The following is a 288,358-nucleotide window of genomic DNA, read 5'->3' on the forward strand; positions in this document are numbered from 1 at the left end:
CCAGTGCTGTCAGGCTGAACAGGCAAGCTGGAGACCAGGCGATGTGTCCCGGGGCCTGTGCTGGGAGCCCCTGCATTGATGGCCACATGATATCTTCCTATAGGAATTATTTCCCCCTCTTGGGACAGCTCTTTTTGTGTGTTTTTTTTTTAATTTGCCATTTTATCTTTTTATTAATCATTTTATTGAGGGAGTTCTTATAAATCTTATAACAACCCATCATTCGATTGCATTAAGCACACTTGTACATATGCTGCCTTCAACATTTCCAAAATATTTTCTTTCTATTGGAGCCCTTGGTATCAACTCCTCGTTGTCCCCTCCCTCTGGGACAGCTCTTTCTGCCTCCCTAACACGAGGAGACTGGATGAGTTAGCTTGAGCATGCCTTTTACATCTAAAAAAATCTCTACTTCTTAAAAACACACGCAAGATTTACAAAGCAAACCGACCAAGCCTGTCCTATAAGGTCACTATGAATCACAATTGTCTCAAGGGCAGCCATAACTCCCAACCATCCTTGAGGGTTTGTTTTTGGTTTGGGGTTTGTTTGTTTTTGTATGATTCTTTGGAAATCCATTCTTTCTTGCCCAGACCTCATTTGGCCATTAATTTGTGAGACAACTTTTAACAGAGATGCCATCAATCGCTGCTGGAATGCGCCTTGAACACCACAGTCCAACCAGCACACCCACATGGCCTGAAGGAAAGAAACCACCAGATTTACCCAAAGCCTCTTACCCCACCTCTCCTTCCCCCTGTACTATACACACTAAAGAGAGACTCACTTATGCAGCAACAGTACAAATAAGGACAAAGCTTTAAGTGCCTCACAAAACAAAAATGTTTGTCATGAAATAGTTTACTTATTTCCATTGGAATTTTAAAGAATTTTGGTCTTCATGGCATATATATATTTTAAATCCCACTCATAGATGAACATCATAAACTCTATCGTAGAAATTGGAAATGTTTTGATGCCTGAGTCTGTTTGGTCTTCCAAATCTCTCCTTTTGAGGAAAAGGGTTCAGGAACTGACACCAAAGTGGTCTCAGGAATTTGTTTAGTCACAAATGAAAACAAACAGAGCATTTTCCAGGGCAGGGGGCTGGGGGCCATGTGTCAGTTCTGATCTTTATCTCCATTGAAAAGGACCTAGGTGCTCTGACCTGGGGGGCCCCTTAGAGTTGTTCAATCATCAAAGAGGATGCTGTCCTCATGTGCTAAACAATTACAACCAATCCCAACAGAAGCTGTAGACACACACACACACACACACACACACACACACACACACACGGGGCTTCAAAAAGTTTGTTGGGGTGGAGGAGGGAGGGGAAGAAATGAAAAGATAAAGGAAGTTTTCTGGGAATTTTTCGAAGCCTCTTGTATGTGTGGATGTGAGTGTGTATGACTAATTCAAATTAGCAAAGAGAAATCATTCATTAAAGCAAACTTTAAGAATGAGCTTACTTTTCCCACGTAGATTCATCGGTGAGAGTCAGTTTCTTGGCAACGTTAAGAGTTCAGAAAATTGGAACCCCTTGTCAACTGAAAACTGACGGCAGTTCTCAGAGCAGCTAACAGAAATAAAACACTCCCATGAAAGTCGGGTCTTCCCATCCATAATTATTCTGTGTGCATAAAATTTGTTATGAGCAAGCTGATGCCGATTGAATGAAATTGTACATTTTTTTCTAGCCATTATGAGTTGAGTGTCCAACAGAAACTAGCTCACTGCTGAACGAGGAAAGAGCTTCCCGAATAACTAAACTGAAACGTATCAAAGGCTACAATCTCTGGCTCAAAACCAGTCTTAACATTTGACCCTACTGGGCAAAATAAACGTGGCTAATACCAAAAAAAGCTAAGCATGCCTGGCTAATTGGCATGTCTCAAAGCCGGCTTTTCTTCCCATGACAGGGCTTCAGGAATGTAAAGCTTGTTGTCTTTCACCAACATAGTTTCTTTAGATCACATTTGGCAACAATTGTAGGTAAATAATGAAAAATACTGTCTTTCAAGTAACAGAAAACAAAGGAATGAAGGATGTCTTCAGTGAAGGAAAATGAACAGTAGCACCAAGCCTTTAGTCTGCATGACATAGTTTTTAAAACTCCACTAATATATGGGCATCATTATTCATGTTTGTCAAGGTTTAAAGAGGTGGGGATGAATTAAATCCTCTTATTCTTTTATTGATTATTCCAAGATCTGGGATCATTGGATAAATAAAGCAAATCTTTTTTTTTCTTTTTACTACTTTTGTAAATTGGATTTCTAGAGTCAAACTCACTGCCATTGAATCGATGCTGACTCCTAGCAACTCTATCAGACAAGGTAGCACCGCCCTTGTGGGTTTCTGAGACTGTACCTCTATATCATAGTAGAAAGCCCCATCCCTCTCCCTCAGAGCAGCTGGTGGGTTCAAACTATTGACCTTGCAGTTAGCAGCCCAACGCATAACCACTCGGCCACCAGGGTTCCTCGTAAAGAATTTGTGGATGCTTTAATTTTTTAAATTAACTTATTTTAATTTTCTTTAATTACCTTTGCTGTCTTCACATCACATTTGAATTTGTACATAAAAGTAAAATTTGATGTATCCTATCATCAGAAAAATGTTTAAAAAACAGGCAAGATCTCTACCAGAACTAATGGAAAAACTGAGTACTTCTGTAAAAAATGTTTATGAAATGAACAAACACAGGGACTTTATAGCATCATGCTATACTGTGTTCAAACCAAGCTTATTCTAAGAGCATTGCAAACCTATGCTCTTTTAGCATCGTAAGACTAAAATATGTAACAAAGACTTTTTTTTCCTGAAAAAGGATTAATAATTGAAACCCAGTACGCATTGGCAATCCCCTTGATGTTCCCTGCATTAGAACTGTCATGTTAGAGAGCCATTTTTAATCTCCTGCGCTCCAAATGAAATGTTTCCTCGCTTCATATATTTAGGGTTGCTTTCTATCAAATATGAGAAAGAGCAGAGAAAAAGGCTGGAAAATCTATTAACCACAGAGACAGGCAAGGCACTGGGCATACTCATTGCAGCAGAAACTTTAAATGGAATGCTTTATGAAGACCTTTTGCCAGGGAATGGACACAATGCAACTCAATTATTGCAAATCATTCCTGAAAAGCAGTGTCATGGAGTGATACAAAACAAACACATAAACAACAGCAAAAAATCGAGTTTTAAATCCCAGCCTCAGAATTTAGCTATTTTTGCAGCAGAACCAGTTTTCTGAACCATAGAAAAAGGGTGACAGGAGAGCACGTGGTAGAATGAGCACCACTGCTCCCCACTTATGCCAGTCTCATACCAACGGGGCATGCGGCCATGTACTTTCTAGTAAGAAAACCTTCTTGGTTTACGTTTAAAAAAAAAAACCCCAAAACAAAACCACCAATGACAAAACACCTGATTTTGAAAGTGGATTCATCATATCCTTTAAGGTGATGAACATTTCATTTGAAATTTTGTAACAGTTACTTAAAAAATGACATCTCTTCAGAATTAGGTAAACACCTGGGATGGTAAGGGGATTAAAATTTTAAACATTCATCCAAAATCCTGAACTTACATTTTTACATCATTCCCCACAATGCAGACTCCATCTCCACCACGCTCTACCTCAGGCCTCAAAAGAAGAATTCTTCAATGCGGTGGAATAAATCTTTAATTTCCAATGTACCATCAGCCCTTCGGGCATGAGCAAGTCCAAATCACTTACAGAACAAACACAAAGTAATTTGAATACTTCTGTCAAATGTCGAGTGAACTTTTTATTTTAACTGGATATAAAGCCCAGGAGTCCCGGGGTGGGGTTAGGCGCAAGGGTGGGGAGTGTGCAAAAGGCTAAAGTGCCCAGGTGCTGACAGAGACGTTGGTGGTTCGAGTCTATATCCCTGAGATTAGAAGGAGGCTGGTTCATCCATCCGATCTTGAGATCTGCCTCGGTCTGCTTTTCCTGAACAGATCCAAGCCCCACAATCCAACCTCTCTGAGGTGGCTTGCCAAGTGGTGTTCATCCAAAATCAAAACCAAACTCAAGGCCAACTTGTTATTGGGCAATGCTGATTCTCAGTGGCCCTATTGGGCAGGGTAGAACTTCCCCTGTGAGTTTCTAAGGCTGTATTTCTTTACCAAGTAGAAAGCCCCATCTATCTCCTGAGGAATAGCTGGTGGTTTTGAACTGCTGACTTTATGGACTACAGCCAAATGCATAGCCACTACACCACCAGTGCTCCTGGGTGTTCATTCAGAGCACATTAAAGAAAGTGGAGGGAAGATCACATAAACGCTGTCCTTTCTGTTGCTGATGCCAGTGTGTCTGAAAGGTTTGGTGGGACACCTAGTAATGTTATTCTTGCAGTCTCACTTGCAGATAAAGATTTTTGGGACTTCCAAGAAGATGGCGACGGAGTAACACATACCAGAGGGACTCCGCAGAATTCAGCCCAGGAGAGTTGCTTAGAGGGAAACTCAACACTGCTGGAACACCGGAGGAGGATCATAAAGATAAGTAGGCACAGACCCACAAGGTTTCTAGGGGCTGGGGGCTTTTGGATTACCACAGTGGAGGCTGGCTAGAGCTTGACCATAGCCCCGCCACTGTCTCTGCTGGAGTGGGGGACCATTTGGAGCCCGCAAGAGTTAACTCAACACAGCCACTGTTTGCCGATTGCTGCCTGCCTAGGAGCAGGGACTAAACCATTGCAGCCCCAGGGGCAGGGATCAAGGGTTCAGCTACATTGTTACTTTTGTTTCCCTCTCTTCTCTATATCCTTGCACAGTCTCAGAGGGCTTACTTTTTTTCCCTCCTCTTTGTCCCATTCCTGTTCTCTCACACTCCACTGATGATCCTCCAGACCACTCCCCTTAGCTTAGGTCATTTACGCCTGTGACATACCCAGCTAGGTGAACTCCACTCTGTGCACCTAGTCCAAGGCTGGGGTAGCACTGCCAACTTCCACCAGAGGATACTCTGCCCAACTTCTTACCAGGTAATTCCTGCTTGTGTGCCCGGGGGACTAAGACAGCTCAGCCAACACTCGTCAATGTTACAAGCTCTGCACCAACAAAGCAGGCAACCCACCAGCCTTCTGGAGCACTTCCCTGAGAGGGAAGCCACAGGAAGATAAAGTGATAGGTTAATTCCATAGTGAAATTAGCTTTAGGCAGTTTGAAGAAGCATTCCTAAAAGTCTCCAAGAGAGAACCAGTACTCTTCGAGTCCCTGGAAAATGGCATCTGGCTCCTCTAAAACAACAGCAGACAAACTGCCATCAGCCACAAACGACCTCAACGAAAAAGCAGGAGAAACAAAAGGCAATGGCAGAATATGTCCTGAACATAACGACATGCATAGGAGAAACAGAAATTGAACTGTCACAGAAAAAATTTTTTAGAATGCTGCTTGGAGTCATACAGGATATGAGGGAAACAATACAGAAAAAGGATGAAATAACAGAGGATACAAAGGCCATACACCAAAGGTAAATACAGGAGCTTAGGGAAGAGATACCAAAAACCAGTAGCAGAAACACGGATCAGAGAATCAATTGGAGGAAGCAGGCAGGGAACCGCATCAGTGACTTGGAGGACAGCCAAGCAGACTTTAACAAACACGAACAAAATTTTAATAAAATCATCAGAGAAGCTGAAAAAAACCTAAGAGCTATATCTGATGCTATGAAGCTGCCTACAGGAGACACATTTCAAGGCTACAGACAAAAATAGGCTGAGAATGAAAGGCTGAAGAAAGGCATACCAAGCAAACAGCAATTCAAAAGAAGCAGGGGATGCAATCCTAATCTCAGATAAAATTGAGCTCAAAGTGCAAACCATAAAAAAGAGATAAGGAGAGACACTATATAATGCTCAAGGGAATGGTAGACAAAGAACCACTTTGCATTGTAAACATATATTCCCCGAATGAGAGACCCACTGAATACATCAACAAAATATTCCAAAAGATGAAAAAAGAAATCACAGCCTCAACAATTATAGTGGATGACTTCAACACACCACTCTCTGAGAAAGACAGATCACAGGAAAAGGAACTCAACAAGGAGTCTAGAGATCTAAACACTACAATTAGACAATTTGACCAGATAGATATTTACAGAGCTTTTCATCCAAATATAAAAAAATTCAAATTCTTTTCAAGTTCACATGGCACATATTCGAAGACTGACCACATGCTGAGGCATAAGGCAAATCTACATAAATTTAAGCACATCGATAACATACAGAACTCTCTCTCTGACCAAAGTGCCATAAGGCTGGAAATCAACATAAGGAAGACGAAGAAAACAAGAGCAATCAATTGGAGGATGAATAACTCTCTACTGCAAAAGGGGTGTGTACTGGCACAGATCAGAGGTGGAAGTAGGAAATTTCTAGAAACCAATGAGAATGAGCACACTACATACCAGAATTTATGGGACACAGCAAAGGCACTTATCAGTGGAAGTTCCATAGCAATACATGGGCACCTGAGAAAGTAAGAGAGACTCATGATTGAGATGCTGGTACAAAATTTACAGCGCCTAGAGCGGGGTCAGAAGGACAATCCTACTAATAGCAAAAGAAAAGAAATAATAAAAATCAGGGCTGAGATTCACAAGAGGGAAAATAAGAAAATTATGGAAAAAATAAATGCTGTTAAAAGTTGGTTCTTCGAAAAGATAAACAGAATCGACAGGCCGCTGGCAAATCTAACCAAAGAAAGGAGGGAACAAATTTCAATAGAAAGAATAAGGGATGAAAGAGGGGACATGACAACAGACCCTAATGAAATCAAAAGGATAATTACACAGTACTATGAAGGATTGTACTCCAATGAATTCAACAATTTGGAAGACATGGAAAAATTCTTGGGGAAACAATCCCTCCCTAGACTATCCTCGAAGGATGTAAAGAATCTCAACAGACCCATAGCAATAGAAATTTTAGACAAGTTTATTAAGAGATTACCAACAAAAAAATTTCTCTGGACCAGATGGCTTCACTGAAGAAGAATTCTATCAAGCATTTAGGGAAGAAATAACACCAATCCTACACAAATTCTTCCAGAACATAGAAAAAGACGGCAAACTCCCGAACTCCTGCTATGAAGCTAGTATGACTCTGATATTAAAACCGGGCAAGGATTCCACAAGAATCGAGAACTACAGACCAATATCCCAAATGAACATTGATGCAAAAATCCTTAACAAAATACTAGCCAACAGAATACAAAAGTATATAAAACAAAGATTTCACCACGACCAAGTGGGATTCATACCAGGGATGCAGGGATGTTTCCACATATGAAAGATCATTAGCATTATTCATCACACTGACATAAAAAAACCACATAAGAACCACATGATAATATCTACAGATGTGGAAAAGGCATTCAACAACATCCAACACCAATTACTGTTTAAGACACTTGAGAAGATAGGAATGGAGGAAAATTCCTCAAGACAATACAAGCTATATATGAAAAACCAACAGCCAATGTGGTAGTCAATGGAGAAAAGACTAACACAATCCCACTGAAAAAGGGGACCAGGCAAGGATGCCCCTTGTCTCCACTCTTATTTACTATCATGGTGGAGGTTTTAGCTAACAACATAAGGCAAAGAAAAGTCATCAAAGGTATTTGTCTGGGGAAGGAAGAGGTGAAACTATCGTTATTTGCAGATGATATGATTTTATATATGGAAAATCCCAAAAGTTCCACAAGGGGAGTACTGGAAGCAATAGAGGAGTTTGGCAGAGTGGCAGGATATAAGATCAACAAACAGAAGTTCATTTGACTGTTATACACATCACGTAAGACCACAGAAGAGGAGGTAAAAAAGGTGGTACCCTTCACAATAGCCAAACAAAATAGAAATATCTAGGGATATACCTGACTAAAAGAACAAAAGATCTATATGGGGAAAACTACAGAACACTATTACAAGAAATGTAGAGTGACCTCAACAAATGGAAGAATATCCATGCTTGATGGGAAGACTCAATATAGTCCGATGTCAGTTCTGCCAAAGGCACTATATAAATTTAATGCAATCCTGATACAATTACCCTCATATTTCTTCGAAGAAATGGAAAAACTGATTACCAACTTCATATGGAGAGGGAAGAAGGCCAGAATTAGCAGAGAACTCCTCAAGAAGAAGGACACAGTGGGACGGCTTGCTTTACCTGATTTTAGCACATACTATACAGCCACAGTTGTCAAAACCGCATGGTATTGGTACAATGAAAGATACTCAGACCAATGGAAAATAACTGAAACCGCAGAAATAAAATCACTAGCATACAGACAACTGATCTTTGATAAGGGCCCCAAAAATATCAAATGGGAAGCAGAGGCCCTCTAACAAGTGGTGCTGGAAAAAATGGACATTTACCAGCAGAAAAATGAAGCAAGATCCTAATCTCACTCCATGCACAAGAATAAACTCAAGGTGGATCACAGACCTTGAAGTTAAACCCCAAACTATTAGGGCCAGCCCCACTCTGAGACACGACATCCCTCACTGATCCATAGCCCTACAGGGGACAACACCGGAGATAGTGTGGGAATCGTGCCTGCCCTGATCCCACCACACCGAGGCAAAACACTAAGGGGGTGCAGCAGAACAGCAAGGGAACAGAGTGGCAATGTCCCCAGGGAATGCTGAAGGTTGACAAACCCAGGGTGGTGAGGAGGTGGTGAGGAGGGTGTAGGAAGCCTGGAAGGGTGTGATCAAGGGTAATGTAACCAATAGGAGTTACTGAAACCCAAATGAAAACTGAGCATGATAGTGGGACAAGAGGAAAGTCAAAGAAAATAGAGGAAAGAGCTAGGAGGCAATGGGCATTTGTAGAGATCTAAATAAAGAGGTCTAAATATATGTGCATATGCAAATATATTTATATATGAAGATGGGGAAACATATCTATGTGCATATCTTTATAGGTTTAGTATTAAGGTAGCAGAAGGACATTGGGCCTCCACTCAAGTACTCCCTCAATGCAAGAATACTTTTTTCTATTAAATTCGCATTCTGTGATGCTCACCTTCCCGACAAAATTGCTGAAGACAAAGTGGGTGAATAAGCAAATGTGGTGAAGAAAGCTGATGGTGCCCGGCTATCCAAAGAGATAGCGACTGGGGTCTTAAAGGCTTGAAAGTAAACAAGTGGTTATCTAGTTCAGAAGCAACAAAGCCCACATGGACGAAGCATGCCAGCCTGTGTGATCACGAGATGCAGAAGGGATCAGTTATCAGGCAGCAAAGAAAGAAAAATCATATCATTGTGTGCTCACCTCCATGATACGATTGCTGAAGACAAATGGGTGCATAAGCAATGTGGCGAAGAAAGCTGATGGTGCCCGGCTATCAAAAGATATCGTGTCTGGGGTCTTAAAGGCTTGAAGGTAAACAAGCGGCCATCTAGCTCAGAAGCAACAAAGCCCACATAGAAGCCTGTGCGATTATGAGGTGTCCAAGGGATCAGGTATGAGGCATCATCAGAACAAAAAATCTTATCGTAGTGAATGTGTGGGGAGTGCAGAGTGGAGACCTAAAGGTCATTTGTAGGCCACTGGACATCCTCTTACAGAAGGGTCTCAAGGAGACAGCCAGTCAGGGTGCGATGTAGCAACGATGAAACATACAACTTTCCTCTAGTTCCTAAATGCTTCTTCCTCCCCCACTATCATGATACCCATTCTACCTTACAAATCTGGCTAGACCAGAGGATGTACAGTGATACAGATCGGAACTGGAAATGTGGGGAAATCAGGGCGGATGATCCCTTCAGGACCAGTGTTGTGAGTGGTGAGTCTGGGAGGGTAGAGGGAGAATGGGTTGGAAAGGGGAAATCGATTATAAGGATCAACATATAACCTCCTCCCTGGGGGATGGACAACAGAGAAGTGGGTGAAGGGAGATGTCAGACAGGGCAAGATATGAAAAAATAATAATTTGTAAATTATCAAGTGTTCTTGAGGGAAGGGGGAGCGGGGAGGGAGAGGAAAATGAGGAGCTGATATCAGGGGCTTAGGTGGAGAGCAAATGTTTTGAGAATGATGAGGGCAATGAATGTAAAAATGTACTTTACACACTTGATGTATGTATGGATTGTGATGAGTTGTGTGAGCCCCTAATAAACTGATTTTAAAAAAGATGTTCCGTCACCTGTTATGTCTGCTTTGTATGCAAATATTAGTTGTCTGATGAGTCTTGATATCAGGACTTGCTTCATCTGAGACTCAGCCTAAATTTTACTGGGTTCATGGGACATGGAATTCCCCATATAAGGAAGCCCTTATTTCCTCTCTCATAATGAACTCTTTAGGTTCCTTCTCTCCTATTGAAAAGACAAGTTCTTTGTCTTTATCTGTGCTGCTCGGGACTCGGTAAGATGCTGCTGCCTTGGCTTCTGGGATGCACAGTCCAGGCTGCCCTGCCTTTCTACTCTCCAGGCTTGGTCCCCAGAGCACTGCTCTGGATCTGTGCTGCCTTTTCAACTGTGGAGTCAGAACTCCCCATTAAGGAGAGTACCCCATCAAAGCTCTGATCATGAGGCAATAGAGGGTGGCTGCCTTCTCTTGTGCTTGTTCATGGCTGTGAGTTGGCTCTGACTAGGGGAGACCCCTCCTATAACTGAGGAAAACAGTGCAGAGTCCTGTGCTATTTACATAACCATTGGCCTATTCAACTCCATTGTTGCAGCCATGGTGCAAGCTGAGTGGCTTCCAACTTGGGGGCTCTTCTTCCAGCACATCACACAACATTCTGCTGTTATTCATATGGTTTTCATTAGCTAGATTTTGGAACTAGGTTGCCAGACCTTTCTTCCTAGTCTGTTTTAATCTGAAAGCTCTGTTGACATATGTCTACCATGGGTGACCCAGCTGAGATTTGGAATACCAGTAGCATAGCTGCCAACATCAGAAGAACACACCAGCCACCACAGTAGGGCACAGTGACTGGCTTCTGTGTTACAGTGCTGCTGAAAGCGATGTCACTGGTATTTCAAACAGAAGCAGAGTTGTCCAACGTGAACAGATTCCAGCAGTGTCCAGACTAAGAACAGACTACAAGGAAGGTAAGAGGAAACCCGATGGATGGGAAAGAAACCTTGTCTTTGGCATCTGTTTGGTCCTTTAAAAAAAAATCACTTTATTGGGGGCTCTTACAACTCTTGTTACAATCCACACATCAGTTGTATCTGGCATATTAGTACATATATTCCATTGTTGTTTTCTGGACAGTTACTTTCCATTGAGCCCTTGGGATACAGCTTTTTTCCCCTCCCTCTCCCTGCCCCAATCCTTGTGGCCCCTTGATAGATTGTTAATTATTTTCCACTCTCACCCCGACCGCTCTCTCCCTTCCCTCTGGTTTCCATTGTTCTTCCCCCTGGTTGGGGGCATGGGGATATGTACCATTCATTGAGATCAGTGTCCTCCTCGCTCCTTCCTCCTACCCTTTTGGTATCTCTATTCCCATTCCTGTTCCTGGGTTCCCTGTGTTGTGAGTTTTATCTCTTGCCTATACCTATGTACATGCTCCCGGCTAGTCTAGATTGGGAATTGGCACTGGGGTCATGAGAGCGGGGTGGGGGCGGTAAGGAGGCCTCAAGGGATCAGTGGTATTGTGTGTGACCCATTAGTGTTCAACTGCTCCCTACTTGACTCATCCCTTCCCTGCGACCCCTCTGTGGGGGGATGTTCCATTGCCCATAGATGGGCTTTGGGATTCCGTTCCAACCCCCCTCCATTCTCACCAATGCATTTTTATTAGTTTGTTTACTATTTGTTGTGAATCTTCTGATGCCCATTGCCCAGTCTCAATGACACCTCATGATCACACCAGTTGGTGGTGCTTCTTCCAGGTAGGCTTGTTTCACTGTTGGATGTCCACTTGTTTAACTTCAAGCCTTTAAGACCCCAGACACTATATCTTTTAATAGTCGGGCACCATCCTCTGTCTTCACCACATCTGCTTATGCACCCATTTTGCCTTCAGTGATTGTGTGTGTGTGTGGGGGGTAAGCATCATAGAATGCCAATGTGTTAGAACAAAGTGTTGTTCTTGTATTGAAGGAAGGTACGAGCCGAGGCCCAAGGCCCATCTGCAGCCTCAGTGTATTGCCTTGTAAATATATGTACATAAGCCAACACCACTATTATTATGGATTAATGTATTGACATAGTGCACACCTCTGTTAATCGTCCTACCTGTGCGTTTGCTTCCTAGAGCTTGCCTCTCTATCTTCTAGTGATGACTTGAATTTCCTTTCCCGTGTATGCATCATAACTTGTCTGCTTCATGCCCCTCTCCTGCTCATTTTTCCTTCCTCTTATTACTACTACGCATTCGCCCCGGTCCTCAACTCATTCTGAGTGCACTAGAGAAATGACTGAAGAATCTTGGAATACAAGATTCTCCACCGATCACTTTTCTACATAACTGTCACCCATAGGTAGAGCCCCCCGCCCCACGAAGACACAAAACCAAACCAGTTTCTGGAGTCAATTCCAACTCCTAGTGCCCCCATAGGACAGAGTAGAACTATCTCATAGGGGTTCGTAGCCTGTGATCTTTACAGAACTAGGTGGTCTCATCTTCCTCCTGAGGAGCAGCTGGTGGGTTGGAACCACACAGTTCAGCGAGCCACCTAGCATTCCAACACAGGCCCACCAGGGTTACTAAGTTGCGTGTTGTCTGTCCACTGCCTGCGAGTTGATTCTGGCTCCTAGTAACCCTATCTGGCAGAGTAGAACTGCTCCATAGGGTTTCTAAGGCTGTCATCTCAGAAACCCACATGAGCAGTTCTCCTCTGCCTCACAGGGCCAAGGTGAGTAGGAACTGGCTCCATGGCGGTCTGTTAATCTTTGGGTTAATCTACTGTAGCAGACTGACTCATGTTTTGGTTTAAAGTCGTGCCATGATCTTTGGGCTAGCAGCTCAACCCTTAACCCACTGCACCACCATGGTTCCTTAGCACATAGTAGGGGCATTCCTATTCAGCTGGCTGCTCTGCCCCATTCATACCAATACTGGCGTGTAAGGGATGCAAGCCATTTTGCATCCTCTCTTAAAAGGTAAGCTCCTGAAGGGCAGACAGCATTTACGTAGCTCCTCCAAAGTGCTTTCTACATTGTTCATGTAAAACAAGGGTTTGTTGAGTATCGGAGTGACTCAGTCCCTCTGGACTGCTCCTCTGAGAAGTGTGAAAGACATCCTCATCTGTTTTTGTGACCCAATGATGTTCATCTCCTGCTTGTCATCTTCACAATTCTGAAGTCCCAGATGCCTTCCCTCCCCGAGTACAGCACTCCCCACCATACACAGATCATGAGCTGATCACTGAAGATGCTAACTTAGCTCACTCTTGAATGCTTATGATTCTGAAGCTTCTCGCCTGTATGCAGTTTGGCATCATTCCCAGTTTACAGGGCTCTACTTCAATCTTAAACTGACATGCTTCTTAGAAAGTGTAGCTTCCTGTTACTCTTGTGTTTTGTATGAAACCCATAGGGTTTCCAGTGTCATCGAATCATTTCCAACTCGCTGAGACCTGATACAGGGTTTCCAAGTCTACACATCTTTATGGAAGCAGGAAACTTCCTTTCTCCCCACAAGCAGCTGATGGGCTTGAGGTCACCGTTTTGGAGTAAGCCAGTGGTTCTCAACCTTCCTAACGCCGCCACCCTTTAATACAGTTCCTCATGTTGTGGTGACTCCCAACCATAAGATTCTTTTCGTTGCTACTTCATAACTGTAATTTTGCCGTTATGAATCATAATATAAATATCTGATATGTAGGATGTACTGTATATACATATGTATAAGCCAAGTTTTTTAGCACATTTTTTGTTTATCTTATTTTATTTTTTAGCACATTTTTAATGCAGTAAAATTAGGTGCCTCAGCTGATGCTCAGGTGGGCTTATACTTGAGTATATGACATTTTTATTTTTAAAAATGGAACATAATTAAAGCATAGTGATTAATTACAAAACAATATATAATTATATGTTGTGGAATATTTATTTCTAATTACAAATAAATGAAATTTTATCTTGAATCATGGTGTAGCATGGGTAATAGTCTTAATATAACAACAGTAAACTACATTGCTACATTTTGTGACAGTATGCATAAAATGCCAATGTCAGTCTGAAGACTGAGATAGCTTCTTTCTCACCAGACCAGAAATTCTCGGGGCAGTCTTTGCAAGAGCACAACGAAGATCATCTTCCATGAGTCTACTTCTGTATTTAGACTTCATAACCAACAAGCCAGAAAACCCTGTTTCACAAAGATATGTTGTTGGAAATGGAAGAAGGCACCACCCACTCTCAGACAGATCAGGATATGACTGCAAACACTTGATCCAGAATTTTGTAACTGACATTGTAGAGAAATCAGTTCTCGCTGCATCGCTGTTACTAAGTTCAATGAACACCTCTCATGCAGTCTCAGGAGCATCTTCAACTTTGACTGTGAATGGGCTTCTGGCAAGTGTAAATGGGGCGTGAAGCAGATTTGGAAAGTATGATGAAATTTTGTCTGCAAGCATGTGCAAGTGTTCTTTCACAGAAATTATCATCGTAATCATTTGTGTGGTTCAATGTCATGTTCCTCAAAATGGTAGGCAACATGCACATTTTATTTTCATACAATTTATTGTGCCAAAACTGAAGCTTCATTTGGAATGATCAGATCTTTTCAGACAAATTGAGGTATATTGCACTTGGTCCTTGCAGTGATGAATTTAACTCATTCAAGATGGCAACCAAGTAAGCTATTTTCTGCAGTTCACTTTTATCACTGAAAAGTGCTTCAAACTGCAGTCTTGCTTTCTGATTTAAAAAATGCTTTGAGTTCATCATGAAGCTCAAAAACACGTATTAAAACTTTTCCTCTGAACAACCAGCTCTCTTCAGTGTGAAATAGCAGAGCATTATTCGGCACATCCAACTCGTTGCACAGTTGTGAAAACAGTCGACTGTTTAAAGTGATCGCCTTTACAAAACCGATGGAATTTATGATGCTTTTCTTTACGTCTTGTAACTTGTGGCAGCATCTTCATTGCTAATATTCATGCAGTGAATTCCCATGACTTTTGGTGACTCGTTGAGTATCAAATCCAGATCGACATCCCAACATAGCTGAAGGAGCATCTGTGCAAACCTTTTCCCAAGACATCGTATGCTCTTTCAGAAATGAACCAACTGTGTCAAATACATCATATGCAGTAGTTGTTGTTTCAAGAGATTGCAAAAAAGAAGCTCATCTTTAAAGTCACCATCATTAATATACCTCACGTAAACCAGTCACTGTGAACAGTTTGCAACATCTGTAGATTCATCAAGCTGGATGCTAAATTTTGGGAGTGGAACAGAGTTAATTTCCTGGATTATCTGATCAAGAATAGCAGCAGACGTGTCATCTATTCTTCTGCGAACAATGTCTTTGGCCGCTGGCAACAATAAATCCTCAGCAATGGTGTGAGGTATCATAGCTCTGGCGATTCTGAGTGCCACCAAATATGAAGCTCCAATAGCTGCTACATTTTGTATGTGGTACTTGCCACCAGTGTCAAGTCTGGCTTTCATGATTCCATCAGGTTTGCTCCTAAAACAGTTGGTATCCTTGCTGGCAAAGCTTGATGCTTGCTATCAAAACGGCGTTTTAGTTTGTTTGGCTTCATAGATTTGGCTGATAGAACTTCCCAACAAAAAACACATTGCAGTTTCTCAATTCCTGCTGTAATTACTGAGGTAAAACCATACTGTAAAAAATCCTCACTATATATTTTTCCTTAACGTTCTTCTCTACATGATCCATTGTCATGGGATGATTTGCTAATGAAAATAATACATAACATAAGCTTTAATAATACAAAAGATACATGGCATAGTTCAGTCAATACAGTTCAATAAAGATTCCTATGATTTACCATTCTCTGTGTGGTTTCTTTACATACCTGATACTATCACAAGGGAGCAGTATTCACATCAACCACAGCTGAATATAAAAAGACCGGTCAGCATCCTGACTAAGTTCCCATGGTAAAGATATTTTTTGTTGCAGTAGTTTTTACAGTACATGATTTTACTTTTACCCAGTAATTATAATTCACGAAGTGTTATTTTACTTCCAATACTGCTGCTTTCAACACAGCAGCTGTTTTCTACACAGTAGCTGCTCTCTACACGTGTGACTGGTCTGTATAAGTACATTATGGCACTAACCGTCACATATACCTGTATTTGTATGGGGTGTATGTGATGGTGTTGGTGTGATGATGTCATCATGCTGGGTATTTGGACGTGGCTATTTGGACGTGGGTGTATCTGCATGTGGGAGGACCCACCTGGAGACAGAGGAGCTGTGTCTTGGTTCCTAAGACCATCGGAAATAATGTTTTCCAATGGTCTTAGGTGACCCTTGTGAAAGGGGTCACGCCCCACAGGTTGAGAACCACTAGAGTAAGCCATCACTGCTTATTTGTCAGCGCCACCAATGCTTCTTTGTATAGCTGGCTATTGAAGTCACTCCTGACTTTTGGATACCTGGGAGTCTCCTTCAGGCCCAGCATGATTATGAGACTATGAATACCTAAGGGCAGGGATGTTCCTGGTTGGAGCCTTCATAAGGAGAACCTTGTGTGTTCAAGAGACCATAGTTGTGTGTCCTCAGGTCAATTCCAGCTCATAGCAATTACTGAGGATCCAACTGCCCATAGGATTTCCTAGCTGGTGATCGTTACTATACCAAATTGCCAGGCTGTTTCTCTGTGGAGCAACCGCCTGCTTTCTGGTTAGCCACTTAGCAACACAGGCTTTCTTACACCCAATATATTGCTTATATAAATGTCTCATAGGTTTCAGATAATAAAGCTTAAAGGGAAAAATATTTTACTATTTTTCTTTTACCGTTTTCACCCCATTTCATTTTGTTTTTGTAATGATAGCAGGGAATTGCTATGATTAAAATATTGTAGCTACATATCAAATAACTGTAATGGTATATTGAATAGGTAATTCTCCAGTATCATGACCAGCGAGTGTTGTCTTTGGGAGAGTGTACACCTGTGTTTGGAATATATCTATGACTTTGAAAAAGAAATTGCTCTAATGAAATGCACCTTTGTGGCATTGGTCTGACTTAATTTCAAAGTGAAAGGTGAAAAATGGAAAAGTCAAGAAGCGCATTGATGTTATAGCTTGACCTAGGCACACATCAGGAAAGAGTTATTAATTATCTTGACAGTTTCCCTACAAAAATACTGATCATGATCCATAAAGCTTGGTAAGGGCCATCATTTAAAATTCAGGTCAAGGATTAACTAATGAGAAAAGTGTTATTTACTCGGCTTCTGTGAAAGAAAATCATAGCTGTACTATGAAAAAATTAAATGAGAAACAAATTTTGAACATTAAATATCATGTTAATTTACCTTCTAAAATAATCATTGTTGCCATCGACAGTTCTGGCTCTGCTGTAAAAGATCTCTTAAAAATCTTAACAAGCTAGGATATCACTTTGATAGCTAAGTTGCATCTGACCCAAACATATTCTTGAGATGATTTCTAAATTCAAGTGGGATATACTTAGGGTCGGATTTTAGCTCTTGTGGCTTTATTTTAATTTTCTTCAGCTTCAACTTGAACTTGTAATTGAAAGGTTATTCTGAAGCTGGCCTTCTGACTGATGCCGTTTCCCCTACTGCCTCTTTCTATAGCTGTAGTTGGTTTGATCCTGGTGTTTTCATGAAGCGAGGTCCATGTGTGTACTCACCATTTATGTTGTTTACGAAAAGGTATTTCCAATGAATAAGATGCTGGCTTCACAAAAACCTATCATGGGATTTTGAGCATCATTTCTATCACCAAGCTTTTATTTCCCAACTACTGATCCGTGTTTCTGACATTCATATCCCAATCAATACGAATTAACATCTGGGTTGCACATTTAATGAATTTCAGACTGTAAACATTTTGTAACAATTTTGACTTTTCTTACACTTGACATCTGTGCTCGGTGAGTAGATTTGAGTTTTAACTGGTCTTTCTAGTAGGTCTATGGGTATTAACTCACACTGACAATGCTGTAGTTCAGGTTAGATGATGAGTTGATCTTTTTTTTAACAATGAAGCTATCACAGTCCTCTTCCTCTTCAATTTGTCACTCCTGGCAGAGTGGACTACATGACTGTCTCTCAAAGGCATCAATCCCAGTCTGTTTCTGCTCACTAACGCCTTAGATACCAACATTGATACATTCCATTTCTGATGACTTCTAATTTTTCTAGATTCATCCTTCGTACATCCAACATTCTGTTGATTCTATTGATTAATGAACACTTGTAGCTTCTTCTTCTTCTTATTTTGAGCCATACTGTATCAGCAAACAAGGCCCAGAAAGATGAGTTCCAGTCACATTGAGGCCAACTCCACTTGAGAAGGTAGTTTTTTCTCATCTTACTTTGTGTGTCTTCCAACCTGAGGGGCCTATCTTCTGGCCCTAGGACAAAAGATGTTTTGCTTTATGCATAATTCCTCCACTGGTTTTCAGAAGTGGACTGCCTTTTCCTCTTTCTGGTCTGTTGTAGTCTGGGAGTTTTGGTGGTTTCTGTCCACCACGGGTGATTCAGCATCGCGGCAACATGCAATCTACCACAGGATGCAAACCTGACTGGCAGTGTGGTGGGAGGGGACATGTTACCAGGTGGGATTGATCTCTCTTCGGAAGGAAGAGGGTCCGCTACAAAGAGGAACACCGTCAACGTGACTGACGGGCACAGTGTCCGCAATCATGAGTTCAAGCCAACTATTGTGAGGCTTGGGCGTCTGATGATGGGACTTCCAAAAACTTCACGGACAACTTCCATTATCTTTAAATTCCATCTTTACATGAAGTTTTTGAAGCCCCTCAGTATTATGTCACTGAGTCGGAATCAAGTCTACACCACCTAACAACAAAGTCTGGGGAATAAAAGCCAGAAACCCAAAGGACCTTGATTTACATTAACTGGTAACAGATTTTCATGTATCGGTACACAAATCCTTGAAAATGAGAAAAAAAATGAGCTTGAGTTCTTCTGTTTATACCCGTATTTGGTTCATGCAAGAACGATAGGGAAATTGTTTATGGTTTTCACTTGGGGTGTAGACTTGCTGTTGTACTGTACTCTGGTTCTCTGCAAACTCCTCTTTTAGGACAGTACAAGGAGGAGGATTCAGATTGTCTCAGCTCTCTGAATCGAATGATGGGCAAGTCATTTATTTGTCTTTGAGATGTCAAATGGATAACTGTCCTTCCATTTTTCCAAGGGGAAAAAATAATGGGAAAATCTCAAAAATTAACCTACTAATTTCCTATGCATTTTGTTCATTTCAAAACTGAATGACTTAGATATTGGTAATATTTCTATCTAGCCATGTCTTACAAATACTAACATAATAGTCTATGAAAAAATACATTAAGGCATTAATGTCATAATATTCAAGATATGCATGAATGAATCTGGAGCAAACATGAGTGCATAAGCTTAAGGTACACATGAGCAGTATGGCATTTCAATGGAGCATCCCAGCATCCCCCACTATTTAATCTTTGTTCTTCCAATTAAAATTTGTATGAATAAAATTTAATGCTGAAATTCATAGCATTAATTTTGAACATAAGCAAAATAAGGAATACATAAAAAGACTGTGAAATTAAGCATATGCTTACTATATTGCTTAAAATATTTAGTTAACAAGAACACCAGGGTATAATACAAAGCTAAAATCGGTCATTTCGAGGATTTTCACAGAAAGTGGACCTCATGTCCAAAAGCTATTTTGATAGAGCCAACTTATTAAGCCAAACCATCGCCAATAAGTAGATTCAGACTTGTGACAACCCCGGGAGTGAAAGACCCGAGCTCTGCCCTAGTGTTTTCAATAGCAGATTGTTGGCAAACAGTTAACCTTTTCTTGGATAGCACCTCCAGCAGACTTGACCCTCCCTACAATCAGTTCGAAGTTGAGCATGTTACACATCTGTACCCTCCTGGGACTCTGATTAAAACCGCAAAACCCACTGCCATGGAGTCAATTCTGACTCGTAGCAACCCTCTTGAGGGTTTCCAAGATGAAATCGCTAGGGGAGCAACCTGCCTATCTTTCTGCCCAGGATCAGCTGGTGGGCTTGAATCACCGATCTAGCTTGTGGTTAATTCTCTTGAGGCATGGGACAAAGCTCAATACCTGTATTAAAAGCCTCCCAATTCTTTTCGATTCTACCCTGAATCTAAAATATAGGTTTATGGTTTGGGAGAGTTTTGTTAATGTGTGCGAAGTGTAACGTGAATTGAGAAAGGCACCTTCTCAGAGAACATCCCCCCACACAACGATTCTTACCCTTGGATCTTCACAAGCTTTTTGAGAGGCTTCTGAAAAGATGAATGCGTTTCCTTTGGGATGTGCTAAATCTCATTCACAGGCCAGCGTGAAGCCATTTCTTCGCATCTGGAGGAGCCTTAATGCTGACGTAACACTGCTGGGATACATGGAGGCGACTGCCATCCACACTTCACCGTTCCCTGGAATCAGGAGACTCTTCCTAGGATGGGAAGTGACCATCTATCTGTACATTGCTCCTGTAATTTGAAAGTCGGAACATGATCCCTTGGCAAATCTTGGCTCTTCTGTAGCATGCGCGATATAGAGCCGAGTGTGACAGGCAGCAGCGAGAGGGACCAGCTCACACTCGGATGACCTGAGAGGCTGAGGAAGGTTGTTTGTCATTTATTTTATTTTTCACTCCCAATTGTCACACCGAGTTAGTTAAGAGATTTTGCCCATTTCGGGCTGTAAGCTATTTTGAACTTACGTAGGGAATCTTCTAATAAGTTAGTAACTTCACACGACTCCTCAAAATCCATTGGGATGGATCTCAGTCCGCTCCACACGGTGGAAATCACACCACAGACACCCCCCCCCCACAGACGTCCCCTCACTTTGCAAATAGAGGGGAGGGGCCAGGACAACGCAAAGCCTATGATCTTGGGCTACCTGCCAGGTGCAATTTCTGATCACTAGGTGGCGTAAAACAGGCACGACTAACAGATAATATAAAAACAAATGAAAAGAAGCCACAACTAGAACTGTGGGTAGATCAGTAAACAATATTTTACTGAAACATTTCATAACACAGAAAATCTGCCTGAATGTCAAGTTACCGTCTTACGCAAGGAGAGACCCATTTTCAAAGACTAACATGGATACAATAAATATGGAGTTTACCTACTAATTTGTACACAGAACCTCTGCCCCGCGGCCATAGAAATTTATATTTAACAGTGCAACATATAATTTAATCATTTGATTTATTCGACAGCTTCTTTTCTTACTAAACACAAATAACTACCTGGTTTTAATATATATATATATAATATATATTTTATAGATATTCAACAATCTGTACAGTTTCTAAACATAAAACTCCTAAAAGGCACAGTTGTCTATACAACATGTACAAAAATGGCTGGAGCAGACACAAAACAATTGTGTTGGTCAAAAAGTTCATGATTGCACAAAGATTAGTAATGAGTTTATGTCAGAAAAATGTGCTTTAAGGAAAGGAGGGTTTTCAAAAAAAACCTTTTAAGTGTTATAGTTAAAAAACAAAACCATAAAAAACCAAAACCCACTATGTCGCTATGACCAGCCGGTCCTCGTCATCGTCGTCACTGCCGGCGTCGCTGAACTGCACGGGGGGCTGCCTTCGGGGCGGGCCTGCCGGTCTGCGGGCCCGTCTGGGTGGGGACAGGGTGTGGGGGCCTGCGGGCTGGGTGGGCCCTTCGGGATGCATGTCCAGCAGAGGGTCCGATGTGGTGGGGCATCCCTGCTCTGGTGTCACATGGTTGACCTTCTCTGGGCACGCGTCACTTGTGCCAACGGGCTTTGCCCGGTCACTGGCAGGGGCAGGTGGACCGGGTAATGTTTTTACTTGTTCCTGCTGGCTGGTAGGTGACCCCTGAGGAGATTGGGCCCTGCTGCCCTGGTTTGCACTGGCTGCAGGGGCCGGTGTGGGTGCTGTCGCGCAGGCGTGGTTCTGGCATGCTGGTCTTTCTGGAGTCCCCTGGGTGTCAACAGTCACTTGCCCCCCCGAGGGGGTCAGAGCAGGCAGCGCTATGCTCACGATCTGGAGACTGGGAATGTGTGGCTGAGGGCTGGAGCTGCTTTGTGAGGGAGGGTTTGCAGTTACAACCTGCAGGCCCACAGCATTCAGGGCCAGTCCCGGCGGTTGCCCCTGCGGGGCCATGTTAGTGTTGGCGAGGCCTACGATGTTGACAGCTTCCATGCCGAGCGGGGACAGGGATGGCAAACGGGGCGTGCTGAGGTTCTGCAGGCCCGGGACCTGGATTTGGCCAATGGGGATGCATGGCACAACATTGCTGAGGTCAGTCACTCCAGCAGGGTTTGCAGTGCTAGAAACTTCTGTGACCGTATCCCCGGGGGCACCCACAGTCCGGTGGATGACACTGACTGCAGGAATTGTGAGCTGCATTGGCCCTGCTTGAATCGGGACAAACGCAGAGTACGTGAGGCCAGTAGGTACCACTTGGATCCCCCCAATGGGAACCATATTGTAAGGTGTCCGAGACTGCTGCTGGGAATGCAAAGGGAGGTGGCTGAACAGGTGGGTCTGGGGAGAAGGCAAGCCTGGAGGTGGGGGTAGGCTTGTTTGGTGCTTCTGTTCTTGAGGGTCAGGATGCAGCAAGGCTCCCGAGGGAGCCGCCGGGGCTGGCTGAGGGCTGGGCTCGGCTGCAGGAGGAGGTCTCACAGACAAGGTGCCCTGAAGACGAGACAGAACAATCCTGTTATCCCTGAACTTCCTAAGCCCTAGGCTGTTGTTGATGTGAGCTTCCACGGAGTTGGTCCCCCAATTCACGGTGACCCCATGCACAAAGGAACGGAGGGCTGCCTGGTGCTATACTGGCTGCATTGGGATGGAGAATGGCAAGCCTTTCTACCAGCCTGGGAACTCAGCTGGAATGTGCTCAGTATCCCAGCAGCCTCCTGCGGGGCTCCAGTGACACTTGGGCCTTGGGCACAGATGGTGAAAGGCCCCACTTAACCAATAAAGCTGGAACCGCGCAAAATGCTAACACACACTCTTCCTCTTCTTGATGAGGTAAAAATGCACTCCTATTTGTACTTTGCAAAACAGTTAGGCTTGCATAACGTTTGATTTAAAAAATAAATTTGCAAGAAACAGATCTAGTATATCTTTAATCCCCTTTTTTTAAAAAAAGCATAAATAACAGCAACCCACTGTACATAATAACTCACATTTTCCTCAACTTAGAGCAATGCTGAGAGGTGGCCATATGGATATGTTCATGCCGTTAACATGATTGCGTGGTCACTGGGACCACCAGCCCCATTCCCTTGTAGAGATTACCAGTCTATGAGAAATTGATTTATCAGGCAGCCCCACAATATCAACTCCAGGGAAGGATAATTCATGTGTGGACCCGCTGCCAAGGAGGGAAAGATCTGTGGGTGCCCATCTGTGTTTGCCTGTTCACCCAATATAGGTCCGACAATGTCTCCTAACAAGCATATCTGGTTTTCTGCACTCGTAGGAATGGGGAAGACGTTGGAATAGAGAACCTCAGAGCATGGGTGACTGATATTAAGCTATTATTAGAATGAATATTTCTTACCCATCCTCACTCCCACCTCTCTGAATAACTATCTAAATTTTACTTTTTCTTGCTGATATCTGAGAGAGAAGTTAATTTTGAGATCATCCACAGAAACACATATTGTACTTTTATAGTTGTCTTATTTTCCTTCAACATCCCCAATAAACCAAAATAGGCCACATTTAGAAAAAATCCGATGCCAATACTCCTTATGTACTTGAGGTAAGAGAACTGCAGCAAGAGGGTGACCCCCTGGCAGAATCCATGGGCCTTCCCAAGGCAGCAGGAGTGGCTGCAAGGTCTCAATCGACGGCCTCAGGGCCTCCAGAGGCTGGGTCTGGCCCTGAGCTAGCCCTTGGGCGGAATTCCCCAAGCTGCCACAAGCTACCAAGTGAACTTCTTGATATGCTTACTCTGTCACATTGACTCTGCCATGGAAACTGGCAACTGTTTTGCTACCATGGGCAAAGTACGAAATGTTTGGATAATTCAGCCCAATTTCATCGTATCAACTCTGGTGGGAAAAAAAACAAACTTGCAGTGAGCCATGAGATAAATAAATTCCAGGCAGGATTCATGTTCTCAAAGGATACATACACATTTTTGTATTTTTAAATGAAAACAAAATACCAATAATAATTGGGTATCTTTTTCAATAACCACCTGCATTTTCATGGATTGACAATGTAGTATGTGAACTCTGGTTAATAAATCTAACAAAACCCCAGAGAAGAGGACTGGCCTTTGCTCCTAACCCTAACAGCAAGTCTTCATATAAAGCTATATAAACTGATGTGGCCACCCATCCCTAATGCGTTAAATACATTCTTCTTTTAAGCCCTTGTGAACATTAGCTGCCACAGAGTCAGCTCCCAGTGTAAGGTGACCCCATGCTGAGTTCCTGAGGGTCGAGTTTTGGAAATGGACCGTCAGATCTTTCTTCTTAGCCTGGAAGATCAGCCGGAAGCGGCTCAGCACCCCAGGGACACTCAAGCCTTTGCTCACTGACAGGTACTGAGGTGGGTGCACATGGGATGCACTGGCTGAGACCCCAACCTGAGTCTGTGACACGGAAGGTGAGGACTGGCCACGAAAACACCACCATCCTCTCGCCAGCCCTGAAACTGCCCCCATGTTTCAGAGTTTAAAAAATGTCAAGAACAAAAAGATGACTTACCTGTGTGCAAGCACTTCCTGCCAGGGCAGCCTCAGGTTCAGTGTGGTCCACAGACATCTTGTGACACGGGGATGTGGGTGACCCAGACGACGCTGCGCCGGCGATCAGCTCGTCTTCATCTTCTGTAACCTGCTGCCTGGTCTTCCCGGGGGACCGCGTCTTCTGACTGCAGCCGGACCGCACTGCGCTGAGCACTGTCATCTTGGTGAGCAGTGCTCTCGGCAGAACGTCCATCGGGTCCTCGGGGGCCCTGGAGAAGCAATCGGGGACCCGGGTCTCCTCATCTGCACTTGTGGGGTCCTGCAGGCTGCTGCTGGACGGCAGGTGCTGCGGGCTGGCTGCCACCGAGGGGGCTGCGGACAGAACGGAATCAGCCTGGCTGTCCTCATCGTCGTCATCATTCTCGTTGTCGTCCTCATCCGGGCCATCCGAGTCTTCAATGTCGTACCCGGGCCGCTCGTAGCTGAACCGCTGCTTTTCATCTAGGAGGGGAACCAAGAGGACATGCTGTTGAACAGATGTCAACGAAAGGGTGTGGGGGCGTTACTGCTTTATTGCCTGCTGGCTCGGGAACAGACTGGATAGAAACAACCCCCAAAACAATGCCCACGAAATCAATCCTACATGAACAACAAAACTAGTCTAAACGTCAAAGCCTGTTCTTTGTCAAAGCCATCAGAGAATTTGAGGTTCTAGACAGCCAAATAACCTGACTCAAAGCTCAGGAACAGAATACCTTCTTAGAGAAGGAGCAAGGAGGCACAAAGCTTGGCTTGCCTGAGCAGGTGGCACCAGGTCACCTGTCAGGAGTTGAACAGAAATAGCTGGTTGTTTGATTAAATTCAAGTGCGGGCTGCAAGACGGAGTGGCCCCCTGAGGACTGCAGACACGGAGGCAGTCAACATTTTTCTAGGCTCTAGCACAAGAAACCATGCAGGTGCGCCAGAAAACACCTGGGGTCCAGAGCTGGGGGAGATGGAATAGCAGTCACCCACTGGATAGATAGCCCCCAAAGCCTACCCGTATGTGGGGAGGCCAACACACCACCGCTCTGAGGGTACTGGTGAAGACCACTGCAGGGAGGAGAAGGTAAAGAAAAAGAAAAACAACAAACCTCTCTACTGCTGAAGGCCTGAAAGGATGCCTGCAGAACCCAGCCCCCAAACTGGCACATGGCCCAGAGATGCAAGAGCACAGTGTGGGCCTAGGAGGGTGGCTGACTCCCAAGACGGCACCCCCTAACTTCACAACAAGTGCTCAATAACAGTAGATAGCACTGCGAGGGGCAGGCAAAAATGACTACCTTCAGAGAGACCTGCTCGGAGGGGCTGTGCACAAAGGGACATCTAAAATCCAGACTGCAGCAGACATGACTCTACTGACCTCCCCATACCGCCAGAAAGCGTGACATCAGACAGAGACGTGAAAGTACACCAGAAAAGAAAGGAATGGTGGTGTCACGGGGAGCTTCGTGCGTCTACTTGGCGAAGCACTGTTGGTACTGGAGGGTCAATCCCAACACAGAAAGACCGACCCTACAGGACAGAGGAGAAATGCCCCTCAGGGGTTCCTAGGCAGAAATCTTCATAAGAGGACATCACAAGGGCTTTTCTTCCAAGGGGCAGACTGATGATTTTGAACCACCAACCTTTGGACTTGTGTTAGAACACTGTGCCACCAGGACGCTGGACTAGGCTCAAACCAAGAGTTGATATCCCCTCAGCAAGTCTAAAAGGCAGGAGAGAACTGCCCTGTGGCTTTCCCAGACCTCAACACTGTACAGGGACAGAAAGCCTGGTCTTTCTCTAGTCTGCAATCATTCAAATTTACTGCGCAGGTATTTTGTAGAGGTGGTTATAGTCACGATCTGATCATTTTAAGTAAGGGAAATTGTTTTTCATAATGTGAGGGGGCCTCAGTCAGTCTTTCACAAGACCTTATGGGAAAAACTGAAGTTTTCCTGAAGAAAAAAAATCAACATACCCATTCAGTGCAGTGTCAGCTGCTGCCCATGATTTTCCAAGTGGCCCTATTGGTTCTCAACTTGTCCAGTCAGACCTCACAATCATGTACATCAGTTTCTTTAAATTATCTGTCTAGCTACATTTACCTACCTGTGTATCTAGCTAGACACAAGACATACTCACTATAGGACACTGATAGAACCTGGACTCAAAAAGGAAAGTTAAATTCATTCTGGCTTATTTTTAATTGCTTTAAATGTTACTAATATCAAGAAAAGAAATATAACAATGCATGGTCTAAACATCCAGTTAAAGACTGACACAGACAAATTGGATTCAAAACAAGTCTCAAGTATATACTGTCTAGAAATCCATTTTAAATATAGAGACACAAATTGGTTAAAAAAAGTTTAAGGAGACTCCGGATAGGGCAAGATATGACAAAATAACGATGTATAAATTACCAAGGGCATATGAGGGAGGGGGGAATAGGGAGGGAGGGGGAAAAAAAAAGAGGACCTGATGCAAGGGGCTTAAGTGGAGAGCAAATGCCTTGAGAATGATTGGGGCAGGGAATGTATGGATGTGCTTTATACAATTGATGTGGTAAGAGTTGTTTGAGTCCCTAATAAAATGTAAAAGAAGAAAAGAGAAAAAAATGATTAGGGCAAAGACTGTACAGATGTGCTTTCTACAATTGATGTATGTATGTGAAAAGAGTTGTATCAGCCCCAATAAATTGTTAAAATAAAAAAAAGAAAAAAAAAGTTTAAGGAAATGAATACTATAAAAATATTGACCAAAATGTTGCCAAAGAAGCTAAAATGACTGTCACAGGAAGTAGACATCACAATACAGAATATTATCAGGGACAAACAGAAATATCATAATGTGTAAAGGAGGTGGATCACCTCTCTCTCTTTTTTTTTTTTTACTTTTTTTGACCCTGTCTGAAACTAGCCCAGGCTCCAAGAGCACTGAGGGGCAGGCTTCAATGTTTCTTTTCCTCCTTTTACGACCACCCAGACCAGTGTTTTGATCCGATGGGAAAGGGAACTGGAGGGTGGATCACCTCTCTTTGAGAGTTCTGTTTTGTATGTAACTGAAGCAAAGTTTTAATATAACCGGGCAACAACTAAGAGATGAAAACTTCTACAATCTTCACTAATTTGATAGCATACACAGATGCCTCCTTCAAAAAAGAAAGAGTGCGAAAATCAGCAAGAAGATAGAAGACCTAAATATGCTATGAACTAACCTTTGAAGAATATTACAATCACGAATAGTGGAATGTACTTTTACACATACACATGGAAAATTCTCTGATGAGAGTAAAATCTGAGCTATAAATCAAACCCCAACATATTTAAGTGACTAGAAGCTACACAAAGTATGTTTCTGGAGAATAAGAGAATTAAAACTAGAAATCAAGAACTAGAAGATAGCTGAAAAAAATCCCCAAATATTTCACAATTAAATACCATATTTCTAAAAAAAAAAATCCACAGGTCAGAGAGAAAGTATACATGAAAAATGAAGAATTCTTTTGAACTGAATGAAAATGAAAACATAACATTCCACATATGTAAGATGTTGCTAAACCTGTGGGTATATACTTTAAATACTTTATCAGAAAGATTAAAGTCTCAAGCCAATAGGCAAAGGTCTGCTTTTAAAAACTTAGGAAAAGAAGATCAAATTAAACTCAAAAAAGAAGAAGGAAGGAAATAACAATGATGAAAGCACAAATCACTGAACTGAAGACAGAAAAACCGGGAAACAGAACTGGTCTTTTGACAAACTACCAAGTATCAGGAAAGAGGGGCTACCAGTACAGACCCTGCAGACATTAAAAGGCCAGCAAGAGAATCTACAAAATACTCTACCTGTACCTCTGACAACTTAAGAACAAGTGAGCCAGTCCCTTGGAAGATACAAATGACACAAAGAAATAGACATACTTAATAAATTGTACTCAACGTTAAAAGCCCTCCAAAAAACCTCCAAAACCCACAAACAAACTTCCAGACCCAGATGATTTAACTGTTGAATTCTATGAAATAATAAAAATCAAAACCAGAAAACGGCTACCAATCCTACACAATTTCTTCAAGACAGTAGAAGATAGGGATGGCATTCCCAACTCATGTATGAGACATGCCTTACCAAGACAAAGAACTGATAAGAAAACTACAGACTGATACATCTCCTTCATGAACAAAAGGCATAAACTATTCATAAGCAGACTGAATTTATAAAAAATAATAATACATCACAACCAAGTGGAATCCTCTAAGGAAGGCAAGCTTGCTTCAAAGCATTGAAACTTTTTCAATGTAATTCATTATATTAACAGACTGAAGGAAAAAAGGCATCTGGTCATCTCAAAAGATGGAAACTACACTTGAAAAAATTCATCATCCCTTCACTCATTTTGTTTTTATTCATGATTAAGGGATTTTATTAGGGACGTAATAGGAGAGGACCAACTTGGAAATAACAGGGACAATTCAGGATGCAGTTCTTCCATCAGGACAGCTTCATATTATTTGTCCTTTGTGATGGACTTATTTGCATAATATCCTCCGGGTTCATCTATTTTGTGGGATATTTTGCTGGTTCATTGATATTCTTTACCACTGCATAAAAGTTAACCATACGTATGTATGTACATACCGCATTTGGATACACAATGTGCCATGGCCGGATAAACAATCATTCTTGATAAAAAAAAAAAATCAACTCGGATCCAAAGAATGCTTCTTCACAGGAAAAAGAACATTTATAAAGAGCTACAGTTTACACCATGCTGACCGATGAACTCCTGAGCAACATTGTATTTTCACTTCTCGTCAGTGCAATGACTAACGCTATGCTATCTCTTGTGCACGGCCAAAGAAAAAACCAAAAGTATTCAGATGAAAAATAAAATCATAAAGCACCTCTTATCGCAGATGATAGGACTGTCTATGTAGAGAGTACTAAAATAATCTACACAAATAAGTTTTTAAGACCAATCAAAGAAGTTGGCAAGTTCACTGGATAGTCACCATAAAAATTAATGTATGAAAGTCCATCGTATTTCTAAAACTAGCAATAGGGAATTGAAGTTAAAAGCACCCAAAGACTGAATTGTCCCGCTAATGTGCCCTTGCACGGATTCTGACAGCAACCCTACAGGGCAGACTCGGACCAGTCCACTGGGCTTTCCAGGCACAGATCTCGCTGGGAGCAGATCACCAGGGCTTCTCGCCACTGAGTGCCAGTGGGCTCGAAGCACCAACCTTGTTTTTGGCAGCAGTCTGTAACCACACCACCAGCTCCTTCAAAAGTAGGGAACTGGGGTATAAATCTAGGGAGCAAAGAACACGGGACTTGTAGGGACTTGTATGCTTAAGGCACAGAAGATGAGAAGTAGTCATGAGACAGATTCAGTTCAAAATTCAAAGCTCTGAAAGCATAATTGTCCCTTAGCTGGATCGACAAATGAAAGGTCATTCCTCTTTCTTTGCAGGACAATGACAAGCTGATTCTAACATTGCTATGGAAAAGAATTAGAATAGCAACACAATGGTGGAAAAAGTAGTTAGTTGAAGGGTTCAACACTACCTAACTTCAAGTTGTTAAGATTTCCAGTCAAGACAGAGTAATCAAGACAGCGTGCTGCAGGCCTAAGTACAGATATATTAAATCAGAAAAGAGACTTGGGATAAAGTCACGGGATAGCTGAATTTGGAAAATGCAATTCCAGGGAGAAATGATAGTCTTTTCGACAAACGATGTTAGAGCAAATAGCTGTCCACATACAAAAATGAAGAACCGTGACCCACAGACACATCTCATAAAAAATGACTCCTGAACAGACCTACATGTATGTGGTGAAACCACATAAGAATGAAGACCCTGATATAATCCACGTGATCCTGGGTTAGAAAAGACTTACACACAACACCAAAAGCACAGTCCACAAAAAAACCAAGACATAAACTAAGGGTCTTTTTTAAATAAAAAATTTCTGCTCTGTGGAAAACATCGTAAAAGTGAGCAGGAAGCCATTCCGGGACTGGGAAAAACCATTTACAAATCTCACCTTTCCAGATACAATAAACAGGAAAAAAAAGAGGAGCTGATACCAAGGGCTCAAATAGAAAGTAAAGGTTTAGAAAATAATGATGGCGACATGTGTACAAATATGCTGGATACCATTGATGTATGGGTTGTTATAAGAGGTGTAAGAGCCCCCAATAAAATGATCTTATATTAAAAAAAGAAAGTCAAAGAAAAGAAATAATCCAATTTGAAAGATGGGCAAATTTTCTGAGTACATATTTAATTTTACCAAGGAAGACATTTAGGGGACAAAATAGCACATACAGAAACCCACGCTGAGATAGCACTATAGAGTAAGTGGAGCATGAACTAACATACAGACAGAAAACTACCCAGCAACGACATGTCCAGGTAAGGTTTCAGGGCAACTGGAACCTCAGCCGCCACTGGAAGAAATATACAAAGATACAACCACTTAGTAAAATAATTAGCCAATTTTTTTCAAAGCTAAGTATATGCCGACCATTCACATAAAACTCTGTGTATGGATGTTTACAGCAGCTTCATGGATAATAACCCCAAATTAGAAGCCATCCAGACGCTTCTAACTGGTCAGTGGCTAAACTGCTACATCAATACAACCTACTCTACCCCCACACTAAAAAAGAACTGCACGATGCTTGTGCTTTACCCACAAATACGGATAAATCTTACATGCATTTTTCTAAAGAAAAGAAGCCAGATCCCAAAGCTCCATGCTGTATAATTCTCTTTTTATGGCACACTGGAAAAGCAGAGCTATCGGGAGGAAAACAGATCAGTGACTGCTAGGGACTGTTGGGTAATGGAGTGGTGGTCTATTAGGGAGTGACTGAAAAACAAACAAACAAAAATTCACTGCTATTTGGTAGCATCGTGGTTATGAGTTGGGCTGAGAGTCCCAAGGTCCACAGTTCAAAACCAACAAGTGCTCTGCAGGAGAAAAAACTCACAGCCATCGAGTCACTATCGACTCATAGCAACCCTATGGGGCAAGGTAGAACTGCTCATGAGTTTCTCAGAGGGTGGCTGTTTATGCCAGTAGAAAGTCACATCTGTCTCCCAACCGAGCTGGCGACGGTTTCAAACTGCTGAAATTGTGGATTACAGCCCAATTCATAACCTGTATGACACGGGAGCTCCTCTGCAGAAGGAGGAAGGGGCTTGCTACTGCAGCAGACTCACAGGGCAGCTCTACTCAAGCATCTCTACTAAAAAGAGAGCCAGCTTAGCACCATGCAAAAAACAACTCTGTTTGATCATAATAAAAATAAGGACTGGTTTCTATGATGCTCACCTTCCCAACACGATTGCTGGAGACAAAATGGGTACATAAGAAAATGTGGTGAAGAAAGCTCATGGAGACTGTCTACTAAACGATATAGTGTCTTAAAGGTTTGGAGTTAAACGAGCAGCCATTACCAGGAAGCAACAAAGCACACAGGGAGGAAGCACATCAGCCGGTACAATCACAAAGTATGGACGGGATCAGGAGTCAGGCATCAGAAGCCCCCAAAACAAACAATCATAGCGATGCGAACGAGGGGGGTCAGAGTGGAGGCCCAAAGCCCAACTGTAGACAATTGGACATCCCCTCAAAGAAGGGTCACAAGGAAGGGACGAGCCAGTCAAGATGCAGCACAGCACTTAAGAAACACACAACATTCCTGTAGTTCCTATATGTGTCCTCCCCCACCCCACCCCACCCCCACCCCACCCCGGCCCAACTATCATGACCTCAGTTCTACCTTATAAATCTAGCCAGACCAGAGCATGTACACTGGTGCAGGTGAGCGCTCTCGACACATGGAATCCAGGACAGGTACAGCCCTCAGGACCAATAATGGGAGTGGCGATGCCATGAGGGTAACGGGAAGGTGGGGAAGAAAGGGGGAACCAAACTCAATAATCAACTTATAATAACCTCCCCCTACCCTGCCCCCACTGAGGGGGATGAAGGACAGAAGGGAGTGGGTGAAGGGAGGCCATGGATGGTATAAGAGATGAAAATAGTGATTCATAATCTATCAAGGGAGGCTGGGGGAGAGAGGGGAAAATTTGCTGATACCAAGGGCTCAAAAAGACAGAAATGTTTTGAAAATGATGATGGCAACATTTGTACAAATGTGCTTGAACATTTGATGTATGGATTGTGATAAGAGCTCTAAGAGACCCAAATAAAATGATTTCTTTTTCAAAACTTAAAGAGAAGTGTAAATAAAATAAAATAAGGACTTGCCCTTTTCTGAGAGACTAAGCCAAATAAAAAATATAGTTCGTTATTTTAAAGCAACAAGCCCACAATTCGCAAGTGTCAGAACTGAGATTCAAACCCAGATCCAGCTGTCCCCTAACCTGTGTTCAAAGTCCACAGCCAAATATTATAGTAAAAGACCGAACTGCAGAATGACACGAATTCAGAATGTCAGCAATGAATGATAGCCGACAAGCCAACTTCATAGATGCGCGTGAGTTCTAAGTTCATTGGTACACAGACACAACAAAATTTCACATAATTGGTATGAGTAATAAAAAAAATCAAAATCGCTGCCATCAAGTTGATGCTGACTCATAGGGGCTCTCCAGGGCAGGGCTGGACTGCCTTTGTGAGCTTCTAAGACTGTACTTGTTTAGTAGAGTTATAGGGAGGGACTGTGGTTTTGAACTGCTGACCTTGAGGGTTGTAGCCCAGTATGTAACCAGGGCTCCTGGTATGAAGAATAGAACCACATAAAACGCAGCCCCCCAAGAACAGTTACGCTAATAAGTGAATCTTTTAATTTCATATTACCGATGCTCTACTTTATAGCAGTTATGGAAGTTGATAGTTATAAAGATTTGAAGGTTCTGTTAACATATACACCAGAAGATATCCTGGACCCATTTTCCGTGAAAGTGATTTAATAAGAACAAGTTAAAAAGAACACTATCCACCAGGGTAGGTAAAAAAGTATTTATATAAAAATCATAGTATACTATTAGGCAAAAATATCAAAACGTGAAGCTATTGTTTCTTGACACATCCTTCACAGAGGCCTACGCATTCCTGACGGTGATGTTTCCATCTCGCAACCCTTCCTGGGAGAATCCTGTCATTACATACATTACAATGGCAGTTCTGGCCCCAAAGGGACACATCATGCTCCTTTTAAAGTTTTTTTTTTACTTTTGGGAACAAAAAGAAGGCCGAAGGGGCAGGGTCTGGACTGGAGGGTGGATAAGGTCAGGTTTCCCAACGGAATCCTCCTAGGTCCTGTGATCCTTAAAGAATGAGCGAGCGCATTGCCACGAAGCAGGGAGATTCCCGTCACAACTTTCTTGGCCTTATTCTCACCGATTCACTTTTCAATTTTCTTAAATATTCTTCCTAATGAGCTCTCATGATCAACCCATGTCCTTTGTGAAAATTGATCAAGATTACTCCTGAAATTAAACAAACAAATAAATACGAAGTCGTCAGAACCTCCTGAGCCGACCTCTCTGCCTTGACCTTAACCGGTCCAGCATCTCTCTCCAGAAATCAGTTTTGATTGGACTTTGCTCCCTGGATCATATTGGTGGGTCCAAGACTTGTCTCCAATTCTTTGTTCCTTAAAGTCTCTTCATTAACTTCAATCTTGCTTAAAAGATGGAGGGAAACATCAGTTCTTTGAGCTAGCCGATTCTGGAAAGCTATGGCACCCGCTGAGCTTGCGAACACCAAGATATCCCCGACAGTCGAAAATGCCCCATCACGTGGGACCCACCTTGTGGAGCTATTGCACCAGTGGTGACCCTCGGGGCTCCTCCCACCAGTTTCTCGTCTTCAGCCAGAGCTGCTTCATGTCACAATGGAGCGGTTTTCCCTTTCGGCTCATCTGGGAGCTCTTCCTGGCCTTGTTTAAAATGGATGACCTATGTGTTTATTGTTGACTGATTTGGGCCAGCATTTTCATTAACTTGTTGCAAAGATTTGGGAAGATGTCCACTTGAATATTGTTAAAAATTTGTTATTTACCTCAAAATCGTTTTTTTTTGACGACACAAAAATATCTTTTTTTTTTTAATTGGAAGGCACTGCAAGGAGACTAAGGCAAGTGCATTACAAGCAGGAACCTGTCTGCAGCCATCGACTGATTGCAGACATGCTTAGAACATACTTTGTTCAGAATAAACCCATGCATGTACGAATTGAAACCCTAGGGGGAGGCAGTATAGATAAAACAATATGGCTCCAATTTAACCGATTTTGCTTTGATCGCATCACATTTCTGGCTGAGCGTGGGAAAGTTTCTGGAATGGAAAACAGACCAACAGGTAGTCTCTGGGATCTCCCTTCCTTCCTCCTGGAAAGAACCTCAAGCCTACAGCTTAGGGAGGTACAAGAGAGTCCCAGGGGCCCGCGGCTACTTTCTGCACTGTTTGTCCTGCCGAAATAAGAGAATAAAGCTTCTCTTCCTACATGTATTTGTTGCGTCTAGACAGGCCTCCAGAGCAGAGCGCTGTCAATGTTTGGAAACCTGCCAATGGATTCTGGTTTGTTATGTACGTGAAACATTGTTGATATTCTGGAATCATAAAAAAGATCAAATGAGTAGTAGCCTTCTTTGAAAAATCAGCAGCAGCAGCAAGCAAAATTCAGACGACACTGCTCTCCATGCTCAACAGAAGTCTGTTTTCCCAATGGTCAAACAATGTTCTACACGCACAGGAACAATTCCTTTAGAGTTGTTTTCTAGTCCCACAGAAGGAAAAACACCTGTCGGCAATGTAGCAGTGTTTCCGCCTCCCCCACCCCCAAAGTCATGTTTTGATAAATACAAGTCACTTGCTCTAACGAGGCGCCTGAAACTTTCTGGTCAGGTGGAGGAAGCGCAGTTTGCCCTGTCACTTTTCCTGCCAGCGACACCTGCTGGAAGAACAAATGCCATTCCAAGTGGCGGCAGCAGCAGCACCCGGAGACGGTGGGAAAATTGCGGGGAGAGACTCCGCCGAAACATCAGTGCCCACTCACTGGTTCCATTCTTTGGTGGTTGTGGTTTGTTTCTGTTTTTCGCTTATGTTTAAAAACAGAATTCCAAATTCTCTGCCCATTTCGACTCAGAGGACCCCACAGCCACACCATTTAGCATCTACGTAGATAACAGCAGCCCGGAGAACATCTTTCTTTAAAGCACGTAGCTACTTTGGTAAAATTAAATACACACACACACACACACACACACACACAGTGGGTCAGAGACTAATGTCTGTTAACTTTAGGGAAGTAAACTAAGCAATTTCCATATCTAGGTAGTTCATTGATGAGGCAGATACTATTTTAAAGATCAAGTCGAAGACAAAGTTTCATGTTGTGCATAACATCTTACTCAAAAGAATGTGTTTTAAATAAGACTCGCAGTGAAAATACTCTAGAGGCTTACTCAGCCCATGGTTGCTAAGAGCGGGAAAGAATTAAAAAGACCAACGGTCTGTAAATCCCGTATCACATCGCATTCATATAAAAAAATGTATACACAATTTATTGTGCTTTAGGTTAAAGATTATATAACAAGTTAACTTCCCCAATTATTTTTTCATACAGAAATTGTACATGACATTAGTTATACCTCTACCATACTTCTTTTCCCTCCATTTCCCGTCACCTGTTTCCTACCTTCTTACCTTCGGTTTTGGACAAATGTTGCCCGGTTGGGTTCACCTAGTTGACTCTGCTGACTAGCTCCTTCTTTGTGTCACTTTAGAGCCTTATCTATCATTTGCCTGCAGGGTGGCCTGAGAGTAGCTTCAGTGTCAAATTAGTAGGCAATAGTCTGGACATGGGGTGTTCCCCCAGTTTTTCAGACCCCGGTTAGTCTTTTTTGAACAATCATTTCTATTTGAATTGCTCTTTTTTTGGCCTATTCTAGTGGGACCTTCTGCTGTGATCCCGGTCAGAGTGGCTGCAGTGGTAGCTGAGTACCAGCTACGTCTCCTGGTCTCAGAGTCCTCTGGACTTAGGGTCCTATGGATTGATTAATTACTTCAAGTCATCAGTTTTCTTCATCCTCCTTTACTCCAGGCAGGAAGACACCATAACTCACTTATTTGATGGCTTTTTGTAAGTTTCTAAGAGCTCAGATGCTGCCCACCAGACTAGGATGTAAAATACTACATTTATAGACTGTGTATTAGTTTGGGTAGACTAAAGAAACAAATCCAAAGAAACTCTTCATGTGTGTAAGAGAGAGATTTATATAAAGGGATATTACACATTAAGAAAGCATCCCAACCCAGTTCAGTCCAAGCCCATAAGTTCAATATTAGCCCATATACCGACACCAATACATACAGTCCTCTTCAGACTCGCAAAACACATGCAGGGACACCGAGTGCAGGAGGATCACAGGCCAGTGGATAGAAAGTCTTTGGCACTGTAAGCATCTCAGCGCTGGCAGGGGTCTATCAGCGTAGTGGCATGGGTCTGGTCAGTGGAGCCTCTCCAGGGGAGTCAGCCAGATGACAGAATCCAACAGTCTCAAGCTCAAGTGATGTATAGACCAGCAGCATGGCGAAGCAGGTCTTGAAGGAACGTCAAGCTCTAGCAGCAGGATCCACGGGTTGGGTATCCCACAGGTAGTGTAGCTTGTGAATTGAGGCGGAGAGCTCGCTAAGGCAGCCACACACTGATCACCAGAGAGCAAGAGACAGACAGGCAAAATGTGCTGAGCCATTTATCTTTGCCCTCCAATCAAACTGCGAGCTTATTAATCCCACATGTTCCTATTGGCCAGGTTGATATAATAAACCTACTTATCATCACAGACGGTTTTGCCCACTGACCCAGGTGTCTCCTGAGACTATGGTCCTAAGTCTTCAGAGCCGTGATCCTGCCATGTAGGCAGCTTCGATAACTGTGTCCACATTTACCCAATGTAATACATAGTTCGAATTCTTGACCACTGCTTTCTTGAGCGTTAACTACAAATACGAGTAAAATGAACCCCCTGACAAGTTCAAGATTTCCTGCAATTACCATGATGTTTATTGGCCCAGTTGTAAGGAGGTGCCCCCCCTTTTTATATACTTCACATAGGACTTTTGTTTTATGATGAAAATGTAGCTCATGCTGAAGGCTCTGAGTGCTTCCAATGCTGCATTAGTTTGTTGAAACATCTCAAGCGGTATCGTGTCAGCGCCTGGAGCCTTAGGCGTCACCAGTAGCTTCGGTGCACCTTAGAGTTCCTCCTGCAATCACACTGGTTCTTGATCATAAGAGATCTCATGAAGGGGCTGGATTCCAGGCAGTTGTTTCTGGTATAGGGAATGGCTGACCGGTGTATTTCTCCACTTTGGTGGTGCTTCCTGGGTTTCCTTCAATGTTCTGCCCACACAATCTTTCAGTAGCACAACTTGAAATGTAACGTTTGCCCTTCAGTTCTTTCAGCTCGAGAAAGGCAGCCCATACGCCTCCCTTCTGGCTTTCTAACTCTAAATATGCGCACATTCCATAACCTAGGTCTTCTGGAGCTGTCTTTGCAATCTTCTTTTTGGCTCTCTACTTCTTCCCTTTCCTTTTAGCTACTGGAATTTAGGAAGATGTTTCAGGATCTCTTCTGACATCCACTCTGGTCATTTTTGGCTTCTTCACGTATGCTGGCCTTGACGTCATCCCATAAACTCATCTGGTCTTAGTTCTTAAATGTTCCATGTGTCAAATCAGGTCCTTAGATGGTTTTAAGATCACACTTTGGTGCTTGTGGGCTTGTTTTTCATTTTCTTTACCTTCAACTTGAATTTGCACAGGATAAAGTGATGGTCTCTTTGGCAATCAGTCCCTGGCCTGGCTCCTGATGGGCCACATTGAGAATGAAGTACTGTTTTGATTAAGCACATCCCTTTCCTTTCTTAAAGGAGTTCTGGTGCTGCTGATAGGTAAGTGTTACGCTGCCAACTACAAAGTTGGCAGTTCAAATCCAGGAGCCACTCCACAGGAAAAAGATGAGGCTATCTAGTCCTGTGAAGATTTAGAGTCTCAGAAACCCTTGATGGGGTCTCTGTGAGTCATAATTGAGTGAACGGGTAGTTTTCCTTTCATGTTAATGCCAGCAGCCATGGAATTGATTCTGACTATGGCAGCGGCATGTGTAAACGGCCGTGACTTTTGGGAACAGATTGCTGGGCCTAGCATCTGAGGTGCCTCTAGGTCCTTTCAAACTGGCAACCTTTTAGCTAGTCTTGCAGCTCCCAGGGTGCTCCCCCTTTTCTTCTGTCATGCCCTCGATCAGCCTTCAACAGGTAACTTGGACATCACTGATCCAAGTCCAGGACCAGAACCCTACCCACTCTCTGCTCACCCAACATCACTGTCGTGACCTGTGGGCTCCTCGGTGGCAGTGCCTGTGGTACACTGACCTGGTGCTGAGGAACTAAATAAACAAAGACCGAACCATAGATATCATGCTTCTCTCTTCTGGAACAATGGGAAAATATAATTGATCTTTTTAGCTTAGCGTGATCACTGATCATTACTGACAATGAGAAAGTGCAACCCCAGGAAGCTCAAATCTTATTCTAGTTTCTGATCAGATGACTAATAATAAATTACCAAGCAAATTCCTCATTGCTTTTCACAATAACTCAATCGACCTTGACCCCATAACTTAAACAATAGTAACAGGTAAGGCACATTGACTCGATGGCTATGAGTTCAGTTGTGGAGCTTTATGCCTACCACTTGATTTCAGGGAGGAAAGCGGGGAGAAGAATTTCCAAGAAAAAGTATGAGAAGAGGCGATTGGGCTGTAAAATCTCACTGGGTATAGACCACTGCTTTGAATGAGAGAGGAATTCACAGGAAGGTTTTAAGCAAAAGATTGCCATAATTATAATAAGACCCATCTGTCTGCTGGGCTGAAGATGACTGCAGAGGACCCAGGGCAGAAGCCGTGAGACAAGTTTGGAGGCTGCACATACTCATGAGTGTCGAAACGAGACACTGCCTAGTCCTGTAGCATCTTCACAACCAAGGCCGTGCTTGAGCCCTGGCTGCAGTCACCATGTACGTCCATCTCAGTGCAGGGTAAAAGAAGCCACTACGATTTAATGTAGCAAATGGCAGCCTTGACAGAGCGGGGTGGTCTATAACCCATAGATGACAGGTTTTACTGGTGGGACGCGAGGGCAAAACAGAAAGGCAGGCAGCAGGCATCAAGGGAGGCTGCAGAAAAGGCCTCTTCCTTAAGGGCCAGGGCGTATAAGGACTTTGGCCTGTACGTGCCCATGCGGACAGGAGAGTAGTCACATGGAAGTGCAAATCTGAGCCCGGGAGCCAGGTGGGAGCTATCGCCCTACAGAGGGCATTGCGTCACAAGACAGGAGAGCCCCTGGGTGGGGAGACTAGGGTAGAAAAGAGAGGAAATCCCACGACCCTGCCCCGAGGCACACTTCCATTGCAGGGAGATGAGAAGGAACCAGCGAAGGAGAAAGAAAAAGAAGAGCTCGTCTATTGTGGGCTAGTGTTCCACTCAAGATGGTACGTGGCCCAGATACACAGCACCTTGTTTCTGCCTTCTGTGATTTCTTCCCGGTGAACATGGCAAGCTAAAGATCTGCCAAGTAAAACTCCATCTCCAAGTACCAGCAATTTAATAGAGGGAAGCAGCCTTTTAAAAAAAATAACAGGACCCAACATTAATAAAGTAATCAAGAAAACACAAATTAAGGCAACAAAATATCATCCATCAAACTTGCCTTAAAACATAAACCAACGACAACACTAATATGAGAGAGGAGGTGGGGAAAGGGAAAGTTACCTCTAAAGAACACTTTAAAGTGATAGCAATATGTTAACAAAATACAAACACAAACAAAAGGACCGATTATTTGTGTATGTTAAATAAACAAAGAGAAAAGGTTCTAGACAACAGTGTTTGCCTCTGGGAGGAGAGGGACTGGCACAGGGCCCTTGCTTTGCTTAACTAAATCCTACCAAAAAAAGAACAAGGAAGGGAAAAAAGCACTAGGTTTATGAAAAGGAGACCAAGCAAATGTGGGAAACATGTTTAACATCATTAACTCTGGAGATGGGTCCCCGAGCCCATGTAACACAATTGCTTGTAACCTTTTTGTATTTAAAAATATCTAAAAACCACCTTTTAAAAACACATTATTTATTTGAAACACAAATTTTACATTTAAACCTATTTTCCAAGCCTGTAACAGAGCAAATGAAATATAAATATATATGAGAAAGATTTGGCTATCCACTCCTGTAAACAGTCTCAGAAATCCACAGGGGGCTGGTCGCTATGAGTCAACATTGACTCAATGGCAGTTTTTCTTTCACACACACACACATATATATGTATGTATATACACACACACACATAGATACATACATAATGGCATTGGCATATCAATGAAGAACATTAGGTCTCTTGTTTGGCAAAATCCACCTGTATTTTATGCTGTATGATAAAAAACCACAAAGAAACCTTTACTGTTTTAACTGAAAGACACAGGTGAAAACTGCTTAGAGTTTTATCAAAAGATTTAGTCTAACTGGGGAATCAGATTGTTGAATTTTAATTTTAATCTAGGACCTGCTTCAAATGCTTCTGGAATGAGTTGAGAAATACAGAAATACATGATACGTAAGTCAACCAACTAAACAAAGCTTGATAATTAGTGGAAAGTTAATTCTCCTATATTCATGATGTTAAGTACTGACTTCCCTTTGTAGAGCACTCTGTAGATATTTTAGTTAATTTGATTAAGACTCAACTTCTCACAGAAGTTAAACATTTAAGAGCATATGTGAGTTGAAGTCAAAAAGTTCATGGAAAAACTCGGTTTTCTTTTTATTCCATTTTTCTATGAACATTTTATAACTATTTTGCATTAGAATAAGGACAGGTTCTACATTTACACACTTGCTGAGAATGTTTCAGAAATAACCTTTACCTAGGTTACTCACTGGCTGCGAACCACAAGATCAGCCGTTCAAACTCACCAGCTGCTCCAAGGGAAAAGAAGCAGCCTTTAGTTCTTGTAAAAGATCCACGGCCTCGGAAGCCCTAGTTAAGGGTGCTATGAGTCGGGGCTGACTTGGTGGCAGTTTTTATCGGGTGCTTTTTCTAACCAGCTGAGGGTCAAGTCCACTCTGACTCATGATGACTTTCTGTGTATCAAGACAGACCTGTGCTCTGCTGGGTTTCAATGGCCAATTCTTTCAGAAATACGTAGAGAGCCAGGTCTTTCTTCTTATGTATGGACCCTAACCACCTGCTTATTGTGGTTACGCTGATAAGAGTTTATCTATCGACACGGCACAGGACCTCTGTGCCTTTTCTATTCAGTAGGTAACAAATATTCTTGTTGAAACTGCTAGATGTTTTCCTAGTCTTTTTCCCCCTTCTGAATTATTCAACAAACAATAAAGCAAAAATAAATAGACTTTTTTCACGTCAATTGTGATGCTAATTTTTTGTGCTAGCGGAGCAGAAAAGAAGTGGAATTATTTAAAAGCTAATTACAATAAAATATATTAAATACAATTTATAGCAATTCAAAAATCAGCTGTTATTATGTTTCCAGGGCAAAAACGCACCACTGGTAGTCTAAAGAGTTATGAACTGGCTACCAACCACATGATCAGCAGTTGGGAGACACTAGCCATTCCATGGGGAAGAGATGAGGAATTCTGCTTCCATAAAGGTCTACAGCCTCGGAAAGCCACAGGGGCAGTTCTACCCTGTCCCATAAGGCCACTGGGGGCCCCAATGGACTGAATGGCAATGACCTGAGTTGACAGGACAAACCAATAAAAACATATAACAGGGCGACATACACTTTTAAATCCTGATACAGCTCTCCTCGGTATGGATCAAAGCATTACAGTTTTTATAAAGCAAAAAATAAAGTCCCAGTTCTCCTGAATGTACTGTTGATTTCCCTGCTATTAAGGAAATGTTTACTAGTCCTTTCTTTGGGCTTAAAATACTGAATCCTATCAGTTGAACCACTTAAGACATGAGTCACTTCTCGTATCTTTTACAAGTAAACTCATGAAGATTCCTTCAGTGTGTTTTCACGTGGGATTAAATGCAATGGATTTCTGACTTCTGTTTTCAATGTTCCCAGGTCCTCTTTGGAATTTTTTTCTACATGAAAATACAGTACACGAAATAACACATAGCATGCAAACATTTAAATTAATTTTTCAAAAGCGAACCCTCACCCCTCTGAACACGATCTCTTTTATGTATGTGTATTCGCTGACTAGTCAGAACAAATAAATTGCTACCCACCCACAAGGAAAACTGGTTAGAGATAAATATCTTGATTTCTTCAGTTGGCGTTGTTGAAAAAGATCAAGTTAAGTTGCCCATGACACAATTCAGACTTTCAGTGAGCATGTCAGGCAAGCATGTAAACACAAAGTGAAAAATGATCAGATACCTCCAGGGAGGAAAAGCTAACAAACTATAGGAGTTCGGGGATGGGAAAAGTTGCTTCCAGCCACCGGTGTGGGAAGGAGCCATCAGGAGAGGCTTCAGGGAGGCCATGGACCAGAGCTAGCACTTGAGGGAAAGGCAACCTGTGGGCCAGAGAAGACTGGGAGCTAAATTTGCAGGGGAGTGAGGGGAGGGGACTAAAGGAATGTGGGAAGGGTAGAAATTCAGGCATTAGAATAGGTGGAAGGACAAAAATATGGGGTGTGAAGCCAGGAAGCAACCACTATAGAGAACTGTGAGTGATTCTTATGTTAAGTGTAGGAAAAGAGGAACACAGGAAAAGTTCTTGAGCAGAGGAGGACTAGGATGGACCAGGCCCCAGAGTGGCTCACTGAACATGAATGGGAAAGATGGGTAGGAAGGCATGCTGAAGATGGGAGACCTGACGAAGATCCTCATGCATAGTAATGAGAACAAAAGTTAGGCAGCATCAGTGAGAATGGAATGAGCGGCATGGACGCCAACAAACGAACAAAACCACAAACAAGAAAAAGTACACGGTAAATAGCATTTATGAGAAAAATAGGGTAAAGCCTTACCTGATTCTTCCGTATCTTGTTCATCTATTAAACCTACTGAGACGCCTAAATCCACACATTTCTTGCTATGTGCCTTGGACTTCATGTGTTTTGTCAGATTTCCTTAAGGGAAAAGAATGTTTACTAAGCTTACATAGTTAATTAGTTCGCTATTGCATGTCAACACTGGCAAATTCCATTCCTATTTCTAGCTTAAAAAAAAAAAAAAAAGAAACACCACACTGCAGTTGTACAATCCCAGTGATTAAAACTCTCGCATAAGAATGTTTTTTCTCTATGTTGTAATAACCTTACTTTTATTAATAAGTTATCTTAAAAAAAGCATACAAAGGTCCCCTTCAGATTGCCCCATCATCTGTAACTCATGGGGGTGGAATTCTCCATGGGTTCCTCTGCTGGCTCTCTCTCCATGCAGTAGGCTTCCTTGCATGGTTTTTGATTTTTAATGTTGAAGTTTCTCACTAATAGGTTGGCGAGTGTTTTATGTGCCCAGGGCTGCAGAAACATTACTGAAGGGACAGTTTTCAAATGCTTCTGTCTGGCACCCTAAATGTTTCGGACCACTGATTCTGGACAAGCTGGTCTTCACGGTCTAAGGACTTCAGCTTTTGCTTTTTAGCAGATTAACTTTTGCTCACATGGCCCAACGTGACTGCTCAGGAGAGCCAGGCTTATGGCAGTGTCTCAAACGCCATCCCAAGGCAGGTCAGACTTTGATTCTCATTCATTCTTTTGAAACAAGTTTCTGGCTATTGTTATAGTAGAAATGAAGTATTTCTGTGTGTCTGGAGTAGAAGTAAGAAGTCTCTGTGTTGATTTCAGTTCACCAGAGTGGTTGTCTGTCCCTACATCAGTGTCTCAAGGGCGTGCATCCGCTGGTCAGTTGGGCGCCTCCTACTGGGCTAAATGGGAACCACGGACAAGCTTTCCTGGCCGTCTTGTGTGCTGCCAACAAGCTTGAGTGGATACTACTTATAAGGGCAAATTACTGTCTTTGGAAAATAAATGAATAAACCCCAATGCTCCGTTTTGCGGGCAGTGGGGAGCTAGTATTTCAGGACAAGCTTTGAGAAGAGCTCAAATGTCTCTCAGTCGGCAGACCAAATTTTTGGTCTTAACAGCACTCAAGGAGCTTATAATACTGTCGTATTTATACAGCCTCAGCTCCAGTGGAACTGGCCATGTTTGTATGACGCTGCTAACTATTAGCCGAGAACAGGCATGCTGGGCTAGAGAATATTGACATTTCACAGTTTTTGTATGCTTCCAGATTTTTTAGTGAAAAACTTATCAAATGGCTTGGTCATCTTACTAGGGCTGAAATTTTCATTTGTAAACCTAAATGTTTTCATATGGCAACAAGACTAAGGCCAAATTACGAGTTCCACTACTGTTTCTGTTTCAAAATGGTTTGTTTTGTAGTGGAGTTGGAGCGGCAGGATGCTTTTGAAGAAGTTAATGAAAACTACTATTAAAAAGACAATAAAAAAAATCGGGGACGTAAGTTTTTAGTAGACACAGTCTCATGCCTTGAGTTACTTATTGTAATTAACCGATATTCTAAAGAATTTAGCACAAATAAAGTCATCTCCACTTTAAATTTGCAAAATACGCCCATCTTAAAAATATGAACACCCCCTAGAAATGCTATAAACTTAATGTGATAATTTAATAAACTTTTAGACAGAGTTAATCAATACTTATCAAAGCCCTCTGAGTGGCAATCGATGGGTTTTGCTTCTGGATTCCTATGGTTACATATAGAATCTAACTTTCCGAGTTATACACGGAATTGTGTTTGGCAGAGATGCCAGCTCCATGATTATTTTCTGCTGTCTCATCTTCCACACAGAAGAGCGACAACAAAGATCAATAAAAAACATTTTCAAAATAAACTTATAAATGAAGAGGACGAAAGACAGCGTACGGATGCCTAAGCACTCCCATCCGAAGCACCCGCTTCTCGGGCGAGGCAGCAATCTTTGGGCAACAGTAATTTTTGCTGTCACTGCATCCTATTACCACGTTCTAATTTTCTTCCGCTGATAGCCAGATAGACTCTTGAAAATTAGAATCGGGTTGCCTAGGAAGGCAAAGTAGCTCCACAAGGCAGTATCCACTGCCTGCGTGAGAGTAGTCAATGCGTTCAACGGTGGTGTTTAACGGTGCTCCGCAGCTGCTCTATGCATAGCGCAAAAGGTAGGAGGAAACCGACAACCATCAGGCTGAAAACAGGAGGACAACGGAACAGTAGTGTTTTCTGCGCCAGCCTCAGTAGCAAAGACAGTCTCTGTGAAATAAGTCCTTATCACACAACCTGTGTGGACTCTCTGATAAAACAAAAAATGGATGTGTTCAAATAAGAGCTGCGCCACACTACGTGCACCATACTACGTGCGCCATACTACGTGCAATCTAACATGAGCGCTGCTCGTGGGGGGGGGTTGGTTATTGTTTGGCAGCTTAATAAATATCTATCTAAACTGAAACTTAATTTTGTTTTGAGCTAGTTCACTAACCTTCATTCTTAATGGTGAATCCTAGCACTTAGCCTTGCCAAGAAATCTACGATTTCCTTTGGTTTCCCGTAATTAGGTTGTCCTTCCTCTCTTACCTTTATTTAGTAAATACCCAGATTTCTTTTCCTATATTAAACCTTGATCTTCTTGTACTTACTGACACCCTGAGTTTGGTCATCTTGTACTAATAATACAGGCACCCCAAAATGCTGCTGGTTGCATAGTGGTGATTACGAGAAATATCTTAACTGGACCAATTTGGGGTTGGGGATATCGTTCTGAAATCCACCCTCTGTCTCTGGAAAGAGTCTATGTCAAAACCAAGGAGCTACAAAATTAGTATCCCTCCTCAACTCCAAGTTCTCTCTTGGAACTTTCTGGAAAGACTCAAGGTTATTTGAAGAATGACATTCCCCATGCCCCTTCATTCTTATCCCAGGCACTATCATGGAGAACTAATTAGAAGCTTTTGCTATATAGCTCTTTAAATGCTAGTTTTTAAAAAATCAATAAAATATTAAATTACTAGCCAAAAAATGTAGTGTGTTTTGCTTAATAGTTGACCGAGCTTTAAACAAAGACTGTGAAGACAACCAACAGAATTCTAAAAGAAGTAATGTATTAATCTAAAAGGGATATAAATTGCTTCTGTCAAAAAATGATGGACGGAAAACATTTCTTTTGTTGCTAGTCCTTGAAGATGGATACTTTTCATGATGAGGAGGACAGTTCTTTGCTTTGCGTTTAGAAATTCTTATTCGTTCAACGGTGGTAAATGAAATTAAAACCTGGGTGAGAAACTGCTCTGTGATCATCTATGGACTGAGCGGAGTGAGAAAGCAGGCATTTCTAGAAGAGTTTCCATTAATTAGAACAGGCAACTTGTGGCACACAAATCACCAGTTAAAGCAAAATACATCTTAAAAAAATACAGCGAGCACAAAATCAGATTTTCTGGAAATATTCTGATATCTTTATAACATAGTAAACTGAAGAAAAATTAGAAAAAAATTAAAGCTGAAATTTAGTATTATCTGGGCTAAAAGATCAACCATGGGTCTCAAATGGCTCCACATGCCTAAAATTAGATAATAAAGCCTAAGTGTAACCACTAAAAAAAGCTTCTTATGGTTACTACTTTAAATTTTAGTCTTTGAGCATCTAAATGAATTGTTTTTATCACAAAATTTCCTTTTCCCTCCATAGCCCCAATGTACTGTTGAAAATGTATTAGTCATCATGTTATGCAACTGTAATTTGAGAAGTTAAAAAAAGGGGAGGGGACAGCTGTTCCTTTTAAAATATTACAAATAGATCCCAAAAGCTCCTAAATAAATAAGGGTCTAGAAACAAAGACAACAACTACACAGCTGACAAAGTATAATTCCTATCGGTCTATTTAAACTACGGTCAGATGATAACCAGATTTGGGTTTCAGCTCTACAAACCAAAAACAAAGACTGAAAGCACTGTGCGTTTCATACCTTTGGTCTTAAAGGAGAAGTTACAGTAAGTGCAGTGGTAGGGGCGGACATCAGTATGGGTTCGTATGTGTTTCTTTAACATACTAGGCTTCTTGCAACGTATTCCACATTCTTCGCAAATGTACTTTCCTCTTCCCCTGCCTCGGACATATACATAGTCTTCATTGGATTTATATCTAATGTAACGGAAAAAATTAAATTGGAGATTTAATAGTGGGGATTGGATGCTATGTCTTTAAGAAAATAATTATGATTACAAATACAACCTTTAAAAAAAAGGACACAACTTTTTACATTCAGGCAATGAAGTTTTATGCATGTGTAACGGATTATCCCAGCTTTTCAAATCAATATTGACTATTCTAATAACTAATTTCAATGAACAAATGTTAATCAGTGCTTTAAAAAATTTAAATATCTCCCTGTTTCTATATATTTGGTTTAAAAGTTTTCTTTATTATTAAGTTAAATTACAATACAACTATCAGTGCTGACAGATTTCTGAGCTTTACTGTGGCTAAAATTGGCATAACAAAATGCACAAAGGCATCACATAGGAAAAGAATTCATTTCTCTCCGAAGAGATTTTCTACGTCACTCCTTACTCTCAATCACTCGGAAAATGGAGTTCTCGTCTTAGGTGCTCTTGGGGCCTGGCAATGTTTCCTAAGCTGTCATTATTTCCTCCATCAACACAGAACTCTTCAACATACGGCTGACAGATCCTGTGACCCATCACTGCAGTTAAGTGTTGTCAACTTGATTTCCACTCCCAAGGATCTCGTGCAACAGAGTAGAACTGCCCCACGGGAAGGTTACGGAAGCCGACAGCCAGGCCTTTCTCTCCTGGATCGCTGGCCAGGGTCCAACTCCAGCCTCTCGGTTAGTAGTGATGTGCCTTAATGGGTGCGCCACTAGGGCTCCGTATTTTGTCAGAAAAATTCTGTTTGACAAGTTGACAAACCTCGCAACAGTTATGTAAAATTGGCACTATTAAGTCTTCATTTACACGAAAGCAAATGTACATTTAAAAAGCCGGTTTAAATGTACATTTAAGAAGTAAAATTTGTACTTGCCCTCCATCAAATATTTTAATTCTTCGTGGTTCACTTTTGATTAAGGAATTTTCTTTATCTTGCTCACTGTTAATTTCAGAGGCATCTTTATTGCTGAATTCACCTACTGTGGACTTTTGATTACCTAATGCTCTCTGAAAGGAAAAAAACAAACAAACAGAGAAACTAATTTAATAAAACTGAAAACACAAACACGCTACTGTTTCATTGGAAATTCAACATGGCACGCACGGGGCCTGGCACACAAGGACTTGGCGAAACGCAGCTCACAGGACAGGTGTGACAGTCAGTGCTCATCTTTCCCCTCTGAAACGCCTACCTGATCCACCCCGGGGCAAACCCACCAACCCTGTGCCATCTTCACCTCCACCCAGCCCCACGGCCTCCCTCCAGAGACCTTACAGCGCCCTCCCCGCCCTGGTACTCCAGAGTGTAAGGAGAACTCCTTCAATCACCTAAGCCTTCTTTCTCCTACACTGCTCGCCGTTGATTCTTTGGACAGAGCAAAGAGACAGTCACCCTTGGGGGTAAGTAAAATAATGGTTCATAATCCCGAGAAACAGGACTAAAAACTTAACCAGAAAGCTCCATTTCCCACTTTAGCCTGCTTCCTCGGTGAGTCTGGTATGGAGTCCCCACACCCCTTTGTGGGAAATCAAACGATGCTTCCAAAAGAAACCTCAGTGGCTGCTGAGCCCACTGCAACTCAAGGACACCCGCCCTTTGTGCAGCGCAGGACCCCGGCGGCCAGCCAGGCCTGTCTTCCGAGGTACTTCTAGGGGGACTTGAAGCCCCTCCCCCCTCAGTAGTTACACACTCAGCTGTGTCCCCACCAGGGCCTCTGATCGACCCGAAGTCCCACACCTCTGTCACTCCAACAGCCAGGTCTCGTCAAAATCTCTGACTATGGACCCGATACCTACATCTCCGGGAAAGGGTAATGAACATTGGACTGATGAATAATATGCACCTTTTCTATAGAAACAGTATACCTTACAGTGCTATACAATCCACACAGCGCACAACGCATTTTTCTTTTCATTCACCATTCCATTTAGCTCTTGCAGGCGGATTATATTCTGCTGAGGGCACTCTAGGGGTTGTTACATGCAAAAAGGCAAATGTTAACAGCAAAGGCTCAACTTCGAGTTCTCTGCTGAGTCCAACAAAAGGCAGACCATTGCTGGTCAAGGGCTTCTTCTACACATAGCTCCTTCAAAAACATAAGAACATGGCCAAGTGGACAGCTAGCTATCTTGTCCAGGCTCAATAAGAGTTAGCGGGGAGACTGTGGCCCAGAGAAGCAACCCCTGGGACCCCAAGTCCTTACAGAGACAGAGTGCAGAAGAGCTGGCACTCGTTCCTCAGAGAGGAAGCGAGTAGAAGCAACAACACAGGTGCCAAAGAAGAAAACTACGCAATCTTTCCTTCTCCTGGCAAATAACCAGTTCTTCCTGCATGCTGCGATCTGTGTACACACCTTTCCACAACTCCATCCCTTTCACGGCTCTCTCACCTTTTCAAGATGAAAACTCTCTCTCCCTCTGGTTCATTTTCAGACGAGGCAATTCTCTTAGGAGCTTCTTGTTATCTGGCTTCTAATGTCCCAACTTACAAGTGAGCTAAAGGTCAAGATCATGATTATTTCCTTGGTTTCTATATGCATGACTACGCTACATGTCATTTCTCGTAGCAACAGCTTTTCCTTTCACACCTTTTGTCCCACTAGAGTCACCGATAAACATTTGGAGTAGGGTACGTCAGGCCAGGACCCGGTCCTCCGTAGTCACTTACTCACAGATTCAAGTTTCCAGAGACAGTAACCTGCTGCCATCCAGTCCGTCGTGATTCCTGCCAGCCCATGTGTGCCAGGGCGTAACTGGGCAACAGAGGGACCCCCATGGTTGGTGTGTTTGCTTAACAGATTTCTAGGCCTTTCTTCTCAGGTGCCTTTGGGCGGACTTGAATCTCCAACCTGCAGCCGAGCAGGTTAGCCATCTGCACCGCCCAGGGTCTCATCAGTGTTGGAGCAGAACAATCTAGAGACCCCTGCTAAGCCTCAACTTTTTTTAACCTCTCCTTTCTTAATTTCCATGACACCAATCTCACCTGCTTCTTCTCTTTCCTGTATGAACGGTCTCTTTAAGCTACCTGCGGGGACTTCCTTGCACTACTCAATCTTTTAAAGTACCAGTCCCTCCCAGAGATTGCTTCGAGGCCCTCTTGCCTTTGCTTCTTTCCAGGCTCCCTGAGAAATCATTAAAACTTCCCCCTGGGCTTTCCTGAGAGCCACATCTTAGCTATGCATCTCCAGATGTGTCTACTAAACCACTTAGTATTTTAGGAAAGGTAATTTTCACAGACCCCTCAGGAACATACATGAAACTGCAAAAACACTAAGACTCAGGTCCCATCTTCCAAGATTTTGATTTACTGACTAAAGTCTGGACATTAAAAAAACAGGGTCCACAAACGGTTTGGGTGCCTCGCTCCACCGAGCAAGTGCTACTAGTTCTCGAGTCTTCTTTCCTTTCCCACCCATTTCAAAGTATGCTGATGTTCCAAACAGCACTTTCGCCTTTTAAAAAGGGCTTTTTATTTCTTTTAATGAACCAAATTCTTTCTCACTTGCATGCCATTCAACCATTCCACAGACTGTTAGTTTCTCATGTGTGTTTGCCTGAAAAATCACTGGTTGATCCCCACCCCACCGCCACACACACACACACACACACACACACACACACACACACACACACACACAAAACTCGGCTAAAGTAACATCTCTTTGGAACGTCTTGCCCTTCCAGCCTTACTTCCATAGTCTATCAGCAATTTTACCGATTTAAGCATTTCTACATCAATACTACAATATTTTTTACTGAAATGTTTATTAACTTGTACAATATGCTGGTGAATCTATAGAAGTCAGTGTAATTCCAGATGCCCAGAAACAAACATGAAACGTCTATCAACTGTATTTTTAGTTTCTTAAATGATCCTTCCCCCATTTTATCAAGCTAACTACTCTAAGGGTGCTGGGCCCACAAATTCTACAGAATTAAACCTCTTTATAAGCCTTGTATAAATCAATTAGGTCATCAAGTGTATAAGTTATTTTGTGAACCTTCCCATTAATCTTCGAGTGACTCTCAGAGCTATCTTGATAGAGAGCTGGCTGGGGGTGAGGTGGGTGAGGGAATGGTCAGGTCTCATTCAGGACCAACAGTGCTACCTTCAGACAGGCGCGCCACTCGTATTTCAAAGTCAAGTAGACCACTCTGATTGTGCACGCCACTCTTTCCCGGCATTACCGGGGTAAAGGACACACATAATCTACTCTCAACACCACCACCTTTTCAGAAGAGAAGAGAGCAAGGTAAACTAACGAATGTCTGTTTCATTAAATAAAGATTACTTTAACTAAGAGAGGAAACATTACAAAGTGTTTCCAGCAGGCTATCAATTCCAAAACATTTTATGGCAGAAATCAATTTAGGAACCCCTGGTAACCCCCATCAGTGTGACTCCTGGGGCAAAAGTCTCACCCTTGCCCCTAAGTAACAAACACATCCAGCACAATTTGCCATTCAAAACGAAAACACCTATTGACAATAAAATACTGAAAAGGTATCAAGACCTGTTAAACAAAACTGGCACAAAACATATCTGAAAGTGATTATCTCTTTAGTACCTTGTTTAAGTTGCTTTTCCACTTGCTTGAGTAGACCAACAGATCTAATTTGGAATGACTGGCTATTGCTTGACAATATAAGGACTTCCCAGTCTTCTGCTTCGAATTAAGGAGAGAGAGCGCAACCTTTGTAGGCAAACCGAGTGGATTTGGATTGTTGGCGCTCACTGTCCAATCAGTATATGCCGAGGTTTTCTGGTCATTCTGAGGCAAGTGCAGTGACTTCTGTCTTAGTAGGTAACACCAGGTAAAGCTCGTGGTAGTCTTACTGGGACAAGACCGCTGTGGCGGGTCACCCGAATTATATACTGAAAGGGTGCTGGCTGATTTAATGTCTTGGGTGTTGTCACCTTGATTCTTAACCATGGCTGGAGACTTCCTGTCTTGGTTATTGTCTATACTTTTCAAAGGAGACATGTGAGTGATTTCTGAAGAGACCGGTGAATTTCTAACTGTAAGAGTTAGTGATGTGGAGGATTCGGTGTTTTCAAATTCTTCTGGTTCAGTGATAGATTCTACAGCTCCAGACTTAGAGCTGCCAGATGGAGACTTAGCTGTTGGTAAAACATCTGCCAAATCATTATGAGTTTCGGGTTGGGAGAAAGCATCCTGTTCCAGAATCACCCCTTCCAGGGGTTCCGTGGTACAAAGCTGCCTCACTAAGACAGGCTTCTTCGGTTTGCTAGCTTCACTCGCTCTTGAACTCAGCAGGTCTAAGGGTCTAACGTCTGTGGGGCAAACAGCCCCATTCTCATCCTTCGCTCGCTTCTGGTGCTTCTCCATGGCAATGTCTAAGCTGTTTGCCGGGGAAAGCATCCTTTTACTGGAGGCCGAAGATTCTTGTTGGGGGGAAAGTCTACCAATAGACAACTTCTGACTGACAGGCAAGGATTCTGGCAGCGCAGACTTTTGGCAGAGCTCTGAAAAAACGTTCTCACGGGCAAGCTCGTTCTCCGGGTCAGGCAAAGTCTTCGGTTGCTCTTTCGGCAGCTTTGGCACAGAAAGTGGTTCTTTGTTCGTTGGCACTACAGCATTACTAGCCTGGCAAATTGGTTGACTCGAGAGATCCTGGGTCACTAGAATTTGCGGCAGAGATGTAACTGTGGGGAAACAGTAGGTTGGGACATTGCTCTGAAGACGCACAGGCACCATGAATGGTGGTGGTGCCTTCTGTACCTGACTGCCGAGTGGCCCAAGCTTGGATGCTGGCAGAGCACATGGATCGGGCATGTCCTCTACGGGCTTGGCTGGTAACGCGGGGGAAGCCACGCCATGGTGTGCACTGACGGGATCTGAAAGAACTTGATTTGGCAAAGAATGCACAGGATTCGAAGAGTAAGACTGGCTCGAAGCTAATGCCTGGAACTGAAGTTGGTACTTGGGAGCGAAGCACTCCTCATTCCGAGAAGATGTACACAAGGTGGGGCTGGCATCCGGCTGGGCAGCCCGGACGGTGACTCTCAGAGGCGGCTGTGCATTTTGGTGGCTGGGAAGTGCGTGCACTTGACTTAGTAAGTTCAGACCAAAAAGCTGTTGAGCAGGAAAGCTGTTAGTCGAGCTGGACTTCGAAGTTTCCGTCTGCAGATCTGTAACTTTGGCCTGGGTGTGCAAAGCACTGGCCGGAAACTCCACTCTTGACGTGCTAGTGACCTGAGCCCCCTGGAAGGGCACCGGGTTCACAGCTGGAGGGGCAATAGTTTGGAAGGACGATGAAAGGGTCACGGGAGGCACGTGACTCTCTGGGGCTATATTTAAGGATATCTGCCCTATCAGTGGTCCTCTTCTTCTCTCTAAAAGGGTCACGTGTCGGGTAGGCCCCATGCCAGAGGGGGATGCTGGAGGCTGCAGGTCAACCAGAGGTACCACCTGAGATGGAGCGATGCTTCCGCAGTCAAAAGATTTGCTTCTGAAACCCGAGATCTCCATTGACGTCTGCATGCAGCTGATCTGCTCGGACGCGGCCCGCCTCATTTCCTGGTGAGCTGCAGGAACATTAAGTGTATTGGGGCCAGCTGGAATCACCAAAAACTCTGCTTTATTTAGAAATTCCATTTTGGGGGAAGACTCCGTTTTAGAAAGATCCTCGATGTCTAGCGAAGCAGAGAAGCTGGAGGCCTGTGACAAACTACTCTCCCGACTTAGGCTCCTTGACAGGGTGGAGTCAAAGCTTGACTCGGTGGAAGAGTGCTCCATCTCGGCCAGACGGAGTCTCTTCTTTTTGGGCGGCAGTTTCTCCGTTGGCAATTTCGACAAGGTTTCACTGCGCTGGGGCCAACTGAACTTTTCTGATTTTTCTGCATCATGGCCTTGGGCTTCCGGGTCCCGATCTGGCTCTTCTGTGACCAGAATCTCCGGGACTTGGATGTTGTGCTGCCGGACGAGCCTGGAGGGCTGGCCTAACACATGCCTTTCGCCGGGAATCCTTCGGGAACTTGGTGAGAGCTCGGCAACTCGGAGTGTGTCTGGCAACGCAGGCTGGTGAGGACGAGAGAGGCTGGGGGAAGGGTGGCTGCTGTCCTCCTGAGACAGCCCTGTTGCTTTCACCGCCACTGCCCGTCCCAGCTCCGGGAAGGCAACGGGGGAGCCTCTCTCAAAAGACTCAAGCTTGTCCAAGGAAGCGGGCCTGTTCAGCGAGTTGGTGTGCTGTATGACAGAGATCCCCGTGCCGTGCCTTTTCAGTTCCACCTTTTCCTGAGCAGCGGAGCTTATCTGCTGCTCCGCTATGGTGGCCAGCTTCGGATCGGTGGGCTGCTCGGTGCCCCTGGCAACCAGCTGAATGTGCGAGCTTTGCCGCTGGATACTTCTCGGCTGCTGGTCACTCACGATGGCAACGGGAGGCTGCGGCACCCTTGACGTGGAGGCCGGCGCATTCTGCAGCTGAAGGCCTTCTGGGCTCTGCAGCTGCACCCCGCTTTCATTTTGCTGAGGCTCCTCATCATCACCAACACTCTTCATTTTCCGCCGTTTTCGTATCTGGGGGGTCTGTTCCCAGGCACCCGTGGAAGCGGCTACTCTGTAGTGCAGGATCTGAGGCTGCGCACTGCTGGGCACGGGGCTATGTTCCGGTTCTCGCATAGCGACCTTTGTTTTTGGTCCGTGTAACTCTGAGCAGTAAAATTTCTTATGGTTTTCAAAATTTTCCAGTTTCCGGTACCTGTTTCTACAGGTTTCACACTCAAACATGGTCCCCCGCCCTTGGTGAGACTTCTTCTTCTCCAGATGGGAGCCCTGTACCAGGGACTTGTTCCTCGCCGACGCAGTGTCACTGCACGCGTGAAACCCGTGGTGGCTCTCATCCACTGACTGCCCTGCACCGAGAACGTGATTTTCACTCGTGGAAGAGTCTTCGATTGCCGCCTGCCTCACCAGTGGACGGGGATGTCCGCTTTGGGGCGCGGCGGCGTTGGGCCCTGAAACAAAGACATCATCGCACAAAGAGCCAATCTTGTCATCAAATGACTGGCTTCCTCTTATTGGGTGGGGGGGAGGTATCAGATTTGCAGGGACTGCAGCACAGCCCGTGGTGGGCATGGAGTTACTTCTGGTAATAGGCAAACAGTCAAGGGACGGTACAGACAGAAGGAAAACTTGTTTCGACTTCTCAGTCGGGGTAAAGGGGGACTTTGGTATATCTGAGCTCGAGCTTGTCCTCCGCCCCATGGGCTTCAAATCAAACTGGAAAGAATCTTTAAATATGTACGATTTGGGCGAGTCGATGCTTCCCCGGCGCGAGAGGGAGGTTCTCCGTGGTTTGACACTATCCAACTGCTTATCATCAACCAGGGCCTCGTTGTCTGAGATCAGCTTGGATATCCGTTCTTCTAGGGTTTTCGTTGCCAAAGGCGGCCGCATCTGGCCTGGCAAAAGCAAGGTTTTCTCGCCTGTTGGTGGCGCAGCGGGAGCGAGGGTACTGACACGAGAGGCAGAGGGTCCGTTCGGCTTATTCGGGTCTGACTCGCTGGTGGGGAACGTTCTGGCAAAGGGAGTTGGGGGACTCACTGTCTGATCCGTACTTTCTGAACGTGAGAAGTACCCCGAATCTGTACTCCCTAAGCTTCGGGGACTCAGAAGCAGCTTTACTTGCTGCTCCTGGGAGAAATCTGTAGCTTGCTGCCTTTGTAGCTGGGCGTGCACTGTCCCTGCATGGGATTCTTGTTTCCCTTCGGCAGGGCTCAGGTCCCTTTTCTGAGGGGCCTGCTCATCTGACTCTAGGGAGGGCACACGAGCTGAATTCGACTGCCCCTTGGCCACCACGAGGTCCTTCTGCTTCTGGGCACTGGGAAGCTCAGAGATGGCCTCTGTCGCCTTTGGACTATCCGTGCTTAAAGGGGATACACCCACAGGGTGGACCACGACTTTGGGTAACTCGGTGAGGGCTTGCGATTCGGAAGGTTTTTCCTGCTGTGAGAAGTCCCCTGGCAAGTGATCGGGGTTGCCTGGAATGGCCCTGGACATGGAGGCTGCTTCCGGACCGGGCACCACCGTGTTCAGGATTTGCACAGACTGCAGATCCCTGGGGCCCAGGCTGTCCTGTCTTTCCTCGGCAGTGCCCTCCTCGTCGCTCTCACCACTGTCCTCCAGGTCTGAGTGGACGCTAAGTGCTTTGGGGGACTCGTGTGACGGGAACAAACCACCGGAGTCTGGCTGTAAGACAAGCCCCAGTTTGATGGTGTGGGCGTGGGATTTTTTGTGCTTGTACAGGTTACTCTTCGTCTTGAATGAAAACCCACAGGTCACGCAGGGGTAGGGCCGCTCGCCCGTGTGGGAGCGGATGTGCTTCAGGAGCACGCTGGGCTTGGCGCAAGCGCGGTTGCAGTACTCGCAGATGTACTTGCCTTGCTTTTTGGGCTTCGGGTCTTTGAGAAGGAGATCGCACATTTGCTCGATGCTGTGATGCGCCCCGGGGGCGGCGTGGGGCTGGCCGGGGGGCGTCAGGCTCACTGGCACGGCTGCAGCTGCGCTGCCTTGCTGGTTTGGAGGAATCACCTGAGTTCTACTGGGAGGCGGCACGGCCACGTTATACACTGGCTCCGGTTTGGCGTGCTCTTGCAAGTGCGGGCCCGTGGCTGACCTGCTGAACGCCGGGCACCCCGGAAGCTGCCGGCTGGGCTGGGCAGCCCGCGGACCGGGGGGCTCGAGGGGGCCGTACGCGGGCGAGGCCAGCGCGGGAGAGGCCGCTGGCCGGTGCTGCAGGGCGGCGGGCCCGGGCCCCGAGGCCTCACTGCACGGGGAGGGCTGCGGGGCCTCCGCGGGACTGGTGTTCAGATTTGTGGGCGAGTGGACAGTTCTATTTGGTCTCAGTTTTTCGATCTGAATTGCACAAGACGAGCCCTTCTGTGCCAAGGTGCTCAGCTCTGGCTCCATTGCTTTCAGTAAGACATCAAAGGCGGTGTTCGGGTAGGAGGCGGAAGTGGAAGTGCAACTGGAAGAGATACATTCACTATTGTCAGTCCTTGCTCTACCGGACCCGGAACTCGAGTCACCTGTTGCGTCTGCGAAGTTCAACTTGACCGGGGCGGCCCCTTCCGACCTCCATCTGCGCAGCTCGGCCGGATGCTGTGCAAACAAGGGCTTCTTTGGGGAGACGGGCTCGTCTGATTTCAAGGCGTCGGAAATTAGCCCGGGCGCGTCTCCATTTTGCTTACTGACTTGCTTCCCATTTTTAACCGGAACCTGGTTCCGTTTCTTGTGAGGCTCGGAAGCGCTCTGCAGACCCGTGCAGGATGCTTCTTCTGTATTTTGCTTATGTTTTGCCTGGAGAGGGTTTCTCAGTGGGGATTTTGGTATTTTTTTCAGGTGATTCTCAGTTACAATCTTTTTCCGTTTCACACCTTTCAGTGATTCTGAAGTTCCTTTAAGACCAGCTTCTAAGATGTCTGTTTAAAGAAATAATAATGACGAAAAAGAAGTTATTGGCAAAATAACATCTGCATCGACTTTAATTTTTAAAAATTCAGATGATTACTCTGAGGGTCATACAACAATTGAGGGACACAGTTCTGGGAAAGACCATTGCAGTCAAAGGACACCCTAACATTAGAATGTTAATATGGCCCAGTTAGAACTGCACTGCGCCTTTCTAGAACCCTGTGCTCCCCTCCCCTCCTACTGACTTGCAGCCAACCAGTCCTGGAACTAGGTTCTTCTAAAGCATAGCTGTGCCCCCCCTCCCCTAACCCCCGCCCCCCTATACACACACTACTCTCACAGCCAAGCGCTGTCCACAGGGTACTTTGAAAAGGCTGGCCTGCACAGAAGGAAATTAAACCTTTTAATGCTAGCCATCTGACAGCGATCGCATCACATATCATTTAAAGCAAATTTCCAGTGAAGCCTCCAGAACATGCAGCATTGATATCCTTATGAGTAATTGGGCCGCCATAACATTTACAACAAATATACCCACTGATTATTATATGTCAGTCTGCAGAAGCAGGACGTATTGCTAAGAGAGCAATAACGGTGAACAGGAAAACATGGGATAAAGAAACAGTCCAGTTGGTTCTGGTTCCTCAACAAAACTGAAAGGTCACTATGTCCCTTGGTTAAGAAGAAACGGCTCTAGTAATTGAATAAAATATTCAAGGGTTTTTCGTTACTAGTGACAGATAGATACCCATGATTGCAGGAGCTAAGAGTTTAGGAAGCACCACTCTTCTTGCTTGGGTTGGTAATAAACCAACATTTTAACAGCATCTCCCATTAACGATTCTAATTTTGAGCAATAATTTTCTGTCATTATTTGACTTGTTTTAATTCCCAGAGTACTTGGGCATCTAGGCACAAAAAAAATTTGAACTTATAAAACTGTACTCATTTTGTGATATTAGTTTATATGCTATAATACATTAGGTTTAATAACAACTACGCATACCACCTTCCCCCTCACAAAACAACTCGAAAACATTCTAATCTACTGAAAATGCAAATACCCACCACAATCAGAAAGACACACACACACACACACACACACCTGTAGTTATGATTGAAATATGTGAGTAAAGAATAATTAGAAGAAATGCATCAGCATTATTCACTTTTACAAAATTCTATGTTAAGAATTTCTTTTTTTCAATTCACGTGATTATAAAATGAAGGATGTGCCCTGGTTCCTCCTAGCTGAGATGTATATGATACAACCAATGATGACTTCCTGCTGCTCATTCACGCCACCAGGCAAAAAGGAAAGTGATCGAGAGTGATCATCACCATCCACAGTTAGGTGGTGGCTTGTAATAGCAGCACAAGCCCCTGGGTTGTTCACAGACATAAACACAGAGGTGAGAAATGACTTAGGCAATCAACGGCTCTCCCCTGGGAAAGAAAGGTTCTCCCCGGGAAAGAAACACTAGCGATTAAAACACACACTCAAACCTCACCTCAGGCCTATTCAGATGGAGTGGATAGGTTTATTTTGTTATGTTTTAAATGCTTTTGGGAACTAGAATTTGTATCTTTTTAAAACTCACAAAAGGAAAGAATCCAAAAAGTTCAAAGAAAAAAAGCAAAATTATAATCCATTGGCAGAAACCCAGAATGCCACTGTGTTAGTCTGGGTACATTGGAAAAATGAATCCACAGAAACTCATATGTATAAGATAGTTTCATATAAAGGGTAAGTGTATATTAAGAAAGCATCCCACTCCAGTGCTGTCCAAGCCCACAAGTCCAACATTAGTCCATATGTCCACACCAATCTACAAGTCCTCCTCAATCTCACAAAACACACGCAATGATGCCGACTGCAGGAGGAAAGCCGAATCCGTGAATGTTTAAATATCTCAGCGCTGGTGGGGGTCTCCACGTGGCTGCTCCAGCACCCAGGGCTGCATCGGTGTAGGTCCATGTGGCTTCTCCTCAGGGATCTCTTGCAGGAAGTGAGTCTTGCCAGCTGAAGCAGGGAACTGGCTAAGGCAGAGGCACCCTGGCCAGACCATCAGAAAGCAAGAGACCCAAGATTCGAAAGGCAAGGCTCACTAAGCCATTTATCTCTCTGCCCTTCAATTAATCCCACATGTGTTCATTGGTCAGGTTGGCACAATAAACCTTAACTATCTCAGCCATATACTCTGTAAGTCCTACCTGATCTCAAGAAGAGATGTGATGCATTGAACACTACTGTGTAAATACAAGTTGTTGGATGACATCAAGAGCAGTATACATGAACAAAGCAAAAGGTCATTAAAAGGCATGGGGTGGGGGAGGACCAAATGTATGTCAGAAGAGGCTCTGACTCATGTATTTGTTGGAAGAGTAGCTTAAACAAATGTGAAAAAATTAAGAAATGAAACTGAACAGGAGGTTTCAAAGGGCAGCTCAAGAAGACAAAGGAAAGCATTATAATGAAATGTGTTAAGGGCTGGAGTTAGAAAACCAGTAGGGATGAATGCTCAGCATTTCTCAAGCAGAAAGAACTGAAAATAGAAAAAGAAGTCTGCATTCAATATGGAAGGATTCAATGGGCATCATAAGAGGGTGGAAGATCCTACCTGGCTGAGTAGCAATTGAGCTCTTAAAAGCTTCTGAGTTGACATCTAAGAAGCAACTATTGGTCTTTCCCTTTCCAGAGGCAAGAAGAGTGGGGAAAAAAATCAAATATATATAGAAACAAGGGATTCAGTGGTCTAATGAACTACACAAGGCAGAAGAGTTAGATGGAGCCACATTGATATTGCCAACTGTTCTGAAGAGAATCACATAAGGTCGGTCCTATGTAGAGCTGAAGAAAAATATTAATTAAAACGCAAAATCATATCAACATCAGATTTACTACTCAGAAAGAAACTGGTGGTACATGTTCATGGCCCTTAGTCACCCTTCAGCTCTGGAAATGACCCCATGGCTCAACCTTCACTGAAGCAATAAATGTGCCCATAAGGGGTGCAGTTAACACCATTGAACTACATACACTCCTGTTAGAACAATCAATCATTTGATTAATTATGAGACCAAAGGATAAAGTTCAGAAAACGTAGGAATGAAGGAGGAATTGAAACAGGAAATACAGGAGAGAAGCGGACTGTAATCGGCGATAGCTGTGTAATCAGTGGAATTGTGTGGATTGTAATCAGTGACATGAAACAAAATGAGAATGAATCATTGAACAGAAAACTTATCTATTCTGTAAACCTTCACCCATTCAACCATTTCAGGAGGCAGCACACGATCAAGAACCAATGGTACGGAAAGAAAGACATCCCAGCTGTGCTAAAGGCATTAATGATAAACTAGGTTCCCCGCGTTGATAGAATATTTGAGATGCTTCAACAAATGGATGCAACGCGGGAAATGCTCTCTCATCTATGTCAAGAAACTCTGAAGGTAGCTAGTCAGCGACCTGGCCAACCATCTGAAAGAGATCTCTATCTGTACCCAACTCAGAGAAAGAGGATCCAACAGATCAACAGATCATACAAATACAAGGAAGATTATGCTGAGGAGAATTCAAAAACAGCTACAGTAATACAGCAACAGGAAATTGACACAATTCAAACTAGAAGCAGAATACGATATGGTATGGGGGATATCATTGTTGATGTCAGGTGAATATTGGCCAGAAAGATGTTCATTTGTGTTTTACTGATTATGCAAAGGCATTCTACTGTTTGGATCCTAACATATTATGGGTAACATTGCAAAGAATGGGAATTCCAAATCACTTCATTGTATTCAAGGGAACATACCGAGGGACTAAGAGTCCAGAACTATTGGGACATTGACAGTCAGAAACGCAAGCAGGGATCATCGGTTTAACACATCTACATGTCACTTAGATGACGGACCAAAAAGGACAGTGCTCCCATGGACAGAGTTATTGACTTCCTGAGCTGCATGACATGAAAAAGCCAAGTTCTCCCCCAGGCCCTCATTCCAGCGTGCATCAGAAACGTCACAAAAGCACCGGCTCGAGAAAGTTGACTGGCAGGCGACAGCAACTAAGTCTCCTGTTTCTGTGTGCCTACGGGGCCGGTGCCATCGCGTTCCGAGACACACGGAAAGTTAGAGCTTTGAAAGGCGCACCAGGGAGCCCACACCACCACCAGCAGCCAAAGGAAGCCAGAGTTAAAGCACCAGGCTCTCTTCCTCAGGGGAGCATTGGAGTTGCTAGGGATGTTGTGGCAAGAAAATGTCTCAGAGTAGATAAAAGATGATAACCTGTAACCTAAAAAGTGTGCTTAAAATCCTGCCTTATTTTTCTTCCAGATTTACATAGAGACACACCTCCTTGTGAAAAAGTTTCTCTCTTTTGGGGCCTTGATGATACAAGGTGTATCCTGTTTTCTAACAGTTGAGAGGATGGATATTGGGTCAGGTAAGGACAGAAGGAATTGGAGCTGAAAGTCTGAGGAAGATGAGCAAACATGTGCGCTGAGATATTCTGTCTTTGTCTGAGAGGATGGAGCTAAGTTGGGAAGGGTAAAAAAAAATCAACTTTCCTTACCATCCTACAAACTGCAAAGTAAATATACAAGTGCAAAATTGTAAATGGTAGCTAGAAAATGCAAGACTAGTAAATTCGGTAGGTACTTAACACATAGTTACTTAATACAGTTATCTAATCGTTGAAAATTACAAAGAGGACATAGCAATATGAAAATTGCACACTAGTAAACATACATGCATATTCTTTCCTTTCCCTACGGAGAGATAACTGGCTAGAGATTGATATCTAGGAGCAGACCGTGACAGCAGATTTTTATACAGCACCAGTGACCTTTGGAGGAAGAAAAATCACCGAGTGACCACTGAGTGCATTCCAAAGCCCGCCACTGTGTGTCAGAGTAGCCCTGGGCTCCACACGGCTCGTACGCTCCCACTTTTCAGCGATAGTTCCCCAAGCCATTTGTTCAAGGTGTCTCTGTGTGGGCTCAACTGTCAAAGTCCTAATTGTCTTCACCACCCTGGGACCCTACAGTGAGAAAGAATTCGGAGATGAAGCTTCTTGGCCCGCCCTTCACATTTGTCGGTTGCTGTTCTCATCCACCTCCCCAACGCCAACTAAAACTTGGTACTGTTCATCCTTACCCACCGAGCTCCTAATGGGTGCTTCCGAGAGACTCAGTAATGAAGGAAGGGTCTTGTAAAATGAAACAAGGGGCAAGTTCATTATCAGGCATGCCATCACACCAGGAATTTAAATAGGAAATTCATGTGACCATTCTCGAAAAAAGGAGAGAGAAAAAAACCTAGACGAACCATCCTATTGTTGATAGCTAAACATAAAGAGAAGATCTTGAAGGTAGCCAGAGAGTATAAACACACATTACATGCAGAGAATCAGGCAAAGATGCAAGCAGACTTCTCATGAGAAACTATAGGGTAATGTTTTTACAATATCAAAAGAAAAAAACAAACTACAGACCCATAAGTCTATGCTGAGAGCTAACAGCTTTCTAGAGTATGACAAAGACCTTTCCTGGGAAACAAAAGCTGAGGAAAATCCGTGTCCTAGACTTGGAACACAGCAGCAGCAACAAAAGAAGCCCCTCGTGTCAAGCAGTTACCACACAGCAAGGGGTGCGCAAATAGATCTCACCATGATACCGAAAACGAAAGAATTTTTACAGATAATTTTTAAATTTAACAAAAGTTTCGTCACTTTAAAAATACAATCTAAAGCTTCACTGTCCACTACGTTAGGTTTGATAGGCAAAGAAAACGTTTCGGCCCTAAGCTTCAGGAGCTGTGAATACATTCCCTCCAGCAGAGTGGGTAAAACCACCACTGGCCCTGAGCCCGCTGTAACTCACATGTGAAGCCGCGGTTTGGTTTCCGAGGCTGTAAGCTTCAGCAGAGCTGAAAGCCTCATCTTTTTCTGAAGGAGTGGTCGGGTTCAAACGGCTGAACTTGTGGGTTAACTACAAGAGCAGCAGTTCTAAACCACTAGCTGCTCCTTGGAAGAAAGGCGGGGCTATCTATTCCCATAAAGAGATACTGTCTCAGAAGTTCACAGGGGGCAATTCTACCCTGTCCTATATATAGGGTTGAGGACTTGCTGGCGGTGAGATTCGTTTGGGACAGGGTGGCTGTGAGTGAGAAGCAGCTAGTTGGCAGTGGACACAGATAAGAGTGGTACATGGTGGTACAGAGGTCAGACAGAACATGCTTCAGGATTAGTAAGAGTACCAATGTTCGCTAGAAGAAACCAAGGGGAGAGGGACACATTTCTCCCCCTTCCTCCCTAGCACAAGGGAAGGTGAAGGGGAGAGAGGCATGTTTCCTTATCAATGGAAAAGACAGAGTGGGCAAAGGTGTGGGTGGGAAATGACAGGATCTTCATATGACCCCCCACAGTGACAGAATCGATCCTCAGGGGCACAGTATAAAGTCTGAGGGGCAAGAGCACACATGTGCCTAGATAGGAGAGGCACACTACAGTAAACTAGCCAATAGCAAAAGGAGGACTGAAAGGTCCACCAGTAGCCAAATAACAGGCGTAGCTCTACATTCTACCACACCCAAAGACAGTCTGACCGCTATCAGCCAACTTGACTGGAAAAAAAATAGGAAAATCTCCCTTCAACACTAGCAGAATACACACCCCTTTCAAGTGCATTCACCATCAGGCTAGACTACGGCGAGAGCAAGAACATGCAGAGTAAAATTTCTACCCACAACAAAAGGGGACGAGAAATGACTAGCACATTGATAATCTGGGAAATCCCTAAACACTTGGAAATTCAACAACACACTTCTAAACAGGCGAGGGGTCAAAGAGGAAGTCTCAGGAGGAAAACAAGGAACAAACAAAACCAGGCTTCAACAAAGCTGGGAACCATGATAAAGCAGAGTTACCTCACACCATAATGTGCAACACCTAAAGCGAACACCAGAGAAATGTTCATTAAGTTTGGGACAATGAGAGCATTCCCTTAATGACCACTATTTTTTATTAACATTCCTAGATGATCTAGCGAATACAATAAGACCAAAAAGAAATGAGGCATGTGTTCTAGTATGAAAATAGCATTATTTGTTGACTGCTTTCTCAAAGAAAATCCAAAAGAAAAGCTGAAAAACAGCTATATTCCAATAAAGCGCTTCAGTAGCTGCTTACCAAAAATACTACAATTATCAACCGTTTCCCAAATACCAAAAATAAACATGAAGGGGCTTCAAAAAGTTGATGGAAAAATGCAATGAGAAGATAATGGCATTATTCCATGAGATTTCTGAAGCCCTCTTGTAGCTGTAAAATATAATAGAAAGTACACCGTAATATGAAAGCAACATTTTAAAAGGCCTATAAACAAAGCTGTCACAAAATATTTAGATCATATAAAGAATTTCAAAATACAATTTCCTGATGGTCTGATTAAGAAAAAAAGGCACACTGAAAGCAAACAAGCCATCAAACCAATAGACCCAACAACTCTATGCAATACCATGTTCTTGGAAAGAAACAAAATTGTGAAGCTGTTATTTCTCAAAATTTTAAATGGTAGACAATTTTAAACTTTTTCACTGAAGACTACTTTTATTTTCTTTAAATATTTGCCTGACTTCAATCGTCATTTCAGAGCCATCTCTCTCTCTTGATTCCCACTCACTGCAACTGTAAAGGATAGAGCAGAAGGGCCCCATAGGGTTTTCCCCAGGACTGAATCTTCTCCCAAAGAGTGGCTGGTAGGTTTGAACTGCTGAACTTTGGTTAGCAGCACAATGTTTAACCACTGTGCCACCAGGGCTCCTAAAGCTTCCTGTAGAACATAGGGTCCCAAACTTATTTTGCCTACTGCCCCTTTCAGGAAAAAAACAACTACTCGGCAACCCCCTGGCAATAAAAAACGTCTGTTCTCCAGCCCACGAAACTCGAACAAACTCGCTGCCATCAAGTGGATGCCAACTCACAGTGGCTCACAGATGGGCAGGGGGAGCTGCTCCTGTGGCCTTCTCAGACTGACTCTACAGGAGTTGAAAGCCTCCTCTTTCTCCCAGAGCCCAGCAAAATGCATACCTGTTTCCTTTCGCAGCTCCCACGGGTTGCTCCAGCACCCCCAGGTGGCAGTACTGCCCACTTTGAGAAAGGCTGACTTATAAGAATAAATATTCAAAACCAAACTATAAAATTCTGAAAAATAATTAAGTGACGTCAACTACATGGAACCATATCAAATGCTAATTAATACCACCAGGTCCTTTCTCAAAATCAAAGTAGCTAAACAAAAAGACGATCATATATATTTATTATACGAACTGGCACACTTTAAAATCTTGGGGAAAGGATGATATGTCTGTTTTTAAATATACTTTGAAAAAATAAATAAATAAATATACTTTGAAGGCTTCACATGAGAGATACATTTTTTTAAATCTTAAGGAAATACCATGAACCAAATAAGATCAACAACAGCTCAATATAAAAAACAACAGCACAGAAAGAACTAGAAAAATCTGGAAGAATATTTGGTTGACCTTGGAAGTAGATACAAAGCGAGGAAAAGAAAAACAATTTTAAAAGAATGATTAGAATATAAAAAAGCTAAACTGGATGCACTCATGCAAGTACATACACACTCACAGATTTAAAAAAACCTGTAAAGTAAAAAAAGCAAACGACAAACTGAAAAACATTTGCCACGTATGAATCAAAGGGTTGATTTTCTTAATATAAATCTACTTTTTCAAAAAACTTCCACTTTTAATAAAGGTGAATTAAGTAATGCAGATGAATCTTTTACCAAGGATAGTAGAATACACAAGAGTATAAATTTATCTGATTGAAGATATTGAAACATTAAAAAGACAGTGAAAAATCACTGGGTCATGATCCTGGCAGAGATTAAAAAGGGCAGAAAGGAGAAGCTGTCCCTGTGGGTTCTTTTACTCAGAGACATCTGCTTCTCCAGGAGCCTCAGCTGAACTGCTAAGTGGTTCCTTAACAACCTAAGGAAGCTAAAGATTCAACGACAGGAACCAGGACACACCAGCAAAATCCTTTCAGGTCTAAGGAATGATGGCGAATTGGAGGAAGACAAAGCTTTATGTGAACTGCAATGTTCAGTGGCTCAAAAATCTCTCCACGCCCAGAACCGTGTTGGGCGGCCAACCACAGGGAGCTGTGATAGTGCAATGGTTCAGTGCTCCGCCGCCAGCTGGAAGGCCAGCTGTTCAAGCCCACTGACCACTATGTGCAGGGAAAGGCGTGCAGAAAAAGATGCCAACCTAGGAAACCCTATGGGGCAAGCTGGCACACCACAACCACAACAGTCCTCCCGGCAGAAACAAAATCTCCTCTGGAGGAAGATCGGCTCAGGCTTTGAAACCTGCCTGTAATTTCTCAGAGAACATAGTCAGCACCAGAACCAAACAGGATTGCACAAGCACAGACCGACACTGGAAGCTGACAGGGCTCAACATAAGCGCGGCCCGCACTCCTCAAAAGGCAGCTTTACAGCAAGCACCTTCACTCTGATGCGAGGCCTGCATTAGTATCTGTTTCACAAACCAGACGGACCCCCCCAACCAGAGGACAGTGAGAAGCAGAGCAGGGAACCTAGCACTGAGAGAGGCGGAACACATCCCGAGCAGCAAGAGAGCTGCCACCACTCTCTCCCCAGAAAGGACTCTCAGCACAAGCTGCCACCGCTCTGAACTCTGTCCATGGGCGCTGGATGGTATGTTTGATGTGTGAGTTGGCAGGTTACTTTTTGGCCCTGGGAATACTCAGTAATTTTTCCCATACAAATTATAAGACTGAAAAGTAAAATAATTAAGCTCTAGAAGTGGCGGATGGGTATACGATCAGATTAGAACTGAAAGGCATAATCAATAAACTGGCAGGTCCATCAGAAGAAACCACCCGGAATAAAGGTCAAGGAGACAAAAGGATTCACAACCGGAACGGGGAGTTAGAAACAAGCAGGAAAAACTGTGAAGGCCTTTCAGAATGCCAAAGGTGGGAAGGGAAGCAAGGAAGCAGAAGCAATAAAACATACAACTGTATAGATTCGAGAATGCTACAAACAAGATCAACACGGCGGGGGGGGGGGGGGGCTGTGACACACAAAGGTTCACTGCTGTGTTACTACTGCAGAAATCAGAGCGAAGACCTTAAATTTAAAAATGACCAAGGGAAAAAGATGAGTAATAAACAATACGGATGAACTTTAATGGAGCAATAGTTCAGCTGTGACATCCCAACAGTAACCACACACTCAGGGAGATGAGCTGCCTGCCTAGCCTGCTCTGCTTGCTTCTCCATCCATCCCTGGAGAAAGAGGAGGCTTTCTACTACTGCACAGAGTTCTTCTCACAAACCAACAGGGGCAGTTTTACCCTGTCCTTGAGGGCCACTGTCAGTCAGCAGCACTTGACTTCCAGGAGGCGCTAATGGGACAGGGCAGTGGATTAATGCCGGGCTACTGTCTGAAAGGTGGGAGGTTAAAACCTATGAGCTTCCATACGGGACAAAAATATGGCAGTCTGCCTCTGTACTGATCACAGTTCTTGACACGTAGGGAGCAGGGCCACTTTGTCCCACAAGGCTGACATGAACAGGAATGGACCCAGCAGTAATGGGCACTGGTTATCAAGACATCCACAGACACACGGTACTCTGCTCCTGCCTTCTCGGCACTGAAACAACTGAGAAAGCCTTTCCAGAATAGTAACATACATGCAGAAAAATTAGACTTTCATACTACCTAATACAAAAACAACAACAAAAAACCTCACCAACTTCACCCACTTTTCTGTTGTTCGTCCCCCTGGGAGGGGGTTATATGGCAATCGTTGTGATCGATTCCCCCTTTCTCCCTCTACCTTCCCCTGCCCAGCCTGGTATCTCTATTCTCATTATTGTTCCTGAGGAGTTTATCTGTCCTGGATTCCCTGTGTTGCGGGCTCATATCTGTAGTAGTGTACATGTTCTGCTCTAGTCAGATTTGTAAGGTACAACTGAGGTCATGATAGGGGGAGAGGAGGAAGCTGACTCACAGTGACCTTCTGGGTTTTGAGACTGTTTATAGGAGTAGAATGCCCCGTCTTTCACCCACAGAACTGCTGGTGGTTTCAAACTGCCCACGTTGTGGATCACAGTCCAACATGTAATCACTACACTACTAGGTTTCCCTACCTAATACAAGGAAGCTTCAAAAAAGCTTTAGGTCAGTGAAGTTTTGTCAGAAGAAAAGGAATTAAGCTTTCAGATTCCAGCACGAAGAGCTTGGAAATCATCCCTATAGTTCTCATAACATAGGGGAAAAAAGGGGGGGAAAGCTGAAAAACTAAAAACCACTAACGCATGTTAGATTCTTCACAAAATTAAGGCTAAAGGGCAAAAAGCAGGTATATGGAATCACATCTTGTTGGGATCAAAACTGGCCCTGGAGGCAGCAACAGGCAGGAATACATAGTTGATAAATTGCTGGAGATGAACTTGAACTAGCCTGAGGGAGAAGAGCTCCTGAGGCTTCAGGGTTTTTGTGAGGGGTGGGGTCGCATTTTTGTGAGTTGTAACCCCAGGATCCCTGCTTAGGTCTCACTGTGAAGGCTGGGAAAACACCTTCGCGGTCTCTGCAGGGCGGGGGGGGTGGGGGGGGGGAATAAATGCAGGAGAGTCTTCTGTTCTCCACAACAAAAGGTCTGACCTACAAGAAGGGATCTGACCAGAGAACTGCTCACCAGCAGAGAGATGAGGCTGTTGGCTCCCATAGCCTCCGAAACCCAAAGGGGCAGCTCTACACCATCCCCCAATCAGAATCAACCTGATGGCGGAGAATTTGAACCTGCGCCAGAGGGCGCCCCTGGTGGTGCTGTGTCTAACACAAGGCTGGCATCAGTCTCCGGGGGACAATGAGGCTTAGCAACCACAGACTTACAGTCTCAGGAAGCCTACAGGAAGGGGTTCCTACAAGTCGGCGTCAGCTCAATGGTGGGGAGTTTGGCTTGGTTTGAACCGACATGGGCCACGGATGTATCCTAGTTTTAAAAAGAAGAAATGGTCCAAGATAATCCTTCGAACAAATGATACTGAAAAAATTAGACATCCTTAAGCAAGAGAGAGAGAGAGAGAGAGAGAGAGAGAGAGAGAGAGAGAGAGAAAGAGAGGGAGAAATCTAGACATAGAACTTATAGCAGACAGTCACAAAAATTAGTTCAAGAATGGATCAGTGCCAGCCCCCCAAAAAACAAACAAACAAAACATACATAAACAGCTAAGAGAAAATAGATGTCGGTGGCACTGAGTTTGGCAATGGCTTTTTTTTTTTCTAGGTCCCACTGTCTCTCCGCAGAGAGTAAAAATTGTTCAGTTAGACTTCACTAAAATTCAAAACCTGTGCTCTGCAAAACATACTGCTCTAAGAAATTGTAAAGACGAGGTGCAAGCGGGGAGAAAATACTCCCCCATCCAGTCCAGTTATAGTTTCAAGCGAAAGTGACCTTAGGCTACTAAATGGAATGTTGCTCAGTCTTGCAACGTTTTTACACCACCGCCTATTGCCACCCTGTCAATTCCAACTGATAAGCGGCCCTATAGGACATAGGTCCCCAAACTTCCTTGGCCTACTGCCCTCTTTTCAAAACAAACAAACTTCAGCATCCACTTGGCAATGAAAAAACCCGACAGCCCGTAATGCAGGGTGACGTGTCCGTTGTCTGCTCTTACAGGCCCCAGGGGGCAGTCTGGTCCACTTTAGGCAACACCATAACAGGACTCACAAGCATAGAGCTATCTGAGACCATGTTCTAACCACTGTTAGCCTGTCTCTGACAAACCATCACCACCAATTTGTAGGAACCCTCAAACTACTGCCCTGGAATACTCTTCACACCTTGAGATGAAACTATCCCCGCAAAGGCATCTTCAAACAAACAAACAAAACTGTTTACTTCAAGAGGATAACATCCTATGTATTGTACTTTTTAAAGGAAAACATTATCTTCATGAGCCCAGAGTTTCAGGAGTCACTCTGAAGCATGGCTGAGCGGTCCAGGGCGAAGGGACTCTGAATGAATGGGGGTGACGCCCCTAGAGGAGAACTAAGGAGACTTCTGACACAACTGGAAGAGAACACGACCCACCGTGATTAAGCCACATGTGTAGAAGCTGTTAAAGGGGAGCAAGTTTCCATGTGGATATTTTCATCAGTAAAGCAAACCAATGAACAACTTGTACCCCAAATATACAAAGACCTATTAAAACTCAACTGATTAAAAAAATACCCCAACTCAATTAAAGAAGGGATGAAAGGATCTGAATAAATCCTTCATTAAAGAAAATACACAGATGACAAGTACGTCTGTATGTAAAAGATGCCCACTGGAGAATTGCCCATTAAAACAGTGAGATACCATTATCAACGTATTGGAGTGGCTCAGATCCCAACAGCAGCACCTGATTGTGGGATGCAGACCAGTGCGGCTACCTTAGGAGACCGGCGAGCAGTTTCACGCAAAGATAAACCCATGCTCTCTATAAACTCAGCACCACGCTCCGCATATTCATCTAAATGTGTTCAAAACGTACGTCCACACAAAAACCTTCGCATGAATGTCTATGACAACTTTATTCAAATAACCCAAAGCTGGCAGCGACAGAGATGTCCTTCCACAGGTGGCTGAATAAACCAACTGTGGTTACACCCATTCGACCAATGAAAACCAGCGAGCTAACTGGCTAGGACGAGAGATGGAAGGGCCTTCACAGTCTACTGCTAAGTCAGAGAAGCTGCTCTGAAAGAGCTATGTGCTACATGCTCCCAACTGTAAGATATTTTAGAGGGAAAGAAAGTTAAAAGAACCTATAAGTATCAGTGGTTGCTAGGGTTTCAGAAGGAAGAGGGAAGGTTAAAGAGATGAAGCTCTGGGCATGTTGAGAGCAGGGAAACGATTGTGTGTGATATTGTAAGGGTCATTACAAGGCATGATGGAATTGCCAGAGATCCACCGGACTGGAACAAAAACTGAATTCCAATTTAAAATATGATCAGTTAAGTACATAAGGGTGTGTGTGTGTGTGGTACATAAGGGTGTGTGTGTGTGTGTGTGTCAAAAAGTTTGTGAGAAAATTCCATTACTTTTCTATTTTCCAGAAACTTTCTGAAGTTATTTTATAATAATCAATACTGGTTCAGTTCTGTCTGGAATGATTGGTATTGGTAATGGTAAGAGATGTCCCATAACAATAGCCTGCTGCCTTAGAGTGGATGTGGGCTTACAGTAACCCTAGTGAGAGAGGGTGCTGAAACTCAAGATCTTTAAAGAAGCCAGTAACACCTTCTGTCTCCCGTGGAGCAGCTGGTGCGTTTGAACCCCCAACCTTGTGGGTAACAGCGCAATACCTGACTCATTGCACCTTCAGGGCTCTGCCGCACTAAAGGAAGGCGTTAATAGGTGAAACTGTGGCACAGAGGGCAAGAAAAACATATGGGATCTGAAGCAATACAGCAGGATGGTGTTACGAGAAGGCCAGTGATGGCTTCCTTTGAGATTACAGCTAAGAGCAACCCTCTGCAGATGGTTACTGTGTAACACTCGGGGACTGCCATGCCCTAGCTCTGACTGGAAGCCAACCACCACCAGCAGATTTCCTTTAAAATTTTCTGCAAACCTAAACCTGTTTAAAACGTAGTCTATTCATAATGAAAACAATAAGCCAGTAAGTGCACTTTTCTGTGGGGAAACTGTCGAGAGAAACCCTGCACTTCAAGCCACGTTCTCTGGAGGCGGTGCCAGCCCAGACTAGCAAAGAGAATGAAAAATGTCAACTGTTGATACAAATGCTATGAAACCAGCACACGTGCTGTTTATAATTTGCTTTAATGTCTTAAAATATAGTTTGTACAAAAAGAGCGAGTGAGTTGGAGAAGTTTGAACTAAAACTGACTGTTGCTAACAGGATAGCAGATGTGGATAATACAGTAGTCAGGTCCATTTTAGCAGATTTCAGAAAATCACTGAGACTTTGATTCAAAAAGATAGGTCTAACGAAAAATCATCACATTTTTCTGCTTAAATGTCCATTCAAATTTATGTCCTTTCGATTCACAATCATGAGAGGGATTCCAAAGATTTTGGTGGTTTCTCTCCAAAGGTTCCGTCTTAAAACTTCAGGAAAGGGGACCCATTCAGTGACGGGCTCTCTCCTCTGATCACTGACCATGCAAGAAGACTGACATGTGGTAAGTTAGCTAGGCAACAATGCACTGCCCTGTTGTTAGATACCCAGAAGGTGATCAGCTTAAAATTGGACACATTGAGAGTATTTCCACCACTCAGACACATATTACAAATCAACTGTTTTCTTTTTCTCTCTTAGAACTGGTTTGTCAGCACAACACTGAACCTAATTTATTAAGAAAGTCTTACTACCAGGACAGGGAACTGTGAAATCAACTTGAGAAAGAGTTCTACCACAAAGGCTCTTGATTATACTATCAAACCTTCAGAAATCTAGACTTCTCAATGCTTTGGAACCTCACCTCTTGACACCACCCCGTTAACTAAGCTGCTATTTATTCTCCTGCAAAGGCTCCCCAAGAACACCCTCCATCTGCGGTCTTGTGTCCGCATCAACTCTTGGAAAGCCTAGTTTGTAGCTGCTGTCTTCAGTCTCCATGAGAGCTCAAAGTCTAAAGTATTGTTGTTAGCATGGCATACATAAACTATTTAGTACATAGTGCTTCTGGGGGTAATTAAAAAATGAAACTATTTACTTTAGATACACAAATCTGGGTTAAGGCTGGTGAAAGATAAAACACATATTTAATCACACTGTGAGCATAGAAGAGAGTGAGAAAAGACATTTTCTAAAAGTCCTGTTAGGGGAAGGAATCCATCTTTTGCCACTTACCTGTCCACCCCACCCCACCCATACACCTTGAGTTCTTCGATAAATGCCTGCCCAAACCTTGCTGTGCACACCGACAGCTGCTGGGATCCAAGAGTGGGCAAAGCTCAGGTGACGGGATTTTGGGAAGGATTTATGAGAGGATCGGAGAAGCAGGCACAGTAGGGTGAGAGGAGGGTCTTATATGCAAAACCAAACCCACTGCCATGCGGTGGCTTCTGACTCGGAGCAACCCGCACGGGCAGAAGAGAACTACCCTTTCGAGTTCCCCAAACTGTACATCTTTCCAGGAAGTCAGCCCCGTTTTTCTCCTGTGGAGTGGCTGGGGTGTTTAAGAGCTGAGGAACTCCGGGAGAGGGCTTGATGATCACTTACCAAGTAAGCAGTTCCCTCCTGCCAGGAGGTATGGCTTCCTAAACGAAGATGCTAAGCCAGGGAATTTCACGTATCTATCTCCACCACTGAGTAACAAAGTAGCAGACTGAGTTTAAATATTAACCACCTCTCTTCCTGCTGTCCTCACTCATTCAGAGACTCCCTGGGTGTAAAGCAGTCGATGGTGGATCCCATACTTGGTATACTTCTAATGCACAAGAGAGTCCCACAAAATAAACTCTAAAGAGTGAAATGATAACAACTCCATTGGATGAAAAGGTACTTTGTTATTTCCACAGCTATTTGTTTGTTGTTACTGTTGTTGTTTTAGGAGGGTGCTGTAGGGTGGGGTGGGGGGGGCGGCCATAATTTGTTTCCCGGTGTGTTTCTGCTTCCAAATCTTATCCATTTTCATTTAATTCTGCTTCTCTAGACCTTCATTTTCTATTCCTTCGTCCTTTAAATGACACCATCAGTTGTAAGCCACGCATCCACTGCCTGCTCAGATGTACAGGCAGAGAGGAAAAGGCCCCGTGGGCGATGCGCATCGGAGGTGGGCGCTTTTGCTGCTCCGTGCGTGCCACCAGCAGCAAGGCCAGAGAAAGCCCACGCAGGTCAACAGCAACAGACCGACCCTCCGGTCACCTGTCACACGGCCGACACGAAAGCGCGACGGCACGTGCCCTGTCATCACGCAATTAGGAACCCACGACAATCAGTTAAGCATACACAACCTGAGTTTTCCCCCTTTCTTCACCACTCTACCATGAACCCCCAAAGTACTTGCTAGAATAAGACCGTCCGTCCCTTTGTTTGTCACGGCCCTTGGAGGGGCTGTCCCCCAGGCAGCTGACACCCACACATCATCATAACCGTTCCATCTCTAGTCAAAAAGTGCAGCAGTGGACATCAATATGCATGAGTGTAAGACAAACTTTCTTTTAAAATATTTTTATCTCCCTGGCTTTGATATGCATCATATAATCAATAGGATTTCACATTCATTGAATGAGCTAGGAGAGCGCAATTAAAGACTTTCTATAAATTATCCTCTGAAATCAAAATCCTGTTAGCTCTCTGAGTCTCTACGGGCTCAAAAAATAGTAATCGGTACCATTGTTAAGAAAAAATGGTATTTCGCATTCCAAATTTCCTAGGAATGATGATATTTAGCATCTCAAGTTTCAGTTTTTGTCTTTAATCACAGTGAGGACATAATATTTAGAGACATTTAACTACACAAAGGTACTCAAAACGCAATCATTATGCAAAGTATCTTTTATAATGCTGACACAGTCCCGGCTTATCTGAAAGGCAATGGTCTCTTGGGATCTGACACTTTTAAAACCTCCCTGTATTGACAGGGTTGACATATACTTACAATTCATGTACACTGTACAAATAATTAACATACACAAATACGAATTATTTTCTGTAATTCAAACTTTTGCATCGTCTGTTGGAAAATGGACTATTTAAATGAGAAAATGTCAGTAGTATACTATTAAAGAGAAAAGAGGCAACTTTGTTTACCAAGAGAGGGAAAATCCATCTTTGTTGTCCCAAGGGGAGTTTGCCGGGTACAGCTGTGGGTCTACAGAGCGCCGCATGCTCTTTTTCTCTGCCAATTCAGACCGCATGGGCATTTGGGAATAGGCTGGGTGGCAGTAAAGCCTTTACAGTTCTTCAAAAGTTTGTTTGTTTTGTTTTGTTTAGGGTTTAGGCTTTCTTTCCTACTTCCCAAGGCAACAAAAAATGACTAACACATGATAAAAAGTAATGGCTAAGTGAATGAACTAACAACTTTACAAAGAAAGTGTGAGGGACTTGTAGCGCTTTTAAGATGAAGGGAGAAAAATTCATAAACATTTGTGTTTAAGACAAACACCTGCTTAGCATGCTCATTCAGTTATGGAAAACAAACCCAAATAAAAATAATATATAATTTATTAAGAATTCACGGGGTGGTAGGGCCAGGGAGGGGAGCTGATACCAAGGAGTTCAAGAAAAAAGAAAATGGATTGTAAATGATGAGGGCAACAACCGTTATTCTCTGCGCCTGATCTAATGGAACTATGGATTGTAATAATATCTGTAAGAGGTCCCAATAAAATGTAAAAATACAAAAACAACACACACCCCAAAATACAGTATAAACCCAAATACCAAAACTTGCCAAAAATGCACACAACTGGTTAGTGTAATTTTAATACAAAAATAATCCACTTTACATTCCATTAGGAATACTCTGTGGCTCAGACACCACATTCAAATACCACACTGGTTTTCCTCTGGTCGTATCAAGACAGTGCTTCCCTTTTCTGACTCATTAATGCCTTTTGTTTTCTTCCCCTAAATGCCTTTCTAAATCCAGTGGATTTATCTGAGATGACTAAGCTTCATTTTCTGGCACATAATTACCCCTAACCCAGTTTAAGGTATTTGAAATCTTACCTTTTAGTGCACCAACATTATTCCTTTTAATTTAATAAAACCTGTCCATTTTGCTCTCTAGGTTTTTTAGGAAGAATGTCATCCCCAATTTATATTTCTTTTCATTATTATACTATATATGTATTTAAAAAACAAAACAATGAGAGCACCCTATTTTTTTTTTAATTTCTTGATAACTCATCCATGAGATAAGGAGCATCTTCAATAAGCTCACTCTCAGGAAGTAGGTGAGTGAACTTGAACTTTCTTATTTGGACACTAATTATATGGTCTATCACCTACGTTTCTGCCTGAGTCTTGTCACTCTCGCTTCTGAATTATGCAGTCTAGTTGGACAAAGGACTACGACTCCCCTCAGGTGTCCCAGACATCACAAGGGCATTGCAGGGCCTAAATGATGACTCTTAACATGAATCCTACTTGCCAACGGACTCTCCTGAAAGACGTGGTATCTTTCAGTTTATTTAACCAGTCCAGATGGTTTTCTTTCTCTCAACCAATACAATACAATACAATACAATACAATACAATACAATACAATACAATACAATACAATACAATACAATACAATACATATGCTTGGGATCTACTACCTTGATCTACAGAGTCGAAAAAAATGTCCTAATGGTTGGAGTGTATGCCACAGGGAGACCATGGCTGCTGTAGACACAAGCCGTAAGGACGACAGTGACTTCGTGACATCCGGTTTTTGTCGTTTGAGGCAGAACGATGTCAAAGCACATGTTAAACTAACCTAAACCCACCCACTGTCTGAATCTACCCAATTCTTGTCCTGGATCCTCTCAAACACTCTGGAAAGTGACTGCTACCGTAATCTCCTCATTCAGAAGGTATCTGGGAACAGGACTGACGCATACAGATTCAACTGCCCCTGTAACATAGCTCAAGGACTGAGTGGTACGACATTAGAAAGCCCAGGGTCTTGGCTTGAATCTTCCTTGTCCCACTTTCTGGTATCCACCTTCAGGACCCCCGGGAAGGCTGTTCAACACCTGTCAATGTCAGTCTCCTCATTTGCAATGAATTCTACATTGCTAACATAAACCCCAGAATTCTTCCCATACAACACTCGCTCAAAAATTTGATTCAGTATTCAGAAAGAGAGGAAATCATTACAGAAATCCTTGTTGGCTTTAAAAAACCAATTAAATCAGAAATTAGTAAAAAAAAAAAAAAAGAAGAAGCAGCAGCAGCAGCAGCAGCAGCTGAATAAAATCTACATCCACCAGGGAAAAAAATCTAGCAGACCATCAAAGAAGAAACTAGTGTAGAAACGAATGAAAGGTGTCAATATAAAAACCTATGTGATAGAATTAAAACAATAATTCTTAGAAGGAAATTAATCATATTTAAATTATTTTGTTAGAAATGAATAAAACTGAGAAATCAATAAGTCAATCATACAAACCCTCAATCTCCACAGCCCCGAGATCTGAAAATTTAAACGGTGCTGGGCTACCATCACCAACTGCTCTGGAGAGAACCCCATTAGCAAGTCTGGGATAGAGTGAAGCAAAACACGGAACCAAATTCCCAGTCATAAAAGAGGCCAGACTTACTGGTGGTTACGAGAGACCTTAGTCACCCTCAGGTCTGTGAGTGAACTCATCCACCCCTGGGTAGAATTATAAACCTGATAAGATTAAAACGGTAGCATTAATCCAAGACAAACTTCTGAGGGCTGGGAGACGGCGAGGAATAGAAACAGAAAACGCAGGGAGGAAGTGAAATAAACGATGGGTTTATTTGATAGGGTTGACAGGGTTGAAGTAGATGAGTTGAAACAAAATGTGTGTGAATTGTTTAATGTAAAACAATTCTCAGAATCTCTTCTGTAAACCTTAACCTAATTCACAATAAAAAGTTTTCCAAAAAGGAGTCACGCCTCCAACTAAGAAGTTTGAATAACATGTACAAGTGAAAAGTGATAGGCGCTACTTTAAACAACTGGGAATAAAAATTCTATATGATTCAGTAATACCTCTGTTGAGTAGACACTGTATCGAAAGCCTTAACAGGAACAGGTAGGTCTGAAACAGCCCAAATGCCCATCACTAAAAGAATGGCTAAAGCTTTTGAGAATGATGATGGCAACAAATGTACATATGTTCTTGACACAATAGATGGATGTATGGACTGTGATAAGAATTGTACGAGCCCCCAATGCAATGATTAAAAAAAAAGAGTGGCTAAAGAAACAATCTATGGTACACACACATACTGGAATAATCAAGCTCAGCTCAGTGCCACGGAGTTGATGCTGACTCATAGCAACCCTATAGGACAGGGTAGAACTGCCCCTGAGGGTTGCTGGCCGAAAATCTTTAGTGGAGTAGAAAGTCTCATCTTTCTCCTGAGCAGCAGCTAGCCAGTGGAGCTAAACTGCTGTTTGCTTGTTGAGCAGCCCTCGTGCACAACTCACAGCCCTCCTAAGCACTGCTCATAAAAATGATGAAGCCACAAAGCACCTACCTCATGGCATGCAAGCACCTGGAGATTAAGATGCTGAGTGAAATCAGTCAACCACAAAAAGGGCAAATTTGTGTGAGACCAGTACTATGATGCTAAAAACCGAACAGACTCTGGAGATTTCCAACTGAGGGAGGAAAAGGATGGGCAGATGAAGCACAGGACCAGAGGGTAGCAGTTACGGACTTAAGCAAAGGGAAGCCGGAGACCCACAGAGGAGGAGGCAGGTGGGAAAGAATGCGGTATGTGTGAGGAATTCAGAGTTGGTGGCCTGAAATATAAACCCCCTCCTTAATTAACAAAAATTCATCAAAAAAGTTTTATTAACAATAAATAGAAGGGGAAAATGGAGGGAAAGTCAAAGATCAAAGCTTAAAGTGACATAACAGAATAGTAAGAAAATCAGGAAGTATTATTATTTTTTTTAAGATTAAAATTTTTCCAGAGAAACCTCTGGCAAGAAAAGAGTAAAGTACAAATGAACAATAGTAGCAAAAACAAAAAAAGGAGACATCGGTACAGAGCCAAGAGCAACGAAAGAAGATAACAACACGGGGAACAATTGTTCGGCCAATAAATGTGAATACTTCGAAGACATGGGGATAAGAAACTTTCATTTTCCAAAGTTGATAGAAAGGAAATAGAAGGTCACAGTCACTACCTATCTTGAATTGGTTGGTTAAACTCTGGACTACATCTTCTAAATCAAAATATGTTCTAAGATGGATAAAAACCCTCATTGCCCAAGGGAGCTTTGAAAAAGCTTGTGGAAAATTTCCAGTATCAGTTAATTTCATCTTTCCACAATACTTTTTGAAGTCTCCTCATACTTTAAGCAGATACTTCCAAGGGGAGGAGGACAGAGCCCTCATGTCATTCTTAGTGAGTCAGCATGTCCTTACAACAAAATCAGACTGGGAAACCTCTAAGAAAATAAAATTAGAGGCCCTCCCGCCCCACTACCCAACATGGATGTAGAAATCTCCAACAAAATATTAACAAACCAAACCCACCAGGGTGTGGAAGGCAAAGCAACACCATAGTGGTTTTTATTTTTGGGGTGTGTGTGTGTGTGTGTGTGTGTGTGTGTGTGTGTGTGTGTGTGTTTGTTAACACCATAATGTCTTGGGGTGAAAAAAATGCACATGAGGTATAAGTAGAGAGGATAAAATCATTAGATCAATTTATGAAGAAAATGCATTTGATAACATCAGTCATTTATTCTTTTAAGGAAACTTGACAAATAAAAGCTTGGCAATATTCATTACACTAATTAAAAACAACAAAAAACCCAACCCTCTTCCCCTCACAAAAGAGCACTGTCAACATTTTACTGCTGAAGTATGAGACATGTTGCCTTTAAAATCAAGAACAAAGCAGAAAGCCCAACATTACTGTAAGACGACAACAAGAAAAGGCAAGAGCGACGCTATACAGAGGGACGAGGGAGAAGCCAAGTACCCACTGCTCCCGGCTGATCAGATTATAGAAAATCCAAAAGCACAGGCAGACACATCTCAGGATTAAGAAGGGTTCAGTCAGAATATAAGACAAAATACAAAAGCAGATTACATTTCTATTTGCTAACAACAGAATTAAAAGAAAACAGATCAAGGACATCAGGGGAAAATCGTGAAGAATAAATCGGATGCACAGAGAAAAAAATTCTAAAACATTACAGAAAACAGAAACATACTATCCTTCTGGAAGGAAGCCAGAGAGTAAAGATTATGGTCAGTCTGCTGCAAATTCAATGAAATCTCAAACAATACAATTCCAACAAGTATTTAAATTTTAAATAGATTTTAAATGTAAATGAATAAGCCGAAGTCAAGAAAAGTTCAAACATTCTTACAGAAGAATTACTAGAAGAACTTGCCCTACTGTATTATCAACTGAGTTCTGGTGGCGTTGTGTGCTGGGTTAGCCACCAGGTCTGCAGTTCAAACCCAAAGCTGCTCTGTGGTGGGAAGATGAGGCTGCCTGCTCCCATTTATGGGCAGTTCTACCCTGTCCTATAGGGTCGCTATGAACCTCAGATGACTCAATGGCAGTGAGTTTGGTTTTGGTTTGGTGTTAGCAACTCATGACATTGTGGGTGGCCGTTCAGTCCATTGCAATCCATGGTGAGCATGCATACATGTAGAGTAGAACTGTATTCTGAGAGATTTTGAAGGCTTTGGTCTGCTGGAAGCACATGGCCAGGCTGGTCTTCCAAGGTGCCTATGAGCAGGTTTGAGCTGCGAGCTCTTAACCACTTGCGTCAGCAAGAATTCCTACAAATGACAGCAAAGTAACACAGTATGGTACTGGTAAGGGATGGGCAGACTAATGGATTGAAGAGCTCAGAAACAAACCTACGCTTACATGGAAAATTAACATAAGATGGTAAAGAGGACCAACTTACTTGACCGTGCAATGGCAAATGGCTATCCATTAAGGAAAAAAATAAAGTGAAACGTAACTCAGTGTGTGCGTGCACAGGTACATCAACTCCAGATGAATACTTTTATTCAGAAATATGAATGGCAAACGTCTAAAAGGTACACAGAATAACAGATACACAAGATCTTGCAGCAGTGAAGAATTTAAGGCAAAAAGACTGTAAACCTAAAATAAAAGCGTGTAACACTAAGCCAAAAAATTAAAATTACCATAAGCCTAAAACAGATAAAGTATCACTGTGATTATATTAAGGAGAAGCAATTCAATTTTTTAAAGTGAGCAAGCATTTTAAAAAATTAGAATATAAATGAAAGGTTTACTGTTTTTTAGTAACCATGGAAACATAAATCAAGAGCTGAACAAAATACTGTTTTTTTTGTCTTTTTTTAAAATCGTTTTATTAGGGACTCATACAACTCTTATCACAAACCATATATTTTTAATACCCATTTGGTTATCAAAAATTTGGAAGAGGTGTGAGGTGTGAGTTGAAGTAACCACTATGGGCAACAACTTACATTGTCGCATAAAGTTGAGCAGGCACAGCCATTCCTTAGACATGTCTTATGAGTCCCCAAGTGATGTGAACACTGAACTCATCAGGCTGCTAACCCAGAGGCTACAGGTTTGAGTCCACCAGAGCCAGATGATCTACATCCGAAATACCAGCCACCCACAGAGCACGTGACTCTGTACTGATTCTAAAATAATATATACATACCCCAGAGAACTCAGGCATGTATGCAGGACAGAAGAATAATCATAATTACACTAATTTGGAGAGCAAGAAAGGTAGATATAAGACAGTTCCATCAACAGAAACAAATCATTTCACACATAAATGATTATTATTACAGGGATGAAAACAAGGAACAACAATGGAGTGGATAAATTTTAGAAACAATGTTGAATTTTTTAAAGCTGAAGAAGACTATCATATACTTCAAGGTAGAAGGTGCAAAATCAGTGCATTTGGGAAGATATACACAGATATAATTATCATGTCAGGCACTAAAATGGTGAAACCAAAATTGAGAACATGAAGACCCAAGTGTGGTAGGTAGATACAACAGAACTGGACGGGTCTTGCACTAAAACTCAGGGTTGGAATAAGAAATAATCATCTATCTTTTTCATGAAGAGATTGCTGAAGATATGGGTGCGAGAGCAAAAGAGTGGTGAAGAAACCAGATGGTACTCAGCGATCAGAAAGAATAGCATCGGGGGTCTTAAAGGCTTGTCTTCCAACAAGTAGCCAACTAAGGGAGGCATCAATTAAGTCCACAGGAAAGATGCGCACCAACCTGTGTGATTCAAGGATTGCAACTAATAAGATGCAGATGTGAAAGAGGGCTGGTACTGTGAACGCCCATTACAGAAGTCTAAGGAAGGTCAGTGCAAGCCGAAATCCATTGGCAGGGCCCCCACGTGCCTCCTTCTTGCTCCCGAGGCGTGAATCAGTGAATCAGCCTTGCGATCAGACGGAGAGCATTGTGAAGTTGGTTATAACAGACAGAGTCAGGGTAAAGAGTAACACCTTATCATTCAATCTCCCTTTTGCCATATATATATATATAAAATAAAAGTTAAATATATTAAAATGAAAGCTCATGCAAGTGAGGGTTTGCAGAATTCTTCCTAATTGATGACGTATTTATTTTTTCCCAGGTAATTCCAGACCTGTTTGGTAGCTGTAACATTAACGGCTTTTTATCTACATCTCTCTCAATAATTTTACAAATGGTATCAAACACAATGCCTCTTAAGATAATGACATTAAAAAGGTCTGTGTGACTGCTGCAGTTATTTCTCCTCAAATCGGTTAAAATAACAAATCAAATCAAAGTGAAACTTCAATTCACAAACAGAAATGAAGAACACATACATTAACATAACTCAATGCCCTTCCTTACGCTATCAGTGTATGCCAGAAACAGTTGATTTCTGTGCCACCATCTTCACATTAAACAGATTGAATGTTGGAAAACAGCAACAGTAACTTCTTAAATCAAGGAGTAGTGCATATTTTTAGAGAGGCTTCCACTAGGCTAGATGGTCTTGAAAATAAGTTACTCGTTCTAATGACTTTTAAATAAGGATGGAAGAATAGAAATAATTAAGGACCACAAAAGTTTATATGTAGTTACAGTCTTAGAACCTTTAGCAGTACAGATACAAAAGCCAGTTTGAGTCAAATTTTGAGGGAGAAAAAAAATACAAAAACACAGCCAGGACAGACCCAAAAAAGTAAAACAGTAATTTCTCCAGCATGCCTCATGATATACCTTCTGAAAACTACACTTGACTCTGTGAAAGGCAGACCCACAGCAAGGAGGACCTGCGCACCGGCGGCTGCAGCCCTGGGCTCCCTTCGGTTGGACACACCAGCGCCACAATGAATAAGAACACACCCAACAGCATCTCCAGCAACAATCAATATTCTTTGAAGGAAGAACAAATTTCTTTTAATGGACAACTCAGCAAGAACGAAGTTTTTCTCTCGTGTTGTTAAACAGGAACTGCCATTACTCCTTACTTATATTTCAGAAGAACTGCCCAGAGTGTGTGTGTGTAAATGTGAGTCAAATAGTAATCCTGAGCAGTGAAGCGCACAGACTCATGCTCACTTGGTATTCATCCTAGGTCTTCAGTAAGTGCAGCCTGCCAAACGTGATTCTGAACCTCATTACCCCCATTTCTGTTTCTAGAACCTTGGTTTCCTTTCTTCTTCCATTTAACTCACTGTGCTTAAAACTCTTTGCCAGGAAAGACACGATTTTATTATGTTACTTAAAGCATTACTAGATTTGGAAAAGGCAGAAGGTGACAGATGAAGTTGAAAAGGCAGGGCTTCCTAGCACCTGTGCGTCTGAGATCCTTTATGCCTGCAGCAATCTGGGGGAGGGGTCTTCAGACAACCTTCCAAATGGGCAGCATGACTTTGGGAACTTCTCGGTTCTTTCTGGACTTTGCTTTTCTGCAAGGGGGCCATTAGCGGGTCAGAAATAAAATAAACCTTCCCGAATTCCCATGGAAAAAAGAAGAAACTTTAAAGTGGCTGCAAACGAGATAGCACTGTCAGTCCCCGGGGCACTGCCTGTACGAATCTGTCGGTAAGTCAGAACAGGTGCACACAGTTCTCGTTTAGCCTGCTTTAGTGCAAACCCTAGTGGTGTAGTGCTGGGCTGCTACATGCATGGTCAGCAGTTCGAAACCACCAGCTGACCCTGTAAACAGTTCAAGTCTTGGAAATCCACAGGGGCAGTTCTCCTCTGTCCTGTAGGGTCAGTATGAGTCTCATACAGACAACAGTGAGTAAATGCAAGAGAAGACCTGCTGGTCTAGCTATTTCCATGTTGGGCTGCGAAGTGCAAGGTCCGTAGTTCTAGACTACCAGCTGCCCCTCTTGAGAAAATGAAACTTTCTACTCCTGTAAAGATTTACCGTTTCGGACACTCACACAGCTAACTCTTAACTCACTGCCACTGAGTCAATGTGGATTCAAAGCGACCCCTAGGGGTTTCCCAGACTGGAACTGTTTGCGGGAGTAGAAAGCCTAGTCTTCCTCCCATGGAGTTGCTGGTGGTTTATTAACTGCCAACCACATGGATCGCAGCCCAATGCTTAACCGCTACACCACCAGGGCTCGGACACTCACGGGCGCAGTTCAGTTCTGTGCTCTAGAGTCTCTGTGAGTCATATGGTGGGGAGTTTGGTATGGTTTTGCCGAGTACTAGAAAGAAGGCCTGGCAGTGACGATAGGTCAGTGGACTGCTCATCCCAAGGTGGGTGGTTCAGACCCAGCAGCCGTTCCTCAGGAGAAAGGTGACGCGTTCTGCTCCCATAGAGATTCCAGTGTCAGAACCCAGCTAGAGGGTTGCTCTGAGTTGGAACTGACTCGGTGGCGTGAGTCTAGGTTTGGGTTAGCGCAAGAAAAAACCCAAAAGCCTTTTTTAAGATTGAAAGCTGCCCTTGTGATGTGGTGGGCTGGCTATTCCCTGGGCTGCTAACACAAGGTCAGCAGTTTGAAACCACCAGCCGCACCGCGGGAGAAGGATGAGGCTTTCTACTCCCATGATGATTTACAGTCTAGAACAGGGGTCGGCACATTTTTGAGATGGAAAAGCCAATCCCGTCCTTCACCATTATCTGAACAATGGTGAAATCACCATTATCTGAACAATACCCTTAATTTTTCCCCCAATTTTACCTCAGAGCTACATGTATGTACTGAAAGAGCCGAATATGGCTAGAGAGCCTGTCTGCCGATCCCAGGCCTAGGAAATCCGCAGGGGCAGTGCACATCACCCCCTAGAGGGCCATTTATAGTAGGAACTCACTGAAGGCAGGGAGGTGGGGTTTGTTTTTGGGGAGGGGGGTGTTTTGGGTGGAGCGGCTAAAGTGATCATCGTGAAGAATTTGTTGCTAGCAGAGGTTGGTTCAGTCAAGGCCAATTTTCAAAGTCAAGGTCAATTTCCATAACCCTAAATGGCAAGTGGAAGTGGTCCTTGGGCTGCCTGGAACCAGGGGCTGCCTGCGCCACTACGAAAACCCAGCTCACTCCCAGAGTCTTGGCAGGCAGGCCCGGCAGGAAGAACTCGAAAGCAAGCATCACTTCCTCGTAAGCTACTTCCCGTAAGGAACCCTTGTCTGTAATGTAACTAGGTTTCAAAAACACACAGTAAGTCCCGGACTGAACCAATCCCCACTTGCCACAAATTCTTCATCACAATCAACCTTTATTCACTGCACACACAGCTTCTGTATCATTGAAAGGGCTTTGAGCTTTTCCTTACATTAAATCTGAAACTCTGCCGTGGTGCTGACTGATAGCAACTGTGAAAAAGAGAACTGCCCCCCAACGTCTCCAGGGCCACATTATGGCAGCTATTAGTCTGAACTGACGCGATGGCAGTGAGTTTGGCACTTGGGTTTTTAATCTTTAGGGAAGCACACTGCCACCTCGCTCTCCTGCAGAGTGGCTGATTCAAACCCCTGACCTTTGAGTAGACAGCCAATGACTTTACCAGGGGTCCTCAAACTACGGCCCCCGGGCCACATGGGGTACGCTGAAGATATTTATTCAGGCCACCATTTTTGCGCCATTTTGTTTTTTACTTCAAAATAAGATATGTGCAGTGTGCATAAGAATTTGTTCATATAGTGCCCAGCTACCAAAAGACATAGCACCTGAAGTCTTAAAGACCTGAAGATAAACAAGCAGCCATCTAGCTGAGAGACAACAAAACCCACATGAAAGAAGCACACTGGCCTGTCCCGACTAGATCGCTGAGGACAAAGTGGGCGCATAAGCAAAAGTTGCGAACAAAGCTGATGGTGCCCGGCTATCAAATGATATAGCATCAGGAGTCTTAAAGACTTGAAGACAAACAGATGGCCATCTAACTAAGAAACAACAAAGTCCACAAGGAAGAAGTACACCAGCCTACCCCAATGCGAACGCTGAAGACAAAGCGGGCGCAAGGGCAAGTGCGGTGAAGAAAGCAGATGGTGGCCCAGTTGTCAAAATATATAGAATCTGTGGTCCCATAGGCTGGAAGAAAAACAAGGGGCCATCTAACTTAAAAACAGCAAAGCCCACATGGAAAATGCACACCAGCCTGTGAGATGGCAAGACATCAAAGGCAAAAAAAATTTAAAAATCATAGCATTGTGAATGAGGGGGAGTGCAGAGTGGGGACCCAAGGCCCACCTGGGGGAAATTGGACATCCCCTTGCAAAAGGGTTGTGGGGAGGTGATGAACCAGTCAGAGTGTAGTGTAGCAATGATGAAACATAACAATTTTCCTCTAGTTCTTGAATGCTTTCTTCCCCCACTATCATGATCCCAAATCTACCCTACATAACTGGCTGGACCAGGAGATGTACACTGGCATGGGTAGGAACTGGAAATACAGGGAATCCAGGACAGATGAGCCCCTCAGGATCAGTGGTGAGAGTGGCGATATCGGGAAGGTGGAGGGAGGGTAAGGGAGAAACGGGAAACAGATGACAATGTCTACATGTAACCTCCTCTCTGGAGGACGGACAGCGGAGAACAAGGTGAGGAAGACGTCGGATGGTGTAAGATATGATAAAATAATAATTATTTATAAATTATCAAGGGTTCTGGGGGGGATCAGGGAGGGAAGAGAAAACGAGGAGCTGATGCTAGGGGCTCAGGTGGAGAGTGGGTGTGTTGAGAAAGATGATGGCAGAATATGTACAAGTGTGCTGGGCACAAATGATGTATGTACAGATTGTAAAAAGAGTTGTATGAGCCCCTAATAAAATGATTTTTTTTAAGAATTCGTTCATAGTTTAAAAAAAAACAAAACTATAGTCCGGTCCTCCAATGGGTCTGAGGGACAGTGAACCGGCCCCCTGCTTAAAAAGTTTGAGGACCCCTGCTTTAGCCACTGCCCCAGACCCCGACCCCACCCCGGACTCCTTCTTACACTAAAGAAAGGCTAAATAAGAGCTGTCTGCCTCTGCCCTGACTTAAAACCTTCACTTAGAGACACACTTTGGAATGCGCCATTTATAACCCAGGGCTTCCTGCATGCATGTATGTGTGCACGCTTTCCATCAGAATCCTACTCGGCTAGGTAACTCTGCCAAAATAGCGTGTTGTGATTAGAAGACAGAGCACTGAGAAAGAAATGAGGAGTCATTAAACAAAGACTATGAAGAGAACCTCAAGTAGTTTTCTGCAGCATTAAAAGAATAATTTTACTCATGAACAAAGTGCCAGAATGCCATCCACGAGAAGCCTTTGCTCCCTAGAAATAATTACTCACTCAATAAACATCACCTGGAAATACAAAGAGTTACTTTTATTTAAAATTCTCATTATACATACAAATCTGTATCCTCTGCAACTCATCATACAGGCTAAAGACATGAGGAAATGTTTACCATCTTCACCTGCTCCTCCCTCCAGCACCGCCAATACCAAAGCAAGACTCGCCACCATCGAGTCGAGTCCGACTTACCTTTTTAAACTTTCCCAGCCCCGTATACTTAGCATGTGTCTGTATGGTTTGTTACTTGTTTTAACAACAATGAAAAGGGCCTATCTTCACCAACATTGTAATTTCATTTCCTTAATTAACAGTATATGAATATAGAGTTAACTTTATTTTACAACTACTTAATATTCAAAAGGAAGAAGGCAGTACAATGCATTCAACTTTTCTTCCATCAGTTGACGCTCAGGTTCTTTTTATTATTTTCAGGTTTTCATCACTATGAAAAACTACTGTCTCCTGCTCCCCTCCCCCACCCCATCCACATTACACACACAATGACCCCAAACCCACTTAGACTCTTTTCCAGGTGCTTTCCTTGTTAACGGGCAGGTTTACAAACAGGATTTCCAAAGTCAACAACTGCTCAAATGTCAATTCATTTAAAGAGGCTTTAAATTTTGAGATATGGTTACGTGGATTGGCTTAGTAAGGCTACAATGAATTGGGCTCATATATAGAGTTTTCTGCAAGAATTAATCCTTATATAGAAGCTGATTTTAATTTACCTTTTTTTGAAACTTCTGCCCCATTCAGTTCTTTCTGTGCTTCTTCAATTTTGTCTAAGGACAGGAGAAAAAGAGAAAAGTTTGTCAATCAATTCACTAAAGACAAATAAGAATGGAGTTATAGCAAGTAAGAATAATTATAAACAGAATTTGAAAATAATAAAAATAATAAAAATAAATCTTTGTCAAGTTAGTTATTTATGAAACAAATGTGTGTACATTAGTAAATAAATATAGCTTTAAATTATATTTATATCTTAAACCTTGACTTAATCACAGAACAAATAATATTCTCCTCATACAAATAATTAATGCATTAAATCGCCAAAAATTATCTAGTTACCTAACACAAGTTCTTAAGAAAATCTTCCTTCTGAAGACACATGAAATACCCAAAAAGGATTGTTTGGGGACATTAAAAGAAATGCCCACTGGCTTAGACACAACGAAACGAAGCAAATGGCATAGGAAACCAGACAAACATGGGAGAGAGAAAAGTGAGGTGGGAAAAGCCAAGGAAACAGTGGTCAGTTGAGGAGTATGACACCAATCTATAGTATGTGGACGCGCAACGCTGCCTTCATGGTATGTGGCTCAGTGAGTGGTTAAGGGGCTCAGCTGATAATCAAGAGGTTGGTGGTTTGAACCCACCAGCCACTGCAAAGGTGACTAATGCAGCAACCTGCTTCCAGAAAGATGTGCAGACTGGAAACCCTCTGGGGTCGTTCTAGTCTGCCCGTCGGGTCACTATGAGTCACAGTCAACAGGGCAACGGGTGCACATAATAACGACGGAACTGCTACACATGCACAGAGTTGCAATGTGCAGGTGTAAGAGAAGCTGTAACTTCCAAGGCCCTGAATGTGCCCTCCGGAGCAGCTGAGGAGGCAAGCAAGACTCCTGTGCTGGCTACAGTCTGGAGATCTGGGCACACAGTTGCACTGTGTAAACACACGCACATTCTACTTTGGTTAAGTTTAATTTAAAATGTAAACGGAACCCATTTGACGACTGTGATGGTCATTAATTCCAAACTTAATATAAGCTGATCTGAGTGCTTGTTACAGTGGTACAAGTTACACAATTCCCAGGGTGCAATTCTGTATTGAAAGTGAGCATAGCACCAGTAATCAGATATCCCACAAGGACACACATCAGAAACAACCATTTTAACAAGACTGTTACTTCAGGCAGGCAGATCGTAGTCAGTCTTTGCCTTCTGACATAGGCCATCAACTGTGCCCAGGGCTACATGCACCGTGACGGCTCACAGACGGTGTGACCACCATCGACACACTGTGTGCCACAGAAAGGGAAGCCCTCAGGCCCTCAATCTCTGGTCTCCCTGCCTCGTCCCCACCAGCTAGAAATGCAGAGGGCTAGCAACTTGCTCATCAGATTTTCCTCGATGGCATGCGGATCCCACCAGCCTGCAACACCAAGCAGAGTCAACGCAGCAACACAAAGGAAACGAGCTACTGCTCTGAAATCGTAGACATCGCATCTCAGCAACCAGCGCAGGCACCTGCATTTTAAACCTGGTAAATGCATCCCCCCAGAGAAATGCCCTCCTTGCTGCCTGTCCCAAAGAAAACGACAGGGGTCACACACAGAGTACATTGCAGAGTGCATGCACACTGTAAATAAACAAATCACCTCATCTCTGGATGTAGTCCTTGTGAAATATAAAAAAAAAAAGTATCCTCAAAGCACTAGAGGTTCTATCTCGTGAGGATGTACATTGCACATACTGAACATACGGCCCCTGTGAGTCAGACTGGGCTCAACGACACCAGACATCATTTCAGTGCCACCATGTGTTAAAACTTAAGGTCAACAATATATGTGCTTTACCGAGTTTACATACACATAATCTGCCATGAGAAGATTAAAACTTATTAATAGAATCCATTATGGCTCAAGGCAACAAAGTCAAGAAGTACACTTTTATATAAAGAACAGCTGGTATTTAGTTTATTGTGACTAGCTACCTTCTGTTTGTACTTTTTAAAAAATAAATCGTTTTATTGGGGGCTGTTACAGCTCTTTCTGTTTGTACTTTAACATAAATACTTATACAAATGACTGCAGTATAATTTTTACTCACAAAAAACCTTTGTTGTTTTTAAAACTTCGATTAATCTACCCCTTTCTACTGACAGTAACAATGTATACATTTGAACTATACCTGGCCCATCTTATCCACCCTGAAAACATTGAGGGGTGAGAAAAGCACACAGTTAGGTGGCCAAAGTTATGAGAGATCTAAAAGTGCTACTTACATAGTATTTACATTGTATTAGGTAATGTAAATGACCTAGAGATGATTTAAAGTCCACAGGGAGGATGGGTGTAGGTTACATAAAATAACAACTGGTTTTATAAAGGGGTCTCTATAGGGCTCCTGGAATCCACTGCTGGCCTGATTTACACTACCTGCTATGGAAGGAGCCTTGGTAGTGTGGCGGCGTGAGAGTTGGACTAGTAACAGTACAACTGGTTGCTTTCCTGTGCCTCAGGAGAGAGATGAGGCTGCTGTCTGTTCCCTGTAAAGATTCAGCCTCAGACACTTATATGGGGATATTATGAGTTGGAATTGACTCGATGGCACGAGGTTTGAGCTTTTTAGTAGGGAGAACCCCACTGCCATCAAATCAACTCGGGTTCATAGTTATCTCTGCGTAGTCTTATTAATGTTCTCTATTTTACCTCTCTAGGTTCTAATATCCATTGTAATGGTTACACAGGGCTCAGACAAACTTCATGATTAAAGGGTTTATTAAGGAAGTTAACAAGTTGTAATGTCCGTGAGACAGTTGTTACGAGGACATGTTACAAAGTTCTTTCAGGTGTGCTACTAGCTGCCCAAATGGGGCACATATGCACTAGGCTATAAACCTCAGCCCAAAGACATTCAGCTCAAGCTCCGTGGGTCAGCAAACTCTGCCTCCTGAATTAGATGCCCAGAGGCACAACCAACCAGTAAACCTAGGCCTGAAGGCACTCACCTCCACTTCTGTGAGTCAGCAAGTCCAACTTCCCCAATCAAGCGCCCAGCAGCACCTAACTACCCAAGCCTCCTGCCTAAAGCGCTCTGCTCTACTTGCTCTGTGGGTTGGGGGTTCCACCAACCACGCTGCGCCATGCCATGGCTCCTGGCTGTGCCGCTGCTCCTCTGATGGGACAGCTATTTCTGGATCCAAGACTTCACTGCTCAGGTGTCTCAGGTCCACTCCTGGCTCTTGCAAGTAAGAAGAGTCCTCCTTCTGCTTCTCAAGGGGCTATTTTATACACAAAAGGATGGCAAGCCAAAGGTTCCTGGTAACAATTCCTCACATGTGAATCCTGTCAGGATTTTCTCCCCCAACTGCTTCCTACTTCTGAGCTAGTTCAGAAGCAACAAAGCCTACATGGAAGAAGCACACCAGCCTGTGCGATCACGAGTTGTCAAAGGGATCAGTTATCAGGCATCAAAGAACAAAAAATGTTACCATAGTGAATGAGGGGGGCAGTGCGGAGTACAGACCCAAACCCCATTTGTAGGCCACTGGACATCCCCTGGCAGAGGGGTCTTGGGGAAGAGACAAGCCAGTCAGGGTGTGATGTAGCAATGATGAAAAATACAACTTTTCTCTAGTTCCTATATGCTTCCTCCCCTCCCCCCCTACCCCCTATCATGTCCCACCCCTATCATGATCCGAATTCTCCCTTGCAAGTCTGGATAGAGCAGAGGATGTACACTGGTACAGATGGGAACTGGAAACACAGGGAATCCAGGGCAGATGATCCCCTCAAGACCAGGGGTGTGAGTGGCGATACTGGGAGGATAGAGGGAGGGTGGGTTGGAAAGGGGGAACCCATTACAAGGATCTACATGTGTCCTCCTCCCTGCGGGATGGACAACAGAGAAGTGGTTGAAGTGAGACATCGGACAGGGCAAGATACGACAAAATAATAATTTATAAATTATCACGGGTTCATGAGGGAGAGGGGTGCAGGGAGGAAGGGTTAAAAATGAGGAGCTGAGGCCAGGGGCTTAAGTGGAGAGCAAATGTTTTGAAAATGATGAGGGTAATGAATGTACAAATGTGCTTTACACAATTGATGGATGTATGGATTGTGATAAGAGTTGTATGAGCCCCTAATAAAACGATTAAAAAAAGATATCAAGAAAAAAAAGGCACCTTCAGTAGATGCATTTAATGCTTTTATTCAGATCTCCAGCTCAATGGGTAAATACAATCATCAACTAGAGAGTTTATAACAACCATTGAAAAGAACTTCTACTCCAGGTAATGTTTTTAAAAATATCTCTTCATATTTAACCTGTTTTATAATTCTCTGGGTAAAATATGAGCCGTTTTAAAGACACTCCCCCAATCACAAGAAAGCAGTATTTTAGTATATGCTCTTCATTGGTCTAAGCAAGATAATTTGCTGATAGGGCACTATTTATCAGTATTTCCCCTATGACTCAGTAGAGAAATTAATCTTTTACATTCCAACCCATTACATATGTATACACATACTACAAATATACAATTCAGAAAGATATGTGACCAGGTTCTACTTTTGATCCTTTCTGACTAAAAATGAAAAATGCTGCTTTTGGCTAACTATGTCGGTTTCCTCCTCTTCTGCTGGATTGTAAACCTGCACCTGGAGACCCCACCCCCACCTTTCACAAAGCACCTGGTGGTGCTGTGGGTAACTGCTGGGCTACTCACTGAAAAGTCAGCCATTCAAGCTCACCAGCCGCTCAGAGGGAGAAAGATGTCTATCCCATAAAGATTCAGAAAGCGTTCACAGGATGTCCTGTGTGCCTAAATGAATCCGACGGCAATGGAAGGATTCGTTTGCTTTTGCAAAGGGTAACTTCTTCAGGCAACAACATCAATCACACCTTCTAAAGCCTCAATGGGGGATGGGGGGAGTGGGGAGGATGAGATGGAGAATCTCACTGTCACCTGCAGCAGAAGCCTCGGAAGAGCCGATCCTGTCCCTCATAACAGTTTAGAAATTATTCGAGAGCCACAAATATATTTTCACAAATGAAGTCACCATGAGCTGAATCACATCCTTTAAATGAAACTACGATCGTTTTATTTTCCCTTTCACTTTCACTTCAGAGCCTCACGTACGTTCCGCAAGAGCCACGCAGGGCTCGACAGGTGGCTGGTTGACCCCAACGGCGCAACAACTTCGCAACGAAACTGCATACGAAATAGCTGCTTTGTCACGGTTGTTTACATGTAAAAATAGATGCCCACATGGATAGTCCCAGAATGTCTATAAATCCAAAGTAGTAGTTCTAACTGTAACAAGCTCTCGTATTAAAGATTAAGTCGTAATTCTTCCCATTTCTTTCTAAATACACTCAGAGGAGTTTCCCTCTAGGGAAAGCCCGCCCCTCACCCTTCCCAGGAGTGACCCCACACCTTCCCTGCATTTCACCAGGGCCAGTGGATCAAAGTGCAGTAGGCTAGGGGAGGGGATGCTAACAAGAAAGGATCTATTTTGGTTCTGTCACTAGTAAGAATTTGCACCTTGTCAGATTTCTCCTGTGAAATGCAGGAACTGTGTGTAGTGATGAAGGCTAATAACGAAAGACTTAGAGGAGAGTGAAATATAATAGCACTCTTTGCTGAAATCTGATCAACTCCTAGAGACCCAGTATGTTGTCATAGTGCAGTGCCCGGCCAACAACAATATCCAATTCTGTGGATATACTGTCACTTTCGCAAAATAAAGTCTACCACCAACAGAAAAAAATCATCTTTAACAACTCTGTATACAGACTAATATGTATTAAAAGATTTGTGTAACAATGCAAAAGTAAAAATAAGCAAAGTAAATGCCTTGGTATTACATAATCTGAAACCAACAAGCAAAAAAAACCCCGAAAGTCCTAGAGCCCTGAAGAAATGGACTTTCTGGTCTAAAATTCATGGTGAGGAGGGCCTAGGATGCTTGGCGGGTTAATGGGTGGGAGGCTCGATCAAGGGCAATGTAGCTGAAAGGAATTAGCAAAACCCGAATGAAGGCCAAACATGACAGTGGGATGCAAGGAAAGCAAAAGGAAATAGAGGAAAGAACTGGGAGGCAAAGGGCATTTAGAGATGTCTAAATATAGGCATGTATATATGTAAACAGTTATATACAATGACAGGGGGATAGAGCTAAGCACATACATTTATTTATAAAGTATTAAGGCAGCACATGGACATTGGGGCTCCACTCAAGCACTCCCTCAATGCAAGAACACTTTGTTCCACTAACATGGCATTCTGAGACGCTCACCTTCCCGACACGACCGCTGAAAATAAAATGGGTGTATAAGCAAATTTGGTGAAAAAAGCCGATGATTCCTGGTTATCAAAAGATATAGCGTCTGGGGTCTTAAAGGCTTGACGGTAAACAAGCGGCCATCTAGCTCAGAAGCAACGGAGCCCACATGGAAGAAGCACAACAACCTGTGTGATCATAAGCTGTCCATGGGATCAGGTACCAAGCATCAAAGACCCGAAACAAAACAAACAAGTATATCAATGGGAATAAGAAGGAAGGCAGAGTGGAGAATCAAAGCCCATGAGTAGTCAACTGGACACCCCCTGCCAGAAGGGCCACAAGGAAGAGAAGAGCCCGTCAGAGTGCAGTGTTGCACCAATGAAGCACACAACCTTCCTCGAGTTCTTTCACACTTCCTCCTCCCACTGCACACTACCATGACCCCAATTCTATCTTACAAAGCTGGCTACACCAGAACACGCATACTGGTTGAGACAAGAGCTCGCAACACAGGGAATCCAGAACAGATAAACCCCTCAGGACCAAGAAGGAGAGCTGCAATACTAGGGGCGGGGGAAGGAAGAGGGAACCTATCACAATGATCGAAGTATGGCCCCCATCCCAGGGGGATGGACAGCAGAAAAGTGGATGAAATGAGACAGCAGTTGGTATAGGAAGGGGAAAATTTTTTTTTAATTTTCAAGGGGACATGGGAGAGAGAGGGACAGAAATGAGGAGCTGAGACAAGGGGCTCAAGTAAAAAGAAAATGTTTTGAAAAAGATGATGACAACATATGTACAGATGTGTTTGACAAAATGGATATATGTATGGATTGTGATAAGAGGTGTAAGAGGCCCCAATAAAATAAAATAAAAGAACTTTCTTGAAAAGAAGATAATTAAAAACAAATCCTTTATAAAAACAAAGTAGGTTCATAGTAAGGGTTCGTTCGTGGAAAGCCCCACCAAGGGAGGGGAACCTCCCTCGTATCTCCAGTCCCAAAGGCCGCAAGAGCCTTGAGATAAAATACTTCATAGCATTGCAGACCAGCCCATGTAACTGCTAAAACTTGCTTCAGAAGCAGCTGTGTGATGTTACTATATTGCCAGGCACAATTAGGAGAATTGGAGAGAGAGAGAGAGGGAGAGAGAGGGAGAGAGAGAGAGAGAGAGAGAGAGAGAGAGAGAGAGAGAGAGAGAGAGAGAGAGAGAGAGAGAGAGAGAGAGAGAGATTCTCCTGTAGAGGCTTTAAATGAAAACTATGGTTTAGATACCTTAAACAACTATTTTAATTTGGGGATAAGTATACATTCTCAGAGGTGGTCATCACAATGCTCTGTGATCTAGCCTCCCTCCCCCTCTGTGCAGCCTGACCCATTCTTAGTTCAGGCCCTTTCCGACCCTGAGACATCTCAGCAGGCACTTCACTGTCAAAGGGTCAAGCCATTCCCACCGAAAGCCTACTGCTGTTGTGACTGGTCTCCAAAACAAACAAACAAAACCTCACTGCCATCCAGTCGAGTCGATTCCAACTCACAGTGACCCTAAGGGACCTAGGAGAACCGCCCCTGTGGGTTTCCAAAACTGTAACTGTTGATGGGAGCAGAAAGGCATCTCTCTCCTGCCGGCATCTTTTGCACTAGCATTTATCTTCACGTGTATTTCACATATAATGCCCTTAATGATTGAGCTCTGAGAATAATGGAAACTCGCAAAGTAAAACGTGTGAAATAGATCCTAATGAACTGCAAAAGGCACCTCTATTTACTGAGCTAACCATCAGATTGAAGAAAAAAAATCACCATATGTGACTGCACTATTTATACTTCTGAATAAAACACAACTCCTACTTCCCCATTATGCAGCAGTACCGGTGTCCTTACTCTTACTGTGAAGCTGCTAGAGCTATAATAAGAAGACTAAATATATTACAGTGACGTAATGTTACAAATACAGCCAATAGCAGAACCATTGAGACATGCTCTTCTAAATGAAGACCATGCCACGTCTTCAGTTGAGTCAGTTAAATAAGCCTACCATAACAATGAGCACGTTTTAATCTCCATGTGAGACTTCTGAGGTACCTCTGGGCCTCGCGCATTTAAGAGAACCCCCCGAGATACTGTAGGAAATGATAACCCGTGCTAGTCATCCACCAAAGGGGGGAGGAGGGCTGCCTGAAATAAGTTTAAAAAGCCAGCGACTCAATTAGTACTAGTGAATGTTAAAGGGGTAATGAACAAATGAAAACACCAAGGCAAGTGTAAACGCACCCAAATTATCCAAGGGGCTAAGTTGGCCAGAAGAACCACCACGGACGAAGTTAAGAAAGTGGTCACAAAATAAGCAACCAGTCCTTGTCAATGAGTCCACTGCCACTCACGGTACCCCTGCATGGAGTGTCTGAGGCTACAAATCTTCTCTGGGGCACACAGCCTCATCTTTCTCCAGCGCAGGATTTGAACCCGGCAGTTGCCAACCAATGTTTACCTGACAGTGAGTGCCACATAGAATCGCCTTCTTTAAAATTCCAGGCCCAGGCAGGTTTACTATCATATTTTCTCAAGTTTTCAAGAACTATTTCCTAAACTGTTCCAGAACATATAAAAATACAGATGCCGTTCTAGACCAACTTACAAAGCTGGTATGTAGGCCGTGACATCAACATCTGACGCAAGGAACAGGAAACCCACCCAACTACAGCCAGGCTGTACCTATGAGGATGCACTCAGAAGCTCGACCAAATGCATATTCAAATACTAAGGAAACCAAGTCCAGCAGGCTTAAAATAAGAACGCACAGCTGTCTCGATAATCTCAGTCACTGTCATAGTCAATGCTGGCTCACAGAAGCACCCGCGTGAGCTTCCAAGACTCTTCAGAGGAGTGGAAAGCCTCATCTTGCCCCATAGACACACTGGTGGTTTGGAACTGCTGACTTTGTGCTTAGCAGCCCAATGCATAATCACTATACGACCAGGACCCCCGTGTCATTATCAGGAACGATGTTATCCTAATTTGTAATATTAAGAGGACAAGAGAGAGAGAACCAAAAGTCATTTAAATAATGTCTACAATGTACCCGATTAACTCATAGCGATTCCTAGTGTGTTGTCAGAACCCTGGTGGTATAGTGGTTAGGTGCTGGTATCTGCAAGGTCAGCGGTTTGAAACCACCATCCACTTCTTGGGAAAGGAGAAGTGGCTTTCTACTCCCCTCAAGAGTTACAGTCTGGGAAACCCACGGGGGCCAGTTCTACCCAGCCCTATAGGGTCTCCACGTGTTGGCATCGATTGGATGCCAGTGAGTTTGGTTTTTCAATTTTTGGTTTTTGGTATTCCTAGTGTTTTCAAATCAAAAGACTTTTTTAAAAAAGAGAACACTACAGCAATTAATACAAAATGATATCCTTTATTGCATTCCCCAAATGCCATGCTAGTAAGTACTCCCAAACACAGGAATCTGCACATAAGCAGGTAATCTTCTGGGTACCGCCTCTGACCTGCTCTTCCCCAAGACCTCTTCTGCCAGCTTCTGTTCTCTTCATAACCCCGGGGCAGCACTACAACAGTATATTCCGACAGCCTGTTGCTTGCTCATCCTCATTAAAATATACTTATTCAATATGATGTTAGGTGAATAACTGAGGAATTATTACGTGATTTATGGTACTGTCACTGAACCATCATGCCTGACTTTTCAAGAAGGGCCTACTGAATGCAAATAGGAGAAATGGTGCCTCCTTGCATACAATTTGGAAGCTTCCACAGTGTCTGTTGGGCAGTCCTCTGATGGTTCAGAAGGGTACTGGGTTCAGAAGGTGTCTCCCACTCCTAAGTAGCTCCTTATGAAAGGCATAAAAATGAACAGCTGGTTAAAAAAAAAAAAACCAGAACAAATCTTGGCCACAGATGTCAAGAGAACAGTGTTTCCTTGCCAAATCAATAGAAAAACACACAATAAGACTGGAAGATCTTCCACTGGATTGCGGTCTGCTGGCACCGTGGGCTACACAGCAGGCTGCTAAGCGTTTGGGTTGGTGCTTCAAACCCAGCAGCCATTCCAAGGGAGCACAACAAGACTACCCCTAGAGATGGACAGCCGCGGCACCCTGTGGGGCAGCTCTGCCCTGTCCTACGACCGGGGTAGGAGAGGTGACACGGCCCCAGCGGCCGGTGTGTAGGTTCAAGTACACACAGTGGGACGGGGACTCCGGGGGCAGTGGACTGAGAAAGTGAGCACTCAAAACGCTGGGCAGGAGAGAAGAGAGGCCACTGGGGCCAGCGAGACACGGAGGATCAAAGGAAGGGTGCTGTGTTTTTTCGTGTGAAGAGACAAGAAAGAGTGAAGGATGTCGAGAAAAGATTCTGAATGAAGCAGCGGGCAGGGTCTGGAGTGCGGACCGAACTTGAACACAGAGTGGCAAAGGGCTGTCTTCAGAGATCAGAGAGAGGGAGAGGAGGCAAGTGCCCGCAGAGAAAAGTCTAGTGTGGGAAGAAAAAGTATGCGGGATTTCTCAAGCCAGGCCTCAAAAAATAACTTTTTTTTTTTTTTGAGGTAGAGGCATGACTTGCTATAGAGAATAAAGAGCTGGGTGTTAGGTAAGGGGACTCAGGAGGAGTTTTCTGCTAAGTGATGTGGCGGCAGTACAAACCCACCACCCACTCCCCCAGAGCAAGGTGCAGCCACCTTGTCCCACTCAGCCTTGCTCTCCACTGTCCTCTAGGAGGGTCACAAGGAGGCAGAATCAGCTCGACAGAAATGCGTGAGGGATGTTAAGAGCGAGGTGAAAGGGAAAATGGCGGTGGGAACAGAAGAGTCAACAGATTCTAAAGGGAACTCAATGCATTACTGAACAGCCACAAAAGCTCTGTGAACCTGGTGCCAATGTGATGGGGTCCATCAGCAGAGTGGGGCTAAAGACTAATATGACACAATCATAATATGTAAATAGATCCTGTGTCTCAGTAATGATAGGGCTTGACCCAGTAAAGAGTCACAGTCTTAGAACCCTGTGGGGGCAGCTATGCTGTTCGCCAGGCAGTCACTCTGGCTGGAATCTACTTGATGGCAGAGTTTAGTGACCGGGAAGAAGCACCATGGAAGGCAAGCCTGGTTTGATTTTTTTTCCTAGAGGAAGAACAAAGAATTCAGGGAAATGAAGGTGTTAGATAGAGAGTAGTCCATGTGATCAGCCCAATAAGCATGCTGAAAAACAAGAGCGGTTCGGAAGGAACAGAGGACTAAGAACACGGGGCAGGCACCAGGCACTGTCTTGGCAAGTGGCAGAGCAGGACAGAAGCCGCCTCTAAAGTCTGGGAATCCACAAGATGTAGGGGGACTGGCAGTTGCATGGACTTCCAACAGTCAGCATCAGCGTGTTAGAAAGATCCGGGTGAAGCGGGTTAGAGACAAAGGTTAGCTGGACACGAACAACGTCTTCACCTAGTGAGTCATGGAGTAAAAAAATGACCATTGTGAACAAACACTGTGAAAAAGGTTAAAAGGGGCCATGCTGCCGTGCTGTGCTTTTACTGCTCATCCTCTGCAAGCTGTCGACTGATCCTTTCCAGAAAGCATATTCAGTTTGACACAAAGAAAAACTTGCACCCATTCCAAGAGAAAAGTAGATACAAGCTCCTTTATGCTTTTAAGGTTATGGATCCACAAAAATACTGTGTTTCTTCTGTAAGATGGTTATCTTGCTATCAAAAGAGAAGACAGAAATAAGCAATTTACCCAGGCCCCAGTGAGCGAGATTCATTCAGGGCTCTGAAGAGCTTCCCTGGAGTTCAAGGCCCTGCTAAGCACGGCATTCCACCTCAATTATACCAGCTCAGAATCCACAATCTAGGAATCCCAGATGACTCTAAGTACACGTAAGCATTCTCAGATTCCCTAAGAATATCGGAAATCAAAGTTTCTCGGAACATGGGCTTTTAAGTTGGAGCACACATTGCTGGAAAAAAAAAAAAAAGTATGTCTCCTTTTAAGAGGGTCTCCCAAAGCCTAAGCAGTGTGGCACCCCGAGAAGTCCAGTTGAAGCTGGACTTGGTTGCAGGACGTGACCGAACCCAAGGTACCCTCCTGCGGCACCGCCCTTCCAGTCCCAGCTCGGTGGCCTTTCTAACGCTTCACTAATCAGAGCTGCCCGGGGGCATCTGAAGTTCTTGCTCCCTGGTTGTAGCACACCCCCCGTAAGTGAGCATATTGAGACGTTTCGTGGGTGACTGAACTGTGTGTTCATGTGATCTGCTCACACTAGACCGCTGGTAGTTTGAGAGTGGGAGTGGGGTGGGGGTGTTTCATCCACCAGCTCTTTGAAGCAACCTTTTCTCACCAGCAGGGCCAGCGGCGGCAACAGCGTTCCTCCTGTCCCCGGGAGCTCTGCTGTCAGGGACACCAGGGAAGGCAGGGCAGGGAAAGTTCAATGTGCACTGCATGGCGAAGGATGTCTGGTTAAATTACCCATCTAAAAGACATGGGTTGGAGGAGAGGGAGTCAGCGGTTATTACTAAGGAGAGGCTGAAAGTAGAAAATACATTCCCAGCTGAAAACGCAATCTTTGGAAAAACAAAAACCATCTACTCATAATACACAATTGCAGAAAATCGGAAAATTGAAATGGATTAGCAGTTTTCCAACGGTTACATCAAAAGACCGCCTGCCATAGCTTAGATATTACTAACGACTAAGAGTATGGCAACACTGGCTTCCTCTTCCCATTAGATGATTTCTGATGTGGCAAATGGGAGGAGGTAGCCATGGTAACTGCGAGGAGAAAAGTAACTATGAAAGCAGGTCCTCATCCTGGGAGATCTCAGGATCTTATCCTGTGGGGCCACTGACCTCAGGCTACTAACGCAGTCATAGATTCAATGTGTAATTTTGCACAAGCGTGTGTATCCACATGCACACACACACACACACACACACACACACACAATTTTGGAACTAAAGTTAGAAAAGACTCAGAGGGGTGGATTCAAAGGCTACAATAACATCAACTGGCCGTCTCCTCTGGCTTCTGAGGCTGGCTTTCTGCCTCATACCTGTAATCAAACAGCACATTCACTAATAAAAACTTGTAAAGGGCCCTCTTTCAAAACAGAAAAGAAGAAAAAATTTGAAAGATTTACCTACAAGATCTTTCTCGTAGGCTCTGGCTGATAACCATCACTCCCCCTCCCACCCCCCACCCCCTCCAGCGTCTCCTCTGGAGGAGGCTAAGCCTGCCTGGCCTGCCGAGACCACAGAGTACAGTCTTGGAAACCCAAAGGCACAGTTATCCTCCCACAGGGTGGAAATGAGTTGGAATGGACTCAGTGGCACTGGAGATATTAGGGTTACGGCAAAATTACAGAAATTGAGGTGCGTGAACTCCGGTTATCTGCTTGGATGAGAACAAGCTTCTCATCTCTCAGCCAGACCCCACTCACTACACATTCAGCACCAGAAACCGCGTGCTAACAATGCATCAGGAACTGCGCTGACTGCATGGGGGTGCTGGGCATATCGTATCTGGACACTTCCGATTCCAGGTCTCCTGGGCCAGGGCGGGGAACAGAGGATGGAGAAAACAGAAACCAGCAAGGGAGGAGTGCCAATTAAGTGATACAGGGTTCGGCCCACTCTTTCGTACTGTCTTGCACGTCAAGCCACAATTGAGTGGGTATACGTGTGTGTTCCTTTGTTTGTTCAGGCAGCTTAATCCTTTGCACAGAGTCTTACCACATCCCTTCTCTAAGGGCTATGAGATAGAGAAGAAGGCCTACGAGTATTAATTCTATAGGCAATACCCACAACAATCCCATTAATTTGACATATCCAAGGGGGCTTTTAAAAGTTGATGGGACCCTGGCTATGGGCAAAGAGACACCTGATTGGTGGTGGTGCTCTTATATCAGTCAGGGGCAGAGCAGACTGGCAGCCCTTTGTTCATCCTAGCTTGATGCCTAGATCGTGGCCAGAGCTGTTTCATGCCTAGGGCACATTAAAAAAAAAAGTTTATGGGAAACCCCATTATCTTTTCATGCCATTGTCCCCACAAACATTTGGAGTCCCCTTGTGTATGCTAAATTATCTTTTAGTCATCTTACTGCGCGGCATAGTCTGCAAGTCTCTGTGGAAGAACACAACTGTAAGCAACATACAAGCAGCCTCTTGTGACTCCGGATGATACTCCATCGCATGTCTTCATCTCAAATCCCTATGGGACAAGAAATCCTACATTGTACAAGGAGTGAAAAATAAGAGAGGGGACGGCAATGAGATACATAAAGGAGCAAGGAAGAAATGGTGGAGATAACTGTGCTCTGGGCAAGTTATTTCCATAAGAAGATAATTACTTAGAGGCCTATGAAACCAGAGAGAGAAGAAATCAAGGACTTTTCTTCCAAAATTCTGATGGACGGTGATGGCAGTTGGGGTCAATGGCACTTGGATATCTCAGGTATCAAACAAGCACATGGAACACATGTTTGCAAACATTCGCCACTACAGAGATGCAATTCCAACCAATGAGGTACGTTATCACTGCGGCTTGAACAGGAACGTTCTAGCTCAAAAAATAAAGTCAGAAAGTGCCAGGTACTAACAAGGGTGTGGAGAGATTAGCGCCTTCACCCAGCACTGCTGGTGGGCACTTCTGGTGGGCACTGCTGGTGGGATGGCAAAGTGCTATGACGACTGTGACTGTGTGATCCAGCACACTGCCCCTAAGTGTACACGCACAAGCCAGAGAAGCAGGAGCGGTGACACAAATGGACATCTGCGCATCCATGTCCAGCACCACACTATTCACAACAGCAGGAAGTTGAAAACAGCAATGCCCATCACCGAATGGATGGATAAACAAACATGGACTACTGCCCAACTTTAACAGCCAAGGTGTTCGGAAAACACCTTCTACCGTGGATGAACTGAGCAGCATTCTGCTGGGTGAAATCAGTCTACCTCAAAAGGGCAAATATTCATGGAAAACGGAATGAAAACATCAAGGTGTTTTCTCATGCACTTTCTGAAACCCCTCCTCTGTAGGTTTAACAGTAAAACAGGGTAACCACAGAGGGCATTTCTATGCATGTCATTACAGATGCTGTAAACGCATCCATGGATATAAGAGGGCACTGAAGGAATGCGTTGCTGGACCATAGTCCTGGAGATGTCAAGGTCCACTGGCATGACAGAGCACACAAAAGAAATGGCCCCACATCCAGCTTTGGTGAGCAGGCAGCGGAGTCCTACAAGCTGGCGAGCACCCATCCCAATTGCTGCTGAGGGTCTCCCTGCTGGACCAAGGGCAGAGAACAAAGAAAGCAATCGTCCAAAAGGACACGAAGCTCCCAAGAGCCTCGGCCTCCATGGCCGTAAGCCAGAGAACAGGACAGCGCCTGGCAACTACTGTGGCCCTCTCGCAGAGGAGTCGCTGTAAGAGGTCCTGGGTAGAATAGAAAAATGTCCAATACAGACTTGAAATCCTGAAAGAATCCAGGTCCGACACAAACTGATGAAAACCCTCCCCCAAAACCCCTTACCCCAACCTTTAACTAAACTCTTCTCCTGCCCCCACCTCCCCCAGCCCTGGAGATGGACTTAGAGTGGCCTGGGGTGAACAATGAATGACCCCAGCTAGGCAGGCACCCCTTGGAGCAGCCAAAGACAGGAGATGAATAGGGCAGCTCTGACCCTGGGATAACGCTCAGGAGCAAAGAAGGATACCAGAGGACAAAAGGAAGGGCAAACACAGCAAGGAACTGCCAAGCATCTTGTTACCCCATGAGCACTGCAGTCAATGACATGAAGCCAAATGAGTCTCTGATAAATAAGCTCTGTAAACTTTCTCCTCAATTACAATAAAAACTTAAAGGGGGTGGGGGTGGCAAAATGGTAAGAAAAAAAATAAAACCAACTTCTGTAGTACAAACCATCCAGTTCCTCTAATCAATTTGCAAAGAAAAATAGTAAGTGCAAAAGCATATCTCTAGATCAAAAGCAGCTCCTGGTGGCGTAGTGGTTACAAATTGGAATGCTAGCCTCAAGGTCAACAGTGTGAAACTATCAGATAAGGCTTTCTACTCCCGAAAGAGTTCCTGTCTGGAAAACTCACTGGGGCAACTCTACCCCCTCCTTAAGGTCAGTACGAGTCAGAATTGACTCGATGGCAGTGAGTTTTTTTTAATAAATCAAAGGTACAGAAAAGCTGTACAAACTTACAAACTATGTGGCATTTAGTTGTCCTCATGTGACAAAATATTTTAAAATGTAAGACACAAAGACAATTGGAAATTAGAAAATGACTAGGATAATATTAAGCAATTGCTTTCCTTTGATTGTAATAAAGTTTTGTGCTTGGGTAAGAAAATGCCCCTTATCTTTTGGAGCTCGTGTAATGAAATTCTTGTGAAGTCTGCCTTAACACCATGAGAGTGGGGGGTTGGGGGGTCTTCAGAGGTGCCAGGGGACCAGCATGGCTGCAAGCGATCATCGCTAACACAGAGTGGCGGGTACCTCACTGACATGGCTTACTTTAGTGCCCATTTCACATTTCTTCACAATCAAAAGTTAAAACGAAACCAAACAAACCGCCCCATCTGAAATTATAAAGAAAAACAAAAGACTACAAGATTACCAAAGTAAGCATTACAGATGTACTGTAACCATACACAAACAAAAAATGCTAAGTGAGACAATTACTTAATATGGCTTTTCCAGCCACAATCCCTCTGTAAAGCACTGCAAATATGCGTTTTTATGTCTGGTTATAATCCCATTTTGGAGAGAGTTCTCTGTTCCTGGATTAATGGGGGGCATATTCCGAGAATTGGATGAGAAGTATTTGATGAGAGGTGTGACTCAGGTCACCAGTCAGGGTCTGTTGAAGAACCCAAACCACCACTCCGTCAAAGCGCTCTCGTTTTTGTGATCTCGCTTCCTGACTGGGCCGCAGCAAAAAGACCTGCTTGGACGAAATGACCTTTTTGACTTCTGGTTCTGGACCCTGCCATGGGCTTGCCACTGGTTCCTGGAATGTGAGTTGTGGGCTCTCGCCGGTCCTGATGGAACCAGCCTTGTGAATAGGGAGGATTCTTCAGGCAGACGGACAGACTTCACACTTACACTGAAGAGCACCCACAACCACGTCTCAGAGCCATTTCTTGCTAACGCTTTGCGAGCTCTGTGAGATGTTCCAGAGGACTGCAGAACCCAGGGATGTGCGCGACTATACTAAGGGGAGGCATGGAGTTCACCATCAAAATAAAAGGCACAATATAACAACGTGGGGCCAAATCGGGCATTTAAGGCATCTTCATCCTCCACCTCCTTGGGACTAATCCAAAAACAAACTCGCTGCCATCTAACCGATTCTGATTGGTCAGGTAATAGTTCTTCTCAAGTAACGATGTCACATGAGAGAGACCCAGCGCACCTAGAAGTAATTTCTCCAAGACCTCCACATCAAGAAACAATTTGAGGCTCAAAAACAAACTCACGGCCATGGAGTCAGTGCTGACTCATAGCAACTCCTGTGGGTTTCTGAGACTGTAACTGTTTACAGGAGTAGAAAACACAGTCTTCCTCCCTCGGAGCTGCTCCTGGTTTCGACCTGCTGACCACGCGGATCGCAAGGTGTAACCCACTATACCACCGGGGCTCCAAAAAGAATCTATACAATATAGTTCAGGCCTACCACTGGAAGTCAGGTTTTGGTTTGTGCACACCAAAGTAAAGAAAGCTAACAAAAAGAACTGGAGATTTTATCTGCAACAGGCTAGCCAGTGCTCTGCATTCCTGGGAGGAGGGATGGGAGGCCTGGGAGAGACCGGTCAATGGCGCCATGTAAGGATTTCAAGACTAGAAAGCTCCACAAGATTAAGAAAAATGAAACAACATGCAGAAGAATAAAGCCTACAGCATGCTTTCATCTGTGACACAATGTGAAAATGAATATACATACACAAGCCACACATGCGCGAGGGGGCTCCAAAAAGCTGTGCAAAATAAAGGCATCGTTTAATTCCGTTTCTGCACTTCGATATTTGAAATGCAAATAGTATCAATAGATGGTATTAAGAAATCTGTTTCATCGCTACCCAAGAATTAGACTAAGAACACATCAGTGTGTTAAGCCGCGGGGTGTGCAGGGATACACGGGAGCCCTGGGCACAGTGAGTTACACTGCGATCCCCAAGGGCAGCAACTCGAACCCACCAGTCACTCCGTGAAGAGCAATGAGGCTCCTGGTGAGGTTTACGGCCTCACAATCCTGGACAGCCGTGCTCCGCAAGCGTGTGACACCTCCACCATGTGAGGGCCGGGCATGATCCAGGGGGCTGCAAAACCAGCCACTACACCGTATCCGGGATACTTGGGGGCACAGAACAAACACTGCCATTCCAGAGGGCCACGGCACAGTTTGGTTTTCTTTTTTAAAGGGGCCAGATTTATAGAGGACTAGATAAAGGCATGTACATATGCAAATATATTTATATACGACGATGGGGAAATAGATCTATGTACATACATGGTAGCAGAAGGACACTGGGCCTTCACTCAAGTACTCCCTCAATGTAAGAATACTTTCTTCTATTAAATTGGCATGCCATGATGCTCATCTTCTGGAAACAATTGCTAAAGACAAAGCAGGTGCATAAGCAAATGTGATAAAGAAAGCTGATGGTGCCCCGCTATCAAAAGATATAGCATCTGGGGTCTTAAAGGCTTGAAGGTAAACAAGCAGCCATCTAGCTCAGATGCAACAAAACCCACATGGAAGAAGCACACCAGCCTGTGTGATCATGAGGTGTCGAAGGGATCAGGTACCAGGCATTATCAGAACAAAAAATCGTATCACAGTGAATGAGGGGAAGGAGTGTGGAGTGGCAACCCAAGGCCCATGTGTAGGCCACTGGACATGCCCTTACAGAAGGGTATCAGGGAGGAGACGAGCCAGTCAGGGTGCGATGTAGCAACAATGAAAAATACAACTTTGCTCTAGTTCCTAAATGCTTCCTCTCCCCACACCACCCCCCAACTATCATGATCCCAATTCTACCTTGAAAGTCTGACTAGACCAGAGGATGTACATTGATACAGATACAAACCGGAAATGCAGGGAATCCAGGGCGGATGATCCCTTAAGGACCAGTGATGTGAGTGGAGATAGTGGGAGGATAGAGGGAGGGTGGGTTGGAAAGGGGAAACAGATTACAAGGATCTACATATAACCTCCTCCCTGGGAGACGGACAACAGAAAAGTGGGTGAAGAGAGACGTCGGACAGGGCAAGATGACAAAATAATAATTTATAAGTTATCAAGGGTTCATGAGGGAGGAGGGAGCTAGGAGAGAGGGGAAAAATGAGGACCTGATGTCAGCGGAAAGCAAATGTTCTGAGGATGAGGGCAATGAATGTACAGATGTGCCTTACACAATTGATGTATGTATGAATTGTGATGGGAGTTGTATGAGCCCCTAAGAAAACAATTAAAAATACATAAAGGGGCCAGTAGGCCAAATACTTGTGGGAACACGTACACATAGGGTCAGTCTAAGTTTGAATCCATGCAATGGCAGTAGGTAGGTCATCAAATAAAATGTATTGATACCTAAGTGTCTATAATCTATGGAAACCTGGCAACACAGGAGTTAAGTACCTGACTGCTAACTGAAGGCTGCTGGGTCCAACCCACCTGTTGGGTTCACAGGAGCAAAATGTAGTATTCGGCCGCTATCACCATTACAGCCTTGGAAAGCCGTCGGGGCTGTTGTACCCTGTCCTGCTGTATCACTGTGGGTTGGAATCTCGTGGATGGTAATGGATTGACTGGGTTTACCTATAATATGTAGTAAAGAATGGTATCTTCCACAACAGGAAAATTAAGAACAGCAGTCTCATAGTACACACTACTTGAGTTCACAAAAATCTATAATCCTTTGCAAAAAAAAGTCTCCTGCCGGCTTTCATATACCCAACTGCCAGATGCATGGCCAAATTTACAAAGCAAAAATATTAAAAACTAGCTGTTTGTCGGGTCAACTCTGATACATGGCGACTCCACAAGTGACAGGATGTTTCAGCGGCGAATTTTAAAGTCGAATGCCCAGCCTTTCTTCTGATATACTTCTGGGTGGATTCAAACACTCCACTGTTTGTGGCACCCCAGCACAAAAAGATCACCCAAAAACCAAACACACTGCCACGAGTCGATTCTGACTCACAGGGACCCTACGGGACAAGAAAGAACTGCCCCTGTGGGTTTCCAAGACTGGAACTTCTTACGGGAGTAGACAGTCTCATCTTTCCCCTGAGGAGAGGATACCAGTTTCAAACTGCTAACCTTGTGGTTAGCAGCCCAATGTGTAACCAACTACTCCACAAGAGCTCCGTCTTATTCCTGAGCCATGCCAGGGTAAGAGGCATCCCAAGATTTCCTAACACTTTAAGTAAGCAATTGTCTAATATTAAAGAAAGCTTCCTTGACAACAAAGGTATCCCAAGATTTTAATAACTACTCATTTAGGACTCAGGCTTCTGGAAATGGCAGAGTAACCCTCCTTCCAACAATAAAACTCTGGACAAAATACTTACTTAAAATAAAACTACTACCACCACTCTGAATGCTCTCAACGTGACTCCAGGCAGACAGAACTGGACGCGATCTGATCACTGAAGGATGCAAGCAAAGGCTTTGGTAAAGTCCTCGCTTTAAGACGAGATCCACTTTCCCTCTCGGGCCAGCTGCCATTCCACAAGCAGACAACGCAAGCGGAAAGCAGCAGGTTTATGGGTTAATGGAGGAAGAGGTATGGATCTGGGGTTTCCAAAACAAGTGGAAATTTAGGGGAAGGGGGTTAAGTCCGGGCAAAAGGAACCACTAAGAGCTGTGGACAAACTCTCCTGAAATCACTGGCCGGCTCGTGATCTGTGTGTGTGTTGTAGGGTAGAGGAAGGCTGCACAGGGCATACATACAAGCAACAGGGTAGAAGCCTCGAAGAATCTGGGCAAAAATATCAACAGTTAATCTGGTTGGTATAGGGGACAAAGGGATCGGATTTCAAGTCCTATCAAGTGGACCATATAAATATGCTGTATTTCCACTGGAACCCCCAAAGGCCGTGCCTTACAATTAAGATCACAATCTAAGTCTTAAGGCAATACAAAACAGACCTGGTCTGAAAATACCCGAAATGAGACCTCCAGAAGAGTAAGGTGATCTGCTAGTAATGTAATTGCCTGCTTAAAAAAGTCCAATAGTCTTCACAAGTGGCTCTAAAACCTATCATCCATAGTGTTCTCTATTTAACAACAATTATTAGACATGGGGTCAGAGGCAAAACAGTAAAAAGATATAAACCTAAAGATGCTAACAATATTGGAATTAGTAGAGTAGGACTTTAAGACAATTCTAAGATGTAGTAAAGAATTTATAAGGGGGAACGACGAATATTAGAAAGGATAAAGAGATGAGGAATTTCAGAGGAGACCCCAAATTTTTAAAAAACTAGTCACAGGAATATTATCAGGAAGGTACAGAATACAAGGAGGCAGGGATGTGGAGAAGCAACCATTTTAAAGTAGTTGCTACCAGTCGGAATGGACTTGATAGCACTGAGTTGTTTGTTTTTAGAGGATAGAAATTGTCGAACTAGATTTCTATAGCTAGCAAAATTATCCCTCAGAATGTTGGGGAAATAAGATATTTCTGGATAAATGCATGACTATGGGTAAAAAAAATACCTATCTTTCAAAAAATGTAATTCAAAATGGATTGCCAACTTAAGTGGCAAAAGAGACAAAAAGATCATCCAATCAATATGCTCAGATAAATGCCCTGAACTGATTTTAATATTAATATCACTTATAAACCGTGCTACCAAATCTGATTAAAATGCATTAAATTGTATTTTAGGAAACGTTGACATTATCGTTCAAACTCATTAGCTTATTGGTCTAACAACAGTTCATTCTGTATATGCATTGTATGCCTGGGTTCATTTCAAAAGTATTTTGTCCGAAATATACCCAGTATGGGTGCACTGTCATTTTCATTGTCGTCGTAAAATAATAACTCTTCGTTGTTACCTTAAAATAATAACTCATAGGATGTAATGGTAACATCGAGCTGTTATTTTTAAGTTGTTCTGAACAAAATAGTTATGATACATTTTATAACGCAAAAAAATCCTAATCTAAGCAGGTATAGTCCAAGCACTCAAAAATGCCTGTGCTTTGGGGATTCATCACAATTGACATGAAGAACAAATGTCGTTGCTTTCACAAAGGAAATACTTGGCTATGTAACACTTCCATCCATGGACTCCTGTCAAAAATAACAGTAATTAAGCTTGTAATTCCATATGTATGGATTTTCTGTGGTCAAACCCAAAATAGCTTTCTGGTCATTTATCAGCTGCTGCAGTTTGCTTTTAGTGACCAAGTCAGGGAAATCAGGGTGAAAATATGCTAACATGTAACTGGAGCCCTGGGCTGCTAACCACAACGTCAGAGATTCAAAGGGACCAGCTGCTCCAGAGGACAAAGCGGGGGGCTTTCTGCTCCCCACAGCCCCAGAAACCCAGGGTGCACTTCTAGCCTGTGTTGTAGGGTCACCGGGGCAGGAGGCGCTCCTCAGCATGCTGAAGGCTTATGTTAGTTTCAGAAAGGTCATGGACAAATTCCAGTATCTTTAAAATTCATTTTTCCATGAACTTTTGAAAGCTGCCTCCCATGTTCACTGAACTACCAAAATATCCAACGGACACATGCGTTTTAAAATCTGAGACAGAGACCACACAGCCTCCTACCAGTGCAAGAATCCCTCTTCTGGAAGATCTTGTCTTGCGCGAGGCACACCTACTTAGGTCTCGGCCACTGCTGCTTCACACTCACAGTGCTCCTTCTCGTGACAATTCTCTCTCCGGGCCTCACGGTTCGACTGCCTGGAAAGCCTCGCCTGCCTTGCCTCATCCCGGCACCCTCATCTCCAGAGCGCCGGTGTGGGAAATGCCACCAACAGCAGCTAAATTGCAGTGGCCCATTTGCAAAGTATAGGTCAGCTATGGAAGAGTCGCAGTTCAGACCCCTGCTGACTCCAGAGGAGGAGAACAAGGCCATTCACTTCAACCTGGGAAATCCTGTGGGTCACTCTAGGTCACAATGAGCTGGAATTGACAAGATGGCAGCAGGCTTGTTTGGCTTTCACATGTGCCTAGCCTCATCTGACAATCCCTGACCTTCCATGTCAACAGAGGCCACTACAAGGTGCACCAACAGCACAGGATCCTCTCAGACACGGGGCACATGCGGGCGCGGACATTAAACAGCTTAGTTCCATGCCTCTACCACCCCAGAATGATAACCTCTAGAGTCAGGATCAAGCATAGTCACGGATTCCTTGGCCCTGGCATTTATTCACCCTTCACCAATTTTTCGTGACCAGCTTAAGTCCCAATCTCAGATACGGTTATTGATAGACCCAGAAAAGAAACAGTTTCTTTCCTTCCTACGCATTCTTCAGAACCCACACCACTGATCCATCGTTATTTAATGTTTCGTCCTACGGATTTCCATTTTCCATAAAACTGAGATTCCAAAGCTTCCTGAAGGAGGGAAAACGAAAAAGTTTTATCATCACTGCTGAGGTAATTGGCATTAAAATCCTGTCATTCTAGCATTTACGTTGCAATTACCAATCTTGGTGGTTTCACCCACTGATGTTAGCAAAAAGGCCATGAAGTAAGTTCTGCTTCTGATGACTTACTTCATTGAGCTGGCCCCAGAAATCCGCCTGAAGAGGTTAGTTGCTGGCCAGAAAACAACCTGCCACCTGGTTCCCTTGAATCCTGTGGTGCAGAAGGGGTCTAGGGTGCTGTCGCTGCCACTTGGTCATTCAATCTATCACTGTGTCCACAACAGGAAACCCATAAACGTTAAAACTATGACTTAAAATCAAAACCATGACTTGATATTTAAAGAATCTCCATTTCTAAGTGAGTGCCTTTAATATTTTCAAAAGCCTTGCCAATTCTGAAAGATTCCCTGGGCTGAGGCTAAGAGACAAGGTTAAACTTGGATGTTCGTTCACTTTACCAGTGGATGTACTGGAAGAGCACGTTCTGGGCCAAGGACCAAAAAACTAGGCAGGGTCAGGCACAGCAGCAATCCGGGAAGAAGGAAGAGCTGGGCGATGCCTCCGTCCCCCAGATCACACCCAACCTAGAAAGCCAGGCGGATCCTTGGCATGCTCATCACCTGGCAGTCACAGGCTTCAGACTCCTTGTGTCCAGTATTCACAAAGATCTAGGGCATTCAGTAATTTCTAACTTTGCTAGAAACACATGGTGAACACGTACGTATGGCCGAGAAGTTTCCATTGGCTGGTGAGTCCATCTCAAAGACTGCCCAGTATCCATCTTGTATTCCTTGTTTTCATGAATGTAATATGTGGGCAAACCCCAAGTTATCTCATTCAGACTCCAAAAGACTGGCCAAATTTCCACCACCTGATCTCAGTCCCTACCTTTCATCTAGACCTCTGCCCCAGCTGCTGGGCCAGGCTCCCAAGTCTCTGCCTATGGAGCATTCTCCACACAGCAGCCGGGCCATCCAACACGAGCCAACCTCCTCTCTGGCTGGCTCCCTTCGAGCATCTTGGTCTTTTCCATCAACGTCCTTACCACAATGTGTAATTATATTTAATTATCTAATGCCTATGTAACCCCACAAGTGGCTTTCAACCAGGGCGATTTTGCCTCCCACAGGACATATATACAGCAATGTCTAAGACCTTTTGGGTAGTCACATTGGGGAGGTAATTGGCATCAAGTAGACAGAAGGTGGGGATGCTGTCAAACATGCAACAATGAACAAGGGGGCCTCACCTGGGACCCACCTCATCAAAAGAGTACCTGGTCCAAAGTGATAGTAATGCTGACGTAGAGAAACCACTAGGTAAAACGCTTACACGATTTCTTCACCTCAGCATCATTAGCATTAATATTTCAATTGTGTTCTTTTTACTCCTTATTTGACTCTGTCATCTAGCCCAAAGCACAGCAATAAAATATCATCTACATTGCTAGCTTAGGTTTTAACATTATACTATTGTACAATTTAACAATATATTACCCATCACCCCACTACCATCTGGTGGAGGCAGCATTTATGTTAGTACCCCAATTAAGGTACTCAAATGTACGCAGCCATTCGAAATCTGAAGATGAAACTTCCTTGACTAACTTATGTCACGTGACTAACGCGTGAAGCGGGGATTCTGCCCTGGGTTCCCGCACCTAGCTAGAAAACTCTCTGCACAATGCCAAGCTACACAAGCCACAGGTTTGACGTGCAAGAAACATTAAGTCTGGTAGTTACAAACTTTTGTTCTGGAAAAACAAAATTTTCCTAGGTACAAATCCTGGCCCAACTTCTCATCTCTAAAATTGTACAAGTTACTTCATCCATGAAGCTTTATTTTCCTCATCTGGAAATGGGTATGAAGTGGCACTGACCTCACAAAATTGCCTAAGATTCAGAAAACATAGGTCGCATAAGTGTTTAAAACCTAATCAAACCCATTGTTGTCCAGTCAACTCTGACTGCTAACAACCCTGTCAGGCCAGAGTGGCACTGCCACGCACGGTTTCCAGGGCTGTGAAATCTCCAGACGCACTCTCTTCCTTCCCAAGAGCGGCTGTCGAGCTCAAACAGCCAACCTTCTAGACTGCAGCCGAGCGCTTAACCCAAAGTCTTAATTTCATCCACGCCTAACAGCTATTACATTTTTATGTTTAAGCATATTTAGAAAAATATTAATATACAATATTTCAAAAACAAAGAAATGAAAAACTTTAAAATAATACGGCAATCATTTAAGGGGAAAAGAATCCTGCAATACACACATTATATATTTATGGTTATGCATGTGTTTGCATGCACTCGTATGTATTATATATATACCTATACATACATGTTTATGCATGTGATATCTCCAAGAAACATTTCTTGAACAATTTCTGAAATAATTTAATGTGAAGAAACACTCTCCAAGTAAATTCCATAATACAATTTTTACATTGTACATCATTCCCAATCCCCAGTGGCATTATATATTTCCTAGATACTTATAACACCATTTTAAAAAAATTACTTGGATGTCTTTGTCGACTAAATGATATAATTATTTAACATTCTTAAAATGATTCAGTAGTAGTATGCATGAAACAGTCAATGAGTCTAACAATGAAATAATGTATTCCTTCACCTAAACTATTTCTGACTCAGCTATTTTAAGACAGTATTAATATTCATTTCTCATTCAGATTTCATAAGGAAACAGAAGCCCAACAAATATCCTAGTATTTAGTCAGTTTATAATACATTTTATGATTTGCTTACGAGAAATAGACATTTACTTAAAAGAATTTAAGTTATAATTACCAATCCCATGTTTTTAAACAAAGATGTTACCCACAATGACTCCATGAGAATAATGAAAGATGACTATTTCCACAAAGCCAGAGAAGCTCTACACGGATCACACTGTGAGCTAATCTTGTCAATAACTTGGTATAAAATTATTTCTAATAAACATATTAATACAGCAATCATCCCCAAACAATCCTACAAATTTATCTTTTAAGACAAACACGCATTCATCTATAAAACACACAGCTAATTTTCTTCCATGCTTTATGTCGAAATATTCTAACAACTTTCACTGATGCAGCTTTCTTATAATAGCGAGCTACACTGGTGGCTAATATACAGTCACATAGCAGGGATTGGAGGGTTAGTAACACACATCTCTGTGCCAGTTTAACCTACCATCTTAGATTTTTCTGAGTGTACATTTCCATTAGAATGTCGTTTATCTATATGCAAACATGCCAACTGAAGTTGGTCTGCTTCTGATTGTAACCAGGGTACCAATTTAGTTTAATATGTTTAAACTCTTGTAGTCAAATCTAGAGTGTAAGAAATCACACTGAAGGGTGGGAATACACCCACGCCACCGTTCTTTCCCTTCCCCTTAGAGACTCCGCACGCACCCCCACAGACATGTCTGCCACCACGAAGGCTCTCTGTACAGTCACATTACCAGCCACTGACAGGTCAGTCATCCCCCATTATCTGTGCTGTGGCACACCTGAGTTCCCTGCCCCTTCAAGTCACATTCAGGAGCTGTACTAAGATGTAAGCTCTCTCACAGACTCTGGTCCTGGGAATCCTCCCCCACTACTTCTCCATGGCAACCGTAGCTACAGAAAAGCTGGTCCACCTCTTAAGCAAATGAAAAGAGGCCACAAATGTCAGCAGTCAAAACATACCCCCCTTTTCCCTCCCTACTTAATTCCCTTCTTAAAGTAACAGTAGTGCATTCTTAACATTCTGTGTTTTAGGGCCCACCCACCCCCACCCATCCCCCTCCCAACAGCCAAGTAATGGAGGGGACAGCAACTTAGGGAAATCAGCATTAAAATCCATCTGCATGACCACTTGTAGAAGGTGACTAAGACCTCCAAAGGTGATGATCCCCAAGGTGTATTTGCTGAGCCAGTGTCTCAGCCTACCCCCTTTGTATCAGGGCCTGCTGGCATTCCAGACACATTCTTTATGAATCCATCCTTTAACTGTGCTTTTCTAAAAAGAGAGAGACCATCATATATCATGATGAACCAAAAAAAAAAAACACTTGGTACTTACTATGCATGCATTGTTTCTCCTGCCGGTTCATGTTTATGTAGAAAAGTAGAGCATTTTCAATTAGTTTCTAGACTTCTGAACGAAATGGTCCGTTTTCTGTTAATAATCCTAAAGGAAGGTGGGGTGGGGGGAGTAACTAAACAGATAACCCTTGAATTGTTGGAAATTCAGCTTTTATTGTAGCTGTTTGAACCATTTTTTTCCTAGATAAATTTTAAAGAAACAGATCTGTAAGCCACAACACATTTTCTATGGCTCCAGAGCTTGGACAAACTATATTGGAGCCTACTTGTCTCGTTCTTAGACTCGAGATGCACAGCAACTGACAAATTTACAAATGTCATGCTAACCTTTGTTAGTTAGCATACCACACCCACATAATATTAAGATTCCCAATTAAAATACCATGGAGCAAGAGCACTTCAATGGTTAATGGCCAGCAACAAGGTGGGGGGGATGACCTGTCATATACCCACCATAAAAGACAGCCTCTCAGAGACAAAGCAGTGGGAACCCAAAATAGTATGCTGACATGGAGAACAGTGCAATGGCATGACTAAGAATAAAATTAATGTGCTAAACACTAAAAAGTCCTGTAGGTGCTCACACATTTTCCTCCTTGGAAATAGGTCATTTGCAAACATTCATTCGATTGGTCAGCAAACATTAATCAAAAGTGTGCTTGTGTGTGGCAGGGACAGGCGTAGAGGATCACTCGGGTATCGGAGGGGACCCACAACAGAAGTCGAGGTCCAGAGCATGAAATCTAGAGAAAGCAGTATGTGAGGGGAACCAGACACATGCTAAGCCTTGACTGGGGAAGCAGCCTTGGTCAGCAAGGACTGGGAGTCACAGAGAGGACCAGAGCTTTAGAGTACAAGATTTTATAATACAACGAATAAGATAATCAGATTTGAATGACTCAAATTATTAATTGCTCTGTTAATAATTGCAAATGATTATTAGGATATACACTGAAACTCTAACCAACCCCCCCCCCCAAAAAAAAAACCAAGAATGGAGTTAAGAAAATAGGACCGTCTACCGTATATACTCGAATATAAGCCGATCCCAATATAAGCCGAAGTACCTAATTATTACCTGGGAAACCAGAAAAACTGATTGACTCGAGTATAAGCCTAGGGTGGGAAATGCAGCATATGAATTAACACAGAGACCAGAGGGGAGAAGGAGCGCAGCCACAGACACATCCTTACCAGTCAGTTCAGCTGCCAGGGTAAGTGAATCACTACGGGTACTTCTGAGAAAATGAGCCATCCAGGTCATAGGACAGCTCTGATTGGTTAGATGTGAGTAAACAAACATTCAAAGCCCTGCAGTGTCAGCTGGGCTTTGAATGAACAGTGGAGGAACGGCAATCACCCACGTGATGTTACACCTCGCTGGGGTACCACTGACCCGTGTGTAAGCCGAACCCGTTTTTCAGCACGAGTATAAACGGCATGTCTTTCAAATTACACATCTGTCATTTACCCAGCTCCCACCTTCGGTTTTGCTAGTTGACATTTTCTTTCACTGAAGGCCATGGTGTGAGTGTGCCAGAGTGGGTGGCAGGAACGCAGGAGTTCAGCCCCAGGAAGCCCACCACCACCACCACTGCAGCACACTGGGGATCTCGGCTACCTGGTCCTTCTGCTGTGACCACACCAAAAACTGAGTGCCCACCTCCTGCCAAGGGCTCCACATCAGAACTGAGTGTTCCCCAAGGGCTTTTGTTTATTAGGGTCACTGTGGTAGTTACATAATCTGTTGTCAATTTGAAACTTAAGAGTGAAGGGGTGGAATTGAGCCTGTCAATCAGATCACAACTTGATGACCTCATTTGGAAGTGCTAAGGGGATAAACAGCTCACTGGTGGCGGGACACACACACTCCCTGCGAGACATTTCTGTTGAGAAGACACATGGAGCTACACTAGTCCGAGATGCTTCCACTGCCACTGGATCCACAAGACTTTCCACCCACTGGCTTGTGATCTTCCTGCATTAGGCATCATTGCATTGGTTGTGTGAGTCTGAAGAATTTATAGACTGGTAATGAACATATGGGTTACTATTGGATTTATGGACTTAACCTGGACTGGGCTTGGATGTGTTCTCCATATTCAATTGCTCTTGTATATAAAGCTCTTTCTTATACACATATGCGTGTTTACGAATTTGTTTCTCTAGTCCGCCTGGACTAACACAGTCACTTTCTTCTAAGAAAACTTTGCTGGGAAGAGCCATGTGTCATCAATCATTCATATCACCAACAGCCAATACAATATCTGCCCTTTAAGATAAGCAAAAAAATATATAAAATTTAAATGAATTCTTGTTGGGCTTCCTTTCAGCTGTTAACATCTTTGGGTCTAGGGTTTTATTTAAGAATCAAGTTCAAAAAACTAGCCAGCTTGGAGGTTGGACTATAACTTTATTTACATAATCATCAATTGCTTTCTTTAAACGTCTCCCAGCTATTCTATCTCTCTAAAAATATGCGTGAGTAGATGCTATTAAAGGATAAACGTCTTCCCTCACTGAAGACGCCATAACAACTCCACATGGGACTATATTTACTCTAAACCCACGACCATCCACATTTTACAGGCACTATATCATAAGTACTGATTGTTAGGAGGGATTCTGAACAAGTATCAACTCCCCCCCCTCCCACCTTTCAAATAATGAAGACAGTTCATCTTCACCACCATTTTTTTACCGTTGTAAAACCATTCATTTGAAACAGCAGCATCTTACACAACATTTAGCAAAATAAAAAATGCGATTAATGCGAATGTCCAGCAGATGGGCAAAAAATGAAAGCAAAACTTTAGCAGAGTGTCTTCATGAGATTCTGACACAATCATCGCTCTGCAAAGCTCTGATAACAGAGAACAGCAGGATAGCCTAGAGAACTGCTTAAGGTTCCTTTGGGGTCTGAGATTGTAGTAAGTATAGATCAAGATAATCTTCTAGACACGAGATTCCTACCCAAACTGGCCGGGGGGAGCAAAAGAATTGCTTTTTAAGTGTTTAGATTACTTATTCCCAGCCATTTCAAGTTGTGAAGACCCCATTTTAGCCAAGACACAAAAATAAAACCATCTGTACTGTTGAAGGCTGTATGCTTATTATCTGACTTATGAAACACAGGTAATCAAAAATAATATTCTTAAATAAATCTGTATTTCATTAGCCACAGCAGTATTTACTTTCATTGATCCATTTTAAACACAGCAGCCCTGGAAATAATTTTAAAAACCAACACTAAGTAGGATTTCTCTCGAAAGCAGAACTGTATTCCTACACACTAATAAAGGGGGTAGACTCTCAATTAAAGCCATACAGTGATAGAGATCCCATACCCTTTACTACCAAAACATGATTAGAAGGTAATTTCTGAACCTATGTAAAGTGTATCCACAGGGAGCCAATTGTAATCATCATATTTCATTGAGACCTCTAAGAGTATTCCGACTAATGTCAGTACAGCCTTACTTCTATTATTCAATACTTCCTGCGAGGCCCTGGACAAGGCATTAAAAGAAGAGTTTTTAGAAGAGGTTTAAAAAGACAGAGTATGAAATAAAATAACTGATTTGAAAGTGATATGATAATCTAATTAGAAAAATCCCAAAAGCACAATTTCATCAGTAAGAATGAGTAAGAATTCAGTGAGGTAGCTATACAAAAATCAACAAAAGTCAATGGCTTCAGTGTATGTACCTTCAAATGTACCCCAAACCAGAAAACAAGATGGATGGATGAATGGATGGATTGATGGGTGGGTGGATGGATGGATAGATGGACAGATAAAGAAAGAGCAAATGAGGTTACATGGTAACAGTTGTTGTGAACCTGAGGGAAAGCAAAGGTTTGATTAATTATATTCACCTTTTGACTTCTCTTTTCAGATGGAACAGCACAGTCAGTAAATTCAAGACATTGTCTGCTTCCCCTTCGAATCCTCTCCCATTGCCCTGCCCTCCTCCCCCAGACTGACCTCCCAGGTTTCACTCTATTCCACCTGCACATAAATTTCAAGGGCACCTACACTTATTTTCTGCTCCATAGTATTTACTTCTGGGTGTTCGTGAAATAATCCTTTTATTTATTTTATTTATTTTTAATCATTTTATTAGGGGCTCATACAACTCTTATCACAATCCATACATACATCAGTTGTGTAAAGCACATTTATTTGTACATTCCCTGCCCCAATCATTCTCAAAACATGTGCTCTCCATTTAAGCCCCTGGCATCAGGTCCTCATTTTTCCCCCTCCCTCCCCACTCCATCATGAGCCCTTGATAATTTATAAATTACTATTCTGTCATGTCTTGCCCTGTCTGACAGACAGAGAAAAATAATTCTTTTAAGGCTCAGTGTTCTTCCAAACTTTGTACCAGATCAAAGTTAAATCTAACCTGGACCTCTAAAAACTCAAGCCTCAAACTCACTACCAACAAGTCCACTCCAACCCTTAGTGACCCTACCGGACAGGTAACAAGTGCTCTTGCGGGTCTCTGACACTTCCCAGGAATCTTTACAGGAGTAGAAAGCGCGTCTTTCGTCTACAGAGCAGCTGGTGGTTTCCAACCGCTGACCTTGCAGTTACCAGCTCAATGTGTGACTCACCGTGCCACTAGGGCTGCTGGACTTCTAGAAGAACAGTCTTAAAGCCTCTCTGACGAGACAGACAATTCTTGAGCAAGCATTAACTTCTCTATCCCATGAGGAGTCCACAAGTAAAGGTCCTCTTGGCCATGCAGTGTGCTATCATTATAAACAGTATTGCTATAATAAGACCCCTACCATGGGCCTGACAGCCATAACACACCTGTATCATTTTGCTTATTTGGGGTTTAACTTGCATCATAATCGTGAGACTGCTTTTGCATTGAGGTGAAAGAATCTCATACTTCAAATCTAAATGGCAGGCTGAAATCATTTAATATATTCCCTAAAATTTGCTAACAAAAATTCCAGCTCACAAATAAAATGTCCATCCAAGAGGATGGTTTAGTCTCCTCTAGAGAGGGAATTCACTATGCCCTGGTGATGTGCTTTGGGGCTGCTAATCGTAAGGTCAGTAGTTTGAAATCACCTCATGAGAAAGGGCATTTTACTCCGGCAAAGATTGACAATCTTGGGAATCCAAAGAACCCTGCTCTGTACGTCTGTTGAATCGGAATTAAGTAGATGGCAGTGAGTTTTGAGTTCCATTTTGGAGGGCATTTCAGGAATAGTGTGCGATTAAGCTCTGACCTTAGTAGCGGTTATAAATCAGTTTTCTTGGTTACTGTAACTTCTAATAGAGGAAATGAATTATATGCCACAGCTGAGAGGAGAAAGGAAACATTCTGGAGTGGCCTAGGAAAAGCCTGGGAGATTAAGATTAATAAGAGGCCTATGCCTACGGGTCACCCAGGTCATATGTACATTGTAAGATACACTCCAGGGGCAGAGAACAGATTATTATGTTTGAGTGAAATTTGATTGTAGTGATGTAACTCCCACCAAAAAACCTTCCCCTGCACGGGTCTGGTAAGAAGGTGGGGGGGGGGGGTCAATACTAGTAGGACCCACCTGTGAGGAATTGTGAACAGGATTCCCTACATTGCCACCTTGTATAAAGTGGGTTCCCAAAAATGCCTTCCTGTATAAAGCGAGGCCACTGAGAAGCAGGGGGCGTGATCGCATCACCAGCAAGAGCACAGTGAATGAAGATGATTTTATGGATTATTTTTTACATCACTGGGGACAAGCCTTCAATTTACCACAATGATCCAGAGAGCAAGGTACAATCAAACCAGGGGCTTCTGGGGGAATCTGTTAGGCCATGACATTCAAGACCGAGAAGTTAGTTCAGCATATGATGGCAACTGTTCCGTGAGACTCCACAGGGGCTCTCAACCTTCCTCGTGCTGCGACCCTGTAATACAGCTCCTCGTGTTGCAGTGACCCGCCCCAACATAAAATCATTTTCGTTGCTACTTCATAGCTGTAATTTTGCTACTGTTAGAAATCGGGAAATCCCTATGAAAGGGTCATTCGACCCCCAAAGGGGTCATGACGCACAGGCTGAGAACCGCTGATCCAGAGGGATGATCATGGCGGATTTTCTCACAGGACACAAGACCATCACTGGGCTTATCAGAAAGAAGTTTAGGAAAGTTCAAAACTGCATTAATGAGGAAAAAGGCCAGGAAAGTTGAACCAAAAAGTTTGTTCCATCATGACACCTGCTGTTTCTATGAAGGAGCAAGGGCTGTCCTTTAAGAATTTTGCTGGACTACCTGACCTCATCTACCGTACAGCCCTGGACTTGTCCCTTCAGGCAAAGAATGCTGCAAACGAACATGATTTGGGTCCCCAAAGGATGTAAAAACTGTCATTTTGGCATGGTGTACATCACAGAATTCCAAGAAGGATTACAGAACTAAAATACAACCTTCAGAAGTATATGATGCAACTTCAACAAGTTTGAGGAAAAAAATGTCTTCATCTTTTAATTCCATTTCCCTGTAAACTTTGAAGCCCGTTCATATAGACCTAGAAAAAGACTATGTCTGGAAACAACAGCTTCACATTTTGATATTCTTACTTTAAAATGTTTCTATGATTGCTTAGCATTTTGATTTTACCTCATTTTAAATGGACACAAAAAATGAAAGTAATGCGAATGTTCTTAATTGAAGAATTCCCTTTGTAGATTCCCCCAGTACAATAGCACACTTTAACTTCTGCTTTGTCACCATTTACTGCGAGGTTAATTCTCTATTAACTTGTGTACCTAGTTAATACTGAATGCTCTCACAGGCGTGCACTTTTCCATCTTGCTTTGCATTGTGGTCAAGACTAAGCATGTAGGAGCAAATAGCCAGCAAACATTTCTCGCAAGAGTGAAAAAGAGATGACACAGAACCTAACAAAGATAACCTTCTCTTGAAAATGTGGAAAGTATTTTCTTTGAATCACTGCAGAATAGACATAAAAACAGAACAAGAACCCCAAATCTGGTCTTAAGGGATAAGACATTTTAGAGCACAGGAAACAACATGTTTTCAATCAAATAACAGGATATCTCATGTAGGCTAATTAGAAAATCAAAAAAGTAAAGCAATGGTCCTATAATAGGAGAAGATTAATTAGGGCAAAGTCAGGTGATGCAATAATATGTAGTTATTTGAAACTGACACTGATAAGGAATTTCAGACACCTGGGCAAATACTAAGGATAGCACAATACTAAACACCGCAAAATATATGTTGTATGATTTCAAGTGTTTTAAAATGTGTGTGTAATTATGTGTTCACATGTAAATGTTCATGTATGGTCTAGATACAGATGTGTGTATGCGTGTCCACACTGTTCACTTGCCACGGAGGTGTTCTGACTCGCAGCAAGCCCCGGCGGGTTAGCATGGAGCTGCTCCACAAGGTTTTCAAGGCTCTGCCCATGTGGAAGCAGATCACCAGGCCTGTTTTCTGAGGGGCCTCTGGGGGGGTCTCAACCACCAATCTTTGGTTAATGATTCAGCGTTTAACCATCTGTACTGCCCAGAGACCTGTATACCAACATGCATGTATGTACCTATTTATGTACATTTGCATATGAAATACAGTAAACTGGTCATAGTAATCCTTTCTGGGTGGTACAATTATTAGGAGTGATGGTCACTTTTGTCAGATTTTGTCAACCACCTACAGTGAACATATATTAATAACTAGTTCATGTTATCGGACATTTTCTCATAGGAAGGAAAAGCTGCATCAGGAGGAGAGAAGAGAACCGCCATTGGAACCGTGCTGGTTCCCATGAGGTCACGCACTGCTCTCCAAATTAATTCTTCAGTTCTGACACCAGCCGTTTCACCACGTGCACGCTACTTCTCTGCTGTGTGTGACCACTGACTGCCTGTCACACTGGTCTCACAGGCCACATTCACAGATGCGAGGCTGATTGTGGTCAGGATCAACTTGGAAGGAACTCAGAAGACAGGAGCAGCACAACCCCGAACTAATGTAGCTTTTCTTAGTTTGGCGCGCCTACTCAAAATTCTTTTCAAAACCGAAAAAACAATTCACTGCCAAACGGATTTTGCCTCGCAGCGAGCACGTGAGAACCACCCCTGTGGGTTTCCTGTGCTAAATCTTGAAGAGAGCAGAATGCTCATCTTTCTCTGTTGCCCATGGAGGGGCTGGTGGGTTTGAACTGCTGACTTTGCAGTTAGTAACCCGGCACATAACCCACTAACCCACCAGCCAGATCCTTTCCTCAGGCATGCCTACTGGTGGGCCCTTATCCCAGTCCTGTCAACCTCAGACTTGCCTGGCCAAATATTCCAGCTCTTCCGCTCCAGAAGCAAGCCCACAACAGCCATGGTTAGTCCCAAGGTGTTCCCCTCTCACGTTGCCCCTGACCTTTCCTCCGCGGTTGGTCTCTATCACGCTTGCTGCTGTGGCTGGTGGCCTGGGCCCATTCTCAGTGTGACAGCTCTCCTTTCTGGGTCGGGGAGGCTCTCTACACAGGGACCCTGGGTCTAAAGCGGATGCTCCACTCTGAGCTTTTTGGGGGTGTTAGGGCCTTTTTAATCTATGTGGGATTAGCTCTTGTCTTCAAATTCAAGGCACAGCCCTTAGCTGAGCCACACACCAAACAATCCCCACAATGTCATTCAATCCTTATTGGGTAGTTTCCCACTATTGGTATGATAAACTAACCATTCCCTACAAGGTGCATGGAACAGACCAAACACAGAGTAAACTGCAACTCAACCAATCCATTTTGGGCAGAATTCTACACCCAAGATATAAGGGGTCTTCAAAAAGTTCATGGAAAAATGGAACAAAGAGTTACTGGAGTTTTTCCACAAACTTTTTGGGAAAGTGGAAAGAAACCTTTTCAGTGCCTTCTGAAACCCTCTCAAATAAGAGAAGGGATTGCACTGCAGAAGGGGGAGAGACAATGGGCAGTGAATAGAGGAGGCTCTGTATGTGGTGCTGAGAGCTGTGAGCAATCCCAGCAGGCTCTGCCTAAACTGGAGAAAGGAAAGATCATCAATTTTATGATAATAGCACGTGATAGCTTACATTTCTGTCCTAAAAAGACATATCCCCTCATTCCTTTTCTATAATCCTACATATGTGATTATGTTTTAAAATTCCCTTAAATCCAGAACAGGCACCATGTCCAATGGTATTCTCACTCATGACTGAAAAGTTAGAAGTCACTGCACATCTGAGACTTGTATTGTCTATCTTGTGCTCTTGTGTCATTTTTTTCTTTGCTTGGTTCTGTTTCGAGCCATAAAAAGCTAGGAAATGGAAACTTTGTTTTCCCTTGGGGTTCACGTGTGCCCTTTAGTGGATTCTGCCTTGTCCAGGGCTGTGGCGTCTCCTGTTCCCCAGCCTTTCCTCAGAGCCAGAAAATCATCAGATTATCAGACACCTAGTAAAGCTGTTCCCTGGTTTTCTGGAAAACCTAGCATTCGGGCTAGCTGATCAGCAGGGCTGCTGCCTGATACAAGCAGCCTTCCCTTCCAAGCTTAGAGCACCTTCCTATGCTGCTGGTCTTCCCGCTTTATCCTTCCTAAGCTTCATGTTGTGGTGCGGCCAGGAGAAACACCCCACTCTCTTTCTAATACAGACTATAAGTGTTTGAACCAGAAATCTGCAAGTAAAATTTGGCTAGCTGCATCAAACAAAACACTCTTACACACCACTGAGCTAGGAAATATGTACAGTGTTGTACTGGTCTCTGGTGAAGTCTGCATTCGGAAACACGCAGACTACAGACAAGTGTCTTCGTAGATGTTTCCCAATGTGGGGCTGTGAATGAAAGCAGCATCACCAAGTCGTCTGATGCGGGATAAAAATATATCGTTATAAAATGAAGCAGGCGTGCAGCTTTACCAATAACGAACATCAACTCACTGCCAACACTGCAGTAACAGCAACCCTCACCTACCCGAGAAACTGCCTCCTGACCGTCGGTTATACATCTCCATAGCATAATTTCCTAATCATCAAAAAGCCAAAAGTCCAAACCCACTGCCATCAAGTCTCTATATAGGTTTTGCACGGCTGTAGATCTTTATGGGAACAAACAGCCTCATCTTTCCCTTCTGGAGCAGCTGGTGGGTTCTGCCACTGACCTTGAGTCTAGCATATTTACCTGACAGTGCCGCCAGTGTTCCTGTCACAGAATGCATTTTCAAGTCACACGGACAATTGGGATAGGGCACTGAGGGAGGGAGAGACGAAGGATGGAGGAGGGGAGAAAGATAACCATCTCATATATACTCAACATAAGCTGACCCGAGTATAAGTCGAGGTACCTAATTATTACTTGGGAAACCAGAAAAACTGATCGACTCGAGTATAAGCCTAGGGTGGGACATGCAGAAGCTATTGGTGAGTTTCAATAATCAAAACAAATGAAAATAAACTTACTAAAAGTTGAGACATCAGTGAGGTAATATACTTAAATATTTATTTTAAATAAAAACATAAATAAAAGGACAACAAATCATTTAACATTAGTAAACCAGCATAGTAAGCGGAAAATAGGTTCAACAAAAACAATAAGGTATCAACAATGATATCTTAAGAGTACTATTCCCTGAGCTCAATCAGCAACCAAGCTAAAATGTAGAGTTAAAATCCTTCAAAACTGGATTCCTCATCATCATCCGTATCCCAATGCAGAGCTTCAGCTGGTGTGAGGTCATCATAGAAGCTGTCCTCAATGAGATCGCCGTCATCACCATCGCTGCTGTCATTTTCATACAAAGCGCAGTCTTCACTGCCATCCATAGCATTACTAATACTATATTTCTGGAAGGCACGTTGCACCAATCTTCCCATGCATCTCAACCCCACTTTGCTATTAACTCTATGTCAGGCTTCATGAGATTTCCTCCATTTGTTAGTCAGGCTTGACCAGATGACATCCATTCATGCCACATACTTAGCACACAGTCTTTAAAAGGCTTATTCAAAGATACATCCAGAGGCTGTTGTACAGATGGTAAGCCCACCCAGAATAATGGCTAAAGTAACTTTACTAGATTTTGCCAATATTTTTATGTCATCCGATAGGTGGACTCTGAACATATCCCAAACAAGTAACGATGGCTTTTTCTTTAAGGCTGCTCCTGGTTGTCGTTTCCAAATTTCTTCTAGCCATTTTTTTGTTCCGTCTTCATCCATCCAGCCTTTAACATGTGCATACACAGTAATTCTTGGTGGGAAATTAATCTTTTTAGGTAAGGTCTTTCTTTTAAAAATAATGACAGGACACAGCTTAGTTCCATTAGCCAAACATGATAGATCAAATGTAAAGTGGTTGTTGTTTTTTTCATTTCCTGTGGTTTTGAGAAAAATGTTTTTTTTTTCTCCTAAACTTGCCACAGGTCTGTTGCTTGGAAGATCAAATGTCATGGCAATTTCATCCATATTCCCAATATCTGCCAGGTCATAATTATAAATCCTTCTTTGTGTTATAATAAATGACTGGAATGACATAATTTTTCTTCAAGGTCTTGTGACAATTTCTGGGAAATCTTTGTTCTTTGTCTCAAACCTAGTAGGCCAAACCTATTCATGAAGCGGGTACACCTTCCTGCTGACGCAGCAAACATTTCAATACCTGATGCTTTATATTTGTCATCCTTAGCCATTTGTAGAGCACGTATGCAGATTCCCATGTGTGTTACGCAGTAACCATTTTGACAACGCTCCATAACCCATTTATGCAATTCACTCTGTAGAGCCCCATAAAAAGACATTAAACCACGACGAGCTTTTTTAGCTTTTGGAATCTGTTCCAAGTCAGCCTTCATTTTCCGCCACTCCCTCACTTGCTTTTCGTCAACACAGAATTCCCTACTTGCAATACTGTTATTCCTCTCTTCTGCTCTTGACACAACCTGCATTCTGAAACCTGCCTCATATGACTGGTGTTTTTGTTTTGGTTTAAGAGTATCCATTTTTAATAGGATAAAAAAATAAGACTTTGAAAAAGAACTTCCATGGTAATGCCACCCCATCCCACCTCCACCCCCCACGACATGTTAGCCGGGAGGAGGGGGTGAGGGGGAGTCGACAGAGCACAGCCACAGACACATCCTTACCAGTTCAGCTGCCAGCATAAGTGAATCTCACTACGGGTATTTCTGCGAATTGGAGCCGTCCACAGTTCTGACTGGTTAGATGTGAGTAAACAAACATTCAAAGCTCTGCAGTGTCAGTGGGGCTTTGAATGAACAGCAGAGAAACGGCAATCACCCGTGAGATATCGGGCGCTCGTCCCGTTACCTCGGGGGGTGGGGGGAGGAACGGGGCAGCGAGATGTTGTACCTCACTGGGGTACCACTGACCCGTGTACACAGGGTATATAGGGTATATGGAGGGTTTAAAAGGATATTGTTGTTCATTTCAAAGACATATTATGAAAATGCATCCTTCATAAGCAAACATTATCTACCATGTATTGGTTACGGCCTTCTTATGTAATAAACTATCTAAAATAAGAGAAAAACTGCTAGGGCCAGATGCTGATACCACTGAAGTCTGTTCTTTATTCATCTAAAGCCGTTTACAAACAGGAAGCCAGAATTTCCAATGACCACTTTTAACACCCTGGGCTGCTTCACTAGTCGGCGACAGCTGGGTCCGTCACTTCCATTTGTGCGAGCTAACCACATGCAACGGCACGCTTTGCTCATTTGGAAAGTCCCTCCGCCGTGTTTGAACTCATCTGGAAACCAGGGAGGGCGGTTCCAACTATAACTCATCTGGGCAAGTTTACATAAAAGAACAATTTTCCAGAAAGCCACAGGGGTTCTCTTGTGAGACTGCTAAAGTATAATTATAAACATGTATAATTATGGAAAGAAATGCTACCAAATTATAAAGCACACTAAGTAAGAGTTTATGATGATTTAAAATAAACAAGCAGCGAAAAATATCGCTCGTAAAGCAATGCAACCTCTTTGGCCACAATAGCAGTTCTCGACCTGGGGGTCGTGACCCCTCTGGGGGTCAAACGACCCTTTCACAGGGGTTGCTCCATTCATAACAATAACAAAATTACAGTGACGGAGTAGCAACGAAAATAATGGTATGGATGGGGGCCACCACAACACGAGGAGCTGTATGAAAGGGCTGCGGCATGAGGGAGGCTGAGACCCACTGGGCTACAGCCTCTTCTGCTACAGTCTTCTTCCCCAAGGCAAAAAGTTAATCTGTTTGTTAAAGTGCAACCAAACTGGCTGCCTTTCCTTTAGGAATGAAAACCGTCGGTCAGTGTACACATATATGCGCATGTATGTGCACATGTTCTATCTGTATGCTGTGAAGAGCCCGGGTGGCACAACGGCTGCTATCCCCAAAAGGGCAGAGGTTTGAATTCACCAGTGGCTCTGTGAGAGAACAATGTGGCATGTTAAGTCCCATAAATGATTACAGCTTTGAAAACCAAGGGGCAGTTCTACTCTGTCCCATAGGTGTGCTCTGAGCTGAACTAATCTTATGGCAGTGTTTTATTGTTTTTTAATACATGATAACACGGATAGACACATATATTTATATATACACAGAGGCTCTGTGAGAGAACAATGTGGCATGTTAAGTCCCATAAATGATTACAGCTTTGAAAACCAAGGGGCAGTTCTACTCTGTCCCATAGGTGTGCTCTGAGCTGAACTAATCTTATGGCAGTGTTTTATTGTTTTTTAATACATGATAACACGGATAGACACATATATTTATATATACACAGAGGCTTTACAGAACTTGTGGACACACTCCATAATCGTTTCATTCCATGCTGCCACGGACTTCCTGAAGCCTCCTCGTGAGGACACATGTACGCACGCATGCCCAGCACCTGTGCATACGGTAAAAAGGAAATTGGAAGGATCAGCCCTGTTTGAAATGGTACTTGTTACAGAGGAGATGGCAGAGATAGATGCAGGACTACTTGATTATACTTTGTTCCCATTTTAAAACTTTTCAAATACTCTCTGAAATGAATTTTTTAAATTAAAAAATCCCTAAACATCAAAAGTAAACGTGACAAATCAATTTCAATATGTACTGAGTTGTGGCTTAATGACAGAGTGAGAAACAAGTGATAATTAAAACCCAAGAAGTCAACTATTTACCTCTTGGGCAAAGGACACAAAGGTGGTGGTGGGATTTTCCAGTAGCTGTTATGTCTACATTATGGGATAAGGCAAAAGAGTGATTCTGTCATTCCAGATTCTAGGAGTCATTCAGAACAAGGATTGGCATTGTGAACGAGACCGTGGAGTTAGATCAAAGAGGTAAGTAAACATTTTTAGTTTCATCTTATGACATGTGCATGAGCAGATCCATGTGCATGGGGAAGTAAGCACACGATTACGGAAAAGGCCCAGAAACAACAGCGACCCGACAACAATGAAGATCGCCTGGCACCTGATGGAGACTCCCAGACACTCTCCCACCATTCCTGGGCTTCAACAAGAGACATTTCAGTAGCCAGAGGCAAAGGGCAAGGGTGCCGCTGACAAAGTAAAAAGATTGGAGCAGAAAATGCAATTTGTTTAAATGAAGGCCAGCTCAGGGAGCACAAGGCTGGAAGGCGGGGCGAGTCGGTGCCAATCCAAGCAATTTATCTGGACAGTGAGCGCAGCCTGCGCTTGCTTCTACAGGGCAGGATGGAGGAGCGATTCAGACCCACTGACAACATCGGTGGTTACGCTATGCTAGCTCCTTTCATGAACTGTCTTCATTAACCTTCACAACAGCCACGTGGACCTTTTTAGAGGTGAAGATGCTATCAGAGACCAAAAAAAAAAAAAAATACAGTGACGACTGAATCAATTCTGACAGACATCACCCATGTGTGTGCTCCACAGGGTCTGGACGGCTGATTTTAAAAGGCAGATCCCTAAGTCTGCTTTCGAAGGTGCTCGTGTGAGCCACCAAGTTCTTTTATCTTTTAATTTTATTTTATTGGGCATCTTAAAGCTCTTATCACAATCCATGCATATATCCTTTGTGTCAAACACATCTGTCCATTTGTCGTCGTCTTTTTCAAAACATTTTCTTTCTACTTGAGCCCCTGGAATCAGCTTTTTTCCACTCCCTCCCTCCATGTCTCCTTGATAATTTATATATATTTTTTCATGTCTTACACAGACTGCTGTCTCCCCTCACCCACTTTCCTGTGTCTGTCGCCCTGGGAAGGGAGCCATACGTCGATTACTGTGATCTGTTACCCCTTACCCTCCTAGTGTCACTGCTCCCCTTATTGGTCCTGAGGGGCTTATCTGTTCTGGATTCCCAGTGTTGCGAACTCTTACCTCGCCTTGTATACATGTTCTGGTCTAGCCAGATTTGTAAGATTTGTAGTGGGGAAGGGAGTAGGGGGTAAGCATTAAAGGACTAGAGGAAGTTTGTGTGTTTCATTGGTGCTATACTGCACCCTGTCTGGCTCTTCTCTTCCTTGTGGCCCTTCTGACAGGGGGTGCCCAATTGACTACTGATGGGCTTTGGCTCTCCACTCTGCCTTCCCCTCATTCCCATTGATACGTTTTTTGTTCGTTTGTTGTGTTTTGGGTCTTTGTTGCCAGATACCGGATTCCATCAACATCTCGTGATCACACAGGCTGGTGTTCTTCTTCCATGTGGGCTTTGTTGCTTCTCAGCTAGATGATACTTTGTTTCTCTTCAAGTCATTAAGTCCCTAGATGCTAGATCTTTTGATAGCTGGGCACCATCAGCTTTCTTCACCACATTTGCTTATGCACCCATTTGTCTTCAGCGATCATGTCAGGGAAGGTGAACATCAGAGTGCCGTGTTAGTAGAAACAAAGTGTCCTTGCTTTGATGGGGGTACTTGAGTGGAGGCCCAGTGTCCATCTGCTGCCTTAATACTTTATAAATAAATATATATACATAGACCTATTCCACGATCATTATATATAAATGTATTTACAGATACACATGCCGGTATTTAGACCTCTCTAAGTGTCCTTTGCCTCCCACTTATTTTCTCTATTTCTTTTTACTTTCCTCCTACCCCACTATCATGTTCAGCTGTCATTCCAGTTTTGATATTTCCTTTTGGCTATGTTGCCCTTGATCGAGCCCCCCAAGCATCCCAGGCCCTCCGAGCCGCCAAGCTCTTAGTTAGGAGCTAAGTCCTTAACCATTGGTGCCACACAGGGACTTCACCGCACACAGACAGTACTGGAGACAGGAGCCCCAGGCCACCCAGTAGATCCGCATACAGACTGGTTGTGTCTACTCGATTATGTGAACATCAGGGTCTTTAGGGGATGTTAAGGACAGGGCAGTGAGGTGAGGCCCAGCCCAGGGGAGCAGACAGGAAGCTTCCTGGACTAACAAGGACTTGGATCCCACACCAGATCATTAGCATTCCCCTTGTGAATGGCCTGTGGCTTTTCATCTTCATTTTAATGGTACAAACCAGTTCATCATATTTCAACTCTTTCTTACAATGAACAATTATAACTAAAAGAGCAGTAAACATTCACAAAAGAAATGTTCCCCACGTTACATAATATGTACTGCTGAAATCTCAAATGGGACATGCTAAAAAAAGGAAGCTTGCTTGATATGGCTCTTCAACTTGCCAAGAGCGTTTGAAAGTTTTTAGTTAGAAATCCACCAAGCTAATGCCTTTAAACAACTTTGAGGTTTCTGTAAATCATACTTTCATCTTTTCCGCAGATAAAGAATATTTATTACCTAAGTAAGCACACAGAAAAATACCTTCTTGGGCTACTTGGAAAGATTCATGAACAGAGAACCAACCAAAACCAAACCCCCTGCTGGGGAACAGATTCAGGTTCACAGCTGCACTAGGAGGCAGGAGAATCCGCCCACATGGTTCCTGAGGCTGTCAATCTTTATGGAAGATCGCCCCTTCTGTGTCCGGTGGCTAGTGGGTTCGAAGCGCCAGCCCGACGGTTAGCTCACTGTGCCACCCTGGCTGGCTGGCACAGAGAACAAGGTGCTTCTACAACAGGAGGCACTGGTCGGGCTGAAGTACTCCAGTAGCACAGAGAGAAGTCATGGATAATGTAGAATGGTCCCCCCCCCTTTGCAGGGCTTCACCCGCACACACAGCCCAGTGCTGTCATCCCACAAGGCGGTGGGAAAGACAAATGCACCGTGATCCTCCTTCCCGAGGGTGACCACCCAGCGACTCGGAGGACAAACGGAGGAGGAGGGTGGCACAAAGACACACTAAGCTGCTCAAGAGGATGAGCGCCTGCCAAAAGTGCTTCCACCTTAAACACAGACGAAACCTGCCGTACCACGTATCAAAAAGCTCCCCCCAAGTGTCTACGCTCTAGCACGTGTATCGGAGTTTCTGCATTATTTGAAAACCCACACCGCATAGTAAGCATTACAGGGACAAAAGGTTTGAGAGACATTGCTATGCCCGCCCCACGCCCACCTTTAAAAATGCTTGGCATGATCTCTCCAGCTACTCTGCTTTCAATGGCGAGGACTGGCTTGCATGCAGAAATTCAAACTCTTATAAGACACGGTGAATAGACCCTCGTCCCCTTTTCTTTGACTGGCATCTTTATTCAAACAGACCAAGCGGGAAAGGGCTCCATATGTACCACATGAGCACTTCCAGGCTTGAGTGGTGTGAATTGAGCACACTGGTGGTGAGAAACTTCACACAAAAACTGTTCCCAGGCAAACGGTTCACCAATTTGCTCAAAGGCACCCGTGTACCTGTCCACAGTCGCAAAACCTCACTGGGTCTTGGTTTCATGGGGACTGAGGGTAGCTTTGTTTTAATGACATAAAAAACAGAAATCATCTTCTGAAACGCTAGACTTCAAAAGAAAGTCAATTCTGTGTGTGTTTTCAGAGTATTTGGTGCTGTGTCTTGCATTTTCAAATAGGGAGTCTATGCAGGTAGCATGAACATTACAGCCATTGGGCGTTTGGGTTCAGCTCTTGGCTAACAGGTGTGGTAGTGATATAATTGTCAATTTGAGAGGATTAAGAACGAAGGGGTGGAGTTTAGTTGTCAATCAGGTGGCTGCTTGATGACCTCATTTGGAAGCACTAGGAAATAAATAGCTCACTTGAGGTGGGACACAGGCTCACTCGCTGGGAGACAGTGCAGCTGACAAGACACATGGACCTAACTACACTAGTGTCCTGAGCATGAGGAGCTAACTGCCAGCGCTGAGATGCTTACAGTGCCACTGGATCCACAAGACTTCCCACCCACTGGCCTGTGCTCTTCCTGCATTCGGCGTCATTGCATGTGTTTCGTGAAGAGGACTTCATCAACTGGTATTGAACAGTTGGGCTAATGTCGGACTTATGGACTTGACCCTGACTGGGCTGGGAAGTTTTCTCAATATTACAACTGCTCTTCTATACAAAGCTCTTTCTTATACACATGAGTGTGCATGAATTTGTTTCTCTAGTCTACCCAGACTGACACATTGTAGTGTCTATGAATGTAGTTCTCTAAGCAACCCGGACTAACACAACAGGTAACAGTGTAAATACAAAAGAAAAAGGGGGAGGAGGGATATAAGCAATTTGGAAGGGGCTCTAGGCAATTTTGGCCAGAGGAGAAACACAAGGTTTATGACGTGATGGAGCACTAAAAAATATAAACCACTGACCACATGGGTGGAAAAGCACGGAAACAAAAGATCTAATTCTTAATTTAAGCAAGTTTTCATTCTCTCAACCAAAGGAGTAGGAAACCTGGGCTCCTGGGTTTCTATACCAGGTTTGCCCGCAGGCCATGTTGATATGTCTTCCCCCGGCCAGTCTTGTGATGTGGGAGGGCCTAATTGCTCTTACCACTGGACCCCATGATACCTAGAATTAACAACTTTTTTGTAACAGAGGCAAAAAGCTACCTGAATTAAGGATCTCTCCTTAACAGTAAGCCTTCAAAGGTGAAAGACACCCATGGACACAAATACTGGTAGAAAAAATTATAATTCCAGAAAAAACTTGAAAGAAAAAATTCAAACTCACTGCTATTGAATTGATTCTGATTCACAGTGAACCCATAGGCTAGAGTAGAACTGCTCTGTTGAGTTTCCATGGCTGTAAATGTTTGTCTGGAGCAGAAGCAAGCCTCTTCTTTGTCCCACAGTGTGGCTGGTAGGCCTGAACTGCTGACCTTGTGGACGGCCCACCACATAATCTACTATGCCACTAGGGCGCCTAGCAAGAGTCGCAGGCACAGTTCACATGTAAACTCCAGAGGGTTGGGTGCCTCGCTGGCACAGTGCTTCAGTCTCATAAGCCCTAGAGGCTCTCTAACCACATCCCACATTATGCAAATCACTCCAGAACCACTGCTGGCACTGCTCTGAATAGAGAAGTGCAATTAACTCCAAAACAAAGGTCTTATGCTCTTCCTGCCTGGCTCCCTGAGAAAACTAAGTGTGCCCCATGATGGCAGGTGACAACAGCCAACGCTGATAACACATCCTGATACACACAGCTACGGGAATGAGCTGGTCTACATGAATTACCAAAAGTTCCACAAAAGTGAAGGAAGCACGCCATCAGAGAGACAATTCCACTGCAAAAGCAGAGTGAGGTATTGCCAAACTTCACTGGTCACGCTACTGTGGACCTGTTTCCCCAAGGAAGCAATATAGCTGACTGTGCCCAGCACAGCAGCGGGAATAAGATGAGCACTCTATAAAACCCGTCTCCTTCATTTTCCCCAAGATTCCTACCCTAAACCAATTCCATTTACCAGTCAAGCATACGGTTTTCTGATTCCCCTAACAATGACCTTGACAAGATGCCTCGAACCCTTTGAAACCGCAGAGTCCTTTTTGCTTCCTTATTCTTTACATCACTATAGATGGGTTATGCTCTCATAGTGGGCTGCTAACCACAAGGTCAGCAGTTCGAAACTCCGCAAGAGAATTGGAGGTTTTCGACTCCCCTAAAGAGTGAGAACTTCAGAAACCCACAGGGGCAGTACATAGGTTTGCTGTAAGTTGGAAATGACTCAATGGCCGTGACTGATTTATAGAAGGGTTATATTTTATCCTTGCTTTTCCTCTAAATTAAATTTTGCACAACTTATACACATCCCATGAGCATTAAGAATCACATTCATGGGGCCGGCCCCAATCCAAACTATGTGGAGCCCCCATCCCCGCCCCCCCCCCAGAAGAATGCACTTCAGAGGACAGCACTGAAGCTACAGCTTGGGGAGAGGGACATGACTGATCAGAGCACACAGGGGAAAGGGAGAGAGATGGAGTGTAAGGGGAACTCATCCTGGCCCCCCAAGCCCCGTGGACGATATTCCTGCTCAGAACAGACAACGTACAAAAAGGGCCATAGGGCCGACCCCACCACAAAACACAACACCCCTTACTGAACCATAGTGCTACGGGGACAACACTGGAGACACAGTGCAAGAACTGTGCCCAAATTGACCCCATCACACTGGGGCGAAACACTCAGCGCGTGCAACCGAACAGCAAGGGGAGCAAAAGCAATGAAATCCCCGGGAAATAACAAAAACAGACTTTGGGGACAGAGTGTGGCACCCCATCAGACTTGATTGGAAAAAAAAACAGACCTGGAACTATTTACAGGCTTTCCTTTTTTGTCATTGGCTTTCTTTTTGCTGTTACTTTTGGGGGGGTTGTTGGTGGCGGTGGTTTGTTGGTTTTCTCGTCCTTTGTTGTTTTGTTTGGGATAAACAATTTGGAGACAAAAACAACTGGACCCATGGTTCTGGTGGACCGTGAGAAGGGGAGGTGGGAGAAAGGAATGGTGGGGGGTCAACCAGCCCAGGAACAAGGGAACAATAAGTGAACTAAAATCAATGGAGAGAAGAGCATAGAATGCCTAGTGGGGCTTACGCAAGGGCAATGTAACAGCAAGGATTTTTAAGCCTGAATGAAGGCTGAACATGACGGTGGGACAAGAGGAAAATAAAGGGAACTAGGAGGCAAAGGACATTTAGAGAGGTCTAAATACATGCATGCACATATGTAAATATGTTTATATATAATGATAGAGATTGATCTATATACTTATAGAGATAGATCTACGTTAAAAATTAAGGTAGCAGATGGATATTGGGCCTTGACTAAAGTACTCCTTCAACACAAGAACACTTTGTTCTAATAATCCGGCATTCTGTGATGCTCACCTTCCCAACATGATCGCTAAAAAAAAAAAATGGGTGTATAAGCAAATGGGGTGAAGAAAGCTGATGGTGCCCGATTATCAAAAGATATACCATCTGGGGTGTTAAAGGTTTGAAGATAAAGGAAGAAGCACACCAGCCTGTGTGATCATTAGGTTTCAATGAAATAAGGTATCAGGCATCTAAGACCCAGAACAAAATCATACCAATAAGAATGGTGGGGTGGGGACACAAGTACTGGAAACCCAAAATCCATCTGTAGACAATTGGACATCCCCTCACAGAAAGGTCACAAGGAAGAGATGAGTCAGTTAGGGCGCAGTATAGCACTGAAGAAACATACAACTTTCCTCTAGTTCTTTAATGCTTCCTTCACCCCACTATCATGACCTCAATTCTACTTTTCAAATCAGATTAGACCAGAACATGCACGCTGCTACAGATAAGAGCCTGCAACACAGGGAATCCAGGAATAGATAAACCCCTCAGGGCCATCATTGAGAATAGAGATACCAGGAGGATAAAAAGAAAAAGGGGGTGGGGGTGGGGTGGGGGGGGGTAGAAAAGGGGAACCGATCACAAAGATCCACATATAATCCCCTCCCAGGGTAAGGGACAACAGGTGAAGAGTGACAGAGGACAATGTAATTTCTGAGTCTTCACCAAACTACTTATTATTGTTTGGAAAAATCACACTCCATTTTTAAAGAGTATCATTAAGTATCAAAAATGCAAATAACTGCTGGATTTCAAACTGGTTAAATGTAAAATACAATTGTCAAGCCTGATTTTCTAGTATTTGTAAATATTCTGTGACAATTTTACTAAGGCATATTTGCGCCATTACCAAATGATAGAAAAAGCACTTCAAAAGGCAGGTACTGTTAAAATTAAGATGCATTCTTAAACTGGCAAAGGATTAGGTTTGGAATCTACTAGGAGAAGGTGTTTACATGACATCCCTGTACACATAACTTCCTTCTGTGGGCGAGAGGGCCAACCAACACTAACGGATGTACTTTGACCCAGAGAGGTACCGCACGGTCATTGTTAACCACTGACTGGGCATACAATTCACTGAAGGAAATCCATGGGCTAGCCCAGGGCAGTTCCCACAGCCCAACTGCAGGAGACACCACCAGCTCTACTCCAGAGCTGAGCAGCACAGTGGCCCCCGCCACCTTCCCACCCGACACGGCAAGTTAAAGGAATTCTACAACCCAATGAATTTCCGGACATGTCAGCATAAATTTAAGCATGCACACATTGGGGGCAGGGGGAGACGTTTGCTCAGAATGCACTCAATGCAAGACCATGAGTAGAGTAAGTTGGAAAGAAATTAGTGAGAATGGCTGCCCAACTTGGACCATAAAGTGTACCCAAAGGCATATACATAAAGGTATATGTAGAAATTAATGAAATGTGGTGTGTTTTGTACACATATACCGGCTTCAAAAGGCTCTCGGGCAAATTCGGTATCTTTTTATTCAAGCCAGGAGCACGGGGAAATCTGCCCTGTGCCTAATAAGCAGGACCCTCTGAGGATCCAGGTACCAAGCTGTGTTTTAGAAGTGAACGATGTATTTACTGTTGGGCTCTGAACACTCGTGGGAAATGAAATTGGAATATAAAGGATATTTGTTTCATGAATATTTTGGAGCCACTGTGTATTTAGAGCCACAAAAATATTAGCCCAATCTAACTTCTGGCCAACAAGAATGGAAATGCCCAGTAGCTGACCAAGGTCAGGAAGAGCTGAAGGTGCAGCTCAATCGATTCATAACCAACTCCACCCCCAGGGCTGCTCATGGTATAAAGAGGCGAGTAAACAAATTGGTGTGCCAGGCCCAGAGTCCATGCACCGAGGGCAAGTTACTCTCTGTGGCAATTCTGTTAGGGAAAAAAGGGATTCTTCACTTCTTAAGCAATCCTGGGAAACTGGCTCTATTTCTAGGAAACTGGGGGGTGGGACTCGGGGGTGAGGGGGGAGTGGGACTCGGGGGTGGGGGGACACACTCTACTTTTCACATATATATATAAAAAGATACAAATAAATTAAAGATCTAAAATGCAGGGAAGACCACTAAATATTGAATCCAAGGCAACAGTTATGACACAAGCCATTTATCTTGCATGCCACAGGAAAAACACAATCCACCACCAGCGAAGGTCAGACACATCACTGCCAGAAATAACTGAGATGTTCAGGTGTTTAAGTGCACATACATCTCAGAAACTGTGATAGATGATGTTTCCAATAAAAAAATCTTAGAAGAAACTTTAGGAGAATATTTATACAGCCACAGTTCAGAATAAGAAAAACTGACACCAAGTGGTCTATGTATAAGCATTTTAAATGTCGATGTGAAAAACCACCATAAATAGAATAGTGAGGGAGAGGAGTTGTAAGTGCACTGAGACTGAGGTGAGAGCTAACACCCTGAGAGAGGAAGGGCTCCTTCAAGTGGGCTGAGAAAAGGTCCCACATCTGCACGAACGCAGAGGCAATGCACACAGGGTTTAACCGCCAAGAAGCCCCATCACGTACCAATTTAAACGAGATACCAGTTTTCTCCCATCAGAGTAGCAAAAAATAAGGAAAGCCCCCAGTGGTAGTGAGGATAAAGAAAAAATGGAGCTACTACAAGCCTTTCCCTCATGAACTCCAGGAGGAGCTGTTATAACTGAAAATGTGGATGCACTCTGGATAAGTCATGGGGAGTTTGCCCTATAAAAACAAACGCATAAAACACCAACAGAAAGAATGTGCATACCAAGGATGGATACTACAGTGGTTTGGGCGGGGGGGGGGGGGGGGCTGGGACAGACCAAATTTAAAAGAAAAACAAATAAGCCTGTAAATGTGTTCCATCAAAGAAAAATTAGGTAAACTAGATACATACACATCATGGATTATGCAGCTAAAGTATGAATTAATATCTAAATGAAATGACTTGAGGGATGTCCATCTGAAAGTCTTGGAGTGAAATAGATATAAAACCTTATCATCTCTGTAAACCAGAGAAAATAATTAGTCAACCTCTCTAAACACAGAAAGATGTAGAAGGTTAGGAGTCAAAATGTCAAAAGCTCAGGAGTGAAAATCAGACAGTGCTCCAGATTGACTGTCTCCCAATTAGATCACTTCTTTGGATTAAAAAAAAAAAATCAGAATTCTTCTTCTGCCTCTAAAATATGGCTGTACCCTGCTGCTAACCTTTCTCAAATTACATCTAGGAATATGATGGGTATTACTCCCATAAATAGTCTTGTCCCAGAACAAAAAAAAATCATATGGCTGAGAATGAGGGGGAGTGTAGAGTGGAGAACCCCCATCTGTAGACAATTGGACACCCCCTCACAGAGGGGTCACAAGGAAGAGACCAGCCAGTCAGGGTGCAGTATGGGGCCGATGAAACATATAACTTTCCTCTGGTTCTTTAATTCTTCCTCTCCCCCCACCATCATGATCCCAATTCTACCTTACAAATCCAGCTAGACCAGAACATGTACATGGGGACAGATAATAACTCACGACAAAGGACATTTAAAGCCCCAGGACCAATACTGAGAGTAGAGCTACCAGGAAGGGAAGGGGTCACAAGGATCTACAGAGAACCCCCTCCCACAACAGAAAAGCAGGTGAAGGGAGACAGTGGGCAGTAAAAACAGTAATAAACTATGGCAACATGGAGGGAAATCATTTGGCTTTACTTCTCCTTCTAAACAAATATCCAAAGAAGGTGTGTCTGAAAGTAGATGAGAATAAAAGAACTCAGCCCTTTCTCTAACCCAGACCTGGATTGTTGAGGGTGAAGACTTGACACGCAGGGACTCTAGCTCCATCGTCGGCATTGTCTGGAGTATTTAACTGTGTATTTAAAACAACTGCACCATGCAAGTATAGCTAGCTCCCGAGGGAGACTTCTGGAAGCAGCTCTTTATTTTCTGCAGCTATTTGCTTGTATTACAGACAGGCCACAAAGGAAGAATGAGCAGTGTTGCCTCGATCACGCTCTCTCAACAGTCACCCTTGCCCCAAGCAGGTGCTTGTGTGGAGAGTCACAGTGTCCCCACTGTTAGCACAATTCACAGTGACTCTACAGGGCTGCTAGGAGTCGGCAGCGACCAGGAAGAAGTGCATTGTTTGGGTTTTTTTAAATTATTATTACCATTGTTTGTGGCCTCCAGGTTTACTCTTGCCCAATAGAATCTTCTTCTTAAATTATTTAAATTTTCTCACTAGGTAGAAAGTACATTTAAATGATTTGGCATTTTAGTATGTCTTCCTTACAGGGGTGGTAATGTATATTAAATTTGAGAAATAATGGTCTAGATCACACCTAAAAAGCAGAGTTAGAAATGCTGTCACACACAGAAAAATCTTATTCCACATATTCTCACCTAAACTCAAAACACAAACTATACACTGTTTCAGCTTGGTATATTTCAATCATCATTGTAAACAGGTTAAAATTCAAACAGTAGCTAACCATTGGTTTGCGCATCTAAATTATCTGACAAAGATAACATTTAATATCGCCAGTGTGAACCATTAAAGAAACGTAGTTTATACACCAATAGGCAGGACTTTGGGGCCAGCCATGGGGAATGGGACCAGAGAGACGGGAGGAAACCCCCTTCAGATCTAAATATTGATCTGAGAGGCTAAAAAGGGAGGAAAGGTAAAAATGTGGATTTGGCATCTTTAAGGGCATACAAGTCCATTTCAAACATAAACAGATTTTTGAACTATTATATATTCAAATCTGAATACTAAGCTATATCTGATTAAAAATTAATTGTAGCAATGGAAATTTTTAAGTAAGTCTGCCAATGATATGTGTGTATAAGGTTTAAGTACTTTTCCCCAAATACTCAAAACATGGCCAAATTGAGTAATTCCCAAGTTTCTAGAGAATACTTGAGCTAAAAATGCACTTGTCTTTCTGGCAATTAGCATGTATTATTCTGGTTGCAGGAACCCTAGTGGAAGGTGTCCCTACCTTGCACACACTGAGAGACCTCATCAGTGGTCTGTTTCAGTCAGCAGTCTGCCTTCCTGTCACATGATGGCAATTTGGCTCGTCACTGAGGCTACAAGATGAGACAGTTCAAATGTCTGCTACATTTGCTTCACATTATCTTCAAAACATTTAAACCATGCCAATTTTCTGCCTTGATCAAAAAGGTCTCAGAGTTAAATGATACTCCAAGGGACCTGAGACCTGAGAGCGGCACAGTACTCCGCTGCTACCACTGACCACTCTGAGAGGCCTCACCGTGGACGGTCCTGGATGGAGGAAGGCAATTTGGAACAAAATTCAAAATCAGAAGAAAAAAAAAAAAAAAAGGCCAACCTCGCTGCTCTGATAAAAACTAGGACGGAGTAGAACTTCCTCTGCGGGCTTCTGAGACTACCATTCTTCCCAGGAGTCGAAAGCCCAGCCTGTCTCTCTCGGAGCGGCTAGTGGTTTTGAACTGCAGACCCTGCGGATCGGAGCCCAATGTGTGGTAACTGCTGCGCCCCAGGGCTCCGTATTACATGGAGGGGAGGCACAACCTCGGCCAAGGATCAAACTGTGTATGAATTGTTGAATGGAAAATTTGCTCTGTAAACTTTCATGGACATCACAATTAAAAATTGGAGGAAAACACAGACGAGGTAACTGATACATTGAATATATTCTTATTGCCCCCTGACCCACAAACATATCTTCTTTCTAGGTAAAGAACAAAGGTAAACAAAGTCCTGAGACAGAGTCTCAAAAGCTCTGTTAATATGCAGTTAATATTTTAAAAGTCATATAAATCCACATATTTCTTCACTAAAAACAAAAATAAGGTCAGAATCAACTCAATAATTTCTCACTCTTGTGTGATAGCACTCTTTAAAAAGAGAGAAAATAATTTAACTTAGAATTGTTCTTGTCTTTAAGAGGATTAAACATCTCAGATCATCTAAAAGATTTGCACCCCCTGGTGGAAAAGCAGGACTCAAACAGAATGAAATCCAGTTCTATGGGGCGCATCTCAGCTCCTCCCGCATCAAAAGCCTTTGGGGTTCTGGGGAGGGCACTGGTGCCCCCCAACTCCTTCGAGAGCACCCGCAGGCAGCCGACTGAAGCACTGAAGCACCATAGGCACGCACATGTGCTCAGAACCCCTCAGGAGAAAGCATTTGCCTTTCTTGTTTCATTCCCTTTGACTGCCCAGGACTGCATCCTGTTCCCGCATTGGGGGAGTTCACCGTGTTTGTTGGAGTAGGGGTGGGAAGCCAGGCTCATCCTCCCCTAAAGAGGGCTACAAGACCAGTTACTTCCTCTCCCCGAAAATGCTCTGCTTGTGAGCCTGGGGCGGGGGTGACCAAGGTAATCGGGCCTAGTGTTTTCCAAGCAACACTCTCAAACTGCTTCAGGACTCACAAGGGGCTGCTCCGCATGCTGGCATGCGTGTTCTAGCTGTCCTCCTTCTCCTGGTTCCTGCTCGTCTTTCAACCCAGACACCCACCTTAGTGTGGGGGCTTTGGTTATCCTTACATTGACCACCACCACCACCGTTCCCCCTACCTGGACTGTGTTAAAGGGTCTCTTGCAGGTCTCTGCGATCTAGAATCCCGAGGGTCTGCTCCGCCCCTAATACAAGCCTCTGCAGGCCTTCCCACCCACCACAGTCTTCCCTCATAGGTCTTCTTAGCAACTTGGGAGTCAATGCCACAGGGAAGTCAAACAACTACTGGATGTGAAGATGGAGGGGCGAGAGTGACCAGTCATAAACGCCAGACTATCACTTTTTGATTCCAACTTCCTAACTCCAAAGGGAATTATTTACCAGGGCAGCTCCCACATGGCTCTGGTTGGTCCTTGAGCCAATTAAGTCACTAAGAGATGATCTTAGGTAACAGGCATAGGTGTGAGCCCGTTAACGGGCGAACTCTGAATGAAAGAAAATCAGTACAGAAAAGTTGGAAGTGACAGAAACAAAAGGCAATATTATGCGTGTCTTTAATCAACAAAATAAGGGCTTGCGCCTTAGTCCCTCTTTGGCAAGTCACACAATAACAAGATCTCAGTGGCTCCCCCTTCAGCTGAGTTGAGAAAGCATTCCAACTTGAAACAGGCAAGCCTGATTTTAAAAATAATCTCACATTGCTACAGTCGTTGAAACAAAAACACAAAAAAGATGTAGAAGTGATCAATAATTTGCCCATGGTCCAAAGCTGGGTTCTGACACAACTGGGGGTCCAGGGAGTAACATTGTCATGTTACACGTGCCATTGTTCCTGCCGGAACAATGCTTACATACAGTGTCTCTGTTCATCCTCACCACAATCTGGTTGTAAGTGTCGCTCACTTTATAGCAGAGCATGAAACCCAGAAGCTAAACAACTCACCCACAGACCTCATAAGAAGCAGAGCAGGGCAGGGAGAGGGACATATCTGATCAGAGCACACAGGATCAAATGAAAGGGCTGAAAGAGAGACTGGAGCACATTCTAGCCCACCAAGCCTTGAGGATTATATTCCTGCTCAGAGCAGCCAATGCACAGAGAGGACCATATGGCCGGCCCCACTACGAGACACGACATCCTTCACTGACCCATAGCCCTACAGGTCACAACACTGGAGACACAGTGTGGGAACTGTGCCCGATCTGAGCCCACCAAACCAAGACAAAACACTTAGGGCCTGCAATAGAAGAGCATGGGGAGCAGGGCCACGAAGTCTGGAGGAAATGCCAAAAATAGACTTGGGCCAGGGCGTGGCACCCCATCAGACTCAACCGGAAAACACGCCTGAAGGTCAACAAACAGACCTTGACGATTTACAGGCTTTTCTTTTTTGTCATTGGTTTTTTGTTGTTCTTTGCCTTTCTTTTGTTGCTTTGTTTTGCTCTGTCTTGTTTTCTGTGCATATTATTATCTCTAAAGGTCTATCTGGATAAAATAGGTGGGATAAACAAGCTGGAGGAGAAAACAACAGGACTGATGGTTCTGGAGGGACATGGGAGAGGGGGAGGTGGGGAAAGGAAGTGATGTTAACAACCCCAGGGACAAAGGAACAACAAGTTATCCAAAATCGATGGCGAGGAGGGTGTAGGAAGCCTGGTAGGGCTTGACCAAGGGCAATGTAACCGAGAGGAATTATTGAAACCCAAATGAAGGCTGAGCATGATAGTGAGACAAGGGGAAAGTAAAAGGAAATAGAGGAAAGAATTAGGAGACAAGGGGCATTTTAGAGGTCTAAATACAGGCATGTAAATATATTTACATATGATGATGGGGAAAACTATCTAGGTGCATATATTTATAGGTTTAGTATTACGGTAACAGATGGACATTGGGCCTCTACTCAAGTACTCCCTCAATGTAAGAACACTTTGTTCTATGATGCTCACCTTCCTGACATGATCGCTGAAGACAAAGCGGGTGCGTAAGCAAATGTGGTGAAGAAAGCTGATGTGCCCGGCTATCAAAAGATATAGTGTCTAGGGTCTTAAAGGCTTGAAGATAAACAACCGACCATCTAGCTGAAAAGCAACAAAGCCCACATGGAAGAAGCACACCAGCCTGTGTGATCATGAGGTGTCAATGGGATAAGGTATCAGGCATCAATTCTTATTATTGTGAATGAGGGGGGGGGGGGTGCAGAGTGGGAACTCAAAGCCCATCTGTAAGCAACTGGATACCCCCTTACAGAAGGGCCTCAGGGAGGAGATGAGCCAGTCAGGTTGCAGTGTAGCAACAATGAAACATACAACTTTCCTCTCGTTCTTTAATGCTTCCCGCCCCCCACTATCATGATCCCAATTCTACCTTACAAGTCAGCTAGACCTGAGGATGTACACTGGTACAGATAGGAACTGGAAACACAGGGAATCCAGGACAGATGATCCCTTCAGGACCAGTGATGTGAGTGGCGATACCGGGAGGGTGGAGGGGTAGAAAGTGGGAACCGATCACAAGGAACCACATATACCTCCTCTCTGGGGGACGGACAACAGAGAAGTAGGTGAAGGGAGACGTCGGACAGTGGAAAACATGACAAAATAATACTAATTTATAAATTATCAAGGGTTCATGAGGGAGGTGGGGAGGGGAGGGAGGGAATGAAGCGCTGATATCAAGGGCTCACATAGAAAGAAAATGTCTTGAGAATGATGATGGCTACAAATGTGCTTGACACAATGGATGTATGCATAGATTGTGGTAAGAGTTGTACGAGCCCCCAATAAAATGGTTAAAAAAAAAAAAAGCAGCAGCAGAGCAGTGATCCAAGAGTCTATTTGCTGTTACCTAAAAATGCATCTCCAGGATCCAGACTGTGTAGGGATTACGGGTTGGACTGTGGTCCCAGGGTTGACAGCTGGAAACCACCAGCCACTCCTTTGGAGAAAGACTGGGCTTTCTACTCCTGCAAATAATGAGTCTTAGAAACCCACGGGGGTCCAACCATTAGTCAGCATTGACTTGATGTTTGGTTTTTAGTTTACAATGCATCTCAGTTCATTCTTTCCCTGGCTTTGGGGTGAGATGGGGAAAGGGAGGGCCTCACCTTTTGTATTTGCGGTGAAATCTGGTAAAGCCTATAGACCCCTTCTCAGGATGTCTTTAAATGCAGAAAACAAAACGCATGGGATTAACACAGAACCAATTATCATGAAATACAATTCTCAAATATTTAAAGCCATACTTTATCAGTATCTGTATTTTATTAAAACATTAAATAGGATCTACTAATTAATCATCTACAATAATTTAATGATAAACTAAAGTCCATAATAAAAACATAGTGACCATCCATGCCTGGCACTAATGACCAACAGAGGTACACGGTTCTTTTAACTTTTCCTACAAAGCATACTTTAAAAATGGAAAACTAGCAAACAGAAGGATATATCATTTAGATTTCTTAATACTGAAGAATTGAATTGAAGCAAGACCACAGTAAACAGTCAGTGCTACTACTAATTTCCTGAATAAAAGTCTTCCCCGTAATACCCTATGAAACTTGTTTCCTAGCCACATAAAACCACACTCATTATCCACACCTGTTTATATCCAGTCATAAACTATTGCGCAGCAATAAACTGCAGGGAGAAATATCGTCCGGTGGACCAGGAGTCAGGGAATCTTCGGTTTGCCTTTGACTCACTGTGCGGTCTCCGGAAAATCATCACTGGTCAATATGTGGATGACCACAACAGCCAGACACAAAAGACAGACGGCTTGCTCTCTTCAAAAAGAAACAAAGATGGATATTTGTTTTGATTCAGTGCACTTGGCTCGCGTTTACTGACTAGCCAGACAACTGAAAGTGGTCAGCAGCTGTGAGCACGAATGGGCACCGTAACAAGGCAAGTAATAACCGCCGTGCTCTGAAAGAAGAGCCTGCGGGAGGTAGAAACAGGGCACTTCTTTCCCGTCCTTCTGATAACACCATGACCCCCGGTGACCCAGTCCTCACCAGCCGCTGAGCCCCTCGCCAGCCCTCCACTGTCCGAAGGGACTCCAGCAGCAAGAGCTTGGGAGTTTGGTGCATGTCAGAGTTGAAGTGCGTTCCGCGGGGTTTCTCGATGACCAGCGTCTCAGACCCAGACCCCCAGGCTGTTCTCTTTAGGCTCTCTGGGGAGATGCCAGCTCCAACCCTCCCGTTGGCAGAGGTGCATGCAGCGCGCAGGGGCTCCAGAAAGGAAGTCCTGGTGAACGCATCGCCACTGCTCACACCGCACGTGTGGAAAAGAGGGCTTCAGCCGTCATGGGGGAATTCCAGTGTCTCTTCATTCCATTTCCCCCTAACTTGTTTTTTTGTCATCATTTCATTGGGGGCTTACAGCTCTTGTGACAGGCCATACATCTGTTGTGGCCGACATATCCGTGCATGTATTCCATCGTTCTCTCCTAGACAGTTCCTTTCCATTGAGCCCTTGGTATCCGCTCCTCTTTCTCCCGTGCAGGCTGCCTCTGCTCAGACTCCCTCCTCTGTGACTCCTGGTCATTCTCCAAGGCCCAGTGAGCGAGCTCACTCTTCAAAACACCCCCTTTTAGCTCCGCAGGGCAAGCTGTGTCCACTGACACCACACCGTAAGACCACGTTAGAGAGCTTTGGACCAGCCAAGATCTGAAGCAGCGCCCAGGACACCGGCTGACAGAGTTAAAGGGAAGAGTAACAGCAAATGCTCAACCAATCGCTGCAGTCATTTCAGACGCTCCGATTGCCGTCACCCCAACACAAGCATTTCCACAGACGACTCTACACTTGTCCGTCGGACTGTTTTTATATACCTGTACACAGGAGAGATTTCGTCCTCTCCAAAACCAAAACCAAAATGCCACTGAGTCAAAATGTTGACTCTTAGCCACCTAACGAACAGGGGTAGAACTGCCTTCTGTGAATTTCCGAGACTGTCGAACTTTGTAGAAGCACAAAGCCTCATCTCTCTCCCGACGGGCAGCAGGCGGGCATCCAGTGACGGGCCTGGTGGTCAGCAACCCAACTTAGAACCCAGTCCACCACCCACCATGCAGGCCCTTCCGAATATTTTGCTATTAAAAATAATAGTCAAACAATAGTTTTGAGCATGCCTATTTTGGTTTTGGTCAAATTATATTCTTGGAATAAATTCCAAGAAGTAAAACAACTGAGTAAGCGTCTGATGATGCCATTACCGCTCGATGATGCCATCAGAGACCTGAGCGTGCCATGCCGGCTTCCTGTAACGTCGGCCGCCCGGGGCTTTCTTCTTTCCCATGCTGATTGCTTGGAAAGTGCAAACAGTTATTTCCGCCTTGTCTCCGTTTCCACTTTTGATGACTGAGGCTAATTTTTCCACTTATTACCTTATCACATATAATTTTCTTTGCCCACTTTACCTACTGTATTGAATTATGCTAAAAATATGCTACTTTTACTAGTATTAACTTTGCCTCTCTGATAAGCATCTTATTTTTATATCTGTCATGCATTTTATTCCTCAATCCTAAGTATCCAGCTCAGCTTGAATTCCCAAATAGCACAGGAAGACACTGAAGGGCTTTCCCTGCCACACATCGGAGGCCGAGGTCATTGCAATGAGACCACACACGCATGTTTTAGAAACAGGGCTGGGATTCCCGTGCGCTATGTATACACACACACACACAGACTCTGGGATGAATACATACACATTTTCTGTACCAAAAGTGAGGAATATACACACCCATGAGAATGTCATCTCTGAGGATCTAAAATATCCCTCTCTACATTGGTCCCTCTGTCCTCCTATCTAAATGCCCATGCTTCACATCATCCAGTGACTTGTGTGATGCGTTCCCAGTGAATTTCCCTTCAAACCAGCTGTAAACCCAACACCATTCTTAAATGAGCTTCCCCTACTGTGTTGTCTTTTTGTGTAGGAAGGCTTTGGAAAACATGGATGTTCACCAGAAACTATGACTCGCTTCAGAAGTAGCTTCAGGAAACCAGTCAACTGTGCTGCTACATGAACGGCCAGAAAGCAGGTGCAAGAAAAGTAAAACGCTCTCTGCGCAGAGTGTGTGTGTCTTCAAGTCTAGGGTTCCTAAAGCCTCCACTCTTCAGAACTGTTGTTACTCTTTCTTTTGGGGGTGGGGGGAGGGGGCAGCATGGCTGTAACTCTTTCCAAAAACAAATACATAAACATTTGAAAAGGATCATTATTTAAATGCTACCTTGTTGTCACTTCTCCTAAATCCTCTCAGCAAACATCTATAGAACAATCCTGAAGCTCTGGAGGGAGGAAGCCATGATTCCACTGAACAGAGACACAGCTCAACTTGGTTCCCCGCCAGTAATTTAACAACTGAACCGCTTTCAATGTCACAGATTAAACGCAGGGATCAACTTCCGCCAAGACCACATGTGCACTCTGGGTGTACGCACACACATTTTCTTTAATGGGAAAAAATAAAATAATAATACGCACATCCATGAGGTGTCAGTAGCTCTTCGTGCATTTGGTGCCCAGAGCGTTGTTCACAAACGGTATTTCCCCAGACGCACCCACGTATGTTGGCCAGTATATTTCCCTGGAGTCCCTGCTGTGACGGGGCTTTTCCAGGACCGTGGCAGGCCGGGTTGCCAGTGTAGCTGGTCCGCCCCACAAACGGAGAAACCACACAATTTGTCCAAGCTCCTCTCCTTAGCCAAGTCTCCTTCCCGCTGAAAGCCTGTGTTCTCTCCAGTGGCCCCAAGGCAGGGAAATCAGAAACATGTATTTAGATTTTAGGCAAGGAAACAGAGACTCGGGGACGTAGTTATTACGGGCAGAGAGGGAAAGCGGATCCTTAGCATGGGGTGTTCTCCCACTGCGTCAGAACCACGGGCTGGCCCACTCAGCTCTCCTGGCACTCTGCTTTAGTCTCTCGGTGGCACTTAGCGCTGTGCACTTGCCGTGATAGGTTTGTGCTTGTCTCGGCCTCCTACAGGGCTGAGATACATGTCTGAGTCACCGTGGCAAACTCCACGGCCCTTAGCAAGCCTGGCGCCTCGCACGGTTATTTATCAGACGTTCGCTAAGTGCGCAAGAAAGAATCCCTCATCTGAAAAAAGACTAAAAGCCTATGGCCTTTCCTTCATTTTATATACCTCTTCTGAAGTTAGCACATACTATCATGTATGACAAATACAAAAACCTATAATGTTACCATTTGTAATATGCATCATATAATGTTACCAAATTTATGTATGGTGATGACTTTTTTAACATTTTATTGGGGAGTAATGACTTTTACAAACCTGATAGAGATCTAACTCAAAAGAAACATTTAGTTCACTGTTTACAAGATGAAGCCTGGCATTCGTATATAACTCTGCAGTTATTACTGCAACAAACCCAGGTGCTAAAAAAGTCATTCGATGCCCACAAACATTTGACTACAGTGCCTGCAGCCATCAGTCATTAAATGGAACCGTTGCAGGGCCAAGTGAGAGAGGGGTGCACATAAAGCATCAGCTGGCCAAGTCCACCTGGACCAGGGGCCTCCTGCTGCTTCCAATTGATTATTAAATATCTCTGAACCCTGATGTTTTCCAGAAGTTATGCCTATCCAACTACCTTATTTTCAAGACCTACTCTTGATAAGCACACTAGCCACACCAAATATACCCTTGGGGAGAAATGTAAAGGCTTCCAAGGGGCAGTGTCTAGATATTTAACAAAATATCCCGACATACGGGATCTTGCCAGAACTAAATATTAGGGAAACTATAACCACAAGGTTGGTAGTTTGGGAGAAAGGTGCTGCTGTCTGCTCTCGTGAAACTTATTGTCGTCAGAACCCTACTATGAGTTGGAATGGACTTGATGACACTGGGTTTGGTTTCGGTTGGTTTCAAATTCTAAGTGGATGAGCCCTGACAGTGGAATGGTTAAAGTGCTTGAAAGGTGAGCAGTTCAAATCCACCAGCTGCTCAAGGGAGAAAGTTGTTACAGTCCACCCACTTACACAATGACTACAGCCTTGGGAACCCTCTGGGGGCAGTCCTATCCTGTTCTGTAGGGTTGGGTGGAGTCGGAAGCAACACCATGTTAATGAACGAGAGAGAGAGAGAGAGAGAGAGAGAGAGAGAGAGAGAGAGAGAGAGATTGTTTGTTTGTTTGTTTGACGGTTGTTATTCTAAGACTTAATCACCAGCAGCTCCTTAGGCGAGACTGGGCTTTCTACTCCAGTAAGTAAAAGTTCCAGTCTCAGAAACCCACACGGGGTCCCCTAGGAATCAGCACTTGTCTCAATGGCAGACCTACCACAGTCCTGTAGGTATTCTCCCAAAACAAAGATCTAAAACCTGACCTTAAAGAAAGCCCCACTTCCTCCTCATTAACATAAACACCTGAGGGAGCCCTCTGGGGAGAGGGAGCCGAATGGGCTGTGGTCCAGCAGAGGTAAGTGAATGTCTTGGTGAAAGTCTTTGACAGTTTGTAGTGGAGGGTTGGTTTTGCCTCTTGAATGTTTGGGTGGAAGTGCTCGCTTTCTCTCCGTACACAGACTTCCCTAGATACTGCTATAAATACAAGCTCACTCGTCATGGAGTGGCAGTGCAAAGTTTTCATTGTCGCCTATAAGCATGTAAAATTGTGGTTTTAGAAAGGAAAATCACTGGGAAATAGTGGGAGCATTTGGACATTCGTAAAAGAGCTTTCGACCAAAGTATACTCAGCGAAAATACACGGTATGTTTCAATCACATTATAAAGTACTGAAATTATTCTAGAAAAGAAAAAGGAAAGCAGCGTATTTAGGTAATGCAAAAGGCAGATAATATGGTGAAGAAAAACTAACCCAAACAGCATCCCAATCCACCAACACTTAACTAAATAAATGCGCGCTAGATAGATACTTTATGCGACCAGTCATCTGTCAGTTTGTCTGCGGCAATAAGGGGCACCCACACAACAGCGGTGAGGTGGGCGCAGGACTGGGCAGTGTCCCATTCTGTTGTACATGGATGGGGTCACGAGGGGTCGGAATGGACTCCGTGGCACCTTCTAGCAACATATTTCATCCAGATGACCTTTGTTGTTCAAATAATTTGACATTTAGGTCTTATTACTCCCCAATTGAAGAGGAAAATGCTAGGGCTCTGCAGTTTGGTCAAAGCCAAGGGCAGACCTGAGTTTAAAAACGTAGGCGAGCTGTTAAGGGCAACACACAACCAAATGTCTTGCCCATGGGATTTTCAGCAGTCAGAAACCGTGGTGCCCCAACTCAAAACTGGCAGCTGACTGCGCCCCACTGTGTGTGGGTCCTGCCAAAGTCCTGCCAAGAACCTTGTCTCCCACAGCAGGCTCCTGAGACGGCTCAGGACTCTTCATGTCTCTTATTCCAAGGCCCGGAGTCATCATTGTCCTGTCTAATCTAATCTACCCTTGCCGCGCATTGTCAGCCATGACGGAACCGCTGCGAAGCCCTGGAGGAGGCCCAAACGCAGACGCCATCACCAGGCAGCATTCATTCCCAACACACAACTCCAACCCCAGGGCTTGTTCGTTCTTCAACATTAGCATGGATTTGGAATGTAATAATGCTTACCAATATTTTCTTAGAGCATATGGCTCTTATCATTTGTATTTTTTTAAACAGCAACTCAATTTTCAACCAACTTGACAAGTCTTCCACAGCTATACTAAACTTTTTTAGTGGGGGCTTGTACAATTCTTGTCACAATCCATACATACATCCATTGTGTCAAGAACATATGTATATTTGTTGCCATCAGCAAATTCTCAAAATAGTTGCCTTCTACTTGAGCCCTTAATATCGGCTCCTCATTTCCCCCTTCCTCCCCACTGCCCCCTACCTCATGAACCCTTCATAATTCATAAATTATTATTTTGTTATATATTACACTGTCCGATGTCTCCCCCACCCCCACCCCGCCCTCTTCTCTGCTGTCCATCTCCCAGGGAGGAGGCTATACGTAGATTCTTGTAATTGGTTCTCCCTTTCTATCCCACATTCTCTCCACTCTCCAGGCATCGCTACTCTCGCCACTGGTCCTGAAGAGGTCATCTGTCCTGGATTCCCTGTGTTTCCAGTTCCTATCTGTACCAGGGCACATCCTCTGGTCTAGCCAGATTTGTAAGGTAGAATTGGGATCATGATAGTGGGGGGGGGGGAGGAAGAATTTAAGAACTAAGAGGAAAGTTATATGTTTCATCATTGCTATCCTGCATCCTGACTGGCTCATCTCGTCCACTTGCCTACAGATGAGCTTTGAGTCTTCACTCTGAATACCCACATTTACAATGATAGGATTTTTTGTTCTCTGATGCTTGATACCTGATCCCTTCGACACCTCATGATCGCACAGGCTGATGTGGTCCTTCCATGTGGGCTTTGTTGCTTCTGGGCTAGATGGCTACTTGTTTATCTTCAAGCCTTTTAAGACCCCAGAAGCTTTATCTTTTGATAGCCGGGCACCATCAGCTTTCTTCACCAAATTTGCTTATGTACACGTTTGTCTTCAGTGATCATATTGGGAAGGTGGGCACCCACTGACATGACTTTTATTACAAAGCATTTTGCAACTCGATTGCTCATGTTTCTCGGGGTCTCATGGAATGACTGGGGTGGTATAGTGGAAGTCGCCCCCAAACACAACTACAAAGCTGGATGAAACTGTCGAAAACAGCCCTTAAGAAAACCACAGCTAGACACGAACTGAAAAGTATCCACTCACGGACACTGCTGGACTCTGAGTAAGAACTGCATAGTAGTAACCTGGAGATTTTGTCAGGCTGCTCCCTTCCCCCCTCCCCCATCTTTCTTAGGGTGACTGTATAACTGAGGAGCGGCAGGCAGAGAACACCGCCACTGCTAAACAGGCTCACAGTTCAGGTAATGTAACAATCCCATCAGATTTTGAACACCATGGCCACAGGCTCTACCAGCCTCAAGCCAAAGTCCTACAAGGGACAAGCAGAAACCAGCAGACTAGCCAGGAAATGAGTAGGGCTTATGGGAGATAAGATAGCTCCTGATCTTCTAGGTCTTCTCAGAAGTCACCAAATAAACATTTATATCCATGTAAATGAGGGGCGTCCGAATGGAGACCCAGAGTCCATCTGTAGACAATTGGACATCCCCTCACAGAAGGGTCACAAGGAAGAAAGAGTCAGCTAGGGTGCAGTACAGCACAGCCGAAGCACACAACATTCCTCTGGTTCTGTAATGCTTCCTCCTCCCCACTATCATGACCCCAGTTCCATCTTACAAACCCAGCTAGACCGGAGCATGCACACTGGTACAGTTAAGAGCTCTCGATACACAGAACCTAGGACAGAAACAGTGGCCACCCCCCAGGAACAATACTAGGAGTAGTGATACCTTAAGGGTAGGGGGAAGGTGAGGGGAGAAGGGGGAGAAAGGGGGAACTGATCGCAAGGATCGATGTATTGCCCCGGGGGTGGGGTGGGAGGATGGGAGGTAGGATGAACAACAGAAACATGGGTAGAGAGAAAGTGAATGGTGTAAGATATGAAAATAATAATAATTTATAATTTATCAAGGGTTCAGGAGGGTGGGAGTTTGGGGGAGGGATGGGGAATAAAGGAACTGATACCACGGGCTCAAGTTGAAAGAAAATGATGGTGGCAACATATGTACAAATGTACTTGACACAGTTGTATGGACTGCTATAAGAGATGTAAGAAGCCCCCTATAAAATGATTTTTTTAAAAGTTATCTTCGGAATACTGAATATACTAGCCACATACATGACTAAATTCCACGCATATGTATCCCAGATTAAGCATTGGGTGTATACATGCACTGCGGAAGGGAGAGCGGGCTTGGCTCACCCATACCCCCCTGGGAGGCAGCAGACCCACACACACAGAGTTCCAAATGGAGGGAAGAATCAGGGCAAAAGGGAAAAGCTGCTGAGTGTTTAACGTGTTCCCTAGCCCGGACACAGCTCTAGCAGAAAAGAGTGGAAGATTTAATGGGCTCAAGGTCAATCTCTGACCCATTACTGGATGAATACAAAATGGCGCACACAAAGGTAACACCCCCTAAAAATGGGATTTTCACATAGAAACAAGAAAAAAAACATAAACAACCAATACATAAGCAAAGACATCAGCAGCCACACATCATAGAAGACACGACAAATAAACAAATTAACAATTCTCGGGGGGAAGGGGAGTGACCACAATCTACTAAAATGTAAATATTCAACAAAAATTTAGAGGACACTTGGAAAGAAACAGAAAAATGAACAGAACCTCAGTTATCACTGAAATCATATCAAGCTTAACAACATATATAATACAGTGCTGGAAAAACAGATGAGAGAGAAAGGAGCAGAAAAATTTTTTTGAGTAATTGCCAAAAACTTATCGAATGTGATTTTAAAAACTAGTCTACAGATCCAAAAGCTCAACAAAATCTCAAAAAGGATAAACAGAAAAACAAAATTTAAGACAGTCAACCAGGAATTCTGTATCAAGAAAATTACTCCTTAAAACTGAGAGCGATATAAAGACATCCCTTGATTTACAAAAAAAAAAATTACAATACAAATTGAGAGAATGGCTGACTTGTCTTACAGGAAAAGCTAGAGAAGGCCTTTCGGCTGAACGCAAGTGACACCAGATGATAAATGTACAGGAAGAAAGAACATGCTGAAAATGGTAAATAGATGGGTAGGAATAACACTTGATAAATATGTTCCCATTTGCTATTAATTCGTTAAAATATCTAAGATTCTAAGAAGTACTAATTTTAATACTGGGTAGGTGGGCTTATGAAGGAGCCTCCAAAATTTTGTGGGAAAAAATGGAATTAAAAGATGGAATTTTTCCCACAAACTGTTTGAAGCCCCATCAAATAAGAAGACAAAGATGACAATAACTGCATAATACAGAAAAATGAGACAGTGTAACAAATGTTCGATATTTGACTAGGATTCAGCTAGATATATAATCTCCAGAGAAACCACTAAGAAAGTAACTAAAAAGCACATTTTTTAAAAATAGAGAAATTAAAATGGCACACCAAAAAAAGATTTACCCCCCCGCCCACCCACCCCTTACACACACTTCAAAGAGTGGTTGAGAGAAACAAAACAATGAGGTCAATGGGTAAGACATAGCAGAGAAGCAGACATGAACCCAACCATAGCAATAATTTTATTCATATGAATGGAATGAAAGGTCTGATTGTCATATTCAGGGGAAAAAAGCACACTCCAACTATATACTATCCATAGAGACACCTTCAGTTCCCACAGAGAGACTGGGAGAAGCCATGGCAGGCAAACAGGAGCCACAATCACAAGCAAAGGAAGGCTCTGTGAGGGTGGCAGACACAACAGACAGGACAGCTGGCATGCCCTCGGGACACTCCAGAGCACTCCACCTCACTGCAGATTTGTACAGTGCCGCTTTATCAACGTGATTCGCCGTGGAGAAAACTGAGTGGACAAAGCAAAAGGTGGTCTCTATCCGCACAAGAGTATCACTCAGCAATGCACGGTAACAGACCTCCTGACTCACCCTCCTCCTCTCAAATGGATGGACCTCAAAACACTATCCAAAGTTGAAGACACCAGGAGAAGACGGGGACATTTTTAAGAAGTACAAAGCAGCGCCCCCGTTATGCAGGGCTGAGGTCGTGTGGATGAAGACTGACAGCAAACAGGCTCACGGAGGTGCAAGGGGTGACAGACATGTTCTAAAACGGGGTTTTGAAAGAAACCACACAACGCTATACATATCTATGCACATCAGTGAACCGCACACAGACGATCGGTGAGTTTTACCTATGAATTACCTTGGTAAAGTTGTAAAAACAAACACCTTGCACAATAAATGGCCATCTAGACTTTTTAAAAAAGGTAATCTTCCCATGAAAGAACACATTGTCGAAGTCACACTTCCTGAACCGTCTAGCTCATCCAAGATGTCAGCGTCAACACTGAGCACGCCACTCACCGCTCCTATGGCATGAATTCCAGTGGAATAGCAAATCAATGTCAATTATCAGTAGCGCTCAAGCCACATCACGTACAGTCATCCGCTTATGCATGCTAAGGAAACATTCACTTACATGCTCCCTTCATAAATATCTGCACCCCGGTCTGGACTTTCAAGTGTAAGCCATGATGGCGCACAGCCTTCAGCTATGACGTTCCTACAAGGCTACAAGGTGGAGCGGCTCACCACCGCACCAAGAGGTCCCGGCAGAGGCTGGGGTGGTGGCAGCCACACTGCCCCCTCTTTCTGTTTTACTCACACTAGTTAAGCAATCCACTCTTAGCCAAAGGCCTGTCGCTCGAGCTCAAACTCATCTGCCCACAAGAGGAAGACAGAGCAGTCCGGTTCCCTGAGGACTGCAGCCTTGAACCCCTACGGGCCAGTTCTGTGCTGCCTTACAGGGTCATGACTCTGAAAGTCTTACAGCCCGTGGGTTCTACAGAGGCATAATGGCACTGTAGTTAAGCACTCAGCTGATAGACTGATAGCTCTGAGCTTCAAACCCACTCTGCAGGAGAAAGATGTGGCAGACTACTTTCGTAAGAGACTTCAGCCTGGCAAACCCTCCTGGGCAGGTCTGCTCTGTCCTCTGAGGTTCCTGTGAGTCAGAATTGATGACAGCTGGCTTGGGGCTTTGGGGTTTGGGTGGGGGCGCTAAGGTGGATGGAAACATGCTGACAGTAGCTGCTCCTCACACTGTGTCTGAGCCCTGTGTTAACACGGGCACGCGTCGCAGTGAGCCGTCTAGGGAACGAGCCCTGCATGTCTGTGGACAATTCGCACTGCTTTCCAGAGGACTCAACAGAGCCAGCCCATGAAAATACCACTTCCCACCCTCACGCACATCCCACTGTCCTCCACCCAGCAGACAGACCGAATGAGTAGAACAGCACAGCCAGTGTTGTAGGACGCTCCCAAGACTTCAATCACGTTCTCCAAAACCCAAGCACCGATGGATACACTTCATGTGGCCCCAGCAGCCACGGCACGGGCAACGGGTCCCCTCCTCCGGCCCCAGCATACACTCACTCGGGAAGAGGTGCCTCCTGGAGACATTCTGCTGAAAAACAGTCCTCTACAGCTGTGGGGGACATGGCGCTGGACACGGGTGCCACCTTGCATCATTTTTCTCTATCGCACAATTAGGAATAAAGGACAGCACTGTCTGGCAGCGCCGTTTGCTCCCTGATCACGAGGCCTTTGGGCACGTGGAGACCTGGGCCCTTGGTATGGGGAGACCAGGAGCAACTGAATTCTTCCAGCCTCTCTCTCCGAGACTTTGCCTCAGAACGACAAGTAAAGGGACATCTTCCAGAAAAACCTGGTCTTTGCACCTCTGCTCTCCTGAGAGGGTTGAAAGCAGCAGGAAATGGGTCTGCGCTTATTCCAGCAGCTGCTCTGCATTCACTTACGAGTCGTCCAAAAGCTGTGCTACGGTGTCCCGGGACTTACGAGTCATCCAATAGCCATGCTACGGTGTCCCAGGACTTACGAGTCATCCAAAAGCCGTGCTACGGTGTCCCGGGACTTACGAGTCGCCCCAAAAGCCATGCTAAGGTGTCCCGGGACTTACGAGTCACCCCAAAAGCCATGCTACGGTGTCCCGGGACTTACGAGTCGCCCCAAAAGCCGTGCTACGGAGTCCCGGGACTTACGAGTCGTCCCAAAAGCTGTGCTACGGTGTCCCGGGTGTTACGAGTCGTCCCAAAAGCTGTGCTATGGTGTCCCGGGGAGCATGCTGACCTTTGATTTCAACAGTGAGTTAAAATCCCGGTGGCCCTTCACAAGTTTGACGCCAATGGTGACATGACGTGCTTCACTGTAACTAAGGTTGGTGGTTCAAACCTACCTGGGGCACCTCCAAAGCAAAGACTGCTGGGCTGTTCTACTCTGCACAGTGGGCACAGACGGGGCTCAGTGGCAGCTGACAAGGCAGCACGGGATGATGAGGCATGTTCATTCACTTCCAGGCACAAAAGCATTTATGAATAAATCCAGTTGATCATATAAACAGAGAAGCTGGATTATATGAAGAAGAGTGTGGCATCAGGATCAAAGGAAAGCTTATGAACCACCTGAGATATGCAGACGACACAACCTTACTTGCAGAAAGTGAGGCGGATTTGAAGCACTTTCTTCAGGAAATCAAGGATTGTAGCCTTCAGTGTGGATCAACTACAATGTAAGGAAGACCACATGCTCACAAATGCACCAACAGGTCGCACCATCATCAATGGAGAAAAGGTTGAAGTTGTCAAGAATTTTGCCTTGCTTGGATCCACAATCAATGCTCATGGAAGTAGCACTTGAGAGATCCAAAGACATAATGCATTAAGTAAATCTGCTCCACAAGACCTCTTTAGAGGACTGAAAAGCACAGATGTTACTGTGAGGACTAAGGTGTGCCTGACCCAAGCCATACTATTCTCCAACGCATCCCCTCCACGTGGACACACTGCATAAGAAGACTGGAGGCTCACTGATGCACCTGAACTGTGGTGTGGGGGAAGAAACCTGACGTACCTTGGGTGGCTAAAAGGACAAACTCATCTGTGTTAGAAGAATCCAGGCCAGCGTGTTCCTTAGAAGCAAGGATGGCAAGACTTCATCTTAATATTTTAGACATGTTGTCAGGAGAGACCAGTCCTTGGAGAAGGGCTTCATGTTTGGTAAAATAGACGTGGGGCAAAAAAGAAGGCCGGCAGCAAGATGGACGGACACAGTAACTGCATCATTGGGCTCAGGCATGGCAACAATTGTTTCCTTCTGTCGTGCACAGGGTCGCTATGGTTCGAAACTGAGTCGGTGGCACCTAACAACATCAATAAACCATCCAATTCTTACTATGTTCTAAACAGAGATCAGCAAACTTTTTGGTAAAGGGCTACATAGTAAATATTTTAGGCTTTGTGGGTCATAGGTCACTATTCAGCGCCGCTGTCACGGAAAAAAGCAGTCGCACACCCAAAACTCAATGGATGGGCATGGCCACGCTCCAATAAAACTTTACTGATGATTTGCTCAAGTGGGGAGGAAGAAAAACAAAAGCAAACCTGACTCATTCTTTCAACCTCACATCGTGTTCCCTGCACGTCAATAAATGACACTGATCCTAGGTGAGGTTGATCTTTAATGTCAAAGTATTGTAAGATCATCTCCAGCCACTGACAATCCCCTCTTGCAACATTAAAAAAACAACAACCCAGTAACTTGGTAACTTAATCATTCACAGAAGCGTTCACGCCCAACGTTTCCTTTCCTCTTCTTCCAACGAGTTTTCAAGTTCATCAAGAAACCCACTCTGAGGAAGCAAACAGAACCAACCAGCACGTCTACAAGGTTTCCCCGTGGTCCTCCTCCTGCCAAAGTCTCAAAACGACTTCCTTTCTCTGCCAGGAAACCCTTTCCCTTCTTTCACACGCATCTCAACCCTCCTCCTCACTGGAGTATTCCCCGGGAAAAAGGATCAAACTCATACAAGAAGTCTTTTCTGCCGGATCTTATCAAAGTCAGACTTTTTTTTTTTGCCCCATTTCTCTTTGAGAAGCCCTTACGACATTGATTACTACATCCATATGAAATTACCTAAGTATCGGTCCATCTGCTCTGGTTTTAAGTCGGCTTCGTGTGTCTGGGCACCCACGAGACGTTCTCCGAGAGGACAGGTCTGGTTGTTAGTGGACACCGAGTTACGTCCGGCTCCCGGCGACCGTGCTACGAGCAGAAGAGAACCAATCCACGGGATTTTCAAGGCAGTGAGTTTGGACGCACAATCAGCAGACCCGTCTTCCAAGGCACTTCTGTAACCTACAACCTTTCAGCTAGTACTCCGGTGCTTATCTACTTCCAAGCGCAATGCTGTCATGTGTCCTTGAGCCCAGACTGACTCACAGCCACTCTGCAGGATGCCGTGAAACTGCTCCATAGGGCTCCCTCGGCTGTCATTTCTATGGAAGCACATGGTCACAGCTTTCTCACATGAAGGGGATGGCGGGTGGGTTCAAACTGCTGGCCTTTGGATTAGCAGCCAAGTGCTTGACCGATGCACCACCAGACGCAGGCCTGTAGTTCCCTTCATCTGCACCTTTTACATCTTTTATATATGGGGGAAACATCGTAGACTGTTTTCTTTCAGAGTTTACCTGGAGCTTCGATATTGTCATTTCCCCAGAGATATTTTCTAAATCTTCATGGCCAAACTTTCAACTGTTATGCTGAACCTCCCGATTAAACACTGCCATCCCTATTATGTGTTTGGAATCTCCCCTTCCTACAATGTGTAACAAAACAAACATCTTTAAGTAAACAAACATCTTTGGTGGAACAACTAGTCTATCTTGAAGAGCTTAGAAACGCCCTTGATTGCTTGCCACAGTCATTCCAACTTACGAGTGATACAGACATACAACTCGGAAATGAGTTTCGCACAATTACAACTCCGGCCCCCACTCACAGCCGCCCTACACAGGGCTTCCAAAAGAAGTCTTTGCAGGGGCGCACAGCCTCGTGTCCCTCAAAGTGGCTGTTGGGTTTGAACCAGTGCCCCTGTATTTAGCATCCCCATGCCTGGCCCACAGCACCCCCAGGGATCCTAGAGGGCTTAGTGGGGGGGGCAGCACCCCCAGGGATCCTAGAGGGCTTAGTGGGGGGGGGCACAGCACCCCCAGGGATACTAGAGGGCTTAGTGGGGGAGGGGGGATAGCCCTTCGCAGCATTATGATCTCCTGAGTTACCTCAACTCTGCGTGCTACAGTTCATCAACTACAAGCTTTATTTCATAACTAGAAGGAATAGCATTTCCAAACTACCAGCATTAGCAGGTAGAGGCCTGAAGGTTAAAAGCAAAGGTTCTGTAACCTCCCAGATGTGTGACCCTAGCAACACACAATCGAGGGCTCTCTACCACATTCTACCAAAGAGAACGGTACTAGCTACCTCCCAGGGCTGGAAGGGCCAAGTTAGAGAATACGTGGGAACATCTTAAAGACTAAGCATTGAAAAAAGAAGTCGGCATTAATCGATCTCGGCACTAAATGCAAATCGGTTAAAAAGTACTTCCTCCTGAAATGAGGTGAGTGCTGAAAAGAAACCTAACTCTTAAAACTCCTATAGTTCCGCTTGAAACCTAGCAACTACTATCTTTAATTAATTACAAAGTAAATTGTTTCCTGAATGTCATCCCGGTGGCCTAGTGGGTTACTCAAATTGGGCTCGGCAGTTCAAAACCACCCACCATGCCTTAGGAGAAAGATGAGGCTTTCTACTACCATAGATGTAGTTCATCTTGGGAGCCCAGAAGGCAGCTCTACTCTGTCCTATACACTAACTCTGAGTTTGCATCAACATGACGGCAATGAGCTCTTTGCTTGTTCTTTGAAAATCCTTTTAAATAATTGTGCTTATGCACTGACTAGCCTTAAAGTCATTTCTAGAACAGACTTCAGCATTAAATGTAGTTAAGAACCTAGTGAAAACTTTCAATGTTGAAAATATTTTTAAGTGTCAAATTCACATAGTCCTTCACCAAATACAAATGTTAGCCAAAAAGGTCTTCCTTCTGGAAAAATGACTAGAGTGCTGAAAAGAGCCTATTTCACTATAATTTCCTGTTGTATTAAACAACGCCTGAAATCAAGTGCTTTATAAAAATACAGTCGCATCACTTGTAACTGGTACATTGCTACACACAGATACTGCTAAAATGTTTTCAAAGAATTAAATATGTCATGGAAAAAAATAAACCATTTAATTTATTCAATAACACTTTTCCAGATAACACAAGCATCAACTTTAGCCCAGACTTGTGCAAACTGCTTTGCATTCTAAATGTAAGGCCTAAAACTGTGCGTATCTCAGAGGGTCTGTGCACGTGACAGAGTGTTATATTCTCCGTGAAGATAAAATTATACCCCCTCAGAATACGTTTGGAGCAATGGTGCTCCAAAGTCAAATCGTTACTCTGACTAATCACATTATTACATTTGCATTTGCTTTTAAAAGGAAAAAGGCACTTGGTTAGTGCTAACAAGCATTCAAGAGGCATCAAATAGGCTCTAAACATGAGCTGAAAAATAATTACCTGCAGAAAACAAAAGTGATGGGGCTGCTATATTAAATCCAGTCCCCTATTTGTTATACGAGTCAAACTAAATAATGTGAGCTATTTACATGATAGTTCCTAATAACTTCAGTGCTTTTTTTTCATCCTGTATCAGCAAAAACTATTTCTGAAGCTAGTGCTGATTTCCTAACAACTCATACAGATTTCTGCACCCCCCCCTACCACCTCCCCCCCCCAAAAAAAAACAACCCAACTGAAGTTGCTTTCCCTATTAGATTGATAACTTCTTAAATTCTAGGGCTGTCAGTTTGAAAAGCAGCAACATGGAACCAAGTCTGAGTTAGAGCAGGCTCAGGGGCCATGTGTTTGGCTTTTTGTTGATGTTGGATATATGCTGAACAATCGATTCCCTAGGAAACAAGGAAACACGATTGCACGCATGGTAGAGGATTTCACAAAACAATCACTGGAGTGCGCTCAACCTTCACCATAAAATGAAAAATAATCATCTTAATCCTGAAAACTTCCTGCAGTGTCTTCTGGTTCCATAGGGGCAGGGCGCAGAGGGCGGAAAGCTAGCCCCTGAAGCACACACCTGACGACTTATCGATCCCACCGGACCCACCCTGCTGACATTTGTTAAAGCACAGCAATTACATCAAATAACAAGGCCTCACACTTGGTTTCCTGACAACTTAGACCCAAATAGAGAAATTGCTAGGCCGAGCCTCATTCCACATTATCAAAATAGGAAGCAAGGGTGGAACGTGCTGAAGCGGAACAATCGTTGAGGCAGAGGCCGGGTAAGAACTTTCCTTCCCCAATTTTTTCCCGGGATCTCTCTCTCTTGCAATTCCCAAATCGTGAGTGCTGGAACAAGAGCAGAACACTGGGACGTGGCAGCCCTCAACAGCGAGCGCAGTGGCAGGTTCCTCTATGCAGTATAAACATGCAGTCACGGGTTTCATGTGCCGATCCCTAGCGCCTCTGTGTACAAAGCACCGGCAACACCGAGTGTGACATAAACCAGCTCTTTATGAAATAAAGTAATAGCTCTCAGTAGTGAGCGTTTACCCTGGGTCAGGCAGTGTGCCAAACGCTTTACATGCATCGTATCATCTAATCTTCACAATTATCTCCATTCTACGGACGAGGAAGACAACACTCTGAGTTTGTCCGAGCGGCATAGCCACGGAGTCGCAGCTCTTTACGGTCACCGTTAATTAAATGGACCATGTGAAACAAAGGTTAATGATCACCACTGGACTTATCTCGGGAGGCAATTAAAGAGTTACATCATAGCAGGTGCCTCGGTCAGAGGCTGCAGAAGCACCAAGGACATATTTCTTACTAAATATTTAAAAGCTTAAATTTTATGAGCATAAATAAGGTTACCCGCCATTTTGCTTTAAAAACAAAAAAACTAAAACCTAACATATGCAGATGTCTGCTTTTGCAGGCAGAGGTGAGTAGCAGTCGCTTTGGGTAAGGAATTTATGATGCAGCTAAGACAAAAGCTCCAGAGCAGATGCAGTATCCCTAAGTACTACGGACATGAGTCCTGTGGGAGGTGGGAGGAGACACTTTTGGCCAGGGGACAACACAACAGCAGAGGCAAAAATGAATTCGAAGAGGTGAAAGCTTCTTTGGTTGATTTATCTTCACACAGAGAAGGAAAGCGGAAGAAATAGAGGGAGCGGGGAGAACGGCGGCGGAGCGTCCAGAAAGAACAAGAATGCCGGGTCTGCATGCTGAGCGCCTGAAATAGCAAAAGGCTGTTTGCCCATCAGATTCAGAGGTCCAACTGAGAACGGACACTTCCTTGGTCAACCCCGGATTTGTGACCTCCTGTGTCCATCGCGGCTATGGTCTCATCACGTCTTAATACATTGGTTTTCACAGGGGACACAAGTGAAAATCTGCTACACCATATTCTCCAAGGCGGCTCTGCAAAAGGTGGATGAGTACTTGGCACTTTCCACACTGGTTTCCAACCTTACTGCAGACAACAGTGAGTCTTTGCAACCCTCGGCCCCAATACACATCAGAATGGGTAACATCTGTTTCCTTAGTTAAACACTTTGAGAGCAACTTCACATTGATGGCTGGCATGGCTAATAGACAAACCCTTATCCCGAGAGGACCCCTACTTACCATGTTACCAGAGACCACTCCAAGCACTGGGAGGGGGGAGGGGGCAGTGGGGTCTCGCTCCTCCACTAAACAGGGGTTCAGTGAAGAAGGGCAGTTGGGGATTCTCCATTCTCCATCCTCCACCCTCCCAAGCATGGGCGTTCTGGCTGTGGAGTTGTGCACATTGGCCAGCAGGCCCTTCTCCACTGAGCCAGGACTACACAGCACCTCACTTGTGGCACTCCTTTCACGCTCTGCCAGGCGTTGTACTCAAGCTCACAGGGGCTCCATCACCCTGCAACTCCACCCACCTGCATCTCACACATGAGAAACGGGCACCCAAGGTAAGGGCTCCATCGATTAGATATAACCAATGGCAAGGAGACCAGAATGCCACAAAGCACCTGTCCTACAGAGGGCACACGGAGTTCTTCAGATCTAAGTCAGTCTTGATGTGAAACTTCACATCCTGCCCCGATACATCAGCCCTCAAACTTTTCTACCAAAGAGCCCGTAACAACAGAGATAGGCAAATGGGATCTCCGCGTGGGACCGTAAGGTGTGCATGCATGACTTTAAAATGCACGGAAATTACGTATACCGTTCTGACAGTATCCTTTTATACTTGTACAATGCTTGAACGCATACACATACAGACACATATTATGTAAGTTCCCCCCAAAGTCAAATGCCCATTTCAGAAAGTTACTCTGTGTTGATCCTGTGGCTTTGCAAGTCCACAGGGGTCTGACCAGCTTTAGATAAAAAAATCCACTCAAACTCGCCACTGGCTATCCCGTCAATACTGACGCAGAGCCTCCCCCTGGGGGTTTCCAAGACTGTAACTGTTTAAGAGAACGGAGGCCCAGTCTTCCTCCCGTATTGCTGCTGGCGGTTCCCACCTGCAGACCCTGAGGATCACAGCCCATCGAGTAACCACTACACCAATTTGGTTGAAGAGTAAATGCTGTTACGAAAACATAAACATATAAAGGAAGGATTTGGGGTTGTTTGTTTTTTAATTTTGACTTAATTACCAAATCTTCACACACTATGTTCCAAGGACCCCTAAGAATGACAACCACAAGTGTGCACACCACACTCCCTACAGTAAGCTGGTCTGGCACTCCCTCCCTGGCCCTGCGTTCCCCGCTCCCCATCGATTCATCTTTACTAGACCTGTCTGCTCCAAGTCACAGCAACAGACCACAGGTAAAGCAAAACAAATGCGCTGGTCCAAACTGCTATCATGACACCTTTCAAAGAAATGCTGGAAAATTAATTTTAGTGGCTAACCTTTACCTGCTCACTTGAGCTCCCAGGGACAGATTCTTCAACCACCTCATTGATCAGCTTGTCATACTGTGATGGATGTTGAAAGCTATGCCATTTAATATTCTAAACACCAGCAGGGTTGCCCAGGGAGGACAGGTGTTCAGTGTAAAACTTCCAGACCGAAACAAACCAGGAACACAGACCTGGTGACCTACTTCCACAAACTAGCCAATGAAAGCCTTATGCATCACAACAGAACGCTGTCCAACTCCCTTGCTTTGGCTAGTTCATCAGGAAGGCTCACTCACTGGACGCAGACATCAAATTTGGTCATGTGGAGAACACACAAGGGCAGTGAGGTGAGTGGACACAACAGCCAGGACAGTCCCCTCAAGCACGCCAGAGGACTAGGGACAGGCAATATTTTGTTCTTTGCATATAAGGTCTCCGGAGTCAGAGTTGACTCAAAGGCAGCTGAGCAACAACACTGCAAACACACATAGTCAGCCAGCAGAATGTGAAAGATAATCAATCCACCTTGGCACTTCCTGGCCTGTGTGCCTTTGTTGACCCCGAGTCCAGCCTGGAACCCCTCCACTCTCATTCACCTCTCCTGAGGGAGCTAAAAGGAGTCCCTCTTTTCCATGCCCACCCTCCCTGTACCCCTAAACCAGGGGTCCTCAAACTTGTTTAACAGGGGGCCAATTCACTGTCCCTCAGACCCATTGGAGGGCCGGACTATAGTTTTAAAAAAAAAAAACTATGAACAAATTCCTATACACACTGAGCATAACTTATTTTGAAGTAAAAAGACAAACGGGGCAAAAACACCTGGCGGGCCAGATAAATGTCCTCGGCAGACCGCATGTGGCCCGCGGGCAGGGCCATGGCTTGAGGACCCCTGACCTAAACTGTCACTCTCTCAAGTGTCGTGAGTCTGTTGGTCCTCCAGATGTAGAATGAAGGGTGCTCTCTGCGCCTATCTACTTCCACCTTTTCTTTAGTGACTACGAGTTCACGATTAACACACCACTGTCTAGACTCCCACTTGTAAGACCAGAACCCAATTAATTTCAAGTTCGCTCTGACAAGTTGAATTTCAGAAAAGAACGTTCCCCATGAAAACACGTAGCCTATACACTGAGTTTCGCCTTCACTCAGACAGTCCTTGATCGCTTGATGTCTCCAGTCTCCTTCCACTTTCGCTCCAGAATGCAGTATGGTGCATAACTTAGAAACCCAATGACCCAGTTAGGGCACAAGTTCTCAAGCCAGGATGGGATGCACTCACCTGTCTTGTCCGTTTCCTGGATAATGTCTCAGCCTTAAAAAACCCGCTCAGGTAATGCATTTTCTCCCCTAAATCACTACTGATTCACCCAACCTGTGAACCACCCTCATAACCAGAACACAATATGGCCCTTCTGTGGCGTTCCCACATCTCTGCAGTTACATGTTTGCCTATCTCCCCTCGTCAATTCCCAGCTTTACTACCATTGTATCCCTGAAACCTAAGACAGTGAGTGGTACTGGGTGTTCAACCAACGGCTGTTGAGTATTTATTTGATGCAGAAAGGAAGCGTCACTGGCCTAAACTGACTATTTTTCAGTCTAGTATGTTATCTACAATATAAAGTGAATACTTTAGCGTGAGGAAAAAGAAATCTAGAATAAAATGTGTGCATTTTAATATTTATCATCTAATGAATAATACCTTCAGCCCAATCATATTACCCATCCCTTCAACAAATACATGGACTCCAATTAATTGCCTGATACCGTTAAGGCTAAGGCAGATGCTGAGCGCTTACGCGGTGCTTCTTTTGTGCACCCTGGCACCACGTGCCCCCTCTGAACGCATGACCTATAAAACCAGGGCCTAGGGCTCCAAGTGCCTCCCTGGACATGCACCCTTGGGTGTTGAGGCTCTGTGTACAAAAGCAAATGAGACAAAAATCCCAACCTTCAAGGTGCTCCAATTCCAGGGAAGGAGAAACACAAGCACAGGTTTCATTTCCAACATTTTCTACGTGTCTCTAAAAAAATCATAAATCAGACTTGGACCCACTACACTTCACGCTCTGCATCTAAATTCTCACCTCATTAAGCTCTCGCTCTGCAAACATCAATCTGAACTGGGCCTGGCAGGACCTCTGCCAGCAGAGAGTCTGAGTCCTGATTTACAGGCAGGAAACGAGCACTAGTTTCAGATTCAAACAGGCTGCAACATTGATCATGTTTTCAGATACCGCTTTATAGTAACTGGCCAAATGGAGTGCTTCAAAGGAGATTTTCAATTAATCTCTTGGGTGTTCCAGTCACTCCTTGCCTTGTATTTGCTTGGGAATGTTTTTCTCTCTATTACAGTAAATATTTCATAAAATCCTTTACTGAATTTGCAATCGTTTGCTGAAACAGTTCATGGCGGAACACTGCTACATTCTGCTGCCAGCATTAAATATAAAAGATAATTGGTATTCCAGGTTGATACAACCCATGAAAACAATATAAACCTTTTAGAACCGAAAGCTAGTCTTCTGGTCTGAAAACGTCTCTGCTGTTAGGTGGCACACTTTGGTCCTCAGTCTGTATGAAATGTGTCACAGGCATACAGTTCTTGACCCACTGCCTCCCTCTTGGATAATAGGTCACTCTGCCTCCAAGTTCTGAGCAGATGTCAACTACAAGTCTCTTCCCTTCATCACTGGCTAATCTAACATGTACAAAGAGAAAGCACGGAAGAAGTGTGGGTACGGGTAGGAAAAATAAACACAATTAATGGTGATTCAGCTAACAACAACAACAAAAATAGGTGACCATCAGGTTCACTTCAGGGTCCTTGACCCAAATACGGTTCATGTAATAAGAAAGGTGACCTTGGGTTTTTATAACCACATCTAATTATTGGGAAGGTACAGTAATTTTGTCATATTCAATTGATTCCCTCAGCAGTTATCTAGGAAGTCTCTCCATGGGCAGGAGCTACGGCGGGCAAGCAGCCGTGAAGAGAGAAATGGGACCAGCACGATGAGGTTTAGCAGCCAGCAGGTCCTGCCATACCCATCACCAAAAAGAGCCCTTATTGTAAGACCAGTTGACGCCTTCCATCTGTGGAATGACTGTTTTCCTTTCAGGAAGAAAACGGAGAGCCTTACCTCTTAGATTGCGCGGGTGAATCTGTTTCGTTCGTGGCATCTTCGACTCAGAGGTAACTTTTTCTTCTTAGAAGCTGTCGGAAGAGCAGGCCACAGAAAAGCAGCCCCATACACTCAATATACATCCATTAATCCATGTGCTAGAAAGGGGGCGGAGGGGAGGAGAGAAAAAATTCTATTTCAATGCCTTCGGAGGAAAAAGCCTTTCAAATATTATGTCTTAAAGCATAACCCCAAATTCAAGCAAAGATCATGGGGGAGAGGGGTGCTGCGACAATAAATGACTTGCTTTCAATAGGACCAGTTATCTTGCCAATAACCAGGCCTTTTTGTTAACAGGAGAAAAAAAATCTCTTTATTTTATCAGAGAAAACTAGTAAACTTCAATGCACTGGGTTTCAAGATACTATGAGGTGCAATTAAATTATAAACTAGGTTATAAATATACTGCACATAGCACCTGTCTGGCCAATTATAAACTCTTTGAGGGCAAGGGATATTCATACATTCATCTTGTTTTATACTGTTGCTCTTAATGCTGTGCCCCAAATATTACAGTTTGCCCTTCTCGGCTCATGATACAAATGCACTCTGCCTCTCCCAGTTTTTCTGAAATGCATGTGTGACCCTTTCAGGCTAATGATCTGGGAGTGAGAGAAAGGGGCACTCCTTCCAGCCTGGAGCATTTAATTACCCGAGCAAGACAGCTGCCCACTCCTTCCTACACACACACACACACACACACACACACACACACCACCACCACCACCACCACCCAGCTTTCTTTGGACTCTGCCCCAGGACCATCACAGTTCCACAAACAAGAAAACTTTGTTTTAAGTCACTGAGATTTGGGAGCTATTTGTTACTGAGACTTAACCTTGACTGTCCTGACGTAGACATTAAAAAAAATAAACAAAATAAAGCAATCTCAAGTACAATATACCAGTGCTACAGCAACCTACAGGGTCCCTAGGCAGCCCAATGTGTTTGCGCTAGGTTGCTGACCACAAGGTTGACAGTTCAAACCCACCTAGCAATACCTGGGGGAAGTTCTGGTGTTCCACTCACATCAAGAAGACCCTATGGAGTTCAGTTCTACCTTGTAACACATAGGCTCAGCCATAAGTTTGCTTCTTGGTTTTTGGTTCTTTTGTTGTTGTTGTTGTTGTTGCATTTTTAAAAAGTAAAACCTATGTTCTGAAATCAGCCAACTCAATCTACTCTTAAATCACATTCTCCAGGATTCTAGCATTAAAACTCCAGTTTTAACTTCCTGCAATAAAGCTGATAAGCAAAGCCTGGTATGACAACTTTTACTAGAAAATGGTGCTCAATTATTAAGCAGAGAGGCACGAATGGGATACCAGGGGTTTGGTTGAAACCTTTGACTACGATACCTGGTATTGGAGAAGAAACAAGAGAACGCACACTGAGCTTCCACCATGAGCCTAGGTCCTTTCTACATATTACCTAATTTAAGCCTTAGCAATAGCTGATAAGGCAGCTATCATTCACTCAGTTTACAGATAAGAAAACCCAGGCCTGGAGAGGTTAGGTAACCTGCCTGAGGTCAGTGACTAAGGAATGTGGCTCAATTACCTCCAGTGCTTCCTTCTTCCCTGGAGATGGTTAATTCCACCTTCTCTCAGGGTCTGTCCCAAGAGGCTGGATATGTGGTTTGGCAAGGCGTGACTCCTTTTGGGATTAAAACCAGACTGGGTTCAAAGCCAGGCTTTACCCTCTACTGTGTGATTATTCCCACATAGTCTAAGCTCTCTGATGATGAAGGCAATCATAATATGCCCTTCAGATGCTTATAAGGATTCAAGTAAACAATGCACGTTTCACCTGCCTGCCACGCAAAAATGATCGCCTGTGAATTCTCCTTTGGAAAGGCTACCTGGGGAAAACATGTTTAATGTCCTGGTATAAGGATTTGGAGACTTGGGGTTTCATTACAACAGGGACAGAATAGAAAGTGCTACCATTGAGTTCATTATTTTATCACTGCTGTACGTTAGTAAGGGTTCAGAAACATCTGGCTTCTGCGTTGCAATAAAAACCATTAAATGACATCTCAATGGTCCTTTCCCTTAGCACTGCCTGCACTAAAGAGGCTTTTACCAGGAAGCTTCTGATTTAATAGTGAATTTAGAGATGATAAGGCCCAATAAATTTCTGAGCACTTATCTACGTTCTTTATTAATCTCCCAGCTTTAAAATGGTCACGACAAATTTAAGTTTTTAAATCGAGAACTCAGATGGTAATCCAACGACGTGATCTCACACGATTCAGCGCATAAATGTACAATATGCAAATTCTCCATCGCTAACGACTCCCTGCTACCCCTTTTCAAGCCTGCTTCCACTGTCCCTCACTGTCCACATCCCAGGCTTACATCCATGGAAGGGAGGAAGTGGGCATCCTCACTGGCAGGCGCATTGTAGCGACTAGGGCCAGTGATAAGCCGTTCCTTCACAGCAAAGAAAGAAATACTACATGGAGCCAAAACATGACACGATCAAAAAGCGTAAAGACAGTTGCAAGGCGAAAAAACATGAATGAATGTGGAGGGCGGAGCCTGGGAAAACCCCTCCGCAACGCTGCACTGAACAAAGCGCTTCGCCTGCCAGGAGGAGGGGGGAATGGAAGTGCCAGCTCGGGAAGGAGCCCGGAGTGGATGCGGCGAGCTGGAGGAGAGGACGAGAGGACCAGAGGCGGCGAGTGCAGCAGCCCGGAGACTGCTCCTCGGCGCCAGCTCCGCCGCCGTGCCCTCCCCTCTGCAGCCAGCAACTCCTTCCCGAGCCCGACCCGCAGCGAGCCCGAGCCCACTCACCGAGCCCACCGCTCCCTTCGCACCAGCTGCGGGCGCTCCCGCCCAGCCCGGAGCGGAACTAGCCGGGTGGCCCGGAGTAAAGGGAAAGCCAGCCACAAAGCCGGGAGGTGGGGACGCCGAGGCCTGCTCTCCCGCAGCCCCCCACCCCCGTGCAAACTGCAACTGCGTCTGCGGCTGGAAGGCGGGCACCGAGGCTGGGCCGCTCGCTACCTGCTGGGCTCGCCGGACCGCAGCTCGGGCCGCGCGCGCACACGAGGCGAGGGCGCCCCAAAGTGGGATGTGCCCCCCCCCCCACGGAGCCAGCCCCTCTGCAAGGTCGGCGGTCGCACGCACGCACACACATACACACACACGCCCCACCCGCCGAGGGGGTGGTCCTGCCCCCCCCTCACCCCCGCCGCGGAGCCCGCGTCGAACCTGCGGCCAGGACGCCCGGCGGAGCCGCGGCCGCTGCACCGGCCCAGGAGCTGCGCTGCTGATGGCGGCGGCCGCAGCTCGGAATCTCCGCGACCCCCGCGCGGCGGCGGCGGCGCCTGGGATCCCTCCTTCACTTGACAACCTCCAACACAAACATAACCTCCTCCTCCGGCTCCCTCGGTCCCGAGCCCGGCCCTCCGCCCGCCGCCGCCGCCGCCGCCCAGCAGCAGCTCCACCACCAAAGGCCGGCGACTGACACTCCAACCACCCGGCGCTGAAATATTAAACAGGGGGAGCGGGCCGGGGGCGGGGAGGGGAGCGGCGGGGCGCGCGGGCGGGGGCCGGCGGCGCGCCGGGCGGGGGGGAAGCCGCGGCGCTCGCAGCCTCCCGAGTCCCGAGCCGCGGCATGGTCCCGGCGGCCACGCCGGGGGGCGGCCGGGCCAGACGAGGCGAGGCGGCGGGGTGGGCGGCGAGATCGCGGGCCGCGGGTCGGGCGCGCGGCGCGGGCTTTACCTCTCCCCCGGGGCAGAGTAGGGCACGGTTAGCGTCTTTAGGGGCGACGCGAGGAGGTGGCCGGCCGGCCGGCCCGGGGATAGGGAGGCCGAAGGTCGGAGGCTTTCCCGCGGGTGGGCGGGGCGGCAGGGGATCCCCGGGGGCGGGAGGCGGGGAGGCCAGCGGAGGGGGGAGGGGGCGTCCCCCGCGGAGCCAGGGAGGGGTCGGGGACGCCCGGAGCGCCGGGCCCAGCAGGGCGGGCCGGGCCGTAGGCCCTCCCCCGGGTCGCGGCGGGCTGGGAGCCCAGGAGACACACACTCGTGCGGAACCTGCGCCCGGGTCTCCCCGGCGGGGCGGGCCGAGCCGCACCTCCCGCGGGCCACCCTCCCGCGGCTCCGCCCCTCCCGACCTCAGCAAGGACCGAAGGGGCGGGGGCGGAAGGAGGGGCGCCGGCCAGGGGGAGGGGCGTGGCTAGGGACCGAGCCGGGGGGCCCGGGTCGCGCCGGCTCGCGGACTGGCGCCCCGCGGGGGTGGAGGGCGGGCCCGGCTGGTCACGCGGCCCCGAGAGGGCTCGGCGGGGTCGCGCAGTTGGGGGCGGTTGGTCCCGGAAGAGGGGCGGGGACGGGCGGGGCCGCAGCTTCACGTTACCGACTCTTTACTTTCTGAAGCAGGATGTGGGCCGTCCCGGTGACGTCATGGGGTCTCCCAGCCCCGCCCCCCGCCCGGCGGATGGGGGAGGGGTGGGGAGGAGGGAGGGCCTGCGGCGCCGGGTGGTGAAGGGGTTGGGGTGGGGGGGGGGACCCCAAGGGGGTTTCCTCAGCTAGGCGGAGAGGGAAGGGGAAAGTCATTGTGAAACTTGAAACTCCTCAACTTTGAAAAACAACTTAAAGCACCTCGGGAGGGAGGCGGGGTGTTGGTTAGGGCTGGAGAAGGGGCCGCGTTCTTAACTCTGAACTGAAACCACGTTTCGGTGGCGGATGTTCTATTAAAAGACCGAGGAAAGCCAAGGTTATTCCTGAGGCCGCTCCAAAGCCGGGTGGTGGTTCCCAGAGCCGCAGCTGCGAGCGCAGTTAACCCCTGCCTGCCCGCCTGACAGCTCGGGGCGCCCAGGGGAAGAGCCCACTGGGCCCGGCAGTGGAGTCGGAACGCAGCCCATAGCCCAGCTTCTGGGGCGCCCAGGAAGAGAGAGAGGGCCAAGAGGGTGTAATTAGCCAGGGTCTGGCCCCGGCTGCTGGAAAGCAGGGGAGGAAACAAGGAGAAATGTATTGACCAGGAGAAGCTGCACCAGGGTAATCAGGGAATTGGGGGGCTAGACTTCAAGAACAGCAGGAGCTTGGGGCTCAGAAAGTCCACATGGACGCTCTAAAAAAAGAAGTCGAACGTGACAACCCGATGGTACCAGTCAAACTTGAAGTAATCCAAAGATTTTGATGCAGAAAATGTCTACGATTAGAGCAAACCGGTTTCCCCTTTTAAGGAATAAAAATGCTAAACGACCATACTCTCACTAAGAAGGCTGACCATCTGTGCAAACTTGAATTGTTTTGTTCCCTGGGGCGTCCATTAAGGAGTCTAGGTTTTCCTGCAAGGGTTGACCCCTGAAAGTACCCTGAGGATGTCCTGCCTCGAGTTCTTTTGCGTCTGGAAAAGCCCTAAGCTCCTACATGGGAATCATAGTCAATAATGGTGATCTTGTAACCAAAACTCTCATGTGATGGGGCAAACATGCCTATTAAACTGAATGTGGTGATAAGAGCAAAGATCTTGCAACCACTGCCTGTATTTGAAATGACACCGAACATTCGCTATTTCCAACCAAGCAAGGAAAATATACGCGTTTTCTTTTCTACCTGTCTTTTGAAATCTAGTGGATTTTCAGTCACAAAAACTATGTAGCTCTCTAACTGGGCTATTTGCTAAAACGAGAGAGACTTCCATTAAATGCACCTCACAGTCTTCAGAGGAGCCATACAAAGGTTACTTGGCAGTTATTATGACTGCTTTGTGATACTTGGGAAGCAAGCAGCACGATTTGAAGGGATACAGTTTTAATAAAACACAAGTTGAGTACACCACAAATGCATTCTGCAGAACACATTATATGGGATTTGGTATTGCTGTGAACTTTCTGGCTAAATTACACACGCGCTTTTCAATTATAGCAGGCTAATTTGTCTTTTCAGTTTCTTAAAGGGAACTTTTTCAAATGTCTTTGGCTACTCAATTTTAACTTTCTTAAGCAGCAACCTAGTATTAACCTTTCTTGCGGATACATACAACACAGAGCTGGCTCCTAGGACGTTTTAGAATTTCCTAAATGTAATTTATTTTCACAATTTTGCCTTACAATGTTCAGTTGTCAGAATGCTGGGCAATCCAGCCAAACTCTAAAGTCGTTTGTCTGGTCTTAACTATTATGGTGATACAAGTCCCAAATGTATCCTACAAACGGAATGTGGGAGGGCATGATCTCGTACCAAAAAGAGAAAGCAAAAGGTCAAGTGCAGTTTGAACTGTCAAAAATCTTAAAACAATGGGCAAGGGTGCTCCTGCTGGGCAAAAGGAAGGAGCGAGGGGGTTCCCAGGTGCACGTTCCTCTCCAGGTGCATCCCTGCTGGAAGTGCTGCTGGACCCGTGCAGTGTCACCGGAGGCGCCACGCTTAGTTCTCCTGTGCAGCCCGCGTGCGGAGCGCGGCAGGTCCGCCGCCGTCCCGCCGCGCCCCCCGGACCCCGCTGCCTCGGCCCACTGCGTTCCCGGAGCGCCCCGACCGGTTCCCACGCGCCCTCCGCGGCCCCCCCTGCCGCGGCCCCGCGGCCCAGCCCGGCCCCCGCGCCGCCGCCACGCGGAGATCCCGGAGGTTCCTCCTGCTGGCCGCCGGGTCACGCCGCCGCCCGGCCCGCCCTCCGCCCTCCGCCCACCGCGGCGCGCCGGGCTTCCCAGGCCGCCGGCCCGAGGCCCTCCTCCCCCCTCTCCCCTCCACCTCCTCCCCCCTCCCCACGGCGACCCGGCGACAAAACCTGACCCCTGACCCGCACGCTCGGCCAGCTCTCCCCGAAGCCAGACAGACGTCAGACAAAAGAGCCGGAGAGAGAAACTTACCCCGACTGCCACGCAGAAGTCTGCTCCGGAGCTTCCTGGGCTCAACTTTTCATTTTTAAAAACAACAAAAGCAGAAACCCAAAGCCGCCTAGTTTGCAAGTGGGCGTGAGAGGAAATGCTAGGGGGAGGGGCCTCCCTCTCGCCGCGGCTTGCCCCCCCCCCTCTCCCGGCCCCGGCCTGGGGCTTTGATGTTTCCCCGCGCACCGCCTACGTAGGTCGGTGCCCGAGCTGTGCGCGCTGAGCACGGAGGCAAAGGTCTGCCCCTTTACCTGCTGGGTCCCAGACCAGGACGCAGGTGGTCCCCCTAAAGGACTTCCCCTTCCTACCCGCCGCGTCAGAAAGTAGCCTTTGCACCCGCTGCCCGGGGTTACCTGAGAAAAAGACGCCGGGGAGACGTGAGCAAAGCTAACAACCCTGAGTAGCTGGAGCTCTGTGCCATCTATGATAAAGAGGCCATCCAAAGTAGGCCGATGTGTCCTCCACTCTGAGCGCACACTGATGATGGTACGGTCTGTTTTCTATGGCTTTGTTCGGTGTTGCTGTCTGTCTGTCTTGTGTGTGTAATTTCTCCCTGGGAAAGACCCGCAGCTCCGCAAAGACAAGACTGTGTTTTTGAAGAAAATAAATAAACCCCCTAGTAACCGTGCATGGAGTACATCACCGGTCCGCACATCCCCGCCGCCGCCTCCTCGAATTATGAATGGTATCTTATTTATCAACCCTCCCAGCGCAGCTTGGCTTCACTTTGACCTTGATATTAACAGCTCCAGGACCATCAGCAGGATGAACAGGGTTTTTGTTGGCGTTGCTTTGTTGTTGTTTGTACACATTAGTATGAGAGTTCACGGGCTACCATTCAGCTCGAATTCTCACATCCATTTTATGCCAACACCGGCTTGTGTGACGGCCCTGCCCTGCCCTCTGGGAGTTCACAAATTAATGGCGACTGGGTAAGCATATGGGGAAGTACCTAGAGGGGAGAAAGATTCGAGAAGCAGCTTATAAACGGAACCAATTAAAATTATACAGCGTTATTTACGTGCTTGCTGAGAGGTTTCTGGATTGGGTGGAAGAGAAGATTATCAGAGTAAATGCCATCTGAGGGTGGGTCCTGAAATGGGGAGAAAGTTCAAGATTTAGCAATGGTCTCGGAACAGCTTTCCAGGCAAAAGGAAATAGCTCGAAGGTGAGAGTGTGGTGGATGATGGTTTGCCCAGCTAGAGCAGAGAACCCACGCAGGTGCAAACGGAACACACACACACACACACACACACACACACACACACAAACCAGCTGCTGGCAGTAGAACTGTGCTCCATAGCATTTCCTATGGATAGTTTTCCAGAATTTGATTGCAAGTTCTCTCTCTACTGAAGCGGTAGACTCAAACCTCCAACCCATTGCCTCGCAGATGAGCCCATTATCCACCATCCAGGGACGCACAAGTCCTGTGAAAAGAGCAGGGTGATCGTAGAAATGCAGCATCCAAATCAGGACAGCTTTGAGTGTGGATGGGAGGCTGTCAACAATTATACCCAGATGAGAGTCTTGCAACCAATCTGTCCTGGGCATATGGGAAGGCTGGCTTCTTTAGCAAAGAACCACAAGGGCAATCAAGATGGGGAGGTAACAGGCAACCAGAGGAACGCCTTCTCAGGCATTGTTAGGAAGAAATGAAGACATGCTACTGTACACTGTTGGTCGTCATTTGGGGACATCTGGACTAGGAATGATCTGTTCAAGGAGTTATTGTTACTGATACATTTGGGATAGATTCAGAGGCCACTTACAAAACCCAGCAGCAATATTGTTATTCCCAGCCATGGTAATAGTGCCGGGTGGGGTAGTAGTAACTAACAGTTGTTGAGAGCTTAGGACTTGCCAAACGATTCTACACCTCGTCCTGCGTGGAGAATTTTAATTCTCATCATAAACCCATATTGCAGACAGAAAAAGATGGAAACTCAGAAATGCTAAAAAATATATGAACAAATCCATCCCCGGCCTCACAACCAGTAAGTGGTAGACCCATGATTTAAATCTAGAGAATGGTTAGGCCTTCAAATGTTTGAAAGTTGTATTTTTGTGAAAAACAGATTGCATTTGTTTTTAAAAAGCCAGGTACAATAATTTTATAAGAGTCTACACCTGTGGAACACAGAAGAAAAGGGAATCAAGGGAGTGCGTATCTCATGGTTTTGAGATTTTGATAGTGTCGTGAAAATGGGACAGTGGGGAAGCTGATTCTTAAAGAGAAAATACATTTGATTTTTAACGGATTTTTGGCTTCTAGTTCATATATCATACAGTTCATTAGTTCAATCATAGTAAGACGAGTTGTACAATCACCACCACAAAATCAATTGTAGCATTTATTTGTAACCATCTCTAGTGTTGGGAGAGGAGCCCGGGTGGTGTAGTGGTTTGCACCTTAGGGCTGCTAACCAGCTGGCCAGGGCAGCTGTTCAAAATTACCAGCTACCCCCTGGAACAAAGATGAAGCTTTCTACTCCCGTGAAGATTGACCGTCGTCAAAAACCACAGGGCAGTTCTACTCTGTCCTACAGGAGTGGGTATGAGCCAGAATCCTCTATGACACTGAGTTTGGCACTGTGAGTGTAGAACTACTTTCACCCTTCTGCCCGTGCTGGTACTGTTACAGAGTTCCCCTGTGATGCAAACAGTGAAAGCCCTAACTGCTAACTGAAAGGTGGTGAGAGTTTGAGCACTCCCCAGGGGCATTTTCTGAAGAAAGGCCTTCCGGCCTACTTGTGAAAATCAGCTATTGGAGCCTCCAAGGAGCATAATGGGCCAATCAGAGTCTACTCAGCACCAGCTGGTTGGGTGTGGGTTGATACCATTAGCTTTACCCACTGCCACAGTCCTGTGCCGACTTATCGCAACCCCCCATTGGGTTTCCAAGATTGTAACCATTTCTGGGAGTAGAAAGCCCAGTGTCTCTCCGGAGGAGCTGCAGCTGATGGTTTCCAATTGTTGACCCCGCAGATGGCAGCCCAACTCGTAATCGCCACACGATTAGCTTTACAGTATTCACTGTTAGGGGACACTGGCCCTTATTTTCTGCTTTCTTTTCTATTGGAGTTTTTCTCTATCTTGTCTAGTCATTGTTGTTTGTGTATTCCTGTTTGCGTTTCTATAATTTTCTGTACATGAAATCCCGGACAGGTAAATCTAGCTAGACAGTAACTGGATTAATAATTAGCTAGGGGCATGGCAGGGAGGGTGGGGGCACATGGGGAGCTAACAGCCAGGAGTACGAGAAGATACTGTCCTGAAATGCATTATGATGCTGATCTCACAACTCTCCTTAGTATGATTGAATGATCCAATTGTATGTGTGGGGAAGGAAAAACCCCATGTAGTTCAGTGCCGATTAGTAAGATGTTTGCAAGCAAACCCACTGCCCTCAAGTTGAGTTCGACTCAGACCATATAGGATAAAGCAGAACTGCCCCCACAGGGTTTCCAAGGTTGGAGAGCTTTATGGAAGCAGACTGCCAGCCCTTTCTCCTGCAGAATGGGTTGGCACGTTCAAATTGCTGGACTTCGGGTAGCAGTTGGGTGCTTTAGCCACTGCGTTACCAGAGGTTTTGAAGAGATGCTTAGCGGGTCTTGTGAGAGCAAGTCAAAAAGGATCGCTGTCGTGGTTCCAGTTTATACACATACACATTGATTCCAAACAAAATGTGTTTGACCATCTGCGTGTGTGACCAGGCAAGGCCTCTCAGAAGTCTTAGCCTCAGCAGTGTCTTGCCAAATAAAATCCAATGGAAACCGGCATCTGCAGGCACTCGCTGGACCCGTGAAATTCAAGGTAGAGAGGTCAGCTCAGAAGGTCATGGTGACAATGTTTTAGGACGTCAAAGGGCTAACCTTGATAGAGTTTCCCCCAAAGACACAGGAATATCATCAGGGCTTCTCGGGAAGAAGTTTTAAGAAGATTCAAAATTGCACTGGTGAGGAAAAAGTTCAGGCAAGTTGGCCTGAAAAAAAAAACCCAGTATTTTTCTTATGACAGTGTACCGGCTCATTCTTCAAGAGTAACAAGCGTTGTCCTGTGAGAATTTTGTTGGGAAATCTTACTGCATCTACCCTACAGCCCTGTCTTGCTCTGTCTCAAACTCAAAAAGCATTTGGAATGTACACGATTTGACCCCTCTGGGATGCCAAACTGCTGTTTTGATGTGTTCTCTGAAGAAATACAGATTTCTTCAGAGGAGAGTTAAAGAGATGAAAAATTCGCTTTCAGAAGTGTACAGACTTAGAGGGAGGATGTGTCAAGAAAAGATAGCTTCATATTTTGATACTTTTGTTTCATAAAAGTGTCTATGGTTTTATAGCAATGCGTTTGTCCTTACCCTTGTTATTTGCTACAATACCGGTTAAAGAAGTGAACGATTAGATGTGATTTGATGAAAGGGATCTTTGCAGTTCCTAAAAAAGTCCTTTCTGAACAGTTGCCCCAAGTAGCATATACTGGGAAATCCTAGAAAGAGTCAAACAGGGCTTAACTAAGATAATCAAACTCTATCCCTGATTCAGTATACCAGGGGCGGAAAGGCAACTTCTTAGCAGAACTTAGTTGAACTGCAATGCATTGCTTCTAACCCCCGAATTCAACTGATTCCGATAATTCTCAAACCCGTCATTTTTGTTCTTCTGTTGTTTTTGCTTCCTTCCCTAAACTCTCTGCTGTACGAACTTGTATTAATTTCCTACTCACCTGCTTGTAAACCCCCATGATTACATTTGTGGTTTTGACCTGATTAATATCTTCTTTTCGTGGCTGTTCCTAATATGACAAAATGTCTGGAGGTGTCAATATAAAGGAATCTAAGACTCCAGGGGCCAACTTGGGAAAAGTTGGAGAAAAAGCAGTTGGACAGAATAGATTTTACAGTGGCTAACAAAAACTGAAATATGACTACGTAAGCAAGGTACACGAACAAAGAAATAAAAGACAAGAATAAGCCTCTAATCAGAGGGCAATCAAGCTCATGGTACGGGTAACACGTTTTGAGTGCTTTTAAAATGTCAGTTTATTTTAACCACAGTGAAAGGAGATGGAGCTTGATTTATTGTAACTGATTGAAAATGGAACAAGTGTTATGATAAGGCACCTTATTAGGCTATCTATGTATGAGTATATGTGTAAGTGCATATCAGCTAGCCAGATGGCTGGCGAACCTAAAGACAGTGCAGACATCAGTTGTAAGATTTCTCGCTATTAACGGACTGTGAACGCGAGGTTTGGTAATTATAAAAAACATTGATGCAAGTCGGGAATCTTGGCACCGCCGTGGTCTGCAGTGCTCAGAGCAGGAGTAGCAGGACACACACGCATGTGTCTTCTGCTAGCGCCCCACACAACTCTTGTTCCCAACTGTGGTGGAACCGGCTGCTTGCGAAATTCCATCCCTCGCCGAACAACTAGAGGCAAAACAGTCCCTCCGTCCTGAGTGCTGATCACACGACAGTTTCCTAATCATGTTCTCTCAGAAAGTTTCATGGGCCCCTGGAACAAAATAAAATGATTTCCAGAAAGGTAAGTCAGCCGTTACCTTCCACAGTTGCTCTTGCACCCCCATTTTCCTTATTCAGAAAGCATATTGTTCTGCTACCCAACGTTGGATTGGTGGAAGTAGGGCAAGTAGCTTTGGACAGGTTTTGCCTGGCGTTTTCCCCACTGCCTCATTGTAGCCAAGCCTTTTGGGTATCTCTTCTGAGCTACAGACAGCCGGGTTCCTTTTGCAAAGGCTTATTAAATTCCCACAACTTTTATTCGTTTGAAATTCTAAAGTGATATGGGTTTTCTTTTGTAAGAGAAGGGTGGGGGAAATTGTCCTGTCCCAAACCAATGATTCTTCAAACAGAATTCCAAACCTAAGTTACTTGTTGGCAGGGATCTGTGATTTATACTCCCCAGAGGCCAAGCTGCCATTTTTTGATAAATGACAACAAAATATTCCATTTGCATCTGTTCTCACAAATTTGTAAGAAAAGCCAGAATAGAGTTGGACAGTCCTTAAATGAGAAAATATGAGGAAGCTGCCGAAACAGTTTTTAAAACAACAGCAGCAAGGAAAATGTAATGACCTGTATTTCTTGCTATGAACATTTTCTTAGAGTTTGCTTACATTTTCTGGTAATCTGACGTAGATGGCAAGATTGAATAGTACAATACAGACCGGTTGCATAGCCAGTATGGCAAAGGAAATATTTTTCCTAAATTAAATTGAAGGTCATGGAAAGGGAAATAAATGTTTTATGTTTTGCACCATGGAGAAATTCCAATCAAAAATACTCCCGATGAGCGACCTAAGTGTCGTGTGCTACATTACTATAGGCATTTGACAGTGTTCCCAAATGTAAAATGGAGCAGTCCTCGTGGCCTGCGCTCTAGAGGTGTTCTTCTGAAGACCAGGGAAGGCTTGTTCGATATTTGGCACACAGCTGCTTTCCCCAAAGAGATCTGTTGGTTGCAGTTAACACACTGAGCTGTTGACTGCAAGGTTTGCCATTTCAAACCACCAGCTGCTCCAAAGGAGAAAGACGGGGCTTTCTGCTCCTAGAAAGAGTTATGGTTTTGGAGACTCGCAGGGGCAGTTCTACCCTGGGTCTACCTCAACTCAATGACAGGGAGTTTGGACTTCTTTCTTTTTTTTTTTTTCCATTAACGTACTAACAAAATAGTTCCTCTTCGTTTATCCTCCTAGGATGTACGTTGTCTCCTTCATATTGTTCTTCATGCCTCCTCATTATGCATCTTTTTCTTTCTTTGAATATATAGTAATTGGATTCCTTTCTAAGTAAGCATTTATTTCCATACCTGTAACTACTTGCCTTTCAACTGCTGTGTTTTCTCTCTTCCTTACTTTTTATTTGAAGTGAATGGCTTACTCTTAAACCAGTGGTTCTCAACCTTCCTAATGCCACGACCCTTTCAGACAGTTCCTCATGTTGTAGTGACCCCCAACCATAAAATTATTTTCATTGGTACTTCATAGCTGTCAGTTTGCTACTGTTATGAATCATAATGGAAATATCTAATATGCAGGATGTATTTTCATTGTTACAAATAATCACAAAAACAATATGTAATTCTATATCATGAAATATTTATTTCTCATGACAAATAAATGAAATTTTGTCTTGAAACATGGTAGAGCACGGGTAGCAGTCTTCATGCCAGGTACTCGTATATGGGTGTATGTGCATGTGGGCGGACCCACCTGGAGATGGAGAGAGGAGCGGTGTCTCGGTTTTTAAGACCATCAGAAATATGTGTTTTCCAATGGTCTTAGGCGACCCCTGTGAAAGGTCGTTGGATTCCCAAAGGGGTTGCGACCCACAGGTTGAGAACCATTGTCTTAAACCAAGGACAATGTACTTTTAGGTTCTGTGAAGTTTGTTAATTAGATAGCTTCTTAACTTCAGTCACTCTTCTCCTGTTAATGTTTACAAGTGCGTCAAGCTCTTTGGATGAAAACTCCCTTTCAAGCTCACCGTTTTCCTCTGATTCTTGCTGCTCTGGTATCTGGTTTCTTGAATTGAGATGCTTGGACTTAAATGGTCACTCTGCCTCCAGTGCAGGACTCTCAGCTCTGACATCATTTCCAACTACTGTGCTCTGTCCCCACCCCCCGCACCCCCACCCCTTTTGCTCTTAACGATCCTCTGGTGTCGCCTGTGCAACATGAATCCGTGGCTTCTCCTCACACGGAGACCGGCTTCATAATTACCCTGAGATTTACAGGTGCATACATTTTAAATGTTATTTTCCTCATTCTTCTGCAAAAGATTGCTAAACGTGAACATCAAGGTCACCCTATGTTACCATTTTATAAGAAGTTGCTCAACTTTTTCAATAGCATTCCAATGATGCCAATGTTGCTGCAGAGGGCATCTGGGGAGAGAATGCCGTTGCCCATTATGGCGTCAACTTGCAGAAAATCGGGCCAGGGTCTAAACATTCCTACTTTCTCTTAATCAGGCACACACTCTAATTAATCTCCCAAAAGTAATTATTGAATTGTGTAACTCCATTATGGAAGAAGCTGAGCATTTCTCCTCTGCCTACAAGATGCAAATCTCATTCCCTACCTGGCATGCAAAGTGCAATTTGGCTCCACCCTTTATTTCCAACACTGTCTTCGCTGCTTCCCTAAATAAAGTCTCCATCTCTGCTAACTGGTCTCGCTCACTGTCCCTGCATTGAATCGATGCTTTGGAGCCCTGTTACAGGGCCTAAGTGGTGCCTTGGGCTAAGCTATAGAATACTAACCAAATAGTCAGCCCTTGGAACCCACTAGCTGCTCCCCAATGCACTGGTCAACATTCAACTGTTTCAAGAGGTAGCATATGATGAAGAGCTAATGGCCCTGAAGGAAGAAGTCCAAGTTGCACTGAAAACATTCACCCCAAACAAATGCCAATTAAAATCTCCCAACAAGCTGCTGAAGGTCTGGAAACACTCACTGTCTATGCCAAAAATTTGGAAGAAAGTTACTTAGCCAACTGAGTGGGAGAGGTCCATGTTTGTACCCATTCAAAAAAAGGTAACCCAAAAGATATGAAAATTATTTTTAAAAGATCATTGATATCTCTTTAAAGTAAAATTTTGTTTAAGAACTTCCAACAAAGGTTGTAAGAGTACATTGACAGGGAGTTGCCAGACGTTCGGGCCGGATTCAGAAGACATGCACAAGTGCGATCATTACTGATGTCACATGGTTCTTGGCTGAAAGCAGAGAATACCAGAAAGATGTTTATTTGTTTTTAATTGACTATGCCAAGACATTCCACACTATGGATTATAACAAACTATGAACAGCCTTGAGAAGAATGTGAATCCTAGAACACTTCATTGTGCTCTTGCAGAACCTGAACATGGATCAAGATGCAGTTGTGTGAACAGAACAAGAGAATACGGCATGGTTTAAAATCAGGAAAGGTGTGCATCAGGGTTGCATCCTCTCACTGTGCTTATTCAGCCTGTATGCTGTGCAAATACTCAGAGATGCTGAATTATATAAACAAGAATGCAGTATCAGGACTGGTTAAAGACTTAGCACCTCCAATCTGCTGATGACACAACCTTGCTTGCTGAAAGTGAGGAGGAATTGCAACACTTGCTGACAAAGATCAACGATTGCAGTCCTCAGTATGGATAACAACTCAATGTAAAGAAAGCCAAAATCTTCACAACTGAACCAATAGGTAACATCATGATAAATGGATCCACAATCAATGCTCGTGGAAGCAGCAATCAAGAGATAAAATGACACATGGCGTAGGGTAAATCTTCTGCATGAGATCTATTTGAAGGGTTGGAAAACAATCAGGTTACTTTAAGGACTAAGGTGCATTTGACCCAAGCCATGGGATTGTCAGTTGCCTCATAGGCATGTGAAAGTTGGACATTGAATAAGGAAGACCAAGGAAAAATAGATGTGTCTGAGTTATGATGGTGGCGAAGACTACTGAAAGTACCATTGACTGCCAAAAGAACCAACATATCTGTCTTATAAGAAGAACAGCCAGAATGCTCCGTGGAGGCAAGAATGGCGAGTCTTTGTCTCATGTCCTTTGGATATATTAACAGGAGGGTTTGCTCTCTGGAGAGGGACATCATGCTTGGTAAAGTGGAGGGATGTGAAGAAAAAAAAAAAAAAGAAAGACCCTCTTAGAGATAGATCAACACATCAACACAGTGGCTGCAACAATGGGCTCAAACATAACAATTGTGAAGCTGTTGCAGGACTTGGCGGTGCTTCATTCTGCTGTAGGAAGGGTCACGCTGAGTGGGAGTCAACGTAATGGCACCTAACAACAACAACAACAAACTGCTCCACTGGAGGAAAGTGAGACAGTTTTCTTCCAGAAATATTTACAACCCCAGAAACTAGGAAGTCGTTCTCGGTCCCATGGGGTCAGTAGGAATCACAATGGACCACATGGCGGCGAGTCTGGTTTTCAGTTAAAATCTGCCACGCTCCTGCACACAGCCTCCTCACATCACTCTCCTTGACAGAGTGTCCTCTCTCTCATTGCTCATCAGAACCACGTCCATCCTCAAGATCCGCTGAATTTTACCTTTTACAGGACTACTCCAGGATGTAATGCTGACATATTTTCAATTAGGTTATAGGAATTGTGCTCTGTTTTAAACTGCTGCCTACAAATTTAAATGCTATGATTGTCCTGCTTTTTCTGGCGTGTCTTGTGACCTAAATGATTTAGAGCAGGCAACTCTTTTGTTATGCCTTACATTGTTTGTTTCCATCAGGTGAATTTATTTTTCAATTTAGAAAATTTCTTGTTTTTTTTCTAAAACCATTTCATTGGGAGTGCTCACAATATCCTACAAGCAGTATTGTACAATTGCTACTGCGATAATTTTCAAAGCATTCTCTTTCTTCTTGAATGCCTTGATATCAACTCCCATTTACCCCACTGTACCCCCAGTAACTCTCATCCTACTTATTGTCTCTATAAGCTCATCAATCCTGGGTTTCCTATGCCAAAAAAACAAACAAACAGAAAAGCATATAACAAAAATTCAAGAGAGCTGTCCACAATGACAGAATACATCAGAGATAGATCCCAATAGGAAAAACAAATTTTAAATATTGAAAATCAAATCAGGCCCAAAGTGTATCAGACTTGGGGATCAAGTGACAAGGTTTCAACCATTTAAGTCAGGTTTACCATTTTGATTTCCTATAGTCATCTCTCCAATACTCTGTTTATTCAGTTTATTCCCATCCCTCAGTTATGGACAGAGGGAAGTCACTGGAGGCTTATTTCCTGTGTAGATCTTTCAAATGTATCTTGGACTTTCACTGTCCTCACTCACCTTCTGTAAATGAGAATCTCACAATTAAAGCTCCTTTGGCTTTGCCTTATATGATTTACATCCTTGGTTCACTTATATCGGTATGCTTTTTCCATGTGGACTTAGTTGACATGTCTCACTTAAATGGCTGCCTTTGGAAACAAACTTTTAAGATCCCAGACACTATTTTATCGGATAGCCTGGCACCACCTGATTTCTTCATCACCCTTTGTTATAGTACCCATATCTTTTGTGTTTCCTTCTTGAGGACACATATTTATCTAAGCCATGTTGAAAGAACTAATTGTTCTTGAATTAGACCTAGGATTTAGTGCAAGCCCCCAATCCATTCCTGGATCTAGTTTTTTGACCTGCCTTTGGCTCCCTTTAGAGACCTTGTTAATTTATGTTACAGAATCTTATTGATCATCTCCCTGGAGGGTAAGGATCTTCCGTTAACAGTGTCATTGATTAGCCCCTGATACTACTTTTTAAGACACTGTTGAGGGAGGGGTATTGGGCCAATGTAAGTTAACTACATATTGCAAAACCTGAATTACTCACCTGTACTGAATAAATCCTTACATGGCTAGATGCACTGTTTACATAAACAACAGGAGTTCTTTGTCAGGCAAATTTTACAATAATATTCGCTGACAATGTCAATCATAGATCTGCCGAATAAGGTCTATCTTAATACCAGTAGGGAGCATTGAATGTTTGCTGACCGACAGTTCATATACCCAGTTTTCCCGAAAGTAAGACACCCCCAAAAATAAGACCTACTTACAGTTTTGCCTCTCGCTGAAATATAAGGCATCCCCCCGAAAATAAGGCCCTCTGAAGCTATCGTAACTCTGGATTCTGGACCGTAGAGACAGGTGCCGCTGCGCAGCTCACTGTTGGTCGCAGCCCCGCCGGAGCAGACAGGAAGTGTGAGGTTTCTTTTAGTAAAACAATAAATGTGTACCATATTTTTCATGGAAAAGTAAGCCATCCCCTGAAAATAAGACCTAGCGCATCTTTGGGAGCAAACATTAATATAAGACACTGTCTTATTTTCGGGAAAACAGGGTACTCTTGGGATTGCTAGCTGTTTTCTGCTTCTTCAAACACCGTGAAGTTTTCATCTTTAAGACCCCAGGTGACAGGTGTGTCTGAGGTAGAGTCCAGTTCACCTGTGGAGTTGCCACATGAACTCCTTCCCTCTGCTATGGCCTTTGGATTGTGTTGTGCATCTTGAAGACCCAGGATTAAATACCCCTGTCTATGGTACTTGACTTAGGTCCCTGGGGTGTGCACAGAAATTTGGGCCAATGTAGCTTCTTGGGTGCATGTTGCAAGGTACACTCCTGCTCTTAGGGTTCTTAAAAGTATTGGTAGTCATTTTCCCCTCACTTGAAAGTTGGACCGCCCCATTTTTCTACCAACAGACATGCGCTTGTGCTCTCCCAGATATGACTGCTCCTTTCCCACTCTCCTGACTTGACTTTCCCATCAGTAGCCCTCATCCCTCTGATAGTGATGTGTACGTGTCTGGGGGACCTTGTCATACTTTGCACGGCAGCCACTAAGAGGTCAACATCTTCTCCCCTCCCCCTCGACAATTTGATCCCAGCTGAGGTGAGGAGGCCTCCACCAAGGTGATCTTCAAGATAGACCCCTGGAGAGGATGATCCATGGCTCGTGGGCACCAGTCAGGCTCTCTACCAGGCTGTCTGGCTGCCCTGGCCAGCAGACTGGCTGCCCTACAAGCCTAAGCTTGTGCCTGTCCTGTTGCATGTCCCCAGAGCAGTGGACTCATACAGTATCTGTCCTATTGTGATTGACTAAATTCACTCAGTGTAACGTTTTCCAAATCCCTCCATGCCATGAAGTGTTTCGTGGTTTCATCACATTGTAGGGATGTGTAGTATTCCATTGTGTATATACATCAGCTCCCCCCCCCATCCATTCTTCTACTGTCCATCAGGTGAATCCTGGATCATGATGACACTCACGTGTGACAGAGTAGAACTGCTCTGTAGGGTTGTATTGGCTGTAACCTTTTCTTTTTGTTAGAACTTTTCCTTGAAAATTGAGCGAAGACTAGATCATCATTTTGCATCCCACAATCCATACAAAGAATGTTTTCTTTCATCCACTGCATTCCCTTCTGTCTACCACCATTCATCTCACATCCTTTCATGTTTCCCATTTCCACTTCTCTCCCAGTCCTTCTGAACATTGTCCTGGAACAAAAGCTGCCCCCTTGATCCCAGATGGTGGATGATTCCAAAGATCAGTCTATTATTTGGCTGAAAATTGAACCTGAAGGGTGACTAAGGGCCACAGGTGTCCCTTAGCAGTCCCACCAATCCTCGTGTGACTAGTAAGCTTGGCCTCTTCATGATTCTTAGTTTTATTTCTCCCATTCTATCCAAGACCTTCTAAGGTGATCCCTTTCAGAGAAGTTTGTAGTAGTAGTCAGACAACATCTAGTTCTTCTGATCTTAGGGTCATGACGACCCATGTTTGTGTGGTCTTTTTGTCTATTGAGCAAGTTGTTTCCATGTATCTTCAATTTCCATCACTTTTCTTCCAGACAGGTGGAAATCCATAGCTGTTCTGTAGATGCCACTTGTGATCTTTCAAGCCATGACACCCCAAATAGGATGGTAGAACATGATCTGTGTAGACTGTTATGAGTTGACCAAGTGTCCTCTAAGACTACAGTCCTGAGCACCTAGGACAAGCAATTCATTCCCTCAAGGCATTTGGTTATTATCTTAAAAGTTTTCATAACGTCCCCCCCGTAAGTTCTGCCATATTGGTGGATAGATTTACAAATAGCTTCTATCAAATCTATGTACTTGTAGGTGTATTTCACACTCTTCATACTAACTCAGCCCAAGTACATTGATCCAGGCGTCCACTCTGAGATCATCATTGTTGCAGATTCTATATGTAACAAAATCTACTTCTCTTGCTCTGGAACCACCATCAAAGACTGTGTCTTTTAGTGTTAAACCCTTTTCTTGACTCACAATATTTGTTCTTTTGCGACTGACTAATATCACTCCGCACAATGTCCTCTGGGTTCATCAATTTAATATTAAGTAGTATTCTGTGTATGTGCCAAAATTTACTTATCTATTCTTCCACTGATAAACCTGAAGATTGTTCCCATTTTCTGACATTGCGATAAACATTTAAATTATTTCCATTTTTTTTATATTGTGATACTTAGTTGGGTTGTTTCCTTTTTTCCTTTGATATTGTGAATGAACATTTAGGTTGTTTCCACCTTTTTTGTGATTGTGAAAAGTATGTTACAGTATGAACATGGGTGTGCATATATGAGGGGGTACCTCCCAAATCGGAATTTTCTTTCTCTTTTTTCCTCAAAGCTATGTATTTACATTTTTTTTAACAAAACAAGCATATCACCTTCAAAGTACTCCCCATTATACTTAATACCTTTTTTCAAATCTGTGATTCCATTCTTGGAATCATTTTCAAACTCTTCTGTTTGGATGGCTGACAGCACCTCTGATTTTTTCTTTACCTCTTTTACCGTCATCAAATCGCTGTCCTTTCATGTCCCTCTGCATTCACAGAAACAAAAAGAAGTTTTATGGGGAGAGGGCAGGTGAGTAAGGTGGTGGGGCGAGCGAGGCATTCTATTTTTTGCCCCAAACTGGCACATTAAGATGGCTGTGTGAGCAGGTGCATTGGGGTGGTGGCAATTCCAGTCCCCGTCTGCCACAAATCAGGCCTTTTTTGTCTCACACCATTATGCAAAATTTTCACAACCTTTAAATAGAAAGCTTGATTAACAGTCTGACCCGGTGGAATGAACTCCAGATGTGTTACCAGTTGACATTTTTGTCCGTTAGGGAAGTTGACTGATGTCCGGCATGAGGTTAGTCATCAATCAACATTTTACCTTTTTGTAAATGAGAAAACCACTCAAACACTTGAGATTTTTCCCCTAGGGCTGTCCTATGGGAAACCTTGTCAACATCACAACAGTTTCTGCAACATTTTTCCTGAGCAGGGAACAAAATTTCACAGCTGCTCACTTTTCTCTTAAATTGGCCATCACACTGAAAAATGAGTTTTCAAAACTGCTTTTATTAAAAATTCATTGTGACCAGAGAGAAACTTCCCAGTCCATACTTCTAGTTGGACTAATGCAGAGCAAGTTGCTCAATACTCACCTAGTGGGAAAATTCATACTATTATGAAAGCTCCACTCCACCCAGTGAAATTCTTGGGGTTTTTTTTGGGGGGGGCGGTATCCCCTTATACATATATTCATGTTGTGGCTCTTAGGTTTCTAAGATACATACTCAGTAGAAGAATATCTAGATCACATTGAATTTCCATTCCGAACTTTTGAAGAAGCACTATACTGTTCTCCACAATGGCTGCATCTGTTTACAGTCAGCCCCCCCACCCCCTCCCAGCAGTGTTTGATGGTTCTTGTCTCTCTTTAGGCTCACTGGCATTTGTTTTCTGTTTTTGGAAACTTTGTCATTAATGGTGGAGTGAGATGACATCCCACTGTTGTTTTGATTTCCATCTCTCTAATGGCTAATGTGCATAATAATTTCTTTATATGCTTATTGACCTCTGGGGTATAACCTTAACAGAATTGGATCACTGGGGCTATTCTTCCATAGTGCCACTGGGTAGTTGTGAATTGTCTGATTTTAGGTTAGCAGCTAACAGTTAAGTATATCCCTTTCTTAATTACTTAATGACCAATTCTGGATTGGCCAGTACATAATTTACATGAGCCATCTTGGCAGGATCCTGCGTGGACCACATGGATAGCCTTGAGAAGAATGGGAATTCCAGAACTCTTAACTGTACCGATGCAGAATCTGTACATGGATCCAAAAGCCATTGTGCAAACAGAACAAGGGAATTCTGCATAGTTTAAAATCAGGAAGTATGTGGGTCAGTGTTGTATCCTCTTACCACACTGGTTCAATCTCTATGCCGAGCAAATCATCTGAGAAGCTAGATTATATCAGGAAGAATGCAGGAGCGGAACTGAAGTCAGACTACCAGGTTAATGAAGTCATTAACCAGGTGTGTTGTGCTGATGTCACAATCTTGCTTGGTGACTGCGAAGAGGACGTGCAGCACTTGCTGATGAAGATCAAGGATTGCAATCTTTAGTATGGATCACCATGCAAAAACCCAAATCCTCACAGGTGAACCAACATGAGATCTTGTGATAAATGGAGAAAAGATTAAAATTGTCAAGAATGTTATCTTGCTTGGACAATCAATTCAAATTCCATCAAGTCTCATGGAAGCAGCACAAAAGAGGACAAAGGACTCTTTGCATTGGGTGAATCTGCTGCACCAGACTACTTTAAAGTGTTGAAAAGCAAGGATGTGAGTTCGAGGAACAAGGTGATCCTGCCCCAGGATGTGGCATTTTCCATCACCTCACATGCATGTGAAAGTGGGACACTGAAAAAGGAAGACAAAAGAAGAATCCATGTGTTTGAATTACGTGATTGGGAAGAATATTGAAAGTACCATGGACTGACAAAAAAACCCAACCAATCTGTTGTGGAAGTACAACCCAGATGCTTCTTAGAGACAAAAGGATGGCGAGATGCTGTCTGACATACTTTGGACAAGTCAGTAGAGACAATTCCTGGAGAAGCGCATCATGATTGGTAAACTACAGCAGCAGTGAAAGGAGGAAGGTCCTCCATGGGAAGGAACAGCAACAATTGCGAAGAGGGTGCAGGGCGTGGCGGGGTTTCGTACTATGGTCCATCAGGCCACTCAAGTCGGAATCAACAGGATGGCACTTAGCAACCAGGTCCTTGCAGGGGAAAAGCATAGGTGTGTTCTTTTGTACCTCGGGCCTTTTGTTGTCTGGGGGTAGCGTTGATAAATAGCATCCTCCACTAACGTGGATCTCATTGAGTTTCAATTCTTATCTTTCAGCAAGGTTTGGATTAGCTCCCCAAAGGGCAGTGATTTCACTGGTTCCATTTCAAAAGATTGGTGACTTTTCTAATCAGGTGCTTTGGGAGTGTAAAACTGTGATAGATGACTCCTTTCTGAAGCACTCTTGTCACCGCTCTCAGCTTTCTTTAGTCCATTCTCTCACATGGAGCCATTTCATGCGTTCCTTTTCCAGTAGGAGTGCCTGGAAAGGGAGTCCAGACTATGTATCTTATTTCTGGTACAGGCATGCTTTTGTGGTCCTCAACCGCAGTATTTAGATTTTAGATTCAATCAGAGGTATCATGCTTGGTATAATTGCATCATTGTAAACTATCAATTTGAAACAAAAATTAATGTGTGAATCTATCTCCTTTCTTCTGGAGTATATAATTTTGTTATGCCTAAAATAATTATTATGTGCTCACTTCGCCAAACCTTACCGCATTTCAGTTGTAGTTTAAAAAAAAAAAACCCAACAAAACTCTTCCTTCCAGGGCTACTTTTAAGGAATTGTGAGAGATGACTAGAGACTACTGATTTTTAAAACAATCAAAATATAGTATAAAACATAAAGTCTTATGATTGCATTGAAATCCTAGCTAAAACGTATATGGCTGGACACAGAGCCGCAAATCCAAAATCTAAATATTTAAGTTTTAAGTGTTTTCTTCAACTTCAATAGTAAATAAATCAAAACCAATGTTCAGATAATACACAAAACCTGATTAAAATAATGAGCTCTAAACAATATTTTATGTATCATTTACAAAACACTTGCCTTCTCAGTAAAATTTATTCTGTGATATCTTTAAAGATATTGTTCCCTTTTTTTATTTATTTATCCATTTTTTTCTGGCTGCTCTTACTCTCTGCTGAGATACAGAAAAGTCTCCCTTTTCTCATGATACATTTTTTTCAAGTCTCTTTAAGCATAGGAATGTTACTGTAAACATACCTCCCTTCCCTTGAATTTAACTAATGATATGTCACTTATGTTTAGGCTAATTAAACATTCCTGTTTTCAGCAGCTCCTGCCTGGTTGATATGCTTATTCCATAGAAGCACCGGAAAGTAAGGAAGATGACAACAAAAGTCTGTGTAAAGATGGGATTCTAAATATATTTAATACCTAATTGATGCTAATTTGTTTTTCTATCCTATTGGATTTTCCTGTTTCCTCATTATCAAACATACATGCTGGAATAAGAACCCAAACAATGTGTGGCGCGATCTTGGCTTTATCTCAGCCCTGTTAGACTTGCCACTTCCTTGCTGACCAAGGAACGACCCAAGAAAGAAGACTTATTTCTTAACTTCAGTAGAAGTATAGGCCCCCACCAACCATTGTTCTTAAATGCTCTTATGAGACATGTTCTTACTTGCTCTGTGACCTTGGGCAACTTATTTCTATCTCACTCATACTTCCCCTGTTTGCAATAGAGAAATAGTACACTGGGATAGCCAGAGTGCTCCTTAGAGAGAAAGATGGAGAGACTTTGCGTCGTGCACTTGGGACATTTTTGACAAGAGAACCCAGTTCCTGAAGAAGGACACCGTGCTTGGTAAAGAAGAGGGGCAACAAAAGAGAGGGAAACCCTTGACAGGAGGGATTGACACAGTGGCTGAGTGGCTGCCGGCTGCAACAAGGAGCCCAAACATGACAGCAATTGAGAGGCAGGTACAAGAGCAGGCAGGGGTGTTTCTTTCCACTGCACCTAGGGTCACGATGAATCGGAAGTGACTTGGTGGCACCCAACAACAAGAGCAGTATATGAAGACGACTGAGACCATATGATTTTAAAAGAATGTTTAAAAGACAGTTTAAGCTAGAACTGCAGTATTTTAATATGCATTTTTCCTAACTTGGAGAGATTTGTTCAATTTATTTGGTATGGTCCTCCTTCATGGTGACTCTATCCCTGTCCTATAATGACTACAGGGAAACTTGGCTGCTCTTCCTAGGCTTCGAACTCCTCCTCTGGCCTGTCCACTTACCTTACTTTTATCAAAAACCCTTGCTTGCCGGCTGAGATAAGGTTGTTGCTGCTGCTGCTGTGGGCGGTTGAGTTGCTTCCTACTCATTCCTGTGTACAACATCATGAAACACTGCCCAGCATTGTAATGGCAAATCTCACTTTACTGATAATCCAACATTTGTGCCACTTCGTACATTCCCTTCTCCTTTTGAGGACATGTCTCTCTTGTTTACTTACAGCCAAGTCTCTCCCCCACTAACGGTTCTTCCTTTGATTCCTCCCAGGGGGAGGAACTGGGGGACCCACATCGGACTTTCTCTGGCTCCCAAGGTTGAGAGTTACAAGGTAGAGGTCAGACATGTCACCGGCTCCACGTCTCTTTACTCTTTTCTGAACCCAACTGTCCTTCCCACAGCTTCCTCTACCTTTTCACCTATACATGTTTCTGTAAATTAGCCCCATAGAACTCAGACTATGTTCACCGTTCTGATATTTATTAGAGAAGCGAATAGGTTAAAATTCAGGTGAGGAATGCTGAAGGTGGAGTGGTTCAGTCAGGATAGTTTCTTCTCTGCTGAGCCTGAAGTCAGGCTTCTCACCGGCTCTTCACCTCTTGGCCTGGTTTCAGTCCTACTTGGGCAATGTTACGGTCTTTGGGGGCTGCTGATAAATTCTGAAAGGCGTGCTACTCGACTATAAGGCTCAATCTGAAGACACTCAGCTCCAGGTCTGTGGGTCGGCAAACCCAGCTCCCCCAATTAAGTGCCCAGAGGCACCCTACTCCACAAGCCAGCTTCCTGCCCCAAAGCACTCAGCTTCACTTGCTTTGTGGGCTGAGACGTCCATTGCTGCATCTCATGCTCTGGCTCGGGTTCTGCTCTTGCTGCTTCTCTGCCATCACAGTGGCCTCCTAGATCAAGGATGTTCAAGGAGCAGGGATCGCAAGATCCAAAAGATGCATGCCACTCCTGGCTCTTCTCGAGGAATAAAATCCCCACTTCCCGTTTCTGAGATGGGCCATTTTATACAGAGCGGATGGCCATCCTCACAAACCTATCACTCTCAGATTCATGTAATCCAATCAGTATATTTCCCCTACCTTCCAGACTCATCAGGAAAATAAAAGTAATTGCTTGGGGGATTAACAAAGGCTATGGCCCTCCAAACCAAACTCCTTGCCACCGAGTCAATTCCAACCCAAAGTGACCCTACTGGACAGAGTAGAACTGACCCCTGTGGGTTTCCAACACTTTAAACCTTGACAGGACCAGAAAGCCGCATTCCACCCCTACCCCCTCAAAAACGCATCCTGGTGGTTTCAAACTGCTGACCTTATAGTCCGCAGCCCAACGTCTAGCCCATGAGCTCTGTAAAACAATTCATTGCATTGCACAGGGCTGTTCTCTCTCACCTTCCTTCTCTCTCTACTCCATGGATTTTCCTTCCTCCTGCTGCCAATCTGCTCGCTTGCCTCACAGATTGCCAAAGCTTTTCTAAGACTCAATTTCCTTTCCCTTCCAACTCCTTAAAAGCTTAATCTATTCCCATTGTTTCTGCATCCTCAACATGCCCTTCCTTTTAGTCAGGGCAATATCTTTGAAGTATCCACTAAGTCAGTAATGTTAACTACAACTAACACATACATCTCTTGACAGCCTATAAAAAGGTTTCGGCGAACTTTGCGTGCCACGGTCAAGTTTTAGCTTAATTTCTAACTTCATTTTGCCCCTACCCTTGGGTTTTGCTCTTTGTTGGTGCTGACTTCAATTTCTGCTACCTTAATAGGTTTTGGAGGCCCTTGGGTACCACGTGGCCTTTTCTCCACAGGTTTTTGAGTCACCTCACCTTTCTTCCTCTTCTTGTGGGTTTTCAACCGCCAATCTTTCGGTTAGCCTCTTACGGCTTAGCTCACCGAATCACAATCTTTTCAAACTCATTCCATCTCGTGTTAGTCTGGGGTTATTTACCTATTTACCCTAGAATGTGTTGACCTGAATTCGGTCAACTCCCTCTCCATTTCCGACTCACCGCTGGTTCCGTGGAGATCAATCCCCTTCTCCACCTTTCTGAGACTGATCTGTTTTTCACATGGGGAACGATCGCTGCTTCCTTCCTCATCCGTAGTCCAATCCTTCAGCTGAGTGGTGCCTAACCCCTGAGGGCTTTGTAAGAAAACATTTCTTTCATGAAAGAAAAAAAATGTGTAAGAAAAGTTTTTTTGTAAGAAAAGGTTCATTGAAGAAATTTTTAAAAATTCTTGTATGTCTAAGGATGTCTTTATTTTATCTTCAAAATTTAGAGTATGGCTGGATAGAGAATTCTAAGTAGAACACATTTTTTTCTTTAGAATTGTGAAGGCATTCATGCATTGTCTTCCAGTTTCTAGTATTACCATTAATAAACTTGATACCGAGTCTTGCTTTTTGCAGGGGAAAACTTTCTAGAAACGCTTAGTGTGTCCTCTCTAGCCTTAGTGTTCTGAAATTACAGAATCATTATCTTAACATTGATTTATTATTGCCTTTGGTGGTGGGTTCTCTAATTAATATTAAGCTAAAACATGTGTTAATATTGAGCTAAAAACATGTGTCCTTATGTGGAGGAAAGAAGTCTCCAATGATGTCATTGATGATCTCTATGTCCCTCTTTGGGGGGCTCCTACCATATAGCAATTGAACTTTCTAGACATCTCTTTTATAAAATATCTTCTATCACCTATTTTCCATTTCCATTGCTACACATTTAGAAGATATTCCTGTAATTTATCTTTCAACTTTTCCGTTGAGTTTTTCTATTTTTAATTTCTAAGATCCTTTTAATGTTTTTTTTTGCCCAAATGTACTTTTTCTTAAAAAAAAGGATTCTTTTCTTTTCTTATGCATGCAATATCTTATCATTCTGTGTAAATTAATGGTCACATACAAGGTTTATTCTCTCCCATAATCCCTATTTTCTCTTATTGATTTCACCCTGATCTCAGTTTGTCTCATTAGAATCAATTCCTGGTGAGACTTGCCCTCTAGAAATGACAAGCTCAAAGCTTAGAAGATGTGTTTGGCTAGTGTTCATTCGCCAGTGACTTCACTGTTAGGTGGTGTGGCATGGCTCTTCTGGTGGAGCTTTGTGGCAATATTTTAAGACCATTTCTCTTGCATTGTTCAGATCCCCCAGAGAAGATTTCCAGCTTCCTGCCTGGAGGGGTATGTCTGCCTAGCAGAATTCTGGAGCAGAAAGGAGTCCCAAAGCCTGGCAAGCTCACTGCTCACTATTTAAGCTTGTCCTCGCCCTTTTGTTGTTTAATTGGAGGTGTCCTTGTATGTGTCCCTTTCCGGGAAAGGGATCTCTCTAGTCTTCTGCTGAAGTGGGCACCTGACCCGCAGCATAGACCAGGGAGGACAACTGGCAAAACAGTTGCTTCTGGAACAATGCCATTGATAAAATAGCATCTACAGGTACCTGGTGCTGCTCATTCCTCCATTGTTCTATGAGGTTTTTCAGAGAAAAGCAGGCTACTTCTCTGGTTTCCTAGACAAGCTTAGAATCTGGCTTTCTCAACTTTCAGCTTACATTTTTGTTGGTGCTGCTGTCTTGTTTTTATTGCTTGTTTCTTCTTCAAAAACCCGTGATTCTGCTGAGTAGGGAAATATAGCCAAGTACCGAGGGCTAACCTGCTGCCCTGAATGAAATGTCCTGGGCCCTTAAACTCACTGTGATTTAAAAACTCACTGTGTATTACTTAAAAGTGAAGTGCTTTGAAACATGCATTTCTATAAAGGTAAAACTATAATTGGAACTATTTGTTTAAATTATATTTTCTCTGGGGGGGGAGAGAAAATACCAACTGGGTAGTTACCGTGAACAAGGGAAAAATTAAGAAAGGACACATCCTTTGGAACTTCTTCTTAAAACTCACAATTGGTTTTGTTTAAAATCGTAATTGTTTGCTAATCACTGAGCACGATGTCCTTACTGATGTTTTAGTTAATCTGTGCCCTGTTAAATTGGATGTTCCAGGCCTGGGTCTTTCCGCTGGCTGTGTGCAGCATTGCTGTTCTGAAAACTACCTTTGCCTGGGAGGTTCCTGCAGGTTAGCTTTTGCTACTGAGGAAACTGCCATTACAAGCTCTGAATTTTCATGACTTCCTGCAGGCAAACACCTGGAGGCAATTACCTGTACTTGTCTGCCAGCAGACACAAAAATGCTTTAGGAAAACTATAAGGCTGATTTTAAAAAAAATGAGTCCAGCTCCTTTGTGTAATGTTTGACTTCCATTGTCTAAGTGAAATGCTTGCTTTTCTTACTTGTTGATGAACCCATTTCTTTTTTTAGCACGGCATTTAAAGAATTAGAGACTTTTCTAACACCTTTACTATATACCTTTAATGAGCTCAGGTGGGGCAGCCAGGTGAGCATTGGATGGCTGGTCCCAAGGTCAGAGGTTCAAACTCAGCTGTGACGGAGAACGAGGAGACAGTCGGTCTGCTCACAGTAAGGTTTATAGCTTGCGTTGCTGGGGTTTGGATTTCACCGATGGGCCTGGGCTTGATTTTGATGACTATCTGTTATCCCCTCGGCTGTCAGACCTCCTTGGCTCCCTTTCAGGAGATGGGTCAGAGAGGAGGAGGGAAGCAATGAGTGGATCAGATAACCCATAATTTAAGATGAAACACGAATGCTTTAAATTGAGGATGCCCTGAGAACTGCCTTCCAGCAGAGTGAAAGGAGGGTGTGTCTACGTCCCTCTGGGCTGCTGTAACAAAGCGGATGGTTTTAAGGAACAGAAATTTAGAAGGCTAAAAGTCCAAATTCAGATTACTGCCTTCTCTAGGGAAATTTTTCTCTCGCTCAAATTCTGTCCCTCAGGTCCTTGACAATCTCCAGATGGCATCTATCTTCCCCTCATCTGTGATTGCTGGAGTCTCTCTGTGCCTCACCTGTGTTGGTTGTATCTCAGAAGCCATTCCTTTTTCGGCCTACCTCCCATGGATGGGACTCAACAGGAGAACAAAGAAACATTGATTCTCAAGTGGGATTACTCCCTGTGCAGGGTTAGGGTGGCCAGGCATCCCTTATTGGAGTGAGACACCCTTCTACCCATAGCCAGCTGTGTATTACCTTTACGCGTTACCATAACCTGGTGGCTTAAGCAAATGGAATTGGTTCTCTCTCAGTTTGAGGTGTGTGTGTGGGGGGGGTGAGGGGGTAGGTGGTAAATTTCAAATCACATGTTTGGGGTGTGTGGTTCTTCTGGAGGCTTCTAGAGGAGAAAAGGTCTCATTCCTCTTCTTCCTTCCATCTCTGCCTCATCTTGACTATGGTGGGTAATGTGATGTGTCAGTGGGGCTGGGCTGTAATTCTCTTCCATGATGACTGCTTTCCCACACTGTAGTATGACGTAATCACGCCCATGATGTGATCCGTCTGACGTAAGTGATAAGCCGAGAGAGGAGTTGTCTGAGAGGTGTGACCTCCATTCGTGATGCATCCAGATGTTCTGCCAGAGCTTTCTCTCTCTCTCTCTCTTCCTTACCCTCCCTCTCTCCTCTGTGTGCAGAGAAACCAGCAGAGACCTCCAACCTGTCATCTGACCTATAGAGGTTTCATTTGCCAGCCCCCCACTCCCTGTGTGTCGGCCTGACCTACAGGCATCAGGCTGATCAGACTCTGCAACCATGTGATCCAGCAGAGGCACAGCAAGTCCCATGGATTCGGGACTTGTCGATCCCCCCAATTACATGAGGCATTTCTTCACAACCGTGTAAGCCATTTTCTTGAAACGAATCTATGTTCATATATGCTTTGCTGGTTTTGTTCCTTCAAAGAACCTGGATTAAGACAGTGTTGTTGTGTTGTTGTTGTTAGGTGCCATCAAGTCAGTTCTGACCCATAGCAACCCATATGCACAACAGAACGAAACTCTACGCGGTCCTGCGCCATCCTTACAATTGTTCCTGTGCCTGAGCCCATTGTTGGCAGCCACGGTGTCCATCCAGCTCCTTGAAGGTCTTCCTTATTTTTCAACTGCCCCTCCATTTTACCAAGCATGATAACCTTCTCCAGGGATTGATCTCTCCTGACAATATGTTCCAAGACTTGCCATCCTTGCCTCGAAGGAGCATTCTGGCGGTACTGCTTCTAAGACAGAATCGTTGGTCCTTTTTAGCAGTCCATTGTACTTTCAATGTTCTTCTCCAGCACCATAAGTCAAAATGCACAAGACAGTGAGACAGGTCTAATTATTCCCATCTTACTGTGGGAAAAAAAATGAGGCAAAAACATTGGTGTACTTCTCCCAGGGGGTCACACAGCCTGTAACTAGAGAGTCAGGCTTCAAACCCACAGCGTCAGACATCAGACTCCAGACCCCATGACCTGAACCAGCCTGCTGCTCCGGGGGAGGTGTGTCATGTCTTGAAAACAGGAGGGGCCACGTGAAGACAAGATATTCAGCCATTACGTCTATTACAGTGCGTAGAACAAGCCACCCTCAGAAAGCCTTACGTAGTCTCCCTCTTCCTCAGAGGGGAGGCAGCCTGGATCATAGTGGTTTGTGACTGGTTGCCATCCAGAAGATTGACCCCTACAACATACCCAGTGGCTCCCCAAAGAACAGGCATCGAGATTAGCTTGTTGCCCTCAATCCTTAACTCCTAGTCAACCCTATAGGATGACTAGAATCGCCCAATAACACTTAACTTTAATAAGCTTGAGGACTTGGAAATACTTCATATACCTTTACTACTGCAGTCAGAGCAGACTAGTAAGTCATTTCGCGTGCAAGTGAACCCCCAGGCTTACTCAGTGTAATTTCAAAATTTTACGTCTTCACGATTTTTATTCTTATGCCAGCAAACTCAGGATGAACACCACATCCTGACACTTCTGTCCCGTCCCCCCCAGCATGATAAAACCACCAGACAAATGTCAGTAATTTTTTTTCGTCTCCCTTTTTGCCCCCCTTTTTGGTAAGTTCTCTTGTTTTTACACTTTGAGTATGGTTTTATTTTGTTCTTGGCTCTCTGTATTTTGTTCCTGCTATTTATAAGTACAGATTCCTGGTGCCTTTGATCCTTGTTTTGTAGACATGTATACATAACAATTTAGATTATCCTAGCATACCTGTCCAATTTCTGTTGTCTGCCTTTCTGCCATGTACTCTGTTTGGATTCACATCAAAATCTATTGCGGCAAAGCAAATCAGGGTTTTATAATGTTTCAATGTTAATACTTATCTATTGCATTCCCCAAAAAGGACTTGACCTTTAAATTAATCAAGGATATTCACTTGTTAAAGTGAAAACATGACTATAATTCTTTTTAATCACTTACATCTTACAGTGTTTTGCTCCAAGTCCTACAGAAATTCAGGACTGGCAGCCCCCTGAGAAATCATCGACTTTAATACTTGGCCTTCACAGGAGTACATGGAGAACCAAGTGACTCTCTTGGGTCATGCAGCTACTCATCCAGTTCCAGCATTGGGGTCGGTTGACCTTCATCACTAGAATATCTTCTTACCCAAATTCTGCCTTTCCTTGAGATGGTTAGATGATGCCCCACTTCCCTGCATTCCCGTGGAATCCCGTTTATGCCTTTAAGAGAGCACTCATCACTTTTTAGGGTGTATCAACATAGGATACTCCAAGAAGTATGACCAGAGGGCTCCTTAGAGACAAGGATGGCAAAACCTTGTCTTACATACTTTGGGCATCTTATCAGAAGAGACCAGTCCCTGGAGAAGGACATCATGCATAGTAAAATAGAGGGACAATAAAACAGAAGACCCTCAATGAGCTGGGTTGACACAATAGCTGTGGCAATGGGCTGGCTCAAGCACAGCAACAATTGTGAGGGTGCCACTAGACCAGGAAGTGTTTTGTTCTGCTGTGCACAGGGTGGCTCTGGATCAGATCTGACTGGTTGGCAACCAACAGCAACATCATATTTAACATACTTAGCTTAGGGTGCATTATCTCCTTACCACTCTACTTACTCTTTGAGAAGAGGTCCTTGCTCTAATTTATCATCTTGTCAAACTTGGCTGCTGTCAAGTCAATTCAGACTCCTAGTAGTGCTATGGGGCAGAATAGAATGGTCCTATAGATTTCAAGGGTTCCTCTTACCTACTTTGGACATACTGTTAGGAGAGATGATCCCTGGAGAAGAGCATCATGCTTGGTAAAGGGGAGGGGCAGTGAAGAAGAGGAAGGGCCTCAAGAAGATGGACGGACACAACGGCTGCAACAGTGGGCTCAAGCATTGGAACAATAGTGAGGATGGCACAGGCCCAGGCAAAGTTTGGTTCTGCTGTGCATAAGGTCACTATGGGTCAGAACCAATTGAGCAGCACCCAACAACAGAGCAGCAGCAACAACGACAACAGAGGTTTCCAAGGAGGTATTCTTTATGGAAGGGGACTGCCTCTTCTTTCTTCCTGGGAGGGGCGGGGAATTCAAACAGCTGACCTGTAGGCACCCAAGCACTCTCACCATTGTACTACCAGGACTTGCATCACAAATATTAAACACTCAACAATAAAACGTGTTGAATGAATATGAATCCAAACCTTTAGCTGCCAGACTTTCCTGCTGTGTCACATTGGAGGGATAACATGGATACGAAGAATCCCCATCTGTTCTAAACTTGATTGTGGTATACATTGTACAACTCTTCTTGATGTGGTTGAACAATTGCATTGTATGGCGTGTGGGTAAAAGGCCATTAAAACGGTTTAAACAACAAGGGAATCCCCATCTGAAAGTTTGAAAGGTTAAAGGTTATCTTATTTGCTTTGTTGGGGGGTCGCCTGTTCTTGCAAGCCTTTAATCTTGCTAACATGATTGGTCAGATGCATATATTACTGGGTATCATTTTCTGTTAGAAAACACTGCCACAAGGCTGCCTCCTGTCCCCTGAGGGCCCCACCACTGGCTGCCTCTCTCTTGCTACTGATGTGGATGACTCTAGAATGCTCTGTTCACATTTGACCTTGTGGTAACTGGGGAGGGTTATCCTCTGCACAATGGGCAATGAGGTTCTTGTCTGGTGATTTGGTTTGATGGGCATTTATAGGGTGAGCAAACGTGGCTTTCTCGGATTTCCAGTACGGTTCATATGCTATAAAAGAGTTCTCTGGCCCAATGATTTCCTCCCAATCGCCACTTTGTAACAACAAGAACCTTGGTGGCACAGTGGATTAAGCACTGGCCTGCTAATTGCAAGGTAAATAGTTTGAGATCGCCAAGCACTCCTTGGAAGAAAGCTTTCTACTCCTGAAAGATTTATGCTCTCAGAAACCCACAGGAGCAGGTCTACTTTGTCCTATAGCGCCATTGTGAGTCAGAATTAACTCAAAGGTAGTGGGTTGAGAATTAAGCCCACCAAGAGCTATTGGCCAGTCAACACAATGCGATCTTAGCAGATTGGTGAGATTCTCCCATTCACAAGACCTCCTCCCTACCCCACAGAAAGCTAGAAATCTGAGCAGGCAAAATAAAAGCTGAAAAAATGGGAACTTTTTCTTTCTGTTGAGTATGAACATTTTCAACATCCAGTTTTATGTAACTTTGCCATAACACGTAGTACCTTAAAGTGGCAATTGTTTATTTAGCTTATAATTCTTCAGGGTGACTCTTTGAGAGAGTTCTTCAGGAAAGGTTTTTTGATCTCGGCTGGGTTCACTTGTGTGTATGGTCAGCTCCTGGGTTGTCTAGAACTAGTTGATTTAGGATGGACTCAAATGGGAGGGTTCACCTCTTTCCCACAAGATCTCTCATCCATTAGAAGCTAGTCTCTCTTTACTTCCTGGTAGCTGTGCCACATGTAAGCATCTTTTGTTTGTCAGTGCAAACCATAAGGGAAGCATAGAATGAAGGAGTAAGGAAAGAGACCCCCTAACCTTTTTTTTACCCCTTTAAATTGTATTTATTAAGGTGGGGAGAATATTTTTCTGAATTGTCCCTCCCTGGTTAACATAAATGTGCTGACCCCTAAGACTCACATTCAATCTTTAAAACTGCTGTTATCAATTTGTTTTCATATAGTTCGTTCTTGAAAGAACATAATGTTGACTGCAGACCTGAAGAAAGCTTGTTCTCAGTCTTTGGAATAAGAAAGGTACTATTTGGTACCATGTTCTTTTAGTCTGATAAAGAGCAGTCTTTCTGCCTGATAAAGCAATTCCAGTGTTTCCATATTGGAGGGTCTCTTTTTTCACCCTCTCTGATAGTTTCATAAGCTGGTGTCAACTTGAGACTATTAAGAGTGAATGGGGTGGAGTTTAACCAGTCAGTCAGGCACAGCTTGATTACCTCATTTGGAGGCGCTATGGAGATAAACAGCTCACTGGAAGCCAGGTCCATATTCTCTGCTTAACCTTCCTCTTGACAAGCCACATAGAGCCAAGCTGATGGAGCCAGAGCCCTGGAGCAGGAGGAGCCATGTGGAGACCCACGCCAGTGCTTGGGATGCTTCCACTGCCATTGGATCCATAAGAATTTCCACCCACTGGCCTGTGATCTTCCTGTATGATGCATCATTGCATGTGTTGCATGAGTTTGAAAAATCATTTATAGACTGGTATCAGACATATGGGCTAATCTCAGACTTAAGGACTTGATCTGGACTGGGCTGGAATGTTTTCTTAATATACAATTTACTTTTTGATTTAAAGTTCTCTATTGTACACATGAGTGTCTCTGGATGTGTTTCTCTAGTCAACCCAGACTAACACGCCCTCATTTTGTTGTTTTGCTCTCCCTGTCCCATGAGTCCACTTTCATTTTTAAGGATAGTTTTGTTGGCTATGAAATTCTAGTTTGCCTAAGGTTTTTGGCTGCTGATCATATGTTGGGTCTCAGAATATGATGAGCTACTCTTCCCTTGCTGATTTCAAGATTTTGTCTTTGACTCTCTGCAGTTGTATCAAGCGACTCTGATCCTATATTTTAAAAAAACTGTACTTCAGAGTTTTCTGAGATTCAGGGATTAATGTTTCTTTCATTGAATGTGGGGCGTTTCAGACATCATTTCTTCAAATATTTTCTCTGTCCTTTTTTCCCTCTCCTCACTTGCTAGAAATCCTCTGCAAGAAAGCTCGTGCACTGGATGCAGTCCCATAGGTCTGTGGCTCTGTTGTTTTCTTCCATCTGTTTGTACCTTGTTCGTCAGATCAAATGGTTCCTATTGATTAAGTACCCTGATTTTCAGTTCTGCCACTTGGAATCTACTTGTGATTTTCTTTTCAGTTCAGTTCTATTTTTTTCAATGTTCCATTGTGACATGGTAGCTGCAACAATGGGCTCAAACATAAACAATTGTGAGGATGGTATGGGACCAGACAATGTTTCATTCTGTTGTGCACAGGGTCACTGTAAGTTAGAACCAATTTTATGGCACCTAACAATAACACCACCACAATACTGTGACTTAAAAACTCACTGCCATCAAGTTGACTCTGAATCGTACAGGCCAGAGTAGAACTGCCCCTCTGGATTTCTGCTCAGATCGACTGGTAATTTCAAATTTGAATTGTTGGGCTTTAAGGTTAACAGCTCAGTCCATAACCCACATGCCACCAGGGCTCCTACTGGGGGGAAACAGGAAGTGGTCTACTCTCCTGTAAAGAGTTACAGTCTCAGAAACCCACAGGGGCAGTCCTGTCCTGTCCTGTCCTATCGGGTCACTCTGAGTTGGGATAGACCCAATGGCAGTGCGTGTGTGAATTAGGTGAAGGTTTGCAGAGCCCCTGGTGAAGGAGTGGGTTGCATGTGCTGCTAACAACAGTCAGTTGTGTGCCTAAGAGTCAGAACGAATTTGATGATAGTGAGTTTGAAGGTATTTCACGGTATTCTCTTGTAGTTTTTTCAGAGCATAAATCAGTGTTACATACAATAATTCATACACATTTTGTTTCATCTTACCCGTTGCTATCTCTTGTTTCCTTTCCTCACCCTCTGAACTTGTCCTTGGGTAAATGTTGCCCATTTGATCTTGAATGGCTGATTATTCTACCATATAACAGTGAGTTTAGTTTCAGACTGGAAAGGTAATTGAGGGGGTGGGTAGGTATGGGGAGCAATGTCCCCCCAGTCTCTATGCAACCAGTAAGCATGGTCTCTTTGATCATTTCTGGGTTTGGTTCCACATTTCCCCCCACTCTATCCAGGACCTTCTACTGTGATCCTTTTCAGAGGAGTTGGCAGTAGTAGTGGGCACCATCTAGTTCTTCAGGTCTCCGGGTTGTGGAGACTGATGTTTTTGTGGCTCATGAATCCAGTGGACTCATTATTTCCACAGGTCTTGCATTTCCTTCCCTCCGGGCAGGGAAGGACCAATAGTTGGAACTTCGATGGCTGCCCGTTACTACTTACAAGAGTAGGATATGGAACATTGTCTTTGTGGACTACATCGGTGTCCCTTAAGGCTATGGTCCCATGGCTAAGCAACTCATCCCCTCAAGGTGCTCTGTTATATCGAAGACGCTTTTGTAGTTTTGCCTCCTGTCTTCTCTACCATGTTCATGGCAATATTTGCAAAAAGGTAAACACACCTATCTGTCAAACCTATCTCTATACATGTGGCTGTACTCCACCACTGTTTTATTTTATTTTATTTTTTTTCTCTTTTCTTCTTTTACATTTTATTAGGGACTCATACAACTCTTACCACAATCCATACATATACATACATCAATTGTATAAAGCACATCCATACATTCCCTGCCCCAATCATTCTCAAGGCATTTGCTCTCCACTTAAGCCCCTTGCATCAGGTCCTCTTTTTTTCCCCCTCCTCCCTCCCCATTCCCCCCTCCCTCATATGCCCTTGGTAATTTATACATCGTTGTTTTGTCATATCTTGCCCTATCCGGAGCACCACTGTTTTATTTTAAGAAGACTTCAAGAGATGTTTTTGGTTAAAGATTTAAAGATGAACTTGGGGCAACATTCTCAGGAGCTCATTCACCCGATATGGCTCCAGGATGTCTACAGTCCACAGGCTGCAAAGCTTGATGGGAGAATTTGCAAAGTCACACAGCAATGTTGGGTATACTCAAAGAAATAGTTGTTTTCAGTCGTCACACAATATATCAGAGAGACCCGCAGAGTTTCCAACAGAATCCATCTAGGCTGCTCATATCGAATAAACAAATCATAGCTCCTTAGGGAAAAATAATAAGAAGCATCAACAAAACAGACCATCAGACCCATGAAAAGACCTACGGACACTTTGGCGAAAGGGACTGCCTGTAGCAACAGAGTCAGTACTTAACCCAATCATCTTCTTTATTTCGCAGAAAAATTGAAAAAACAAAACAAAAACCTACTCTGTTCCCAGTATGATTTGAAAGAGTATTGAGCTTATTAAAATAAGAACTGATAGTAATAAAAGAGGAAGAGTCTGCATGCAGGACAAAGAGAATGAATGTATTCTAGCGTCCTTGTATTAGAGAATTAATAGTCAACAATTACTTTGAGACTGGGTTAAGTCAACAATAGATACTCTAATGTCAGGGATAATCATTGGAGGAATAATCAATGAGCAAATAGCTTTCAGAAAAAATAGTAGGGAAATAAAATAATTTTTAAAAACCACCCCAAAGAAGACAAACATGAAAGGTAAAAGAGAACATAAAATAAACGGGAAAACTAATACAAGATGTAATGTCGCTGTTGTTAAGTGCCCGTTCCGCAGCATCCTCACCCTCATTGCTGTGGAGGGAGTCACTGTCTGCCTCACCGAGTGACTTCTCCTTTTCGCTGACCCTCCACTTGAGCAAGCATGATCCCCTTTTGTGGGAACTAACCCTCCTGACAGCCTATCCAAAGTACTCGAGATAAAGTTCTCCTTTCGAAAGATCATTCTGGGTGCACTTCTTCCGAAAGAGACTCACCTGCTCTTCTGGCAGACTTTCGATATTCAATAGTTGCATATTTTGGCAGGCTTTCAAATTTGGCAGGACTTTTAATGTTCTTCTCCAGCACCATAATTCAAATGCATTGATCCTCTTTTGGTTTTCTTTATTCAGTGTTGAACTTTCACAGGCACATGAGGAAATTGAAAATACCATACCTTGGATCCAGCCCAGCTTAGTTCTCAAAGTTACATATTTACTTTTCAAGACTCTAAAGATACCTGTGCAGCAGGTTTAACCCATACAAAGCAATGTGTGATCTCTTGACTGCCATTTCCATGAACCTTAACTGTGGAAACAAGCAAGACAAAATAGTTCGCAACTTCAACTTTTTCTTCTTTTATCATGATGTTGCTACCCATTGGCCCAGTGGTGAAGATTTTTGATTTACCCATTGGCCCAGTGGTGAAGATTTTTGATTTACCCATTGGCCTAGTGGTGAAGATTTTTGATTTACCCATTGGCCCAGTGGTGAAGATTTTTGATTTACCCATTGGCCCAGTGGTGAAGATTTACATTGGATTGTAATCAATAGTGAAGGCTGTAATCCTAGATCTTCATCAGCAAGTGCTTGAAATCTCCCTTACTTTTTTTTTTTCTTTTTTTATATTTTATTAGGGACCCATACAACTCTTATCACCATCCATACATATACATACATCAATTGTATAAAGCACATCCATACATTCCCTGCCCCAATCATTCTCAAAGCATTTGCTCTCCACTTAAGCCCCTTGCATCAGGTCCTCTTTTTTTTTCCCCTCCCTCCCCTTTCCCCCCTCCCTCATTTGCCCTTGGTAATTTATACCTCGTTATTTTGTCATATCTTGCCCTATCCGGAGTCTCCCTTCCCCCCTTCTCTGCTGTCCCTCTCCCAGGGAAGAGGTCACATGTGGATCCTTGCAATCAGTTCCCCCCTTCCAACCCACTCACCCTCCACTCTCCCAGCATCGTCCCTCACACCCTTGGTCCTGAAGGTATCATCCACCCTGGATTCCTGTACCTCCAGCCCTCATATGCACCAGTGTACAGCCTCTGTCCTATCCAGGCCTGCAAGGTAGAATTCAGATCATGGTAGTTGGGGGGAGGAAGCATCCAGGATCTGGGGGAAAGCTGTGTTCCCCATCGGTACTACCTCGCACCCTAATTAACCCATCTCCTCTCCTAAACGCCTCAGTGCGATCACGAGGTGCCAAGGGACCAGGTATAAGGCATCATGCAAAACAACAACAACAACAACAACGATATAAGTGTGTGTATATATGTGTATGTGTATATGTATATATATATACCATATTAAATGAAGGGGGAAGTGCAGAGTGGAGACCCAAGGCCCAAGTGTCGGCCAATGGAAATCTCCCTTACTTTTAACAAGCAACATCGTATCATCTTCACAGTGAAGGCTCTTTATAAACCTTCCTCCAATCTTGATGCCACATTCTTCTTCATATACTCAAAACTTCTCTGATGAAATTTCCCAGCATATAGATCGATTTTAAACCGTGCAGTATGCCTTTGTTCTGTTTCTCTTGATCCATGTACAGGTTCAGCATGAGCACAATTAAGTGTTCTGGAATTCCCGTTCTTCTCAAAGTTACCCATGGTTTGTTATGATCCACACAGTTGAATGCCTTTGTAGAGTCAATAATACACAAGCAAACATCTTCTTCATAAGTTCTGGGATTCTCTGCTTTCAGCCAAGGTCCATCTGACATCAGTGCCATGTCTTCTTCCGATTCCAGCCAGAACCTTTGGCAGCTCCCTGTCAATGTACTACTGCAACCTTTGTTGGATGATGATCAGCAAAATTTTACTTGTATGTGATATTAGTGCTTGCTGTTGTGGTGGTGTGCCATCGAGCTGGCTCTGACCCACAGCAACCTAGGCACGACAGAAGAAGCCACTGCAGGTCCTGTACCGTCTTCACAATTATTATGTCTGAGCGCATTGTTGGAGCCACGGTGTCAGCCCATCTCCTTGAGGGCATTCCTCGTGTTTGATGCTCTTCTACTTTACTCAGTATGATGTCTTTCTGCAGGTACTGGTCTCTTCTGACAAGGTGTCCAGAGTAAGTAAGAGAAAGCTTCTGCATCCGTGCCTCCACTCAAAGATGTGCTTGTCCTTTTAGCAATCCAGGGGTCCTTTCCACACTCTTCTCCGGCACCACAATTCAAATGCATTGAATCTTCTTTATTCAACGCCTGACATTCACATGCGCTTGAGGAAATTGAAAATACCTGGCTTGGTTGGGGTGCACCTTAGTATTCAAAGTCATACTTTTGGCTCTTGCTTTTCATTACTCGAAAGAAGTGATATGCAGCAGATTTACTCCATGCAGTACAGCAGTTGGACTCTTGACTGCTGTTTTCTTGAGCATTGATTGCGGATCCAAGCAAGACAAAATTCCTTGACATTTCGACCTTTTCTCCATTTATCATGATGTTACTTATTGGTCCGGTTGTAAGGATTTAGTCTTTTGCTTTCTTCATGAACAATGTTCTTGATGTTCTCCCCCAGGACATTAAATCTTCTGTCATTAGTGTTCAATGCATCAGCTCTGTCCTTGAAAGGTTCTCAAGTTCAAGTGGGATAGAGTTGAGGTCATATTTTGGCTCTAGGGCGCTTGTTTTAATTTTCTTCAGCTTCAACCTGAACTTACAAAGGAGTCATTGAGAGTCTGTTCTGTAGTCAGTCCCCAGCCTCACTTTAGCTGCTGATATTGGGCTTCTCTGTCATCTCTTTCCACAGGTGTAATTAATATGATTTCGGCGTAGTCCTCTGAAGAAGTCCATGTGTATAGTCACCTTTTATGTTGTTGAAAAAAAAAGTATTCCATCATATATGATCTCCATAGCTTTTTCTATCACCAAGACTGTATTTTCCAACTACTGTTCCTCTTGGTTTCCAGATTTTGCATCCCATATTTACTGTTTTGTTTTTAAATTATTATTTATTGCTATTTAATTGCATTGGCACCACAGAAAACTCATTCTATGGTTTCATCTCATTGACACCACTCCCTCATTGAATGTCAGTACCACTCTCTATCTCAATTCCTTCCTGTGTCTCCCACATCTATTTCTCTCTGCTTCCTTCCTCCTCAGAACTTTGTCCCCGGATAAACCCTGTCCTACCTACACTCAAATGACTGATCGCTCTGCCTGTTGTTTGACTGAATATTGAGCGTTGGTGATGAGCTCATGTCCAGTACTGAAGGGTCACTAAGAGCTACAGCAGTCTCTCTCCAACTCGAAAGCATGATCTCTTCCATGGTCTTGGGTTCTATTCCACAGTCTTCTCCCATTCCATTCAGGATCCTCTAATTCAATGCATTTCAGTGTAGTCGGTAGTGGTAGGTGGGCAGCACCTAGCTCTTCAATTCCACGGTCTTGGAGGCTGATGTCCGCATGGTCCATTAGTCGATTGGACCAGATGTCTTTGTGTGTCTTCTGTTTTCATCACTCCATCTTCCTCCATACAGGGGGAAAGCAATAGCAGAACCCCAGATAAGTCTGTGCTTTTCTTGTATCCACAGAATATTTGCATCAATTCTTTTCAATGAGGTCACTCTAACGACCTGTTATAAGAGAAACCCAGGGCTTGTAAGCCAATTCTCTTTCCTTTGTATGTGAGATAAGAAATGAATTCAACTCTCTCTAGCCTACTAAATATATCAAATATGTAAGACACAAAAGTTATGTTAAAAATTATTTCACAGCGTTCTTGAGCAGGTGTTTTTGGTAGCACCTGCATTTTGTGTTTCCTTTAGCAAAACTGCTCTTGAGAACACTTGTGTCCTGTGTGGGCAGCACTGTGGAACATATCAAGACCACGTCGCCCCAGCCCTGCTCACAGCTGGGGAGGCACCACCCAAGGTGGGTGAGATAGACGTCCAGGTGCCCATTCCACCTAGTACAATCCGTTCTATCACCCTGGATGTCATTACTTTACACTCCCCCAGCCTGCTCTTCTGCAAAGCAAAATGTAAGCAGTTAGCAGGCTAATGGAGGATGTCTGTACCGCTGTTTTGCTTGGCTTGTCAGCCAGTTCTAAGAAAATTGAAGGCTACTTTGTCCTCTTCTGAGAAACAAAAACACTCACGCCATTGCTGGTTGTGCTGCTTGGAGTTTCATCTTCTTCACTTCTCTTTGGGCATGGACATTTCCTTTGAGGGCTTTTTTTCAGTAAGTCAAATTCGAGTGCAACTCATTGGGTATGAACAGGTCCTGCGAGCTGTTTTTGGTAAAAGTTGTGCCATTGTTTGACCTAATGAAACAGAACTAGGGATTAAAGCTAAAAATCAGGGCTCTGCCCACAGAATCCAAGTCAATCCCACATAAATCACCAAGACAAATCATAAGAAACTCTCTATGGTGGAAGTCGTCCAAGGAGATTTTTTGGATCATAGTGCTATAAATTCAACCGTAGATTTACAATAGGAAAGAAGCCTTCTTCTTTCCCCAGATCCAACTGCTTAGAAATAGGACTTAGAGACTGTCTCTGCAATTACAGATTTAGTTCTTTTGTTTGTTTGTTTGAAGTGACCTTGTCTGTCTCTGGAGACTCCAAGGCCACTCCAGTTTTACTTTCCCTCCTTTCTTAGCCACTCAGACTACTGTGTAGATCTCAAGGGTAATGAATTTAGAGGTATTTTTTTCCCATGAAACAATTTTAATTTTATTTACGTTTTCATGGTAAATCCCCCATTTGTTGCCCCTCCCCCTTCCCTTCCCTATCTCTTTTCCCAACCCTGTCACAGGGCAATTACAGATTTAGACATAATGACTTTAGATGTAAATGAATACATGAATTTAGACATTGCCCATAAGGAAGACTTTACTTATCAGTATAATGAAAGCTACACACTCTGAAAGGAAAAAGACAACATTTTCAATATATTTAATCACTAAATCAAACTGGAATAAGGTAAGTATTTTACTTAAAAAGCTTAAATCCCAACAAAATATTGAGGAAGGTAGGATAAAATAATAATCAAATATAAATAAACAATTCAACGAATGGGAAAAAGGATCAATATAAAAGATCATTTCTTAATCCGGTAAGTGGATAAATACCTGTCAAAATAAAATTAAAAAAGGAACAAAATCCTGAACACCTAAAATTAAGAAGGATAAAAACATTTTTACCACAGATTAAAGGAGATTTAATTACACTTTATAGGAGCACGTCTCCATTTTCTCTACAGTGATGTATATGGATCCCAAAGGATGATCCTTACCACCCATTGCCAACAAATTGATTTCTACTCATAATGACCTTCTAGTACGGAGTAGAACTGTTTCTTAGGATTTCACGGCTGAACATCTTTACAGAAACCAACCCTATCCCCCTCCCCCATCTTTCTCCCACAGAACAGCTGGTGGGTTTAAACTGCTAACCTTGTGGTTAGCAGCCCAATGCTTAAACCACTTTACTGGTGTGCAAATAAAATATTAGAACATCTACTCTTCTGCTTTTTGTCTTAGGAAATGGAACATCAGGTTTCCTAATACCGAATGTAGTCTTTTATAGGGGACTCTCATTCAATCCCTTGGGGTGACCTGTGCAGGGAGGGTGGGGGTCTCATTATGCTGAGGTGTTGACATCAGTGGAGGCCCTTCTTCTTCTCCTCCTCCTCCTCCTCCTCCTCCTCCTCCTCCTCTTTCTTCTTCTTCATTTCAGTTTATTGTGTGGCATGCTCAGTTTAAATGCACTTACTTCGGTGGTATCATTCAGATTCCCAAACACACTGCTACCCAGTCAATCCCGACTCAGGGTCACTGCATAACGTGGAGTAGAGCGGCCCTGTGGTCTCTGAGACTGATTCTTAATGGAAGCAGTAGGCCTCCTCTTTCTCCAAGGACTGACTGGTGGTTTTAAACTGCTGAGCTTGCCATTAGCAGCCCAGCATTTGACTCGCTGTGCCAACAAGATAGAGATTAGACTATTTAAAATAAGAGTATCTTTATCATACTCTGACATCAGAAGGAAAATTATTATTAAAAACCTCTTTTTATTCTTCACCTCTATTCACCAGTTATGTTTTGAGCAGATATTTAAGTATATTTTAGTTTCAAAACCAGTGGTCTTCAAGCAGGGCTAAATAAAGATGCTTTATACGAGTGTATGTGGGATAGCTTATTGAAAGGGCTGAATTTGCAGAGCATGGCTGTCATATGTTTCTATCTCCAGTATTATGTGTCACCACCTGTCTGTCAGTTTGTCATACAGTGATAGCTTGCATGTAGCCATGATGCTGGAAACTATGCCGCTGGTATTCCAAATACCAGCAGTGTCACCCATGGTGACCGGGTTTCAGTGGAGCTTCACCATGCATTTCCAAATGTATTTGGCTTACCACCCGCTGTTCCAGAGAAATAGTACTCAGTGCCGCCCTGTCAATGAAAACCTTCTGGAGCTACATGGGGTGGGGGCTGTGAAAGCAGATGCCTAGACTATATCCTGGGATAGGGCCTAGTGCAAACAGTTTTAATTTTAAAAGTTACACAGGGTAACTTTCTTCTGAAAAGGGGGTGGCAGGTGAGATAAGTTTGGAAACCCATATTCTATATGAAAGCAGGATTTAAAAAAAGACTCAGCTACCCACTTCCAAAAATCAGCCAATGAATACCCTCTGCTTCTCAAAAGGATATTACCCAATATAATGCTGAAATATGTGAGCCCTAGGCTGGAAGGTTCTCAAAGAGACAGTTGCCTCGGTAATGGGCATCCCAATGGTCCTGAGCTCGCACCGTTCTGGGCAACATTTTGTTTGACTGCGCTTGCCATTGCCACGGGTCAACATCGGCTCAACACTAACAGCAGCCACGGTGTTCTGCGGCATTCTTTTGTCCTACCTCCCCTTTCAACATAGGTCTTCCCGCTTTGCACAAGAAAGCCGTGAATGTGAGGATGTCATGAGAAACAAGCCACCCTAGAATCAGTAGCCCCCAATGCAGATGTTTACTCTTTACTTATGCTACCTGTTCATCTTCTGAGAAGGTTGGGACCTCTGCATCATGTCAGCCTCACCCTGGGACCCTCATCACGGCCAAAGGTGAAGAGAACCACAAGTGGTCTTGCAGTGACCACTAATACTCCAGCTTGGAGAAGACACACATAATTTTGCTTCACAATTCATCGGCTAGTCCAGCCTCTTGGCCCTACCGAGCTACACAGGCCTAGGAAGTACTAGTCTAGCATTAGCCTGGGAGGAAAGCGCATGGGCAGTTTCAGTAAGTAGCATCATGGCTACCACAAAAGGCTTTCTTACCATTCTGGAATTTGTGCATGTCTGGCTGCCAGTGTAGCAAAGCTCCAGCCACCAAGCAAAAGGAGTTTTGGAAATAATTACTTTCTGGAAAGAATCTTGGTATGATTCGTTCATGGCTCAGAAAAAGTCCACAGGGCTTCCAGGCTTTTCTTATCTTAAATATATTTCCTTTTAAGGACACAGCAGTGTCTTAGCAAGGGGGAGAGTGTGTTGCTTTGGGTGGATTATTCTAAAATCTGATATTGAGAGAGCAGGGAATGAGTGCTATTTGGGGTGACAACTTCCCTTCTTACTTCTCACAAGAATCATTTAACAAAATGCATTGCTCTCCAATAGGCACTCTCATTCATGGCTAGTGGTAATGAGAAAGGGCACTATCGAGCTGTCCATGACTGAGGGACACACAGTGTCTTTCACTTATCTATTGGTAAGTGAAAGAAGTCAGTCTACAGTGTTGTATGGATTGTATGATTTCACCTATATGACATTCTGGAAAAGGCAAAATTATAGAGACAATGAAAAAAAAATCAATGACCACCAGGGGTTCAGGAGGATAGAGACTTGCAGAACAGGTGGAGCTCAGAGCATTATTTTTTGGTGATGAAACTACTGTGTATGATACTGTAAGGGTGGATCGATGGCATTATGTATTTATCAGAAACCATAGAATGTCAACAGCGGGTCCTAATCTGAACTATGGCTTTTTGCTGATAATGTATCGATATTAGATCATCAATCTGAATAAATATGCTATCAGAATGCAAAATATTAATAATAGGAGAAATTGTGTACAGGGGAGCAGGTACATAAGAACTCTATATTTTCTGCAGTGTTTCTCAAAAACTACTTTAAAAATGGAAGTGTATTTTTCTTTTTTAAATGTGCTCCCTCTGAGGGAGAGTAGTTTGGGCAGAGTAAAGGCATCAATGGTAAGACATTTTTGTGAGGAAAATGACTGTTTCTCTCTTTTCCCCCTAAATGTAAACAATTTCCTTCAGCCACTCTCAAGACTGATCCCTACTGTTATTAGGTGGCCTAGAGATATCTATGAAAAGGTTTATAAGATTTTCCCCTTTAAAAATTGAGTTATTAGTTATTCAATTAGTAGTTAAATGTGTTTTATCAAATCTTAAAAATATTTATTTCTCTGTGTATTTTTTTTTACTATTTTCTGTCTTAACTAAAATTATATGATATCTTCTGGACTGATTATGTTTTTTAGCAGTATTTTCAGCTATCTCTTATTAAATACATAGAAAATAATTACTCATAATGTCAACATAATCAGTGAAGCTACTTTTGGAATTTATGCATGATTATTATTTAGTTATTAAAATATATATAATGCCTAAGTCCAGTACACTCATGTACAAACATTTAATGAACATCATGTTTTTATCACATCCCTTCTTCATAATAACATCATTTTAACTACACACTATATGGCATTATTAGAAATCAATATAAGAAATAGTGTATCAAAAACATTTTGCTCTTTAATTTGTAAAGGGAATAAATCCAGTATATTGGATCTATACAACTTGAACCTTAATTTCTTTTAGTAAACTAAAATATAGTTCATAATTTATTTCAAACAGGGCTTCAAACTGTAATTTTCCCCATCTGGTTATAGTTTTTATATTAACTCAAAACTTATTCATCTCAAGATTTTGTAATTAGTTTTAAAAGTAACAATATTAAACTATTTCTAAATTCATTAATAATTAAATCTAAAGTGGCAATGCAGTTCAATTTTAATCCTTGTCTTAAAACTTTTCAATGCAAAGAAAAAACACAATGTAAAAGATATTATTCTTTAAATTTTATTTTTTTTTAAACCTACTAAAATTGACTTCAAACCAAGTTAGAGAGTACTTTCTGACATCATGACGATTTCATTTGAAAGATTTTCATTTTTTCTGATTTCATTTGAAAGATCCCTGGCAGCACTGTGAGTTAGGCATTTGGTTGCTGGTTCAAATCCACAGGAGAGATGAGGCTATGCGTTTGCATAAAGATGTATAGTCTCAGAAACCCTATGGAGCAGTCCTACTCTTTCTTATAGGGTCACTCTTAATTGGAGTTGGTTGAGAGGCACCGGGCTTTGGGTTTGTGCTTGCTTCACAATGTTGTTCTTGCAGCCCTCCCGCAACTCTTCTGGTCTTCGGGCATTAGAGATCAATGCACCACATCTGTTCTTGAGATGGTCTCTAAATTCAGGTGGAATATACTCAAGGTCCTATTTTGCTCTTATGGAGTTGCTTTTTTTTCCTCTCCCACTTTTAACCTGAACTTACATGTGAGCAAATGATGTAGTATTCCACAGTCAGGCCCAGATCTCCTTATGGCTGGGGATCATGAGCTTCTCCATTGTCGCTTTCCACAAATGGGGTCCCTGTGATTTCTCGGTATTTCATCTGCCTAAGGTCATGGGTGTAGGCTTCTTTTATGGTGTTGAAAAGAAGTGCTTACAATGAATAACTTGTTCATTTTCCAGAATTCCATCATGTGGTATCCAGTGTCGTTTCTATTACCCCGAAACCATATTTTCCAACTACTGATACTTCCTCCTTGTTGCCAACATTTTTGTTCCTATCAACAGTAATTACCAATACATCTTAATTACATGTTTGATCAATTTCAGATTGGAGACGGCAGAATTCTTCAATTTCTTCATCACTAGCTTTAGTGGTTGGCACAAAAATTTCAATAATAGGTGCATTAATTGGATTACCTTGAATGTGGATTGATATAACCTTATTATAGACAGCATTGCTCTTCAAGATAGATCCTGAAATCTTCTTTTTGATGATAAATGTGATGCCATTCCTTTTGAATTTGTCATTCCTATCATAGTAAACCATATGATGGTTCAATCCAAAATGGCCAGTACCAGTCCATTTCGGCTCACCAATGCTTAGGATTTTGATCTTTATGTGTTCCATTTTACTTTGGGCACCTTCCAATGTTCCGAGATTCATACTTCTCTCATTCTATATTCAGATTACTAATGGATGTGTTCAGCTATTTCTTCTCATTGGGAGTCATGCCTCATCAGCAAATGTAGACCCTGAAATCTTTGTTCCATTGAAGTCATGAAGGCTGAGTCTACATTAAGGAGGTAGCTCTTCCCCAGTTGTGTGACTTCCAACCTGAAGGTCTCATCTTTCAGTACAATGTCATACAGTGTTTTCCTGCTGTTCATAAGGCTTTTAGGGGCCAATTTTTCAAATCTGTCCACTAGACAATGAATAAGGAGGACCAAAGAAGAATTGATGCATTTGAATTATAATTTTGGAGAAGACTGTTGAACAAACCATGGATGGCCAAGAGAAGGCACCCATCTCTCTTGAGAAAAGTACAGGCAGATTTTGCTTTCGAAGCCAAGATGGAAAGCATTCATCTCATGTACTTCTGACATGTTATGAAGAGAGACTAGTTCCTGGGGAGGGACAACGTGCTTGGTAAAGTAGGGAGTCAATAAAAAAGAGGAAGATGCTTATCAAGCTGGATTGACACAGTGACTGCAGCAATGGGCTCAATTATAACAACGATTATGAGAATGTTGCAGCAACAGCAGCTCTTTTTGTTCCGTTGTGCAGAGGGTTTTAACTGACTAGATGACACTTAACAACAACAACAACAGTATTCACTGCAACACTAGGTTATTTTAAAAACAGTATTGTGCTGAAAACATAAGTAAATAGTAAACTGAAAACTAGAAATAATTTAAGTAGGAAATTCTCAACTTAGTATTATAAAATACTCTGAATGCAAATTTAATTTCTATGTAGGCAATATTAAAATCATACTTAATAGTCATGTAAAATTGAAAAAAATATTCATGAAACACTCAAAATATTGAGTGCATGATTATACTTAATCAATACTTAATTGAGTGCATGATTATACATCAATGCAGAAAGGCAGGATGTAATAAAATATTGAGGAACTGCTATGAGATTACATAAAACTATGAATATAGACGTATTTTATACCTAATTATACATTTCATTAAAACATCATTGCAATAAAATATAATTAAACTTACTTTAAAATATTAATTTGAAATGTCCTTAATCTTCTTTCACTTAAGCTATCTTTATTTTCTCCCAAGATGAATTTGAATGAATTTGAAACTTGAGAAACTCTCCAAACATTGACCTGATGCATCCAAAGCTATCATAGTAATTTCATGTAACTGGAGATATTTTTAACAAATTCCCTCCCAAAATTAAAAAATATGTTTTTTCAAGAAAAGAAAAGAAAATGATTAGGGCAAAGAATATACAGATGTGCTTTATATAATTGATGTATGTATATGTATGGATTATGATAAGAGTTGTATGAGCCCCTAATAAAATGTTTAAAAAAAATACGTTTTTTCCTCTTTCAACTTTTTTTTACCATCAAAGGTTGTTAATATGAATATATAGTCATTTAATCTCATTTTAACTTTATTTATGTCATTCTATCTTTTTTTGTGTGTGTGTGTCATTCTATCTTAAAGGAGATTCCAGCAGTTCAAATCCACCAGCTGCTCTTCAAGAGAAGAAGGAGGCTCTTTGCTCCTGTGAATAGCCACAACCTCTGAAACCCCATGTTGGGTTGCTATGAGTCAGAATTGACTTGATGTCAGTGGGCTGGAAGGGCTGCTAAGTGTCACAGTCTAAAGGGTTCCAATGGTCTATCTGACCAGCAAATATCTTCATTTTGAACTTAGTTCCACATTTTTCTCTTACTTTATCCAGAACCTTCTAATGTGAGCCTCTCTAGTACACATGGTAGTGGTAGCTAAGGCATCATCTAGTTCTCAGCTTCAAGGAGGCTGTAGTTCATGTGGTCCATTAATCCATTGGACTAATTGTTTTCATGTGCCTTCAATTATCTTCACTCTGCTTTTTTTCTGGACAAGAAGTGACTAATAATTACATTTTAGATGGCTGCTCATGAACTTTTATTATCTCAGTCAATACTCACCAAAGTAGGATGAGAAACATTGTCTTTATGGACTATGTGATTCCAGTTGACCTTGGTGTACCCCTGGTCTATGATCTTGAGCTTCCAGACCGAGACTGTCATTCTCTTATGGTGTTTGGTTATGTCTAAGAAGTATTTGTAACTTGACCCCTTGTGTGCTCCAACATATTCATGGAAAAAATTCACCAAAGGTAAGTACACAAAGTTGTCAAGAATTTAATTTTGCTTGGATCCACAATTAATACTCCTGGGTGTAGCTGTCAAGAAATCAAATGACATACTACTCTGGGCAAATCTGCTGCATAAGATGTCTTTAAAGTATTGAAGTATACATCCCTGGAACAAGGATGTTACTTTGAGAACTAAAATGCACTTGACCCAAATATTGGAATTTTCAATCATCTCATATGCCTGTGAAAGTAGGACAATCAATAAAGAAGAGCAAATAAGAGCAGACACATTTGATATAGGATGTTGGTGAAGAACATTGAAAGGATCATGAGCGTCCACAAGAATAAACAAATCTGTCTCGGAAGAGGTACAGCCAGAATGCTCCTGAGAAGCCAAGGTGGTGAGACTTCATCTCATGGACTTTAGTAATATCATTAGATGATACTAATCCCCGGAAAGTAGGGATACTAATCCCTTGGTGAAGTAGGGAGTCAGCTAAAAAGAGGAAGACCATCAAGGAGATGGATTGACAACCTGGCAGCAACTGTGAGCTCAAAACATAACAATTCTGAAGGCGGCAGAGGACCAGCCTGCATTTTACTGTACAGAGAGAGTTGGAACCAATTCCACAGCCAGCACCCAACAACAACAAGAACAAATGGTCTCTCTCAAAATGACATGAGCTTTGCTTTCCACTCTCTTTTTCCTCTTTCACTTTGAGTATTCATTTCATCTCATCAACATTATAATTTGAAAAAAGCGCATTCCTTGAACTGCTTTCCCTTTTTACAGGGTTGGTACTCCTCCTCTAGAGATTTTCTATAATTTCCCAAATGTTTCTTCAATGTCATATGGCTTCCACCTTAAGTCTGGAATTAATTAGAGTTTAACACTGAAAAGCCATATAAATGCTAATCATCTACCATTCCAAATATAACCTTTTCACTGACACTAAAATTTTCAATCAGTGTGTTTTCAAAAGTATTGATAAAAGTTCTGAATTTTAGCTTAGTTTCCACCCTCTTACTAAAACTATCACTCACGGTTGATTGTTCACTTAGTAGTTTCCTCTTTCTTTCTTTCAAGTTCACATAATTATTCTGACACAGGGCTCTGTCTTGGTTGTTAGGTGTCATTTTTTGGTTCAGCAGCCAATTTGCTTTGGGAGTGAGGTTTCATTCAGCTACCCGATGCATAAGAGGAGGACATACTGTCCTGTCCGGCGTCACCCGCAAAGCTGTTGAAATACTCAAGCCCCTTGTTGCAGCCACCGTGTCACCGAATCTCCTGGAGGAGCTTCCTCTATTTTGCTGACTTCCCACTTGATCAAGCATGATGTCCTTTTTCCGGGATCGGTCTCCCTTTGGTAATATGTCCAAAGTCCGTGAGAAGAAGCCTCATCTTCTTGGTTTCTGAGCAATATTCTGGCTGTACTTCTTCCAGGACAGATTTGTTTGTTCTCTGGCAGCCCAGGACACTTGGGATAATCTTGGCTAGCACCTCTAATCGAACGCAGCAGTTCCTCTTCCATCTTTTTTTATCCATTGTCCAACTTCCACATGTTTATGAGGTGACTGAGAATATCCTGGGATTTCAAAAAGATTTGCACTTTCAGAAGCCCACGGGCTCCCTTTGAGTAGGGATTGACTTGGTGGCAGTGGGTTTGGGGTTTGGTTGGTTTGGTTCAGTTTTCTAAGATAATGTGTACACTGTTCCACCAGTATAGGTTTCTAAAAATTATCTTCTGAAAATTTGGTAGGCAATATTGGAATACAAAGTATTCTAATAAGTCCATACAATTCCCCTAATTTTTTTTTACCAGTTCATCATTCTTTATGGTGCCTTCAATAAGGAGTTGAAGTGTGTGCAGTGCACTTTACACCACTCCATCTTTTCTCATAAATATTGTCACTTTCACCATACTCGGTGATGGCTGAAGTCTGAAAGCCAGAATGCACTGAGTCAAAGTCTTCAAAATTGCCATTTCCTCCTGACATTTGATTTCATTATCATTTGTGTGCCAATCAACAAATTTAATATTAGTAGTGTCAATATCGGTGGCTGCAGAATAAGTCTGTTGTGAATCAATGTTGTGCTTCTTGAAAATTTGATCACAGCGTGGTTTCCTTGGTCTTTTTCTATATACAGACCCATATGGCTTTCTTTGAATTCTTCCATTGCCTCTTTCAACAGAGGTATCTTATCATCTTTTTTTATTTCTTTAAAAAAATCTTTTTATTGGGAGTTCATATAACTCCTATCACAATCAATCCATACATCTATTGTGTCAAGCACATTTGCACATTCGTTGCCATCATCATTCTCAAAATAATTTCTTTCTACTTGAGCCCTTGGTATCAGCTTCTCATTTTTCCCCTCCCTCCCCCACCCTGTCTTCCTCACAAACCCTTGATAATTTACAAATTATTATTTCATGTCTTACACTCTCCGATGTATCTTATCATCTTATGTAAACTGTTAACTTCAGAATTGATTCAATCTACTGACAATGTTCACTTCCAAAGACAATTTATTCTTTCCAGATGACTACTAATTTTGGAGCGAAATTTAAAGAAAAAAACAAGGTATCATCTCTCTAGCATCCTCTGAGTTGATTGGAAACATTTGGCCCATGGAAGTAATAATGGGATTTGCAATTTTACGGCATCCTGAACTGTTAACCGTCACTAATTCAGCGCATGCGCGGACAATTGTTCACCCAATTTCCGGCAGGTATTCTGAAACTACAAACTCATCTCTTGTTCGTTGTTGCTTATTTGGTGTGCTCTCACACTTCCTTCCATCTCCCTGTCTTTTTCGCTTTGCACTGCAGGGTAGTCAGCCATACGATGACACTCAGGGCCTCTTTTAAGTTCCCTGCATGGCCTCCAACTAACTGTGTTTGTGCTTCGAATTTTACTCATCTCCTTATCGTCAATCTTTACATACTTGAAATATTTTGGACATGGTTTTTCTCTAGTTTATCTGCACTAGAATTCAGGTGATAAGAAATATTCATATCAGGGTATATTCTATAGCTGCTATATTACATTATGGATCCCTGAAGGCACAGTGCTTATGAGTGGGGCTGCTAAGCACAAGGTCAGCAGTTGAAAGCCACCAGCCAGCTTCATGGTAGGAAGACAAGACTTTCTACTCCCGTAAAGGGTTATAGTCTCAGAAACCCACAGGAGCAGTTCTAACCTGACCTCTATGATTGCTATGAGTCAAAATCAACTAAATGGCAGTGAGTTTGGAGTTTTTATAATTCTATTATGGTTCGAACAAGAATGAGACTTTGATAACCTAAAGAGAATAGAATGCATAAATACATTTGTAGAAATGAATTCAAACCAGGCATCTTTCAAACCCACTGTCTTCCAGTCAACCCGGGCTACTTTGATTTTACATTCACACAGTTTGTTGATTAAGAAATAAAAGCAACAAGTTAGACATTCTCATATATTTATCTTACATCTCTGGAAGAAAATGTCACTTCATAATGATGTCTTCAGGTTGCTTCCTGTGAAATATGGCAATTGAAACATTAATATTTTTCCTGCCAGTTGCTGATGTTTGTTAGCACTTAGATTTGTGAGCTAAACCATACAATGTAAACACGTAAGTCAAAGTACCGTGTGACAGTACATTTAAATCAAGATTGAATGGAAGGGAATCATCAAAATAATGGTAGTATTTTCTACTTCTTGAATGGAAATATCACCAAAGGTGAATAACATACTTTAAAAATGTTTACACTCCCTTGACACATTTCCGTTCATAGGAACTCTGTTTGGAATGGGATGCAATGCACCCAGCTCATTCAGATTCCTCACAAGATGTGTTCTCAGTCCATGGCTGCACGTGTCTCCCATCTTCGGGAGGCCCAGCTTGTGATTCCGTGACGGTGGTCCAGAAGGGAGCAGAAGCAATGAACTCTGACCAGCCTGTGAACTGTAGACCAGTGAGGGCCACCTATAACAGCAGCTGCACAGCACCCCTGGCTGAAGTGCTGAACTATGATTTTTTTTGCCAGCCATGTGCTAGAGAACATTTGGCCCACTTGGGCGCCTGATGCAAATCCAACACAATTGGTCGAGTAAGCTCACAACCTAAAAATGATCATTGAACTGAAAAAATGTTTTTTTGTTTGGGGTTTGGGTTCAGAAAAAAATATTCTTCCACGCCCCCCCCTCCACTCCCACCCCCCCAAATCAGTTTTGGCTTCACTCTAGTGAAAATGTTGAGTTCTTGAGTTTCAATTTTCAGGTCCATCCTGGCTTGAAGTCCTATTTGAGAGTGATTTTTATAACATTTCTTTAAATCAATAGAAACATATTCATTTGAATTAAAAATGTTGTGATTTGTTGTTTAACCTGATGCCAAGCAAACCGGTTCCGTTGATAGATTTGGAAATGCGAACTGCCCTTTAGTTAGGTTTCAGAGGGAAATTTTCCATATGTGACCAACCTAAATCCTTAGCTCCAAAGATACTGATCAAATACTTATCTACTGCATTTGAAGCATGAGTATCAGTAAAAAAGTATTGCTACAAAATTATAGAAACCCTGGCTGGACAAATATTAAAAAATGAAGTGAGTGTTTCTCAACTCGTTCTTCATTGAGATCTATATACTGCTCTGAGGGCTGTTTCCATCCCTCTAGCCTTTCCCCAAACAATCCCTGCTCTCCATTTACAACGCACTAAAACTGCTTTTGGCCTCCTCCGGGGCTCAGATCTTGTACCTTTGAGTTTTGGAAACAAAAAAATCCGGAGGGTCAGATCAGGCTGTTGGTGGCTGGGGTCAGGTTTCACAGTGAAGTTCTCATTGAGCGGTTCTTGCTACCCTCCAAGAATGTGATGATGGGAAACCATTCCTTGGCCCAGTTTTCTTGGTCTTTTCCTCATTAATACACTTTTTTCATTTTCTTAAGACGTCTTTATGATATGCCCCCATGTTTGCCTTGTGTCCTTGGAGACAGCATGTCAAGATTAGCCCTTTGAAATAGCCCCCTCCAACAGAAAAACCCAAAACAACAACCAGCGCCCCCTGCGCCCCCCAACTGAATCAGTCACCATAACCTTCTGAGCTGTTCTGGCAGCCTGGAATGTAACTGAGCAGATCACCTCAGAAACCACTACTTTGCTGGGACCGTTTATTTTTTAGGGTACCTTCGTGCAATGAAGACAAGTGTATTTTCTGAGAGAGCTTTTTAGCAACCGTCCCCTGATCACCTAAGCACGTTTAAATATGTTTTGTTTGGGATGAACCCACACATGCGTCAACTGGAAGGATGGCAGCAGTGGATTTTTTCCTTGCCCTTGTGTGTAAGACTGAGAAAAAGATCCATATCAAACATACCGCATGGGAAAGAACTAGGAATAAAAAAATAAGGCGATTTTCTTAAGCCGTTATAAAAACACTCTTGCTATTTGAAATATAACATGCTTACAGAAAAAAGTACTCATGAACTACCAAGTGAACCACCTGTGCGAGCAACTCCCCCCCCCTCCCAGAGGGGTCAGGGGACACACTTTAGTGCTCAGCTACTAACCTGCAGCCCTGGTGCCATCGTGGTGACTCACTGGGCTGCTAACTACAAGGTGGGCAGTCTGAGCCACCAGCTGCTTCCTGGGGGAAAGATGCACTTTCTACTCCAACAAGTGTTCCAGTCTCAAGGTCACTCTACCCTGTCCTACAAGGACACTGTGAGTTGCCATTGATCGATGGCAGCGAGTTTGGTTTTTGAGTTTTACTGTTACCATCTCAGAAGTCTCTCTCATGCCTCCTCTTAATCTACTAATGCTTGCTTACGTATTGTGTGGTGTAAGACACTGTTTAGGTAGTAGTAATGATTCAGGGGTAGATTCTTCTCATTCCAGACTGGAGATCTGGGTTTGATTCTTAGTCAATGCAGTCACTGTTAGGTAGCTTAGCCTAGGGAATTGGGAAGTCCATTGACACATGCCCAGGAGAGCCAGCAAAGGACAAAGCTGGATTTTCCCGCCGGTGGGCACAGATGGGCGTTACACCTGGAGCAGCCCACCTGGGCCAGGTTATTGCAATTCAGCCAATGGGATCGACCTGGGGTCATTCACCACGCCTCCCCCAGGAACCCTTGAAAAGGCAGTGACCGGAAGGGAGAGGGGCTTGCTTGGGTGGGCTGGTCGTCTTCGTGGGAGGAGAGAGTTCCTTGCGTGACCTGGGGCAGTCTCTGCCAGGCCGCATGGTCAAAGGAATCCTTCGGGTGCCGTGTAAAACCTGATGCTTCATTGAACTTTCATTAAATTCACTTGGATCATGAGCCCGGCTTCCGTGTGAAATCTTTCTCGCGCGGAGCCAAGAACCGAGGCTGAAATTTAGGCCGGAGAGAGAGACCTAACAGTCACCACCTATCTGTCACCTCATCGCAGCTACCACCTGTCTGTCACTGGGAGCTTGAGTATTGCTACGCTGTTGAACAGGTTTCAGTGGAGTTTCTAGACTAGGAATAAAAACGTGGCAATTTACTTGTAAAACCCAGCCAATAGAAACCCTAGGAACCATACTTGATGCTCTCCTTCATGAGAGATCACTGACGATATGCCACGCTATAGCAAATGGTGTCAAATAAACTAGATGGCACGTGGCTATCAGAAAGAAGAGTGCCGGGAGTCTTAAAGGGTGTCTCCAAAATCTATTGGCGGGATCTACACAGGATTGCGTCTATGTTGAATCCCCTCTACCATAGCCTTGTTAGCAGACAGCGAACATGGTGAAGTCGATTATGGCAGATATAGATAGGTTAAAATGTAACAGCTTATCATCATTTGATGTCCCTTTGGACCTGTTTAAAACTTGTTTAAAAGTGAAGGATAAATAGATGAATTCAGCCTCAGGTAAATACCCCTTTGACCATACACCAGGGATGGGAATAGCCTTCTTGTCATGTAAATTTAAGTTAACATGTAATACCTTATCATTTGATCTTCATTTGGACCCAGTTTAAATTTGGTCTTGTTTTAATATTTTCTGCTTTCTTTTTGATTAAGGTTTTTCTGTTTTAATTTTTTATTGCTCTTAGGGTTTTTGCGTCGTTATTTTGTATGTTATTCTGGATATGAAATCCAGCATGGGTAAATCTAGAGAGACAGGAGTTGGATCAATAGTTTTTTTTAGGGGGGGGTTATCAGGGGAAGTTGGGGGGAAATGAAGACCTCATTACAACTGGTACAAGAAATAAGAAAATGTTCTGAAACTGATTGTGGTGACGGCTGTGCGGCTCTTCTTAATATGATTGAATAACTGGATTGCATGATCTGTGCATTGTATCCCCCATAACATTGGTTTTAAACAAAGCAAACCAAAAACAACCCTTTTCACCAAAACAGCCCGATGCCATTGTGCGGGGTGGTTATAAGTCAGAGGCTGTCTTGATGGCAGCCTACAGCTGGAACAAGCAAAATCCAAATCCTGTGACAATGACATGGAATCACTAATAAGGATGTGAGATTGGATTATTGTTCAGCAAACACCCACTGTTCCATCCGCATACCCATGGTAAAAATGTTGGTCCCACACTCTTGATGCTGGGCTTGGTCATTTGCTTTTCTTTGACCATTGGGCTGTAGAAATCGTGGCAGTGTGCCTCCTCTGAGCCCAGCCTTTAAGAGCCACCTCATGCTCTGACCTCTGAAAGAGGGAGAAGCTGAGGCCAGGCAGCCAGGGGCTTCCGTCCGGAACCTCAGAAGGAGAACATGAACCAGACCGGAATTGACCCACAGCCTGAAACAGACTAGCCCCAGTTGTGCTGCAAACATGCCAGGAGAAAAATACATGCTTTTTTGTTATATGCCACTGAGATTTTGTTGGTTGCACAGCAAAGGCTGGCTGATAAATAATCATTTGGCAAATCACAATGGCCTAAATGAGCGTACTCTAATCATTGGGTAACATATCAATTCTTTGCTTTCAACAAAACCGAAGGCTGAATTAGAATTGTCAAAAGGTAGATTAGCAAAAGTAATTTCATCTGTGGGTGACTTTTTGGCGTATAATCCAGAAGTGGTTACACGAATCAGCAGCACTGCTGCAGCCAAGCTTTCCTTCTTATTTACACAAACAGGGCCCTCAGAGCTTACCCTTTGAAGGGGGCAGAGGAGGTTACTTGCTAGGCTGCTAACCTCAGGGTTGGGAGTTCAAATCTACCAGCCACTCTGGGAGAGGAAGATGAGGCAGTTTGCGCCTGGAATGGCGTACAGCCTCAGAAACCTTGGAGACTAGTTCCGCTCTGTCCTACACGTCCTTAGGAGTTGGAATTGAGTAGGTGGTAATGAGCTTTGGGTTTTAAATCCGGAAACATGAAGCATATGAATAATATTAATGTGAAGCCTGTGCATTCAAGATAGAAATAATTTTTAACCAAAGAAACATAAAAATACCACCACCTGTTCATCACATTGAGAGTTTTGTTTCCCATGATTTAAAAAAGTTTGCTCCATAATCATTTATAAGGCTTTAGATGATAGTTCTGTTGTTTTTGAGCAATGACGTGCCACTCACCCTTGTCATGATAGCTCTCTCCAAGAATCAATGCATACTAAGATCATTATGCTCACAGGTAAACTGGAAACAAAGTCTCCTATTTTCATGCATATTGTCATGATAGAAAATAATGGTGATTAATGTAGATGCTTAAAAATAAACCTATAATGAAATTAATTCTGCGGGCAGTGAGCGAGAAACGGGATGAACATATATATTCAAAAAAGGAGGATAAGGTTCAATTTCCTTTTATTAAATGAGCTCTTATTCGTGGATCTATTTTTAAGTAGACGGTGTGCAACAAATTGCTCTGGGACTGTACTGCCTTGGACTCAGAGTGATTTAAGTTTATGTGCTTTAATGGAAATGAAGGATGCAGTTTTGTTTTAGCCATTTTAATGCCCGACGTTGTTTCATGTTAAGTCTTCACGTTGGTACCTGCTGACGCAGAACTTTGGCTCCCCAGCAGCAGACTCTCAGGAGACAACCCAAGCTTCTAAAGCAGTCCCAGTCCTGGAAGGATCCTTTGCCTGCTCGGTAAACGGCTCTCTGCAGTGCTGGAAGAATCCACGTGTTTCCTTGGTCCAGGAGGCCCACGACCAGGCTGGAGAATCTGTTCAGGCTGGGTGTGGCCACTGCTGTCTGAATCTCGAGCTTACGGTGGGAACTGCGGGTGCCAACCTGTTATGCTTCCGTCATTCCATCCAGGCAGGTTCAACTGGTGGCCGGGGACTCAGGGCAGAGCTGGGCAACGATACCCACACCCAGATTGTCCTGACTCCTGGTTTCATATGGGGTCAGCAACCAAGTTTCCCACCTGCTGTGGGTCCACCCCACGTGTTCAGGTGTGGCAATCCCATGCACCGCCCTCCCCCAGCCCTCTGCCGTGACTTTTTGCCCATGCCTATACCTTTACTATCCAAATAGGATCAAAAATAACATTTTCAGACAATTGAAGTGGGCAAGCAATGCCGAATTTCACTTCTGGAAATGACATGGGTGTGGCATCTGTATGGGAGCCCTATGCCAGAACTTGAAAACCTGGTTTCACCGTTTCTATGTGTAACATATGTGTACATGTGGTTTGCTATATAGACACAATATCTGCAAATTTTTAAATATAGTATACTATATCCAAAAACTATATTAAAATAATGTATTCAAAAAATTCTAGTAATTAACAGTTCCATACATTACATCTTTGGAAATATAAGCTTTGGATAAAAACTTCTTGACATCAACCTAAAAAGGAATGAAGAAGAATATGGGATTTTGTTTCCTTTTGAGATTTGAATGGGAGCTATTGGTTGTGTGTGTGTGTCGTTTTCTTAGAGAAAGGGGCAAGTATTCCAAAACGGTGGGCCATTTCTGTGAAGGGCGATGGCTCTCAGTTTTACCAACTCCATCTCTCTCTCAAATCCCTTGCTGCTGTCCAGTCTATCCCACCTCATAGCACTTGACACTGGGAAATTATCTCCATATTTAAGCTGCTTTTATATATATATATATATATATATATATATATATATATATATATATATATATATATATAGAGAGAGAGAGAGAGAGAGAGAGAGAGATGGCTCTTGCCAGGATTTAGACAGGAATTGGTTTTGAAGGGCCCCTTTGCTGTGGCGACAGTTTGAGAGTCAACGCTGGGAAACGTTTCCATTATTATATGATTTTCTGGCTGAAAACAATATCCACCACTGACAAAACTTCTTAGATCTGCATATGCAAAACAACCTAGACACAAATTGATCTAATCTTTTAAAATATCCCAAATGTTCTAATACTGTAAGCCAATATCTACATAATTGGTGAGTGTAGCTGAAAAATTACAAATACAATAATTCGGTACAGTTGTCAATGCATTTGTTTCCAATTTAGAGCCATGTGTGTTTATGAGGCAGCTTTATAGCTTTTGAAAACAAATAGAAAAACAGATAGAATTCAGAAGAAACATTTATTGCACTAAGTACATATGAAACAACACAGTTGTTATTTTAACATTTTTACATGTAAAATTTAGTGACATTAAATATATAAATCACATTGCATACCTATCGCCTCTAGCTGTTTCTACAATTTTCTTTTACTCTGAACAGAAGTTCTGTGCCCTCTAAGCCAGTGGTTCTCAACCATCCTCATTCTGCAACCCTTTAATACAGGTCCTTTTGTTGAGGCGACCCCCAACCATAAAATTATTTTTGTTGCTACTTCATAACTGCAACTTTGGTACTGTTCGGGATTGGGCGATCCCTGTGAAAGGGTCGTTCACCCCCCCCCCCCAAAGGGGTTGTGGCCCACAGGTTGAGAACTGCTGCTCTAAGCAATGACTCCACCGTTCCTCTACAATTCTGCCTCTGGTGACCACGAGTACAATGGGACTTTTATCCCTTTGCTGTTCTAATTACTTCACATCTCTCTTGCTCTCTCTTACTGCTATGGAGTCAATTCTGACGCATGGAAAATCTATAGCACAGCGTAGAACTGCCCTTGGTGAGTTTTCAAGACTATAACTCTTTACAGGACTAGAAAAGCCCGATCTTTCCTCTGGGTGGAATTGGGCTGTGGTTTCATATTGCTGACCTTGCCCTTGGCAGCTCATTGCATAACTACTACGTAGGCTGAGGCCTCAGTAGTTACCTCACATAAGTGGGTGAGGTAGTTAGTTTATTGTGCCAACTGGCTGATAAACACATATGGGGTTAACTGAAGGGCAGAGGGAAAAATGGCTCGGTGAGCCTTGTGGGTCTCTTGCTTTGTGATGGTTGGACCAGGGTGCAGCTGCCTTAGCCATTTCCCTGCTTCAGCTGGCAAGGCTCACTTCCTGCAAGACATCTCCAAGGAGAAGCAGCATGGACCTACCCCTATGCAGCCCTGGGTGCTAGAGCAGCCATGTGGAGACCCCTGCCAGCACTGAGATGCTTACACGTTCACTGACTCTGCTTTCCTCTGCAGTCGGCATCGTAGTGTGTGTTTTGTGAGATGGAGGAGGACTTTGTGGATTGGTGTTGAACATATGGGTTAATGTTGGACTTGTGAGCTTAGGCAGCACTGGGTTGGGATGTTTTCTTGATATGCAATTAACCTTTATATAAAACTCTCTCTTATACATGAATTTCTGTGGATTTGTTCCTCTAAAGAACCCAGACTAATTCAGTGGGATCATATAATATTTGTATTTTTGTAAGTGACTTATCTTCCTCAGCATAATACATTCAAGGAACATCCAGGTTGTAGCAAATATCAAGACCTTATTTCTCTTTATGACTGAACAATATTCTTATATATATTCATATATACTACATATATGAGAGGGTTTCAAAAGATTCATGGAAAATTCTTTTATCCTTTAATTTTAATTTATCATGAATATTTTAATGCCTCTTTGTATACTAAACTCATATACTAGGCGGTGCCCACCCCCAAATAGAAAAAGTTCTGCTGGACGGAGCTCTCATAGTATATTTCAGGGGGTAGATAGAATCTTTTCAGAACCTCTAAATAGAAAGCTTGATTAAAAGCCTGACCTGCTGGAAAGAATTCCAAAGGCACTAAGAGTTGATATTTTCATCCCTTCGGGAAGTTAATGGATGTGCAGAATGAGGTGTGTCATCAATTGACATTTCACCTTTTTTGAAACAAGAAAACCACTCATACACTTGAGTTTTTCCCATAGCGCTGTCCTTGTAAGATGTGTTCAACATCACAGCTGCTTTTGGAGCATTTTTCCCAAGCAGAAAACAAAATTTCACAGTTGCACGCTGTTCTCTGAAATCAGCCATCACAAAAACAGGGGGTTCAAATAAAACTGCTTTTATGGAAAGAATTCACTGTGACCAGAGAGAACCTTCCCAGGTGCCACCACTGGGTGCACTAACTCAGAGCGAGTTACCTGATGCTTGCCTAGAGGGAAAAATGTGAACTAGGGCAGAGCTTTCCTGATTTTTTTTTTTTTGGGTGGGGAGGATGCCCTCGTAACTCCTGCAGTGGTTATCAGTTGGGCTGCAGCCTGCAGTTTGAAACCCCCAGCTGCCTCCCAGAAGAAAGAAGGAATGTTCTACTCCTCTAAATAGTGACAGTCTTGGAAACTGACAGAGGCAGTTCCACCAGTTCCCTGGGATTTGGCATAGGTTGTTTTTTTTTTTGGTTTGAGCTTCAAGTCAATATGAGGTTTTCCAAGACTGTAAAGCTTTAGGAGAGCAGAGAACCTCTTCTCTCTCCTTCTGAGTGGCTGGTACCCTTGCTTTTAGCAGCCCATCATTTAACCCATGATGCACCAACACGAAAGCCAGACACACTGCCATCGAGTGGATGCTGACTCACAGTGATGCTATAGGTCACAACAGAACAACCCTTGTGGGTTTCTGAGGTTGTAATCTTTATGGGAGCAGAAAGTCTCATTTCCCCCTCTTGTAATGATTAGTGGGTTCAAACGCCTGACCTTTTTTTTTTTTTAGCAGCCCAAGATGTCATTCATTATGCCCCAGGAGTCCTACAGCACCACCAGACAGCAAGGTCCCTTATTATCGATAAGGGGCTTCAAAAATGTTGTGGAAACATTGAATTAAAAGATACTAGAATTTTGCTACACATTTTTTGGAATATACATATCACATTTGGCAAGGGACATTTAGGTTGTTTCCACCTTTTGGCGACGGTGCAAAATGCCGTGGACGTAGTTGTGCCAGTATTTATTTGCGTTCCTGCTTATAGGTTTAGGGGTATATAGCTAGGAGTAGAATTGATGGATTCCATAGTATTTCTATCTTTAACTTTTTAAGGAACTGCCAAATTCTTTTGCAGACTATGTGCACCACTTTACCATCCCCCCAGCAATAGATGTGGCTCCAACTAGGAAGAAAGGATTTCATCATTGCATGACAAAGTGTTCACCTAAGATTCTTTACAATAATGGTGTGTACTTAATTGCTTGACTCTAAATAAACTATTAATATCCAGTCTATTTCAGAGGAGCAAAAATCCCCCCAAATCAAAAAAATCCACAACACCCCCAAAAAACCCCAAAATATTTGCTCTATAAATAAAGAAAATTTTAAATAAAATAGTTCATGCAGCCATCAGCTTAGTCTTTAAACTTTTCTATTATCAGATTTATTTATGATGAACGTAGTGCATACGGATAGTAGTAAATATATACAATTATTAAATGAATACATGGGGATGCTTTCTCAAACATTTTTAACTGTGAGATGCAAGCACAAAACATTGGGAGACACTGCTCCGAATGGAACTTATGCAACCGAATTACAACATCTTGATGAAATAGATTGTCTGCCTGGAATGTATAAATAACCCAAATTGGCTCAATATGCAGAAGATCCACCATGAATAAAATGAAAAAGATGATAATTATCTCCCTAAATTTGCAAAGCCAGATGATTTTATAGATGTTATTTTAAACTCTGAAATTATAGATTTCTTTTGCAATTTAAAATGTTCCAGAGCATAAAGAAGGATGGAAATCTTCCCAGTTTATTTTAACCTTAGACTAAATCCTGATAAAATTATCACAATGAAAGAAAACTGCAGCTAAATTTCACTTATGATTATAGAGGAGAAAAAGAATTCTAAATAAATTATCATCAATTCACATGTACTAAAAGAGAAACAAATTACTACCACAGTAAAGTTTACTTCTAGAATCAAGAATAGTTTAGCAAAATAACTCTATTAATTTAATTTATCAAAATACAAATGATAACAAATCACAATCATAACAATATATGACCCAAAACACCACGATTAGTTCAATATCTGTGTTTGATAGAGAACTTAGGGAAACTACAAAGAATATTTCTGCAACATTTCTCTCTCTCTCTCTCTCTCTCTCTCTCTCTCTCTCTCTCTCACACACACACACACACACACACACACACACACACATATGCGCATGCGCACGCACACACACAACACCTATCTATGCATACATACACGCATTTATCTATCTTCATTTCAGAAGCATTTCTATGAAGTAAAAAAAGACTGTGAGGTGGTTAGCCAGTACTACTAATTCATCATTTTGGAATAGTATCCCGTATAATGAAAAACGCTAAGTTCTAAAATATTTAAGAAGGGAGAGATGAGTATTATTATTTGTTGTTGAAAATTTTTGAATATTTAAGGTTAGTAAAATAGCCATTTACAAAGCACAGACTCACACAGACCTATAATAAATGAAAACCAATTTTCTAATTCTAATGAGTAGTAATGAAGCAGAGAGATTTTCACAAGCATAACACATCTATAACCGACCTAGGAACCTAACTGAAAATGTAGAGAGTCTACAAAACAACATTTATAACATTTTACCAAAGGTAAAATTATAATGAAAAAACCGATCCAAAACTTAAAAAAATTTATTGAAAGAAAACAACTCACAATCCTAAAAAGCAAATCAAAACAACACAAAAGTCACAACCAAAGTTAATGATATGATGTGGCAAGAAACGAAGATCAATAATGGTAAGATATTAATTACTACTGAGTTCATTAAAAATTTATCTGAAAAAAAAGTGAGACTTTAAACTAACACATGGCTGAATGATTTCCAAGTTTACCTAGGAAAATAATCAGATTGCTGTAAGTTCAACAATGTAGAGAACTCCAAATGAAAATAGATTTGCTCTGATGGATTTTGGAAGGCATTCTGGTGAGGCCATCAGGTAAAGGTAGCCTTGTTAACGGCAAGGTTGGTGGTTTCATACCACAAGCTTCTACTTCGGAGAAACAGGTATCTGTGCTTATAGATTTACAGACTCAGAAACCTCACATAGGGTAGCCGTGAGTCAGAATCGACTTGATGGCACTGGATTTTGGTGATCAAATAATTTTTGGAATGTATTCTTGAAGTAAAACAATAAAAACCACGGAATAGGAGTTGACAAGAACAAAACAATAAAAATCCCAGGAGGTTCAAGCCTATTTAAGACTTTAATATATGCTAAAGTGACCTTTATAAACAATAGGTAAAATAGGTTCTATCTAGCAAATAGCATTGCAATCATTAACTGACAATTGGGGAGGGGATTTCCCATAACTTAACATAAATCTATATAGATGAAAGATTTTGAATATGAGAATTAATTATGTTTCTAGTCAGGAAGAATGGTCTAGCCTGAGACAAGGCTGCTCTAGTATCCATGCGTAATCAATCTTAAAATACTTATTCAACAAGATAATGAAAAATAGGAATAGTCAAACAGGAACAAAAGGGCATGTCTGCTTGGGATGAGAAAAGAAAATCGACAAATACCATAAATATCACAAATTCCAGAAATACAAAAATCTTATCAATTCCTTGACACAGTCAATAATAATTTTCTCCTACATTTTTTGCCATATATTTTCATGGCTTCATCAAGTGACTTTAGAAGTATCATTTTCTAGAAAAGAATAAACAGATCATTCAGTTTTTTCCAGTATGGCTGGTAAAGGTAGCTGGTTAAAATAGAGAGATTTGAAAAAGGTTTGACACCTTCACAGCTCGTGGATTACGGGGATGGTAAAGGATTTTTTAAAATTTGGGCCAAATTTTTCTCAGATACGTGTAGGGAAAGCACTGGGCGTTTCATATTTTTCTTCTGTGCAATGTAACCAACCTTCAACCCCTCTGTGAACTGAAGCTACTCATTTAACAAAATCGCTCTCTTGCTGTCATTGTCCCCTTGTATTGTGCTATCTTTGTTGGTACTAGCATTTCTTGACAAAACAGGGGGGAAAATGAATTATTTTTCCAATTTTTTAATATGATTCACTCTTAGAAAGTCAAGCAATCTGAAAGCTTATTCACTACTGCTATGAGTGTTTTTGTCCTTTTGACGCACTTTGTCTAATTTCAGTTCTCTCATTGCAACTCCTTTCGGCTATCACATAGGAATATATACAGATTCTTTTGTGGTATGGCCAGTTCTAATGGTATATACTGTATGATCAAGTTTTCATTTGCTAATACAGTATGAGAAGAGACTTTCTATTATGTTCAGGGATTGATGAGAATCTAGTTCTGTGTTTGGAATGAGAGGGACAAATTTCCAAACTAAGTCCCAGCTCTGGACCTTCCAAACCTACTGTGGATGTTCCTGGAAGCCATGCTCTGTAGAAACAAAGCTAGTAGTAATGAAAGGTATACCCAGAAGTGAGAGAAAATCATGTAAATATGTTATCAAAGTCACACTGATGTTCCCTGAACTCAGCTGCACCCCCCAAAGGCCTGCAGTCTCTGATGCTATTTGGCATGAAGCGTAGTATAATGGGGGAAAACGAGAGTGAACGAGTTGGGCTGTGATTAAAACACTGTCCTTGAGAGGATATCAGAGACCAATTGAATATACCCCTCCCAGGACGCTGAAGAAGGGCCCATGCCCGCCAGGGGTTCTGGATCTTAAAGCTTCATGGTAATTACTTCTCTGCCTATGCATTAATGTTCAGGCAAGAACAATGTTCCGCCTATCATCAGGTCTATTCTGAGTATTGGGTTTGGCAATGACCTATTAAAAATGTCAACGAGAGTTAAGATGCAGTTACTTTCAGAAGTTTGCAATGACTTGGAGAAATGAACTTACTGATTTATCTTTTTCTTAACACACGTAAAGTAAGATGGAAGCCTGTTAAAACTGTACTTCAACATACTATGATTTTAATTGCCTTTAAACCTACCATTAAGGATGATACATCAACAATGCTGATGTTTTCAGCTCGTCCATCTGAAGAGAGGAAAAGTAAGTAGAAAGCAATGCTTCACAAAGAGAAGGAAACACATTGAAACTGCAGAGAATCAATGTCAGAAAGTGCATGAGAGAAATGTACTGAAAACCCGACCAGAGCCTTGGAGTTGTAGGGAGAGGGATGGGTAGACACCACACAAATCATGAGGGGCACCACACAAACCATGTGACATCAGAGGGGGTGCCAGGCTTGAGACATGTGCGAAAGTGTCATGCCATGCAAAAACCAAAGGTCAAGTTTCAGAACAGCATAGGAAATTACTTCTTCTCTTGATGCATGCCTTTTGTGGTTACGTAACAAATTCTCTACAGGATTTTCTTTTTCTCGTACATAGTTGAGTTCAAATGCTGAAATTTGGGGAGCTGGAGTATGCCTCTCAGACATTCCATTGTCCACCTTCACCTCTGGCCTGCTGATGCAGATTGTATCGCTTACTTGACAGGGAATTGGACAGGATGAATAAAAAATTGTGTGGCAGGCCTGGTAGGGAATGATCAAGGGTAAGGTAATGAAGAGGTGTAGCTGAAATCCAGGTGGGGATGGAGCATAATAGTGGGGCAGGAGGAAAGTTAAGAGAAATAGAGGAAAGAGTTAGGAGGCAAAGGGCATTTATAGAGGTCTAGACAAAGACATGTACATGCAAATGTACATATGAGGATGGGGAAATAGATCTATGTGCCTATATTTATAGGTTTAGTATTAAGGTGGCGGAAGGACCTTGGGCCTCTGCTCAAGCACTCCCTCAAGGCAAGAATACTTTCTTCTATTAAATTGGCATTCAGTGATGCTCACCCTCCCGACACAACCTCTGAAGCCAAAGTGGGTGAACAAGCAAATGTGGCAAAGAAAGCTGATGGTGCCCGGCTATCAAAAGAGATAGTGTCTGGGGTCTTAAAGGCTTGAAGGTGAACAAGCGGCCATCTAGCTCAGAAGCAACAAAGCCCACATGGAAGAAGCACACCAGCCTCTGCGATCACGAGATGTCGAAGGGATCAGGTATAAGGCATCATCAGAACAACAACAAAAAAAATCTTACCATAGTGAATGAAGGGGGAAGTGCAGAGTGGAGACCCAAGGCCCATTTGTCGGCCACTGGAGATCCCCTTGCAGAAGGGTGTAGGGGAGGAGATGAGTCAGTCAGGGTGCGAAGTAGCACAAATGAAGAATACAGCTTTCCTCCATTTCCTAAATACTACCCCCACCCCCAACTACCATGATCCAAATTCTACCTTGCAAGACTGGATAGGGCAGAGGATGTACACTGCTGCAAATAGTAACTGGAGGCACAGGGAATCCAGGGCGGATGATACCTTCAGCCCCAGGGGTGTGAGGGGCGATACTGGGAGGGTAGAGAGTGAGTGGGTTGGAAAGAGGGAACCGATTACAAGGATCTACATTTGACCTCCTCCCTGGGGGATGGACAACAGAAAAGGGGGTGAAGGGAGATGTTGGACAAAACAATAATTTATAAATTATCAAGGGCTCATGAGGGAGGGGGGAGCGGAGAAGGAGGGGGGAAAAAGAGAACCTGATGCAAAGGGCTTAAGTGGAGAGCAAATGTTTTCAGAATGATGAGGGCAAAGAATGTACAGATATGCTTTATACAATTGATGTATGTATGGATTGTGATAAGAGTTGTATGAGTCCCTAATAAAATGTTTAAAAAGAAAAGAAAAAATGTCTGCCAAGTCTGTTGTTGTTAGGTGCCATTGAATCGGTTCCAACCCATAGCAACCTTCTGCACAACAGAACAAAATACTGCCTGGGCCTGAGCCATCCTCACAAATGTTCTTATGCCTGGGCTTCCTTAATTAATTTTGTTCCAGCTTATGCAAGGGATGCTTATGGAATCTAAGAAGTGTCCAGTGCCTTGCTGGCTCTAAGGATCTGTAGAGCAGATGTCCCTGCTCAGGTGGTGACCGTCTACAAAAACCAAATACGACAGGAGCGGGACTGGACTCAAGATGTCTGCTCAGGGATGTGCCACCTCACCTGAGGCAGGTGATCTTCCTGCCCCAAAGGGCCATCGCTGAGCTGAGAATTATGGGAACGAGCAGTCCCAGGCTCACTCTGCAGAGAAGAGCGGACAGGGCATGGACGATCAAGCGCCCACTGACAAAGGGCTGACATGGAAGGAACAATAAGACGCCCACGTGAAGTGGTTGAACTCTCCCCGGGGGTGGTTTGCAGGAGATGCAAGGCATGTGGTGAGAGGAGATGAAAAGCAACAATGGGCAGAGTACCGGGTTCTATTCTCAGGGTGAACCTGCTTTTCAAAAAATGTACAAATGTGCTTTACACAACGGATGCTTGTTTGGATTGTAATGAGAGTTGTATGAGCCCCTAATGAAATGATTAAAAAATGTTTGGATTATGAATTAGGTGGGAATTTACATAGCAAGCAATCATTTTAATAATCTTTTAAAAAATGATTATCTGTTGAAGCTACTTGTCAAACCTCCCAATGGCTTTCTCTGTGCCACGTCCCCCAAGCTTCCCCACCCCCACCCCCACCTCCCTCTTGTAGTTTAGTGTCTTCCTTTGCACCAAGGTTGACATCTATCTAGCCTCTAGTCCAGGGTTGGCAAACTTTTGAGACAAAAGAACCAATTCTATTCCTCAGAATTGCTTCCAAATTATCCGAGAGCCCAAAATAAGTTTTTACAAACAAATGATGTTATCCTTATCAGGATAATACCCTTTAAAAATGTCCAGTTTTGCTTCCAAATTCCATGTACTGGAAGGTACTGAGACAGCCACATGTAGGTCAAGAGATGCAGTTTGAACTACGGCTTCCCCTTCCCACCTCAGAGTGAATTTTCTTAAATGAGCTTCTTTTATCTTAGCGGGTACATTAGAGTCCTGGGGCGCATTGCGACAAAGTGCCACATAGAACAGACATTTATTGTCTCAAGAGTTCTGGGAGTCTAGAAGTTGTGACCGGATTATGCTTTCTCTGAAGTCCTGAAGGCAGCGTTTCTCAACTTGTGGGTCCCGACCCCTCTGGGGGTCGAACAACCCTTTCATGGGTGTCGCCCAATTCATGACAGTAGCAAAATGACAGTTATGAAGTAGCAACGAAAATAACACCACTGGAGGAACTGTTTTGAAGGGTCGCGGCATTAGGAAGGTTGCCCTAAGGGGAAGCCCTTGTGTCGGGGTCCCTAGCTTCTGGAGAAGCTAGCTTCTGGTAACCCCCCTGGGGGTTCCAACCTGTCATTTTTATGGAAGTAGAAGGCCACACATTTCTTCGGCTCAGCCACTGGTAGGCTGACTGCTAGCCTTTCTAGTAACCGCTGAGCACTTGAGCATTGAACTTGTTCCCCCAGAAATTCCTTGGCATCTTCGCATGGCTATCCTTGCTCTGCCTCTCTGGTTCCTCTCCTCTTTTGTTAGAGATTGAATTAGGGCCCAACCCACACGACTTCACACTGACCTCACGGTCATTCCGCCCACCACATCTCCAAGGACCCTGTTTTCAAACAGAGTCACGTTCCCCGTTGCCAGGAGTTAGGACTTCCACACAGCCTTTTGGAAAGCCATGGCCATTTGGAGGACATCCATAAGAGGAGAAAAGAGCAACATTCCTGTCATGGCTTATCCCAAACCTGCTAGGGGTTTCCTCACCAGAAACTAAGATAGAAAATAACGTGGGCATGTGAACATGCTTCTCTTCAGCTGGAACATCACTCTCAGGAGTGCCTTGTGATTTATCTGCGGGTTTCTGTAGGTGGGTCACTTGAAAACGTCAGCCCTGTGAAATGATTGAAATTGGGAGCAGCCAGAACACAATCACGCAGCCAACCTTGCAGGGGCCAGCAGCAAGTGAGCCCTCAGCTCTGCACAGCTCACTCGGGGCATGGGGTGGCCACATGCTGACACACGTTCCTTATGTCTGAGAAGAGGGATGTGTGGTTGGCAGTGATGTTGTTAGAAGACCAATTCTTACTGGTTGGTGTGTTAGCCAGGAGGCCAACACACTTGAGAGATGAGCAGTGACTTCAGTCCCTGCAGCACATTTGATGTGATCAGAGGAGCACAAACAGGCAGCGTTTAACCGCAGAAACGATGACAAGTTTTGATGAAAAGAAGGAAGTTAGAACAGCTGCTTCACCCACCCAAGGCACAAACAGCCACCTGCACGAAGCAAAAGCAAGAGTGGCCTTCAACTCATAAGTAATGTGGGGGAGAGAGTGTGTGCGCATGTGTGTGGCTGTAAGGGGGATGAAAAATTTGCCCCATTTATTTAATAGTAAGCTGGATGTCAGGGGTCCCTGGGTGGAGCCAGTGGTTAATCAAAAAGGACTTAGAAGAAAGGCCTGGCCATCCACTTCCCCCAAAACCAGCTACTGAAAATCCTATGGACCATAGTTAGGGAGGGTAAACTGAAATTACTAGTTTATATTCTGTTAGTGTTATGGGTGTGGCTATAGACAAGACCTCTGTTATATTGTCTTTTTAAACTACAAACATTTATATGTTTCTTAATAAATGATTTCTCCTCTGCCTCCTGTTCTTCCTCCTGCTCCTTCTCCTCCTCCTCCTCCTCCTCTTCCTCTGCCTCCAAGACACTTGCTCAAGTGATCAGCACACATTGGAGGACCCTGAGCAGAACGCTCACGACTGCTCTCGGAGCTCCACCTGTATTAACTTCCCCAACCCAACTTCTCCAGTTTTCCTTGCCATTCTGTGAGCGGTCTGTAAACTTCTCATTACATCTCTTTATCTTTTCTTTGTTGTCTGGCAACCATTTCTACTGCTTCGAACCAAATCTCACAGATTCAGCAGGCCAAAGTGAACACCCCAAGTTTCCTTCTGTGTTAGTCAGTGTTACCTAGAAAAATAAATTCATAGACACTTATATATATTTCAGAAAGGAGCTTTATATTCAAGAGCAATCTAATATTGAGAAAGCATACCAGCCAAGTCCAGATCAAGTTCTTAGGTCCAATATTAGCCCATCTATCCGGTACCAATCTATAAATTCCTCCTCAGACTCATGCAACACATGCAATGACACCGAATGCAGGAAGATCACAGGCCAGTGGGTGGAAAGTACTGTGGATCCAGTGGCGGTGGAAGCATCTCTGCACTGGCATGGGTCTCCCCGTGGCTCCTCCAGCTCCAGGGCTCTAGTGTAGCTCCATGTGTCTTGTCGTCAGGAATACCAAGCACAGAGTATGTGTGTCCCAACTCCAGAGAGCTATTTATCTTTGTAGCACCTCCAAATGAGGTCAAGCAGCGACTTGCTTGGCAGGCTAAACCCCACCCCTTCACTCTTAATAGTCTCAAGTTGGCACCAGATTCTGTAACTACCACACCTTCTGATCTTCAATGGCCTCATACCCACAGTAGACTGAGTCCAAGGCTCCTGCCCCTTCCATTAGCTCTTGTCCTGCTACTTAGGTCTCCAGTGCCCTATTGTAACTACACCCTCCATCCCACATTGCTTCATGCCCCTTTCTCTGGGCATATAGCCTGCCCTGCTCCATTGACCTAATTGCTGTTCACCTTTCACCCCCTAGTTTTGGCATCATATTGGTGTCCTTTTCAGATCCTATATACACCTTTATTTATTACTCTCTGTTAAAAAATATATATATCCTCCAGCACTATGAAAATTTATTGAGAAAGAGTTTTCCTCATTTGGGTGCATCCAATGCTTGGAAGATACAAGGCGATAAATGTCTTTGGAGCGGAAATAATATTCATATGCCTTGCAAAGGTTTAATCAGGTACCATGCAAGTTATTTAAGCATACCAACATTTTCATGCTTTCTTAAAAAAATACTTTAAGGATTGCAATGTTAATGCTAGTCAGCTGCATTAACACTCAAAGATCGAGACAATGGGCGCCTATATGAGCATGATGGTCTGTTCCCTATTGGCGGAGCAGAGTGCCATTCTCATGCATTCCTCTTGGCTCCCCAGCAACCCTCCCCCACGGTTTCAGCACAGCCAGAAGTCCCATTCGTGGACAGAGAACATTCATGGGCAATGCCATCCAAGCCTCTGGATAATGCATGCTCCAGCTTGGGGATGTTCAGACCATGTGTGTTACTAAGTGCACTCATTCAGACTCACTCACACAACACGAAATACAAGAAGGTAACATTGAATCAACAACTCTTTAGGGCTGAGAGAATCGTTGCTAGATTTGCCCACCAAATTCCACTGCAGCGTATGTAAAGAAGTCATCGTTCTTTTTTTTTTTTTTGAAGTCATCGTTCTTATCCTCAAGAATCCTCTATCCTAAAAATAGACCAGACTGACACACCTAGTGATAGATAAGAGTGAAGAATGTAGGCAAACAAAATGAGTATTTCTGACATATTTCCAAGGGATGCATTCCAATCTAAATTAAGACACACCTAGCTCCTCTCTCTCTCTCTCTCTCTCTCTCTCTCTTTCTTTCTTTCTTCATGCTCCTTGCCTTGGTTTGTTTTTCATTATAGAAGGAACGAGAATCGTTTATTTTTATTTTACCTTTGATGACCTTTATCCTCCCTCAGCATGCTCTTTCTTGCATTATCGCCGTAAAGAGAGGAGGTGAAAGGAAACAATGTCGGGGCCAGTGAGATTGTGGTAATTTTCCATCCAATTTTGACTTCTATTTTGTTCCTCTTTTAAAAAAAACGTTCATGATCACTTGGAACCCTTCCCTATTTTATTTTCTTCATTGTATTGTTCACATTTCCCTTTGGAAACCAACTTATTTTGAGAAATTGAAAGCACTAATTTTCATTTCGGAATCACTTTATTGAGCTTGGTTTGAGTCGCTGACAGTAAGTTGTGAGTTTCTTGAGCCAAACTTCATTTGTTTTATCATAACTTATCCACAAGGCTTCTTACACATGAAAGCCTCGAGGGTCTGGGGTATGGAGTTTGGGGTGCCATGGTTTTGTCAGGTGAATTGCCAGCCTCTGCTTACTAAAGGTGAATGTGAAAGGGGTATTTGCTTCATCATTTATGGCCGATTAACTTCCAAGTAATCACTTAGACAGGATTCTTAGGGGGCTCCAGAGTGACTAAACACCAGACTAGTAGTGAAAGGGTTGGTGGTTCAAACCCATCCAGGAGTCTTGAAAGAAAGGCACACAGCTCTACTCTGGCCACATGGAATTGCCATGAGTTGGGCCACCGCCACCATGATTTCAACTGGAGCCAGCTGCCCAGACCTCTGATACACCGATGCTTGTATCATTTTCTAATGAGTTCACTGTGAATGTTTCTCTTTTTTGGTGAAGTGAAAAATTTAAAATCTAAATCAGTTTGTAATTCATATTCACTATTTTCTTTTCCTTTAAATCAGTGGTTCTCAACCTTCCTAATGCCGCGACCCTTTAATACAGTTCCTCACGTTGTGGTGACCGCCCCTCCCACAACCATAAAAATTATTTTTGTCGCTACTTCATCACTGTAATTTTGCTACTGTTATGAATCAGGAAACCCCTGTGAAAAGGTCTGTCAACCCCCAAAGGGGTTGTGATCCACAGGTTGAGAACTGCTGCTTTTACTGCTCGATTTAACTCACTCGGCATAGGAATGGAAACATATTCAGATCCTTGCTCTGAGGGGAAGGCCCATTCACCTCTGAGGGTGAGTGACTCTCCTGGCTGCTGCTGACTGAGGGGTGTCAAGTTGAAGAGCTAGTGCTGCTATTGAAGATATACCATGGATGGACGTTGTGTAGACATTCCAGGCACTCCCGTGGCAGGCGGTGCGCACGGTAAAAAGTGCTTTTGCCCTGTAGTCCTCTACTCCGACACAGAAACCTGAAAGGCCTTTCAGATCACTCTTTTGAGAAGAATTCATCTCCCCACAAATGCCTGCTCAGTGATTCATATTGGCACCTACCAGTCAATCCCAGCCAGAGAGCCACCTTCTCCATCACAGCAATCAAAAACATTTGTTTCGAATATAAACGCTGCTTCTAAACTACAGGCTTCTCATTAGATCATGAGACACAAGGAAGGCCTGGCAGGGGCTTTGCACATCAGCACAGGTAACTCAGCCTCCAGCCTTATTGGACCGAGTCTCAGTTTTCTGACTGCAAACTGAAGGATGCGGAAGGCCAGTTCTCTAAGACGAAAGACCATTCTAAGGGAGAGGGTGTTCCGTAAACCCAACCAGAATCAAAAAGCAGTCCTGCAGTAGTGAATCCCAACCAAGATGCCTCGCCTCTCCCTGAGACCCTCCCACTTCGCATTAAGATGAGAGCCTGGTCCCGTTATGGCCCATCGTTAGCAATCCCACGTCTGAAGGATCCTGTCGTAGGTCCTTCTTCAATTAGCAAAGTCGCAAACACATCATAGAAAGAGGAACAAAACTCTCTCAGAAGGCACCCCTGGAGACGATAATGTCAGGAATGCTCCCTCGTTCCCAAGTCCTGCTCCTTGGTTTCAAAATCCAGCATCTGTATCAACAAAGCTAAGGACCAAACTTTGGGAAATGAAGACCAGGTCCAGACTTGCCCCTTTTTCTAAGTAACCCTTCAGCTTGCTGATGCAAGATGAGTGTGTATGAGACTGTCAATAAAAACAAAAACAAAAACAAAATCTTGTTTGGAATCCAGACCCTAATTTGTAGCACCAAAGTCACAATAGTGCTCAGAAGGTTCCTGAGGCACATTAGATCATGACAAAGTGTGGAATAACCTTAACCAAGATATCATACAGGCCTGGGGGTGAAAAACATTTTTGTCCCTCAGCGACTTCTACCTCTGTTGGCGGATTCTGACTCAAGTGATAGATGCGGCTGGAGTGAAATTGCTCCAACAGGGATCTCAAAGCTGTGACCAATTGGTAGGGAATCACCAGCTGTCTTCTGAGGTACCTGGGGGTGGATGTGACCTCTCTCCTTTTGGCTAGTAAGTCCTTCTACCTGCTTAGTGACTTGGATAGCTACCTTCAACGGAAGCATCTTCAATTGGCCGTCTCTGTTAAATACTAGCGAATTATTGATTTACCCTGATATTTTACACCCCTGCCCAGACAAGCTATCTTCCTGGGTAGGCTCCAGCGATCAACTGCAGTTACAATCTTACTCTCTCCCTGCTTGAGGTGCGATCATGCCCAGCCTCTCCAGCCATCCATTCACCGGCAATCGCTTGACTTCCTTCTACTGAGAGCCGGTCCCCTCCAGGTGACTGGTCTGCTTTCACTTTCAGTGGAGGACACATTTTCCCAAGCCCTTAGGATGTCGCACTTACGATTTTTAAGACTACTTGAAGCCATTCTTTGAGGTTGAAAACGCTTTCCCCACAGCAAGACCAGCAGGAAATTGGCAGAGGCATGAACTAAGAGGACTGTTCTGGGGTCTTGAGTATTTCAGGCACTTGGCACAGTTTATGAAGGGAAGGTATTCAGGATGCTGATGTCAGTACAGCTCCCATATGCACAGAAATGCTTGTTTTCGGCGAGCTCCCACTAGATCGTGAACTACAGAGCAAAGAGAGGCGGACACCTCTAGGATCTTGTATAGTGGCTGATAGATAATAGGTGTGCAAGACCTTTTCCTCGAGTAGACTTGGTACAGCTTGTTATGAGTTCAGCAGATCTCCGTTAAATGAGGCACGCTCCTTCAGGAGATAGCACGAGAGAGTGATGCCAATTGAAGTCACTTGAGTTCTAATTTTAACTGTCACTCACCAGGGCGCCCATCACCTCTACTCTTATCTTCTGAACCAGGCAAAGAGCTGCGGTGAATTGAAGTATGCCCCCCTCCAAGTATGTATTGAATTCCTATGTTTGTGATTCCATTTGAAAAAAGGACTTTCTGTTAATGAAGGTGGATCTTAGTGTGACATTATCTAATTCACTTGTAAGAATAGGGGATTTACATAGAAACCTCAGTCGCGATAGGATTGTGCTGAGGGCTTCCATGTGGCAATTCCTCCAAGTTCTAGGCTTATTAAACTCGAAGATTAAGATTTTCTACCGGCTTTCTCAGAAACTTGAGTAGAAATAGCTGACACGGAGGTCTGGGTTCTGTGAAGATGTCGTGTCTATTAGTTGATGGCTAAAAAGATTGTGTGATAAGGGAGTGGTGGTTCAGGGGTAACATTTTAACCTTACATGCAAGGGAGCACATTTGTTCTCTGGCCAATGCGCCTTATGTTCAGCCACCATCCATATACCAATGGAGTCTTGAATGTTGTTATCATGCTCAGCGGGTCTCAGGGGAGCTTTGAACCTAAGATGAGCTATTTTAAAAAAGGTCTGATTTTCTACTTCTGAAAATCAATCCGTGTCAACCCTATGGACCCCAGGAGAACATGCCCACTATAGTACTGGAAGATGACGCACAATCTCTTGGTTGGAAAACACTTGGAATCCACTGGGTGACAACAAGGAACTCAAGCCTACTAACAGTTGTGAAGAAGCAAGTGTGTTTCCTTGTGTTGTAGTTGGTGGTCATCAAGAGTGGGATTGGACTCAAGGCAACTAGATCCTGAAGGTTCAGAAGAAACAAAACAGAGTGTCTACTTACGCCAAACTTTTATTTTAATGGGGGCTATAGGTGTGAGAGGATTACACTAAAAAAGATTGTCAAGTTGTGGCGAGAGCTATAAGAAAAATGGAGAAGAAAGTTAGGTGGGAAGGGGCCGAGACTGAAAAAGAGTAGCCAGACCACATTTCGATGGATCTTAAGGAAGATCAAATGATAGGGTGCTAAGTTTTAACCTGACTGCTTCTTTAACAGCCCGCTATCTAACGCATTGTACCCGTTAGCTAGTCTACTCACATCTCTATCTTTTCAATTAAAACCTTGGTCTGTTTTACTTTGTTATTCTGGTTAGATTTTTAAAGGTGTTTTTCTGTCTATGAAGTCCGGGATAGCTATATTCAAGAGCGACAGGAACTGGCTTAATGGTTCCTTGGGGGTATGGCAAAGGCGGTTAGAGAGAAGTGGGGAGCTAATAATGATGGGTAGATGATTGAAGAAAATGTTCTAAGAACTAATTGCGGTGATGACTGTACAGCTCTTCTTGATGTGCCGGAGCTATTGAATTGTGTGATATAGGAATCATGTGCCAATTAAACAGTTGAAAAAGAAAAAGAGTAACCAGCGAGGTTGTCTCAGATAAAGACACTGGAATGTAGAAAACAAGGAGTTTCCTGAGTGGAGGAGTGAGGAGTTACTGGAGGCAGAGGGAACCAGGTTAGAGAGACTCTGAGATTGTAAGCACCTTAGTGTGCCGGGGGCTTGGAGAGTGTCAGAGGGAGGTTGACGAAGTACAGGGCCTGGACCACACAGAATCTACCAACTCGGAGAGCAGGGGCCTGGGGATAACCAGCCTAACAAGGACTACTGGAGGGTTTTGAAGAAGGGAGTGCTGTCACCAGAAGCATATTTTACAAGGAACACCTTACATGCTATGTGCTTAATGAATTGGAGGATGAAGGGGTTGTGGGAAAGAGTTAGGAGGCTGTTGAAATGATCCTGGTGGAAGATAATGGCAGCCTGGTCTTGGGTGAGGGTACCACTTTTGCATAAGTACGTTGTGGCCAGGAATCTCACTAAGCTGCTCTGTCATTTGGATATAATTTAGCTATCTATCTCTTTCCTACAGTGGAAGATTAAGCTGAACAAGCATTTTGAATATTAGGTGGTTCCATTTTTTTGTTGTGAATAAATAAATTAGGATTACATGGACACATAAATGTGTCCTGTTTGTTGCGTAGGAGTCATTGGATAATCATCTTCCAGTGCATTGACAAAATTATTTTTAGCATCAATAAATGAGAAGCAGACATAGTGGGTGTGAGTTTCCACCACACTGTGTTCCTAGTCTGGGCAGCCACCAAGTCTCCCTAGCACATACCATCATTTATATAAGTCATCATTTCACCTTTTAAAAAATTGTATGGTGTGGTTAATTATATACAACAAAATGTTTTCCATTTTAACCCTTTTTAAATGCCCAATTCAGTGACATTGAATTATATAGTCAGTATTGTGCTATCACCACTTTATATTTCTAAAATACCACTATACATCTCTACAATGTTTACAATACCTCAGAGAGAAAGACACTCAAGGTCTCTTCACCAAAGTGTCTCCATCCTCTTCCTCCCAGTCCCTAACACCCACTAATGAACAATAGACCTTTGCCTATTCAAAAGGCATTTTAGATAAGTGGGGTCACATAGCAGTTGTCCTTTTGTGATGGACTTATTTCATTCCACATACTGTTCTCCAGAGCTAGCCGTGTGGTGGCACGGATCAGGACTTCATTTCTCTCTAGGCGCAGTCACATCCCAATACATCACTCGATGCTCTCAAGTCGATTCTGACTCTTAATTACCATGCAGAGCCAATTAAGAGTGTCCCTGTAAGTTTCCAAGACTGTACTTCTTTATAGGAATTAAAAGCCTCATCTCTCTCTCACTGACTAGCTGGCGATTTTGAACTGCTGACGTAGTCGTTAGGAACCCAACTTTTAACTAACGTCACCAGCAGAGTTGATAAATTTCGTTTGCATCTTATTTACCCAGTCATCTGTTGAAAGACAACTTGGTCATTTCTATTTTTAAATCATATGGATAACAATTGTTCCCTTTTACAATATTTTTATTGCAATAAATGTGGGGGGCATATATTTCAGATTAGCAACCTTATATTAAGTGGTTTAAACTATTAATCACCCCACCCTCACCCCACCAGTAGTTGCCTTTTCACTCACTCCTTGATGGTTTTTCTCCCTCTCTTGGACCATTATCGTGGCGGTTAGGCAGTGTTTGAGTCTGTTCTGACCCACAGTAACCCTAAGTTCAGCAGAAGGAAGCACTGCCTGGTCTTGCACGAGCCTCACCATGGCTCCTATTCTTGAGCCTACTGTCCCAGTCACTATGTCTACCCATCTCTCGGAAAGATGTCCTGACGTGCCAACCATGATGTCCTTCTCTAGGGACTAGTCTCTCCTGACAGCACGCTCAAGGTTTCACCATCCTGGCTTCTAGGAGCCCTCTGGCCAAACTTCTCCCAAGACAGACTTGTTTGTCCTTTTGGCAGTCCACGGGACTTTTCATAGTCTTTGTCAGCACCGTAATTCCAATGCATCAATTCTTTTTCGATCTTCCTTTTTCAATGTGCAACTTTTGCATGCACGTGAGGCAGTTGAAAATACCATGGCACGGGTCAGGCACACTTTATTCCTCAAAGTAGCATCTTTGATTTTCAATACTCTAAAGAGCTTTGCACAGTTGGTGTACCCAATGCAATGTGTTGTTCGATCTCTTGACGATTGCTTCCCTGAGCATTAATTGTGGATCCAAGCAAGGCAAAATCCTTGACAACTTCAATCTTTTCCCCATTCATCATGACGTTACCAATTGGCCTAGTGGTGAAGATTTTTGTTTTATTCACATTGAGTTGTAACCTGTACTGCAACCCTTCAGCAAGAAGAGTCCTGTCTTCTGCATATTACAGATTTTTAAAAACAGGACATCAGGATTGGGCTTTTGGACTATCTTCCATTTCTCCTACTTTAACCTTCTAACTGTATAGCCCATTGCTTTATCTTTGTTCTCTTAACCTCCGTCATGTGGCAATCTCCTGTATGACAGTCTTCATCTTATTTTTTCCTCCTTATTAACAGTGGTGTCATATAATGAACGATGGTCTAATTTCACTCAACATGTTCTACAGCTCCATCCCTGCCATGACGTGCTTCATCAGTTCATTAATGTTTTTTTTAGTGGTGCATAATATTCCATTAAGACAGGGAAAGTCTCAGGGTTTCCTCAGTCATTCTAGTCCCTGATGGGCATTTAGGTTGCTTCCATCTTCTTGTTATTGTGAACCCTGCTGCCCTGCACATGGGTGGGCATGTCTGTTTCTGTTATGACTCTTACTTTTGTAGGCTATCTACCCAGCAGAAGAACTATTGGATCATGTGGAATTTCTGTTTCCAGTTGTTGGAGGTAGCACCATATCACTTTGCACAGTGGTGGTACACATTTTTCTACACTCTGTCCAGAATTTGTTATTGTCTGTCTATTTGAACTTGGCTGTCATTGCCCCTGTACAGTGACATCTCGTTGTTTTGATTGACATCTTCAAGAGGCAGTGCTAATGATTGTGAGCATTTTTTAAATATGTTTGTTAGTCATTTGGGTGGTCTCTTTGGAGAACTGTCTGCTCATGTTCTTTGTTCACGTTTTAATTAGGTTGTCTTTTTCTTATGGAGGTGTTGCAGTTTTCTATAGAATTTAGAGATTGATCCCTTCATTGTGTTGTCGTCAAAAAGTTTTCCCTCATCTGTGGGTTCTCTTTTAACTTTTTGATGAACTCTTACAATGTGCATGTGTCTTGTTTTTAGTAGATCTCGGCTATATAGTCTGTCACCTATGGTTTGTGCTTCCTTAATTATATTTAATCATGTGTCTATGCCCCACAAGAGGGCCCCTAAGTTTGTTTTTATTTTTTAATTGATAATCCTTATGGCTCTGGGTTTTACACTTAAGTCCTTGATCCACCTTGAATCAGATTTTTTTTTGTACATGGGGTGATGACAGGTCCCGTTTCATTTTCTATAGATAGAGAGCCAATTTTGCCAGGATCATTTGTTGTGGATACTATGTCTTTCCCAGTTAATTTTGTTCGTTTGTGACCCTTTTTTTGAAGATCAGTTGCCTGTAGGTGGTTGTATTAATTTCTGGGTTCTCTACTCTGTTCCATTGGTCTATGTATCTATCTCTGTACTGGTAACAGGCTGCTTTAACTTCTGTGGGTGTTTGATAGGTTTTGAAGTTGGGTAGTGAAAGCCTTCTTACTTTCTTCATCTTAATAAGTTCTTTGGTTATCCCGAATCTCTTCCTTTGCCATACATAGTTTTCCATTTCTTTAAAGAATGAGATTGTGATTTGCATCAGAATTGCTTTGCATTTATAGAATGCTTTGGGCAGGATTGGCATTTTCACAATATTAAGCCTTTTTTTCATGAACATGGAATAGTCTTCTACTTATGTAGGTCTCCTTTGTTTGCTTGTTGAACTTTATTTGTTTTTTAGTTTTATTTGTACATGTCTCTAGCTAAGTATTTCTAAGTGTTTCATTTTTTTGTGAGGCTATTTTAAATAATGCCGTTTCCTTGACTTCTTTGTCAGAGATATCTTATTTAGTATACAGCAGTGGTTCTCAACCCTCCTAATGCCGCGGCACTTTAATACAGTTCTTCATGTTGTGTTGACCCTGCCCCCAACCATAAAATTATTTTTGTTGCTACTTCATAACTGTAATTTTGCTACTGTTATGAATTGGGCGACCCTTGAGAAAGGGTCTTTCAACCCCTAAAGGGGTTGCGACCCACAGGTTGAGAACTGCTGGTATATCGGAATCTGGTTTTTGTAAGCTAATCTTACAGCCTGCCACTTTACTAAATCTCTTGATTGTTTCCAACAATTCTGTTGCCATTGAGTCCTTGGGATTTTCTAAAAATAACATATAATTAGAAAATAGTGAGATAAAATATAATTTGAAAATGGTGCAAGTTTCATTTCTTTGTCCACCTGTACTCCTTTGGTGTTTTAAAACAATAGTTTTATTGGCATATACTTCATATATCATATGATTTAATCAATTAATCATATTAAGAAGATTTATGCAATCGTTTCTTTGATGTATTTCTGTTGTCTAATGACTTTGCATAAGATGTCCAGAGCCATGTTGAATTTGAAGAGGAGTGGTGATAAGGATGTCCTTGTCTGGCTCCAGTTATCAAGGGGAATACTTTCAGTTTCTCTCTGAGATAATTAGTTTATTGTGGCTCCCTGGCCAATAAACACAGGTAGGATTAATTAAAGGGTGGAGAGAGCAATGGCTCCGTGAGGTTCACCTTTCTTGTCTCTCGCTCTTTGATCATTGGACCAGTGTGCGGCTGCCTTTCTTGTTCTTTACCTCAATTTGCAAGCTACCTACACTACCTGTGAGACACCTAACCCATGTACTATGTCACTGTAATTTGAGGTTCCTTCAAGACCTGCTTTGCCACACCATTGGAATTTACATCTCTTGAGCTGGGGACTGTCGGACCCTGTCATCTGACTGACTGTTGGTGACCTGCCTTGCTGTTTGCTGCCTGTGCCCAGATATCCTGCATTGCTCTACAGAGGACTACCCGGCAGCCCTCAAGACTTGAAGGACTGCCAGTTTCTCACAGTTGTTTCACGGGAGTGAGTTGCACTGAGCCTCTTGTACTGCTTTAAAATTTAATTCACTTTATTTCTTATGTTATCTATCTATCTATCTATCTATCTATCTATCTGTATAAATATATATAAAATTATTAGCATTCTGGTTTTGTTTCACTAGAGAACCCTGTCTGACACACTCTCCATTGAGGAAGCTGTTGGTCATTGTTTTTTTTCACATGTGACCTCTATTGTGTTGAGAAATTTCCCTTCTATTCCTAGTTTGCTGAGTATTTTTTATCAGGGATGTTGTTAGGTGCTGCCGGCTTGCTTCCGACAGAGCAACCCTACGTACTCCAGAAGGAAACACTGCCCAGTCCTGTGGCATTCTCACAATTGTTCTTATGCTTCAGCCCATCTATGCACCCACTGTGTCAATCCATCTTGTCAAAGGTCTTGCTCTGTTTCACTGCCTCATTACTTTACTGAGCATGATGTTCTTCTCCAGGGCCTAGTTTCTCCTGACAACATGTCCAAAGCATGGAAGATGAAGTCTCACCATACTTGCCTCAGAGGAACATTCTGGCTGTTTTTCTTTTAGATAGATTTATTTGCTCTTTTGACAGTCCATGGAACTTCCAATATTCTTCCCCAGCACCATGATTCAAATGCATAGATTCTTCTTTGATCATCTTAATTCAATGCCCAACTTTCACATGCCTATGAAGTCATTGAAAATACTGTGGCTTGCATCAGGCACTCCTTAGACCTCGAAGGGACATCTTTGCTTTCCAATGCTTTAAAGAGGCCTGTGTGGCACATCTACCCAAGGTGTTGTTTGGTTTCTTGAATGTTGCTTCCAGGAACATTGATTGTGGATTCAAGCAAGACAAAACTTTTGGTAACTTCAATCTTTTTCCTATTTATCATGATGTTACTCGCTGATCCAGTTTTGAAGAATTTCATTTTCTTTACATTGAGTTGTAATCCTTGAGCTTCAAGAGCAAGTGCTTCATCCTCCTCACTTTCAGGAAGCAAGTTTGGTCACCTGAATTTTCAAGGTTGTTAATAAGTCTTTCTCCAATCCTGATGCCACATTCCTCACCACTTGCTGTCAGTTTGTCATACTCTGGTGGCTTGTGTGTTGCTGTGATGCTGGGAGCCATATCACAGGTTTCCCTGGAGCTTCCCGACTAAAAACAAAGCAGGAAGAGGAAACGAGCTATCCAATTATGAGGAATTAGCCAACAAAAACCTTATGTGGAATCGGTGTTGGCTAATGTCAAATGCCTTTCTTATCACTTAACATGATTATATTATTAATATTTTTTACTGACACGGTGAATTACATGAATTGTTTTTCGAATGTTGAACCATGCTTTCTTTTATGCCTGGTATAAATAACACTTGATCATGCTGTATTGTTTTTTAATATATTGTTGGGTTCTATTGGCATTACTATGTTGAGAAATTTTGCATCTATTTCCATGAGAGATATTGATGTGCAGTTTTCTTAGTTGTGTGTTTGTCTGGTTTTAGTTATCAAGGTTATGCTCATTTCATAATACTAGTTTTGGAATTTGTTGTCCTTTTCTATGTTCTGGAATAGTTTATGTACAATTGGGTCAATTTCTTGACTTCTTGGTAGAATTCTCCAGTGAAGTCGTTTGGCCCTGGAATGTTTTTTGTTGGAAGTTTTTTAAAGGTCTACTTGCTTCTTTCGTAATGAGTTTGCTGAGGTTTTCTCATTTGGTTTGTGTTAACTTGGATACATAGTGCATTTTCAGATATCTGTCCATTTCATCCCAGTTTTCAAATTTGTTTCAATATAGTGTTTCACTGTAAGTTTTATTGTTTGTTAAGATTTTATTGGTTTTACTGTGATGTCACCCTTTTAATCTCTTATTCTTGATATTTCACTCTTCTCTTAATTTTCTTTTGTTAACTTTGCTAGTGATTTGGCAATTTTGTTTATCCTTTCAAAGGACCAACTTCTTGTCTTGTTTTGATTTTTTTCTGTTTTCTGATCCATTTGTTTCCACTCTAATCATTATGGTCCCAGCAATTTAAAGTTTACTTTGTTGCTCTTGTTTTAATTGTTGAAGATGCTGAAATAAAGCATTAATTTTGGTTCTCTTTTTGGTGTGCATTTGTTGCTATAAATTGCCCTCTGGGATTTTGCTGTGTCTCAAAGGTTTTAGCATGTTGTACTTTCATTCTCAATTGTTTCAAGAAATTAAAAATTTTCATTCCTCATTTCATTAATTTCAGGAGAAACTGAGGCTTTCTATTCCTGTAAAGAGTTATAGTCTTAGAAACCCACAGAGGTGGTTCTACCCAATTCCATAGAGTTGCTATGAGTCAGAATTGACTCTATGATAGTGAGTCTGTTTGTTTTTCATTAATTTCTTAGTCATTGTTAAGTATTATATTGTTTAGTTTCCATATATTTGCTGATTTGCTGTTGCTCTTCCTTTTGTTGATTTCTAATTTTACAGCACTGTAGTCTAAGAAAATGGATGGTAAAATCTCAATATTATAAAATTTATTAAGGCTTGCTTTGTGTCTATTCTAGAGAATGTTATATGTGCACTGAAAAAGAATGTACACTCTGCTGTGGTTGAATGGAGTGTTTTGTATATGTCTAGGAGATCGAGTTGGTTACTTGTGCTGTTTTGTTCTTTTGTGTCTTTCTAGGGTTTCTTTCCTAATGATCTGTCCTTCCACAAGAGTGATGTATTGAAGTCCCCTACTATTATTGTTGAATTGTTTACTTCTCTCTTCCATTCTATATGATTTGATTAATCTAGTTCTAAGGTCTTTTGTTGGTTGTCTATATGTTTTTTATTATTGGCTGTGTATATGTTTATTATGGCTATGAATTCTAGTTTTATTGTGCCTTTAATCATTCTGTATTGCCCTTTTTTGTTGGTCCTGATATATTTTTGTTTGAAATCTATTTTAGTGTTCTAGTATTGCCACTCTTGGTTGTTATTGATCTTGTATTTGGTTGCTATTAACTTTATATATGTTTTCCATCTTTTGATTTGTAGTCTATTTTTGTCTTTGTATCTAAGGTGTGTTTCTTGTAAGCTGTATACTAGCGGGTCTTGTTTTCTCACCCAGTCTGCTACTCTCTGTTTCTTGACCAGTGCATTCAATTCGTTAACATTCAGCTATTATGTTGAGAAGTTTCCCTCTCATTTCTCTTATTGAATGTTTTTACTAGAAATGCGTGTTGGGTGTTGTCAAATGTGTTTTCTGCATCTATTGAGATGATTCTTTATCTTGTTTCTGTGGTGGGTTTTACTAGCTTCTTTATTAACATATTGGACACTCAATCCATGACAAGTACTAGGTCAAATCAATTGCCTTTGAATGAGTTCTGGTTTATGTGTCAAAAAAGACCTGTGTTCCATATAATTTTCAACGGTTGATTTTTCAGAAGGAAGTTACTACACCTTTATTTTTTTCTGAGCTGTCCCTGGGGATACTTCAATCTATGTATAATTTTTTAAGTTAAAATCCAGGAACATTAACCATTTGCATTACTCAGGGAGTCTGGATACTAGGTTAAGCGGTGAAAACAGCAGAGACAGGGTCCCGATGTTCTTCGAACCCATATGGTTGGGAGCATGTACATTAAACAGATATATGTTTAAATAAATATAGAATGGTACACTTCTGTAAGTACTAAGAAGGAACAGATCAGAGATCAGAATAGTGGAGGACATGACTAGTTTAGAGTTTATGGCCAAGGACATATCTATTGCTAATAAGTATTTAAATGTAAACTTCATTTGTGAGGAGGAATCAGTCAGATAATAAATTGAGGAAGGTGAATGCAAAGAGTTTTAGGAGAGATGAAGGAAGAAAAAGGAAGGAAATCTGGTTTAATGAGCATAGAATGACATAGGATTAAGAGGGAAAGGTGATAGGATGTGAAGATGAAGAGTTAGGGGTGGGAGAATGGGGAGGGTATAAGGGCATGGGAGTGGCAAGAACCTAATCAGATAATTAAAGTTATGTGTCAACTTGGCCAGGCTTCTTAGTGAGACTTAGTAATGCCCCTTGATAAAATCTTTTTGAGGGTACAGCCTTTTTCCAATATAAGTAAATACTATGAAAAACTGCTTTTGGCTCAGTCTCAATCCTGTATCTGGCTCATTTACTTCCAATTCCTTGGACTTACTATTATGCCTGTCATATTGCCTATTGACCTCAGGAGTCATCGATGCTCTGCTACCTTACCCGCTGAGCATGTTTTCATTGATTTCTGCAACCAGAAAGCTGTTATCTGACCTGCGGATCTTGGCTCCATCAGCCTTTAAGATTGCTCTAGTTGGCCTGGCATCTGACCCATATACTTGGAACTTGTCCATCTCTATAGCTGTACGAGCCATTTCTTTGATATAAACCTCTGACTGTGTATGCATATATAAGCTTTGATGGTTTTGCTCCTCTGGAAAATCCAACTTAAGACAACTATTTAAGGTCTTATCGATTCAACGCAGCATGGTAAGGAGTCTTAAACAGAAGATTCCTCTGGTTGTGTGGATGAGTTGGAAGGGAATGGGATAAAGACCAGAAGATTAGTCGGGAGTCCATTGGCTTTGTTCTGGTACTGTTCTGGCTGGTCCAGGGTGGTGGCATGGGAAAAGAACAAAATATAATGATTGGAGACATATTTTGGAGTGCTTGCTTCGGCAGCACATATACTAAAATTGGAGAGATATTTTGGAAACAGAATTGATAGGATCATTTTTCTTGTAGCTATGGAAGAATGTGAAGGTGAGAATGGGAATGTCTAAAAATAATCCCTAGGTTTGGGTTTGAATATGGAGAGTGGCTGGAAAATTGCACTTCTAGATTTTCTCTCTAAGTTTGTTTATATTACTAGAATCCAAATGTTTGCTTTAAAATAGCACAACTCATAGTATACCATTCATTCATTCATTACTTCTCAAGAATCTCTTCTGGTTTTGTGTTACGCTAATTTTATTTTTAATTGTTATTTTTTAAACGTTTTATTAGGGGCTCATACAACTCTTATCACAATCTATACATATATCAATTGTGTAAAGCACATCTGTATATTCATTGCCCTCATTTTTTTCAAAGCATTTGCTCTCCACTTAAGCCCTTGGCATCAGGTCCTCTTTTATTTCCCCTCCCTCACCATTCCCCCCTCCCTCATGAACCCTTGATAATTTATAATTTATTATTTTGACATATCTTGCCCTGTCCAACATCTCCCTTCACCCCCTTTTCTGTTGTCTGTCCCCCAGGGAGGAGGTCACATGTAGATCCTTGTAATTGGTTTCCTCTTTCCAACCCACTCTCCCTCTACCCTCCCAGTATTGCCACTCGCACCCCTGGTCATGAAGGTATCATCCGCCCTGGATTCCCTGTGACTCTAGCTCCTATCTGTACCAGTGTACATCCTCTGCTCTATCCAGATTTGCAAGGTAGAATTTGGATCATGATAGTGGGGAAGCGGGAGAGGAAGCATTTAAGGACTAGAGGAAAGCTGTATTCTTTATCAGTGCTACATCACATCCTGACTGACTCATCTCTTCCCCTAGACCCCTCTGGGAGGGGATCTCCAGTGGCCGACAAATGGGCTTTAGGTCTCCACTCTGCACTTCCCCCTTCATTCACTATGGTAAGATTTTTTTTGTTCTGATGATGCCTTATACTTGATCCCTTCGACACCTTGTGATCGCACAGGCTGGTGTGCTTCTTCCATGTGACGTGAATTTTAATAATATGGATTAGTCTTTATGTCCATTTCTGTAGAACCTACCTTTTTTCCCTTTCCTTTACTCTAACATTTATTTTAATTAAGTACCAAAAATACACTTAATGAAAGAGTTAGGTTTTTTGGTTAACATTCTAATTTTGTGAACTCCAGGATTGCGGAGGAACGCTGGGGGTACAGTGAATAAACTCTAGGCTGTTAAATAAGAGGTCAGCAGTACCAAACCACCAGCTGCTCCACATGAAAAAAATATGTGAGTGCTGTAAAGATTACATCTTTGGAAACACTGTGGGAGCATTATCAGGGTCAATATAGATCAAAATTTACTCATGACAATGGGCCATCACACCCCATCCCCACCTCCTATGGTCTAGAGTCAAACAAGAGTGGTCCTCAGTACACACCAAAGAACAGAGAGGTGGTGAAAGGGAGCTGGGCTGTCCCCTGACCCCTTCCCTCTCCAATCCCTAACCTCCACAATTAGAACATTGCAAAGATATTCCCTCCCACAGTACAGCTTGCCTACAGCTCAATGAACCATATTTAGGAGTGAATCATCCACATCTTCCAGCTTTGTCAAGAAATCTGTTGCTTACTTTCATCTAAGGAGTACATATTTTTTGGTTGCATATTCTACTTTTGACACATTTTCCCTTTCAAATTTGACCTTAAAAAGTTGGACAAAATCTAGGACGGACGAACCCCTCAACACCAGCGGTAGGAGTGGCGACACCAGGAGGGAAGGGGGTGTAGAAAGGGAGAACCGATCTTGGAGATCTATGTGTAACCTCCTCTCTGGGAGATGGGCAATGGGAGGGTGGGTGAGGGAGACGCCGGTCAGTGTAAGATAAGATATAATAATTATTTGTAAACTATTAAGGGACCAGGGGGAAGGGGGGAGTGGGGAGGGAGGGGGACAAAAGGGAAACCGAGCTGATTCCAGGAACCCAAGTGGAAGGTGAATTTTGAGAATGACGAGGGCAACGAATGTATAAGGGTGCTTTGCTCAATTGATGTATGTATGGATTGTGATAAGAGTTGTATGAGCCCCAATAAAAAGATTTATTAATAAAAATAAAATAAAGAAAAAAAGTTGGACAAAATAACTGTGTTTACATAGAACTACTACAAATCATATGGAAGCTTATTTTTTACTTTATTTTTAAAACGCATATATTATAAATGAATATATGTGAAAATGCAAGAATTATATGGAATAAATATCGAATAAAATACATAAGTTCTCCTTCAGTTTATATATCTGAGGGCTTCAAAAAGTATGTGAAATAATTCCACTTTCATTTGATTCAGTTTTTCCATGAACTTTTTGAAGATCCTTTTATTTTTAGAGATTGACAAATTTGTTTTGAAAAATATGAACATCCAGTGTTGATAAATTAAATGTAATTATAAATATTTGCTAAATGAATGCTATTATTGTTAAATAGGAAAATAATTAACTATAAGATTACTAATCTTTTTATATTGGAATCATTTTAGATTTACAGAGAAATTGAAAAAATAGCCAAAAGAATTCTTATACCTTCTCCTAGGTTCTCATGATGCAAATACCTTATACAACCTTATACAATTATTGAAAGGAGGAAATTAACATTTATGCAATATGATCAATACTTTACAAAGTTAGATAACTTCCACCAGTTCTTCCCCTCTCTTCCCCATGTTTTCACAGGGGAGAGGTTCAAGATCTCAATCTAGGAAACCACATAGCATTAAGTTTTCATATCACCTTACACTCCTTCAATCTGTGACAATTTATTAGTCTATCTTTGTTTTCCTGGCCTTGACACTTGTGAAGACTATAGGTGAGGTATTTTGTAGATATTTTCTTATGAGCATCCCTAACCATCAGGTTGACTCTTTATTCATAACAACCCTGTACGACAGAGAAGAACTGCCCCATAAGGTTTTTAAGACTGCAATATTGTAGCAGTTTTATTAAAACTTCATCTATAGATGATAAAATTCAACAATTCAATCATATCAAGAAGAGTTGTACAATTGTCACCATTTGTAGATATAGAACATTTTCTTCTTCCTTTTATTCATTGCTATTGATGTGATAATTTTTTCCAATTGTGGCAAAAATATACATCCCCAAACATTCTCCAATCCAACAACTGCTACTTGTACAATCCCGTCCTGTTGATTATACATTTTGTTGTACAACCATTGTTGATATCCCTTTGCAAATTATTCCACAACAGCTATTTTTCCTTCACCCATGGTAACCATTGGTCGTTTGGTTTCCTTCTTTCTCTAGTAGTTTTCTGGTTATAGTATTCATCTATCATACACTTTCATGGTTAAATCGCTTTTAAAATGAAACGTACATACCTCATCACAATCAGTTCTAGTGCTTCCCCCCCACACACACATTCACTGTTTGATCCCCAAATCCCCTCTCTCCACCACTCACATCCTCAATAAACCATTGCATCAGTTATTGTCTTTAGGCATATATTCCTCAGTGCTTCACAAACTGGGAAACCCAGCAGAAACAATACAATAAAATGACAAGAAGAAAATAATAATAATAATGTCTTTCTGGGAGCAGACTCACACATCATTCTCCTGTAGAGCAACTGGAGGGCTTGAATTACTGACTTTTTATTTGCCATGTGAACACTTAACCATTGTGCACCAGAGTTCCCGTTCTTACGATTAAAGGGGGATTAGGATAAAAAATGATGCATGATGTTGGGGATGGATGATGTCAACATTTTTATTACTGATGATATTAGCCTTGATACTGTGGTTAAGTTGGGGTTTGCAGGGTTTTCCCTACTGTCCAGCCTTTCAGTTTTCCTTCTTGCTGCTCCTTTTGTAGGGAGATACTTTTAGACTGTGCAAGTACTCATCGTGGTGCTGTGCAGTTATTTTAGCCTACTTTGGTGATTCTTGTGTTTTCCAGGTAGTGAGTTTTCTTGCTTTCCTATTTCTTTTACATTTAATTAGAATTTTATTACAAGGAGTAGCTAGAAAGTATTGAAACTGAGGTTCCAGTTCATATGCAAACAGTTAATTCTGAAAAAAAAATGTGTTTAAACACATCTCTGCTATCAGTGAATGGCCACATGCCAGGTCCATCAGAATACCCTTAATGCATATACTCAAGTACAAGCCGACCCAATTATCAGCCGAGACACTTAATTTTCCCACAAAAAGTGCTGAAAAACCTCAGCTTATACACAAGTATATATGGTAGTTTAGTTTCATTAAGATGCCTTCAAATAAATGGCTAAGGGGCTCTATTGGGTCAGTTAAACTCAAGGCAGAGAAGTAGGCTGAGCAGGGTAGGGTGACTGGTTTTCAGGCCTCCAGAGCAGACTCCAGAAGGACACCGGGCAATCATGGGGGGTTACGAGGGAGAAGTGGCTGAGGAAGTGAAAACTGCATTAGGAGGGAAAAATCAGGAAAGTTGCAAGGAATTTTTTTCCCATCAAGAAAATACATCTATGCATTTTTTGAGGAGAGGAAGGGCTTTACTAGGATAATTTTATTGAAAACATCACCTCACTCACCCTACAGTCCTGATTCTACCCTTTCAGGTTTTTTTTTCCCACCCCCAAACTCAAAGAATATCAAGAATGAACACAAGTTGAGTCTCCCTTGAGGAAACCAAGCTGGTGTTTGAGGTGGTGTAAAATCAAAGGATGCAGGCTTCTTAAAGGAAGGATCGGAGATAGAAGCACCACCATCAGAAGCGCATCAACCTAGATGGATGATATGTCAACACACAATACCTTCACATGTCCATTTTTTTTGTTTAACGTACTCACCCTCATTGTGTTAGGCCAGGTTGGCGAGAGAAATAAATCCAGGGACACTCATATATGTGTAAGAAAGAGCTTTATATCAAGAAGTAATTATACATCAAGAAAGTATCCCAACCCAACCCAGCTCAAGTCCCTAAGTCTGACACTAGTCTGGAAGTCCTTCTTCAGACTCATGCAGTCACAAGCAACGATTAAGCACAGGCTGGACGGCACCAAGTCATGTGGGTCCAATGGCGGTCGGAAGCATCATAGGGCTCTGGCAGCAACCAGAGTCAGCCAGCAGGAAGGTGAAGGTGGAGAGAGAAGAGAAGGTTCCCAGGCCCCTCCTTATGAGAAAGTCACACCCACAAGGAGGCACCCTCAGCCTGTGACCTGATTGGCAGGTTGAACACCACCCTTACACTTTTCCCTATCTCCAAGTTGACGTGAACTTATGTAACTGCCACACGGTGATTTTGTAGCAACACGTTTTGACTTAGCCTCCGATAAGAATCAACCAAACCAAACAATAAAAAACTCTCTGGTTATGGAGTTGGTTTTGGCTCATGGCAGCCCAGCGCTTACAACCGTGGGAGAGCTCCATAGGGCTTCTTTTAGCAGCTGTCATTTTTTAGAAGCAGATGACCCAAACCCTCCTACAGTGTGACTGCTGGGGGAGATCCAATTGCCAACCTCGGTGTTTGTAGTCAGATACAAACCACTTGTACCATCCGGGAATTCTTAAGATAGAGTAGTTTTACACACACACACACACACACACACACACACACACACACACACACGCTGTAACACACATATCCCTGGTGGAACCTCAGGTTAAATGTTGGGTGCAAATTTGATGGTTTGAATTTATTAGTTGCTCCATGATAGAAAGATGAGGCAGTCTGCTTCCTTCGGCATTTATAGGAAACACTATTGGGTGGTTCTATTTTGTTGAAAGGGTTGCTATGAGATAGAATTGACCCAACACACACACACACATACACACACACTTACTTTCTAAAGCTGAAAACTATACAAGGCAGAAACCTGTCAATAAAAATCCTCAAAATATTTAGCACTAAAATAAGCAATAGGAAACTGCTTAGACTGCATCTGTCAAACAAAGGTGGAAAATTTGCCAGATCCAGAAGAACAAGGCAGTCCTATTGAGCTCGGTCTCACTGTACACTGAGCAATTAGTTTTAGCAGTTTTTTCTATGAGTTATATCCAGATGGTATCTGAGGTAGTTTATTGTGCCAACCTGGCCAATAAACACATGTGGGGTTAATTGAAGGACAGAGAGATAAATGGTTCAGTGAGCCTTGCCTTTCTAGTTCTTAGGTCTCTTGCTTTGTGATGGTTAGACCAGGGCGCAGCTGCCTTAGCCAGTTCCCTGCTTCAGCTGGAAAGGCTCACTTCCTGCAAGACTTCCCCAAGGAGAAGCCACATGGAGCTACCCTGATGCAGCCCTGTATGCTGGAGCAGCCGTGTGGAGACCCCTTCCAGTGCTGAGATGCTTACACATTCACTGATTTGGCTTTCCTCCTGCGGTCGGCATCATTGCGTCTATTTTGTGAGATAGAGGAGGACTTTGTGGATTGGTGTTGGACATATGGGCCAATGGGTTAATGTTGGACTTGTGGGCTTGGGCAGCACTGGGTTGGGATGTTTTCTTGATGTGCACTTACCCTTTATATAAAACTCTCTCTTATACATGTGTTTCTGTAGATTTGTTTCTCTAGACTAACATAGTATCCCTGTTCATCTCTTAGCCCAAATGATTCCAGTCTTGGGGTCTCCTTTAAATTGGCTTCCATTTTCTTCTGGCATGACCTCAAATATGTCTTTACTTTTGATACCACAAGATCATGCAGGGTCCTATTGTCTACATTCCCCTTTCCAGTCCTGGAATCAGTATCTTCTTTCAGGAGCCTCTGTTCTTTTTATTAGAGAATGGTGTTTATAACCAGTGCATGGGATCTCAAACCAGTACCAGCCAGTTGATGTAGAGTCCATTTCGACTCAAGGCAACTTCATGTGTGTAAGAGTAGAATTGCTCCTTAGGACTTTTATACCCAACACTTTGGAAGTTGATAGCCAGGCCTATTTTTTGAGGCACCTCTGGTGGGTTTGAACCACTATCTTTCCTGTTAGTAGTCCAGCACTTAACTGCCTGTGCTACTCAGAGACATCTTCATAGCTGCTGTGCTGTGAAGTGCTATCAGTTCCGCCTCATAGAAACCCTGTGCACGATGTCTGGTCCTCCGCCATCTTCACAATGGCTATGTCCACCCATTGTTACAGCCACTGTGTTGGTCCTTCTGGTTGAGGGACTTCCTATTTTGGTCACCCTCTCCCAAGCATGATGTCTTTCTCCAGAGATTGGTCTCTCCTGATAATGTGTCCAAAGACAAGGCCTCACCATCCTCACGTCTAAGGGGACATCCTGACTACTTCTTTCAGGGCAGATTTGTTTGTTTTTTCTGGCACCAGAGAAGGAAGACCTGCCAATCTCCTTCTGTAAAGATTATACCCAATGAAACCTTAGGAAGGGGAGCTGCTGTGCACCACATGGGGTTTGGATGGATGCAACAACAATGCCATTTGTCTTACGAGCCCAATAAACTCACATTTATAGGTTTGCATGGACAGACTTATTCATATTGCAAATCCTGAATTTATACCAATACCTCTAATTTCAGTCCAACACACATGGTTTATTTCTTTTTCCTTATTTCTATTTTTCGTTCTCTACAAGTGAAAAATCTGTTTCTCACCATCCACACTATATTTACTCATTAGTTCAAGCCTACAATAAATATAAACAGTAACTAGACTTTCCAAATCTGAAAAACTGCCGACTATGATTTGGTATCATTCTCAGTGTACAAATGAGAAAATTCTAGTACCAAATCTTTGAGTTACTACAAGAAAAGAGAAAGCTGCTAGAAGAAACGAATAATAAAGATCTGGATTTAACTTTTAACATTGTGTATAGTCTGTGAGAAGGGCAGGAAAGGACAGAAAGTGTAATTTCAGTTGACAGGTAGGAAGAGATAAGGCATTTCTAAGAAGGGACATTCACTTAGTTTGTTTCTTTATTGCCACTGAGACCATCTGACTCAAACAATGTCCTCGGTCAACATGGATTGTGCATGTAACATGGCCAAAGGCTAGATCCACTGTACACACTTCACATATGGTGTTAACAGAGCCTTGGGGAAGTCAAACACCAAATGTTTCATTACCAAGTCTAATTTCCACAATTATGAGCACAGTCAAATCCTCAGAGATGATTAAAGTTTATAGACCTTCTTACATGAAGTAGAAGTAAAGGAAGGAGTTTTCTCTTCTTTCTCTCATAAATATCACCAACCTCTTGTCTTTTGGGACTGCCAGTCACAAGAACAGAAGCTATTGAAATTGAGAAGAACAGAATATTTTGCCCCCTGGAAATGCAGACACAAACCACTTACGTTCAACCTCTGAGCCTGAAACATGAAAATGACCTGCCCATGTTGAAAACCCCATCATTCCACCTTGTCCGTGCTTTCTTTCTCCCTCTGGTAGAGGTTCGGGATCCCTGTTTCCATGATCTATCAGGATCTTGTTTTCCCTTCATCTCTCCCAGTGCGAGGCTGAAGCGGAGCTTGTAGAGGTGAAGTTTCCATTGTGATCCTCAAGGTTGCGTTAGGAATGCTGGGCTCCCCAGCACCCAGGGATTGAAACATTGTATTTGTTTTTATCTGTAAGACAATGCTACCTGCCTTACATTAATGTTGCAGGATCTAAGACCTATTAGTAACAAAGTGTTTGTATGTTGTAGGTTAAAGGATTCTCTAAACTCTTTTTGTAGTTCTTGGGTAAGTCAAATGGTTAACTCATTTACAGCCTTAGAATTGGGTTTTAACTTGCTCGTATACTCATATTGTTGATTGAATGGGAAAAGACTTCCAACAATAAATGTATCCATTCAAGTTGGGACTCAACCAATTATTAATTATTATTATTATACTGTTATATTTGTATAAATTCATGATTTGTAAGGTGTGCTGGTGTGATGATGCAGATTGGTGGCAGTCTACTGAGCTCTAGTGTTTACACCAAAACCAAACTCATTGCCATTTAGTTGATTCTGACTCAGCCATTCTACTTCTGAGACAGCCTCATATTTCTCTCAAGGAGAGGTTGGTGGATTTGACCTTGGATTAGCAGTCCAATGCCCAACCACAGCATCACCAGGGCAAGACCAAATTAATAATTATACTTAAATTTCTTAATCTCAAGTCCTTCTTACAAGAGAATTCACCCTTGCTTCGGGTAGAACAAGTCCTCAGAAATGGCAAAGTGGGTCTTTTTCTTGTGCTCTAATGAACTCTGGGAAGCTGGTGTTTGCCTCTTCTAGGGAAGAAGAACACAGCTAACCCAAGTGATGTGCCACACCTCTATTGTAATCTCACAAATCACCTACATTATTTTCATAATTTGAATTCATGTCATCTATACTAAAATATCAAGAGCGCTCGAGGTACACTAGCTAAGTATTCAGCAATTAACCAAAGGGCCAGTAGTTTTAACCCCCCAGTCACCCCAAGGGAAAGAAATGAGGCAGTCTGATGCTAGAGAGATGACAGTCTTGACAACTCTATCAGGCAGTTCTGCTCTGTTCTATTGAGTTGTTATGAGTCAAAATCGACCCTTGCAGCAGTGGGGTTATAATCAAATCTGTATTTAAATGGGAGGATGAGTATATAGAGAGATAGCAGCCAAGACTGCACCCTGGAGACTTTAGTAACAAACTTTTATCATGATCCAGGAAATTTATGGACATTAAAATGAGAGATGTGGGAAATGTGCTCTTGCCTTGTGTGATTTAAGGAAATGGAAATTATTTCTGAGTCGTGTGACTGAAAAAGGACATCTATAAAATTTCCATCTCACAAAACACTGAAAGATTTACTGCTTATATAGTCATAAGGAAAAAAATCCTTACCTCCTGCATATGTCACACACTCCTTAAAGAGAGCCTGCCTCCTATTGCTAAAGCCATTACATCTTTTCTGAAAATATATTAATTTTCATGGTTGAGATTTTAGTGAACTCTTTCTTTATTATATCAAGGGTACACATATTTCTTAGAAACATTCTTAATTTTAATTCCAGCAAAGTCAAACTGTTACCAAAAGATGAATCTGAGACAAAAACAGATAATGCTATTTTAAAGACTCACGAAGAACTGTGAGGGTGTGTAATGAGCAGTTCAATAGCAATACAATAATAATACAATATCAATATAATAATACAATATTGATACAATAATAATATAATAGTGATACAATAATAATAAAGAATGAACAGAACATATCCTTCGAGTAGATTACACTTTTATGTTTTCCCCTCTCAAATCTGTCACAATGAGAACGTTCCCCTTTAAATTTATGGACTCAGACTGCCTAAATTGTTCCCATAACTCGAATTAACATCAATGGGTCGCATGGGGAGAAAAGGAGTCCCCAGAGTCTGCGTAAATGACATTCTGAAATTAATCCTATAAATTTTGCTACATTACTAATCTCCTCCTTTTGGATCCATTTTAAATTTACAATGAGAAATTCAACTATGGTGACAACATTGGTAAAGACAGTCTCTCTGTCAAAGAGATGTAGGAAAACCTGCTGCTGTCACGAAGACTCCAACTCTCGGTGATACAATGTGGGTCAGAGTAGAACAGTGGGTTTTCAGTGGCTGAGTTTTCAGAAGCAGATCCCCACGGCTTTACTCCTAAGTTCCTTTTGGTGGCCTTGAACCTCTGGTATTCCCTTCCTAGTCAAGAGCTTAGTGGTGCGACCCACCCAGTAACTCCAGGATTCCACTACAGATATAAGTACACACTATTGATCAGAAACCTGACGTGTGGCTAGCAAAACTACATCGGGGTTTTACCCATTTTCTAGAGGATATTGAATGACACACATTTTTTTGTTTTGATCGAGACTTGAGGTTTTACAGTGCTGTAAAACCTTCAAGGGCTTCCGGCTCCTGGATTTGGCTCATTATTTTCCTTTAAACACTGCAGTATTTACTTGGCATCTTTAATCGATTAGCATAATACCAGGCTACATTGGAACTCTGTTTAGGACAACTTAGGTGACAAAGGATAGTCAGTTGATCACAGTTTACTCAACTGCTTCACGTTTTTTCAGTATTTTTACTTCCATGGTGAGTATAATTTCTTGAAGGAAGTTCTGGAGTTGTGCAGTGGTAAAGCACTCAGTTGCTAACTGAAAGCTAGAGATTCGAACCAACCAGTGGCCACATGGGAGCAAGATGCAGCAGACCAGTGGCTGTCTCTTTCCATAAAGATTGCTGCCAATTGCTAGGTGCCAATGAGTCATTCTGACCCATAAAGAACTTATGCACAACAGAACAAAACATTGCTCGGTCCTGTGTCATCCCCACAATTGTTTCCTTGCTTGAGCTTGTTGCAGCCACCGTGTCAATCCATCTTGCTGAGGACCTTCCTCTAGGTGGCTGCCCCTCTAGTTTACCAAACATGATGTCCTTTTACAGGGCCTGATCTCTCCTGACAACATCTTCAAAGTATGTAAGATGAAGTCTGACCATCCTTGCCTCTATGGAGCGCTCTGCTTGTACTTCTTCCAAGACAGATCTATTGGTCCTTTCGGCAGTCCATGGTACTTTCAATATTCTTCTCCAGCACCATAATTCAAATGCATCGATTCTTCTTGGGTCTTCTTTATTCAATATTCAGCTTTAAAGAAGACCCAAGAAGAATCGATTCATTTGAATGGTGCTGAAGAAAAATGTTGATGGTACTATGAACTGCCGAAAGGACCAGTAGATCTGTCTTGGAAGAAGTACAGTCAGATGCTCCATAGAGGCACGATGGTCAGACTTTATCTTACATACTTTAGACATGTTTTCAGAAGAAGTACCACTCCCTGGAGAGGATTACAGCCTTGGAAACACTATGGGGCAATTCCATCCTGTCTTGTGGGATCTCGGGTTAGTAGATATTGACTCAGTGGTCACAGATTTGATTTGGCTAACAGATGCTTGAAAAAGTTAAATCTAGACAGGTATATAAGTAAACATATCAATATCTAGAGATAGGGGCATTGGTCTATGTATATTTATATGTTATAGCATTAGGTAGCAGATGGACTTTGGGCCTCAACTTAAGTCTTCCCTCAATTCTAGAACACTTGGTTCTACTAATGTGACACTGTGTGGTACTCACCTTCCAGATAAGATTGACACAATTGCTGAAGACAAAATGGGTGCATAAGCAAATGTGGTGAAGAAGCCTGATGGTGCCAGCTATTAAAAGATATATGTCTGGGGTCTTAAAGGCTCGAAGTGAAACAAGCAGCCAGCTAGCAGGGAAGCAACAAAGCCCACATGGAAGAAGCACACCAACCTGTGTGATCACAAGGTGTTGATGGGATCAGGTATCAAATGATCAAAAGCAATTAAATTGATGTGAAGAAGGATCAGAGTGGAGACTCAAAGTCCATCTGTTGATAATTGGATATTATCTCAGAAGGGCCTCAAGGAAGGGATGATTCACCCAGGGTGCAGTGTAGCACCGATGAAACACACAACTTTCCTCTAGTTCTTTAATGCTTCCTCCCCCCCCCCCCCACTATCCTGGCACCAGTTCTACCTCACAAATCCTGCTGGACTGGAGTATGTACACTGATACAGATAAGAGCTTTCAACACATGGAATCCAGGATAGATAAACCCCTCAAAAACAGTAATGGGAATAATGATTCTATGAGGGTATGGAAAAGTGGGGAGGGGCAGAAGGGGAAACTGATAGCAATGATAGATGCATAACCTCCCTTGAGGGGGACAAATAACAGAAATGTGGGTGAAGTGATACATCAGGTTGTATAAGATATATATATAAGCAAATGTGGTGAAGAAAGCTGATGGTGCCCGACTATCAAAAATTATAGTGTCTGGGGTCTTAAGGGTTCACGAGGGTGGTAGGGTGGGGCGGGAGGGAACAGGAGCTGGTCTCAAGGGACTCAAGTAGAAATAAAATGTTTTATAAACGATGATAACAACATCTGTATAAGTTTGCTTGATATAATTTATTTATGGATTGTTATATATCTCTAAGAGCCCCAATAAAATGATTTTTTTAAAAGAAAAAGTTACATCTAATTGAGTACAGGTAGAGCTTTACTTAAAATAATTTTACTGAAAATATTAACTTTGCTGAAATTTATTTAAAATCTTTAGAAGAATGTGAATAATATATATATATGTATGAATATTTCAAGACTCATAACATCCTTATTGCAAGTTTTGTGTTCCCCTGACAAGTTTTTTTTAATTGTTTTATTGGGGTTTTTTAAAATAAATACTTTCATTGAGGGATCTTGCTCTCATCACAATTCATACATTCATCCATTGTGTCAAGCACATTTGTATAGATGTGCCATCCTCATTTTAAAAGCATTTTCTTTCTACTTGAGCCCTTGATATCAGTTTCTCATTTAACCCCCTTCTACCCCCACCCGCCCTCCCTCATGAACCCTTGATACGTTATAGATGATTATTTTCATATCTTTCATCATCCTCTCTCTGTCACCCTTCATCTAGTTTTCTGTTGCTCGTCCCCCTGGGAGGGGGTTATATGTCAATCCTTGTGATCAATTCCCTTCTCCCCCCACCTTCCCTTTATCCTCCTGGTAACTCTATTCTCATTGTTGGCCCTGAGGGGTTTATCTATCCAGGATTCCCTGTGTTGAGGGCTCTTACCTGTAACAGTGTGCATGTTCTGGTCTAATCTGATTTGAAAAGTAGAATTGAGATCATGATGGTGGGGGTAAGGAAGCATTAAAGAACTAGAGGAAAGTTGTGTGTTTCATCGACACTATACTGCACCTGGACTGGCTCATCATTCCTTGTGACCCTTCTGTGAGGGGATGATGGGCTTTGGGTCTCCACTCCACACTGCCCCCTGCACCCCAATCCACATTAAGTATGATTGTTTGTTCTTAGATGCCTGATCCCATCAAAACCTCATGATCACACAGGCTTGTGTGCTTCTTCCATGTGGGCTTTGTTGCTTCTCAGCTAGATGGCCACTTGTTAATTTTAAGCCATTAAGACCCCAGATGCTATATCTTTTGATAGCCAGACACCATCAGCTTTCTTCACCATATTTGCTTATTCATCCACTTTGTCTTCAGTGGTTGTGTCGGCAAGGTGAACATCACAGAATGCGGTGTTATTAGAACAAAGTGTTCTTGTGTTGAGGGAGTACTTGAGTCGAGGCCCAATGTTCATGTATAACCTTAAGTGTATAAGTACATAGATCTATTCCCCTCTTGTTATATATTTATTGGGGACTCTTACAGCTCTCATAACAGCGATACATCAACTGTATCAAGCACATTTGTTCATATGTTGCTGTGTTAGCTTAGGTTGACTAGAGAAACAAATTCATAAACTCTCATATGTGTGTAAGAGAGAACTTTATATCAAAGAGCAATTGTGCATTAAGATAACATCCCAGCCCAGTCCAGATCAAGTCCATAAGTCTGATATTACCCCATATGTCGATACTAGTTCACAAATTCCTCTTTAGACTAACACAACCATGAAATGACCCCAAATGCAGGAATACCACAGGTCAGTATGTGGAATCCAGTGTCCTTGTCAGCATCTCGATGCTGGCAGGGTGTCCATGTGGCTCCTCCAGCTCCAGGGCTCTAGTGTAGCTCCATGTGTCTTGTCAACAGGAATGCCTCACAGGGAGTGAGTGTGTATCACGCCTCCAGAGAGCTATTTATCTCCTTAGCGCCTCCAAATGAGGTCAAGCTGTAACCTGATTGACAGGCTAAACGCCACCCCTTCACTCTTAAGTCTCAAATTGACAACAGATTATATAACTACCACAGTTGCCATCATCATTTCCAAAACATTTTCTTTCTACTTGAGCCCTTGGTATCAGCTCCTCTTTTCCCCATCCCACTCTTGTTAACCTTTGATAAATTATAAATTATTATGGTTTTCATATCTTATATCATTCACTGTCTCCCTTCATCCATGTTTCTATTGATTGTTCTCCAGTGTGTATGTGGGGGGGGGTTGTATGTCAATCCTTGCAATTGCTTCATCATTATCTCCCTTCTCTCCCACCTTCCCCCTACCCTCATGGTATTGCTACTCCCATTACTATTCCTGGGGAGCTTATATGTCCTGGATTCTCTGTGTTGAAAGTGTGTGTCTGTACCAGTGGACATACTCTGGTCTAGCAGGATTTGTAAGGTAAACTTGGAGTCATGATAGTGGGAGTGGGGAGGAAGCATTAAAGAACTAGAGGAAAGTTGTATGTTTTGTCAGCGCTATACTGCACTCTGGCTGATTCGTCCTTTCCTTGTGACCTTTCTGTGAGGTGATATCCAATTGTCTACAGATGGGTTTGGGGGTCTCCATTGTGACCCCATTTGTTCCCATCGGTATGATTATTTGGGTTCTTCTGATGCCAAATACCTGATCGTATTCACACCTCATGAGCACACAGGCTGAAGCACTTCTTCCATGTTGGCTTTGTTGCTTTGTTGTAAATTCGTGCTCTGTGTGGTGGGATGCTAGGCACAAAAATTACATGAGGCAATAAGAGACTTCTTAAAATTTCTAATGAGGATTGACAGCTCATAATACCTGTTAGCCCAAGAAATGATTGGACTATGAAGAAAAGTTCCTAAGTATGCAGGTGTTCTAAATATGAGTTTTCCTAGAGACCATTGAAAATGGGGGAATTCGTCCATAACATAGACTGACAGAATATACACAGCAATGCACTTGGACAGACTAATAATCCCGGGGAAGAGGAAGCACTGGACAGTGTTTTCTTCTGTTGAATGTGAGGTCATCTTTATTAAAGTTAGTGGTAGTGACTACTACCAACTACACCAATAACAACAAAGATAGCAAGAGACTCCTGACACACATCCCACCTAGGAGACTCAGAACTCTCTGATGTACTACATTTTGTCCAGGCATTGGAGGCAGTGTGGGCATTCGAGTTGGAAAACACATCCTCTCTTCTCCTCACGAAGCTCTTGTGGCCCGGTGCACAAATGACACTGCAGGAGTAGGTAGCAAGAATAGCTGTAGTTTCACGTTTCCATACCCATCAATCATGGAAATGGAAGCTTCGTCAAAGAGCATTTCTGAAATAAAAAGACCTATAATATCTAATTGAGCTGTCGCGCATTAGCTTCAGAAAATGAGACATAGTTTGACATTTGGGATTTCAGTGAATTCGATAAGTGGAACGCGCCTCAGCAAATTTACCTGGGAGGCTAGGAGCATACGATACCAAGCGCTATTTTGACGGCTAAGAACTATTTAAATCGTCAAACATTTTTGGTGCAAACTTGAAGCTATTTTTAATGAAACCAAGAATAATTTAGTTATAGAACCAGAATTATTATACTCCATTTCCCAATATTTTTCATCAATGTCCAGAGCTGGGCATGATCCAAATACTTCTGACCCAGCTTCTGCATGTCCATACACATTTCTGAGTTACCCATGTAGTGCCCACTCTGTGAAGTAGCTGGTCTTGGCTTAGGAACCACAAAATTCCAAGTTCTTTGACCTTTTGATCCTGTTGTGTCCTTCTCTCTTCAAGTACCTGTGTCTTCCAGCTGGTGAAAAAGCTGGAGTCTGCTACGGATAATGTACATTTGAGTCGGATTAGCAAGTGTGGTTGGCTAGGCATTGGGAGAAAGATGAGGTTGTCTGCTCCCAGAAAGATTTGCAGACTTGCCCTATGCAGCAGTTCTACTTTGTCCTAGAGGGATGCTATGAGTCAGAATTAACTCAATGGCAATGGATGATAGGTAGATGTAGCTCATGGCTCAGTGTTAGACTTCTGCCTTCCATGTACAAGACCCTGACTTGATTCCCAGCCAATACATCTCAAGCACAGCCACTACCCTTCTATCAGTGGAGGCTGGTGTGTTATGATGATGATGAGCAGGTTTCAACAGAGATTTGGGATTAAGATTAAATAGGAAAAAATACCTGATGATCTATTTCTGCAAATCAGCCAATGAAACCCCTATGGATCCAGCAGCACAGTGCCTCATTGTGCCTAGGCCCACCCAAGGACAACTAACAACAATAAAAAGAGTCTCTGTGATAGGTAGGTTTATTGTACCAACATGGCCAATGAACACATGTGGGATTAACTGAAGGGTGGAGAGATAAATGGCTTGAGGAGCCTCGCCTTTGTTTTCTCTTGCTCTTTGATGATCAGACCAGTGTGCGGCTGCCTTGCTTATTCTTTGACTCAATTTGCAAGCTACACTACCTGTGCCTAAATCATGGCCTGTGTTGCTGTAATTTGAGGTTCCTTCAATACCTGCTTAGCCATGCTACTGGAGTATACATTGCTCCAGCTGGGGACTGTTGGACCCTGTCATCTGGCTGACTGTTGGTGACCTGCCTTGCTGTTTGCTGCCTGTGCCGGGATAGCCTGAACTGCTCTACAGAGGACTACCTGGCGGCCCTCAAGACTTGAAAGACTTCCAGCATATTAGCTGTCTCACGGAGTGAGTTGCACCGAGCCATTTGTACTGCTTTATAGATTAATTAACTGTTTATTTCTTATGTTATCAATCTATCTATCTATCTATCATCTATCTAGCTAAATATATAAAAATTATTAGCATCCTGGTTTTGTTTCTCTAGAGAACCTTGTCTAACGTAGTCCCCCAACATTGTTAACTGCTTTAAGTCTCTTAACTTTAAGTGTAAGGAACGATTTGCCCACTAATAAAGTAATTCTAGGTTAAACTGCGTCTTATGTACTTGGGACATGTTGTCAGGAGAGACCGATCCCTGGAGAAGGTCATCGTGCTTGGTGAAGCCGAGCGGCATTGAAGGAGAAGGCCATCTGGGAGATGGATTGACACAACGACTGCAACACAGGGCTCAAGCACAGGAGCCCCTGTGACTGTGGTGCAGGGCCTGACAGTCGTCGGCTCTGTGTTTGCACAGGGTCACCAGAGGCCAGCCTCTACTCAGTGGCACCTGACAACAACAACAACAACAGACTAGCAAAATGGTGAATGCCATTATTTTTAAAAGCTGAATCATTTAGCCACTGGGGGTGGGGGGGGAGAAAGAGAAATCCCTGAAATCATATCACACAGGCGCATAAAGGAGAATTTAAAGTTTAATCCTGGAGTTGTTGTGGAGCCACATGGCAACAAGGGGAAGAAAAGCCGCTCGTTTCCACATTCAGCTCTGCTTTTGCCTTCGCTGCCAGGATGGCTTTGGAGCTGGTCCAGCTGGATTTGCCGAAAGCCCATTAATAGGAGCAACTGGAGTGTTGAGTGTTCTCTCACCATTTTGCTTTATGTTTATTTTCTAGTTGCTGCCTCTGGAGTTGAAGACTGCCTTACCTTGTAGGACGTTTTCTTGCATTGTGAGTTTTCCCTGTCTCTCTTCTCTGCTATTCCCAACAGAGGACCAACCACCTTCCTTGTACATTATTTTCTCCCGTGTAACTCAGAATCCAGCAATTAACACCCCACCCCCCATTATTTCCTGTCCCCTTTTCTCTCCCTCTCCCCTCTGCACAGCATGGAATTCTTATTATAGTTGCCAGATACAATTTTTCAGGGATCAGATCATCTATTGCTTCAAGCTCATTGATATCCAGGACACTGGAAAATAGCCCTTCTGGATAGTCCTAAACTATGTTTTCGAGGGAAAGAACTAAGCCTTATTTGTCTTCTCAAAGTTGAGTGTGGGGTGCACGGCATGTGGGGAATATTGCTGGCTGGGGGGCCGGTATGTAACTGATGATTGAATAAAACTAAGTGGGTAGGACACAGTTAGATGCGGTTTAAAGATCCTTAGGTGTGTGAAGGTGGAAATTGGAGAGGAAAAATATGCTGGGAAAATATGAGACAATATAAGAACTAACCTTCCTGGAACCCAAGGCACTGAGGGTGAGTAGGAACCGGCCAGATTCTGGGTCGCCGTAGAGAGCTGTAGAGCTCCTGTCTGTCTCTCTCTCTCTCTCTCTCATGTAGTGTTGATATTTGTGGACGTATTCATACACCTACTTATATTAGTGTGTTGATCTAGTTCAAAACACAAGAGAAATTAATATAAAAATGCTAACAATATGAAGAGAGCAGCTATAAAATGAGGTTTGGGTGAATAAAAGTTATATTAACTGGAGCCACTTAAGAATCTAGTAATCATGAAGCATTATATTACTTACCTAAAGCAGTACTTTCATTGTTACAGAACACTCAATTAAATTTCTGAGTGTGAGGCTTTAATTATGTATTGTGCTGGCAGCACGGTTTTATGTCATGCACTTAAAAATCTGTATGACTACCAGGACTGATACATTTCACACACCATTGCTCGACACATAATTGATCTTATTAAATATTTATTGTTGAGTAGGGCTGTCGGTCGGAAATCATGCAGAACTCTTCAGCTGTGGAGTTTCCATAGACATAAAATAACTGCTTCTCTGTGCTTTTAGGCAATCTCGTAAACTACATTTACATGAAAATAGACATAGTTCTTAGCACAAATTTTGTATTTGAAGTCTTCTTGTCTGTAAGGAGCCCTGGTGGTGCCGTTGAGTAAGTGTTGGACTGATAAGCTCAAGGTTGACACTTTAAATTTACCAGCTGCTCTGAGAGAAAAAGACAAGTTTGTCTGTTCCCACGGGGATTGTACAGCTTCTGAAATCCTACATAGGGTCACTCTGAGTCAGAATCCAATTGATGGCAGTAGGCCTGGGATTTGTCTATAACAAATCAATAATTACTCTGTATATATCTATGAGGAGGTACCCCTCAAAACCAGAATTTCACAGGGAGGAGTGGAACTTTGTAGTATGCATTTTTCCCTTTAGGCAAGCATCGAGCAACTTGCTCTGAGTTAGTGCATCCGGTGGTATCGCCTGGCAAGGTTCTCTTTGGTCACAGTGAGTTTTCTTGTAAAAGTAGTTTCAGTCAAACCTCGTTTTTGTGTGTGATGACCATTTTGAGAGAAGAGTGTGTGGCTGTGAAATTTTGTTTCCTGCTTGAGAAAAATGCTGCAGAAACTGTTGTGATCTTGAACACAGCTTCCAAGGACAGCACAATGGGAAGAACTCAAGTGTACCAGTGGTTTTCTCATTTTAAAAAAGGTGAAATGTTGATTGATGACAAACCTCATTCTGGACATTTGCCAACTTCCTGAATGGATAAAAATGCCAACTCCTAATGCATTTGGAGTTTGTTCCACCAGGTCAGACTTAATCCAGCTTTCTATTTAGAGGTTCTGAAAAGATTGTGTAATACTGTGTGACCAAAAAAGGCCTGATCTGTGGCAGACAGGTGACTGGTTTTACCACAACAATGTACCTGCTCACGCAGCCATCTCAGTGCACCAGTTTTTGGCAAAAACAGCATGCCTCTCTTGCCCCACACACCTCTTTCACCTAACCTCATTCCGTGACACTTCTTTTAGTTTATGAATGCAGAGGAACATGAAAGAACAGCAAGCTGAGGAAATAGAAGAGGTGAAGAGAAAGACAAAGGTGCTGCTGTCGGACATCCAAACAGATGAGCTTGAAAAAATGTTCCCAAGAATGGAATCGCAGACTTGATGAATGTGTTTAGTGTAATGGAGGGTACTTTGAAGGTAATAAGGTTATGTAAAAAAATTAAATACATATCTTTGAAAAAACATCCATTTTGGGGGGGCAACCTCTTTATGTATATATATATCCTCATATATATGTATGCAGTGTATATATGTGTGTAAGTGAAACACTATTGGTAAAACCACCTAGCAAGCCTTTATTAAACAAAATTATAATAACGTGAGGCTGTTATTTCTTTGCGAAAACCTGTAGGCCTATATTCTTCTGAATACCCTTCTCTGTACCGTCCATCTCTTTTGTCTTTCCCTGAGAAGTCTGCGCTGCTTGATTCACAGCGCATCACAGGGCGGTCTTGGCATCCTCGAGGGACCCTGACTTGTGCCCATCTTCCATGTTCTTGTAGTTGGGGAACCAGAAGAGTCTGCAGGAGCCAGGTCAGGATTGGAGGACAACATTCTTTATTTTTTTTTTGAAGGACAACATTTTTGTAGGATAGTCATTGTCACCCTTGAAAATGAGCAGGTGCATTGTCGTGATGGAAAAACCAACAAACAAACCTTCTTTTAGTGCATCTTTTCTGGCCTCTTTCTCATTACTGCCTCTTTCACTTTTCTGGGAAAAGTGATAGTACTGTGTCTTTCAGGGGAATCTGTCAAGATTACCTTTTTTGGAATGCCAAAGATACAATATAATCTTCTGAATCGACCTCTCTGCCTCGAATTTACCAAAAAAATAAAAAATAATAAAATCCAGCAGATCCCCTGGAAAGGCGCTGTTTGATTGGACCTTATTTTGAAGACACTTTAAAGACTAAGATAAGTGTACAACTGAGAGGACTTCTCTGCCATCATCCACTGTTATGGCGACATGCTGAAATACATTTTATTTGAAATCAACCTGTGCAGGTATAAACTAGAGCCCTAGTAGCAGTACTTTTGAATCTATCCTAGTATGTATGCTGAGGAGCTTTGGTGGCATAGAGGTTGCACAACTGGCTGTGATCTGCAAGGTCGGCAGTTTGAACCCACCAACCACTCACTCTGGGAACAAACAACGGATTTTCTGCTCCTGTAAAGAGTTACAGTTTGGAAAGTCACAGTAGTAGTGAGTTACTCTGTCCTACAGGGTCACCAAGAGGCGGCATCAACTTGATAGCAATGAGTTTGGTTTTGGGTTTGAGTCCATGTGCCAGTGTCCACTTTCCATTTCATCACTTTGAACTCTTAATGACCCCAGGCGTGTCAAAGTCGAAGTGCACGCCATAGGCTTTTCCAGGCTGCAACCATTAGGAAGCAGATTGCCAGATCTTTCTTCTGTGGCATCTCTGGGTGGTTTTGAACCTCCAACCTTTTAGCTTGCAGAGTGGATTAATAATTTGCATCACCCAGAGACTTCATAAACCTATACATATGCAATCATGTCACCTTTTCTTTCTTCGTTTCTTCAAGGAATTTAATCAGTCTCAAAGAAGCTTGGTGATCAATTTAAACAGGAGTTTATTTTGACCACCATTGCTCATGACCCAAATAGAGTTGAGATTTTAAGAAATATGCAACTATATGTGTTCTTGACAGTTGGCATTTTCAATTTACATCAAATTAAAATATAAAATCACCAAAAGCCTACTAAGAGACAGGTGCATGTAAGATAATTCTTTACATGTGCTCTCATCTGGGAAAAGCAGATAATTATGTGAAAATTAACAAGAAATAAATGGTACCAAAATGCTACATACAATATGCATATTTGTAGCTGTATATATATGTATATGTATGTATATATATGTAGATAGATGGATAGATAGAGAGGTTTCTATCAAAGAAATAGCTCACACAGTTGTAAAGCAGGGACGTTCCAAGTATGTGGTCATTTGTGAAGCTGGAGAGTCCTCCTGACTCATGTACTATGACAGCTGATGAAACCACAGTGGCAAGAAGATGATGAGCCTTTGGTGCAGAAACCAATGAGTCCCAGGTCAGCAGGTATGATGGCAAGCTGTTGATGACGCTCAAGGTGGGCAAGCAATACAACAGGCTGCTGGCATAAGTCCAAAGAACTGGATTTTGATAAATCAGATGCTGGATCCAGAACCAGAAAAATGCAAGTCAACTTTCCCACAGAATCTACTTATATTGGAAGTAGTCTATAACCTCCAAGAGATCTTATTAAGGATTGCTAAGACTTAACTGAAAAACCACTGAAACTTGACCCTTCCAAGTTGACACACAACCTGAACTATCACAGTAGGGCAAGGTCAATGATAAGCACGGAGGGTAGGATTATTCTAACCAACAGAAATGGGAAGCCTACGATGGTTAGTGTAGGTATGCAACAGGCATGTACAGCAGGGAGGAAAACTTTCAAGGATTAGAATTTCATCAAAGAATTTAAAGTCATGACAACCTTCCTTTTGTGCAATGATATTCCTCCACAAAGAGGACAGACAACAGGTGGAGGTTCCTTCAATGTCCCACCATTTGAACCATCTTGTGCTGAAAACAGGATGGTTGGAAAAAATGCACACTAGATATATCATGGTGAATGTTTTATTTTCACAGCTAAAGTAAACAAATTCTATAATCAAGGAAGCAAAATTGAAGGCCAAGGTAACATACAAAGGCTATTTTCATTGCACTGTCTATAAGTAAGCAACTAATGTAGATTTTGGAGAAAAAAGTTGTGGTTCAAATTCTATATTCAGAAAAGGTATGATTCATATATGATGGTAAAAGAAAGGAAATTTTTAACACCTATACATAGACTCAGAATCTACACATGTATATTTCTTGAAAAACTGGCTCTAGGGGGTATTATAGCTAACTGAGACATGAATGAATTATGAAATTCAGGATAAAAAGGTCTGTATGAATAAAATTGTTGTTTTCAGGCACAATTGAGTGAGCTCCAACTATCTCACTGAGACCCTATGTTTGACAGGGGAAAATGTTGCATGATCCTCTGCCATCCTCACAAACATTGTTGCTCTGTTTGAGTCTGCTGTTGGAGCCTCTGCGGAGATCCATGTTTTTGAGCACACCCTTGACTTTACCTAACATGCCTTTCTCTAGAGAGTGAGTCCTCCTGAACTGGCAGGTCCAAATGAAGTGAGATGATGTCTCACCATCCTTGTTTTTAAGTCGCATTCTGGCTGTACTTATTCCAACACAGACTTTGTTAATTCTTCTGGAAGTCCATGGTATACTCAATATTCTTCACCAACACCATAATTTGAGTGTGTCAGTTATTTTTTTAAACCTTTTTTATGCATCGTCTAGCTTTTACATGTATCAGAACAAATCAGGGCTTGGGTCAGGCATACCTTAGTCCTCAAAGAGACACCTTAGTCCCCAAAGAAATATCTTTGCTTTTACACACTTTAAAAGAGAGCTTTTGAAGCAGATTTGTCCAATGAAATACATCGTTTGATTACTTGAATGCTGCTTTCTACAGTAAATAGTTCATATTTACCAGACGTCTCTGGGTAGCACTCTATGACTAACCAAACACCTTGGAAGTCCAGGCACACTCAGAGCAGCCTTGGAATCCAGAGAACCCAGTCCAGATGCTCTGCTTTCACAAGGCCAGAGCCTTGAAAGGCCTAGAGGGGAGTTCTGGTCTCAGTCCATGGGATCTTCCTACGTCAGAGCCAACGTGATGGCCATGAACAGCAGTAACCTTTTTAATTGTACACAACAGGCCTTTGAACATCAATAAGAATGACACCAAATCCTCAAGCAGATAAAATTACAATTAATAAGAAATAATTTAAATATTTAATGTTCTAAATACCCCTGAAGGGCAGAAGCGCTAAACCTTCTATTATGTTATCCATTTGCAGTGAGTGCTTAACCACTGCACAACTGAGTCTTCTTCAGAAGGTGCCTAGCTCTTCCATAAAAGAATAATACGTATGTCTAGTGCTCTTTTCAAATGAAGGAATAATATGTACCCCATGAAAGTCATGTTTTAAAGAAAATTAATGAGCTGACACACTATTTGTCCTACAGAATTATATGAAAAGGGAAAATGCACACGTGTAAATATAGTAAGGGCTCAGTTTTGATAAGTATATATTCAGAGAAAGCATGTAAGGAATATGAAAGTGTCAAAACTCTTAGTTATAAGAAGTAGGATTACTTAACTTTTCTTCCTTTTACCTTTTTTGCAACATTTTTATTGAACTTTTAGGAAAAAATATCCTTAAAAAATTTAACAAATGCGATCACCTCGCAGTGGGGTCTAGGGGAGGAGATGAGTCAGTCAGGGTGCGATGCAGCACCAATGAAGAATACAGCTTTCCTCCAGATCCTGAATGCTTCCTCACCCCAACTACCATGATCTGAATTCTACCTGGCAAGTCTGGGTAGAGCAGAGGATGTACACTGGTGCATATAGGCGCTGGAGGCACAGGGAATCCAGGGCAGATGATACCTTCAGGACCAGGGCTGTGAGGGGCGATACTGGGAGGGTAGAGGGTGAGTGGGTTCGAAAGAGGGAACCGATTACAAGGATCTACATGTGACCTCCTCCCTGGGGGATGGACAACAGAAAAGGGGGTAAAGGGAGACGCGGGACAGGGCAAGATATGACAAAATAATAATTCATAAATTATCAAGGGTTCATGAGGGAGGAGGAAGCGGGGAGGGAGGGGATAAAATGAGGAGCTGATGCTAGGGGCTTAAGTGGAGAGCAAATGCTTTGAAAATGATGAGGGCAAAGAATGTACAGATGTGCTTTACACAATTGATGTATGTATGGATTGTGATAAGAGTTGCATGAGTCCCTAATAAAATGTTTTAAAAAAAACACGACTCAGAAGGAAAAAAAAATTCAACAAACACCGATAAAAACCATTTTAAACAATTTTTATTAAAGAATACTTTCATATAATAAATCCAGTCAGGTGGTTTATAAAAACATACAGTTCTTTATGCAGATAAATGTATAAAAATTTTTTTGCAGTTACTGAGGCCAGGTAACCCAAACCAAACACACTGCCATTGAACTACTGTCAACTCATAGCAACCTTGTAGGACGGGGTAGAGCTGTCCCTGTGAATTTTCAAGACTGTAATTGTTTTTTTATAAATAAAAAAAAGTTTTATTGGGACATAATTCACATTTCATAGAATTCAATAGTTCAATTATATCAAGATTTGTATAATCATTACACAATCAATTTTAGATAATTTTCCTCTTCCTTGACTAATTATTATTAGTTTCCCATTTCCTCCCCAACAGCCCCTGTCATACCCCTAAGAAACCATTAATCCATTTACTGTCTCTATAGATTTACCTATCCTGAATTTCTTATCTACAAAAACAACAAAAACCTACAATGATAATAAAGTAAAACAGAGAGGAAACTTCAACCAAAAAGAAAGCAGAAAATACTAAAAACTAGAAGATTGGAATAGAAAGCCTCATCTTTCTCTCATGGAGCAGCTGGTGGTTTCGACCTGCTGACCTTATGATTAGAGGCCTACTCATAAGCACTTAGAAGAGTATAAGCTATCACAATTTTGGGGGAAATAAATTTAGAATGTATATTAAAACTTAAAGCCATGCTTTTACTTA

The 288,358-nt window shown here is 43.2% G+C and overlaps 1 protein-coding gene and 2 non-coding genes across 5 annotated transcripts; 1 reads left to right on the forward strand and 2 right to left on the reverse strand.

Moving 5' to 3' along the window:
- Window positions 1-21,232: 21,232 nt before the first annotated feature.
- Window positions 21,233-179,142, reverse strand: HIVEP1 (HIVEP zinc finger 1). Of its 3 annotated transcripts, none has more exons than XM_075532481.1 (9): window positions 179,009-179,142; window positions 172,160-172,299; window positions 89,835-89,888; window positions 52,741-58,616; window positions 49,047-49,180; window positions 47,971-48,146; window positions 43,968-44,069; window positions 24,900-25,381; window positions 21,233-22,866 (listed from the first exon to the last, which is right to left on the reverse strand). In XM_075532481.1, the coding sequence occupies exons 2-9, from the start codon at window positions 172,197-172,199 to the stop codon at window positions 21,718-21,720; spliced, it is 8,013 nt and encodes a 2,670-aa protein (XP_075388596.1). In that variant the 5' UTR covers window positions 172,200-172,299; window positions 179,009-179,142; the 3' UTR covers window positions 21,233-21,717. The 3 variants fall into 3 exon arrangements, with proteins under 3 accessions (XP_075388596.1, XP_075388590.1, XP_075388599.1); XM_075532475.1 differs by lacking the exon at window positions 179,009-179,142 and adding an exon at window positions 175,930-176,073; XM_075532484.1 differs by lacking the exon at window positions 179,009-179,142 and adding an exon at window positions 175,417-175,674.
- Window positions 27,808-27,928, reverse strand: LOC142437789 (small nucleolar RNA SNORA61). The gene has a single exon (XR_012782309.1). It is a non-coding gene; the product is annotated as a small nucleolar RNA SNORA61 (small nucleolar RNA).
- On the forward strand, window positions 103,975-104,118 carry LOC142437852 (small nucleolar RNA SNORA48). The gene has a single exon (XR_012782360.1). It is a non-coding gene; the product is annotated as a small nucleolar RNA SNORA48 (small nucleolar RNA).
- Window positions 179,143-288,358: the final 109,216 nt, after the last annotated feature.

This window comes from Tenrec ecaudatus, chromosome 1 (assembly GCF_050624435.1).
Source record: "Tenrec ecaudatus isolate mTenEca1 chromosome 1, mTenEca1.hap1, whole genome shotgun sequence".
Lineage (NCBI taxonomy): Eukaryota > Metazoa > Chordata > Mammalia > Afrosoricida > Tenrecidae > Tenrec > Tenrec ecaudatus.

Coding starts and splice junctions, on each gene's coding strand:
- HIVEP1 (XM_075532481.1), bottom strand. CDS start 172,199: ATGCCACGAACGAAACAGATTCACCCGCGCAATCTAAGAG. Junction 89,889..172,159: donor TCACCCGCGCAATCTAAGAG/GTAAGGCTCTCC, acceptor TCCTGTCCTTAG/ACAAAATTGAAGAAGCACAG. Junction 22,867..24,899: donor CAGGAAGTGCTTGCACACAG/GTAAGTCATCTT, acceptor TCTCGTCTTCAG/GGCACCTTGTCTGTGAGACC.